The following is a 273,596-nucleotide window of genomic DNA, read 5'->3' on the forward strand; positions in this document are numbered from 1 at the left end:
GCTGGAAAAGGTCTGCGCGCTCTATTGGTTTATTTTATTACTCTCCAGATTCCCTTTAAAGTCAGAATACATACAATTTTCTGATCAATCCTGCAAGCCAAATAAGACCATAATTTTCCATAATAAAAAGGAACTTTCTCAAACAAACTTAAATCTAAATCAGAAATACAAGAACTTCACCTTGCTCTTACTGTCCCAAAATTCATCTATTTGCATTCAGACAGGAAGGCAAAGGGGATAATGTTCCCTTCTGCCACTGTTTTATTCTGTCTGAAGTTTGTCGCTGTCTGGAAATATCTGTGCACTACAAATCACACATTTCTTTGATAAACTGACACAACACTATCCTGGAATGCTGGATATTAGTGAGCTTCAAATTGCTGAAGGTTTTTTGTCCCCAGTGCTCAAAGAAAGTGAAGGGATTTTGAATAACAGTTTGCGAGGCATGTGCTTGTTGAGCAATTACTCCCTATCACGTATAATGCTGAAGAAAATCTCATTTCTTTGGCAGAGCAACCTCTGTATATCAGCCATCTGCCACTGACTTTAGCCATCAGCCCCTCCAGGAGCAGGGTTTCATCTTTCACTGAAGGATTAGCCCATGCCATTCTCATCCGCTATAGTCTTGCCTATCTATACACTTCATGCCTTATTTTTAAATGTCTCCTTCCTGATTATAACACACAGATTGTAACTCTCAGGGGAGATGAGGAGATGAGGAGATGATCTGTACATCACGGGGGGCATTCCACCAAATTTTCAATAAGCTCTGAAAGGGACATAACCTCTCTTTGTTGTGGGTGCAGTTGAATCTTTTCTGTTCTCTTCTTTTGCCAGGAAGATATGAGTGGCTGGAGTGTTTGTTTCTATATATAACTGGTTGATGTCAGCTGGATGCCAACCCCTTTGGAGAGGATCAGCCCCCCAGTTTGTCTCAGTACTAGGTACCATGCAGATCCCAGCACAAGGGTACAAACCATCCAGGACCAGGCAGGTCATCCCCATGCATAACTAACTTCTGAAGCCTCAGCTAAAGGGTTGACATCGCTTTTTATCAGCACAACAAAACAGTAGGGTAAGTGTATTGTTTCCTGAAATGTTTTGACATTGTCTGTCCTACCAACTGTCATATACAAGACATTTATGTAACCTCTTGACTCTGCAACTTTACAGATGTTTATATTTTTACTTAGTCAGAAATGCACCATCTTTAAAGATGCCAGAGGAAGTAGTTTCATTCCTCAGATTCTTTATTAGATTAAGAAATTTCAAAATGTAACATTTCTGAAAACATGAACCAAGATGTAAATTAAAATTAGTTAGGAATTTACATCTTGCAGTATTTGTGAGTAGATGTGAGAAGGCCTATACCACTGACACTGATTTTTGCTGAAGAATTTATGTAACCAACTCAAAGTCCATTCCTTTGAATCTTCTATCCATCAAAACATGTCCTAACAGCTGTCTGCAAGCAAGAACTGCCAGTGCATTTTGCAGTGCAGTATTTCTCAGTCAGAAACCCCTGACTCCACTGTTCAGCCATTCTAAACAGGCTGTTGGAAATGAAAGTTGGCCAAACTGTGTGTGCTGGCTCAACAATATAAAAATGTGTTGTTTTTTTGCAGCGAGGAAAAGTCGTATCAGAAAATCACAATGTTATCAGATTCTGCCCTGGCCAAAGAGAGGAAAGAGCAAGCATCAGCCATTATGGATGAAATACACAGAAATGGTATAGCACTGAACCCAGCTTACTGCATATGCAATGTCCTCTAGCCCTCCCTAATACATTTTTTTTTTTTTAATCACAGAGTTTAACTCTCTTACAGCTTTGTCTCTGGGTGTTTTGCCATAAATAATCTTGTGGGAGTATCATGCTGCCTATGGTAACTAATCCTTTTGTAGTTGCCTCTTTTCATTTGAAAGCTATTTTCAGATGAACAACTGCTGTGGAGGAATGAAGTAATCTAACAGCTGATGTACATTCTGCTAGGATAGCCTTTCAGAACATTATTTGGGGTTAATAACATGACTTCATTCCACATTAAAAGGCTATCATCTAAGAATCATAATGATCTGTACCCTCTTGTTTTGCCTTTTTTTTTTTTTTTGGTCTGTTTCACTCTGGTTTTTTATATAAATGATAAAAAAATTTGAAACAAATGTTCACATCTCCATTCCTCTCAAATCTTTGTAACTAACACATTTTACTAGCATTTGGCATTCTCTGCAATGCACAGCCACCAAATAATCTCATTTGACAGAAATTTTACTTCTCTGTAATTGCACTGATGAAAATGTGGGCACTTTTTGGAAGGTTGTTGGATTTTCTAAAACAGGTTCTTGAAGTTATGCTTCTAGCATGACACCTTAAGAAGCAATTAACTCCACTGGGAATACAATTCTGCTTGGCTTTCCTTAGGCATGTGCTGGATGCTTTTGGAGAGCCTTCCAATCCTGTCCACGAAGCTTTTTTTACCATCTACATAAAAGATCCATTTTCTAGAAGTGATAAGCACCCCTCAAGTCTAACTGCAACTACAGGGAGCTGCATTAATATTTAGAATTTATGAAAGTTATACCATTTCCATGGGATGAAATATTGAACATGGAATTCCAGTTTTAAAAATCTTTCCAGTGCTTTTGGTTCAAAAAACTTATGGATGGTTGCTGCACTCACTTGATGACCATAGTGATTTCTTGAAGAGTAGGGTGAGGGACTTAAGAATTTTTAGAAAAAGAAGCTACAAGTTTGCCTGGTCCTACTCCTTCTGATATTTCCAGAGGTTTTTCCTGAAGTTTCTATTCCTAAACAAATACCTCTTTCCTGTTTCAATTCTCCATTGAACATGCACTCAAATCTGAAAGCCAGTCTGTCCTTCCAGATTTCATTACAACCACTTTTTTTTTTTTTTTTTTTTTTTTGGTATTGTAAACCCAAGCACTACATGTGCCTGAAATAGCCTGTAAGCTCTTCAGGGCAAAAGGGAAAAAAAAGCCTTTCATATGTTTGTTTGGAACTAGGCATTTCACATGGTAAATGTTGCTACTATTCATAGCAATACTAATAAATGTAGCATACAGCCCTTGAAATCATTGGCGTATTTGGATAATCTGTGCTGATGCTTAACATTTGCCTCACATAATCTTCCCTTTTATTATTTACGTATTATCAGATTTGCTGTCAAGATTCATACTCATAGTTATGGCAGCTTATCCTGCAAGATATGCCGTGATATGTGGCCACTGAAGGCAATTCTAACTCTTTGTAAAATTCTATTTTTACCTCTTCTTCGGGTGCTTGAGATATTTATATGTTAACAAAATATGAAAGTCCATGAAATGGGTGTGATAAGAGACTGAAATTTATAACTGTACAAGCTCAGTGAAGCCAGATAGAAAAGAGAAGGATAACCAAAGCTGTGCTGACACAAAATAGAAGCCAGTTCTTTGGGACCAAATCTGAACAAGCCTTGGAAAAACCAAGGAGAAATATAGCATTTAATTGCTATAGATTCAGCTTTATTTTTGACGCTTTGTTTTGATCTGAATTGTTAATTCAATGAGCTTAATTTGAGATCTAGAAGGCGAACTGCTGTCTCTCTGGGCTTGGAATCACTATTCGTAATGACAGTCCTGCAGCTGGTAATTACATCAAAACTCAATGTACAGTTCCAGCCAGTCCCACAGCCCTGTGAAACTCTCCACTGCTAGCACAGGTACACAATAACAGAAGGCTCTGTAACATAAACTCTAGACCTTGGAATGGTGTAAGCATTCCTACTCTACTTTTATTTCAGACCCTTTTTATTACAACACTTTCAGGTAAACAGTGACTCTCCACTTCCTTGTTAAAAGACATTCATAGCAGAAACAGTTGTTGGTAGACTCCAAAACCAGCCAAGTTTTTTGCTGGTGTCTGAGATCACCAATCTCTGGGCAAGACTGGTGAAGACTGAAAGCCCACCTCTGCTGTTGGCTTGTGGGACATGACCTTGTCCCATTTTTTAGAGAAAATGGACACACCATAAAATGCTGTAGGAATAGACATCAGCTGTAAACCTTCTTACAGTCTCAAAGAGAAACTGCACGAGTAAATCAGTGGGTGCATACACTAACCTCCTTGAGCCCTTGGTTTGTCACTGGCAGACTTGGACCAATCAGAACATTTCTAAGACTACTTAGTAAACTTGGGTGTATATAAATACATATGTTTAAAAAGCCCTTGGAGTTCATCACTTAAATCCCACATCCAGTTCTATATTACTTCTTAAATGCTTTCTTCAGTGTCTACATGAACTGTCTTTCCTGACAGAGTTAAAAGATCTTATTTCTGATACTACAACAAACCCACTTTCTAATATTTATCATTAAAGTTTATAGTCCAGATTAAGGTATTTAGAAGATTGTAAACTGAAGGATTAAAGGAATATTAGGTAGTGAATGCAGGAGGGACTATATAAATCATATTTAAATAAAATCTGCTGTGATTTTAAGCACAGGACAAGAAGGACTTGGCAGGAGCAAATTAAAGAAATGAAGCTAAAAGGTTAAGATTAGGATTAAACTATGAATTAAACTTTCAATATTGTTTTTCAATGTCCATCTATGACATTAATGTTCTCTTTCTATCATCCCCTAAATGTCCTCCTTCTCTCATTCTCCATCACCTTATCTGCACTGACACTGAAACTATCCCTAGACACATCATAAAGCTAGACAGATGATTAGATTTTAGTTGGCAAGGAATTCAAATGAACCTTACACTTATGATTTTGGGATGCTGCCTGGATACACAAGAGTACACAACTGTGGGTTACAAAGTAGCTTGGAGCCTTCAGTTAACATTAACAAGAACAGTGTGTATGTAAGGGAACAGCAAGGCCCAAAATAGATAACACCCAGAGTGTCCCAGAAGAATCCAAGTGCTTTGGACAGAGCTCTGCAGTTGCCTTGGCTCCCTGGTCTCTGAGGATGTTCAAGCTCCCCATTCTGTGCACAAACAACAAAAGCTTTTCTAGGTGAAAACGTTGCTGAAGTGTGGGATCAATTTCTTTCTTCTCACTAATACAAAACCATCCAGCAGTTTCTACCCCTGCAGTCATTTTGAGAAATGATAAAATCAAAATATGACTTGAGGTCTAAATTTCAGGCCACAGGCCAATAACCAGTATGGTTATCTCCATGCCAGAGCCAAAATCCCACCACTATCAGCCACTGATAGGGATGCACTGGGCAAGCTGAGTCATTTTCTGCCATGTTAAGAACGCGCTGTTTTGTAACTAGCTCTTAAATAACAGGAGGTTGTTAGGATTCCTTGCACACACTATTTTTAAAGCAGAAGTGCACAATCCAGCTCATGATCCAGTTAACTTGCTCTTGCTCAGCTAAAATCCACTGCAAGTGTCCAGTTGAAATTGGTAAGGACAGAAATGGATCAACAGGGGTGCACTCCAGGGCCCATCTACTTGTTTGATTTACTACGTGGAAAACTCTTGTCCATCCAGCTTCAGCTAAATATTTAATATATCTGTCTCCATTATGTTTTCCTAAATGTCAGCACATCACGTTGTTTTTCCAACATAAAGTTACTAGGAGACACATGCCAGGCTGAACATGCCATTTACTAAAAACAAAACCCTTCATATTCAATATTGACTTTGGCATTAGGTTCCTTCTGCAGCTAATTAATTTGTAATGTTAATTCCAAAGTGGCCCTCCTGTCTGCTTACTCTGCTAGCAGGATCATATTATGTATAATTTGTCCTCATTTCATTTTAATGTATTAAAATACATGTCAAAGTTCAGAATTTTAAATCCTGAAGACCATAATAATATGTGAAACACATAATGTCTTATTATTGTTATATTTCTTAAAATCTGCAATGTTCTAAGCAAAAATGAATAAATAGAAAATAGTTTCTTCAGTATTTAGGTTTCTGTGTTCTAAGGTTTAAGTTTTGTCTCTAGGTTGAGGACATTCAGTGAGAGTTCAGTCACAAAGCAATAGCTTGTTTGCTGCAACCAGCATCCCAGCTTCCAGAACACCATCATGAAGGTGACCATAGGAATTCTGACATTCAGAATTCTCTGTTTACAATCCTGATTGATCTCCCCTTCCCTTGCTTATGCATTTTCCTTTTCAAACTCCACAGGATGTGAATAAAGACATAGAAGAAATTTTCCCCAAGTAGTGAATAAAGGAATTTACATCCAGTACTTCAGTTTCCCCTTAAAGAGAATAAAACCCAAAAGGTCCTAAATGAATCAATTCCTAGAAGCATGTTGTGATTCTTTGTTAGGACTCATTTTCCACACCTTGAGCTTTATTTTGAGAGTCAGTCTAAAAATAGCATTTAATAGAAACTGGTAGGTGTGTTTAAAGGGGATTATCTCTTATCTATCCAATGCAGGACACAGAAAGTTAAATGAAGGTTTGATGTGGGACCCTGGGATCAAAAGGAATTTTGTTCCCAGTTTTAGCAGAAGCCAGTTTTTACTAGCCTGCTATTAATACAGTGTGTAGGACACTATGGCCCTGATCTAATTTGCAGCTTGAGGTGCTTATCATCTTTGAGAATACCGGTTTGTGGCATTCAATAATCTCCTCCAAAATTCGGGAAGAAGGCTTAATTTCACTAACACCATGTGACACTGTGCTATGTGTTAGCTAAACATGCATGAAGAAGTTGCTGGATTTCAGGGGCAGAGCATGGAATATCAGACATTTCAGACAAACAGAGGTTTGTACTTACCCATTGCATTGCAGTCTCACCCACCCTGAACCTTGGAAAAAAGGTCAGCACGCCCAGAGATATCATGGTGGAGGAGCTGTCGACGCTCAGCAACAGAGGGGCCAGGCTCTTCAAGCGACGCCAGCGGAGATCTGACAAATACACATATGAAAATTATCATTACGTGGCAAACAAGCCAAGAAATGTGAGTATTTCCTAATCGCTTCTTGGTGATTCTACATCAGGTTCCTTTGGTGCTCATGATACACATTGTGTATGATTTACTTGTAGTTTCAGGAAAAATAAATGCAAAATCCTGGAATGAGGCTAAGAAGAAATGAGCCAATTGTATTTTATTAAATTACATCCTGTAGACAAGAAAATAAATTTACATTTATTTTCATATGGTATAGATATTCCCAATGTCTTTGATCACTTGCTCAACAGAAGCTAAATTACACTGGGATAAAATGAGATCCAGTTTCAGCTTTGATAAATCTGCCTTTTTAAAATAAACCTGCACAAAAGAAATCCCATACAAAAAAATCTCAATATCTTCACTGAGCACCCAAGCTGTTATTTAACACTATTATTTAAAAGCCCATCTATGAATAATGTCCCCCCATTTCTCCCCCTATTGAGTATTGGAAGCTACACAGATAAATTCTGAGCACACCATCAATCTTGTCAGAATTCTGTACGCAATTACATGATTTTGCTACAGTCTGACAGCTCCATTTCCCTTTAGTCCACTTTTTCCCCCCAAAACCACAGAGTACATTTGCTTTAAAGTCAGTATGACATTCCAGCACATGAAAAAATGATGCCTCTGGCTCCTGTTCCCTCCCCTAAGTGTCTACTTAGCACCACTGGTGGTGTCTGCATCATCTTTAGGGCTCTGCCTGCCAAAGTTAATCTTTCTAACATACTTCAGGAAGACTAGAAAACATTCTGCCCTGATCTTTTTTTGTTGTTACTTCAAGTTTAAACAAGTATTATTTGTTTGCTTTCCTATTCAAGAAATTCTTACTCTAAACCAGTCTATATTTAAATTGCTTTTAGCCTATGTGTCATGGCTAAAATAAGATGCTTACTTCTTATGAGACTCTAATTCTATATTTATGCAACAATGATTAAGCCTTCAGATGTTTCCTTAGAAGTGATATCCCAATAGGAGGGTGGAAAATAACAGCATATCATGAATCTCCAGAAAGTGACCTGCACTGAAGTTGTTATTTCTACTACAAATAAAGGAAAAGACAATCCCAAACAAAAGCAGTTCAGCAAATGCAGCAAATTTTCAACTGATATGGGAAGAGACGCTTTGAAGAATCAATGCTTTGAAACTCAAAGGTCTCAAACTTGCCAAACTTCTTGACCCTTTGGGTAGCATGGGTGCTCTGTCTGGCACAGAACAGCTTCTAGTGTCTAGTGACTGAAAAAATGCTCATTTTGGGTTACTTAGACAACGTAAGTGTGAAGGGAATACTCTCCCAAACAGCAGCACAGTGTGCTTTAGTATTGTGCATGCTGGAAATCAGATCTGGGCTGTAAATCAGAGCACTGGTGCAGCCTCCCCAGAGAATGCCATGCCTGAAGTGCTATTTCTTTCTGTCTGCACACAGCGTGGAGAGCCCATCCAGAGCGTCAGAATGGATGGCCTCAGTGTGGAAGGAATCCCCCAGCACGCCCCAATGACACCTCCCAACACACCTGACCCCCGGAGCCCTCCACACCCTGACAACATCGCCCCAGGTAACACGGGAGTCTGCAGACACTGAATGCACTCAGCCTCACTGCACAACAAAGAAATGACCATTTTTAAGGCAGTATCTTCAATAAGAAGATAATGGACTAATATTAGAAATAGACACATTCAAGTCAGGTAACTAATCAGAACTTCTCCCAGAATTGTAAAGGGATGCTCTTAGATGCTTGTGTTCATTTTAAAAAGATCTGATATACCTTTTGCACTACTTCTCTCTAAACTAATAATATAATATCAAGAGAACCTACTCCTATAAATATAGGTGTTAAAAACAGAGAAAGACATCCTCTGACTTAAAACCACTTTAATATATTGATTTTTCTTTGTCAAACCATTGTTTCCAACAGGCAACACCCTGCTCAACAGTCAGCAAGCTATCCATTGTAGTTTAATTATCTATAAATGTAAATCTGAAGCCACTAAATTTTGCTGGAACCCTTTAGAAAGGAGTAACTTTGAAAGGAATTTGCCTCTGGCTGCATAAACTGTTCTTTTTTAAATCCTTAACTGTGAGGGTACTGTTGGCTTTATTTAAAGGAGTGAGTTACAAGAAGGCCTTATTTTGTATTCTTTAAAGACTAGAGAAGGCTAATTTGTTTTAATTAATTTATTCAGTGATATAGCCCTTCTTCCTGTTTATGAATTATCCATGAGCAGACCGTGGTCTTTACAAATTCATTCTTTGTTCAGAATTACTCAATGCATGTTTTGTGTAGACCTTTTCCAGTCCATGTAAACTAGGTCAGTCCTGCTCTGCTGGTGTCTGCTGAGGCTCTGTGCATCCTTTGGCCAAACACAATGCAAACAGAGGTAATTTCCATTGCTAAGACATGATAGAAATCTTCAAGCCTTTCTTTAGGCAAAAAAGGTCTGGTCAGAGTAGGTATTAAGCCACAGGGAGATTTAAGCTTATAGAATGAAATAGCATTCATTTAGAGACCTAGATGTAGATGTACTTGTGGAAAATTTCACTCAAAGAGGTAGAATTGTCTTACTTTTAATCAACAGTCTGTTTTAAAAATATTTTTATTAATTTAGCCTAAGGACTCTCTGGTTTCAAACAAATGCTTACAAAAGAAACAAATTTATAAAAAAGACCAAAATAAACTCAGCCTCAAAAGAAGGTGGAATACTTTGGAGCAGTCATCTGTCTAAAAAGCTACAAATTTGCCCTGCCAGGTCTTTGTGTAGCTCTAGCCTGGTGACTTGGTCCAACTGCTCATTTTAACTCACTGAGAAGTTCTGCTGTGTTAGTTCCTGCTTGCACAGGATGGTGGCAGGGAAGCAGAAAACACAAAGAATCACTATAATCATTTTACCTTGACTACATTGCAGGATATTCTGGACCACTGAAAGAAATTCCTCCTGAAAAGTTCAACACTACTGCTGTGCCAAAGTATTACCAGTCTCCCTGGATAGAAGCCATTAGGGATGATCCGGAACTTCTGGAAGCTTTATATCCTAAACTTTTTGCACCTGAAGCAAAGCCGGAACTGCCTGACTACAGGAGCTTTAACAGGTAATCCTGAGCAAACACTGAATTTTACTGACCAGAGGAAAATTACTGTGAAATAAAATGTTTCCACCAGCTTTAAAAACCCTACCACCTGTGTTTGCAAGTGTATGCATAAACATGAACACACACACAGAGATTACAAGTGGTAAACAAGAGCATTAGGGAGCAAATTGGTCTATCTCTAAAGTATGGGCCCAAATTCAAACTGTAGAACTAGGAACAGAAGATAAATTGCTAAAAATATTGAAAGAAAGAAAGTATCAGAATCCAGTGCCCAGAGAAGCTGTGGATGCCCATTGTTGGAGGTGTTCAAGGCCAGGCTGCATGGAGCTCTGAGCTCTGAACCTGGCCTAGTGAAAGGTCTTCCTGCTCATGAGAGTGGGTTGGAACTAAATCATCTTTAAGGGCCCTTCCAACCCAAACCACTCTATGATTCTATGATTCTGTGATTCAGTGTACTCAATAAATGGGAAATAGGAGCTTCAAATTCCTTCCAGGATGCCTGTTGTTGACTTCAGTAAGTATGGTCTTGTCAGATCTCTCAGTCAGAACTTTGTTTCTAAGTTGTATAATGCAAAGTACTCTACTTCTATTTCTTTGTTTAATACAACTCACATGGCTTTGCTTTAGGCAATGATGGTGCAATGAACTTTATCCCACAACCAATCCCTCACACTAAATAGCCAGAAGATTTCTCTTTTATTGCAGTGTAACATTTTTTTATATATTTGACAACCTTCAGCAACAAATTAACAGCTTAAACATTGTTTTGCTTACATAGTAACTAGTGTATCATGGCTTTCAGAAGAACTTCTATCTATATGGACAACACTGGGTTTTTAAAGATTGAAAGCAAATTCTTACTCATGTATTTTGCTTTCTTTCATTCCATTTACACTATTTTTATTTACTGAAGTAATGGGCAACCCTGCTGAGTTCCAGACAGCTGAGCCAAACCAAAACCTCTCCTCAAAAGGCCAGACAACAATCTATTGAAAAACAAAATTTTTCATGGCAGTGCAAACTTAGAGAAATATACCACAAACATCACTTGTGTTCCTGATGTTGATGTGGGCCCCAACTATGAGTGCAAGGACTAAAACATTACACAATTCAGCATCAAAACTGGCACTGCAGACACTGCATTAGTTCTGATTTCCTTGCAGCAATATACATTGCCATGTTAATAACTGAGTCTGTGTGGCACACTCTTCTCAGCAGACAAAACAGCAAATGCAAGTCAGAGAAGTGCCACAGCTGCCAACATCAGAACAGTAACAGCACAGTTTATGTACTGTGCTTATTGTAACCTAAAAAAATTTTTAAAAAAGAAAAATTTGAAAAAAAAAAGAGCCCAAGAAAAAATGTTAAAGATACAAATGCATGGAGACAGAATCAGTTCTCCCTTGCACAAGAGGTGCTAGTCATTATTGTGAAGAACAGCATCAGACAGGGCACAGAGACTCCATTAACAGGGATATCTGTCTTGAGATGGGGTCTGATGGCTTCTTTGTGGATTTTAAGGCTGCCTCTGTGGCCCTGTGTTCTGTTAGCTGCCCTCTTCCCAACACTAACTATTTGGATTTCTTTCTATGTGGAGTTTCTCTGTGTATGACATGGCAGAACTGTGGCTCACTACAGTCTGAATTTCTTGAACATATGTGCATTCTTATAAGCGAAAAGTCAATGCTCTCCCTTGTAACTGCCACAAAACCCTAAAATTTGGCGCATAAATCCAGATCCAGGCTGTGAAACTGGTAAAATTCAACCAAAAAAATATATAAACATAGTCCACCACAACTCTTCTTTTCATGGAAAAACTGATATCCAGTAGAAATGGATGCCTAGTAGCTCTAGAAAAGTTGTTACATGCTACAGTCAGACTTCCGTTTTCTAGAAGATTCAAAAAAAAAATTGAGAATTTGAAAAATTTAAATTCAATATACTCATCTCTTGGAGAGGATTTCACAGCCATGACTTGGATGTCTACACTCCTAAAAATGCACAGGAGAGCATTTGATGATGGGATTTAAAACAGCACATTGCCATGCTAAGCTATCCAGCAGAAGACTAACTGGACTTCTGTGTCTAGATTCTACTAAGCCATTCTGGGAATCTAGGTCACAGCATCCTTGGCTTGCTTAATTGCAGTCTTGGAGAGAAAGCAAATTATACTGTATTAAACAATTAAAATATGATATAATAGCACAATTTTGTTATCAGTGAGGGTATCTATCTAGGTTTTCCATCCTGCTTCATCAACCAGCAAAGTGCCCTTGTGCTTGTTCTCCTGCAAAGCACTGCTACAGTCACCATTAGTCAGGAGAGGTGTGGTTAGCAACAAGTGTGAGCCATAGGATTCCCAAGGGAAATGGGCCTGGGATCCCTCCCGGTTCATTCACTGGCGTCTGTTGAAGTGGCACTCAGACTTTACAAATCATTTCAGGCTCCTTTCGGCTTTCCTTGTTACACAACAAACTGGAAAAGCAGCACAACCTGAGCAGGTAGGGAAGTCTCGTGTTGGAACTGAGGCACACATTCACAGGTAAATGCACTTCAGCACAGCATCCAGATTTTTTTCCCCCACTGTCCAGCAGTGAAGAGGTGACTGTGGAGTCTGCAGCAGTGCAATTTTTATAACACCAAGGAATTTTAAAAAAACAAATAAGGAATTCATAGAGGTATTTTTTGGAGTGTAGGATTAATTTTAAGCTGTGGGAACCTTGCAGTGCTGGCAGATCACTGGAGGAAGAGCTGTGGCAGCACATGTCAGGAGGGTTTGTGCTGCGAGGCAGGGCTGTCGGTGAGACTGGCAGTGGTGCTCTGACAGCACAGCATTGGGCAGAGGGGAGCGGGGCTCAGAGGGGCTCAGAACACACTGTGCACACCAGGCTACTCTTTGTCCCCCTCAGAGATAAAACCAATCTGTGCTAGCAGAGAAAAGCAGCAGAACAGACCATGCTATCTGGCTTCTCTTGGAGATTCATTCCTATTAGGATTGAAGAAGCATTTGCTAGTGAAAAAATGTCTTGTCTCTTTTACCAGTATGGACGCACCAAGTAATGAATCTCTGGGAAAGCAGCAGGAATCTGCATTTGCTAAGGAGTTTATAATATTACTTATATTAGTACCTTTATTCCATCTGCTTTCTTAGAGCTGGATAAAATGTCAAAGGTAGGATTATGAGTAACATACAAAGCACCACATCTTACTCACATAGGACAAGCAAGTCAGACTAGTTCTGCCTCTCCTACCAGACAAATTCTACTCAGCTTTCTCAATTCCCAAAGACTACTCTTTCAAAAGCACTACAAGAATTCAGTCCATCCAGACTGGGCTCTGTTTTCATTGATTCATGGATCTTGAAGTCTATTATAAAATGTTAAGATCCAGAGTCTCCCAGGAATTTTGGGTGCTAACTTCAAGTGATGTGACACTGGTGGGAGCTGGTATTTAGCCAGTTCCTTAGCGCCCAAATATCTCTGTGAAATTAGCATTAGTTCTTGCACTAAGCTCTCGTGAAGCTCTAAGCATTTTGCAGGGTCAGATTCTTTCCTCCTACGTCTCATTTTTTTCCAGAATTAACGATAAACAAAATGTTCTATGAATGATGATCTCATTTTAAAATGTGAAACTCACTTTTTTTTTGTGATTATGTAACCAAAGGTGCTAATCTAATGCAGTTAAAACATTCCTTCAGACTTTCCCAAATCGTTCGCTACAAGCAGTCTCCTATGTTGAGACAACATAATATTCAATAGGAAAGGGTAAAAAATTTAAAAGAAATCCTGTTAAAATGACAAGTAAAAATAAATGTGATTGTACTTGCTATTGTTAAATCAAGCACCTACTTTTTAGGAATATGCAAAGTGAATATTAAACAATCTGTTACACTTCCTGGCACTATTTCCTATGGCTCTGAACCAGCATTTCCGCCCTTATGAGCAATTGCTACTGGAATTTTTTAGGCATGAGATTTAGGCTTCTATACAATGAATCAGACCTCAAGGAGCACAGCTGATGTGCACACAACAGAGGTCATTACGACACCATGTTGTCAGACAAGTTATTGAGCACAAGAACATATTTATTGCTGTAAAGGAAAACCAACGTCTCTCAGCCAATTACTGTACTCTCCTTTCTGTCAATCGTCATGTGCCCCTGCCTATAAGGCAGAAATGCAGAATTCTCTGAGGCCAGACTTTGTATAGCAACTACAGGGGGGTATTTTGCCACAAATGATACTTGAATTTTTAAAGAAAGCCCTCCTGTTTCTGTTACATACAGGAATATGCTCTATTTAAAACCCTTAAATACTATAAAGAGGATGTTTTAGACAACAGAATTGGTTTTCTAATTATCCAACTATTGCAATTCTGTTTATTTTGATTATCCTTTTAATATACACATCAGGGATAATTCAATATCACAACAATGTGAGAATGTGTATTGTAATTAGGGCAGCAATTAAAACAATATTTACTATCCGGTGAGATGTAGATCACTACATTCACTCTGTGCCAATTACCAAGCAATTATTTGCAATCGGTATCATACGGTATCCATGTTGACACTGTGACCTAGAAGACAGCTCCACAAGAAAAGCTTGATACCACAGGCTCGATACCAACCTTGGATAAACAATTTCCTTTGACCTAAAAAGAGTTTAGTGCCTGGATTGGCTGCTGCTGCAACATCTTGTCTTATCATCATTTGAGACACATTTTTAGAGCTTAATCTAAAGCAGTGTTCTTCTCTCAGTGAGGATGCATGCCCAGAGCTTGCATGATTTTTTATACCTCCCAAGATTGATGCTTTGGAGTTAACACCACCCCCTTCAACAAATCCTGCTCATACCAAAATGCAATGAATCATCCATGTAATGAGAGAGCAGCACCATTTCTTTCATGTCACAGATTCATTTCTCTGAACTAATCTCTTCTTTTTGTGTGTGTGTACTTCATTCTTAGTACAAAACTTAGGGGTTTCATCCTGCTGAAAATCCTGGACAGATAGTCAAACGATCTCTTTTAATTTCTGTTGGTATTAGTTTCTCTGGGCTTCTACTATAATACCTGGAGCCACTGGAAATATATTCCATCAGATCTGCTATTCTGTACCACACACTAAATATACCAAGGCTGGTGAAATTCCATTTTAAAAAAAAATTAATTTTCCCATGCCATTACATGTCTGGTTTTTGCAGAAACCAGGTGCTCTTGTGCAGTTTAAAAATCTGACACTCTTCACTGGCTAGAATATATCCCAGCAAAGTTATGCAGCTGATCAAAATGCAGAGCACATACCATAGTCTGTTTGTTTGTCCAAAGGAGGCTGGAAGAAGTGACAGGAAAACTCAAGGGTTTTTTTTTTCAGTCTGAAACCCGTATACACAGAACATCAGGGGAGGTATTTGGAAATACTGTTGTTTTAAAGTATTTGCAAATGCATGCAACCGTCAACTCCAGCTTAGTATTCCTTATCTTCCAGTTTCTCAGGCTTACTGCCTGGGGGGAAATCTACATTTAAATAACATGAAAAATACTGGCTGAGCAGTGTTTCAAGGTTTAGTTACATAAACATTTTCTTCAGAAACAAAGCTGGTGTATCAAGTCCTCACCCATTCCCTCCTTTCCAGAGCCTGTTGTCTTTGGCTGTTCCTTTCTGCTTCACTCATTAAGCTCCACTCCTCTTCACTTGGATTGCTACAATTGTTTGAGCATACTGATATAAACTAGATTGCTGAAATAATTTGGATTTTGAAGTGCTCCTCTGTTTTGAAGGGTCTTTGTTTAACCCAGATCACAGAAGTGACCCAGGTTTATAGTACAACCCACATACATTCTAACTGGTACAACAATATGGTGCTGAAACACAGTGCAGTGGGAGGAACAAGCAGCTGAGGAGAGGAGAAAATGGGGTGAGAAGTTTCTGAACTAATTACTCGCTAGAGGGAATGTGTTAAGCTACAGTTTCAGACTTATCAACTTATCACCAACAAAATAAGTTTAGTAACTGTGACTCACCAATTACATGGTTTTCTTGTACTGTCTTTTTCTCTTGGCTTTTCCATCCATTTGAATTTTTGAAAGGGCTGCAAGCTTTATCTAAGGGGAAATTAATCAGATCTTAAAGAGAATTTCCCAGAAAACACAAACAGAATGGTTTTTTTTCCAAAGCTTGAAAATGTAAACAAGAAACTGGAACAAAAATCTCTTCTTTTCGGCTTCTGGGAGGGAAAGAAAAGAAGTATTTTTAAAATCACATTTAACTTTTATTCCTCTGATATCTACAGAGTTGCCACTCCCTTTGGTGGTTTTGAGAGAGCATCAAAGCTGGTTAAATTCAAGGTGCCAGATTACAATATGCTGATGCTAAATGATCCCAGATTCATGATCCTTGCAAACCCTCTTGCTGCCAGAAGATCCTTCAACAGGACTCCCAAAGGATGGACATCTGAGAATATCCCGGTAGTGTTCATTCAGCCTGCGGAATCCAACACCGTTCCAGAAACAGAGGACCTGTGAGAGAGGCTGCATTCTACATGGTACAAAATGCTCAAAGCTGCACATCCATGTATTTTTGGTCCAAATATTACTAAAGGCTACTGACAAAATTTTTCCTCGGAAGCTGGAGTACAATTAATAATGTGGGATGCAGTGTCTCTTTTCTGGCACCCGGTTTCATCTGTAAACATGAGCTAAATAAAGTAACTTGGAAAATATGACAGAGATGTTTTCTGTTTGTGTTTACATGTTCTTCTTTTACTTTCTGAAACATTTGCATGTCATTTAAGAGCAGGTGTACCAAGAAAAAAGAGGTGACACTACTCTCAAGGGACTTGAAAGGTACTGTAATTTAGGGAAAACAACCAAGCAAACTCTGCATTCAATGCACCCCAAATCCTGCCTGCTCAAGATAAGCTCTGACAAATCAACCTTCTTCCCAAACCCTGCCTTTGGCCCAAGGTAAGAATTGTGTCATTACTTCAGTGACACCAAATTCAGGCCATTTTCCTCCTTTCTGACTCTTCCTCAGCTGTTATGATGCACATCAGCGCCTGTGTCACCTGGATTTGTTTACAGAAAACCCAGTAAATTTGGCAATGACAAGGATTACGTACTGGGATGAAAAAGTACAGAGGTATTTCCTGGATGTCTAGAATGTTTGTATTATTCACAACTAAAAAGCCCAGCGATGACTGGTTATGTCAAACAAACAAAAATAGTATCACCAAGCTCTGTTACCACAAATGGTTTTCTCAGTAGAAGGAAATTTCATAGACCTTTCCCTCTACATCTATACTGGGACTTAAAAGCATGAGAGAGTCTTTGCTTTTGATAGACTGACAGGCTCTGATATTTTATAAATATCAGCATGCATGTTTTTCAAATGTCATTTCAAGGCAAGTAGTTGACAAAGGAAATTTTGCCATTCATTTCCTTTCATTTACTCTGTCACACAATTTTCACAAATAAATGTACAGGTGCTGAACAAATTTAGGAAATAAAGAAATAAATGAAAAAAAAAAATCCACCGCATTGACTGAGAGCACTTTCCTATACAGGGATTAGTTTGGGGATCTTAACTGTGCACATTGTACAACCATTAAATGGACAATGATAAAAATACTGATTCTTCAAAGTTAAAGATGCAAGACTAAATAAAAAACTATGGCGAGATGTAATGCAAACAGGTTCTGGAGGAATTAGCATTTTATGGGCATTCATAAGGTTGTTTGAAGAGAAATATGAGAAAACTGGTGCATAGCACATACACATGAGAAACGTGAAGAGGGGATACATAATTTTTACTGTATTCTCTGTAAAAACAACCTATACATGCAGAGCATGCAACGTTGCTTCTTACACAGCACACATAATGGCAACTTTAATTCCCTATTTATCTGTGGATCCACTGGAGCAGAACGGGCTCAGGAGGCTTCAGATGTTTGAGAGGAGCTGAGCCTGCTGTGGACACGTTCAGCTGATGGTCTGAACAACAGAAACCACCCACAGTCCTTCCGTTCTGTCTGACACTTCTCAGAGGAGCTGTGTCCCCGTAAAACCGGGAGCTCTGATTCCCCTCCCAGCTCAGTCAGTAGCTGCAGAGTAGGAGCCCTGTGCCTCCCGTGCCCCAGCTCTGCCACCAGAGAGCCACAAGCACAGCAGCCCATCGCACGGGCGGAGCGCTCCGTGGAAGCCCCGCTGGCTGGGAGCAGTCTGCAGCCACACCGTTCCACCTTCCCGTACCGAGGGTCTTCGGCCAAAGCACCTGCTGGGAATCGGCCACAACTCCTGAGCCGTGCCTGGGAAGGGTTTGGGAGAGTGTTAACTGGCAGAGGGAGGGCTGTGCAATGTGCTAAGCATTCAACAGCATGCAGGAGCCAGTGCCAGTGTCCAGGAATGTTCCCGGGCTGCATCAGCCTGGATGGAGCCTCATTGTGCAAGTCCCCCTGCAATAAACAAATCCCTCTGCCAAAATCCAACTGGCTTGCCACAAAGGAACATCTCTGGGTAAGACTGGGAATTCAGAAGTCCACTGTTAACTTCACTGGGTTTTTGGACCTGCCTTTATTTTTTTTAGACTGTTATATTGCACTTGAAGTGTATCCTATAACTAAAGGAAAGCTGCAGGGGGGCTCCTAAAGGCTTCTTTTAGCTGTAACAAATACAGCTGCAAGGACAGATTGGTGGGAAAACACACAAGTAACAGATTAACACAAACAGAAACATGCACAAGTTTATAAATATTTCAGGAAATGTGCACTGAACATCATGTACATTTTATCACAAGACACTTGTATTTGCTTCAAAAAGAGAAAGGCACTGAAGGGTATGGTGAGAATAAATATACAACAAAAATTCCTAAAAGTCTTAGTTCCCAAAGGCTTTTTCACCTCATTTTTATTTTCATTAAGGTACCCATTGCAGCAGTATAAAGGGAACTCGAAAATTACTTTAAATGTTTTCACCAAAAGTGTGTTGAATTGAGAAAACAGATTTGCTATTTCCCAGTCTATACAACATCTCCTATGATCACAGTATGTAAAAAATAAATAAAGAGGTGTACACTTCTAAATAGTTCCATGACTATAAGGGATTTTTAAAACTTACAAACTTTAAACCTTTTTTGACATGAAAAATCAGGGTCCATGGCCTGTACTGTCTGCTCTGGAGAAAAAAAATTAACAGCATGCTCCCTTCTTAGAAGTCAGAAATATGTCAGCATGTCTTGGCTGCTTTCCCTCCTGTATGATCCATACAACTGACAATTGTGGAAATAAATTATTATTCTATTGTCTCAAAGTATCCCCATGTTTAAATGAATTTAATACACATTGTCTTAATCAGAAGCAGGAAAAACACACTGGAGACAGAAATCTATTCCCAATGAAATCAAACAAAATTTTAGCACTGTCCTCTGTGCAGACAGAACTTGTACATGGTATTTATTTAATCTCAAACATGTATTTGCAATCAGAATTTATATTGTGTTCAGCATCAGAATGTTTTGATCACAGAGCTGGGCCTAACTACGTAGGTACTTTGTTTTGCATTTTTACATATGGTGAAGTGCTGACAACCCCAATCATGTCTTAGAAATACACTGGGAAACTGCATGGAAATGCAGGGGAAAATGAGCCCATATCTAATTAGATCTCTTTAAAATTATTTTCAGACCAGATATGAATAAGCTGCACTCTACCTCAGCTCTTAGATGGCCTTGCTAACGAGCACAAAATATTCTGGGCAGCAGCTAAACCAAGAAGATAAAACAGCCTTCCTGAAATACATTAGGACTGTGGAGCACAAACCCCCATATATGTTAGATTAGTATTTTTCATTGTGAGGCCCATAAATTATAAGCAGACTAGACAGAAACACCAGAAGATCCCTATAAGGCTGACAAGTCACGTAGCACTGGCTCCTTCATTATTCCCAGAGGCTACATACTGTTCAAAACCAAATAAAAAGTGATCTAAATGATTTATAAATAGAGTGTTTGCCACAGAGCTGTTATGTAACTGGGTGTTAGAATATAGATTATAAAAAAGTTACCAAATGCTGTCAGAATACTGATACAGTTTAAGAAACAAAAAAATTGCATATAAATTATTCTTACTAAAAGGAAATAAAGAAGCCACTGAAAGGGTGAAATCCTTTCAAGGAAATAATGCATTATTTTAAACAGTCTGCAGACTAAGTGTTCAAAGCAAGGAAAAACTACTACAGAGCTCTAACCCTTCTCCCCCTCCCCCCCAAAATATAAAAGCTATCATGGTTTAAGAGTACAATAGTGGAGACTCAGAAGACAAAAAGACAAATAAAACTTTACTGCAAGGACAGAGTAATTAAACTATCTCAACACAAATAAAGGAAGTTATGACAGAGGTCTCCACAAATGGTATGGAAAAGATGATGAGGGAACAATAAGACAGGAACAAACTGACTCTTAATAAAATGGTAAGGAACCAGCTTTAAAATTAACGGAATAAATATTTTTTCAAGAAATGCCTGGTTGTGGAACATGGTGCTATAAGATTCTATGGGTCAAAAACTATTAATAACTTCAAAATAGGATAAACAACTTCATAGTGGTAACTATGCCTATTATGGATAATAGCTACTATGGGATCTGCACCTGGAACATAGGAAGTGTGTTACAAAGATCACCCCATATTTACACCATTTCTTTCTATAAATATCATCTACTGGGCACTGTTAAAGATGTGAGAAAGAGGGATTTGTCAGTCCTGTGAAATACTTTCTGTGTCCCCAAAGCCATGTATTAAAGAACCATGTCAGTTCTACACGTGCCATTAGTACTGGTGTTCATTAATTTACATCAAAATATCCATTAGGAGAGCAGTGAGAGCAAAGTCAACTCCCACATGGAAATGGGACATTTAAATGTAAACTGGGAGCAGAGAGAGCCAGGCCTAACTCAAACCTCCCACACAGCATATGGGCACTGCAGGGAACGCAAAAGCCTGACCTCAGCTACACCTTTGGCAAGAGTCCTGATCCTATACAGAGAGCTCAGGTTAGGACACAACGTACAAAACTTATTCCTCAGTTTTCCCTTCAATAAAACAGAAATATTAAAGCAGGCTGTATAAGTTTTATTGCTGTACGTTTGGGGATTGGGGTTTGGTTTTTTGTTTACTTTTTTCTGGTTTATGTTTGTTTTGTTTTGTGTTTGTTTTGGTTTGCTTTGCCTTTTTTTTTTTTTCATTTTGTTTTTTTTCTCATGTTGAAGAATTAATTTCACGGTAAAAATAAAGAAAGTGAAAAATAGCTTTACATGACTACATACATAATATTCCTAGCTATGGTGTAAAATGAATGCAAGAAACATTACAAGTAGAATAACATTTGACTTTCATTTTACTTGAAATACTGGATTTCATTCTACAATGGGCAGGCTCTAATAAAAGTATCAACAAATCAGTATTTGATGTTTTTAAAAGAAAGATGTAAGTTTAGCTATTAAAAAGTCCAAATAACTTTTCTTACTGTTATTTTTGGACAGAACTTTAAACTAAATTCAGGATGAATTCACAACCCTTTTGTTTTCAAATGGAAATTGGATTTCCTGAGAACAGACTATTCATCCAAAATACCTGGCCCAGAATTTGCAATACTTCCCTACTGCACAAAGACACTGTGAGACAAAGTTAAATAACATTTGCAAGAGGCAGAGGATTTATAAATCACTGCAAGAGTGAAAATAAGCCCTGGTATTGTGAGCCAACTATTCTTTCAGAAGCAAATGGAGATTAAAATATTCGATGGTGTTTGTACAAAGAACAGCTTGAACTTTGCCAGCTCAGAGCTGGCTGTACTCATTAGCACAGGAAAGCCCTCAGGCTGCTTTGCATGGAAGGTGTAACTTAGAACTGGATTTCTCTAGAGGTCTGAAGGACATATGGACAGTCATCTTCCAAACCAAAAAAGTTAAAAATGCCACATCTTAAGGAGACCCTGGATGCCAGGAGGCTGACCATACCCAGTCCCCACAGGGGGAAGGCTGGCAGCCGTGCAGAAGCCCAGAGTGTATCATTGCACTTCCTTTTCCTTTGAGAAGATTCTCTGCAGAGACAAGTTAATCTAGCCAAATAGTAACTTGAAACAGTACTGACTGTGGTCATTACCCTCCAGATTACTGAAAGATGACTAGGCAAGATAACTACAAATGATTATAAACAAACATTTGAGGCATGACAGGCTCTTCCTAGGCTGGCCTACTGTACGTCAAGGAGCCAAGTAAGGCTCAATTCCGGCAGCGAATTCCAGCACTATGTCATTCCTCAAGTTCTTAATGAGAACATTTTGACTATTTGCTGGCAAAGGTAGAAACAAGAACATGCTGTACAAAAAGGAAGGAAAAGAGCAAGCTGAACTAAAATGGAAGTGTCTATTTCCTATCCGGGTTTTGCAGTGATGCAAATCCATTTCATTAATGTCTTGCTGCTGAAAAGGAAGCGATACTACACCCAGCTCAAAATGAAAAGTCTCCTTGTATTTAGTGATGTCACTTTTCCATTTGTTCAGATGTGGCTTATAAAACAGGCAGAAAGAAAGGAAAATGTGGAAATGGAAAGCATCAGTGGGAAGGAAGCAGTAAAGCAATCTGCAGCTCTAGGGTTCTCTGAGATGAAGACAGTGCAATTCTAGAATATGTTCCTTGCACAAGACATTTTCTTTTAGCAATGTTCAGACACCTTGACAGTTAAAAATCTTCCTCTAATTTTCAATGTAAATTTTGTCATACCCATCTTAATTTCTTATTACAGCATATTTTTTTTAATTAATACATGCTTCCTTTCTTGTCACATTTACTTCAACTGGTATATTCAAAGACTGTAAGGTCTTTTATGTTTCAGTTGTCCAGACTAAAAAATTCAGGTCCTTTTAGTCTCTTGTCCACTCCTTTGATTTAGTAGGAATTTAAAACATATTTTTACAACTCTTTTAAGTTCAATTTCTTGCATGTGGATTTCCAGATCTGTTCTGTTCTAAGGTCTCACCGACCACATGTACAGCACACAGCATTAGCACTGTTTTATCTGTACAAGAAGTACAGGGATGAGAGTATTTGTGACTGGATTCACATTTTCCACAGTAGCATCAAATCAGTGACTCACAGCCACTCTGTCTTTGGCTTGCACACCCACTTCTTTAAAATTGTCTCATCTTCCATCCGACAAGCTCTGAGCTTTTATCAGGGAGCCTTTCCCATTAGGCTCTAACACACGACCTTGTACTTCATATTGTATCCCATTTTATTTCTCTACTGCTCAAGCTCATCCAATTAGTTCAGTATGACACCACACTACAGGGACTGTTTCCCAACTCTGTGATGTCAACAGAGCTCATTAGCAAGTTCTAGTTTTTGTGCCAGGATCACTAATGAAAAAACTAAACAATATGAGTTTCAATATCAATTTTCAGACAGAGCTCCAACAACTTCCCCCGGCCACTAAGTGTAACATATTGCCACCTTTTCCTCTGGGCCAATTCTTTGCCCATCTGACACTTACCTTAAAAATTCCCCTTTTCTTCAGTGTAACAAATTTGTTTATCTAGAAAAGCAGTTACTGTATCACAGAAAGAAAGCAGGCAAGTCTGGCATGATCTGCCTATGGCAAAAAGAAAGTTTTATCTTATTTACTTCCACATTTTTTCTCTAAGAAGTCACCATAATCTTTAAATACTATGTTTTAACCCTGTTACATTTTACTTGGGTATAGACTGAGGTGCATGAGGAAGGGATGCAATTCATGTATTTCAAATCAAATCATGCTCAGTTTCTCACCAGGACAAAATACAAAAATTTTTTTGCATTCTATTATCTGCAGTATTCAATGTATTTTTTTTAATGAGACAGAAAATATATTATGTAATGTCAGCCACTTGTTGCTTCTGATTTTATACTCACTAAATTCTTCTCTTCTGTTTTCATTTACTTCATGATGGGTTTCGCCCTGAAATTCAGCCACAGGAGTGGTCTGTATGAATCAGACCTCTCTTTCTTTTCTTTTTCTGTCACAGACATCCATTCTTATTGGTTTACATGCTAGGAGGAAGCAATAAACAAGACCTGGAAACTTACAAGGATTGCTGAAGACTGATGCAACACAAACAAAGATCATCATAAAAACTTTATTTTTTCAAGAGCATCCAGATGAGGACACAATTTTAAACAATTGTCAGATACATAGAGCACACACAGGATTTTCTTATACTTTGACTGTTTCAGCAACTAACTTTAAAAACTGAAATCCTTTCCCATTTTAGACTATTCTATTAGGTTGTTGTTCCACAGAAGTAGATTATTGGACTGGAAACTGGATTATCCAAGAGGAAAAATATTCAGTTGCAAGACTTATGCAACCCCCACCCTTTTCCTTGTTCCTAAAGAATGAAAAAAAATCAAGAACACAGAGACCTTGTTCCAGGCCCATTATCATCAAAAAGTCTGGAGAAGAATGCAAACCAATGTTTCTTTTTCTAAGGGTGAAATCCTAGATGACTTCAATGAAATTGCTTTTGCCACCCCACTGAACATTGTAGCCCTTAAAAGCTACCAGGAAAAATCGTATGGTCAGGCTAGTGCACAGTGAATAAGAGGAAAATATCTTGTGTTTATTCCCGCACCTACAGGAAGATAAGTTTAAAAAAGATGGCTGTGCTCTATGAAAGTGTCCACAGCTAACTGAGAGAAGGAGGAGGAAAAAGACCAAACTAGACCAGAAATGTTAGGCAGGTTTTTTTAACCTAGCTAAAATAAACTACGACTTAGCACTCTCATTGCTTCTGAAGCCTCACTTGGAGCTTTAAAGATTAAAAAAGCCAGTGATGTTTTTTTCTTTTTTTTTCAGACAGGATCCATTTTCTCCTCCTTTCATTCATGCCTTCTAATGTATTCAATTTACATGTATAAATTTTAGGCTCTATGCAGGATGTGGGAATGAGATCAATTGGATGAGTAAGCTTCATGTGACTGCTTGCTACAGGCTATATGAGGAAAACACTGCCGGAGTGTGTTTAAAAGAAAGGTTGTGGGAATAAAGTGCTCATGGTGGGGAAGATTTGAGCACTGGAATGGAGTTAGGTAAAGCTCCCCATGAGAAAACACATCCTCATATAGCTTACTGCAAGCTGAAGATATATTTCTCATTTGTTCTGCTCTTGTTTTGGATCATTTTGTGGCAATACAGCTGAGCATACAGGCTAGAAAAACTCCCCTTCAGAAGCCACAGCAAATGCAAATGACTGCTATTTGATGTCACAAATAATAAAAACACTATTTACCTTTTCTCTGGTTCTTCTCCACCTTTATGGCACTCCATCCTACCAGGGTGTTTTCCTTAACTCTTGCAGAATTACGCAGAGCCCTGAGCCAATCACTCAATGAAAAAGCACTACTCCTGAAGCAACTGCAAGAATATCTTGGAATTGGACAGATTTTTTTCTCCTCTTCAGGCAGAACTGTTTAAACACAGGATCTGACAATACCCCAAAGGCTTAGAGAATGTGCACATGTTCTGAAGTAACCCTTACCTTACTTAATGAAACTTTATCCTGCTACAGCCTATGCAGAATAGGGCCCAGCACCCCTGGTACCTTTCAAACTACATTTTCTTCTAGAAGAATGATTCTCTCTATCCATTTTTCTCCTGAGAAGGGTAGCACAGCTTCAAACACTCTCTTCAGAGCTCAGTAATTACTTCACAACAACACGACAGCAGTTCCCATCCACTGGAATTAAACATGTTTTCAATTAAAATGGCATTATCTCATAAGTGTCTTAATGCTAAATGGTACTTAATCACATAAAAATTGTTCCTGATAGGCCAGTAAAACACACTGGACCATAACAGGCAGGATAGTGTAGTGCTGAATTCCTTGCAGTGAAAACACTTAAAAGAAAGATGTAACTAATAAAGCACACCTTAAATTCTGCACTGGCTTGTGGAATTTTCTGCCTCAGACCTTACACATAATTTGCTAATTTACTTTTTGCAAAATACTCCAGTAAGTGCAGACACAGTTCCTGTTAAGTACACGAAGTTGATTTCACATGATGAACAGCTCATGAAGAAGGAGAAAGGTCCATGCAGAAGACAAGTGCAACAATGACAAAATCAATGACTCAATAAAACATTGCTAAACTATTTTTCAAAAAACCCCACAAAACTCAGTATTCTACCCTTCCAAGAAGAATTAGAGCAGGCATAATTTTTTATGAAACATTTGCACATGAAGAGGATAGCAGTTGATTGAAAAGGTTGCTTTAATGTTCCAAGCATTAGGAAGAAATATGAAAGAAATTAGAGATTAGGTGTTTCAGTACAGCTACAGGTATGAAAATGTTCACAAAAAATGCATATTAAAAAAAAAAAGACAAAATATAATTTTTTCAGAGGAAGAAATCAGAATTTATTTACAGAAAAGCCACTGGCAACAAGATTAGAGATGACCCTGGAATTGAAAAATGGTAATACCAAAATAAACCTTGTGTGCATCTGTAAAACACAGATCTGTAGCTCAGTCAGTGATGAAAATGATGTGTGACTCCTGCAACATTGAGGAAAAACACTTAATGCAATTACCTTTGAACATTTTGATGTCTCCTAACTATGTTAAGAGTTTTCTTTTGGCATGTAGCTATCCACAAATGTGTTTTACCCTGGAATGGACATGTGTAAACCCCCAGTGCCCTGGATGTGCTCAAGGATGTGGATAAGTTCCACCTCCTTTCCCTCCCAGCTTAGTGTTTTGTGTCACATCCTGAATGCTCCTCCTTCAACCCCTCTCCTGCAAATTTAGCACCTCTTCAGCTCTCCCCTCTCCTGCAAATTTAGCACCTCTTCAGCTCTTCATCAACTCTCTGGTTAACAATCCATTTACTAATAACACCAAAGTGCACTCACAAGCCCACAGAAACATTCTTCTGCATCATGCCTAGCACATATCCTGCACTGCCACAAAAGGCAGCAGGAAATCATTTGCCCTGGTAGCATTGTTTTGTACCATTTATTCTAATTTTAAAATTCTTCTGCTACCTCATTTAGGGCTTCCTGTGCTGCACCTGTGTCACCCTCTGCCTGAACTGCGTGTGGAAGGCTCTCTTAAGATTCAGTGCTAGAGAATCTTAAAATATACTATAATTAAAGCTCACAGACCATACTTACTCTGAGAGAAAAAAAAAAGGAACAGAAGAAACCAATACAAATCCTAAGGGACTTGTAAAGATTAGTGGTGAAAAACAAATCCGTGCTGAAGAAAGGGCAGAGGCAAACATGAAAAGCAGAGTTCAGGGAAAGCAAAAATATCAAAATGAGGTCATAATCCCACTTTGGGACACACAGATGCCTTTGCTTGACTGGCTTTGCAAAGAAGCAATGCAGGGATCAAGGACTGAACTGACACTACCCAAAACAATAAGCAGCATGCTTTTTATGAGTGTACCATAACAAGATACACAAACACAAAATTAGATTTTTAATTGCTATGTTAACACACTGACTTACAACATGTTTTTACCCTTAAATTTCTAGGGAGTATCTCTCAACAACAGTTGAAAAATAACTATGCAAAAAAGTAGAGCTGGGATACTACATGAATCTTAGAAGAATGGATCAGATATTCAATTCCCTTAAAAAAAAAAAAAAATCACAATTTCTAAGAAATTTTAAGAAAAAAAGAGACAAAAAAATACAGTAAATACAGTATCTGTTCAAAACTAAAACAAATCCAGTGAACACATCTTAATGCCTCAAGAAAAAACATTTTATACAAACCCTGTAATAAGTAATTCCAATTTGTGAACATGACTCTACAAATCACTGAAAAAAATGTGGCTACTTGTTGATCTATCTAGATATTTCTATACATGTAAGACAAAAATCTGGAAAATTTAATGAAAATCTTGCCAAAGTATCACCAGATCAAAAAGCTGTTGGAAAACATTGGAGAGTGAACCTGCTAAAATCACTTCACTGGTGGGGTTTTTATACTGGCAGTATAATGGAAGAAACAGTAGCAAAAAGTAATCTGAGGAAAATGTATCCATTAAAAAAAAAGGGATACAAGAACAATAAAATGTCATATTTAAGGCAGTGAGCTAATTGGATGCAGTGCCTTGTATGCCACAGTCACTTTGCAATCTGGATGACCTGAAGCAGACGGAGAAAGGGAACTCTACACGGAAATTACTTTATTTACTATTGCAGAAGATGCTGTTGGAAAACTGAACATGCTCTTAGGCACAGAAGCACTTTTCCATTCCTAGAAGATTATCAGAAAAGCAATTGGAAGAGAAAAAATACAGGTTGCACCCATCAGCATGTGCCAAGGACCGATGTTGGGAGTGGTAGCACCTAAAATATCACCGCTAACCTAGAAATGAACTGTGTTAGCGAAATTTACATGTTTATCCAGGAAAAAAAATCATAATAGGGGAATATAAAAGGTACTTGAGCAACTAGAGATACGAGCATTTGTGGACACGGAATTCCTATCTCAAATAACGAAAGGAAACACCACTCCCTGGCCAACATAATAGATTAGATAAAAATCAGAGGGAACACAACTTTGGGGCTATGACTCTGGGGCAGGTGATAGAAAAATTAATAATCACATAAGACCTTTGTAGGCCGCATGGAAGCCAAACGCAACTCTGAGGTAGACAGACACTTGTGTGGGGTTTGGCTCGCAAGCCACTCTATGCCAGGGCTATTCCATGGGCATCTCAAGGAAAGCCAACGTGCACGGCCAGATATCCTGGAATGAGAACTGGAAAACAATTGCTGGAAAAAACAAGCGCCGCCGCGCTCATTTTGAGGGGTTGTTAACTCCAAACCCGAGTACCTGAGGGGCACCCGCTGCGCCCTTTAAACCGAGGCCGCCCGTGCCCTCGAACCGAGACCAGGCTGGGAGGGAGCAGCGGGGTTGTGACAGCCCCTTACCTGGCCGCGTTTCCCCCCGCACCTTCGGCAGCACGCGGGGATCCGAGCCCCGCTCCCATTCCCGCCCCATCGCCTCAGGCGCCATCGCGGCCCCTCAGGCGTCCCCCGGCCTCAGGCGCCCCCCGGCCTCGCGCACCTTCCCGCGCGCGCACCGCGCACGCGCGCCGGCGGAGGGCGCGGCCAAGGCCTCCAATGGCCTCTCCCCGCTCCTTCTCTCCCTCGCTCCCTCCCTGCCCTGGCTCGGGAATATCCGGGACACCGCTCGGGGAGAGCGTCCCCGCTGCCGCCGCGCTGCGCAGGCGCGGCGGCGCCGGGCTGGGGAGGGGAGCGCGAAGGAGGAGCGGGAAGCGGGGGAAGTAAAAGTTGCCGCGAGGGCGGGGCCGCGCCCGGAGTCGCCGCCGGGAGGGGGCGGGAGAGGAGCTGCGTGCGGAGCCGCCGGTGAGCCGGGGGTCCGCGGGCACTGAGGTGGGCGTGGGACAGGGGCTGACCCGAGGGTCGGGCAGGGGATAAACTGCAGTGGGCAGGGGTCCGCTTGGGTCGGGGAGCGGGCACGGTTGTGGCCGCGGTCCCGGCGGGGGAGGTGGCTGCGGTGGCGAGGTGGGGACGGAGTGTCGGGGGACGGGACCGTCGGCTCCTCCTGGCCGGGGTTAAATCCCTGGCGGGGCTGCGTGGGTGGGGGTCAGCGGCAGCTCCGGGGCCGCGGCCGGCGCTGTCCTCGCCGTTGTGTAAGCGGAGGGGCCGCGGGGCTGGAGCGGGGACTCTGCGAGCGGCGGTGCGGGCTCGGAGCGAGCCGCGGTGCGCGGTTAATGTTCAACGCGGCCGTCACATGCCCGGCTGCGAGTTCTTCAGGAGTGGTTCCAGAGGCTGTCTGCCTGGAACAGGAAATGCCAGTACAGGTAGGTGTTGGAGCTGTTTGGGATTTAATCGGTTTGCAGCGTTTTGGAGGCAGAGTTGTTTGCTGTGTGTTCTCGTACAGATGGAGTTTCAGAGGCATGTGGGTAGATGTATGCGAATATATGCAAATCACCTGCTTAGCATCAGGTCTAAGTTTACCTATATCCCTTACTTTGATTTTCAATGCAAATATTTTAAAATCAGCTTTTCAGAGGAACCATGACTTTTTCTTTCAACCTACATTTTTCCTTTCCCAGAATAAGTGTTTTACATTACGGTACTTAGCGCTTTATTTTGCTCATGCAACCCCCTACCAAAACCAGCCAGCACTGAAACACTGAAGCTTTCTTAACTTTGAAGCTACTAGGATTATTTTAAGAACAACAACTTAATCGTGCAAACAGCATGGTGCCTGATTCATGATGCCCTTCCACCCCAAGGCAATGGAGAATCCCTTGACTCATTTTATGATTACCTGCCTATAATTTTATGATTATAGAATGAAAGGGTGTTTTTTGGTGTCAAAGCAGTGAGACCTCATGTTATAATCTCACTGTAAATTTGCTTTGTGAAAGGGTACATGATCCTTTCTTCCCCTAAAAATATGTTGCAAAGTAAGAAGTACTTACTGGTTATTTTTCTGAAGTATCAAATTACTTGTATAAAAAGTTATTATTCTTGACCAGTGGGATGTTGACAGTAAAAACAGAAAAAATATGCACTTGACTTTCATATCAAGCCTTGATAGTGCAGAATCTTTTTTGGCCATACAGTATGCACGATGTGCCACTGACAAAATTATTTGTGTGTGTGACTCAGAGGAGAGTGTCAGGATATTGGCACTGTCCTTGCTTGTTCCTTGGTTTATGCCTCTTGATAGAGTAAAGCAGTTTGGTTACTGAGGGTTGTAGTGATGGGTGCAAAACCCATTTGCAGAGTTCTTCACAAGCTTCATGGTTGGAGCAGAAACAAGTAGGAGTTTGTTGGGGCCAGATTAAATGATGATGGGTTGAGGCTGGATCAGGATTTTAGATGTGTAGACTGAGTAAAGTGTTGGTAGGAAGGTTTGTACAGGATATGTTAATAAAGAAGTATATAAGGTGTAGTGATTCAGACATTCAAACTCTTTCTTTGACAAACCCATAAAATATGTGTGGGTTTAAAGATGATGCTGACATTACCATTCCTTGTAACTCAGTTTTATCATTTTTTCCCTGGTGACTTAAGAAATTGGAAAGCTTTTTTGAGGAAGGGCAGGACTTGGTTTTTTGCACTTGTGTTAATGATCGAACATCTGCACAGATCAAACAACTGAAAAGCAAGGCAATTAATCGGAGACAAAAAGGCAAGTGTGAGTATCACTGTAAAGATACATTCTATCTTGCTGAGGCTCAGGAAAAGGGTACATTGTAGCCTTTGAATAATCGCATGTGTAGCAGTAGGAAGACGGAGAAACAAAAATCCTCTCCTCTCCGCGGTGTCTGTGTGATGATTCACTGTAAATGCTGGCCCGTGTCATGGGCTGGGAATCTGTTCTCCAAGATCTTTACTCAGAGTTCCCATTGCAGCTATTTCTAAAGTCGGTTTCTCCTTGTGACAGATGAGGGAGGCTGAGCTGTGAACCTGTTGTTTTGGTTTTGATGCAAACAGGAAAGTTTTTATTGGAACAGCTTAAAGCACAAACTTGTGCACTTATACAAAAGCTGTCTGGGATAGCATCTATGCTCCTGGTTCTCCGTCCTGGCAGGGAACAGAGACGTGTGATGTGCAGGAGAAGTGGTTTGGCTTAGGAGGGACAGCTAAATAGGCAAGGGCTGCAGAAGAGACAATAGAGAGCCCTAAAAAAAGGAACAGTCTGGGTTGAAAATCTTAAGGGATTGTTTGGGAGAATTTCTAGAGGAGATGGCATCAAATGCTCCTTTGGTGTCTTGGGGGTTTGTTGAGCCAGTGACCGAAGGAGAAAGAATGTGTCAGACCAATACCAGCCAGTGGTAATACACTGGCATTGGCCTTTTCTTGTGGTGGTGTTCTTGTTTCTTCATGCGTGCGTTGCAAGTAAGTGCTGTTAATGAAGTTTTTCTCCCTCTCTGATGTTTAAAATAGTGAGAATCTGCTTTCCTGTAAATGTATTTCTGTGACAACTTCCAAGGACAAAGACTGGTGGCTATAAAAGCATTTACATGTTTCTTATGGTGCATGAGATTTGTTGACAAATATATTTAACATGGGGGCTAAAGGTGGAAGGGGACAGGATCTGTGCAGGGGCCAAAACTTATGATTCAGCCTCATTGAGGTGGGTATAAGAGATTATTCGTTCCAAATTTTGGTCTTTTTCTGTGTTTTTAAAGCAGCTTCCCTGTTTATTTCTCTCTTCAAATGTAGGGAAGAATCATTACAACCTCCAGCACTCTGATGCAAGTCAGATTTTGATTCAGTTAACAATATTTGTCAATTTTAAACGACAACCTTTTGAACTGAGGAAAACACTCAAATTCTTGCAGTTGCAAGTGGCTGAAATTTTGATGAATTTCATTCTGTTAAGGAGGAGACAGTAACCCCAGTCCTAATAATATTGGCTCATTGCAGAGAATTATAGTGGTTTCCTATCCCAGCTTTATTCCCTCATAATATATTTCATCACTCTTCCTTCACAATTTTTGTTGACTTTTGTTGTGTCTAAATTCCTAAGTTACATCAGTTTAGGAACTGATTTCCCTGAGTTGTCAGTGTGTTGGGTGGGGTTGCTAGGCTCAGCACAGAGGCATGAACTGCCAGCAGAAGCAAAATGCTGTGTGGCTTAAAAGTGACCCCAGCACTGGGCATGAGAGAGGTTTGCCATTAGTAATTAGTGCAACACACTGAGAATAGTTGCAAAGTGAAGCTGAGAAGATGTAAATAACTGTTCTTCTGCCAAATTTCAGGGGTAGAAGCAGTCAACAACTTTTGAACTTGTTGGCAGGTTTCCACTCAATTTGACAGAAGGGATAGAAGCCTCAAAGATGATTATGTACTTAGAAAGTGCATGAAAAGAGGCAGCTGGCTGAAAGAGAGAGACTTTGTAAGATGATGTGAGGAGCAGAGTTGGCTTGTGCCCCAGCTAGGGAGAAAACTGCAAGAACTCAGCCATGAGGCAGAAAATTATCAAGAGCCCAGGCACTGGTAGTTCCAGTGTTCCAGAGCCAACTGTTTATCCCATCAGTTTTATCTTGATGGATATCAGAGATGCTTAAACCCAAATGTGCCTGTAGAAAGTGATTGTTTAGGCAAAATATCAGCTGCACTGATTAGTAAGCTTCTTTAGTGACACTGCTTCTTAAACTAAAGAGTCTGTGCCAGCCACAGCTACGTGCTGGGGTGTACCAACCAAGCAGGTGATAACGTGCAGTTCTGCTGACAAGTGGATTTGTTGTTCTGCAAGCTGTAAAGGCAAGTGCCAGAAATTTTTGACAGGCATGTGTTTTGTCCTGTAAGGCTGCACAGCTAAAGGTAGCAAGGTGCTTGATGAAATCACCTGTGACAGAAGAACAGTGACTGAAATTGGGCAAGGTGGAAGGAGTTAGGCTGGTAAATGGACATGGGTTTGAGAGCTTATAGCCCTTGTTTAGTGTCTTTGGTTGAGAACAGTAGTCTGAAGGGTAAGAGTATTCCTTTAATTCTTAGCTGCTAAAATTTTCTGCAGCATGTCAGTAACACTGTGTGAAATAACTCTTTCCCTGAAATACTGCCCTTACTGAAGACTCAGTATGGTTCAATGACAAAATGTTTGAGTTGGAAGGGACCTTAAAGATCATTATGTTCCAAACCCCCTGCCATGGGCAGGGGCACTTTCCACTAGAAAATGCCAATTTAAGTTCCACTTGCCTTTGAACACTGCCAGGGATGGGGCATGCACAGCTGACCAATGGTCTATATCCTGTCACTCACACCTTTGGCAAGCCAAGAGCTTAAAAAAATCTGGTAAACCCCAGTGGTTAACAAGTGCTACAGTGCCCTTAGCAACACTGGCTTACCACAGACAAGGAAGAAGTCTTCAGGTCCTAATTATAGTGCTAATGACTAATGAATTTAGGTTATGGGAGTCTGGTCCAAGTCTCAGTCACCTGAAAGTTCACCCAAACTCATGGGAGGTGAAGCAACCAAAATGGATCAGCAGCATCACTTCTCTGGTTTACAGAGCCATCTGTGATGGGGATAGGCTTGTCAGCAGAGCAACCATGTTCTTGGTTTTGTTTTTGTTTGTTTTTGTTGTTGCTGTTGTTGTTTGTTTGTTTTAAAATCAAAACTGAGATAGTTGCTCAATGTAAATTTCAAACCAAGATGCTGCTATAGGCTTTCTCACCTGATGGAGAGGCTGTGATGACAAATTAATCCCATTGCTCCTGGCACTCTTGGAAGGCTCATCTACAGTGCCTCTCTTACTAATGAATGAGAAGCCATGAACCTTAGTATTTGATTCAGTGGAACTCGTACACATGAAAACTGCAATTAATGCCTTCTGCAATTTATTACAATAAGATAGTGTGGCAGATGGAATTATTTGTATTCACAGCTTTGTGGATGTGAAATTCAGCAGGAAGCATTTTAATGCAATGGGACAGTAACACAGAGCTAATCCAGAAGCTCTCTTTCATTAAGTTCTTGCACTGAATCTTTATAGCTTTTCCTGACAGCCAGCTCAACAGCTAAATGCTTGGTGCATGGAGTGTTACTTGTAGGGCATCCTTGAAATGCAGGTGAAAATTACTTCCTGTAAGTTCTTAGTAAATGAATGCTCTTTGTCATTATCCTAAATTGTTCTGGATGAGCTCTTGTTTCCAAAACTGTTTGTGTATTTCTAATAAGATCTGAAGCTGATACACATTTTCAGCTACATTTTCTTTTCCTATTCTCTTTCTGGGTTAACTGAAGTGGACATAAAGAAAACAAAATTGTTACATGATGTTCTGTCAAGGTCAGTTTTCAGCTAGATTTCAGACTCCTTGCTCAGCACTGCCACAAATCACACTTCCTATCTCCAGTATTATTAAATCAAATTACTTACGGGTGAGATAGAGTAACGTCAGTAAACAAACAGAACTCATCTGATTATTCATGGGGCAAAAGACACTTTGGGTTAGGTTCCAGTTATTGATTTTATTTTTAAATATAAGCAAGTACCAATGTTTCTCTTAAATAAAGGGGAATAGTTTTAGGGGTGCAAGACTTCCCGTGGGTATTTTTGAAAGCCACATATCCCAGCTGTACAGTATTAGAGAGCTGTGGAGTGGTTTTGTGTGAATGTGGTGTTGCTTGTTCTGAGCTGAGCTAAGTTCTCTTCCAGTTTATACAGTATTCCAACTACACAATTCATTTTTGTTTTTTAATACTCCTCATTAAGCTACACTGTGTACTAAGCTACACAGTGGCAAAAACTGTAGTGGAAGCTGCAGGTTTTAAAGCATACTGGTATGTCTTTAGTATCTCACATGCTTGTGAAATCTAAGGTGAATATCTCAGTTGAAATGTGAGGTCCAAATTTTACCCCTTTATTTTTTCTTCTTCTTTCTTTCCCACATGTGCAACCCCACTTGTGGTTTGTTTAAATTTATTCTGTTCTGCTCCTCCAAATGTTTGTGTGGGAGATGTAGTCATGCCAAACAGACAGAATAATCCATTGTTGTGAGAGGATCACGGCTTGGGCTTTACATGTGCTTGTGGGGATGTTCTGGAAATGGACTCATTTAACCTTCAACATGCTCCTTCAAGAACTGGAGAAACAGCCCTTATTGTTGGAATGTGAAAATCTTGGAATTGGGGCAGCGACCAGAATGTTCTTGCCTTGCTGTTTGCACTGTTTTTTCTGGTTGCTTTGAGAATGCAGCCAGGTTAATGACACATTTATGTAGTGTTTAGTAGGCAGAACAAACTTCTCAAAGCTGAGTACCAGCTGACAATCCATCCATAAAATTGAAATAAAAACCAGCTTAGCTTTTTGAGTGTGGAATAAAAAGACTTACTTCTTGGTAATGTTTTTATTAGACTTGGAGATTCAAAGATTGAATAACTCATGTATTATAACAGTCTTTTTATAAGCTGTTGCTGGTTATAAGGAGAATCTTTACAGCAATTTTATTTTGGTCTTTAGAGATGTGTAAGAAATTAGAAGATAATAAATTATGATAGATAAAATAACTTATATGGCTTAAAAACAATTATTAGGTGGGGATTTTTTCTTCTCCTCTTTCCTGGCTATTTCATCTTGCCTTTATATTTAGAGGTTGTTTTAGCCGTGATCCTTTGTTTAATTTAGAAGTTCTTTACCATTTTGGTTTTTCTTTTTTTTCAATAATTTCTGTTTTTTTCTTATTTCAGGTTCACTGGAAAGAAAATGAAATAAACATGACATCTTCTAAACTGGAATATATTTCATTGGTTACAGTTAGAAGTAAAAAGAAGATGGAACAAAATGAGAGAACAGGAGTATAACACCTGACAAGAACTTTCCAGTTCTGTGAGATATATATATATGTATACACACTCACACACACAGATATAAACTTTCGATGTAATACAACTGATGATTTATAGTAATACTTCATTGATATCCCTGGAAGAAGTCAGTTACTGTGCAAGTTGATTAATAAGAACTTGTATTCTAATGACTTTTACCATGTTTTAACCTTAACTGGACACCTTTATTTATTTATTTTTTTAAGACTGAGGGTTAAAAACATTGTCCAGCTGTTTTTTACTGGGAGACTGCTCCTGAGGGATGGCTCACAGCTGCTCATGGAAAATGGACTTAAGCCCATGAATGGTTACTACTGCACAGAGTTGAATGGAATGCCACGACTTCAGAAATATTATTGTAGAACCACCTTCTTTGCCTTGCACCCATCATATCCTTAAATATTTAAGTGTGGACATTGTGATTATAAACTCTGACAAATAATGGCATGGGTGAAATTCCTAAGAAAACCTGGGGGTAACCTTGGAAAAGTTTATCAGCCTGGAAGTATCCTGTCCCTGGCCCCTACAAAAGGCTTATTAAATGAACCTGGACAAAACAGCTGCTTTCTTAATAGTGCTGTTCAGGTAAGAAGAAACTTCATCTATTAATCATTTTTTGAGTAGACTTTCCTGAGTGTGTGTGGGAAATAAACATGGCCATTGTAGGAATAAAACACTGTTATGAAGGTAATTTTATTCAGCAGTTAACTGCAAAGAATTGACAGTATTAATACTTTATTTTGCAAAAAATTTTATTTGCATACATCAAGAATATCTGAAAAACTTTCCTTTTGTATTTGAAAATATAAGAGTTAGAACTTTTAAACTTTCTGCTTGGATTTTAAAAGTAATGTTTCTGTCAAGCATAGCAAAATAATTCCAAAATTGACACGACACTTTTTTATGTGGGGCAACAATGACTACTTGTATTGACTAGAACAAAATACAAGGATTTAAATTTTTATTAAAATCTCATTTTCTCAGAATTAGCACATGAGCAAGCCCGTGATACTGGGATATATCAGAATATGCACATATAGTGAGGGCTTTGATTCTAATCTTAGGAAAGATTTGTGGAATGAGAGTAGGAGATAAACTTGGTACCAAAGAATATTACTTGGAATTCTTTTAGAACAAGGTACTTCTTGTAATGCTTAGATTTTGGATGAGAATATTTTGAAATTGTACGGAATGATTTCTCAAACTGGCAGAGGACTTGATAGACATGGGCTTCCTAAAGTCTTCCTAAAAATTGGAAGACTTAAAAATGGCATGGATTTAAAACTAGGAGATATGAGAGGTGTAGCTATGTGGTGTGTATAGTATCTATATGTATTTAAAATCAAATTGTACTGTAGTTTTAGTAGTTTGTTTGCTGTTTTGCATCCAATGGGAGCAGCATGACCTATATTCTCTTGCTGTTCTGCTATTTTCACTTTGATGCCCTAAAATTTTAGTTCTAGTTTCAGACAATCCTACAACTTCACAACCCAGTGCTGTTTATCAAGCAGTGGCAGATGGTTGGTGACTTCTCTTTTACAAGGAAGAATGTGTTCCTTTCTTTTATTTTCTTTTAGCCTCTGCTCCACCTTCAAAACTGAGCTTTGGACTTTTGGTTTCCAAAGCATCTTATTTCATTTTAGCTTTTATATTTATAGATAGGATATCTTTTTCCCCCTGAATTTGCAGCTGTTGTCTTACTGTGCCTCTTGACAACGCATTTTTAGGGGTTTTATTTTTATTTCTTTAATGGACAGCTTTCTGCACTGCTTCACTTCATGTGTACCCAAGACTTTAGATATTGGAAGCAGTGGGTGTAGCCAAGCTGTTAGTACGTTTTTAGTGGGGTAATTACCCAAATAAGAGGTAGAAACATACCTGTGTAAACACCAGAATTATTTTCATCTGTGGAAAAACAAATGTATTTCAGCAATCATTTTGATAAGAGACCATAAGAATATCATATAGGACTTAACTCTTAAGAAAACTGCTGCAGTCCCTGTACTGGGTTTAGATTGCTGCTTGTTTCCTTGAGAGCACTTCAGCTCTTTCTAAAAAATACATTGTGATAAAAAGTTCAAAAGACAGATCTAAATTTTAAGTGCTGAATGTAAAACTTTCATTTCTACCTCCATAATCTACCAAACTAATGGAAAAAACCCCACATTTCTTGCAGCAATATTGATGCTTAAATTGTATGTTATGTGAAATAAAAAAACAAATAAAATCTACTGTATGTTGTGTTAAGCAAAGAACCTTTAGAACTGATTACTGATTTTCTCTTTATTTTTATAGGTATTATGGCAACTTGACATATTTCGACGAAGTTTAAGAGGTTTAACTGGACACGTGTGTCAAGGAGATGCCTGCATATTTTGTGCTTTAAAGGTAGATAAATTCTGGAAAAATCATATTTCACTGTGAGGGAAAAACAATTTAAATTATTTTTTTGGAAGTGTGTGTCTGTATCATACCTATCCCTGGGTGACCAAGTCATCCTTATTGTAAAGAAGCAATTTAGTTTTAAGGGCATTTTTAACAAATGTTTGTTAGAGAAATATTTTCTTGTATTTAAAGAAGAAATTTTGCAGGGTTCTGGAGTTATTTTTTTACAATGGATTTGTGATATTTTACTCTGTGCCCTATGTACTCACCTCAAAAAAGAGTAGTTAATTCATGTGGAAGGATCTGTCCCCAGCTGTTCTGTACACTCCTGGTTTTGCTTTCTTGGCTCTTTAAGACACTGGTTGAGTAATTCTGTTTGTTCTGTGTTCAAAATCTTGGACATGTTCATTTCCATGGAATATGTACACTGGATGAGGATAAAGAGTGACTTGTTGTGACTTGAGTGGATTTTTTGGTTGGGTTGAGGCTCTTTTTATGCTCTTGGCTATTGTAACCCTTCTTACCTGTTTAACAATGAAGGATAGTTTATCTCTGTCAGCCTCTCCTATGAACTAAAAGCATAGCAAATAAATTCTGGGACTTGGACTGTGCAGGGCATTAAACTGAGCACACCTGTCTGCACACCTCCTTATCTGTACTGCTTGTAATTTTTTTTCAGCTGGCCATAAAAAGCTATGTTGCATAACAAAAAATGACCTAGCAGCCAAAATGAGGAGTGGTAAATGCTTTTAAAGCAGATGTGTTAAAAACTTCATTTTGAGTTTTTGCATGGAGATAGTAATGGCTGTAATTTTTGTCAGTCTCTCCTTTTTGTTTTAAGAGGGAAGACTAAATACGTGAGAGACACCCTGGAATGCATCATTGTTAAAACAATACTTCTTGTTAGCAGTGAAACTTTGCTTCTCTGTTTTATCTTTGCCTTCTGTCCAACAGACTTTAACCATAGGAAGCCTATGTGAAGAATGCATTATCCTTATTTATGTTTTACATGGCTTCTCCTGACTTGCTTTGCCTTTAGTCTCTTTGGTTCTCTGTAAAGCTTGACTTAGAATTCTTGACTGGGGAATACACCTTTAAATATCTGTGAATCTGTAATTCATTTAATAGCTTTTAACTTTCAGTTCTTTCAGAATCAACCTCCTTTACTTGCTAAATGATGAGCTCACTTGGATGGATATCCCTGCCAAAAAGAAAAGTAGCAGCCAACTCTCTCTTCTGGGAAATGAATTAAAACCAAGTGCAATTTATTATCATGTCCCAGAACTGCAGATATTGACCTTTCCTCTTGAATTGTGTGCACTGGTTCAGCACTGAGCTAATTTCATAGCAAGGATTATTGGCATTCTATCTAATTTATGGGAGGTTTATAATTTTAATAAAGATCTACTCCCCTCCTAAGCAGTAAATATCACATTAGTCAGTGAATCATGAGTGGTATTATATTATGCCCTAAGAAATACACACCATCTGTAGACATGAGATAAATACAGATGAACTGCTATTCCAGGGGCCAAACTAAAAAAGCTCTATAATTACAGAACAGGGCTTGTGCTGCCTCTGGGAGCTCAAGTCAATCACTTTTAGTTTTGTATTTGTATGTTGTTGTTCTACAGGTTCAGTGTTTAGTTTGGTACCATAAGTTCTTGTTAAGGAATCAGCAGAATACAAAGTTACTAACTTGAAGAGAAAACAATAATTTTGAAAGTTACATGGGTCTATAAACATTATAAATATAAATATTCCTCATGTTCATGCAAGAACTGATGTATTTGTGTAGAAGCACAGTGTCTAGCCAAGTGGTTAATGAAGCTGAGTAAGCACTGCATTTCCTCCTAGGCCATCTTTTCCCAGTTCCAGCACAGCCGAGAGAAAGCCCTCCCGTCGGATAACATGAGACACGCCCTCGCGGAGAGCTTCAAGGATGAGCAGCGTTTCCAGCTGGGATTCATGGATGATGCAGCAGAATGCTTTGTAAGTGTCTTCATGAGAGCTGGGTACAATTCTGTTAGTCCAGGCTCATGGGTAGGATTTAAATAACGTAATCCTGATCTTCTGTATGCCTGTTTAGGGCAACAGACACACGGAGTAAGTGTCAGACAAGGGGGATGGAGTACTCTTGAGTTTGTTCCATACTTTGCTCCCTTAACTGTAGCTCAGGCAGAGCAGGAAGTTGGCAAGGATGATGAACTCTGAGTCACTCTTAAAAATATTTTGATGGAGAGAAAGGTTGTCTTCTCGGGAGAAGCACCTATGGATTTGAATATATTGTCTGTTCCTTGAAGTATTGGGTGACCAGCTATTGAAATACAGCGTATTACAACTGGCCAGCTCATTGCTGAATGCTGCTGCAGAAGAGATTCCCATTGTCTTACCCAAGAGTGAACAAATACTGGAAGTTTTTGCTGTAGTTACTTTCTGCTTCAGTGAAGTGTCTTACTGAAAAACATGAGCCACTGCTGCAGCCTTTAGGGGTGACTCCAGATGTCACAGAACTCTGGTAAAGAGACCTTCCTAAATGTTCACCATGAAACACCTGCAGTATTAACATTCAGACATGGATTTGAGGGGCAGGAAATATGGTTGCTGCTTCAGTTACTTTCAGCTTTGGACATCCTTTGGAAGTATCCACAAATTAATTCCCACCTGCTAGATGTTTCTTTGCATATGTAGGAAAATCCAGGGTAGAACTCCTGAAAGAGGCTGTTTGAGATTTTGCAGTCATGAAAGAGAGCCTCTTATTACTGTTCCATCCACTCAAAATGCATTTGGACTCCTGAACTAATCATCTGTCTGATCTACCTGAATAGATTCACCTCTTTCCATTATCTCTGGTATTTTTGGCAAAAGGTAAAAAACAGCCTTGCTAATTCAGGGGACAAACTCATTGCAGCCACAGTATTGTGGAACCAAGGGGCATAGTTGGAGTACTACATTGTAATGTTCATCATGTGTTCTGACTTCATCAGTTGAGTTTAAATTTAAACTTATTATTTCTTTTTAGGAAAATATCCTTGAGAGGATTCATTTCCACTTAGTGCCAAACAGTGAAACAGATATGTGCACTTCGAAATCCTGTATTTCTCACCAGAAGTTTGCTATGACTCTGTATGAGCAGGTCAGACCTTCATTTCATTGGTTTAACAAATACCTTGTTTTCTCTTTCCTTGGTAAATAAAAACAAAAGGGGTTTTTTTGTTTGTTTGTTTGTTTTTTTGTAGTGTGTGTGTCGCAGTTGTGGAGCATCATCAGATCCATTGCCTTTTACGGAATTTGTGCGTTACATTTCCACCACAGCCCTGTGGTAAGAGCTTTTATTCTTGCTACTCACTTTTCTATATGCACCCTTCTAATAATATGCACAAGCATGCCAGTCTTTAAAGTGTTAAAAATTAATATGTATTTTTTTGGTTGCAACATGCTTTTGAGATACTGTTCAAAAGGGTTTCAAAAGCAAGATGTAGAGAGGGCTTGACAAAATAGTTTGTATTGCTACTGTCTTACCACTGTGTGTCATTTTAGTTATACAATACAGTTAATTAAAATCTGTTACTCTTTAGAAGGGAGATCCATAGGTATGGAATTTATTTTTTGCAGTAATGAAGTAGAAAAAATGATGGAGAGGCACGAACGTCTCAAGCCAGAAATGTTTGCTGAATTGCTGCAGGCAGCAAATACTGCTGATGACTACAGAAAGTGTCCTGTAAGTAAGGAAAAATGTTACATGACTTTGGGATACAAGGGAGAACTTTTTGGGATGTTAAATCAGGCTAGAAGTATTCCTCTAAAAACAGGGTTATGTGTTGTGTTGCTGCTTCAGAACACTCAACTAAGGGCAAACAAAGCTCTTACACTTATGTTTTATTGTTCCCATTATAGAGATTTCCGTTTTAAGGTGGTGATTGGATATAGAAGTTAAGCAGTAGTCTTCATCAAAGTGTTTTTATAATGAAGAATGGTATCCTTAAATTGTTAGGAATAAATACCTTAACTAAATTTTGGAATTAAAGACATTGCAGAGTTGCTTTTTTGAACTAATTCCTGTGTAGTGACTCAGCTTTGGACTTCCAATTTTTAAACAGTTTTGTTTTCCTTCCCCTCATGGTTTTTGTTTCCTTTTTCCTAGAGTAATTGTGGCCAAAAAATAAAAATTCGTCGTGTTCTTATGAATTGTCCTGAGATTGTCACCATTGGTTTAGTCTGGGATTCAGAACACTCTGACCTGACAGAAGAGGTTATGCGGAATCTGGCAACACAACTTTATCTTCCAGGGGTATCTGACCTAAAACTTACTCTTTGCTTTTTCTAGAATTTAATTTTACTTATTATTTTATGTATATGTGAATATATAATAAATAGAGCTATTCATATGTATTTTTATAGGTATGATTTAACTTGACATAAAGTTTATATAAGTATATGAAGTTTATGTCTGTTTTCACAGTTCTTGGTAGTGTGCAGCTTGATGTAGTTTCTGTGAGAGGAAAAGGTCCTGTTGGAAGTGTTTTGTCCCTAAGTACAATAATTAATCTAGGAGACTTCCTAGCTGAAAATCTAGGAATATCAGTTTCAGTTTGAAATTTGTGGAATTATTCCAGAGCATTAATACTTAACTCCTTCAAACACAAAAAACCCCCAAAAAGTTAAAATAGACATAGTAAGTGCAATAATCATTATTTATGCTCAGAAAAAATTGTATAATAAAACAGGACATTAACTAACAGTTGCCTTGGTGAAATGCTAGCAGTAGGTCAGGAAATTGAGGCTGTGTTTTACACGTGTTTTAAAATATGTAATCATTTCTACAGCTGTTTTATAGGGTTACAGATGAAAATGCCAAAAACAGTGAGCTTTTCCTGGTGGGAATGATTTGCTACACGAGCCGACATTACTGTGCCTTTGCCTTTCACACCAAGAGCTGCAAATGGGTGCTGTTTGATGATGCTAATGTCAAAGAGGTAAGATGATGTTCTGATTTTTAGCCCTTCCAGTACTAGTTCTATCTTTTTGTTGCCATTTACGTAACCCATTGTGCTAAAATGTTGTATGTTCGTGTACATTTGGAATTAGGCATTTGGTGTCTCTTGCTTAGTGAATTCCTCTTTCCATATTTGGGTTCAGCAATGTTGATAAAGTGTTGGGGTTCTGTTTTTTTGGTTTTTTCTTAGATTGGAACAAAATGGAAGGATGTGGTCTCCAGGTGCATTCGGTGTCACTTCCAGCCATTGCTGCTATTTTATGCTAACCCAGATGGCACAGCTGTGTCTCCAGAAGATGCACCAAAGCAGATTATTCACTGGTCTCAATGCAAAGCAGCAGGAGGAAATGGGGAAGACCTGGGTAATTAGATATATGGGTTTTTTTATAACAGTATCAGCTGTATTTCTGAAATGAGCATTATAAAGGAGGAAAAAATTGATTGGCTGCTTTATTCTGAAATACTTTGATCAATCATTATCCAAAGAGTCTCAAAAGAAAAGAGATTAGTGTGTATACTCAGTATTAGACCTGTAATAAGGGGATACAAATTGAGACTAATGGGTCATGGGAAAAAGAATCCAGTCTTTTGATTCTGTAATTTGTACTGCTGTCTCAGGTTGGCTTCTTTAATTTCATGCTAAGCATAACTTACAAGGAATTTAAATAAAAGGCAAGTTGCATTTGACATGTTATTCTTCACAACATGTGAAGAACAGAACATAGAACATAGATTACTTCAGGCAGCAAAGAATGGAGGACCCTGTTTCACTGCAGGCTACCACTATAAATATGGCAGTATAGAAAATATTACTGAACCTTATTGCCTAGTCTATTGAAATGCAGTGTGGTTTTTGGTGCTGTTTCTCTTCTGGCTTTTTAATCCAGAATGAAAAAGCTTTCTCTCTTTTTGGAATTTTATATAGTGGAAATTTAAATTAGGAAGCTTTTTATTTCTAAAGATAAATATGTTGTTTGATAGGATTTGAAAAGCATTCTGCTGCTAAATCAGACCACGTGAAAGAGAATGGAATTGGAGATTCCACTAATCAAAGGAGTAATAAAAAACTTCAGCCAGATAATCCAGCGTTCAGTAGAAGCCATATTCAAGCAAGTGGTGGTAGAGGCCCAGGTGTGTATTCCCTACTACCACCTCCAAAAAAACCCCAGATATGTCTTATTATGAAACATTTCAGTTGATAGCATTTCAGGTGGGTTCTAACCTCGGGACTAGAACTATTTCTAAGGGAAAAAATTCCATAATTGACTCAGTTTTTATTCAAAGATTTTCTCAATGTTTAAGTAGCATCTGATTATCTGCCATGGAATGTTAACTTTTCCAGAGAGAGTTGTAAATGCAGAATATTTATTACCCTTGTTAGGCTTTAACTGAAGTGGCTCTTGAGGCCTTGTTCCATTTCTTGAGTGCTCTCAAGCTTTCCAGTGCTGTTGCTGATTAAAAGGCACATCAGTGACCTGAGGCTGAGGTGTGGCTCTGTTGGTCACTGGCTATTGAGTACACTTTTCCCCAGCAATACTGTGATATCAGCATGATTTGTAGTCCTGGATGTTAATGGACTTGATCTTATGGTTGGAAAGAAATCTCATGCTCTTAATCTGTGCCAAATAATTCATTAGTCAGTTTAAGTAGTCCTAACACTAAAACCTAAATCTTACTGTCCATAAATATGTTTGTGTGTTTTGGTGATGAATGACTTGTGAGCAAGGATGTTTGACAAGAAGTATTTTTTGCAGCCAAGTTAGGATACAGTGAGCAAAAGGACAGGCTGAAGGATTTATCCAGAGAGTGTGCCCAGAAAGCTGCTGACATGAAAAACTTCACATCTTTACGGAAAGATGCAGACAGAGGACCAAGGAAAGAGTCTGGGAGACAAAGAGGTACAATTTAAAAATATAACCGGAGAATCAATGGATTAAATAACTTTTAGCATCAATGCTGCTTGTGCAGATTTTTTTTATTCTTTTAAGAGACCATACTGTAAGATCACACTTTGCCTGTTTTCAGTACTCTAAAATACATGCTGGATTTGTAGAGATACTGTAAGAAACATTAAAGAATATCAGTTAAATGACTGCTTCCTCCTGGAAGTGTTCAAGGCCAGGCTAGATGGGGCTCTGAGCAACCTGGTCTGGTGGAAGATGTCAGGTCTGTGGCAGGGCAGCTGGAACTTTGATTGTTGAAGTCCATTACAACACAACTCATTCTATGAAACATGAATGAGAACTGTAATGGAAGTTTTTTCCTTTTTGTTCTTGTCAGACTTGATTGGGGAAGAGCGTTCCAGTGCTAAGTCAGGGTCTCCTCCGGTGGGAAATGGACTGAGGCACTGCGCGGATCAGCGGATCTACGGCAGCCAGGGAAGGGGCCCCTACAGGCACGACAGCCAAGCACCTCACCAGGCAAAGCTTTCTGCACATGTGCTTGGATCAAACAAAACAGAACCTTCTCCTGCAGGGGACAAAGCGGTGACAAGGACTCGGACCGATGGCGTCACTGGCTACGACACGGACGCCAGCCAAGACTCCAGGGACAAAGGAAGTCTGAGGAGCAGGAGTAAAGGTTGGAAACCAATGCGAGAGACACTGAATGTTGACAGCATTTTCAGTGAGACTGAGAAGAAGCAGCACAGCCCAAAGCACAAAGCAAACCTGAGCAGTAAAGCTAAGCATGAAAAGGAGCGGGGCTTTAACCACTGGCCCAAGGAGAACCAAATGCAGAAGGGTTTAATGACTATATATGAAGATGAGACAAAACAGGATACAGGAAGTCGAAGTTCACTGGATTCTGAGGGCAAAGGGAATGCTGAAAAAAGCAAGGGATTTACAGAGAGAAAAATCCATGGTGATAACTGGCAAATTCAGAGGACAGAATCTGGGTATGAAAGCAGTGACCACATCAGCAACGGCTCTGCAAATCCAGACTCCCCTGTTATTGAAGGAATCAATACAGCAGATGGCAAGAATGTGAAGGAAGGTGCTTCCTGCAGGTAATGCTAGTTCTCTTAGAACCTGCATAGGTTGTATTTATGGAAAAATAACCTCTTCTAACGTTTGTGTGTTCTTCAAAACCAAAACCATCCAGGAAAACATGCTTTGAAACTTGCTTGAAGTCAGGTATGTGGAAAGCTCAAGTGTGTCTAGAAATAAGGGTGTGGGCAATTAAGTGTTCAATGTACCTTCACTCTGGTTCTCTTTGGGAGGCACTGAGCCAGAACTGCTAAGCCTGCTGAGGGGCAGGGTGTGTTCATTTGCAGTAACTGCTACACTTCTTTACTTACAAGATTTTTAGACTGTGTGTAACTTTCCATCTGCTGTGGAATAATACAGTGTCCATTTTAATCACACCTGTAACATTGGTTCAGGCCCTGACAAGGAGATGGCAATGACAGTAGGTGAATCTTGGATGCTGTTACCAGTCATAATGCAAAAATTCAGTTTTCTAGATCACCTCAGATATGTATTGAACACTTGGTAATTGATTGACCTGTCTGAAATAAATCTTTGCTGAAAAGTGTAAAATTACTAAAACTGGTTGGACTTGATAATCTGAAGAGGTCCATTCCAACTTAAATTTATGTGATGCTTGAAATAGAAAGTTATAGTCCTTCCACATGCAGTTTTCAGTATTGTGTATCTCAAACTGTGTAGAATACAGATCCTTCTATAACCCATTCTTCTTTCAAATCTTATTTACATCCCTAACATGTAAGAGCACAGTTGGGAGCCCAAGCCTAGTCTCTTTGATAGATCTAATTTGCTAGATCTAAGCAAATTTTCAGACCTATATTTTCATGGAAACTTATTTCACAGGAGAAGAGAATGGCAAATAGCAGGATATGAAAGGGCCTTGACCTTTCTCCCCTTTTTCCCACTGTTTCCCTCCCACCAAATTGTACAAAATCCCACTATGCTGATGGGCTTTTATTAATGACATCATTATGCATAAAGCTACTCCAACTCATGGTTGTATTTTCAGTATTTGGTGGTTGCCTCAAACAGTGATTTTGCACAGTTGAAACTGCCTCGTTTTAAGCGTGCCCATGAGACAACGGGGAGCCCAAATGAGTCATTTTGTGAGACAGAATATGATAAATTTCAAATAGTGCAGTTCATTAAGAAGCTGCTTACCTTGTTGTTTAAGCATTTGTTAAAGAAAGAAAGAAACATACTTTGTCAAAATACAACTGACTTCCTGGGACTTCCAGACATGCTTTATATGACTGGTAATTTCAACTGGCTGGCAATACCTACTAGTTTCCTGCTTATCTTTCAGACTGTCTCACAAACCCCCAAACATACAAATTAATTACTTGAAAGTTCTTTTAGAAAGTGGAAATATTTCTGTTTTCCATTCTTCATATTTCTTTCAGTATTTTTGTTTTCCTGTCCTTTCAATAAGAGGGTTTTTTATAAATTGAACTTTTGCCCCCATGTATCTTCTCCCCGCCTTACTCTTGTAGAAGGTAGAAATTGGCAGAGTGTTTGTCAGCTCCCTATCTGGATTAGTAATGCATGTTTTCTGCTTATCTAAACCAGCAAGATCTACTAAATCCTATGATAATTTTTTTCCTTCTCCTTTTGGGTTTGTAGCTGTCATCTTCCAGTTCTATTCCAGTTTGAGGGGGGAAAAAAATAAAATGAAAATCCCTATGAATGAGATACCAAGTGTCAATCAAAACTTAGAATAATATTTGTTATCAAAACAAAGAATTAATGAATAGCAAATGATCAAATTAGGAAAATGGACAAGATGGAATGTTGGTTAACAGGCTACACTTAAGATATTTATTCCTACAAAGAAATTGGATTAGATGACCAATGGTGTCTGTGTAACAGTTTCAATGCTGTAATCACATCTATGCTTCTGTTACAGTGAACAGAACTTGCCAGCCAAAAAAGCTGACAGTGTGGTACATTCAGTACCCCAGCAGAACAGAAGCTTCCATGGTAAGAACCCATATAAAAATTAAGTTTTCAAAAACTACTGTAGATATACCAGAATTTCTCTTCCTCCCAGCCCCAAACCCCAAAAATCCCTAACAGGGATGACATGGTAGTTTGGTTCACTCCCTGTGGTTTTCCCAGGAGCTTCTCTAGGAGATTTCTTGGTGGATACTAAGCAAGACTTTTTTTAAAAAATGTCTGGGTGGACTGTGGCACCATTTGTTTTCCTCCTAGATATGAAGCAGTATCAGGAAGAAACACTTGTAATAAGGAAGTCTACTTCCTTTTACATACTAATATGTCTGCTAGGGTTTTATAAAGTTGATAAATGCCTTGGCATATAAATATTATAGGTCAGCCTGAGGACAGCCAAAATCATTATCTGCTGTTGTTGAAACAATGGGAGGGTGCTTGTACAAAGAGGGGCAATAAATATTAGGCCACTTCCTCAGGAAACATTTGATTTTTATAGATATCATACTTCTTTTCAAATAATGTATAGTATAGTTTCTCCTAGGACTTAAAGTGGGGGTGGGGGTGTTGCCATACCACTTCTACCTTTTCTGTCCTTATTCTAATTTATTTTTTAGTGCAGAAAGAGAACTAATTTTGTATTTCCTTATTTTGACAACCCGAAACAAACAAACAAAAAAGCCCAACCAAAAATGAGCAGCATGGAATGCAAAGATCTGACTTGCATGAGATTTATTCTGCTTTAGTTCTGCACTATATTATTATTATCAAACACAGTTGGATGGGAAAAAGTGAAAAAACCCAGTGAAAAATACTTAAAATACTCTTCAGGAATTAAAAATGAATGGGTTAAAGCAATGAATTGTTCTCTGGGGAGAGTACTTAAGAATACTTAAAGCTTTCAACATGCATCCTACATCTTCTTTAAAAAAGTATAGTGATTCCATGTGATCCTCCAGGATACCACAAAGAAATTGATGGTAGGATCCCACCTATTCAATTATTCTAATTCAGTAACTAATTGTTAAATAGGTTCTTATAAAAAAAATGCATGTGTTGAGCTGCATTTTGGAAAATGATACTTCTAATGGAGGTGATCAATGGACCAAAAAGAGATCTGAAGAATTTGATAGTTTTATGTGAGGTTAAGAATTTATTTGGACTCAGTTTTTGGGTTGTGAAAAAGTGTGTCAGAACACCCTTAGCAAGGACAAGAGCAGTCATTTACAGGTATCAGTTGTATTTCCTTGGGTTCCACCTCCAAATATGATGAACGAGATGTGGATTGGTAGGTAAATGCCAGACAGACTCCCAGAAAACAGGACTTGAAAAAACAAATGCTCAGTCCTTTCTGAGAGAGAAAAGGAATGTAAGAAATCTTTGTTAGGCTCTCATGGCAACTCCAAAAAAAAATATGTTGGAGTGGTTTTCTTGTGTGGAAAACTTCTTATGGAAATAATGTTGGATTTCTAATTATGCCCATGGTTTGTATAACTTTATGTTTGGGCTTTACCAACTCCTTGTATTTTTACTGGAGCTGAATGAGGCTGCTGCTAGGCACTTGGAATTCTGTCCCTGACTTAACAAAAATAAACTTATTGTCAGAACATTATAAAGATGGAAACACTGGATCGCACGGTGATGGGGAGAGCAATCGGCTGCTCCTTGCACGGGCAGTAAGCAGTGGATAACTGTAGTACTGAAACAAAGGTCCCACAAAGCCAATCCCTAAATTGTGTGGTCAGATTTTGGCAGGAAAATGTAAATATTGAGTAAGCAGATCTAGTATCCATGATTTATATTAATCACTTGGTATTTTGAACTCGGTGAACTGAGGAGGCAAAAATTTTTTTTTTGAGTATGAAAAACTTGTGACATGAGCAGTGTGAGGGCAAAATTTCCAAACTCATGTTCTGCAAGCTGAAGAAAGATTACTAATTTTGATGGTTTTCCTATGGTTCAGTTCAATAGCATGTGACAACTCTGAAATCTAGAATCACTCTAAAGATCTGGTTAGTGTGCAAGAAGAATCCAAATTGCCTTTGCTCATGTGTCACTTCAGAAAACCCCACAAACCAACCACAACTCTGAAAAAGACAGCTCATGTGCTTAGGAAAATTGTACATTTCTAGTAATAATTTAAAACATGCAACTGCTCTTAAGGAAATCCAGTTCTTACCCTTATGGTGCAGTCCATGTACATTAATGTCAAGTTTAAAGAAATGAGTAGAGAATTAAAGCTTTGTAGCTACTTACTTTACTTACCATGAAAGAAAAACAAATGAATGCTTGACTGGAGTGTCTTCAAATGATAAAATAAATATATCTCTAAAAGATTTTGCAACTGAATGTTGCTCCAAAAATTTCTAGAATAAAGGATTTTTTTTCTTTTTTAAAAAGAAGACTGCTCACTGTATTTCAGAAATAATACTCCATTTTGGACAAGGAATAACATACCTACTTCATTGCCTGAGAGGCTGTTATTTCACATTTCCAAGACTTCCAATAAGTTTGCCTGTTATTTCAACTGAATACAGAAAATGTCTGGGCTAAGAGAAGAGGAATTTGCCCACAAATATTTGTTACAATTAGTATTCTGCTTTGTTGCTGAGTTTTTTATTGACAGCTTAGGAAATCTTAAAAAAAGTTCCAGGAAGCATGCAGTTGAAACCTATAAAGAGGAAGTTGCATTTAATGTGGAGTTGAGTTTTTGTTGGAGGTTTTCGTAGGGGTTTTATATTTATTTTCATCTGGGATTTTTTTCTGGACTTGCTAGATTTTTGCTCATGTTCTGTCTGTGTAAATGGAGATGTATTAGACAAGACCTTGCCAGTCCTACCTGTTGGCTTAGTCCTACCTGTAGAATGGATGTTCATCTCTTGAAATGTGGATTGACTACCCAGCTGTGAAAATAGGTGTCTGTAAATCTTAAAAGCAGACTGGTTTATATGTCAGAGCACAATTCCCTTTCGTTTATTGCTCAGCTCTTCATGACCCATTGATAAGGATGCCGGGCTCCAGCTGAGCGGGGCTTGTGTCCCATATTTAGGTTTGCAGAGAACGTAGAGCCAAGATTCCCAATCGAGCCGGCGTCTGGTTTTAACCGTGCATGGCTGTCCTGTCAGCCGAAGGGAAAATAACACATCTATTTTTAAATTCGCTGGAATAATTCGCGGGCACAAAGCACCTGGCGCGGCTGGATGTGCCCGAGGGAGCCGCTCGCTGGCTTCTGCTGCCACCTCCCGGCCGCCTGGGGATCCTCCGGGAGTCGGGCTTGGAGGAAAATCATCCCAGCCGGCAGCAGAATGAAATGTTTCTGTGTGAAACATTACCTCTGTGTTGGCTATCTCACTTTAGCCTCTGCTACCTGTGTTCTTGGGCAAAGATTTCATGTCTTTAGTCTCACGTCACCCAAACATAGGGCAGATATTGACCCTCCAAACAAGTATCACCAAACAGCAACACCCAAAGTTTTCACTTTAGTTCTGCTCTGTTGTTGGGGTTTTGGCTCACGTGTTCATGAGTCTAAAGTTCCAAGACTTTAAATATTTAAACTTAAGGAAATAACAAGTAAAATAGGTGTAGCAGTTATGAGTATAGTCTGTACACAGACAAAATAAGCCATTGTATTAATATTAATAATAATGATAAAGATAAGAAGCCATTCATGTGAGTGGCTTCAGAGCAGGTGACTGATATTAATGGGCTAATCATGGCTTTAGGGAGACTTGGAGTGTCTGTCTCTAAACAAATAGACTGCTGCTTATCACTTGCCAAGTGAGTGGTTTATGCTGTGTGGTGTTGACACGAATACTTCAATGCTTCCTTTCTTTCCTGCTCACTAGGAGCTGCCTTGTTCAGACCTTGTGTATTTTCAGGGAGTGATTCTTTGCCTGGCAATAAAAGGAGCTTCTGGAGTGGGAGTGCAGTAGTGCTGGCCCAGGCACTCAGTGCTGTGTGTTAGGGGCACGTGGGTGACAGTGCTCTTTGTCTGTCCAGTGTCTCTGTCAGCCTTACAGCCTGCTCTAGGGTTTCAGTTGTTAATACCCACAAGCAACAGGACAACCTAATCCATCCCCAATCTCTGCAGTATTATTCTGTTTAAATATTGTAACACATAATGAATTTTTGGAAGTCAGAGTTCTTACTTTGGCATTGAAATTACTTTAGATGTTTGAATGAATACCCTTTTAAGAAAAGCTTCCTTTGAAAATGTGCTTTTGGCCAGATGAAATATTAAGGTGATCTCGAAAATATGTCTACAGAACTTCAAAATTGTGATAATTACCTATTTTCTGGTAACAAGAAAATGCAGAAAAATTCCTCCAGATTCTAAGATCTGACCTTCCATGCAGATTATCTTCAAAATGGTTATTTTGATTAATCTCAAATCTTGAAAGAGATTGTCCTGTTGTATTTTGTTTTTTTCTGTAATCTCTGAGGAATTACAAAGAAGGAATTGGATCATACAACTGTTAATTTGGAAATATTTTCTTTTCTAGCCCCAGATTTGAGGAAAGACCAGATCAGTTCTGAAATTAACTACAGACCTCATCCTCATGTTGGTTTCTCAACAGAGTTACATTTGCAGGTGCCCAGTCCTCCAGTAAAGAGGTAACCAGTACTGGCATATTCCTATCTAATAGTTTAAGAAATACGGATTTCTGTTATGTTACAATGATCAATATTAAGCATTGAAAAGTTTAAGCACTCAATATTTTTGACAGGCAATTCCTTTTAAATTTTGCATAATTGATGGGTCTAAATTGTGTCTTTAATTTTTATGCTGACAATGTCACCAATTGGCTTAGATGGTTTCAAACCATCTTAGCAGAAACAGAGGGATTTAACATTTTTCTGTTTGGAATGATATGCAATATGCAGTGATTAACCAATTTGTGGTTAGTGCTGTCACCCCATAAAGCTTTGAAAGGTTTGTCCAGAAGTGGGGGGAAAGAGTTAATTGGTGTTTAGAAGCTACTGCACTATCTTCTTGTTTCTAATATGAACTCTAAGTGTTCAGTATCTCTGAAAAATGAAGAATGTAAATACAAATGTATCAACTTAAAGTAGCATCCAGTATTTGAAAAATCGATGTATCAGAGTCACAAGGATACAAGCAGGGGTCATATATGACTTAGTCCTGAGTGTTGAAGGAATTTATCTTACCTTTTTGGGGCACATTTACATTTCAAATGAAAGAAACTCTGGAGTAATTTAATACAACTCCAAGGGCTGTATGCTATTGAACAGATCTTAACTCTCTTGTCAGTTTGACTATTTCAGCAGTTTTGCCAAGGCTGTATTTGAAAAAAATCCCTGTTATCTGAGCCTTTTCATATGTTTTTACGGATACTCACATCCTGTGTGGTTTTGTATTTTAGAGTTGAAATGCCTGAGACCAACAGGAAATTTTTCCCATCATCAGCTCTCCAGCCAGCTGTCAAAGAGATTGTGAAGTCAGACAGCAGGAACAAGGCAAACGAGCCGAACCCTTGCGAGTGGCTGCACGCGGAGAGGTTTGAGAAGCTGAATGTGCCGGCGTACTGTGCGGACAGCGTGCCCCACCCCTTCCCAGACAATGCCTGTGGCAGGAAGTCCATCCACAGCGACTTTCCCCCCCCTGCCCAGCCGCAGTCCCATCACCCAAGAAGTCTGTCCCATCACACTCTGGGTCCCAAGGTGGGGCTGGTGCCCTGTGCGCCTCAGAGCCTGCCGGAAAGGCCGGCGGTGCCACCCGCCCCTGCTGGTGAGCACACGGGGCACCTGCTCCGGAGGGCAGATCCCCTCTGGGTGCCTGAAGCCATGTACCAGAACGTTCCTCCCCCCTTACCCCCAAAGAAATACGCTCTGAGCACTTTGGCAGGATCAGAGAATAACTCGGTCGCAGATGTGAAATCAATGGAAGCATTGCGAAATAGTCCATTAAGGCAAACAGGTGCACCTTCAAAAGCTGCAGCAGAAGCAAGTGCAGTCCCAGCTGAACAAAGGTTTAAAGAGCCCTTTCCAGGGAACGAAGTGTTTGTTCATAAACCGGATTCTCCACCTCGCTTATCAGTTAATGAGTTCTGGACCGTGTCTGAGAACATGCTGAAGAAAGGATCTCGTCACACGGGACCCAGCCCTGCCTATGCCGATGGGAACGACAGCGTGTCCCTAACAACTTACTTCTCAGTAGACAGCTGCATGACTGACACCTACAGGCTGAAGTACCACCAGAGACCCAAGCTTTATTTCACAGACAGTGGAAGCTTCCAGAAGGAGAAGCATTCTCCAGCAGCTGCAGTAGATCTGAATGCCACATACCCCAACACTCTGGAGCCCAGGCATCCCACCCCCGAACAGAGGTACAAGGCAAATGCAGAAGGAATACACTGCAGTCGATAGGTTCTTCAAGAAGGCCACACCTGGATCTGACTTCAGCATTTCATGATGTCTGTAAAGGGGCACAACCTCAAATCTCTGTGTGTGTGAGATAACCAGGTACCCAGCTGACTGTACTTGCTTAGGGGTTGTGACTGTCCAAACAAATATGCAAATAGAGGCAAAGAGAAGAGGTGCTAAACTTGTGGTTCTTGGATTTGTTACTCTAGTTGCCTTAATGCTTACCTCTGTTACTCAGCTTGTCTTCTTCAGTTTGTATTCCATGTGGTCCCTTGGGCGTGCACGCCTTGCAGCAGCGGGATCGGCTGGATGTTACTAATTCTGTAAGAAGATGTGGTTAGCTGCAGTGTAAGAAGTGTTCCTTCAGACTGTGGTCACTGTTCTTAGACTCACAAAAGGGATAAGCATGCTACCACAACTAATGCAGTACATGAAGTCATAACAGTGCAGTATTTATCCTCAGAGGTAGCAGGAGGTGACATGGTTTTTTCAAGCGATGTCTCTCAGAGTCTGTGCTTTCACAAACCTTCAAGTGTCTTTAATGCAAGTTTACCCAGAGGATTTATTTTTTATTTGAAAGGCCTTAATAATAATACTTCTTTAAAAACCATTTTGGTTTGCAAGTGTTAAATTAGACTTTCAAAGGGAATTGAAGAAAACTGCAGAAATGCTTTCCTATTAATACCTCTGCTCTGTTAGTGTACATTTTAAAACATGTTTATCAGATTTTTTCCTTTTAGCTGTATAATTTAACTTAATAAATTTAACTTCCTAAATTACAAACCAGTATAACAGAATAGGATGCTAATTTTAAATACAGAGTTATGCAACTATGAAAGATTAATTTTGTAACATTTTAGAAGTAATTCCTACTTAGGTTCAGTTCTGACTTACTCTACAATTGCATGCAAAGTCAATGCTGCTATTTATTAAACTCCCCTTTTTTTTCCAGGTTCATGGGGATCACACATTTGACTTTTTTTTCAGGTTTTTTTTTTTTTTTTTTTACTAACATGTTTTCCCATTTGGATCAGTCCTACACATGGATATGGTCTGCATTAGCAGGTCAGGCTGAATGTGCAGCCAGACTGGTGGCTGAGGGGGCAAGGAAAGAAGAGGTTCCTCTTTCTCTGCTCTGTCACTCTGTCTCCAGTTTTGGCAGCTCTGGAATTTACTTTGTATTTTGTTAACCTGATTTATCTCAGTAGCAAGGATGAAGATTTATTAGGCTTTTATCTGGTTAGTTAAATCAGTGCACAGAACCATCTACTGAGTGCTGAGGCAGCACAGCAAAGCCTGGCACAACCTAAAAAGGTAAAATTTTTCTGTTATCCACATTGGAGTGTTAACTTGGGGTGCTGCTGATTACACCTAAACATCAATGCCTTTTATTATGAAAATAATAAGAAATCAGAAAAGCTTTTTTTCATGTTCATAACCTTATGTACATGTGTGTTAGTGCTTCAACCAAATGATGGCAATTGTTTAGCACAATTATCCAAGGTAAACATTTAAACAGTATTTTTGCTTATTCTGTGGCAAGGTCAGTTTTCTTTTTTTTCTTTTAAATAACATGTACCTTACAGTAGAACTGGAACATTATATATATATATGCAACAAACCAGGTATCTCAGATTAACCTTTCTACCTTCTTGATCAAAATTTGTTGTAGCACTTGGGGAAAAAATGAATTCTAGAATTTATAGTGAAAATACTATGCATGTTTCTGTATGGCTGCTAGTAAACAGCAACTTAAACAATGATCCTTTTGTAGGAAAACAAATTGAATACAGAAGAACACTAAAAATGTAGGAACTTGGGTGATTCTTATTGTAATATTTTAAAGAGAGATTTCAGAACCTGTAAATTAAACTTTTCTAGTTCATCTAGCCATGTTACATAATATACATAGCCAGTTAAGTACAACTGTCCTCTAATACCTGTGTAAAAACCAAGATTATTGGAATTTGTAAATAATGTACAATTTGTAAAATTATGTTTTGCAAAAAGCAAAAAAATCTTGTATTTGAAATGACAGTATTTTTATGTATGGATAGCACAGCAACAACTGTGAATGATGTTAGAACACTTATTTTTAAACATGCATAGCAATGTTGATACTTCTGTACCACGAGCAATATGAATGCCTCTTACTGATACCAATGAACTCTGCTCCCAGTAAGCACAACTGGTAAACTCCTCTCTAAAGTAGCTGCAGTAACTTAGGTGGACTTGAGTTTCCTTGCTTAGCTTGGAGCAATCTTACCAGCCAGCTTCCTCTGTGACCCATGTTTACCAGGTATTTCATGATTAAACAGACAGCTAATCAAGGCACCTTCATTTTTATATTTGCCTCTGCACTCCATGTATGTATGTATGTAATATTTGCTAACTAATATGTGATAACTCGTTTTAACTTACCTAGGGTGCCTATTTATTTTTTTATAAATGTTCCCCTCCAGCTATAGATTTGTATAAGAGCCTAGACAATTTTTGTAACAGTAAAGATATTAATGAGTCTTGTAATTAATATATTTTTCAGTCTTTAGAATTATTTACTTGTAAAGTTCTACTTGTTCAAAATATCAAGATAAAAATTTAAAATCTTTGTGGTCTGTTCTTTTTGTGTTTCTTTTTTAAAAAAAACAAAAAAAGTTGACTTTCCAGAACTACATTTTTAACATGACAGATAATTCTGCTAACTGATGGTTGAAAGTTTTTGTGGAGAAGGTGGTCTGGTCACCTTTTCTGAACAATAAAATTCATCTTCTGAAGTATTTGTACATAAAGCTGTTAAACAGATTAAACTTTTTAAACAGCTATGAAGCGCATAAAGCCATTTTTATACCATAATTTCCAGACTTGGTGACAAGTGATTGACAGATACATGGGCTACCTTACTATCTTTACAAGGGATAAGTAAAATTTACCTGTATCTCTGTACTTAGGAGCTCCATGTGCCTATGGAACAGCTGGAGCCCCAGGCAGCACCAGCCTGCACTTTGTAAGTCTTATGTTTGCTGAGAAAAGCAAAACCTTTAGTGTCGGATCTGGCTGAAGGAGAAAACTAAATTAGTGGAAAATAGCTTGAAATTCAACTTCCTAAACTTTAATAGCCTTTAAATCTCCCGTCTTCCTTATCAAAAAAGAAAACGGACTAACATTACAGTCATTTCCCAATAGATTGTTCCCTGGGGATTTCACTTGTGATATCATGCCAGAAGGGGGGTAAAAAAAGGTAGTGAATGTAGTGAGCTTGTCTTTTTAATGGCCTGACTGGAAAAACTGGAACCCCTATTCTGGTGTTTGTGAGAATGCAGTCACAGTTCAGGGCTCCTGTGCAGCTTGAGTCAAGATCTCTGAAACCATCCTGATCTCACAGGTACCAGCAGCCACATTGATAAATGCCAGCAGGGCACAGCATCTCTCTTCTTACAGCACAGGGCTGACACTTGAAACAAACCACTGCCAGCAGCAAAGTTGTCTTCACAACTGAATAAAAATAAAAGGAAAGAGCATCTGTCTCTTTTTGCATCCCCAATCCTATTTAAACTCATGCTGGTCCATTTTCATTTATTGTGTGGGAAGACACTGAACCACTACACTTCCAAACCTCTGCAATCTACTTATTTTATGTACTCCCGGGGAAAAAAATAACCACCAAGCCTGGATTGTACTTCTCAGAATTAGAAATTAGTATTCCCAAGGGCAAAATGCTAAAGAAAACTGAATCTCCTTCAGCCATAGCTTGAAAATTGTCTTCCCCTAAATATGGCCTGGCAAAAAGTTCACTTCATGTGCTCAGCTTCTGTTTCTTTCTTCAAAGACTGCAAGAGACTCCTTCCTTTAATACAAGTTTGAAAGGCTCCCTCTAGGGAGAGAGAGGAAATTGATGTTGAAACCTTTTAATTACCTGTCACTGTTTACTTAAAGATCCCTCCTCCTCACTGCCCAGGGATGGTATATGTGTCATCTGCCAGTGACTCAAGGCTGCTTTTGTAAGCTCCTCCTTCACAGTTGCTAGCAAGGAAAGCAGAACCTGATTTATCTTAATCAGTAAGTGAGGACAGGACACTGCTGCTGGGTTAAACACTGACATGTTTATAAATGTATATATTTTTATCTATAAAGACTGAGCCTGAGAGGGCTCAATAACTGCTGAATAGAAAGAAAGAAAAAACAGAGAAAGGTATTCTAGAAAACCAGTCAGCATCAACCCATAAGGATTAACTTTTCAGAAGCAGAACAGCTGGCCAAGCTTCATCTGTTGAGGGAACAGGTCTGAGCTACAACTTCAGTGTACAGAAGAGCTGGGTTTTATTCTCAGCCACTCTGCAGGGTGTCCTTTCAGTGCATTTTATTCACACAGTGCATACTTCCATGTCTGCCTAACAAACCTTTAGGCACTAACCACAAAGCACAGTCAGTCTGTCGTTCGTGACCTCTAAGGCACAGTTCAGGACACACGAGCAGGACACAGGCAAAACCCAACAGTAACACTTGTGACACACAGAGATCCATCACGGTAAGGTACAAAAACGTGTCTCCTCCCCCCACACTCAAGTGGAGCCGTGTTCCCGGTTGCTTATCCCGTACAAATGGTCCTCCTCTTCCACCGCCCGTGTTCATAAGGTGCGAAATAGGTGAGAATTCCCCCGGTGGCGATGGCCCTATTGGGAACAGGAAAGGTTTGGTTATGTTCGTAGCGCTGCACAGCCTTTCAGAACATACTGACATGTAAGGAGCATCAATCACACCTCCTGAACAAAGAGCGGATAATGAATCTCGCAAACAAATAAATAAAGCTGGGGGTGGTTTGGAATCAGTTTCCAGTTTCCTGAGAGGTATTTGTGCTCCCGAGGCCTTCTGAGGCGGGGCTGTGGGAATGCCAAGGCTGCTCCCAGGGGCCCGCTCCTGAAGCGGACCATTTCCTCCAGGGGCCACAGCCCGTCGGGGCGTGCCGACCGACGGACCGACCGACAGAGAGACCGACCGACAGACAGACCGACCGCCCCCTGCCCGCCGCTCCTCACCTGGGCCGCGCCCTCAGGGAAGCAGGTAGATAAGCAGGAAAAGCGCCAGGTCGAAGAGGATGAAGAGCCACAGGTCCAGCCAGTAGGACTGTCCCGATAGGGATCGTGACATCACCCGCCCACCATCGTCCTGCTCCCGCTCCTGCCGTTCCGGCTCCCGCGGCCGCCGCCGCGCCGCCGCCTCCATCTCCTCGGCACAAGGGGGATGCAGGGTGGCGGCACCAACGCGCAGGCGCCAGCGGCTCTTCCGGGTGCAGAGCCAATGAGAACATAGCGCACGTACCACGGCCACGCCCCCGGGATCACGCGCGGGGACCCCTCCCCTCCCGCCTCAGGAAAGCCCCGCCCCTCCCGCCTCAGGCACCGCCCCGGCATTCCCTCCTCAGGCAAGCCCCGCCCCTCCCGCCTCAGGCGAGGTTCAACCATTCCTGCCTCAGGAAAGCCCCGCCATCCCCGCCTCAGGCACAACTATGTCATTCCCGCTTCAGGCACGGCCCGGCCCTCCCGCCTCAGGCAAGGCTTCACCATTCCCGCCTCAGGAAAGCCCGCAATCCCCGCCTCAGGAAAGCCCCGCTCCTCTCACCTCAGCCAAAGCCCCGGTCCTCCCGCCTCAGGCACCGCCCCGCCATTCCCGCCTCAGGAAAGCCCCGCAATCCCGCCTCAGGCGCAGCTACGCCGTTCCCGCCTCAGGCACCGGCCCACAATCCCCGCCTCAGGAAAACCCCGCAATCCCCGCCTCAGGCATCGCCCCGTTCCTCCCGCCGCAGCCAAAGCCCCCCATTCCCGCCTCAGGAAAGCCCCGCAATCCCCGCCTCAGGCGCCGCCCCGCCCCTCCCGCCTCAGGCACCGCCTTGTCGGGTGGACTCTTGAAGTAAAGAAGCTGGACACGGAGAGTATTTCTGCTTGTCCCTCTGTTTTTGAGGATAAGTGATGCTTGTGGATTCCCCAGTGCTGGTGGCTGACATTCCTTCCTGGCCGCTGCTGGCCGCTGCTCCCTGCCAGGTGAGATGCGGACATTGGGGAAGGGCAGGCGGTCAGTCCTGTCACGCCGTGTTGGTCTTGTCCTGCCGCCTGTGCCGGGGCTTGTGTGGAAATAAACATTGACCAACTCGTCCCGATGCGGTTTCTTGGAGAGCAGATGATGCTCTGAGAAAAACTAGAAGACCTTTTGGGAATCCTGTTGTGAAGTAGTTCACAAAATTAAAATTGTTTTAAGATACACTCTTCTCCTTAAGGTTAGTTGGAGCTTGTGCACGGAATAAACGTGGGAAAGTTCATGTGGATAGTGTATTCTGTTGTGCTTTACGTGCACAACACCCAGCTGCAGGAGTAAACAAAAATAAACGAAGTGGCACAACCTGATGCCACACTCACACCTGGGATGTGCCACCCTCAGTCTTTCCAGTGCACCCCGATTGAAATCGGGGCTATCATTTTTTGTGTTCAGAAGAATGACCAGACACCCAGGAGCGTGTGAAACAGAACCTTTCTCTTTGTAGCTATTCCCCCTTTTTAGCCTCAATATTAGGAGATAGTAACAGATTTTATTAAGCTGTAAGGCAGGTTGCAAGCAGGTGCTTCTGAACAGAGCTTACTTTCCTTAAACAAGCACTTAAGGGTAGCAGTTTTCCTTTATAAGTTCTGTCAATCGAAATAAGGATGGGTTTGTCTTTATACAGCACATATTGGTTAAGCATGTGTCGTAGATGAAGTATTTTAGAGATTTAGGACAAAACAATGACAGTACTTCCCTTTTAAGCCTCGTCCCCGTCTGTCCTATCACGTTTATTTTTGGTTTTCCCATAATTTTGCACAATATTAAACACAGATAAACTGTTTCTCAGTATAAATGCCTTTGTAAGGAAACTAAGTTTCCATCTGAGAGCTTGTGCAAAAAGTATTGAAGTCCTGCTTATGCAAAATAGTTTCTGCAGCCTTTGTGACCCTTCAGTAGGACTTGGTACCAAAGACATTTTAGCGTTTGGTGATGGGAGTTGTTTAATTCCAGGCAAAACAGTAACATAGAGAACTAGCCCATGTTTTCAGCAGGGCTAGGTAACTGCCGCTAGGGAGGTGGTGTGAGGGGATGGAAAGGGAAAGGAAACCACGCAGAGGATGTGTAGAAAATGGTCTTTTATTGTTCCTTCATTGTGGCACAGTTCTGTGTGAAGTGCTTAGCCCCTTTTGAAGATTCTCTTGGACTCAACTCCTTCGTATAGGTAGGTCTGTTAAAAAATTAGGAAGGAAAAATCAGTGGCTGGAATTGCAAAATTTCATTTCCCAGATATGGTTCAGAGAGTTTTAAATTCTTTATAGGCAACTGAGAATTTTAACTATAGATAAATGAAGTTATTTGGCTTGAAGAAACTATTTTCTACTTTTAGAAAAGCTTTTAAAACTTTTTCTGTTGATTTTATGGCAAACTTGTGTGCAAATGACTTTTTAACTCACCTGAACGAGTTCATCACCCACAATTTCTCTGGTTGCTTTAAGTACTTTTCCATTGTCTTTTCTGGTAAATGTGGCCACAAGTTTATTTCCTTCCAGGTTCCAAGCACCCTAGGATGGGAAAAAAACCCAAACGTTTTGCAACAGTTATGACACTGATTTGGTTTAAAGGCTGTAGAATGCTTAAAATTGAAAAAAGATTACCACAGTGTAATAATGCTTTTTAGAAAGGCTGTAAGAATGAAATTTTAATAAAACCATTGGCTTATTTAAATGCATAATAGCCAGCCTAGGTGGTTTTTACTGGTCAATACACCTTATTTTAAGTAATTATATCAACAGAGATTTGTAATTTCTTACAAATACCCACTCTGCACTCTAGGTGGTGAACTTGAGTATTAGAAGAAGTAAAATTGCAAATCATCTGGATTTTATCTAGTGAAAATTGCTACTTGCTCTGTTTTTTGGGCTCTCTGAAACCCTGATATCCATGGTACAGTCTTGAACCTTTAACAGCCAAGACTCCCTTATGCTTTGGTGTATAAGCTGCAAGCATTCCTGAACAGTCAGGTTCAGGAAAATTTCATGTAATTCAGAAGGAGAATTTAAGTTAAAAACTAGGAAGACAAATGATTCATCTTGAAAATTCACGTTATAAAGTCATTATCATGTAGTAAATATTGAACTGTAGGAAGACTTACAGTAAGTTCAGTCCCATCAGCCAGGCTGTACTCAAAGTTGACTCCCAGAGTAAATTCAATATCTAAGGTTCGGAAGTTGCTGGCTTCTTTGACAGTAAATTTGTCACCATTTTGTTGGATGGTGATCTTCAGATTGTCATGGGCTCCCAGCTTTCTTTTCATCATGCCAATACCTAAAAAATCAGTTAACATAAATCAGAAAAAAAACCTCCCAAACTTCTGGAGCATCATATTTGTCTTTTTTTATCAATTCTATGTGGCCAACTTAGTTTATTCCAGCATTCTGACCCAAATTTTTTCCTTCAGTTTTCATCAAGGCCGTGTTCACAAGTACACATCTAATACAAATCACTGTCTTAACTGGAGTAGGTAATGTCCATATAATGCACATTTTGTACAAACTTCAAGTAAATATCAGGATGTTAGAATTACTTGAATCAAGTGTTTCTCTGAAATTGAAGAATTATGATTTCCTCCCTGAAGAATTTTTAAACTGATTAGATGTTTTCAAAATAATAATCCAGCTATAGAATTAGGTTTAAAGTTTATCCATTCAAGTTGTCTGAGCCTTTTCCTCAAATCTAGACTTAGAGATTCTTCTTTCTGCTGAAATAAATTTGGAATTACTTAAGATGCTTAAGATTAACGCAGTGTAATCAAAATCAGAACATTTCTCAGCATCTTCCCCTCCACCTCAGAATAGTTTGAAAATAAATGCAGGGGCCGAGCAGCCAAGAGTGAAAGGACAGGATGGCCTGAAGGTACTTGTCAGACAGTTTGGGTTTGTATTCAGCTGGAGTGATGTTTTTCCTGCAGATTGGGTTGGAAAGGGATTGGAAAGCTGAGCCTTACCCATTGCCTCCATGAACTTCTCATAGTTCTCGTTTCTGTCAACTTTCCAAGTGCCGTCGAATGCCATGGCTGTGCCTGCAGGAGGGCTGCTCTGCAGGGACGAGTCTTTGCACAGGGAATTTATCTACTGCCTTATCTTGAGAGCAATTTACTGGATGACGAGGCTGAGTAAAGCTCAACTCATACACTGACCTCTCCAAGGAGAAGTTTCCTGTTATTTAATCAAATTCCTAGTCCTGACCACGCTGCTTGCAGAATTTCTCTTATTGCCCCCAGATTATGGCAGAATCTTTATTGCTCATCTCAGATAAGAATTGCTAATCCATTCGTTCTATCCACAGTGTGGGATAAAATTCAGGTGCTAGTGAAAGTAATTAACTAACATCATTGCTTGACATTTTTTACCTCAGTTGTATCTTCAAGCTTGTGGGAGAGTCTTCAGGCAACTGGAGGTGATATTATTTACCCAACAAAACAAACACAAGTCTCTACTTTGTCCATTATAATTTGTCTGGGGCCTGTTCTGCTCAGCACAACAAGCATGGGGCAGAGGATTTACTGAATGTCTGCAGGTTGTTTCAGAAAACCCTCCTCTTGCTGCCTGTCTAGCACTGAGCTGTGAAAATTGGCATGGTACTCTCTATTCATGTCATCACTTTTTTATATATATTGTTTAAATTCTTAGCAGCATCTGGAAATTTTCTTCATTTTAACCCATTCAGTGACGAAACCAGCCAGATGGAAGGTGTTTAGGCTGTTTACTCCTAAGGGTCAGGAGGGAAGTACCTCACAATGTGCATGTCACAACATCATTTAGGTCTCTGTGTGTACTTTTCACATGGAGGTTTTTCACACAATTTCATGCAGTTTTTGATCACCTGAATAATTAAAAAAAATGTTTTAGCTGATGCCCTGTGCTGTGCCAATAATGCATGTCCATCTGCCAACTTAGAAAGTGGCCAGACTTTATTCTGAGAGTCAGTTTATCTGTTTTTATTGCACTGGTGTGTATCTTGACCTTTGTAGTTATCACTGCCAGTCTTACCTGAGTTGTGTAGTGTATATACATGAACACCTAGGGCTGAGTTATAGTTCATCCAAGCTGTTATATAACAAAACTGAGAACTCTCTTCACAGTCTTTGGAGAAAGGTTCCTTCTGGCAGTGGTTGGAGTGCAGCTTCTGCTGTATTTAGGAGAAAATCGAGGTCTAAAATAATGTGAGTTGCTCAATATGACTTTGGTTTTTCACATGTATTAGAATCATACAACTACACGTCATTTAGTGTTCTTTTGTCCTCCTATAGTAGCTGGTTTTCCTTCCAAAATCACAATTAAAATTGGTTTTGTAGATTTTCTTAGTTGGAACATTCCACAACCTTTTCTTTCTTCTGTCTCCCTCTTCCTTGTGTGGTTTTCAGAACTACAGCTTTTTTTTTTTTTTTTTTTTTTTTTTTTTTTTTGATGGTCTGTTGAAATCTTGTTTTCTAGTATTGCTGTTTTCATGACAGTTTTGAAAGCTAAGGGTGTGTTCTTGGCTTCGTGGCTTTCTCCAACGTGCCAGCTTCAGAAGACTGAAAATGGACAAACTTACTAACTTTGAAATTTGGTCTTTAGATGAGGTGGATGGCAATAAATTATTAACTTATATGGTTATGCCAACCTCATCCTGCCAATCTGTGATCATTGTAGCAAGGTGTATTGTGATGGCAATTGACAGTGAAGTTCCAAAGATCAGGGTGACAAAAAGGCTTTTGCAGTGGGTTGTATTCATCTCCCCTGTTTAATGTTTTGTGGCTCGTATTCAAGTTGTTCTGGCTACAATTAGCCAGACCAGTAGAACTGTTTGGTTGGTTAAGGCTTGGTGCCAGCATAAACATGTTATACTCATGAAAATATTGATTGCTATAATAGGAGACTGATCCCTGATAAAACCATGCAGATTGTCAATCATTTATGAGTGTTTTCTGCTGAAGGATTCTTTCTTATGTCTTGGGATGGGTTGCAAAGATGTATCCCTTACTGGGACATTTCCCTAAGCATTTGAACCACAATATTCAGTTCTATATGAATGTGGTAAATAGACAATTCTATGACAGTAAAGCAAATTTAAGCCTAACAGTGTGTGGCCTAGAAACCAGGAGCTTGATGGAGCCTTACTAATGCCATGTCTTGGATAAATAATTTCAAAGTACATATTGCAGTTGGGTGTTGCATTGCAGCAGGACTAGATCCTGCTTGAGCTAGATGTTGTCCTGCTCCAGGTGCCTGTTTGCTGAATTTCTGCTTTTATTTTGGTTTGAGGAGAATCTCCTGGATGCTGCTAATGTGGAATCTGTTCAGCAAAAAAATTCGGCGTTTGAGGATTGCCTAGAAATTTCCAGTGAGTATAGATCATTTGTGTGATTAGTTAGTAGTGGGCTGTGGGTTTTAAAGCTTGCTCATAACTGTCTGTTTACACTGCTCTCTAATTCCTGTGTAATGGCTCTGATCCATAAAGTGCTACATTTTTGAGAGTTTTTTATTAGAGAGAACTGAAGTGCAGGAGTTAATAGGATCCAGGCTGAAAAAATCTGGAAGCAAAATTTAGGATTAAAACAGTAACAACCCTGGTATTTACTTTGTCAGTTTCTGTATGCTAAAATGAATCCTAGGATTACACAGAATAATGGAATCTGGCCTTGTTTCAGTGAAAAAAGGGTGACAGTGAACAACTGCCAATAAGTGTGCTTTTCCAGAAAAGGTGAAATAAATCTCTGAGTATTAGTGCCCTTTGACACTTGCCACACAGAGACTGATTTGCCAGTTGCCCTTTGGGGCATTTTGTCCGGCTTTTCTAAGGGTATTTAAATTTAAATCTGAATATTCCTGTATTCCCCAATTTCTTTTTTTATAGAATATGAAATGTGATCATAGAGTGGGGTCAAGTTATAGTCCAGTGAGCTAAGAATGTACAGTATTGAAAGTCTGCATCAGTCATTTCAGTTTCTCCAAAATCTGAACTGCACTTTTAGCTCATTTCAACATCACTTTTTTGCTTATTGTGAACTTTTTCTCTTGGTTATAATATAGCTCCCAACCCCAAAAGTTTTTTGTGATTTATCTGGATTAGTGGCTTGAATCTAATTAATCTGTAAAATAGTGAGCTTCAGAGTTCTTCTGAAGTGAAGCATTATAGCAAGAAAGAACCCTGTATGGCTAAGACATTTGAATATTTGTATTTGCAAAAGGAAAAAATGGTTTCAGATTAAAATTCCTTTCTTAACTTGGGCATCACGTGTCTCATGTAAAAACAGAACAGACACCCAGATTCTGGTGCTCTTTCCAGCTCAGAAATGGACTTTCCATGTGACCTTGACCAAATTAACCCCTCTACTTATCTGTAAAATGAACTTTCCTTTCATTAAGAAGCTTTATATATCATAAAATAAATTGCCAGTGACTTCATTAACTACTACAATAAAAGCATCCTGAATGCTTAGATGCAAATGTATCACATGTAAACTATTGGTATTATTGAACCATGGATTTTACTCCTAGAATTGGATGGTGGTAAACAAGAGAAATGTGTGTAAGCTGTAGATTTTTCAGCCATTATGAACTGGGGTATTATGCCAGTGAACTTGGGGTATTTTTTAGCTGAAGTGGTTCAAAGTTCTGTGTGTGCTAAGAAATGCTACTGTTCTAAAACTCAGTGACTGTCAGATTCCATAAGTCTGTCCCTAAAGCTTACTATAGGAACAAACTCACTCATGTGAGATTTTTCCTAAAAATCTTAAAGGGTGAGGTTTCATGGGAATGTGAAATGCAGTAGCTGTCACTGCTGCTGCTAAAAATGTGGCTGGAGGAAAGAGCTTTTGTCTTTTCCATTTGTTAATGAAGCATCAGACCTGTACAAGAAGAGAAAGACTTCATGTGATGCTTGTTCACCTCTTCAATAAAATGCCCTTGCTCAAGGTCGTGTTCTTTCCACGGCTGGGTAAGAAATGGATCCCAGTGCTCCTGCTGCAAACATTGCCACTTCTCAGAAGGGAATTCAAGCCTCCAGCAGGCCAGAAAGGCTGAGCAGCAGCATGACTGGGCTGGTGAGGGGGTGGAAAGATTGTAGTCCCAGCAGCAAATAGTGACCTGATGGTTGCAGATATGCACGGGCACTTGTGCAGTTGCGCTCCTAAATTGCAGCTGGTTCAAGCAAACAGTGCTTGTGTTTTGTGCTGAGCTAAATCTGGCCCTTCATAACTTCTTGAATGGGCCTGCTGTTTGTCAGGGGTGTACATACTTCTTGGTTTTGCCTAGAGCTAAAAAAAGTCAAGCCAGAAGTGTTTCTGTGAAGGACCTAATAGGCAAAAAAGAGAAATTGCCAAGAAGCCCACTGGTCCAGAATTACTTCTAGGATCAGCAGTTTGTGCAAGATGAGGCTTTGGTTGTAGAAAAAAAAAATTCCACAGTTTTGGTGGAAGTCACTGGGCTTACTATTTCTATCTATCTTGCAATTGATATCCCCCAGGAACTGATCTATGGGGGCAAAGGATGAGGGAAACCTCTGTGTAACTCCTGTATTTGCTGGTTCTGCTTTCTGTCAGAAATGAACTGGTTCCTGACAGCTCTCAGGAGGCGCAGCTCCAGTGCTCTCTAGTGGTCAGTGGCACTGAATTATTTTTTGTGGTTTAGAAACAAGAACTACTTTACTTCTGGCTGATCTCAGTAGTACTCAGGAGTATCTTGATATTACCACGTATTTTTCTCTTCAGGATTTCTAGGACCTAGAAAAGTTGCTATGAAATACAAATTTACAGAATTAATGAGTTGAATCAGGCATTAAAAATTACAACTCAATAATATTAATTATAACAAACAGTAAAATTTGACATCATCCTTTTTTATTTTAAAAAGCATGAAAACAGTACAAAGAGAAGAATGAAGAAATAATTTATAAGCAGCAGTCTGACCACAGAAAATAAGCTGACTCTTATGTTCTCTAGCAGCTGTAAGGTAAGTAGGGCTAATGATTCTCTTAAGTAATGTAACTAGCTTTATTCTAAGAAGTCATAGGACAGAAGCAAGAGAGAACACATGACATTCAGAAGACTTTAATAGTGTTTTAAGGCAAAACATAATATACAGAGAAACCCCTTAACCTAGTACAAAAATACTGTGCCCAGAAACTATATATTTGTTCAGGTATTTTTAAAAGATAGAAGAATACAAATGGACAAACTCTGTGACTAGTGACTGTGATTAAGGTTTTTATTAAACTATAACAGGAATGTATGTTAAAACTATTTACAGTGCATTTCAAACTACATTCTTTAAGAGACACAAGCAGGTGTCTGCCATGTGAATACAAAGAGCGCTCAAATTCTAACTTCAGTCACATCTGTAAGGTACCTTGGGCATTGGTGGGAATAGCTGAACCAGCAAAGAGCAGGTGAGGCAGCTGTCACCAAGGATAAGGGTTTGGTCCCTCTTTACAGGTAAGAAAAGATGGATTTGACCCATTCTTTCACTTTCCATACAGCACAACCCAGCTCCCCTGAGGTAAGTGGGAATCACAATACTGACTTCTGGTGGGCATCTGGGCATGCATGAGGCCCTGGCATGCAAAGCTCGTGCTGCGGGAATTAGTAGGAACCAACAATTACAGAGCATTGTCACATAAATACACATTTACAAACACTGGTACTCAGATATGAGTTTCTCTATGGAAACAGCCTTCCTTATGTGGAGAAGAAACTTTGCATTCACCTCGCACTGACCAAGATGAAATATCCTGCTTTCACAATTTGCTGCATTTAGCAAGTGTCACTAATTACCAGGACAGAGTCTGTGCTGTTTCTTCTCCCTGTCAAAGTCCAAACCAAAAAAAACTCAGCCCTCTTTATTTACCATACTCTGGCCAAACTCATTCTGCTGTTCAAGCTTATGTGTTAAATTAGTGCAAGCCCCAGAAAAAGTACAGCAGGGAACTGGGAAATAAAGCTGAAACCCTGTGGAACGTAAACTGCATGTAATTTAACATGAAGAAAAAACCTACAGCATTACAGAGAGAAGACTGAATGAATACTACTATTTAAATTTGCTTGAAATATGAGGTCTTCATAAAAACCTTTAAAAACATGTGAATTTATTATAAGCAAGGCAATTATTTTCCATAAAAAGTCTTTGCCTGACTGGAAGGGACAGCAGCTGGATCACTCCTCTAATTTTAAGAGCCGAGACCTGATCCTTCATTATCTTTCCGTATAATGGGTTGGAAAATCAGTTACCTGCTAATTTTAACTAATTCACACTTAAGTTTTGTCAAGTGCCCTGAATTTGTCAGTTCATACTGCTACCAGGTAAAATGTATTGGGTTGGAAATCAAAAAGATGCATGCAATTGTCAGAGGGTGATTCATATAAAGAGGCTTTGGTTCTCTCTTCTGAGGAGAAATCAGCTGATCATCAGTGAAATTGTTTCCTTTTATCAGTAGCTCACTTGTATATGTGCACAGTGGAGATATAAGTAATCAGCTCTACTATAAACTCAATTAAAAATTCACACCATCTCCAAAGCCAGCATTACATTATTCCCCCCCACCCCCCCACTTTCTTTAACTGTATGATATAATAGAAAACCTAGGCCTTCTACAGCCAGTATTGCATGTGTGGCTAATTTCTTGGAGAAGAAACACTACCTACAGCTCAAGAGGCTCACTGTTACTTGGAATTAGAAGAGGTAGGGTTAATCAGTAATTTTGTGTTAACACAAGTAATTTTTTTCAGAACAAATCCAGAAATAAAAGTGTACTTCAGGCATTAAACTGTGCTGTGGAGTGACTTTGAAAGAAATCATGTTTGCATCTAAGGTCAAGTAGGATACTAACTTAGTTGTCGTCATTCAGAGAAGTACTAAGAATTAGTGGGACAAATTCTTGTACCCAGAAATTGTAATCTCAAATGTGACAATGGTTTCAATGGACTTAAGACTGAACTGACAGAACTCCATTTCAGCTGGTTTCTTGGTTTAGCCACACTGATTGTTACAGCTAGACAATATAATGTCTTTGAGAGCAGACTGAGATGCACAGCTCTTGATGAAATTAATGACAGCTGGATAGCTATAATCCACCAGCTGGCTTTCAAAAGGTTCAGTTCTCAAGACAGTGAACTTGAAGCAGGAAACCTGATATAGCCAGGTTAGGTTTGGATTTTTTCCCCTATTCCATATTGTCCCCTATCTACATTATGAAAGGAAGGAGCAGTTTCTGCAATTGAGTCACACAAAGCTATGGCACACTTTGATTTGGCCTTCAGGCAGAGTAAAACACTATGTAAAGGCTTTGAATCTCATGAAATACAGCGCTCTATGCTTTTAAGGTTCTTAAACCAGTAGTTTAAAGGCTTTGGTTTTATATAAATATATACAGATACAGGTGTGTTATGATATTTAAATGTTTATTTACTAGGAACTGTATTTATATGTATGTTCCGACATTTATGGTGAAAAAGATTCTGTGGGATAAATGTGTACAGATATATAATTAAATATATGCACATACTGTATAACTGTTCATTCTAAGTGAACCTTTAAAAAAATGTAACATCATGCCCTTCTTTTCAAGTCAAAGGTATGAATCCAGCACTCCTTGGTAGAATTATAAAATTAGTTATAATAAAGCTTTGCTGAACACACAATATAGCAAAGAAATACTGGAATATTAATGTCAAAGTTACATCACTACACTGTGATATCATCATACTTACCTGCTGTGTTGTCACCATGAGTTACTAGTCTCAACCATAATAGCAAGAATACACCTTTATATACATATATTTTATTCCTATTTATATTAAATATGTATCTCATCAGCATAATAATTATATTTCAGTATCTCAAGCACTCAAAGAAAAGACTATACAAGGGCTATGCAAATCCTGAAGCAAAGTTTTCTATTTATCCAAAAGTACCTAAAACCTTTTTTTGGGGGGTATGTTGGCAGGGTCAGGCTGCTGTCACCTGCACACTGTGTATGCACAGAAATACATATACAGATATACAGAGTACTTCAAAACAGCAGTCCTGGAATTCTTAGGGAATTTTTTTTTAAATTTGTTGGGACAGAATAAGGAGAAATACTTCTGTAGAACACTTTTCAAATTCACAGCTGCAATCATTTATTATTGGTGCTCACTAGAGAAGTCTGAGATAGGACTTAATCAGTGACAAATAATTTAGGGCGGCTGAACTACTGCTGACTGTCAGAATACCTTGTTCTACATGAAAAAAAAAACATCAACTCTATAACTCAGTATCATCAAACATTTTGAAATGTTTGCTTCATCTTTTCTTAGCTTCTGGCATTGTTTGTCTAAATGAAGAAATTGATAAAAAGGGGGAGTTTTCCCTTTTTGACCAGCTCTTACTACTTGGGTTGACAATCTCCTGGGAAGAAGAATTTATTGCAGTTTTTAAACTAGAGTTTCCTGGAATATTGTGATAGAACTAAATTCCCATACTTAAAAGTCCAGTGCCAAATGTGCTACTTTTGCCAGATGATGATTTTAACTAAAAAATAATGATTACAGACGAAAAACCGTAACATTTAATGTGTCTCTGTGCAGCCAAAGTTATGTGTGCTGCCAATGCATTTTAGACTGCTGGCATTCATCTCCTTATCCTGTCCATCTAAAGAATAGTACTCTCCTCGTATTCCTCTTCTGTGATTTGTCCAATGCGTATATTTTCTTTAATTGTTTCCAATTCAAAACCATTTTTAATTATTATCTTCACTTAAATAATGCACAATTTTTTTTTTTACTAGTGCAAGTTAATTGATTTCTTACTTTGCAGAACACTAATGCCTCACATACAAATAGCAAATCCCTGTAGCATTTTTGCTTTTGGTATTTTCTTTTTTCCTATTTCTTCAAGACACTATGATTATTCATTTTACACTCATGTTAAAAAGATTTTTAAGAGATGTTAACATAAAACTTCCTTCAAAGTGGTCATAGCCATTTCATAGTAACACTGGCCTGAAGAATCAGTCATTGATGGTCACCAGGAGTGTGCCCTTCCTGCATCATTCTGATTCAGCTTTTCACCTCTTGCAGTCCTTCTCTTCTGCCTGTGACCCAGTCTGTTGGTTAGATGATGTTAAAATCAACTTCCAAATGAAGGTAAAACCAGCGTACAAAACCAGTCCTGCTTTGTTTCCATTTCTCTGCATGCTTCTTGCGGCTTTCCGTGGCAGCCTGTCAGTTATGTTGGGACATTTCATCTGTCTTCAGGCAGTTTCCATTGGGCATGGAGAGCTCAGACACCTCTAGCACAGAACTCCTGAGACTCCCATTTCCTAGTAATTCACAGGAGTCCTAGACATTTCTTCAGCTGGAATAGCACATTTGCTAAGACATCCACCTAGTATGGATATAACCCAAACTCCACTGGGTGCACAGATTTTGGGGTTTTTCACCTCAGAGCCCAGTTCTGCTGTCTGAGAGAGGTTAGCAATAATTTATTTGGAATAGGCTCCCCAGAGTGAGTCCCAGTCTTTTCCCTGAACCTTTGGAAAGAGAACAGGCAAGACTGCTCAATATTTTTATACCATAACACAGCAAGATGAGAGGAGGGAGAGAAAAGGTGCAAAATGCAGTAGTCTTTCAGATACTGGCCACAACATGATCACTAAACAACTATGTACATCTGTAAAGCAACAGGCTCTCGGGCACAGTCAGTGCCCGCACCAGTACCTTCTTGTGGGCTGGGGTAGCAAAAACCACCCCTGCAGGTCTTCTTCCATCTCAGTCAGATGTAATAAGAAACATATTGTCTTCAGATAATCTTGGCATCTACACAGTCATGCTATATCTTGAACTGTGGAAAAAATAATACAGCAGTGGCAAAACATAAGCCAAATTCATACAGTGTTTAGCAAAATGCAGTACTCCCCTATTACTGTGTCTCCTATGTGAACTTGAGCTTATGGTGGTGAAATCAGCACGTCAGTTCCGTTTGCCTTGGTTGCTTTCTCCATTAATCAGGTTCTCTTGCTGCTCAGCCAAGGCTTGCCATTTCTGCCTGTTTTTTCTGCAGCCATCCAGCAAAGGGGAGCAGGCCTCTGACACGTGTGTTAGGGCCTGAAATGAGTTGAGAACATGGAAAAAAAATTGCATTCAATTTTTAATTTAAAAATGGAGATTGAAACACATCTGGTATTTTTTTCAGATTTCTGAACTTAGAGGAAGACTTATAGATCATTAAATGCACTGGTTAGCTAACACAAGAGCTGGCTACAGTTTGGACTAGGATCACATTGTAACTGTAGATACAAGCAGCAGTGCATATTTCAGGGTAAATAATTCCAGCTTTTCTGGTCTTTTCATAAATAGAAAGGTAAAGCTCCCTCCTAATTGGAAGAAATACCGATGTTCAGGCTCTAGAACTGTGGGCATTCAAGGCATTCTATTAAATGCTCAGGCATTCTACTAAAGTTTTCTGCTTGTCCGGTCTGTATCTTTGCAGAGATACTCAGTCTTATTTCAATGGCCTACCTCCTACTGGAGACAGTTTTCTGAGGCTTCAAAGCTAAGGCTGCCTTATTTTCCTGACAGTTTCTAGAGTACAGAAGCACTAGATTTTCAGGGACAGCAGCTAGTAGCTCCCTTTCTCTGTCCCCTGTTTCCTTTGAACTGGTGAATGTGCATTCTTTTCAGAAAAGCTAATTGTGTCAGAGGGAAAAATTCAAGTAATCATCCTGTTCCTTGCACTGGAAGGTTTTCAAGAATTTGGTTTTCTGTTCATCTCCTTTCTTTTTCTCACCTTGGTTTCTGTAAAATACTCGGTACAGCTGAAATAAACAGACCTTTGCTCTAGTGTTGTGCTGGCTTAAAAAAGCCCCAGAAATCATTATTTCACACTGTATTTGACAGTTTGTGATCAGGACAAAAAAACATTCCAGTCAATTATCTCATGCAATGCTTTGGTGTGTGATGAAAGAGAAGGAAAAGAATGGGATGGGAAGGTTAAAAATGAGTCAATTTCCTATACATAGCATATCACCTTTTGTATAATGAATTCTGAATTCTTTAAAACTTGTAAACACTTTCTATCAATGCACTACCTGGATACCATTCTTTCCCTAAAGGTCAGAGCATTAGTTTTGTGACTTTCCCTGATAATCCAGCATATAACCCAAGGACAAAACACCAATTGCAGAGAGCATAGCATTTTAACTAGGTTAAAAAAAATTGTGACAAAACACATTAATCAGACAAATATACAACTAATTATAAATACTAAAATAATAATTTCTTCAACAGAATAATGAACCCTATGTAATATAAAATAAAAAAATATTTTCTAACTAAGGGGCTAGTTTTTAATTTGATTTTTATTTTAATTGTAAATCTGTGTCTACCAGTGAGCAGCTCTGGTTTCAAATAATTGCTGTTCTTCCTTAGGCACCATACCTCATACAGCTGCAAACAAACAGCATCTATGAATCCAACCTGCATGCTGGGAATTTTGTTTTTCTTCTCTCTGTTCATTAGATCCTGCAGATAATAAGTGAACAAGCTCTGTGTTAAAATGCATTCAATATAAAACCCAACCAAAACTAAAGAGAGTCTGGAATTAAAAAGCAGCCTCTTAAACAGCACAGCAAGCTCAGCACAGTGGGGTATCATTACAGGTGTTAGAAGGAAGAGAATTGGACTGCATGACTTCCCTCAGGAGACTGGCTTTGGGTTGACAGAGCCCAAATATCCAGGCAAACTTACTGGGTTTGGATAGCTGCATATAGGCACCAATTTAGGAATGTATTTCCTAGCCCAGTTAGTAATACTGACTTAAAGGAAATAATCCTGTCTGTTCTTCTGGTTCAGAAATAAAGACACACTCTTGGTGTTTTGGAACCACAGAACAAAACTGGCTTCTAGGAAGCCAGGGAAGGAGCTGGTCCTATAGTGTGGTCAGTGGGAGAAATTTTAAGTGCTCTTTCCAAAAGACATTTTGCATGAGGTGTCGCTTACCGTGGGTTCTATGTTGAGTTCCTTCCGCTCTTTATCTCCTTGATCAAAGAACTCAGTAGCCACAAGCTCAGCAATCTGTAAGAAATTTCACTCATTGAGAGCTCTAAAAGCTTGCTTGCTACCTACAAAGAGTGCTTGCTACCTACAAACAAGAGCGGTTCCTATCTCTCCTTAGGATATATCCCATTAACCCCCACCACACATGTGAGTCTCCAGTGCAGCATTCCACCACTGCCTTTGCAGTAAGGACTGGGTGGAGGTAAACTTGAATGCAGTTTGCATTTCGGAAACCTTAAATATTAAACACCTACCCGTTGCTGAACTGGCCATGGTTTGGTTATGGCTGACAAGTCACAAGCAGTCATCAGCATTGCTCTGCAGAACAAACAGAAAGAAAGGGATAAATTACGTGAAATGTATGTAGCCACCAAGTTGAGTGACTAGTAAAATAGAATATAGAATTTCAAGGATCATCAAGTCAGAAAAACAAGTGAAATTAAAGCAACATTATAAATGTAACTCCACATGCTATTTAACAAAGTTTCTTATACAGGTTGCACGCTTAGTAGTTCAGACCCAGGGAGGTCAGTGATCTGTGTGACATTGCCAGCTTGTACAGGCCCAGAGCCCAGAGACCTGCTGGGTTTAATGAAGTTCACAGCAACATGGCATGGGAAATTGGCTGCCCAGTAATATTAACTGATTTCATGATTTTTCTGCTTTACTTACAGAAATAGCTCCTTTTGTGAGGGATCTTCCCAATTAAACTGCTTCTTCCTTAGAAGTTCAAAAAATTCTCCTCTCCTCCTTAAAAAGAAGTTAAAACAAGAGATTTTGCAGGATGCTGACATGATGCTAATATCCAGCAGTGATTATTCAGCCAAAGTTTCTTCTGACTTACTTGATGTATAGTGCCAGGTCTGTGGCAAGAATGGCTTGTTTTATCATTTTCAGTGTAGCCTTGTATTCTTCAATGGAAAGACTGCTGAGAATCTGATTTCCCTTTTCAAAAAAAGCCAAAACCAGTGCTATCAGTAAAAAGGGCAACAGCACACCAGTCTGCTTAAGTGTCTCTAAGTCACCAAATTGTTACGAGTTGCTTCTGATATCTGAGGTCATTCTTTTACCCCCCTTCCTCTTGCAGATTGCCTAGATTAAAAATAAAACATCCAGTCTTCCCAAGTAATGGCAGAAAGCCGCACAGCAGCAACATCACCACTGACTATTACAAAATGGAGTTGCAAGCAGAACAACATCAAAGACTTCAAGTACATTTCATTCATTAAAATTAAATTTGTCACTGGCTGTATCACAGGTTCTCTTTCCTCATCCTTCCCCTCCCTGAAGCAGAGGAATTATAACAGATTCCCATACCTGTCCATACACCTCTAGTAAATGAAAATATTTTCCTTTTATGAAGTGGCATAAATAAGAAGTTATTAAAGTATGAACTCAGCAGCCCCCTACTAAACCAAAGCACTACAGAGCAGGTGAAATGGAACTTGCCTCAGTTGTTTTTCCATATTTGCCCACCTGAATAGGAAAGGATCACTGCAATACAAAGGATGGCAGAAGTACCACAACTTGTGGCACAAAAGGAGCAGTCCTTTGGAAGGATTGTGAACGCTAAATAACTGGTGTTGAGAATTAGTTAATAGCATCAAACAAGAAGAATGTAGTTTTATTTGCATATTTACTAAACTTAGGTTTGGCTTCACTTTGGAATGTCAACACAAGCAGTGTTTGGTTTGGTCTCATCAGGGCTGCTTTGTGTATGTGTAGGCTGGAATGTTTTTGAAATGAGCGGAAGGGTTGGGGTTTGTTTGGTGGTTCGTAAGAGGTCGTGAACATGGCACAAAGCCTTTTGTTTCCTTTGGTCCAAGGAAGCAGGTAGTCAGAAGGATGTTAGCAAGGCTTCCCTTATCAGGCAGCACTTGGAAGGCTTCGGTAGCACTCAGCCACAGGACTGTGATTTCCGTGTTGCTGCATTTGCTTTCTTTACCCAAAAAGGAATAAAGAGCACTTTAGAACATATAAGGGTGGGATTCTATCCAGAAGCTAAAAATAGAAAGTAAAATAGTTTCCTTCAGCATACACAGGAATGTGGCACTCACTGGACTATTCAGGATCATAAGGCATTGATCAAAATGATGATGCTCCATGATTGAGTGGCAATACAGCTGAGCCAGTGGATGTTCGCTTCTGAGGAGGAAAAAGATGGAGAATTCAAATTAGACAAACATATTAGCGATCCAGAAATAACTTCCCTTTTAACATCCTCTTTGTAGGAATATGGATAAAAAGATAATCCTGTTCCTTTGTCAGAGCACTTAGAGCTCTGGTGTTCTGCCTTCTCTACCTGCATGCAAGGAGTGACAACATAATACAAGGTTACATAAGGAGTGAGAGTTCCCCTATAGGAAGCAAAGGTAACATAGAGTTCATTCACAAGCACAGTTTAGGAGATAGTTTAGGTTTCTGCAACATGTTCTTAAATATTCTTAAACCGCATGTTCTTAACCCACCTGTCATATTTAGTCAGCTCAGCTGAGATTGTAAGTAATAATGCAAACCTAATAGGAAACCCACTGATATCAATGGAAAAATTCCTGCTGACCTCAGAGCAATATGGTGCTGGGCCCAAAATGTTTATCAGTGTTTATCTCTAATTTCCTTGTGTTAGCAACTGTACTGGTGTTTCATCACCACTATTGTCATGACCCAACTACTACAACATCGTTACCTACCCTTTGCCCAGGGTAAAATCCAAAAGGGAAACTGCTTAGAGGCCAACAGTGATGTTGACTGTTCTACAGGCAGTGAAAAAAAAGCAGGAAACCAAGTTATGTAGGTACAGAACTTAAAAATACCTTAGTGCAAAATTTAAAAGTATCTTAGTTTAGAAAATAGAATTTGGTATTTGAGTAGCATTTGAGTAGAATTTGAGTAGCTTTAGTCAAAGTAGAGAAACTCCTTCTCTCTTGAGGATTTCCAATTTCTCCCTTTTCCTTGTTGAATAATACAGTTCTTGGTTTCTGGTGCTCTGTCTTAATTTTCAACCCCTGGTCCCACATTGCTCATGTAATCTCTGCAACTAAATCTGGATTTTTTTGGAAGACTATTTTGCTGATGATCCTGGATCTGTTACTCTTATTATAATCTGACCTACAAATGTTTAATCATGTCAGTAGCTCTTTTAGCATATAATTCCATGAGACTTTCTACATGGTTAAAGACCATTCAGAAGACTTAGTGGCTGCAGGATTGGGTCCCTGAGTGAGTGACTGCACAGAGGCTCAAATGAAACTCATAAGAGGAGACTCTGGGGATTTAAGAAGCACAAAAATGTGGAGAGAAAGATGGAAAGACAAACAAAAACCCAGAAGGGAAGATTAAAGGATGCAAGCCCCTGAGGAATATGGGCTGGCTGCCCAGCACCTCCTCTGAGACCACCACGAAAGGGGCGTAGAGCAAATGTACTCTTGTGTTTCTGTAAGGAAACAAACCACAGGATGGTGCCAACACATGCTGGGTGAAATTCCCATTGAATGATGTGGGATGCATATTGTGTGTCCCAGAGTTCATCCTGACTGGAGAGAGAAATATGTGAGAAATCTCTTCGGTTATCTTCCCAAGTCTTGCTCCAAACTAGAGCTTGCTTAGTACTCGCAGACCCTGACTGGGGCTGGAAATAAATTCAGGTCCAACTTCTGTAGCGGCACTTCTGTCAAACCCCCACTCCAGGCCAAAGGGCACAGTAGCTTTCTGAGCACAGGGGTTGGGTTATGCAGCTTTCTGTGCTTCCTACTTTGCATGTGGGATTGGAGCAAAAACAAAATACATCCCCCCCACCCCCCCAAATAACTACCAAAAGGCTTTCAAGCAGTTCCCTTTCTGTAACTTCTACTGCCAGGACCATTTCAATTTTTGAAACCCTGCTGCTTAAGAAAAGAATCATACACTGAATATCTACCCTCCCTGCTTCAAAGGAAAAAACAAAAGGGATCTGTTCCTAGAAATAACTTTTGTATTTAGGTTTAAAAAAGTAATTAATGGAACTTTATATTGAGAAAGGAATTACTAAGCTATAGCCATCTCAGCTTTACAGCATGTGTAAATGTTAGATTTTGCTGTCTATGACACTTTCCCAGGACATTTTTGAGAGGAGATGACGCATCTCCAGATGTCTTCCAGGAAATTTATTTTTAAATAAATAAAGCAAAAAATAGCTAACTAGTTCCAATTGCTGCAAGGCTACAGTTACTGCTGGAATCCTCTATTACCAAACTAGAAAAAGATCATTCTTCTAAAGTTGTGGAGTTTGTTTTTTTTTTCTTTACACATCAGTCACTGTTACTCCAAACACATACATCTGAAATGCACGAGTTCTACTTCAGCTTACTTTTTTTCTGCCTTTCAATATTCTGTACCTTAAGTTTTTCCTCCCCTATGATCTTACTTTACACATAGTGAGAACAGCAGACCACTTCTTCACAGGTCACTTCAAAACCATTCTCCAGCTCTGCCAGAAGAAGATGCGCACTTCTGGTTATCTTTTGCCCATCTCTGGTCAGACCAGGACACACTGCTATATCACAGGAATCACATTAAGCCATACTTGAGATCAGCTGAAGACTAACATGTTATTTGAAGTGATACCAAATTCACTGGATTGGAAGATTTCCAGCTACTAATAAATTCTAAAAAACCCCGTATCTTCTGTTAAAAATTAAAATACGGGCAGAATTTTAGACTTGCTCTGATATTTCATTTTGATAACTCCAAACCAAAATATTTTGTTTAGCAAAAATATTTTTCAGAATTTTAAATATTTTTTGCCTTCTTGTATTGTAAAGGTCTTTCTGCAATTCCAGACGGGATCAAAGTTAGAGTACAGACAACCCACAATCAGTGCAAAACAACCATACATTTTTAATGTGATTTTAACTAGGTAACTTATTCTAAACAACTTAGAATTCTGGAAAAATGTGGCTAAACCAAGAGTAAAACAATCTGGATTTAAAACAATGGGGAGACCCCTCTGTACCAGAGGGGTGCAGACCTCAGTGCTGCGTTGGCCCGGACAAGAAGTGAGCGGCTGGGTAGGGCAGGGAGTGATCTGAAAAGCTGCACATTCCCTACACACTGTCCCTTGGAAGCTGCAGCCTTTTGCTGTCACTTGATGGGATATCAGGGAGGGGACTTTGGGAGCAGAAAAACATTGTCCCTGAACAGCAAAAGGTTCACTTAATCTGCCATCATAGTTAGTCAGCAACTGAGGCTGTGCATCTGCATCTTTGAACTCATGAACGGTTCTGCCTGTTCTTACACTTTCTGCTTTGTGAAAACCTGTGTTTGTTCACGCACTTGTTTTTATTTAACTTTACTCAGACCCACTTACCTTTGTATGTAAGAGTTGTTCACTCCCCTGTGATCCAGATCATGGCTCAGAGTTGCTATGAGCAAAGCCAGTGTTTCTAAGTCAGTCAGTTTGCTCTGTAGGCAAAGAGTAATGCCAGAAGTGAGTTGTGGATTTATTTACTACAATGTGTTTTACATCTGCTTTCTGAATAATGAGACCTGCTTTTAGTACAGTCAAAAGACAACTCAGTTTGGAAATGATTGATTTTATGTTTCTGCTAGGAAGATGCATCTCCCAGTGCTTGCCTTTCCCCTCAAACTAGAAAAAAATTGAATTATGTTCAGTGCTGTTCAGACTCCAGAATCTAGGACATGAGAATCAGCAGGGAGTGAATCCAGTGTAGTTAAGAATAAACAATTTATGGAAATTGCAGTGGAGACTGTCAGGATTCCAAAAATAGCAGGCAAACTATCAGGATCATCAGTGTTTGCTCGACCGCACACAGAGCAAAAGTACCATGTCCATTCCAACAGGGAAGGAAGATGGATGTCCTTGCCTTGGTCTCTTTACAAAACCTTTTGTCATTTTCATTAGTGAGATAAAGTTTATAGAGGAAAGAAATGCCTCTTCCTCATTGGTATTGGGTTTTGGCCTACAAATTTTTAAAAGACACATTTATTCAGAATGAGCAGAAAAATTCTGTTTCCTACAAGAATATAAAAGCAAAACCTAAAAACCTGTTTTGAAAGAATTTAGAATCGGTGTTTTATGCTCACCTAGCTCTAATCAGAATGATTAGGTTGTTTCTTAAATTATTAGGTGTCTTTTTAAGTGAAAGGTTGAAAATTTGTTCAAAAGCTTTGGAAGAAACATTTAAAAATTTATTTCTATGCTTTTATCTACTGTTGTGTATCTAAAGCTGTACTCAGCTTTGCATTTGAACTTTAAAAATTCCTGTTGAAAATTTTAAGGAAACATCCTGAAAATGGGTCAGCCTTTTTTTCTCCACTTTTTTGACTTGCTTGTAGCATAAGCATTAACTTTAAAAAAAGGACGTAAGCACGTATATGCCTTATTTGAGATATTCCCATTGGGAACATCCTGATAACCACTTCCAGAGGATTTAACTGAAACACAGAACAAAAAACCATGGCAGCAGTTTCACAACACAAGCCCTCATAGCCAGAAGTCTTCAGCAGAAGATTCCACTGGCAATACCATGGAATAATGGACATCTTACTGACATAACAATTGGAGCTGTGCATCATTGGAGAATTTGTCTTAATGGAGGAACCGGAAATGTACCTGAATTTTCCCAGATTTCAGAGCAGCAAACATGCACTGTGCTGTGTTGAAGGCATGTCTCCAGTTGTGATAAGCAACATTTTTCCGATAGTTTTTCTTCACACTTAAAATCCATCTGCAGAGAACCTTTAAGAAACAGCATCACATAGATATATTTTCATAAGAACAGATTTCTAATACATTCAAACTTTCTTAATCCCACTTGGTAACTCTCTTACTAAAAAAAAAAAATCCATTTAACTCAATTTCAAGTTCAACAGTAACACGCTTGTAACTGTGAACATAGATAAGAACAGGCTTACACCCACTAGTACGGCTCCTATTTGAGTGTGTCATGCTTGAGGGTTTGGGGTTTTATTGCTAAGGGCTAAATGTTAATGTCAGAAGCACTGCTGTTAATTCAGAAACTCTATCTTGAGATACCTGGGAGAAAAAAATCCTTGTTTATGATGACATATTTGATACAGAAAATTTATTTAGTTATTGAATCCTCTTAAGACCTGTTTTGAAAATGAAAAGTCAGCTTTTCCCTCCTATCAGCTTGTCAAAACCAAAGCAGAATTGGACTTTGGAAAGCAAATAAGTATGATAGAAAGATTACTGCATTGCAGGGTAGTTTCTTTTTTATGCAGGAGGAAACCATGTCCTGGATGTTTTACTCAACAGTATTAGAAATTGTGAGTTATAAAATTTTGTATATATATACACACACACACATATATATATACACATCTATACACACATATATATACACATACACACACACATACATGCTTGTTTCCTACCTTTTTTTTTTTTTGTAAGGAAGTGACAGTTTTGAAGGTCAGGTAGTAATTTGATATTGGGGCATAATCCTTAAGGTTGTTCACCTTACTACAGAGGTAAAGCTAAGTACTAAGTGCTAGTTCAAGAGATCAGATTAGGTAATACAGCACTTTTGGCCCTTGGACACTACTAATCTAAATTGGTCTATGAAGTGCTGGTCTAGATAATAAATACAAGCTTTCTTTAACTAATGTGTTTGCCTACAAAGCCCTACAAGTTCATCTTGGATTTTGATATGAATTTTGATGAGTTTGTTGAAAATGTTATAAAGCAAAAATAAGGTATTTAGAAATGAAAGTTTCTACAAATAGATGTTGTGTGCACTGAGTGGAAGAGGCTGAAGAGATTTTCTGTTGACCCGTCTTGATCATCTCTGACAGATGTATTGGTAAAAACCTTCAGGGAAATTCCCACAGCCCATCTAAGTTATCATCTGCTTCAGTCTTCACCGTCTCCATAACCATGAAGTTCCTCCTAATCTCTAATCTATTATTTTGTAGGGAAAGACTAAGATAATTACTACCTCATATGGACATAGCGAACAATGTTATCGTCCTCTTTGGAAGAGTTTTTCACTTCCTGAGAAGTTGCTATCCTCTCTCTCCTCAGTATTCTGTTTTCTAGTCCATTAATCATGGACTGTAAAATGATTAATACTTCAGTAGAACCAAACTCAGGACAGACCCCAGTTCTTCATATGGCTTCCTAGTTTGCTAATTACTCTTTAGTACAGATGTCAAATTCTATTTACACTGAGATCATTCCACTGCCCTGAATTCCTAATAATTAAGCTGTCTCTTTCTGTGGGGCAGTATTTGGCAGCAACCATACCTCGTGCTTCATTTGGAAATTTTGCACCAGGTTGAGGTCTGTGAACATTCGAATTGTGCACAGTGTTGTTTCAAAGTCTGACAGCTCAAAGTCACTGAAGTAGAAGTCAGTCAGTTTGAGAGTTTGTGCAGATGGCACTACAGCAGCCTGGAGAAGAATGAGAGAACACAGCTTAGCACTATGGCAGAGAAAGCAGAACAAATACCTGCTTTTTCAACAGGCTAATTACAAAGAGACACTCAATTTTACCTTCATGTGATACTGAAAACTCATGATTGCCTCTCATTTACTTCCTCATGCCTCTCTTGTTTAACAGTACCTTATTACCTTGGATTTAACAAGCACTTTTCCATAGATCAAGAGAACAAGGGTAGAATTACCTGGTCAGCCTGGTTACCTAAATCACCAGAGGCAAATTGTAACCAAAAGTATTGATGAAACTGGGGGAAGGAGAAAATAAGGCAGTGGAGTTACATGTTTGGTTTTATGGAAATGCAGACAGCAAAATCCATAACTGTTGGCATTTTTCTAAAAATGATGAGGAAAGAGATGTCAGTAAAACAGATTTGCTAACAGAATCCACATTCAGCATGATGGGAGTCAGAACATGTCCACAGGCAGAGCTTTCTCAGGGCTAGAAACCTGAAAAATTAGAGTTCATCAGTAATCAGTAATCTTTAAAACCCAAGGTCAGTGGTTTTGGTGCAGTTGGCATACAACCATAAACCTTCAACATGAAATTTGAAACTACAAGGTACACAATACACCCGCTATCCTGTATATTTTTAAATCTGAGTTTTTCATTGTCAGTCGTATCTCCATATATTGAATCCATTTTCTAGTTATAAAATACTGAGTATTTATATCCCTTGCCCTTCAAAACACCAGTGCTGAGTTTGTGCTAAGTCTTATATTAACTCTGATACTAACAAAAATGAATGCTAAATCTTATACCATAGAACAAAATAAAGTATCATTTTCTGCAGTAGAATAAAAGGTGGGGTTCTCAGTGCTACTGCTTTAGAGCTGTTTACATCAGTATGAAAACAGTGGAGTGTGGTCCAAAGCCACACCTGGTGAGATCAGGTAAATCTGAAATGGTGAAGGAAATAAACCTTTGTGTTTATCTTCCTCTTTGTAATTCTGGGGGAAACATTTCTCCAGTGTGGGCAGCTGTGTCCCTGAAGGCTGAGGAACTGAAAAGGAAGCATTTGGCATCATCTACAACACTAGTACACGTAGCATGCAAATCCATAGAATTATGGCTGCCAGCCTCTGTTCCACATCACTTCGCTGTCCTCTCCGTTGTGTGTCAGAATCAGGAAGTCACAGAAGATTATGAAAAAGAGTATTGACACAGGGAAAAAAATGCATCCTTCTTACACATTTCTTCTGCTACTAATTTCATGTCCCTGTTTGGATTCATGTGGGATTTCATCTGTGAGCACATGAAAGGCTTGCATGTCCAGTGGTAAATAATGCAACTGTTCAGCAAAGCTACTGACATAATTTTGAAAAACTGCAACTGCAGGCTGAGATTTCACAAGGAGAGGGGCTGCAAGGACACAGAAGGAGCTCAAAAAAGCACCTCGTGCCTCCCTTCATTCATAATTTATCTTTCCCTTCCTTGATCTCCTGCCTTTTACAGTCACAACAGTAAGTTTCATTTCAGCTGAAATATAAAACCCTTGCACTCTATAACAGTTTATAGTGTTGTTTAACCAGATTAGCTATTTCCTTTTTCATTTAGTGAAGCCACTAGAGCCTTCTGCCTCCTGTTTTACAGCACAAAAGTTCGTCAGCTATTTTAATTTCAATTTATTGAGCTATGGGTTCTGTAAACACATTGGCAGCAAAAAGAAGTCTATGGAAAATGTGGAACCACTATGTGGCAACTACAAAGAGTTTTGCTTGGTTTTATCTGCTTTGGATGATAAAACACAGGTTGTAGACAGTACCCAGGCTCAAAGGATGTGACTGATGCAATAGGAAATTATAATTAAAGTAAAAATTTTGACTGCAGCCTACTCCATAGGGCAGATAATTAATAGAATAGTGCCAGTTGGGAGAGCCCTACAACCATCTTCTAGTCCAACTGCCTGCTAAGTATATCTTTTCAGATTATTTAGAAGCAAAAGGTATATCCAGAAAAAAATGCACATTATTTTGGCCATCTTTATATGACAACATGAGTGCAAAAAATAAAAACTGAAATAAACATTTTATGAGTTTGAATAAAAGGCCTGTGCTTGTGCTCTGGTATCACCTTAGAAGCCAAGGCTGACACAGGCCAGGACTGTGCTAGGAAGCTGTGGGGAGTTAAGCCATGCCAGTGGACACCGGCCCAGTTCTAGGTTTGCTGTGGTTCTGTTTCATTGAACAGCAACAGTGGAACCAACAAAGATTTCATCACAAGCCCTGAGGAGAAACCTTAGGACAGGAGTTGCACTCCGGTCTTGTCATGGCTCTTTATTGATGAGCAGCAGTGTGGTAGAACTGAGGTTCAAAAATCCATGTGACACAGTTCTAGAAATACCTTTAATCTCACATCATGTTGTGTCCCTTGGCCAGACCAGTCCCATCCTACCCAGCTCACGGTCCCCTACGCTTGCCTTCCTCTCCATCCCTTCTGTTTCTTTTTGTGCAGCAGGGGTGATGTTATTTCCCTGGAATAGCTGCTGAAGGCTTGGAGAACCTAAGCAAATTCTGTGCTTTGAAATGCACTTGAAATCCTAGCTGTAGTTATTCCTTAGGCAGTGGCTTCTAAACACAGAATTAAACATGAGCAGAACAGGACACTGCACAGAAAAGCAACTCTAAAAAAAATTTAAAATCATTGCATTAAAGATTCAACTCAGAATTTATATGTAAGGCCATAAAGCTGCAGCCATATCTGGTATATTTGAAAGATACCAAAGCTGTAAGATATACAGCATTCAGACTTAGCTGCAAAATGAAGAGTTCTCAACATTTTGCTTCTGGAATACTTAATCATTATGAGTTTGATACTGACATTGCACCAGTGAGTGTCTCAAAATCCTGAGAAAAATCAGTCAGCACAGGTCTGGGTCTCACAGTGCTCGGGCCAGCTTTTAGACATTGTAATATTTCCCTTTTATGTGATTCAGCTCAGGAACCCATCAGTATGAGCTTTACTGTCATTTTTATTTCTGGAACGTATGCTTCTGCCCCTTTAGGGATGACATCTGTGTACAAGACTGCTCTCGGTTGTTCTACTAGAGCAATATTTCTAAGTAATAGTAAAAAATTCAATTACCACTGTTACCTGCAGCTCCCTCGTTTCCTCCTCAGCAGCAGAAGCATGGTATGAGAGAACCTACAGGAAGAAAAAAGCAGCCCTTAGTCCAAACAAAGGAGCCATGTGATAACAAGGTACTTTTCCTGGAGCAGGTTTTTTCAGCATTCTACTGCATTTGCTGGTGAAATCTTCTGTTCATGCAGGGCCTGAGCCCGTTTCAGGGGAGCTCTCTGAATGCATATGGGGAGAGAGCTGCATCTTTTACAAATCTCCCACAGCACAGAATCTTCTTGAGATAATTAGGCCAAGAAAACATAAATAGCTTCCATGAAAGAGCAAAGAACTCTCATTTTCTCTTTGAAAAGTTTTCATGGCCCACTTTCAAAAGCAAATAATACACGAAACAGCTCTTATTATGAGCCTGACATTACAGCCATAGTAATTCTTTCAAGAGTTTATTCAGACATGAAACAAAGTTTTAACCTAAGTGAAACTTGGCACAAAAGTCTGAAAGTCAATACATTCATTTTAAATTAAAAAAGAAGCTCAGATTTTTAACTATTGAGAACATATGACATGAAAATGTTACAGAGTTTTATTGTTTTGTAAAGAATCTATTAATACACTAACCTATAATCTGGCTGAAACTTCCTATAGTATCTATAAAGTGCTGTAGTTTTGGAGACAGAATTGCTAATTTGCCATATAAGCAAATGGTTTGGACAATAGTTTTACCAGCTTTTTATTTAACATGACCTAATACAGGTTTATTTGAGAACTGTAATGTTTCTTTTAGAGGCCATGGGGCACATAATCCCATTTTAGGAGCTCTGCAGGCACTGTTTACATAATGGATGTTAGGAGATCCAAAATCTACACATTTTTCACTTTCTGCTTCAAGTTATCACCCCTGAGTAATTCAGTTTCTCAGACTAAAGCCCTCTTCAGCTGTGAAGCTTAACGGGAACCAATTTAAAGGCTGTGACCAGATGATGTTCATCTTGATATGGTTTAATGGAGTCTGAGGAAATTGCTGAGAACCTACAATAATGCTGCTGTTAACTCCTCACACTGGTTTGTCTGAAGGACTTAGCCAAAATCATCACAAAACCCCTCAGACAAGAAGAGGAAGCCCCTTAATGTGCCAAGCCATTTCCCCCTTCCTATGCAGCAGAACACACCCACTGTGCTGCCAGCATGCAGTCTCATCGAGAAGAAGAGATGCCTCCAGCTCCCCACTAAATCTCAGGAGTAAAGTTAGGACACAATACCAAATAAAGAGTCTGCTGGCAGAGTCAGAAACAAGCAGAAAATTCCTGAGCAACTCAACAGTCCAAATGCTGCTCTCCTGAGGGATAACAATCTCTATTGAGTGTCCCTAGGAGTAGCTTCACTTATATGCAGAACAGAGAGGGTCTGGGGAACATTAGGATGTGTTTGGGGCTAATTAAGGACCACCTAGATTTGGGCTCACCTCTAGTGTCACCATCTGTTTGGCCATGGCTCTTTCTACAGCCTCGTACATCTGTGTGTTCTGGATCCCCAGGCCACAAAAGATGACAAATGCTTCCAGGAACTCCTCATCATTTTTGTTGAAAGCCTTGATTTTCCCTGAGTTTTCTTCCATCTTGTTCACAAGCTGGCAAACCCCTATGTCAGGACACAGAAACAAAAGGAAGTAATACAGAGAGCATATCACTATCAAGAATTAAGTTTAGGACAGATAAGCCTACCGTATAACCACCAACATACATAAATGACACATAAGAATGTTGTAGGATTTTCCTTTTTTTTCCCCCCAAGGGCAGTTTCAATGTTTATCAAATAAGTGTTAAAATGTTATACATACGTCATAAATTCAAAAGTACTTATTAGGATTTGTAAACCAAAAAAGTAGGGCTTTAGAGACTTGATTGTCCTGTGAAATTCTAGGGTGGTTTTCATCCTAACTTTTATTATTAATACTATTCTAGTTTGATTTAATCCCTAAAGACAATTTGTCCTTTGGAGGCTAATTAAATTTTTGCAACCATGCCAAAAGAACATTTATCAAAGTCAGAACAGTGGTACACAGAGTTTTCACTTCCTCATTTGAGCCAGGACTAGGATTTTTTTCAAGTAAATGAGCTAAACAGGGAATACCCAATATGAGGTGCAAAGCTGAAGTATGCTCGGCCTTTTTTTGAGGATGTGGTTCAATTACAGCCTCTTGCAAACACTACTGAACTCCTTGAGAAACATCTGACTGAATTCAGCTTAGGTTCAAATGTGCTGATATTTACATTTGTGAATTCTCTGTTAAGAATTTCTGGGCCTTTCTTCACACGTGTCATTGAAAAAGTCTGACAGGTAACTTCTATCACACCTTGCTGCAGTTTAAATCCCTGCCATCACCGTGAGCAGAGGGAAATTCAGAAATACACCTGCCCTTAGTTTTACCTGCTAAGATCAGAATCTTAATTAAAGCAGCTGAATTACAGGAATATGTTGTTTTTGGCAATGAATACTGTCCTAACAGACTCCAAATGTTTTCTCACTGCCATGAGCAAAAATCTGCATTTTCCTGGCCAAGTACCAAGATAGCCCAGCTGCAAATTAAAAATTCTGAAAAAAGTTACCATGTGTGCATCTTTGCTATTATAGCAGATAATAAAACAAAGGAAAAAAATGCAGCACACACAAACCATGGTTTTAGAAGAATGTTGGCCTCACAAGTTTTGAGGCTGGGTGACAATGCAACATTGTCCTGTTTCCAAATTGTATTCTGTTTGGGGAACTTAGTATCAGTCTCCTCTATAGAGACCAAGACCACTATAGCTGTAGTTGAGTGTAATGGCAGGGATGGGGGTATCTGAATTCGGCAGACAGAATTCAGAACCTTTATGGAATGAGATGGGAAGGAATGGAACATTCAATCACATAATCCCATTAGAAAAGAATTCATTCAAATAAGGAACAAGATTAACTTCTCTGGGAAAAAAGAAGCCGATTTACAAAATTCTTCAGGAAAATCCCATGAAACTGACCTTCAGATTTCTGTTTAGTACAGCTTATGACATTATAATTATTTCCATAGCAACTGTGATGTAATGAACACAAGAGCAAGACCCAACAGTGAATATGCCACAAAAGTAAATGAGTTCTTAAAAGACACAGTATTTGTGCACAAATGTCTCTTAAAAAAAATAGAGAACTGCAGTAAATATACTGTGTATTACTTAAAACTCTTTAACCTCTTTCAAAAGCTTCCCCAAAGACTGAAAGGTCCATTGATCACAAATTAAGGAACTCCCAAGTCTTTCATTGGGACAGTTATAAAATCACAGCAAGATTCTGTAAAGCTTTTACCACATAGCTGAGAAATGCACAAGTCAGGAGAATAAAGTTTTTTTCATCTTTCTCACTAGTAAGATTGGCTCGGGTTTCATGTGGACAGTGTTCCTTACCCCATCCTACTTCCCAAATTCTGGTTTGGGGTATCCTAATCTTAAAAATAATTTTAAAAATAAACCAGACTTATAATAATAGTCATACATGCTATGTAATATTGTAAAGGAACTTCTGGGTATTGTCCCAAAGACAACTTCTTGACCTCGCCCTATTAAATAATTTAACATGAGGCAGCTGTGAAACAGTAAAAGACTTCAGAGAACATTTCCCATTAAGAATGACTCACATTTGAAAAGCCCACCTAAATGGGTGGCCTGACTGAAAGTTTCAGTTTGAACGTCAATAGAAAATCTCAATAGAAAAAAAAAAAGTTAGGTGCAAATGTTTTATCAATAGCTCGCAGCATGGTGAAATACCCCTAATTAAAGCTCCACAGTTCAGTCTTCGTTTTGGTCTTCTAGGGTTTGTTGGAATATTTAAAGTAATAAAAGAACTCATGAAAGAAGCTAATAGCAAAAGAAATTGCAGAGAACAACATTAGATAAAGATGAGGTTTCTCTTTCTGCCTCAGATGTTAAAAAACTAAATCTGTCTTCACAAAAAAGGGGCATCATATTTACACTATAAATTGGGCCATGCAATTTTGCCATCATTCTCAAACAAATTTATTTTAAGATCATTAAAAGGTCATTCTTGGAACTCTTACTATTTACTTGCCAAATTTTTTAAAGCTGATGAAATTGGATCCATTCTCCTATCTAAGAATCAGTGTATTTTATTTTCTGTTTGCTTGTGGGGCTTACTGATTCCAGGAACAAAGGCTGACACTCATTCTCTACTCTTTGGCAGCTTATTAGGTGAGCAATTTATATTCAAGGTTGCAGTAGACTTATTAGTTGAGAACATGATAATTAAGGACCTTCTTTCTTGGCTTGAGATTGCACGTTGCTGTGATTTTATCGTGGAGCACATACATTTATCCATGAAAAGCACAGAATTATTTTTGTTATGATACCTACCTATCACTTTATTCTTTTTCCCATTTTTTATTGGTGTACACAGCAAACTCTTTATGTTCCGACTTAGGTTTTCTGCGTTGTCATTCTGTTAAACAAAAAGAAAAATACAGTTAAAATTTTAAAAGCTGCTTTTTAGGTGGCTGAAGTGAAAGAGCTGTAGAGCTGGGCTCCACAACTACTCTTGGCTTACATCTTCCTTCAAAAAGCAATCAGGTGATCAATGCATTTGCCCACAAGCAGCAGGCAGGAAAGCTACTACATCTGGATTAGCATTCTGCACTCTTCCCAAGATTTTGCAGCATGTCCCATGCTCCAACAGAAGGAGATGAACTTATTTGGGGAGTGGGAGGATAGAACAAAGAGATAACGCCTCCTTTTCTAACACCTGGGGAGAAAAGAGCTCCGCTCTGACTGCCCCAGGAATAGCATGGCAGTTGTTGAGAAGTACAATTGGTCTGACCTTGAACTGTGTGTGGCACCAAAAGAAATAGGCACACACTAATACTTCTGACCAAAAGGTTACCTTTTTTTTATATTGTTGCTTTGTGCTCTGCTGCTGTGCAAGGACCATAGAGAGCATCTTGGCAGGATTTTCATGAGGTAAGTGTGCTGTTAAATGTCCTCCAAAGAAAGAGGCGAGCCAGGGTTTCTAGGGCACTGGCAACACCTGGGATTTCCCCTCATGTCAGGGTGCATCAGCTTCCAAAACATTTATCCTACTGCCCTGCTCCTGCAGGAGTGCAAGTGCAGTCTCTGTGTTGCTGAAAAATATTTCCAGATTCCTTCTAAAAGCACTATTGCTTTCTATGTGTTTGTTTTACATACATAAGTTGAATTCCAGGAAAAAGAAAAGAATTGAAATAACTCTAACCATACTGGACAGCTTGTTTCCAACAAACACTTGTTTGGATGATTCTCAAGGTATTCATTTTATTTTTAAATGTCTTCAAAATCATCACCTCTATCTTTATTAGTCTATAAAGTATATCCATTGGATTCTTTCTGTACTTCCAGTCCTGCAGTTAAGACAGGGTTAGTCTGAGAACTCAAGTCCTGTGTTGCTCAATTTGTCACAGAAACCCACTTCAGAACATCCAAGAAATCTTGCACAGGAAAAGAAAGGGAAACAACCCAGCTCCCCACCATGAGCCTGCCCCTTCTTTCCACTTACTGGAACAATCACACTGAGCACTGTCTTTTCTGATCATTTTGTCTATCTCAGAACAAATTTTGGTAAAAAGCCATCTGCTGGACCACAGTAGCTCCTCTCCCCTCTTCCCAACCGGCTTAAACATAACAGTAAGAGCAGACATCTTTCTAATTTCTGCATTGAAAATATGGGAAAATACATAATTAAAAGTTGGCATTATGCTGATGATGACCATGAAGGAAACCTGACTGGAACCTGAGCCTTGCCAAGTGACCTTCCCTCCTCACTCTCCAGTATTCCTGTGCTCAGTCATCCACTGCATCACCAGCTCACACTTGAAGAAGTGTTAAGTAAAAGATCCCAAAGAAAAGTGAAGTTGATCCTTCTCCACTTCCACAAAGAACTTGCATCCATAACATGAATTTTTGCCAGAATGAGAAGGGAAAGGCAAGGATAAAAAGGAAGGAACTTCTGAGAGCCTCCCAACACTCACTGTGTGTTTACACCATTTTAACTGGAGCCACCTTGACAGAAATAATACTAGGAAAGCAAAAAAAAGTTTAGAAGTTAAACAGAAAAACATGTTCCATTTCTGAATTGCAAACTTAAGCTTGTTTTACTTACTGTCCATGGAAATCTTCTGTCTTTGCAGACATCTGGGATGTTGAGTGGCTCCATCGTATTCTTCACATACTGAGCATACATGTAATTGATTTTGTTTGTGTCATAGTCCCTGAAGGATACAACATTATTATTATGTGCTTTGCATAGAAGTGAGTAATTTCATCATGCTAAGCAGGTAATAGGAATATCTTTCCCATGTGAGAGAAGGAAATATAGATACAACCAATAGATTTATAATGGAGTTGAGTTCAAATCCTGTATCCTAATCCAGCTGCCATCACAAGACTGCAGCATGGATTGGTGCATGCTTTCCACTATTTCTTTAACATTCAACAACATTAACACTGAACACCAAACTGAAGAAATAAACAATTCCCTACAGTTTGCACAGATGAAGGATAAAGAATGAACAGCTGGGTTTATACAGAAATAAACAGAACTATTTGAAAACAAGCTGCATTCACAGATCTGGTACTCCTGAAAAACCAACACTGGGTGAAATTCACATATTAGCTCAAGAGAGTGCAGCAGATGTCAGTTGTGAATTTTCTGCTGCTAAGTTAATTTCAAATTTGTTCTAAAAGTAAAGACAGTCACATGGAGGTTCTCTTACTGAAACAGAACTGTCTATTATAAATTAGAACATAAAGTATCTTTACAGAACCAATCATCTCCATTTTTTTAGCCACAATTTATTTAAGGTATTTTAATTCTCTTAGACCCTTTGCCTGTCTTGGAGGAGGACATATATCTTACTTATAAACTTATTGCTATCAAGCTCCTATAGCTTCCCTCCAACATTTAGCTTGACTTTTGTTATCCTCTTGGTGTAAGGATGTTTCAGGGCTGGAGGAGAGCAATTATTCTTTTATTATTTCACACATACAAGGCAATGCCCCACAATTCTGAAAAACAGTCTGATTTGGGGCTTGATTCAGTGTCCTTGATTGCATAACAAGCCTGAAATGCTATGTTATGTAAAGTAATACTTCCCATCTAATCCATGTCATTATATTTCTGCTCTTGCCTGAGATTGTGCCCTTCAAGCATAGTAGAAGTTGTAAGTGCAATGGTTGACTCACAGTGCAGTCCTAGGCATTTAATTGTTCTGTCTCATGAACAAGAGTCTGATAGGCAACTGAGCCTCCAAGATTCTTCTTCCCTATCAGGTATGAGAAAAGTTCCTGGAAGCCCATGCAAGCAGTAAATAATATTTTAAGTCCATTAACTAGTCACCATAAAAGGGATAATGAGGTGGAAGGCTCCAGTCTTATAGAGTAGAAGAGGACTAAAGAGGAATTTTCTTTTTCACCTGTGATCTTACCAGGCTGTTGCAGCTCTGCACTTTCTGGTTGAACACTGTCTAAAACTATAACACAGCTCAACAGCTTTTAGTTGCTCAAGTCACACACTTTGGACATCATTCTCTAACATAGGGAATTAAACTTACTATGATAAATATTTACTGCAAAACAACATCAAAGGGGCTCAAAATCTGTTTCCTCCCTGCACAAAATATCTGTAGTGAGTATTTTATATACAACTGTGTCTCTTTCTGACAGTGTTTGAAACAACTGTTTTAGTTGACAGAGACAGTCATTTCAAACTTCAATCGAGAGGTTCAGGCTAACTTCAAGAACTATTTTATCTGGGTATTTTAATTCAGCTCTTTATCTCTGTTTTTTGCTCCCAGTTGAACTCCTTACTGGTTTCCCAAAGATGAGTGAGTGTTAGAACTTTGGAACTCCAGTCTTGATTTAGTCAGACCTGTTCTTTGAGTAATCTTCCTTATCAATGACTTGAGGATAACGATTAAAATAATTGATTAAAAACCTTATTTTGCTTATTATCTACTAATTTGTATATGTCTCCTTTATAACAGTCATCCATACAGATTTCTTTGAAATCAGTTTTAGGGCAGCTCCTCTGTGCTTTTCCATAGCTTAGCCTTGAAATACAAGTATGTTCTTAGACTGGCAAAGTGAATTGATCAAGCCCTACTCCTGCTCTGCTCAGTGGGACCTTTTTAAGGCAAGAGAGTGGTCTATGCCCACTTCAGGGGAAAAGCTGCTCTATAAAAAAACGGTAATACATGGGATACAGCAGAAATAAGTCTGTTATTATGAAAAGAATATTAAAAGCATAAGTTTCTTCAGAATTCTCGTAGGATGAACAAAAGTCGCAATTAATTGGTTTACCTCTTCAGATTTTCAGCTGAATCCTCTAATTCCTCAGATTCCATGTGAAAGACACTAGAAAATGTATCCTGGAATATCAAGAGGATGCTTGAATACACAGGTGTATAAGGGTATCATTATTTAGAACAGTATTACTCATTAAAACCTTGTTGCGATCATCAGAGCCTATTCTGTACTACAGACAAGTGTAAAATTTAACTTCATTCCACATCTGTCATCAAGCATACTGGATCCTACCATAAAGCTATCTTTTGATACAACTTCAAGTATCATGGAACTGTCTTGAATCTCTACTCATGACCCCGAGAAGATATGCCAGTATTTACAAGCCGTGCCAAATTGATATGGCAGAAGAGAAATTCTATAATTACACAAAGGCCAGAACCTCTCATGTCAACACCCAACCTGAGCAGATGCCACAAAATAAAAGAGAGAAAATGAAATGACAAAAGAACATATGAGAATGGAAGGAAGCCAACTCCACTCCCAAGGAATAATCACTTCTGCCTTCAGACAGAATGAACATACTCACTGGACAATCTTCATCCACTATGAAGATGGTACACCTCTGCACTTGCATGAAGGATATTATAGTGGCTGCTATTTTCTTCAGGATCACCTCCAAGGACTGCTGCTCTTCAAAAATCAGGCTGGCAAGGTCAAGAAGCACCTGAAGAAGAGGTCATTTGTGAGGGTTTGACCAACTGTGATTTATGCAATAATTATTGTTACTGATGTCTTGGAGTCTTCTCCTCTCCCCTGAATCAGGGAAGCCAATGTTTATGTCTGTGACCAGAAGTAAGTTTTCAAGGTAACAGTTGGTATTAGCCAGTTTGACACTTTTTATGGAGGAATTAAATGGCACAAAAAATAAGCTGTCTGACGTTTTCAGTCAGAGAAGCAGAATAGATTTAGGCATTAATAAGTCAAATGAAACCTGTGAAATCCAGACAACAGAGTTACTTGCCCTTAGGAAACTTTTTCTCCTATGGCTCATGTGTGCATTCTCAAACCACTGATTTTTTAAAGACTTCTGAACATAGTTGTTCTTGGTTGTAATTCTAACAGGTCCTAATTAACTTATTTGGTGAAAACATCATTTAGATACAGTCTGCCGTTTTTCAAAGCTGCTGTTGTACGACTTAGCTGCTCATATATGCTCATATTTTTTCTTCCTCACAAGAAACATGAAAGCATTTAATAAACTGTCCAAATTTGTACCAATTTACAAACACTGATAGTTGGAAACTCAGACCTACAGGAAAACTTGGAAAGAATTGCTGTCTAGACTTTTCTCTGAAACACTATCGCATTATACGGGGCAAGCATATTCACCCATAAAGGCCATGGCATTAATAACCCATCAAAACCAAGCTGGCAGCAAAGTAGAGCTATAGCAATCAGAAGGAAATTCAGTTTTCCATTTGATCATTACTGAAAATATTGTTAGTGACTGTTATAGTGGTAATAGCCTAAAGGAACAGTCAGTATGCCCTCTGCTATTCCACAGGGATATTCCTGTAATTTCTGGAGTCTGACACCTCTGGTTGTTTAATACATATGGTGAACCACAGGATAACTGCAGGCAATATCAAGTATATTAACATGGAATGAATTTTCTGACATATGGCTCTACCTGCTTCCCCTAGACAGACCATTTCTCACAGCCCAGGCTGGAATGCACCCAGCCTCTTCCCAGTGCAGCCCGTGAGAGCTTTATCAGAGACACACAGCATTCAGTCCCAGAGATTAAAAGCAGCCAAGGAATAGCTACCACATCAGAAACAGGAAGAGGAGGTGCTGGTTACTTGCAAACCCTCCTGATTTCTGTGTGCCTGGGACAAACCTGCTGGCCGTACCTGATTGCGCCTGTTCTCAAGCAGAGACGTCTCGTACAACTGAGCGTTGTGAAGAACAATTCCACAAAATGCCAAATACGCCGCAAAATCCTGGAGACAAATGAACATCGACATCTCACAGAGATAATGTCCCACAGCATTTGAACTCCATTCAAAGATAAGCTACTGCAACATTTTGTTTGCACTCTGAAGTATTAATTGATATTTTTGTTGGTTTTGGCAACCGCATGTTCAGGATCTGGGTTTTTTCCAGCTACTCATAATTTCTTATTTCCTCAATAATCCCTTCTGCTTTTATTTAGCTAAAATATGAAGATCATTATCTTGGTACAAGTAGGGTTCATCTGAAAAGCAGCTTCAAGAAAAAAATAATTGTGCAGCAATGCATATTTTAGCTAGAAAAACTGACCACAGACAACCAGCCCCTCTGAGGGAATTCAGTCTCTTGGGAAGTGCAAATGAAGATTTGCTAACATAGCAAACCCACAGGTTTTTCCTCATTCAGGATGGGGTTCATTCTGACATCCTACAAATACTCAGTGTACATTTTATTTTCAAGGGGAAGTTTTCAAAGAGAAAGGATGAATTCTGATTCTTTTATTGCTGATTGTTAAGTCAACTTCTTCAGCCTGAGCACAGCCTGGGTTTTGCCCCACCAATCTGAGAGTGAAGTCTTGAAATTTTTGGAAAGCAACCGCACTGGGAGAATTAGGAATCCATTCTATTGTCTGCTCTCCTGATTCTCTCACATTTCCATAATTATCTGAAGCTTTTTATTTTCCTGAAAAGGCTCTACTGAGAAGTGACATGGTATTTAAAAGAGAATCACTCCACAAATGTCATTGTTCAAATTGTGTTTCTTGGGCTTGCCAGGAGAGTTAGAACCAAGTAATTAACAATTATGTCCATTAAAATTTACAAGAGTGTTTTACAGTGCATTCCAGTAGAGTAAGCCTGTGTTTCAGAGGTATATGACATGGTGATTCAGAAATTAAATTATTTCACATCCACATTTCTCATGCCCCCATAAAGAAAAATATTTGCAGCATTTCCAGGAATGTTCACTTTCTCACAGATGTTTAATTTTTAATAACTTAAAAATTTCTGACCAGCAGGAAAATTTAAAACATATCCATCCCCCTTCCCCTGTGAAAACAGAAGAGACATAAACATCCAGCTTTTATACCTTTTCATCTTGTTCAGTGAAAGTGCCACCAACTCCAGATTTCTTGTTGATTGCTTGAGCCACACCAACAACCTAGTGTATTAAAAACAGAGAAATTAGCTAATTTTAGGGGTCTGTCACTGGATTCCATTTCCAGGCATACTTATGTAAGATAATAAATGATCATTACAGCTATTTGCTTAGTTCGCTATTAAATCAAATTGTTAGATAATAAATGTTTCTCTCATGCAGAAACATTTCCTAGATTACAGGATTTGAAGACCTTAGCCTTTTCCTAATACAATTCCGTGTTTCCATTCCTTTTGATACAAATTATTATTCATCTGACAAAAATAATGCAAAGCTTTTAGATATTTTCAGATTTTTAGCATGATTACAACAAGTGATAGAAAAAGCTGCAAAGAACTTCCTTTGTTTGAAGTGTAATTAGTGTAAAACCAATGCAAAATGCTAACAACTGGGTTTTTTTCATCTTGCCTTTTTAGGATAAACACTACCAGAGGAAAATGGTGTGGTGAGCATGTTTAAAAAATTGTGTTTAACCATTCATGGTAAAGTTGTAACTGCTAAAGTGATGGAAGACATGTGGTTTTATTTTTGTAATGGAAAAGAAGAAAATTTACTATCTCTCAGCCCAGCATTCCCAAAATACTGATGCTGTAAGTAAGGCCATTGTTCTTTAACATGAACCACTGCCAACTGTGGGCTCAAAAATGTCTGTCTGAAATAAAGCTCAGCTGTCAGCTCCATTCTGTACAACCCCATTTTTCCCACAGTCAACCTCTTTCTTACTTCAGTGAGGAATATTTCTCATCCAGTGGACTTCCTTTCTGTAATAACAGTGTACCACCAGCCTATGTGCTCCTCTGGCAGACTTGGAATGAAAGTTATTATGCTTTTATGTTCACCTGCAAGTGCAGAGGTTAATGCTTAGACCTCTTTTCATGCCACTGTCTCTCCTGGGTGCTGATTTAATTTTTTTTTCCAGCTTTGATCCAGCATGAGCTAAGATGGCTTGAACAAGGCCAGAGGCTTTTCACCCAAGAGGTGAGTACTTTAATGTTGGTTGTTTAAATGCATCTCCCTCCATGAAAGGAAAGTCTGCAGTGCTGGAAAAAAAGCTCTAAGAAAACAGTAAAAGGACCATATTAATACAGAAAAAAAATACTGTCTAGGCTCCTTTCATCAGCATTCCAGGTTTCAGATACATTAACAAAGGCAGGTGTTCCAAGAGCAATGGTCAGTTTTAGATCTTTGATAAGGTCTTTCAGTAAAGGTTTTTAACTGAAGGGGAAAGATGTAATGAGGAGAATAAACCTGCTAAACATTCATGTAGAATTGATTAAGATGACAATTTTGTGCATATGCAAACCTCTCTCTTTTTAGTTGCTGTTTCAGTGGCATTCTAAGCTTCCAGACAACTGTGTTGTGACCATTTCTTTTTCATACAAAATGAACAGTTTTAAAAATTAAACTGGCCCAAATTCTGACTTCATTTATGTCAGTTAAAATTTCAGTGCACTTTTCAGAATTCCATAGAATATGCAGAGACAGTAATGAAAAAAACTTCAGGGAGGCATTTTTTAGCCATTGGAGTCTTGCCTGCAACCAGGTAATTAGGAGAAGAGGTAGGAAACTCGAGAGGATCTGCTCCTGTTACTAAAGTAATTATGTAATTAGGACAAAAGTCAATCATGTGATAGCATTTGGGGCCATGGAGAACATATGCCTGCATTTTAGAGAGTACTAAGCACAGTATGAAACCCAAATCCTCATTTTTAAAACTTATTCTAAACAAATCACAAATAATAGGCCAAATCTGATCTCCAGCTGGGAGTTATGATTGCACCAGCGGAAAAACTGAATCAAAGGTGATCAAGTGCTCTAGGCTCAGCTAGACAAGGAACTAAAAAAGCTTAAGATATTACTCTGGCCTGAAGAAAACCAAGGCTAAGGGAAAGACTGCAGGCATTAGGATCTGCTTATGCTTTGGCACCTGTGAGTTTATGGCCTAATCATTGAAGTAAGCAGTGTACTGTGGAGTGCTACAGGCTCCTTTTCCTGAGCTTTCCCTCCAATTTGGACTAGGCAGGTGGGGTTATAGAACACAGTCTATCTAGAGGAGTCCTGCAGTTCCCAGCAAGAGCCTTTTTCCAGGTTTACTCTATTGAAAGAGCATAAGGGGTGAGCAGAAGGAAATTCCCCTTGGATCAGAAACCAAGTACTTTGCTCTTTTCCATTCAGATCACTTAATACAGACATAGACCACAAAGACAAAAAGCAATTTTGATGATGGAATTGTCTCTTACTTTCTGTTCCAAATAAGAACAAACCTTCCATCAATTGCTGATTCAATACCCACATGTGTCTTACCACATCTGAACACAGCTTTCCTGATTGTGTTCTTGCTGGTAACACAGGTGATCTTCCAGTGCTCTACTTGTTCTCTAACCTTTCTTTTCTAGCTGTGCTACTTTTCCAATTTAATAAATCCTGATCCACATTACAAGGAGAGATTTCTTCTAATTATCAGACAACTTCATTTTTACTGTTTTCTTGCAATAGCTGAGTCCTGCCTCTAAAAGTGGCAGGCTACCTTGAGTGCCCAGTAGGTGACAACTAATGGCTTTAATGCTGATGGCTGTGCTCTGGATTTTATATGGATGGTTTCATGCTGCAATTTTTTGCACATTAAAATTACAGTCCTAACTCTGTGAAAGCTGTTCCAGCTCTAAAGGCAGCTGGTGCCTTTTCCAGTAGTTTCTTTCTTAAGCTGACTTCTGATGTAATTAGTATTGCTTCTTAAGGAGATATATTTTTTATTTACTGGCACATGAAGGAAAGTTACATTAAAGCCAAAGAATGGTAACAGAAATGGGAAACCTGACATTTTTGATAAGAGAAGACACCCACTACAGAAGGCAAAGCAGTGTTGACTTTACTTTGCTCTCCTGGTCTTGTAGATGTTGGATTCAAGCTTATAAAACTATCCTGCAGTGACAAAACTGTATTTACAGACTCATTTTTTATCAACAAAAATTTCACATCCCTTTCTATCATTCATGCCAGCAGCAGCTCCCCATGCTTTGCAGCAGTCTAGCTACTATAATGTGTGTCTCAGCATAAGCTGAAAATCCATCCAAGAAGCAAATTACTGATCTCCATAATCCTGCAACAAGACTGCTGCTGGAACTGAGTTTGTTTAAAGTCAGCTTGGCTAGACCTGCTCTGTGCTGCAATGAATGGGATGTGTGCTATCTGAAGGGTTTGCTGGGGGAGAAAATAACTTAGCTGGCTAAAGGTGACATACCCAGTCCCATTTTACACCATAAAATCCAACAGGGGATTTTCAAAGGCTGTTCTAAGTAGTAGAACAATTGACTTTTTGGGAAAAGCTTCCCAGTGACAGGAGATAGGTCCCAGTAAACAACAAACTGAACAACTGAGTAAACATTGCCAGAAAAAACCCCCAACATTTCCCTAGCCAGTTACTAGGAAATTCAATCTTCCATGCTCACAGCCTCCATGCTCACAGCCTGAGAGACATGTCTCAGTTAATTCAGCTAAAAGCTCCACATGAGAAAATCCTACCAATTTCAGTAGAATATAAACTGAGATGGCCTTTTATGAGAACTACTATGGCCAGCTCAAAGAAAAAAAAAAAAAAAAAAAGCAGCAATAACAGAAAATTGTGTCACTCCTGTAGATGTTGTATGGTAGCTGTGGTGGCTCTGTGCTTCAGAAACCATCCATTCTCCAGGTATCCCAAACCTGCTGGAGAGCTCCACAGGTTGGTTTAAGCTGAGGAATAGAGTAAGGATGTCTATTCCCTATCCAATCCTGTCAAAATGACTGTTCACAAGTGTCTACAAAACTGTATCAAAGTCTTCTTACTGCACTGCAATGTGTCTCATTGTTACTAATTCTTGGGTTCCTTTCCATGAGCTCTTCTGTGAATCAAATTGTTTTCATTTATGGAATTTCTTACTAGCTGTTATTTTTAAATGAAACTTTGGTTTCTCCCATGCCTCGTGGAAATATAGGCAAACGTGAAAAACATCTACTGGAAAAATCTCCGTACTTCAGCAGGCCCAGAGGATTTAGTAATCAGCATGAGATTTTCCTCCTCTCAATTACTGACTCTTTTGTTTTAAAAAAATAGCAGTAATACTAAACAAACAAACAGAAAGCCCCAGTTGCTCCTCTTTCTCAGTATTTATTTTTGGATGTCTTCCAGAATCATCTTTTAACTGTGATTGCTGACATCCTGAGCTAAGGCAGCATTCACAAGCCTCAATATTTCTAGAGGGGCTTTGGGAATTTTTAAATTTTATCTATTTATTTTTTTAACAGGGAGGAACTAATGTTCTGGTTTTGTTGTTTGGGGGGTTTTTAAACAGAAAAAGCAGCAGGATGCAAATGGAAAATTAAGGACTGATTCACTGACTCTAATGTCTCTCCAAAAACATGTCAGTCATTTGTTACAATGAGAATGAGAAAAACCTTCTGGTAGAGACTGTAAAACTCAGAAAAAAAAAGTAAATGCCATCCTTTCCTGTAAGAAACCTTACAGTTTAGCACCTTCAAATTATTGCTTGTGAGTATAAGACTCCTCAAACTTCAGGTTGGCTGAACTTGTCAAAATAAACAAACTCCTGCTTCATTTCCGCTTGCTGATGCACTCAGGAGGAGGAAGCTGGCCCAAGACACGGCCCATTGCAGGTTTATTCAGCCCTTAAGTCATGGTGGACTTAAGGGCATGGACTAACAGACTGCAGCTCTCATTCCTTCTCCACCCACCACCAGCACTTCCACACTCCCCAGCCAGCAAGGCTTTGTAGTACATTTCTGCACCCAGTTCTGTGGGACATACCATCTTTTCCTATTTGACAAAAAGAAAATGGCATGGCTTTGGTGAAATTGGAAGCCTTGCATCAGCCTGACATGGACCACTGATCCCTGACAGTTCTTCACATGGCATCTGCTTTGTACATCTCCTGGCCCAGGGCCAGCAGTCACTGCTGCCAGGTAGAAAGGGGAAGACTTTTAAGCAGGAATGGGAGTAGGAAAGGATCAAGTGCTGTCCTTGGAAGAATGGAACCAAATAATTTAAGCTGAAATTTGCAGTATGTGAAGAAAGGAAATACAGGCTGATCATCTGGGTTGGCTTGAATAAGATTCAATAAACAAGTTAATGCAGGAGTTTAATAAATTAAATTTTAAAAAAAGGTTTAGTGCAGTAGCAGTCAAGGTGACACTCTAGAAAAGGAGCGAAAGATGGAAGAGCATAAAAAAGGTATGATGTCTTCAAATCAATCTTGGCAACATTTCTTTTTGAGAGCTTCAGCTTTCTGAAAGCAAACTAGAAAAAGGTTCTGAAAAATAAATTCCAGGAGAGAAAAATCTCCATTTCAAAGCTCTGAGATACTGTGTGGAGAGTCTTATATTTTATGAGTATTCTAGAACTGGCTAAAGGCCACTACAGTCAGGATCAAAGAAAATCGAACCAGACTTTCCTTACTCCCAAAGAGTGCATCTCCTCTTTTCCCCATTCACTGGCTTTCATGGACTTTACTGCACTCACTCTTCAAACGCTCAGGGCAAGAAGGTTTTGTTAGCCCATAAGAATTCTCCCTACTGCAATAGCATGAGACAGGATGAGAGAGCTCCCATGAGAAGCAGCATGGACAGGAAATATGGGCAAGAGTTCAGTGAGCAGATTCACATTGTTTCAAATTAGGAGCGATTTAAGTCATGACTTGAGGACAACTTTTCTGAATCACATGGACACCGAGTGTTTTTCAATGCCTGATGTCAGGCTCTTAGCTCATAAGTAATAAATTAGGAGTCATGTTGAGTTAAGAGAGTGTAAAAATAATCAGGTTTTTAGAAAATGATAAAACCCTGTTTGTGCCCTCTGAATTAAGCAATACAGATACAAGCTAAGCTGTCTAATAACTTAATCACAATTTGAGACAGACCAGTAAGCGTGCAGAGAACTTTAATACTGACAGATACTGAGTACAGGAAGTAGGTACAGCACTTCTGGAGTTAAATATATATATTCTACTGCTCCATTTGGGATTAAACTCTTCCTGACAGTTGCCTTTGGCTTACATTACTGAACTAGATAAGATAAAATTACAGTCTAAACAAACATAAGCAGTCTTGCTAAAAAAAAAAAAAGTTGGAAGATGATGACTGCCGGCTAATGAAAGTTTAAAGCATCACCATGACCGGAAACAGTATTACATCAAGTGATCCCAAAATTGCAACTTACCTCTTCCCTGTGATTCTTTATTGGCATACAGAGAATGCTCTGAGTCTTATACCCTGTGATCTGGTCAACTTCTGCATTGAATCTTGGATCCTGATACAAGAAAAAATGCAATTATTAGACTACTAGCTTAAAGACCTGTTCTTTTTCTTCTGTGGTTTTTAGATTAAGAAAAGTTTAATATTTTATTTTGCTGTTATCTAGGATAACAAAGGTTTCATTACCAGCCAATAATTATATAAAGTTGTTCCTATCAGCGTGATAACAACAGAAAAGCATTTGTGTGGAGCATGAATGCCAATAGATTAAGACTGCTGCTATAAAGAACAAAAACTCAAGCCCTAGGAAAAGCCTTGTTTTGAGCGTAGACCATCATTATAATAAATATGCTCATGAATTAACCATCCCTAGTTTACCTTTTATCCTCAAGAAGAAATTACAGAAATAAACTAATAGATCTGTGCCCACAGAGGAACACGGTTTCATAAACGTGGTTTGTGGTTTTGCTTTAATCAGAGATTGCTTGTTTCATTTATTCCCCTCAGTACGGAACACTGAATAATCTGATTTCTTTAGTCCTAGCTTCACATCTCTGTGTGCACATGTATCTACTATACATGTATCATAACCAAAACCAGTGTCAAGTTTCCATCTTGGCCACTTTAAGTCAATACAGCACCAAATACAGGCACTAAAATGGCAATATTCCAGCAGCTGATGATGTGGCAGCTTCTACTTTTTCAAGAGTTGCTGAAGATCAATTTCCTTGGCTTACCTCATAGGCATTCTTGATGTTGAGAGGCTGCCCTATGGCTGCCACGTGACCCACAATGCCCTTGTTCCACTCCAGGCGAATGCAGTTGTTGGAAGCTTCTTCCAGGGTGGATCCTTCTGCCACATCAAACAGCCTGCTCACGAGGAACTTCTCGTTGGAGCTGTCCTCACACACCAGGAACAGGGAATAGCGATCGGCTGCGATCAGCTCGTGGATGTGTAGGAAGATCTTATGGCAAAGCGCTGTGACATCTAAGTGACTAGAAATATCTTTCACAAGTTCTAATAGTCTGGAGCACTGATCCCCTGCACTGGTCTCAATCCTTGGAGATTGCAGAGGCATCTGTTCCTTCTTGTCAGAGCCAGAGAGGAAGCTCACTGCTCCTACTGAGTCCTTGACAAAAATAGGCCTTAAGGGTCTGTCAAATTCAGAAGCGGAGATTTTCCTCGCTGGTGTCCCGGAGTTGGTGGTCTCGGCACAGGCAGGCTGGTGACAGGCACAGGCTTCGCTCTGGGACTTGGTTCCCTCCTTGCAGACTGGGATGGTGTGAACTCTCTCAGCAAACCATGCATTAACCATTTCTCTGTCAAACAAAACCAAAAATACAGCAAATGACGTGAATTGAAAATCCTCCAGCACATATTGGAAGCTGACGCTGTGAGAGGATAACTAAGCCTGCTCACACAGAGGATAGTGAGGCACCTTTAGACTCCTCTGCATCAATATTCCCTTATTTTATGCAGCACTTCACCCAAATTAGGAAGTAAAATTTTCTGCCCTGTAAAGAATAAGCTATTTTTGCCTAGAGGAAATACATGAATGGGGCAGAGGAGTACCACTTTGCTGTGGCTTTCAGAGTACTGATCAGAAGTTTGCACCATCATTTTGTGACTGACAAGTTCCAGTCCTTTCCATTTCTAAGATTTGGATTTCTGTCTAAGACATATATATTCATTTGAAGACAAAACTTTTTGGTTTTAACCTCTAAAAAGATAATTCCAAACTTTAATTCTCTCAGTCAATCACCTGCAGTCCTTCCTATTTTTCTGTTGCCAATATACTGTTTTTAAGTTAACTTCCCTGCCCTCCAAGTTAATAAAAAATGCTGGTTGGACTCAAAGCATAGAAGCTTTGCTTAAAAACCATCAAAGAAACATGAATATTAACAACTCAACCCCCTTCAAAATAAGAACAGACTGTTTTCATGCACCCCTCCTATTTCCTTTCCTTCCAGATGACACTCATTGTCTAACTCAACCCCAAATACCAAATAACCCTAAAACTGTTTTTTTAAGTGTTCGCCACCAATCAAAAAATGCCATCCATCTCTAGTATTTAACTGTGCTTCTCAAATTAACTTAGCACTAGAAAGCCAGCCCTAAAAATGTCCTCACTATGCAGCATATCATCAGAACACGAGTATACTATTTCTATCACAATATCATTTTCTCATCCAAAATCTGAGGGGTTTTTCTTTCAGTTTTTGGTTTTTTTTTGGTCTTTTGTTTGGTTGGGTTTTTTTTTATTTTTAATACAGGGCATTTTGTTTTGTTTGCTCAGTGTCAAGGATTCCTCATAGCACATGCCCTACTCTCAGAAGAAATGGGTTTTTGCTGTATTACATATGAGCCTAGGAACAGCAAAAATCCTATTAACAAGTCTGATCTTTTGGAAAGCTTTCATGGTGGTCATGTTTTAAATTTGGGATATTTTTTATTTGCTTGGCAGACCGCAGGAATTCTGAGAGTGAAGCTGAATGAAGCCATGGAACTGAGTCAGGTTAGTCAGCCACTGATCAGTTACGTGCATCAGTGTATATTACATATGAAAAGCACTGTACAATAGTCTTATTTTCCTGAGAGCACACCTTTATCTTTGCTGTAAGATGCAATACTTCAAGCACAATTAGCCCGTAACTCAAAGAAAAGTGATCAGTTAAAATCTCAAGTCCAACAATATTCTTTTTAATAGCATGGTATCCACAAAAGGAAACCTCATTTGACTTCTATTAGAAAGGCTTGAAAGAGTTTCTTCAATCACCATTTGGAGGCCTTAACTGTAGGAAAACAAAATGCTATAAAAAATTGAATTATTAAAAACCAATGATCCTCCTTTATTAAAGCAGTGATACCTATTTTTTGTGCAGTAACCTCATGCAAGTGTTTCTTGCAGTGAAGCAAAGGACAATTAATATATTATAAGAAATTTGACTTCAACAACATTACTTTCCATTACTTAAACAGGATTAACATTAAATGTGGGAACTGTGACCATTCATTACTGCAATGCATAATATGATTTACATAGGACAGTGTCACATGTGCAAAAGTTGTTTCACTGAGAGTCAAAATAAGAAGTTATCATTTGGTTACACTTGGACTTGTCATTTATTAGACTGAATGAGAAACAATAAACATTTTCAATTAAAATGACCAAAAAAACCCTTAAGAAAATTAAAAAGCTAAAGACAGCAAAATCTGTATGTAAGTACAGTACAACCTCTAAAATCAGTGCTGCTAACTCTTGTTAGCTGATGCATTATATGTGGGTCCTGTTTTACTCTGATCTCCTCAAAACAAAAAATAACCTGGAAATTTTAGCTTCTCCAAAACAAAACTATTGTCCAGCACTAAGGCTGCAGAAAAGAACCTCCAGCAAGCGCCAGCTGGAGGCATTTAAACCTCAGACACAAGAAGGTAGGTATAGCAAAACTGATAGTCTTAAAGAAGATTGCTGACTTGACCCAGATTCACTTGTGTGCTGACTTCTTTCTGAGCACTGAGGACTGGCATTGATGGAAGGTAAGACTGAAAAGTAGCAGTAATGACATAGTACCAGATGGAGGGGGTTCTTCAATGACTGATGAGGCTCAGAAGCTCTGTAATTGAAAACGCACATGTTTGAAGGCATGTTTGGAAATGAACCTGTGCTGTTGTTGGGCAATTGCAATTTGCAGAGCAATCTGATTCCCTGCCTACTTATTCCTGAGGAAAGGAGCATATAAAAAGCTATCTTTTTCCCTTCTCCTGATTTACACTGAATTTACATACACCGATGTGGTGATACAAGATGCAAGGCAGAGAAAGAATCCATTACCCTTCATGCATAAAGAAAAAACTACAGCAGAAATTTGATTTGTCAGTAGAAACCTGTCATTTTGTTTATTCTGCAGTGTTGTGTTATGATTTTCCCAGGCCTTAATGGTGTAGCAATAGCAATCAGTAAGAATAATGTACTCTGAATGCTAATACCTGTTCTCAAACTGTGTCCATGACATCATTAATTTTTTACCCTCTTGCCTTTTTACTGTGTAAAATAATCTCCATTGCTTATGGAGGTTATTGAGGGATGTGGAACACAGCTGTAAAACCTTTCACATGAATGGAATTATGTTTAACAAGAACTGAAGTACTTGTTGGGTGTCAGCACTGTTTATGAAGCACTTAAACATTGAACAGAACTATATGTGGAGCTGCATAATTATGAGTAAGATATTCCTGTCCTTTGATTTCTCTTGGATGATGGTTCAATAATTTGCCAACAGTGCATGATTCTCAGAAAGCTCTTTAGATTAACAGCATCAACAAATCCTTAACTAAACTGGTTAAAGCGTGTCTTTCAACTTCAAGCCTTTTAAGCATTTTACTTTGGGCAACAGGAAAGCCATTCAAATTCAACTGGAAAAAGAACAGTGTTCAGTGACCTTTACCAAATGCCTCTAACAAGGAAACTATTTAGCTCCTTTTACTCACCCAGTTACACACACGGGTGGAAGAACCAGCATTTCGCATGAGCTGACGTACTCTAACTCTATTTAAAATCTCTCGGTGTCTTGACACGCGTCCGCTTGTTGACACTCAGTCCTATTTAACAATGCATGACAAGAAGGGTATTATGACTAACACAAGAACTCTCACAGCACAGAATTAGCTCAGCAGATATCCGACACCAGACACGTCCTGAGCTGCGAGTGAGGCTCCTGGAAATTAGCAATGAGTGCCATGTACAATTAAGATGTCACTTGAAAGGACTGCAGGAAGAAACCAACACTTGGGACTATTCCTAGGAACAGTCTTCAGTAAGCACTGGCATTGTCAAGAGCAGATTGTAAGGACAAGACCTTGGCTATAGTTTAGAAGTTGCAGGAGCAGATAATGATCTACAGTGATTCATGCAGACACTTAAACTCAGTGCAGTGTCTCTATCCCACCATGGCAATCACTGTGAGTTGAAGAGCTATAGAACTCATATGCCTCACGACCAGGGTGCATCCTTTACTGCACTATGATCCTTTAATATGAACCTTCACTCAAAAAAGATGTAATTTATCCCAGAGCTCATAAACGGGAATAGTAGAATATGAAGTTACCATTTTTTAGTCATTCCTATCAGCCAAATCCAATCTTTCCTCTATGGAACATGACAGTAGTGACTGCTGAATTTGGCTGGTGACTTCATCAGCAGATGACAAAACTGGAGAGGAAGTTTGAAGCGATAGTGCTAAGAAGGGGATAAAAATGCAATGGCAGGCAAAACATGGAAGAAAAAAAGACAAAGTTGTGTGATCCTCCCCTCTCTATCACTGCTTATATACAAGCACAAGTAATCTGCAGTACATGAGACCTTGCAAGCTTCAGAGGAATTAAGACTTGGGCCCCAATTTGTTAAATGCTGTACAGATAGACTTGTCCCTAGAGCAAGAAGTTTTCAGTATTAATAGGCAATAAGGCAAAAAAAATCAATGGTTGAGAAAACACAGACACAAGGCAGCAAGATGTCTTGAGCCAGGCCATGCAGGAGGGCACATGTCGACCTGAAGAGAACTTGGCTCTATTTCCTGTGCCTTATGCATCAAGCCATACTGACACAACACTAATCACTATGCTACTCATATATTGGGAATATAAATAATTTATTGTACCCATCTTTGCCTCATTGTGATTTTCTTCGAAGTAGACAGCAGACTTCTCAAAAAAAAAAGCCAACAACCCAACCCCGTGAACCTGTTTAACAGCCAGGTTGCAATTGTCTTGCTTTTATATAGCCTACGTAAGAACACACCAATGTAACCATTCAGCACAACTGCTTGGCACCTTCGGAGGAAACGTGCAAAGTACAGAATGCAAAGATAAATAACACTGAGATGCAACAACAACAGTAAAAACTGCATGTTACTTACCTTGCACAAAGCACGTGTAACACTCGCAGTTCCGTAACAGAGCACAGCGATAAGTAGTTTTCAGTGAAATGGAAAAGAATTTCCAGTTTTCTCTGTCACTCACAAACCCCTCATATATACAATGCATGATGTTTCAGTAGCTGTGTGGACTGTTCTGCTCATTTTTCATTCAAAGCAGCAGTTATTGATAACACTTCAGGAGAGGGATTACAAACTTGCCAACTAGAAAATGCCATCTTTCAAGTGTCTGAATTCCTGTCGGCTGATCCTGACAATGCTGAAATCAATAATATTTCAAGCTAAACTTCATAACTGTTTTATCAATTGCCTTCCATAAAAACAACCACTAGATGTCTTCAAATTTCTCTCCAGCATCTTGACACAATTTAGATACAGAAATAATTTAAAGCATTAGCAAAAAGCCCAAAACTATTCAGTTTTAGCAAAGGAGTTTGAAATGCAAAGCTACTTGGATATTACACTTGCCTTCCCATTTTCTTTCTAGTATTTCGTATTTCACAATCACGTTCTAAGTGGTTTTGTGTCTTTTCTAGCAATGGAAAGATTTAAAGAAGTTGTATAAGGCCTCACTAGATGGAAACAAACTGACTGTAAAAGAAGTGCTTTCAAACTGACTAAAGGAGTAGATTAACAAAACACTAGATGTTTTTCCTTAAACCCTTCCTAATTACAGTTAGTGGAGATACCATTTCTCACAGTGGTAGACAAGCAGTTCTGGAATACGAAGTGCAACAGTGCCAGGTTTCAGCAAAACTGTCAAATATATTAGGATACATTTAGCTTTAAACATTTCAATTGGCACAAATGACTTCTGTTTGAATACAGTTCTTAATTTAGAACATTAATTCTAGATTCAAACCATGCTGACGAGAGACGGAAATAACTTTTTAGAATGATGAAATTTTCATCTTGTCTGAAAGCTCATTTTTTAAAAAATAGAAGGCAGAGATTGCTTTATTACTTGTAGCAAAAGTATTCAAATTGGAAAACTAACACTGACAGACTATTCTTAGCTATTTTCAAGTTTTCTTTAATAACCTCACTTCAAGCTTCACTTTTTACAAGAAAGCTTTCTTCCACAGAAGAGAATTTCTTGTTGCACTATAAATAAAGAAAGAATAAATCCTCAGGGATTAAAGTTAGAGTTCTAAAACCTGACCTTTATTTCTCCTCCCTGTGTTAACTTCTTGCTCCAAGCCCATAAAAAAGAAAAAAATAACAATAACTAGGTACCAAACGGTTTTGTTGGGAAAGCATTAGGACAATACCAGTAATTTCAGTGAAAAAAGGATTAAGAGTTAAATTCACACATCCTTGGAGGTCTCACATAAGTCTTCGGCACTACTTAATTTCCACCTGAATTCCTAACCCAAGGGTTAAGTATGACTGAAGTGCAGATGCTGGGGTGGGTGCACATAATGCACAACTAAGTGGAAAAATATATACCTTTCACTAAGCAAATACTTTTTGTGGCGACATTTTCAGTGCCAAACCCAATGTGAAATGACAACCATTGTTATCCATGAGGGATGTTTGAGTAGGGCTCCCTTCCTAACACTGTGCAAAGAGCTCCTTTTGTATTGAATGCCCTTTTTAAAATATAGTTTTCTTCAAGTCAATCATATAAATGAGAAAGCATTCCATATAAGTTTATGTATTTCTTTTCCAGTACGGAAAATAAATACTTCTATACTGTGCTTTTATAACTATCTTTTTCCATGACAAAACCAAAACAATTTCATGGTGAAAGTGAAAGTGGGTGGTAGCATATTAGCTCACATCAAGAATGTATTGCCTATATTCTCCTCACATGAGGATTCTTCAGCAGATACCCAATACAGATCTTCCATGATCCTCTATAACTTAGAAATCAAAGAAAGCTGTCAAACTTTCTTGAGTCTCCTGCAGAGGACATCGAAAGATCAAAAGTACTGTAATATGGTAATAGCTAGCCTGAAACAGAAGGAGGCAAAAAGGGGATGTTAACTGTCAGGGTGGTTTGCCCCGTCTTATTTTCTACCCATCCTCTAACGCTTACCAGTGTATTTTAATTAATGTATTCTGTATTGAATAGGGCAAGTGGAACTGAGTGAAAGCACATTCTCCTTGTAGCTACTCACAGTTTCTGCTGACTAGTTCATCACCATACCAAAGACTCTGTGTAGGAGTTCAATTTAGAGCTTTGGGGGATTTTAAGACGTAAATTGCTGGTAAGCGGTTTCTTATCATTTCTCAGATGACAATTTCTTCAGTCTACAGTAATTGCTGTTTTAGAGATTGTTTCCAAAATACTCCAGCACTCACCTCACTTTATTTCCAACAACAAATGCCAGAAGTAGCCAATCACATTTGCAACTTGATGAATACTGGTAACATTCCTCAGCTTCCTGAATGCTTTGTGAATCAGTAGTTAAAAATATTTTGGGAGCATCTTAAAGCTTTGCTGTTATCATGAAAGGCATAAGGAAGGATATTGATACATTATTTATAAGTGGGATAACTATGAACATCATTATACCAACCAGAAAACTTTCCAAGATTCACACAGAAATTGATTTTTTTTTTTCTGTACTTAGATCTCAGAAAAGCTTGGTAAACATCCAATAAAACCAACTAAGTGGGAGAAAAATATTCTGATCCCCTGCATTAACACCACTGCTTCCTGTGGGTTTCAAGCTACAGTCCCAAGAATCAGTGGGTCTGCAGTCCTCTCGTTAATGCTTTACACTGGGTGACTTAGAAAAGCCAGTCCCCTTGCAGCATATCCCAACTATCTGCACAGGATTCCGTGCCTCCACAGCAAAGCTACTGGGGTCCTTCAATCATGGAAGTTCAAAGCCTGCTGTCTACTCACCAACCTCATGTTAGAAGTGCATATGGTTCATACCTGGGCATTTTTAGGATTTTTTTTTTCTTTTTTTTTTGGTATGCAACAACTTTTAAAGAAAAACACAGGTCACAGCACATTTCAGTGCAGAAAGCATCCAAAACCTTTATCTTGGAAAATCAGCATTTTCATTCAATTAGAAAAAATAAGCACACACACATTACTAATGCACAGAATGCATGACACATAATATTTAGGAGCTTCAACTTCAGATAGCTGTCTCAGACTGAAAGACATTTTTAAAAGCCCTCTAGACAGAGATTAGAAGGCCAATGTCCTGGCTAATGTAGTACCGCAGGCAGCACATGAGAAATTGATTGTCCACCAGCCATCAAGAAAAAAAACGCCCCAAACTGTGCTTGAGTTTTCTCCAAGTAATAAATGTAATTGATATATTCAAGTAATTCAATATCTGAATTTTAGCATAGTTTCCCAGTAAATACCAGTTCTGGAATCTTCAGTGAAGCACTGTGAAGTACCATACTGTTAAGAACATTTATTTTTCCAAATACAACCCCACCTTAATTCATTTGTAAATATTTCTCAAACCTGCTAATAAGCCAAGAGGTATATATAACAAAATAATCTTATTTCTACTGAAGGGCATATAGGATTGGGGTCAATAATTTGTCTTCAGCACACCATACATTTAGAGAATCAGATAAAATTGTGCCTGTAAGAACACAGTTAACTCCAATTGAGAGAAAAAAATTTACTTTGGCTGTTTTGGCAGTCTGCTGCTTCTGAGAGCAAAGAGCACTAAGAATCACTCCCATATTTTTAAAGCAGGGACAAACAGGAAGTCAGAAGTACAAAAATATTCCATAGTGGGTTGAAATAAGTGTGATGTTAGAGCATGGCAATGCATGTGTTGTTTTTTTAAAGGAATGTAAAAAGATAAAACTTCAGGAAGACAAAAAAGCTAATGAATTTAGCCATAAATGTGACCCAAAACCCAGCAGATGATGCCTTTATCACATCTAGTTAGAACAACCATAGTTGCAGCAACAAAGCAGAATTGCCTTACTTGAAAATGTGTCTGCTTCTGGGAAGCCAGAATATGATAGGCAATTCTAAAACTTTGGGAAGGGAAAAATAACAAGAAGACTGGGGAAAAAAAGATAAAAAGCCTAGACTTCATAGGAGCAAGCCATTTAGAAATTCTTGACCCCTAGGTGTGCAGTACCAAACTCTCCAGCCAGAAGTTTTGTCAGCCAGCACAGCCTCTCTGAGTGAACCAAATTCATCTTGTCCCCAAGTGTGCTGGTGACACACTTCCCCTTTGTTGTGCTGCACTTTGATCATCTTGGAACACCACCTCACAGATAAGAGCTATTTATGTTGCCACTCACCTCCCTGGTACAAAACAATGTAAGAAATATCTGATTCCATACCTTCCTACTCATGGGATCCCAGTTCAATCACCTACTCAGAGGAGGAAGAACTCCAAGCTATTCACCTGGACTACACGCTTGTAGGATTGCAGTCTCACACTGCTCACGTTCAAGTCAATCACTGCAGTTTTATCAGACAATATCCATAAAGCCAGCCCAGCCTGGAAGGAGGCCGGGATGTGGCCTTCCTGCAGAAACTGCCAACCTTGAGGCATTGCAGATCAAAATACAAGGTGTGAGCCCCTTGGAATGTGCTCATCTTCTGCAACACTTCGGAGGGGAGAGAGGAACACAGGTGCACGCTTGTTAAGGCGACGACCTGCAGCCCTTCTCTCCAAGAAACCAGCACATGGACTGGGGAGCACAGTGACTCCAACAGCTGTCACTTTATGAACAAATTGTGAATAGAAAGAAACATCTTTTAAAGTGCCACCTCGCCAGAAAATACAATTTTTATTCAAACCACAAAAATGGATACTAATATCAAATTGCCCTATGCAAACTGGATCAGGAGGCAACTGCTCAATTATATGAGATGATAACCCTAACCCCATACTTAAAAAAAAAAATCACAAAGCATACATCTTCTAAGTATTGTTTAAACACCTAATTAATACTTTTAGTGTTTGGAAATTACCAACAGAACTACCATATAAAACACTGTGGGAATTAATTAATTGCAGAAAAAAATGTATTAACTATTCAACACTCATTATAAAATTGCTAAATTGGGTACTAATTCAAAGCTCTTTAATGTGAGTGGAAACAGCTTGTATTATGTAGTCATAAGTGATAGAGCAGGTGATCTTTTCCTATTACTATGTAGAAATATTTGAGAAATAGATACAAAAACTATCTTTATCCATTAGCAATTGTGCCTCTCAACATGCAGCTGAATATGCCTCCGTGCTCTGCAAAATACCAGATTAACTAACTTCTTGGTCTATTGCTTCCAGGACCTGTGAGAACGTTGGCATATTATGAAACAAAGCAAAGAAAAATAAAGAGAAGCAATAAATTATGACTAGAAAAGTGTTGAAACTAGTTCAGGGAACCCTGCTTTACTTGAGAGAGTAAATATAATGCTAAGTAGCAAAACATTAACAGCATAGTCTTTGTTCAATGTTTGCTGCGCTGCAAAGATTCAGCTGAAACAAAGCACAGTATTAGATACTAGGATTTTCTTTTTTCAAGTCCTAAATAACACTACCAAGTGGGGAACACTAAACCTCTTTAAAAAGGACAGCTGTTCTTTCAAACCACTCAGCTCTACTTGTTATCATCTTTGTATCAACATACAGTGAAGTAATTTGTCATTTGTCTTTTTACATACAAACTTACATATAACAGAGGTATTCCTTATTATAGATAGTTTCCTATTTGTACAATAAAGACAAAGAACATTCCATGCAAGACAGCAGAGAAGAGTTCTGAGAAAATCGCACTGTTTCTGTCATTTCAGAAACATCACAGAATTGTTTCCAAGCGAGGGCTCAAAAGTCCACAGTGTTTCTGCAAATCCCTCTCTAACTGCAGAGGCATTACCATCTCGGGGACTCGACTGAATTCTATTGTCTGAAGTACTGCCTCTTTCAGAACGCCACAAACGCAAAACTGTGCCTCGGAGTGGGGAAAAAAAAAAAAAAAAAAAAAAAAAAAAAAAGAACTAACCCATCCTGCCCATGGGGAAAACAAATCTGACACAGTGGTTACTATTAATTAGCATTCCTATTTGTTCAATACTACATCCAGTTTCCAAAGGAAGCGTGATAGGCTGAACTAGGAAAATGCTCCTTCCCAAAGCTGCTAGCACCCTGTTTCCTGGGCAAACAAACTGCCCTTCAGTGCCACACCACGCACTGGTGTTCTGGAGAGCAAACATCAAGGTTAACGACTTCCATCTATGCATGCCGCACCTATCTACAGCCTTAAAAAAAAAAAAAAAAAAAACCCAACATTTAAAAGATATTTTCGAGGCTTTTTTTCCCGGTTTAATGGGCCTAAGAAAGCAGCAGCAGAAGAAAGGGGACTGCCTGACAGATGGTCACAAGCAAGCAGGTGACCCCTGAAGCTTTCTAGCTCTCTGCGAGTCAATTATTAATGGGGGTTTCTCTTCTTACCGCCCCATCCCATGCAGAGAGGAGCAGCAGCAGCAAAACCTCATTCAGAATGCATCCATCCCCGCCAAGTGACTCGGGGAAGAAGCAAATCAGCAGCGACGAGCAGATGGTGCGAGGGGCTCGGCAGCGGGAGCGCAGCCGAGAGGAGCGCAGCCAGCCCGCGGAGACGCCGTGTCCGAGGAGCCAACCGCAGGACTTACTAACCCGAGCTCCCGCTAAGATATACCGTGGGAGCTGCAGATCACCCGGGCTCTGCATCCCCACGGCTTTGTTTATCGGAAAATATTCAAAATGGAAACCTGACTCCACGTCTAAAAATAGCCGAATTTACTCCAAATCAACTTGAAGTCCCGCTGTTGAAGTGTGTGACAACAGTGAGCAAATACCTCGTCTTATCTCCAAAAGGCAGCATGTCAAGTCAAGGGGGGGGGAATGCCCAGACGAGCTCTTCAAGTCCTCAATATTGGGTTCTTCGCAAGAACCGGCACCGAGAAGGGGCAAGCGTGGAGCGGCCGCCCCCGAGCAGCGGCGGCGCCCACCGGCCCCGCGCCGCCCCCTGCCGGCAGCGCGCCCGCTCCCCGGGCAGCGATCTCTCCGTGCCCGCCGCCCTGCTCGGGCTGCACCCCGCTCATCCGTGCAGCGATCCCCTCCCTGCTCGCCGCCCTGCCCGGGCTGCACCCCCGCCTCCCTCCCGGGGGAAGGCGCAGCGTCCCAGAGGCGCTCTCCCCACTGGACGGGCTCCTGAGCCCCCTCCTCGGGCGGAGCTCCGGTCTCGAATACAGCATCAGCGCTTAGCCCGTGGCCCTCGCTCCGGGGGCCGCCCTTTTGTCAAAAAAGGTGATGAACTCACAGGGTGACGGAGCCCTCGAAGAGCAGCCCTTTGTTTTGAGATGACTGAGCACTGACATAACCCGCCCTCCCCAAAAACATCAGATGCTCTTTGAGGCTTCTACCTACTTCACAGGGCGGGGAAATGCATAGTTGCTCACTACTCACAAGAAGTTGACCATGTCTGTTTTGAACGGAGGAGAACACAAAATAAATAACTAAAAGCCCAGAACGGGGAGCTCCGGGGCTGGGACGGCTTCCCTGAGCTGCTCGCGGTGCCGGGCGGGCGCTTCCCGCCGCAGAGCGGCCGCGAACCGGAGTCTAAAGGCGAGAGCCGGCGGGGAAGCGCCGCATGTGCCTTTCGGTGGCAGCCGGACGGAGCTGCTGCGTGGTGGTTTCAGTTCTTGCTCTTTCGAGAGCGGGGGCGGCGGGGGTGGGGTGGGAGTCGCTTCTTTTTATTTTCTTTGGAGGCAGCAAAGTGAAATGGAAAAGAGCGAGGTTTTCCTGTAAAAAAGGAACTGCCTCCATCCGCCGCCGCTCCGGTCTTACCTCGTAGCTTTTCTAACAAAATAAGAGTGGGTGAAGTCGCCGTGATCGTCCAGCCACGCTTCCACCGCTTCCTGCTCCGGCGCGGGGGGAGCGCAGCGCTCCATGCTCCCACCGCCGCTCTGCCGCCTCCGGCCGCGGCTGCCGGGGCTGCCTTCCCGGCCCGGCCCGCTTTACAGCTGCGGTAGCCTGAGCTCCCGGCCCCCGCCCACGCCCCGCTCCCAGGTGTGCGGGCAGCAGGAAGCCCGGCCCGCGGCACCCCAGCGCATCTCCGGCCGCGCTGCCGGTCCCGCAGCGGGCAGAGCCGGCTCCACCTCCACCGCGGCCCCGCCTGCTTCGAAAAAGTGTCTTTTTGACAAATCGAGTGTCGCTTTAGAGGGTTCCGATGTCGGATGTCAATGTGTGATCTCTGACAGACTTCAGCCTGGATACGAGTACTAAACCCCTGGTTTTACAGTCGTTCGTGCTTACGGTGCGGCTGTTAGATCCCTTTTAGACTCTGAATGAGCACAACCTAGCTTTGAGGATGCTCAACACACAGCTCCTACTTTCTCAAAGTTAGGCAGCTGGGACTGCAATTTTGGTTAACTCTGAGCACCACTTTAATGTATGATAGTTCCATTCTATGATGTGCACGTGCACATGTTTGTAACAATTTATCCTCTGCATTCACAATGCACATTTCACAAAGTCTAATGCGTATCTATGGCTTCCTGTGTTGCCACCCGTGCAGTGTCTTTGAAGGTAAGATAACAAATAGCAGAATGTTTCAGGGGAAGGGAATCTACAAATTATTCTCCTCTGTAGTCCATTGAGAGCTATTGTATGAAATATTTTCTGTTGCTCTCAACCCTCTTTCAGGTGTGTATAGACTTCTGATACCAGAGAGATATCTCCTGTATGTAGAGAGGTGGGGTTCTACAGCTTGAGAAGGGGCTGCAGCAGGAACTTCACAGCAAAGGGATTCAGAGCCTGTCCATGAGCTCGAGGGAAAAGTTTTATCTTCTGTGCCTTTGTGTCACATCTGTGTGTAGCACTGACTTGGACAATGTATCTTTTGGCTGTGAGAGTTTGTGTGTAACATGAGGCACACAAAAAGGGAGGTTTTACATGAACATTACCCTGTTGTAAAGGGAATCTCAGGGGAAATGTTGTGCATGGTGACCGGAGAGCAAATGTGAAGATAAAGCATAAGCCAGTTACATGCAGCGCGAGTCAAGCTGCTGTTCAAGGCAAAGACAAATCTTTCAGCAGGGAAATACAGAATTACCAAGCAAACTGCATGAACAGCCAGCATGGCAATAAATGAAGCAGATGTTTGGTGCCAAAACCTGGAAAGAGTGGTATGTTAGGAGAAAAAATAAAATAAACCTGTTGTGTAAATCACAGATTTCTGCATTAACCATTTCAGAAAAAGAGTCCTGAGACTACAGTAGACATGGCAGTTAAAGCTCCTAAGCTAGGCAGAGGTTTTGGAAAATGACACTGTGTTAAAATGCTTAAGTATAATAGCAATGTAAAACATGTAAATATAGAATGCAGATTTTATAAGTAACTGAAATGCCATTCCCTGAATGGTCTCATGTGGAATATTTATCATGGTACTGTTCATCCAGTCTCAAAAAGCAATTGCAGAATCATCAGAGGTGATCTAGACAGGAAACACAAGAAGGACCAAACACATGGAAATATCTTTTTTGTAAAGAGGCAGAAAGAGTTTGTTTACAAAAGGAGAAATACAAATATATAATTTAATTACTGGTATTTAAAAAGTAGGATAGTATTTTCTCTCTGTCTCATAGGAGAATAACAAGGTAATGGTCAATGCAATTATGTCAGCTGCAATAGATAGCATCTTATTTCATGTAATTAGGAGTAGCACTAATAGAAATAAACATTTATCCTGTGGTAACATTCAGTAGCCCCAGTCAGGAACAGAGATTGCACCAAGGAGAACTGTAAACATGTAACATTAAATATCAGGCCAGCTGAGGTGCATCCAGCATCCCTGTACTCCGTGCCACAAGGAACTGGGACCTGTGGCTGCAGCTGCTGCTGCTGGGGCCCTTATTTAGCCTGCAGATGAGATTCAGTGAAGCCAATGCAAATGATCATCTTCCTGATGATCAGTGGTGAATTCAGTGGCAAAGCAACAGTTCAAAGGATTGCTACCCAAGCAAAGAATAGCAGAGTCTTTCCCAAAAGAAATAGAAACTGAACAGTTGGGGAGGGAGGTGAAGGGATGCCTTCCTCGTATCCGATGAATTTCCATGAATAATAATGAACATGTTGTTTTCATTTTTAAGGTGACAGGAGGGGATGAAGGCCAAGCACAACAAAGAATGAATGGTCAAAGTGGAAAAAGTCTTCCATAATTTTGGCTTCCAAAGTGCTCTAAAAAAGCTCCGTGTATCTTAGCTCTCGCCCAGCTTTCCAGTTTGTTTCCAGAGCTCAGAGGATAGAATTGATGTGGAGTAGCTCTAAACCTGAGAAGGGCTCATAGTAATGTCACACAAATAAAAATGTCCAGTTCAAGTTTAGAAGCTGCTTGAGAGCAGCTCAGTGTTGAAGCCAGGAAGCTTTTCCATCAGTAGGCCATGCTATTGCAGGACTAGTGGATGGAAAAATTATTTGGCTGAAATCTTTCATCTGATGTTTTGCAAATATTGTCATGTAAGGAGATAAAAAAGTGGGGTTGTTTTCTGTATGCTCAAGGCACATAAATTAGAAATTCTGCTAACTCAGGATAATTAGTAAGAATAAATAAGGAAGTATGTAACCAGAGGAAAATTATTTATGTGATAATTTATGCTCAAAGAACTCTATATTTATTTAAATCTATTTGAAAGTGATATAATTCTATTTAATTTCCCTTTAAAAGAGAAAAAAAATAACGTTTCGGATGTCAACATTGTTAACTTGTCTGACTTATTCATTAGGTGAATTGGAGCAGCGTTTAGCTTTGCTATGAAGTGGGAATTGGCTGTCTTTCTACCATCTCTTAAATCTGGAAAACAGTTGGTCCATTTTGGCTCCTAAATCAAGTTTAGGACTGCACTATATGGCCAGTGAGAATATGATAAGGCAGAGGAAGCTATTCCACTTCTGTATTAGCCGACACTTTCACACACATGCAGTGGAAGAATCCTAATACGAGTGAGGCAAGTTTCCATTCTCCTTCCATTCTGTTGCATAAGAAGAGTGAAATAATAACCAAAATTCAATTCATTTAACATCTAATAGTTATTTAGTGATGAAAACACTAAATGATGAGAATGTCTTATAAATTTATTCTCTCAGTCCTTTCCAAATAATTGCTGGAAATGTTTCCCCAGAGCTGCTCAGCATTGCATAACCTGCCCTCTCCTCTGGGATAACAGTGCATATGTCCTACAGGAAGCCATGGAAAATAGTAGCTTCCTCCTATTTTGATTTAAATGTGACTGAGCATTTGCGTCAATCAAAGTACCAGGCAAAATGATTGTTCACGTCAGGAAAGCAGCAGCTTCTCAAAGCTGTTTGTAATGCATGGGTATTTGTCTGCAAAACACTGTCAGACTTTATCTCCTGAAAAATGTAAGTTAGGATTTGAATTTGACATATTAGCATTTGATATGTAAGTCTATCAGTATGCTGAAATTTTAACTTTTTCTGATTTCTGTTGGAAGTCTCAGGATAAGTTGGAAAGCTCTTAGCAAGTCTCTCTGTTTTTCTCAGCCTTCTCTCCTTTAAGCTAAGGAGTGCCACATCTTTCAGTTCTTCCTTGATCATCATGCTTTCCAGCCCTCTGATCATTCATTTTCTCTTTGGTCATTGTCTAGATTGTCTCTCCCATTCCTGCAGTGTCTCACCAAGTTAGGAATAAGTAATCCATCTGAACACAGATCAAATCCCAATGAAGTGGAAGGAATATTTTGGGTTCTTTGCAAGCTCTGTGTCTGAAAATACTATCACCCTTGCTCATGCCTTGTTGGCAACAGCCTGATATTGTTAACTTCTGTACTCTCTGTTCCCTTTTTCTATATGCTTGCCATGTGCTCAGGTGCTGCCTGTATGTTTACCTCTGCCTAACTGTATTTTCTTGCTCTTGAACATTTTTAATTTCATCCTGTGCTTGCAATCCATCTCCAATTTATCAAGCTGAATTCTGTGCCTGTCCTGCAGTGTGTACTTGGCCAAGCTGCGTGCAGGGTTGCTGAAGGGCACTGGTCTGTGATAGGGTTTGATCTCTGGGCAGTAATTGGGTTTGATGCAGGTAGGTGAAAACATAGGTGGATAATGGAGGGTTTGGTGGGTTTTGCTTGGGAGATGGAGGGTAAGTAGGAAATGTGTAGGGCTGATTCATTCCAGGCCCTTGTCAATGGCATATCTAACCCTTCCTTCATTTACAATGATACTTAGCTTATTTTTAAAGAGATTCTTAGCTATTAGTTAGTAATTTTCAATTAGCCCTTGCTCCTACTAGTACTTTTACTAGTAATTGTGATTTCAAATTGAAGTATTTGGTTTAGAACTAGTCTTACAGATAATATTGAATCAAATTATAAGGGGCTTGTTTTCTAGTTGTGGTTATTTGGAGATGGAGACTCAGTGGCAAATGATATAAATGAAAAATTAGCCAGATTTTTTTCAAGTACATACTACTGCAATTTGGGCATTCACTTTCCTGTTTCTGTACTCATATACCATAATTATCAATTGAGCTTCTCACACATTAACCTAACAACTGGAGTTTCTGAAGGCCCCCTGTCATCACAAATAAGTATCATTTCTCTCAGTGAAACCCTTGGGTTTCTGAAGCTGTTTCTTCAGGACCTTCTCCCAGTAATGCTCTTTTTGAAACCACAGAGAGGTCTAGTAGCACCAACTCCTGTGTCATGGTTTAATCCACCTGGGCAATAAGAATAATTTTGCCTACGCTTTGCCCTGGGAATGTGTCTTCTTGGGCCTCTTAGTACTATTTCTTTCTTTTCACAGTGACTCCTTTTAAAAAATAATTTCCTATCTTTTAAATGAGATTTTATTTGTCCCTTTAATGAAAAACATAGATTTCTCTATGTTAAAATCTAGGCCAGACCTCACTAAGTATTCTTAGTTGGTCTATATTAAGGGTCTACCCTTTGTGTTATTTATATCTCTATAACTTTTTGTAATTTGCAGCTTTTTCCATCAATAATTTTTTATTTTTTTGTTCAGATCTTTCAGTATGATTTGGGTCCATTTCGTATGCACCATACTGATAGTATACATTGCTGGGGCTTTTATCAAAACCCTGTAGACTTGTGAGCCAAAGCCCTAATGAAATCTTACAGGAGTTTACTTTATCAAACTAATTCATGGTCTCATGGGCAAACAGGCAGGTTTTTTTATTCCTGACAAAACTAATTTTCTGTGTAGACTGGCGTTAATTGTACTATCATCCTTTCATTGTACACTGATTTCTTCCTGTACCAGCCTCTCCATCAGTTTCCCTGACGTTGATGTCAGGCAAAATGATCTGCAATTTCCTTATTAAATAATGGAACAATGCTTGCTTCTCCTCTGTCTTGGGGATCTTATGTGGAATTTCAAGACATGTTTTGCTTAGTTTGGTTTGCTTTTTAATTTTAGCTTGTAGTGTTTAAGTTTAGGGTTCATACCTGTTAAACTGCTATTATTTTAGTTTTGATGTTTTGGAATCTTCGTAGTGAACAAACAAATTTCTTCTTTAATAGGTCACACGAGAAGTATTTTAGGGGCACAGAGCTATGACGTGCTATGCAATGGACATGGAAGTTGGTTTTCGGACTTTAGGAATGCACAGACATATTCTGGTATTGAAGGAAAATGTTAGTCTCTGTGAAAGAGCAACAAAAAAATTGAACTGTAAATACAGTGAATAGAGTTTATTTATGTATAACATTGGTATTATAACCTAAAGGTATACCCACTAAATTTTCACTGTTCTGAAAAATGTGAAAGGAAAATGTGTAAGAGTTTAGTTTGTAACTAAGGCTCACTGCAGCTCTGCTAAATGAATATACAGGGTTTGCATAGAATTTTAATTGTACTCAAGAAGAAAATGTATGAGAACAGCCAGATTGAGAAGAAGTTGTTAAACAGGAATGTGTCCATTTCTGACTATCCCATTTGATTTTTTTGGAGGGGTATGGCATAGTAGGATCTTTCCACGTTCTCCTTCACTTTTCGTACCTATCCCCAAAGGTTCTGTGGTGTTGATGTTTGTTTGGCCAAGGGACTCTGAATGAGAGTATTCACAATGTACCATTGCTGATCCTAAATCATCAGCATGCTCATGGAGAGGTTTTCTCCACTGTGCCTGTTCACCTGTTCATTCCTTCTCATCTCTTTTTTTTTAAAGCTTTGGCTAATGTGAGCACCTGGAGCTTTCAAAACCCTTTGATATGTGATAACTAGTTTCTCTCTGGTAAATAAAAGAGGAAAACTATTAGAGCAAAACAGTGAAATGGATTTCTAGATTCTCCCATCAAATAGCATGGGGTCAGCATCACCCTGCCTTCCTGAAGAAGTGAAGCTGTATTTCTCAGGAAATTAGTGAACATTACAAGAGCTGCTGGGTCCAAATTGTGAGAAGTACCTAGCTTTTCACATTTAGTTCCATGTGAGACTGGGTGACAGAGGTGCAAAATGGACTGAAAAGCAGGATTTTGTCTTTGGGGGACATAATATCTCTCTGCCGTTTTGCTTTCCTTTGTTAGTTTTGTAGAAGAGTTTCTGTGTTTTATGAGAATGTTTTGGTTTCACATTTGGAACCAAATGTGGTACTTATCACAGTAACTGTGGTATTTATCACAATTTCTGAGATTGCTACTTACATTTCATCACTGGCAGGTTGCACACTGTTAGGTTTCTGAGGCAGGGGCTTTCCATGGCCATGTGTTTCTGCAGCCTTTAGCATAGTTGGTACTTCATGTGGGGCTGTAAAACCAATGCAAGGGATGAATTAAATCCATTTTTGTTTGACTCCAAATATAGTTAGTATCACTTAAGAGCTTTTTTATTAAACATTTTCCCTCCATTAGATCAGTGAGTACAGCAATAGCTGTCACTGGTACTGTACTGTAGGTAGCTATAGCAAAATAGAAAGTTTATGGGATTTCACTTGGGTTATAGAAAAAGTTTCTGTCACAGCTGAAATGACATCAAATGAGTCCCTTGGTTTTAGTATTACACTTAGTCTTCTGAATGACCAGGGAGCTGATTTTTAATCTGTCTTTCTGCAGCCATGAGGACTAAAAACTCACTTCTGGCAGTTTATACCAGGTCCTAGGAGAGGCAGGAGGAGTTGTGTTGACAATGTGGCAGACTTGACTTGGCACCTCTGCTCCCAAATGGATAATGTGAGCATCTGAAAACAGCATGTTTTCAGATGCTCTGGTGGCAGCCTAATCTGCTGCCCTGGGTTCAGAGTGAAGGAGAAGCTCAGCCATTCAGCCCCAATAACAAGTAGCTGGTTCAGCCCTGCCTGTGCACTGCTGTGGCACCCCATTTTTAGGCATTCACTGCAGATTTTAGGGCAGGGCAGAATCCAACTGTGTGAGAAGAAAGCTGCCAGAAAGAGTAAGGAATATGGGGGCAGCAGGATGGAAATAAGCACATATTTTTGCTAAAGTGTTCCAATATGGAACAATATTAAGTAGGCTCTTGAAGAGCCTAAAACTTCTTCCAGCTGCTTGTGAGCTACCAGTTCTGCCTGACATTCCTGATTTCTGGCTTCTAAGCCTGGTCTCTTTTTAGAACCTTAAAAAATCCCGGTTTTTATTTGAGCTTATTGAATTTATTTTAATTGTATTTCTTTCCAGAGTAAAATGTTAATGTGGAAACAAGTTAGTGTGGTGTTCTCATAGCTCAAATAGTAATATGAGCACCCCTGAGGAAATGAAAAGTGACACAGCATGGGCCAGCCTTTGAGGACAGCTGAGTGCTCAAAGGCTGCAGCCTGGCTCCTCAGTTCATCCTGCACTGAGCACACACATATTGCCTGCTGTTTTCCTCCTTTCCATGTGAGACTGGGTGATAGAGGAGCAAAATGGACTGAAAAGCAGGATTTTGTGTGTGGGGGACATGGTATCTCTGCCATTTTGCTTTCCTTTGTTACAAGATGTAGAAGAGTTTCTGGTTTTATGAGAACTTTCTGCTGCCTACACACTTCCAGTATAGTGAGGTTACCAGGTAAAAGCATAAGCAGAGCAGTATTGCAGTACTGGACTTCAGTACATTTATACAGACTTCAGATTCATTTACACTGTGTTATCAGAAGTTGCACTGTGTGCCTTTTGATTAGAATTGCCAACATCTATTTTTTTATATGACAGCTGAATTACTGAGGAAAACTTCACAGCTGATTAAACTTGTATTGACAGGATTGCATTCTGTATTAACAGGAAAACAGCTACTTCAAGCCCCCTAAATCCCATCTTTGCCACTGCTTTTACTTTAAGGCCCTGAAAACCCAGAGTAAATCAGGAAGCATTTGCCACCACAGATTCTTTCAGTGTAAAGGAAACCAAATATGTAATTGCCAATTGACCAGAGTAGCTCTTTTGATTCATTTATGTCTTCTTTTAATCTGCTCTTTGTCTTTCAGATGTGGATTGCTTTTTCCTTCCAGCATTTCTGTCTTAGCCAAATATTTTTGTTAGTTTGCAGGAGATAAATTACAGCTCTTCCCTCTAAATACTTAGTGCCTGACTCTTAATTTCTTGATCTCTGTGTGTGAATAAAAGTCTGACCTTGTTTTGCTACTTAAAAGTACTTGGGGGAGGTAAGGGAATACAGAACTGTACATAATGAAAACCATCAAAAGGAAAAAAACAACTCAAAACCAAATCAATTTTCTTGGTAGTTTTAAATTTTTTGTGAGGTTGAGAGATGTTGATTTTTTATGGGCTAATATTAATTTTAACTGATATGTGGAGTTTAATATTGCAACCAGGCAAAATAAATTTTAGCATTCCTGTAATCTTGTAATTTTATTGCTTGCTAGAGGTTGAATTATTTAGAATGGAAAGTGTACAACAAAAAAAGGATATAAACATATCTATAGAAACAAAAGGAGCAGGAACTGGAATTCTATAATGTTTATAGTTACTAATAAGGAAAGGAAATAAATACAAGTTGTTCTTAAACAAGCTGGTAAAACTGAAAGTGAACGCTGCAAGTTCTCCCAAGTGCTTTGCAGGCATAAAGGCTTGCAGAAAATAGATTTTACCACAGATACAGGCCAGCTGAGCATGGAGCTGAAACATGCCCAGTGCTATTGTTTCCATTTGCTAACAGGCCTTACTTGCTTCAGGGGTCCCTGCATGTTCTGGCTGCTTTGCATTCCAAGTAGCTCAAAGCTTTAGGACAGTTTGGTCCCTTCACATCTCAGTAGGAAAGCTTTGGAATGAAACAGGCTCCCTCATTCAAAAACAGAGCTTCTTTCTTCTTCTTTTTTTTTTTTTTTTATAATTCCCCCAGGATTGTTGCTGTTTCAGAAGAGTTGTGCTCATGAATAGCAATATAAAATAAAATAATTTCTGAAGCTCTTACTGCAACGTAATTAAAAAAAGATGGGGGTGAAATATCTGAAATATCTTTCACTTTGTGTTTTATCTGTGTCTTTGACTGTCTATCAGTTCCTGTAACTCCAGGACCCTTCAAATTCACTACCCAGCATCAAGCACTTCTAGTGGAAAGATAAATATGGCAAAGTACTGTGAATGCCTCAAAAAAAAATAGGTGTCCTGTTGAGAAGAGACACCATTATCATGCCTTCATCAAGAGTCAGGTTGTCAGTGAACATCTCAGGAGGGGACAGCATCCAGGCAGCAGTGAACCAGCAGCCTGCTGGTGCTGGAGCTTCAACTGGAGCACTGCATAGTCCCACGAAGGTGTCAATAGGATTCACTTAAAAACCTGGCAGTCACAAAATACAAATAGAAAAAAAATGCAATTGGGTTTATTCTGATGCTCCCAGAGCAAGCAGCTCTCTTGCTTCAGGCTGGACTCTGTCTGCTCTCTTGCTCCTTTTCCCCTGCTAACATTGAGCTTCCACATCTTACCCACTACTTGCAAGAAGAGTGTGTAGACATCATAACTTTGTTACCTTGCCTAATTTTGCCCTCTTAGTTTTAGTTTCTTTTGGAAGGAATTGGAGAAATGTCCCTCTGCACATCGACCTTCCAGCTTCCAGCTCTAGAGCCAAGTTCTTTTCTGGTGTCCTCACCACATTTCACCATATTCCCTTTTGTTCTTGCACTTATCATCACCAGTGCTTGAAAATACCTTACACTTTACTGCAAAAGCAAAATTCCCTCTCCTCTTCACATCTCCCTCAGGAAACTCTTCTTTGGCAGCACTCAGACACAAGTCAATAGCAACAGCCATCATTATCTGACCATGCTGCTGCTTCTGGTTTGTTGCTCCCCTTTTGATCTCTCTGTGTTCTGCTCACAGACCTGTGCTGCTTAGCAAAGATCCTTGGGACAGGGACCGGGCCTTTGTGTTTTGTACAGGGGGTTTCTGTTCTCTGGCTGAATGTCTTGACCTTTAAAAGGCAACTCTGAGGCTGTCAAAATGTGGTTTATTTAATCAAGAATCTAATTTGGAGATAGCAACTCTCTGTTACAGGCCTGAAGTTCTCTCTGTGTACTGTTCATGCCAACACAGCTTTGCCCCCACAAATGTTCATGGAGCCCAAATAGAAAGAGCTGTAAATAGAGAAGAAAAGGCCTTCAAAATGATGAGGTAAGCTTTCTTAATATTTACGTTCTTCCTTGTTGGCAAAATGGTTAATTTGAATTCAACCTCATCTGTTTTTATTTCAAAAATGAGAAAAACACAACTGATACTTTTTTCCTCAGTGGAGCAGATTAGTGAGCTCCAGTGAGCTAAGCCCAACACAATGAAATGAAGCAATTTAAAGAAAACCATTAAAGGTAAAAACATTTGAGTGATCAACAACAATGTTCCCTTCAGAACAGGTCATTACAACAAAGCTGGTTGTGCTGCCAGTCCTGTTGATTTTCACTGACTACAAAAGCAGAATAGAAACTTTCTCCATAAATCCCTGGGTGCTAATGCAGAAAGATTGCTGTGTAATTTGAGCTGTCTGACCCTGGCAAAGGAACAGACTGTAAGCTCACTGCCTAAAGAAATGATTAAAAAATTCAGTTCTGGGAGAAGAACTTGCTTCTTTATTAATGTTTATCAGAATAAAGAAGTTAAATAACTGAAGCAATATGAGCAATGCATAAAAGCAGGGAAGTGAAAGGAAAAAAACTGGTTTGGGAGAGAGCCATGGCCTCTGTCACAGAGCATCTCATTGATCTGCCTTCCAATTCATCCTGTCAAACAGCTGGCATGGCCTGGGGTCCACAGGCAGAGGAGCAGCACCATTCATACACCCTGCTGTCCTGAGCACAGATGCTTTCCCTAGTGCCTGGTAGTTCCTAGCCAGCTTCCAGAGCTTTGGCAGAATCGTTCACAGATGTCTGACACACCAGGATGACACAGAAATTCATACAAAAGGGATATGAGGGTAATGCACAGTTAATACTGTTGTCTTTATTTCTGTAAAGTGTATCTCCATGAATCTGGTAGGAAATAATATGTGCACATTGCATTAAAATTCCTTCTTGGAAAGTATATATCCCAGAAGTTAAGGAAAGATGTTTTTTATTTGCACGTGAGAGTTTTAATGTGCTTTGAAAGGAATTGATCTGTCAGTGCTGGGGCCGAGATCGTTACCCAAAGAGCACAGGGCACAGCTCGCTCTTCAAAGAGCCCTTTAATGTGCCATTGCAGGCAGCTGCACAGCCCAGCAGAAAGGGGAGGCTGGACTGGCATCCTTCTCTTCTCAACACCACACTTCTGCTGTGGTTGACTAAACCTCCCCAATAAAAGCTGTGACCCTCAGGCCAGTCCCACAGCACACTGCCATGTCCCTGTTCCTCCTCAGCATTACTGTCAGGGTAGTAGGAAAGCTCAGGATTAATGCCAGCTCATGAGAGCACAGAATTTAGACCAAAGATGTTTCTCAAAGTCTCTACAAGAGTCAGTACAAACTGAAGTGGCCATAAGTATCCATTTATAGGAAAAGTAAAAAGCAAAGTAGTGACAGACAGTGAGTGTTTTAACAGGGGAATCTAATTTTTCTCCTTTTACCACATGTTATGCAAAGGACGACGGTGAGCTCTGTATTTGCTGGCAGTGGAGGGAAGTCTAGGGAATCTATTCCTTTTCCTCCTCATTTAAACAAACACTCTCAGAACCATGACCAAGAAAGGAAGTAAAAGTACTTAGCAAACTTAAATTAAGTGTTCTAACTCAATGTTTGTATTTTGCTCCTGAAAAATATACTGACTGTATTGATAGCACAGTAGTGTCCAGCTCCTGCAATCTGATGTGGGAGAGGGCTCAGGGAAGAGTTTTAACCTTGTATGGAAACCTAGTTTTATTTTCAAAATACCTGCAGCTCAGAAGCAAAAATTGTGTCCTTCAAAGAAAGTTCATGCAACTCCCACAGGGTAATCCTGTCTGGAAGAAAAAACTACTTGTGCCCAGAGATAGGAATCCCTCTGAGGAAACCTGTCTCTTCCCTTAACTTTCTGGTGCTTTGGGAATGTGACTGTAAAACAGAGGTCTTGTGAACACCAAGAAAATTCCTGTAGAAAGATGATTTTTTTCCACCAGATAGCTGTCTCAGATAATATCAACCTGCTACATAATGCCACTGCTAGCCAAGACTTTATAGATTTTCATTTGTTGGATAAACCTGTGACTTTGCTTACTAATCTGGAAGATTTTGCATATAAGCAACAATATTTATGAAATTGTACTCCATTCCCATAAGTCTGTATTTTTGGCTATTGAGCCAGAAGTTCTCACTTGGGGGATTGTAAAGCAGGTTTTAAATGTGATTGAAAAGATAATTTGGTCTTAAGAAGCCAAAATATTTAAATTTTTTAAACTTTTTATTCTCATCTCATCAGTTTGAATGTTTCATGCTGCAATCAACTTGTGTCTAAGTAAAATTTTATTAGTTAAGGATGAGCTGCAACTCCCAAATGCAATCTCCAAAGAAAAAGTAAAATCAATGAAGAACTGATGGGGTTTTTTTAAGGATACATCTGAAAGGTTTGGATGAAAGATTTAAATTTCTTTCCATAATTTATCACCTCCACTATGAAAATAATGTCCCTCCTGCCACAGAAGGGATAAGTCATAAATGGCATTGGATGGTAGGTGTTGTGTTTTTAATCAACAGTGTTGCCCCTGTGTGGTTTGGTTTTCCTTAGGAAAATCCCACATCTTTTGCAGAGTTGAAGCAAAATGTTTTGTACTTATTTGCTGCCTTGAAAGAAATTAATCATAGTGACGGAAAAGAGATGGAGTTGCGAAAGGCAGGTATTTTATGGCAGGGAGTGGCCCATTATTTCATCTTTCTGAGATCAGGACAGGATATGATGGGCAGATTCGTGCTTCTCAGTGACCTCACTAAATGCAGAATGCAGTAGAAACATCACAGGCTTGGGAGCAGAAATAACTGCAGAGGTACCTGGATACTTTGCTGTCCCTTTCACCATCATATTCTCTTCATGCCTGCAAAAGTAATTAAATCTGAGAAACAGATTTGTGGGTCAAATTCTCCTCTCTACCCTGTACTGTATGTTTAGAGTGACTAATTTCCCCAGGGTTCATCTGTATTTATGGAAATTGTACTATGAAGGAGAAGCTTGTTGATGATGACATTTTGACCTCGTTGGGAGATTTGCACCTGAAGTGGTATTTCTATCAAAACTGTGAGGAAGCACCAAATCTGAATGATGATAATGTGTTATTTCACTTTGGCAATTTTGCTTTAAAAGCTGTTATTGTTTTTCTTGAACCTCTAGATTCAGCTTTTTGTAAAATAACATTTTTACTGCTTCTGTCCCACAATAGTTTACAGAAATGGTCTTGTCTCTGTCTCCAGTGCTGCCTTGGGAATACTTAGAGGTGTCCATCAGTCTGAATATCTGAGTGACTAATACAGTGTATGAGCCCTGAGAACTATGCTACCACACAGGAAGTGCAGTGATGTCAGTGAGAGCTCAGTATAGATAGGCGTTATCGATGTGATCTAATGAAGTAGACAGATGCCCTCTGGAATCAAGACTATTTGTTGTGATACTTCAAGAACCTTCTTCTCCATAACTCTGTGAGCTTCAATCAGATTTGTCTTGGTGAGGTTGCTCAGAAATAATAGGTACAAAAAGGGAAAAACAACAAAGGGTCTTGACAAGTATTTCTTGGCAATTCCCACTTCCCGTGAGAAGCAAACACACAAATGCTTTCTTCGAAGTGACGCAGATGTCACCGCGCGTCCATCCTTGGGAAGGCGCAGATGGACTCGAGTTTGGAGAAAAAAACAACAGCCAGGGAGTTTGGAGGGGAAAAACTGCTTTTGATATTTTGTGGCTGTCACCTTCTGAGAGAGGCCTGCTTAGGCAGAGGGGCAGCAGGGCCACCCCAAGCAAGTGCTTCTCCCTCCATGCCCACAGCTTCCAGGGCTGCTCTCAGTCAGAGGGTGCTCTGCCAGGCACTTTTGCGAGGAGGGGAGAGTGCAAGGGGCATGGGCAGGCTGTGGTGGGGCCTGGCCATCAGCTCTGTCCTGACACTCGTGCTGCCAGACAGCAGGAGGAGTGCAGGGTGAGTGGCTTAGAACTCCAGTCTCACCCAGCCTGCTCTTGTTCAAAGACTTGCTCTCTGAGTTGGCTTCTTCATGGAAAAGGACAGTTCCATCTCACCAATTGGTTAACACAGCTGCTGTGCACAGACCAGAAATAATACAGTTGTGGAAGGAGGGGGGAAAAGCTGGAGCTGTGAACTGGAGAAAGATGCCGAGTTCTCTAGTGGCTCAAGCTCTCAGTTACATGAGCAGGGCTTCCAGCAATACAGTTCCTTCCTGGATACAAGTAGGGATTTAGTTCCTTCTGATTTCCTGCCATTTTTGTCTAATTGGCTAATTTTACTGACTTGATAGACAAAGAGTCAGAATTCATCACCTCCATTTCTACCTCGTCACAAATTAGGATTTTTTTTTAATAACTATTTATTTATTTATTACTGAAAAAGATGTTGTTAATTCATAATAAAAATTCAGAACCCCATATGGATGAAACAAATGAATCACACGTGTACTGAATGTGGATTTGAAACACCAGCCTGTCAGTGTCATCCAGTGGAATTTGGCCAGAAGTTGCACTATAAATATGTGGGATCTACTTTGTCATAGGTTATATTTTGCTTGCCTTCCATGCTAGAACACTGATGTCTGATTTTGAATCATTATTTTTTCATTTATTCTCCTTTGATATATGCAAATATGCCAGTGACTGGGAGTGGAGAAAGTTGGCAATTTATCTTTTCTAAGAGATCATCTAGGAATCAGCAAACCATCAAACAAGGGTTTATTCCTATTGCTGGAGTAAGAAGAATTGCACTGCCTGCTTTAACATTAACAGCAAGGACAGTTAAAAGTCTGTCATCCACCTATGGCTTGTACTGGAAAGAATTTTACTTGCTTTTTTAATATAGGTGTAAAAAAATATAAGGAACATTAGAGAAAGAGGGAAAGGAGTTTAATCTGTATCAGTTGCAAAGAGCAGGAGAAGAGAGGCTGATATTTCATTACCAGTGAGTAGATATCTACGGCATGTGATCTCTGAAAGATTCCTTAAGTTGTTTCAAAAGTCTGGAAAAGTTCTTATCTTTATCTTCTGTATCTATATCTTTATCTCTAAAGTTTTTGAACACTGCCCTAAAGAACTCAGTTATTAGGGCAAGTTCAAATTCCTTTTACCCACTGGAAGAACGAAATTGTCACTTTGGAACTTGTCTTCTATGAAGAGGAAAAAAACAAAACACCCTATAATTCTTTCCGGGAACTTAAGCAAAAAAAGTTTTCAGAGAAGATTTTCTATTTAGGGGAAAGCACTGAAAAGCCCCACGTGGCACAGCCTGAGCACACATTACATCTCAAACATACCCAGGTGGCTGTGCAGCAGTGGAGAGTGCTCCTGGGCACTCACAGGCCCTGTAGGGCTCAATACTGATGAAATGGTTAATGATGGCAAATCATCCAGGGCAATTGCCTGTATTCCATGCAGCCTTGTAAAGGATGTTTTCCTGACTTGTTTCACATCCTATTGTGCAGGGCTTGTTTTTGTCAGCCAATCCTTAGTGAGGCTGCTGAGCTGAGCCCTGCTCAGGCTCCAGCCAACTACAGCAATGAGGTTAATGCCCCCCAGTGCATCGTTAAAGTTTCTCATCTGGACTTGCCTTTTCTTCAGCAGAGGTTACTGATCCCTATAATTTGATGACAAAGGTATTAATGACATTTGTGCTAAAGAGCATTCATTTAGAGAAAAAAAAACCCCAAACCAACAAATACTTTTAGTAATATTTAAAGTAACCTGGATTATTTTGAAGTACCAGTTCTAAAGGTTTAACTACATTTGATTCATGTCAAAAAATATTAGAGGATGGTTATCTAGAAGTGTGATCATGCAGAAACCTTTTTATCCAGTTGATTTTCAGTCAAAAGAAGGCCAGTGGCTTCTCCCCATGTCTTTTTTTTCAAGGCCGTATGGTACTGTTTGTTTGGGAAGTACGGCCTTGAAACCAAAGATAGACAGGAAAGAAGAACAATTTAATTTAGATTATAATTTGCAATTTAATTTGAGGCTGAGAAGACATTCTGAGAAGCATGGTAGTAATCTAACGGAGGGAGAGTGAGATGAATAAGCTTGCACTAATGTCAGCACTAATAAGGATCCTGTTTTCAGCAGCTGAGGCAGAGTGGTCAGGAACAGCTCAATTATGTCCATGCTGTACCACAGCTCGTGGTGCAGATAAAACCAGAGAAACCTCACAGTGTCTGGCTCTGAAAGTTGGCAGCAAAATACTGGAGGCTATTCCAGCTGTGCTCATTGGGAGTTTGAACAAATTATTACTTTCTTTCAACTTGCAAGGAGATGCAAAGCTTTCTTTCAGTCTCCAGACTTAGAAGATTGTTTAAACAATGACGCACAAGTACATGAGTCTCACTTCAGAGGCTCCTCCAGTTTCCATGATCATTTAGGAGCTAACATGTTCTGTTGTGCATTTGCTGGATTGGAATTCAATAGAGCTGTAACATTTCATCTCTCAGAGCTTATTTCTCCTCCTACCCCCAGTCTGTTAGGAGCTAATAACCTAAGCCTCCAAGATATCCTCGTGTTACAGATATTGCACAGTTCCTGAATACAGTGGGAACACTTATTCAGGTTCTCAAGTGCTGTTGTGAGACACAGCTAATATTAAACATTACCTTGAGACACCGCTTTTCATTTTTGTGGTGAGAACAGAGATGTGAATGTGGAACTCTGCTGAAGACTTTGGGGCTTTAGACATGATATTCGCTTTAAAGCTTCATCTGTGAGCTTAAAGGCATTTCAAATAAAATGCTTTATTCTTTCAGGAGGTTTTTGCATGGATATAATTGGTTAAATATGTGCAAAACCTGTCTACAGGCCTTGCCTCTGTACATATTTAGGGAAACAGAAACTGTTTCTATAAATTATAATAAAATGTATGAATTGTATAGCGAATGACAAACATTGTAAAATGTTGTCTGAAAAGTTCAGCCAAGCACTAGATACAAATTGAATTTGATTTCCAAGATTCCAGACAAATATATTTTTGTTTCTCTAGATTTATGAGCTGTTCTAGTTCTCCACTAATTTCCTCTTAGTTCTTGGAGCTGTGTTTATATTTGGTTCATTTGGCCTACTCGAGCATCCTTTTCTATGCCAGTCCTTAAGTTTGATTTTCCACTCAAGTACTCTTCTGGGGACACTCAGCACATCAATCCCTTGAGGGCTAAATTTGGAAAGCACAGCATCAATTGTTATCATTAACTGCCTTTAGAGTACATTGGAGTAGTGAGAGAAGTGATAGATTTCCCAAAGCTTCCTAAAGAACCATTTCCTACTTCAGACTAGGACACATGCTCTGCTATCTGTTTAATCAAGTAACAGAAGGAACAGTCATAGTCAAAAGCCAGAAGAGGAACAATTATCTAGTCAGATAATTTGAACATCTTTAGAATTTGACTCCACAATGCAGGAGAGTATAATTTCATTTTCCTCCAGACATTGAAATTATTATTATTAATAATAAGTCACTATAAATTATGAACAGTACAAAGTGTTCAAACCAACTCAGTTGTAAATTTCTTTTGGCAAAATTCCAGAGGTCTTTTTGGGAAGATTTGTTGCCTGATACTGCGCCGCCTTTGCATTTCTTTTCTTTTAGTGCCAGCAAAGAGAAGCAGAAGGTTGGACCAGCCATTCTTCTGGGCGCGAGATGAAGACATCAAGAAAGACTCCTGATATTATCTTGAAAAAGGATGTAGGCTTCTAGCTAAGGTTGGGAGTAATGGGAGGTGAGTTATTTCATAACTAGTTTGGATAGTTTCCATGAGCTGGTCAGAGAAAAACAATATAATTCTGAAACTATAGCAGAGAAAGAACAAAGAGCAAATTACTCTAATGAAAGCTTTTGTGAGCAAAGCCTTTCATTATAGCTATTCCAAATGTGCAAAAGGGCAAAGTAACAAGTCTAAATACATTTTGCTTTTCCTTAAGCAGTGCCCAGTGTGCCTTGAGCTCCATTTGTTCTAGTAAGTAGGAATATGGTGACACAAAAGCAGATGGTGTTTGCTGCTATTGGATGACAGATGTTCCCTTATCCCTGAGATTATGCAGTTAAGTGTAATGCATTTATAGCTGGGTTATGCAAAATACTGAGCACCCTCAGCTCACATTAATGGCCGGGGCAGCTGGAGGGGCCCGGTGCCTCCCAGGAGGTGCACAGCTCTTGAGAGTCAGAGACCTTCTTAGCTGAACTCTTCACCTCAGCTCTTGATTTGGAGATGTCCTGATCATCAGTGCTCAGCACCTTTGGGAGCAGCTTGCAGTCACCCTCATTAGGTTTGCAGTCCAAGACCTTCTCTCTTTGCAGGAAATGGATCAAATGCCGAGGAATTCAGTTGGTGCAATTGTGTGAATGTAGCAATGCCACTAACAATAACCGTGTTGAAACACACGTCTCTATGCTGCACTGAGGTAGAAAGGAGATAAGATAATCTCTGTGCTCAGTAGAAAATGCTCACTAAAAGCTAAACAGTTCCAGATGCAGGGCAGCCTACCCTTTAGCATTACACTGCTGCAGTGTAGCAGCATCGGGTGAGCCCTCCAGTCAGCCGTGATCCTCACTGCCCCTTGAACATGGCCCTCCTAGGATTGTCAAATAGGGCTCCTTCTCCTTCACTGAGGTTTCTTTGGAATGGCCAAAAGCATTTTTGCATTTATCAGTATGGACCCTGAGATGAGCCTGGCAAATGTATGAAAGTCAGTCATATTGACTTTCATATATTAAAGAGCCTCCAGAGGAGTGCAAAAGGGGATATCCCACTAATGAGGATTCTATTAAAATTCATTAGGAGGAAATTCTCCACAGTCATTATTTACCAGTTAAAAGTCAATGAGAAACCAAGCTCTTATTTATTTCAGGGCTGATTGTGTAGATGCAAAGTACAATCATCTATCTGTAACTTCTGGATGTTACTGCACACTCCAGATGGATATAGTTACAAAGCAATAATTTAGGACAACATGCCAAATGAGTTAATTCATCCTTGCCTTAAAAGTTCCTGGATTCCTGCTGAACCTTAGCTTTGACCTTCTCTGAATAGAAACAGGAGATAGTGACTTCAAAGCTGATACATTTCCTGGGTTACAGAGTGCATGACCAAGTTTCTTTTAGCACATATTAAAATAAACTTTCAGCAGTTAATTCCAATAGTATTTCATTTTATATTTTAGTGTTACAAATAGCAGTGTTCCTTTGTATAAAATTGTAACTTTTATTTCACTTGATGGCTTTCTGTGTTTTGAACAGCAGATTTTTCTTTTTAGCCTATGAAATATTGTAATCTGAAAAAAAAATTAATCAAAGAATTGCTGCTTAAAAAAAATGGATCTCTTATACCAGCTCCCTCTAAATTCTTCTCTTCCTTAAACAATGCTGTATTTTTATGTAAGCAATACACATGCCAGACACTTGTGTGAAAAATATGATGTGTACAGTGCACTTCATTTATTTCTTGACATAACAACATAAGTTGAAAAAACACAGCAGTTTGTAGGAATTAAGTTAGGACATAAAACAGACTATGTATGTCAAGAGGAGGAGACAATTTGCATTAAAAACAGGGAGACGAGGACTCGCTACATAGCTCATGCAAATCTCATGTGAACTTTATAAAAACATGAGAGGGGCTCACCTCAGCCATGTGACAAAGCACAGAGCATTGTCACCCCAGGACACTCACACAAACAGGACAGAGTTTCACTGTGGAGAAACCCAGATTCTGAATCTGAATAAGGTAAGTGCACAAACCCCATTGCTTATGGAAGTTCTGGATGTGAAAGTGCCTCACCACCACCTGTGACCCAGGAAGGGTTATGGGCAGCACTCCCTGGCAGCACGGTTTCTTTCCCACTCTCTGCAAAGGGAGGAATTTGTCACTTTGGAACTTGTCTTCTTTGGAACCAGGGCTTCAGCAGGCACTGGTAGGAGTTATAGCACTGTACTGAACAAAACATATTGTCTGCCTGAAATCACAACAGAGTTTCAGGATGAGCAGGCTGGCATAAGTATTTGAAGTTCAGTCCACTTCAGGCGATTTGCCCAAAATAATAGGTGATGGTTAAAAATTATATTTGGTTTCCAAATACCCATCTAAATGCATTTTACTTGGCAGCTTGACAGAACAGTCATTTTTAGGATTTTATGCCATTAAAATCAGGGGTCAGTTAAAGTGTAACTATCCAAACATTAGACTAATTACTGCTACCCCGTGTCTGTCAAAGGCTTTGTTCTGTGTCAAGATGCCTGCACACTTTAGCATAAATACTGTAACTCTCCTTCCCTAGCATCCCTCTTTTCCTTCACCCCAACCCACACACAGAGTGGCATTTCAAAAAGATTCTTCACACTGTGTCATAAATATTAATGACATGAAACTCAGAGCTTGGCATTTTTCACTAATGGCCCTCTTCATCACAGTTTCACCCCTGGACTGCAGCCAGCCCCTGTGTAACTGGCTGACATTTTTTAAAAACATTTTACTATCAAAGTGAAACAAAATACTGGGACAATTTCTCACAAATTAAAATTGTTGGCAAATCCTCTCTCCACATTGTGTGCTTGGGATGTCATTTGGCATGACTTGCTGAACAATGCCCATGTTGGCTTGGCATGGTTTGTCTTGTAATTACAGCACATGCCTTTCACCTAATCCCTATAATAGCTCCAAATGAGCTGGGGATGAACATTTAATGTAAAACTCAGCCTAGTTAAAAAAAAAAAAGTATATATTTCCCTACAATCCAACTTTTCTATGAAGCTTCCAGAAAATCTCCACAGAAAGATTAATACCATTGTTGGCATTTCTTAGTTCTTGTGGTTATTTGCATCATTTCTGTCCTTTCAGTCTGAGCTGTACCAGTCATCTGAAATTGTAAATTAAACAACAAACAATGTTTTGGAGATATTTATGGCAGTGTTCAGGTTTTAATTTTCTGTTGTCTTTCTGCCTGAATGAAACACGTACAGCTCAGTCTCTCCATACAAGATAATGAGCCTTCAGAACAAGCTGCCAGACACTGACACACTTCCTGAAACAGCAAGTATGTGTTTGCTTTTTAACCTTCATTTTCTATCTGAGTTAGGACCACAATCCCACAGGACATCCCCCAGACTTGAGCCTTTCAGTTTCTAGATCATCACTGAGAAACTGACATTTCATTTAAAAATTAGGGTGAATGAGAACAATAATAATTTGTCTTTTGCCTTCAGCAGAAAGTAAAAGTAGAAGGTGGATGAGCAGAAACATATTATGGGCTCATTGACATAAAATGTATTTCACAGTGTGGTGTGTGTCAGAGCTTTTAGTGCTTTGAATTAAACAGGAAAAAGAGCAAACACAGCCACAGGATTGTAGGGCTGGAAAGAATAAGAAATCACCCGATACAAAGCAAAAGCAGCAACCTTTGGGTGCTTCCTGGCAGATATTTGTCAGCCTGCCTTGAAATCTTCAGTAGAGATGCACAAAACCTCGGTCAAATTTTCCTGCTGTTCATGGCCCTTGTGTTACAAAATGTTTATGATGGTGTGACCTGAGTATTTCTTGAATTTTGTCTTGTTACTTCGGCAGACACATAAAATAGCCTTCTACATGTCTGAGAGACTGTTATCAAGGCTTTCCTCAGTCTGTTTGGCTAAATATCCCACTTTTCCAATATTTTACCCTAATTCATAATTTATAGATCACTTCATCATTTTTATTGCTATGTTTGGGACTGTGTCTGACCAGTCCATGGACTTCCAGAAGTGTGGTCCCTGACATAGCCACAGCAATCCAGTTAAAGCCTTATCAGTGCTGCTCTAGCAAAAGGGTTCCTCTGCAAACTTGTCTGCTGTCCACATTCCAGAATGACACTTTGTGTTGGCAGCAGCACCACGTTGTTAACTCCCATCCTGTCTGCTCTCAGCTGTCATTTCTGTGCTCTTTTCTGTCTGAATTTCTCCCTCCTCAGCTATTCTACGTTTTCTCTCTGTGCAGGTTATTTTCCTGAGCGTGGTGATAACACTTGTAGAAGACAAAAAAGGTACAAAGTTTTCCATTTGTATCTCCAGTTTGTCACAACTATGTGGAATCCTATTCTTGACCTCCAAAGTGCTGGCAATGGACCAGACTTCATTTGTCTCTAGGTCAAACAAGCCTCTTCTGTGATGTGACCTTTGGGTAAGGAGTGAAAGCACTGACCAGCACTGGGACAGACCCCAGTGGAACATCCATTTGGTACATCCTCCCATTTGATAAGGAACATAACTGTTCAGCTCTGCACTCCCGTTGGACATCCTTTTTCCCTAATTTGCTGTGATCTGAGACAGTATTACAGACATAACACTAATGAATGCTAAATATCTAAGAATCATAGTTTTACTTTCTGCTTTATTTCTCAATAATACAATTTTGAAAAAAAATTGCTTAATACGCAGTCAACAGGGGAACCTTTGAAAGGATACATTTCAAATAAGATGTTTTATATTGGTTTGTTTCTTCTTCCACATATACAATTAAAATACCAAAAAATGTTCTTTTGGTCTGAATGGTCTGGAGGTACTTAGTATAAGCTTGTGCCTTTTAAAAGTCTGCATAATTTATTGGTTGGGTACCAAATGCAACTTAAATTGTCTCTACTGTATGAAGACAATTCATGATATATTTCAAATTCAGGTAAGTATTTGAATTTTAGAAACTTGGAGCATTTGCTGACTGGATTTCATGCACTCTGAAATCTCCAGCCATCCAGTAAATTCAAGGTCAGTATGAGAATGCTTGGATCCAGAATGTAAATTCTTTTAAGATCTCAAAGTTCTGAAAATTTATGAGTGTTTGCATTTGGTGTTTTGATTTGCCCCCTTCTACTTACATCTTTGTTTTAACATGTAAAGTGCTGTTTTTTTAAAAAGAAAAGTGCAGTTATGTAGGGGTGTGTTTATCAGATATATGCCCAACTGTATATAACATGGTAATGGACCAGTCCAAAGCTGTGGAATGGGCTGTGGTGTCCTCCTGTTGTTTAAGGGCTTGAAGTATTTTATAAATTCCTACTTTTAATTTATGCATGTACTCAGAGATATGGAATGCTTTGATTCTTAATTTAGAACATTCATACCATGCTTTGACTCTGGAAAACAAAGGCAGCTCACCTAGGAGTTCACAACTCGGAAGGGCTGTTTCCTTTCTTTGCTGTCCCCTTTAGAACTTCCTATACAACAGGAGCCCAAGTGTGAAGTGCAAAGCTCCAAGTGATCTGTAGGGTGGAAGCAGAGCCATTACTGTCCTCAATTCTTTCCAAAGCAGAAGGAGGGGAAGATTGTCTGGCCGAAGTAGGAAATGCAAGGAAAAACCTATGGTGTCTGTTTTTAAGGATATCGTGGAATAACACTGGAACAAAGTTTGACTTGTAAGGAAATTGCCACTTTTGGATGATAAAATATTCCATTAGAAACGGATCACAGCACCCTGCCTTTCCATGGTTCTTTGTTTCCTGAAACTCTAAACCCTTTCTAAGTGTTAGCTAACTCACTTTGTAATTCTCCCTTTAGGGAAAAATAGTACTTCCAGACTTTTTTTGACAGATGTTGAAACTTTGTCTCTGGAGGAGAAAGTTGTATACCCCACGTCAAATCAGAGAGATCTCAGCTCCAGCTTGTCTCTTATATGAATATCAGGTTTAGTCCCACAAGTTGGCAAGCCCTTAGAGCAGCCAAGAGGTGAAGGAGTCCCAGACTTTGTGCAAATACTCATGGCCCTTTTACAAGTAATACTTGTCTTTCTGTCCTGCAGAGAGATTTTGGAGTGATATTGAGTGACCTGAACTAAATTTGTGTAGAACTTGATCTCTTGTCTTCACAGCAGATGTTTTGCTGGTGCTCACCCAGGAAAGTCCTCATGCAAATGGATAAAATAGCAGCACTGTTCCCATTACACAAATGTCACAAGCTGAGCTGGTGAGCTCTGCACTTCCAGCACAAGTGAACTGGGTCTGTTACCATGCTTCTTGTGACACCCTGGCAAGGAAGAGCTCTTTTAATCTGGATTCTTTTTGCCAAGTTATTTGTTCAAACTGCTTGAAAAGTGTTCCAGTGTGGAACGCTAGGCTGTCAGCATGGATCCCTGAAACCTGATGTCTTCCCTATGAGTGTCTTGAGGGCCAAGCTATTCCAGTGAAATGCAAATCTGAAGCCAGCCTGATTTATTTTGTCAACCTGTTGCTCCCTGCAGTTTGTTTGAGCTGAAATCTGAGGGCTTCCAGCAAGTCTGGAGCAAACAGAATTCTAGGTGGAGTTTTGGTGTTTGGGGTTGGTTCTCGTGCTTGCTGTTATGGCCCTACAGGATTCCTGTAAGCCCCAACCCAGAGCTGGTTTCAGAGAGCAGTGTGTGTGCAAGGAGCTATGGCTTGGCATCGTGCCCAATTTACTTCCACAAATAGGAACTAAAGACGAGATCTTCTTGTGTGGCTGGATAAAACACATATCCTGCCTTACAGCTGAGGACACATGCACAGTCTTAATCACAAATCTTCACCAAGAAACTGTTTCTAAATAAGTGGATAAGTGTTGGCCAATTGTTTATCACTTTTTTACTGCTGGTATATTTTACGGGAGACTGGATGATTGGAGCAATGCAACAGCATTACAGGAAAATATTCATCCTTTTCCCAGCAAATGCTTGCACTCATTTTTATTTGCTTCTTGTGACAATATGTTTGCAGAAAGTGACTGTAGGACTTGAAATTGAGATTAGTTTCATGATGAGATGGAGTGTATTTGAAACAAATTTAGTCCGGAAGGCTATCCGGTCAGGAACAGGAAACAATATCAAGGAACTAAGTTGAGCAAACAACTCAGATACTGAACTGTGAATATTGAGCACTCAGAAAAATTTCATATGGGCTGACATTGGTTATCTTTTTGCAACAAAGAGAAGATTTCTATAGTATAAAGGCTGGGTGGTATATTGACCAACAATTCTTCTGAATGAAATTCAGCTGACTCTACCGCCCCTCTCTTCTCAGTCATGCACACTTCATAGAGTATTCCAGTTAAAATAATTGTTTCTATTAAATAAATTACTACATTGCTAAGTAAAGAATAAAGAGCATATTTTTGACAACACTACTTTCATTACAACTCTAACCATAGAAGTATCCAATTTTCTCATTTTTATATAAATGAAACTCAAATAAGTAATCTTCCTGTTGCATCTTCTCTTGGTCTATCTTGCAAAAACCACTAGGGCCCAAATTTTCCACAAGAAAAGAGTGCAAAGTGCTGTCTGCTTGTAAGTTTGTGATTCATGCCTCCTGTCAAGACTACCAAACCAGTAAAAACACTGGAATGTAAAAAAATAAGCATGATTATGTATTTCAGGAAAACAATTTTCTCAAGAATGTTTCTGGAACAAATTTTCAATGTTTAGCTATTTCTAGTTGATATTTCAGTGATGGAATGCCTACTGGCACCAATTTTTACCATGGAATTGTCCCACAGGACAATACTTTGCTGTAGTGTGTTTAAGGTGTCTTTTTTTTCAGATTCTTGTAGCAGCAAATCCTTTAGCAGCTCATTACTTAATGGAAACTAAACAAAGCTTCTTCCAGGAAAAAAAATGTTGATCTCTATCACCCCACAGTGAACTTCTCTTCTTAAATACATAACACATGCTTTTGGAAAATATCCTCAGTTTAATCTGAGCAGTGTAAACTCCAAAGACAAGACCACATCCTCATTCATCCATCTTGCACAGCTCAAAACTCCAAACTTTCTGGGAAAAAGAAAAGGAAGCCCAGAAGATACTTTTGTGTACACAAATCTCTTTGTGTGATATGAGTAGACCTTTGTCTGTCATTCCTATTAAAAACAGCCACCTTCACAGATGAGAACTCATGGGTAGGCTCTTATAAATAGGGATCCTGGAGGTCCTGGCTGACCTTCTTTGCTCTCTGCTAACAGATATTTCTTTGGGAGTTTTTCCATGTCCTATGGAAACTCTTTCTGTTTTTTATTGTGCAGCAAGCCTAGTGCTGGCTGCTCCCTGCATCCATTGTCACCTTATTGCTGTGTCTGTTTCTGCCAGAGCTGCTGTTCCACAGCTTTTCCTTTCCTCTGGCACTACCATCGCCACTGGTATTAATTGGACCAAAAGAAGTATAGAGTGAAATTTGGGCACAGAAGCCATCAATTTAGCAGCTGATAAGTTATTCATAGGTTTTGAAAAATATACAATAACAATTCCAAGCTTTGATGATGAATATCCTATACCTCATGTACAATCTCAACTCATGTGGAGCAACACTGGATCAGGAGGAAGGATGTTTATGATATTTCACTGCTGCTGTCACTTGCAAAGATGCAGTGCACTGTTTTAGTGGATCCATGCTGGAGATCCTTTCCACACTGGCTTTGGCTTATGCTTTTTGCCAAAAAAAAAGCCAGTTTTTCAGCAGGAAAATGTTTATGCCTGGAGTTGAGCAACCATAAAACACAGTGCCATGAGTCTCAAGGAACAATGAATAAAAGAAAAGGACAAGTTATTTTTCAGATGTATTTTGGAAATATGTTTTCAGAATGATTGTCCTTTCAAAGCATTAAATTACAAATTTTTATATCTAGTCATTACTGTTCTGACTTTACACTGTAGGAAGGCATCTTGCTCCTGTTGTCATTAGTGTATCAGTGAGCTGTTCCCTCAGGAGAAGTCTCAGCATGTGAAAAAGAAACTATTCATGAAATCAGTGAACTCTATTTTAAACTGGCAAAGTAAATTGCTCCTGCTTCTCCTCCAACTTAACCCATAATTCCTGGAAGTATACAGTTCCCAGATATAAATGTAGAAAACCTAAAATTAAAACCAGATCACTTGCCTGTTCTTTTGAGGGTTGTGGAATTGCGTACTTAGTGTTTATAGTATAGCTGCTGTGTAAATATAGAATATAGAGCAAAATCCTGCTTAGGCCTGATGTCTCATTTGTGTTTGTGCCTTTTTTCTTTAAAGCAATCTCTTGTGATTTATGGCAATATTATAATAAACTAGGACAAGATATTGTCTTTTCTAAGAAATGTATGCTTTGAAATAGATGAATGAACCAAGCTGTTAGACAATACACAAGGTTCACTATCCAAACTTTGGAACTGGTTCTTGGAATTATGTTCAGATAACTGGAGAGCCATTTTCTCAGTACCTCTAGCAAATGCTTGTTTTTTCAGAGGAGACAGTTTTCCTTCTTAACCATTTAGGGGAAAATCTTCCACAGGGCATATTGCTACTAAATAGCAAAGACATCTCTTTCAGAGGATCTGGAAATACCAAATAAAAAGAATATTATGTGGCTTGTCTGGCAATGCTTTAGCCATCTGCTGAGAGTGAGAGTACTGAGTGTCCAGTTTGCATATTTAATCTGCCAGAATGTAACTTAATTGTAACTTACTGCTTTTTTCATAGCTTTCAATAATAGAAGGTGCTGAAAACTCTACTAAATTGGGTGCATTTCACATAGATTTCCTGTCTGGTCCTGTCCACTGACATGACCTAGATTCATTATTTCATACTCTTTCTTATGGCCTTGGGCACAGATTTCCCCAAGCCATAGTCATGGGGACTAATGAAGCATAAAAATATGGGAAAATACCATGAAAAATTAACCAAATGGTCTACAAGGTCAAATCTGCTTTATAATTTTTGTAGATGTTTTTTATTTTATTCTATTTGTTTGGCAGAAATCTTCCATAATCAGGATCATTCCATAATTTTTTGATAAAGGATTATCAGGTTTGAGTTACAGAATTTCTAGTATTATGGTGAAATATTTTGGATTTGTTTAAAAAGGAGCTTTGAATGCTGCTCATGCTCAATAGCTATTCCTAACGGAATAATAACTGCTCAAAACATCCAAAAGGAAAGACATTTCCCCATGAATATTTCAATGGTTTTTTGCAGACCTCCATGAAAATAATACATCTTAATGAAATAAGGGCATAGACTGCTTTTTAATTTCCCAAATAGGTTTCTGTAATTGTGAAGTCAGGTTGTGCTGAATGTTCCCTGATAGTTGGTCATGAGGGACAAACTGATAGGGATATGTGCTAGAAGATCCCTTATCAAATCTAGGGCTAATTACTTAGTTGCTGGCCTAAAATCTAAGGAAAAGTTATTAAACCAAAAAGAATAGTAACAGCTGATATTTCAAATGTGGTTACAAAGGGGTATTTATACAGAATGAAGTCCTTGTCTGTGCTTTGATGTCTTTTACTCAAATCCATTCTTAAGAAAGGACATCACACCACTCATATTCCAGCATTTCACCATCCCCCTGTAAAAAATTCCGGCTGCTGTTGTTGTTGAAAGTGCATAAACAATTTGTTGTGTGGCATGTGCAGGTCCTGCAGCACTCAGAGTCGTGCTGCTCACACTTCCAGTGCACCATTGCCTCATCCCTAAGCTCTGGGAAATCTGTTCTTAATTCTGCATGGGCTCACTCATTGGGCAGGCAATAACACAGCACATAGAGACTGAGATGGATTAACAAATAAATATCTTCAGAATTATTCCTTTCCTGCTGATGGTGAATGCCATTTGTTTCTCCCACCACCATCCTTCCACAATGTATTTTTTTCAGAGTGCACTGAAGGTGGAGATGGAAGCAGTGCCATTCAGAGACTATTACAGAGAAAAGCAGGAGCTCTAAGGCTGATTAGAGCTGTTGTCTAAATGCCCCCATTACCCAACAGGCATCACATTGGAAAAAAGGTCAGACTAATCCAAGGATAATAATGTGAGGAGAATACTGTAGGTGTTCAGTGCTGTGGGGGTGAAGATGCACTAGACTGTTCCTTGTATCCTCTGGCTCTCTACAGGACTTTCCAGCACATTCTCACACTGCTGTGCCTCAGGTCAGGCAAGGACTGAAAAAACTCCGGTGATCCCTCTCGGTTCCATCACGCTTCCCAGCAGTGGCCAAAACTGGAGAAATTGAATTAAATATCTGGAATGTCAGGTGGAAGCTAAGGAAAACCACATGGCTGCTTAATATTCTATTACTCTGTTTATCTTTTTCAGGTCTTACGTTAAAACTTGTGACCCCTCAGCCCCATCAGCAGCAATGCCAGGCAAACCCCATTAAGGGTGGGGAGGATAAAATCTGCTTAGCAAAGGCAGGACAATAGGGAGTCAACCATGCTGCTCTTCTACATCATCTTCAGTCACTGAGGGGGCACCAGTCACCTGCCCTCAGGACTAGTCCCACTTTTTGAAAACAAAGAAGAAAAGTCAGTATTTGAACTGACTTTTACATTCCCTCTTACATTCTGATAAGAAGAAGGAAGGAAGCAGAAGAAGGAAGAAAAATCAGCAGAAATGGGGGAGTTAGAGAGGAAAAGGGACTGATGCAAAAGCTATTTTTCTTTGAAAACTTGCTAAGCTCAAGCCTTGGTCCCAAAAGTATCTTCATCAACCCTTGATTCATAAAAAGCCTGATGTGGTAAATATTTCTATTCTCATCTTCCCTGATTTTTGGTGTTTATGACTTCTTAAGGGCATTGTGCTGTATTGAAGTTCATCTCTCTGTAAAGAGTTAGTGTATGTGGCTTTGTGCAGCTTTTGTAAAAAAGAAGGGAGGAAACCTGGGGTGCTGGGTCACTGTCACCATGTTTAGCCAAGTCACTCACCCACTTTAGAGCTGAATACTTGCAGGGTGTAATGACATTGACACTGCATTAGCAGCAAAAATATTGATTCCAGTTATTTGCCATTTCTGTCTGCTGTAAAAATGTGCCTCTGTTAGTAGATAATGAAAGTAGTAACTAATCCTTTACCCAAATTTAATTTTAGTGCAGAAGTCTGTAGGTTTGTACGAGTTTAAATATTAAATTTCCACCTCAACAGCTTCTTTACACAGGCCAGGCCAGATGTGCATCTGGTGTAAATTAGCATTGCTCTGTGGATGCTGTGAGAGACAGGAAGATTTCTATCAAGCAGTGCTCAGTTCCTGTATGATTAAACATATATTATGTCAATCATTTGGGTATAAAATACATCTGAATCAGGATTGCTTTCCTGCCAATCTGTTTGGTAACATTTTCAAATATATGCAGCAAAATATATGCAAGGCAGTGAAAAGATGAAGTTACCTCAGACTGTTTATTCAAATAATTTTGACCCTATTCAAATAATTTTGACCCAAGCAAGTAGATTGCTCTGAGACTGGTCAAAATGTTTTGTTTCAAAATTTAGATAGTGTAATTTTGAATACCAAATTATGTTTGAGATTAAGTTTAGCTATATTCATTTAATACTTCAGTGACACTAAGTGAAACAGTGTGATCAGTTGGCCAAAAATTCAATTATTCACACAGTCCTACTCAAGCTGTACAAAAACTTGTTTACTTGACATTAATTTCTCCATCTTTCATGGATTATCTTCTCCGTGGGTATAAATGGGCACTGCTCAGCTGAGCCCCTGACCCATAACTATTGGTTCTGGTCTAGAGCAGTGGTTTCAATCATAGCAAATGGACAAAGTCTTTGTTTGGGCTTAAGTTCAAAGTTATTTTTGTACTGCCCTGGGAGGTTACTGTACAAAATGGCACAACCATGCATAGAAGATTGACAGATTTCTTGAGATCGGATTTATAACAAATTCTGAAGTTAAAAAAATTCAGATTTCTGAATTTCTGAGAAAAATGTTTTCTCAGAAAACATTTTGTAGATTTCTGGATTTCTGAGAAAATGTTGTGGAACATCCCAGTCCACACCTTTCCATGGACTGGACATCAGACATCTGAGACTCTTCAGAGCACCATTAATCCTTTAATTTAAGCAATCTCTGGCAATAATTCAGGTCTTAACTTTTCCCTTGAAATAGCTAAATATAACTTTTCTAAATAAATATTTTAAACAGACATTATACCACTCTTCTAAAAGACTCTTTAAAATGCTGAGGCTCTCCCTCTTTTGGAGTTCTAGACCTTGATTTAATCTTCTCGTGTTTTTCATTACCGAATACTTACTTCTGCTTCATTTCTTGTTTTTCCAAATGTTCCTGGTGCCATAGCACGTTAAGGGTTCCCCTAGCAACATAAAAACACACTTTTCCTCAGAGCTGCATCTCCATGGTCTACAGCACTTAAATTATGGCCTTTTAGCTGCAGCTTGTTCTGAGCTTAATTAAGAGAATTTTAAAATAATAATGACAAAGTTTAGGGCATTCTTTGATCTGCAGAAAACTGAGCAAGAGGGTCGAATCTTGAGCGTTTTGTGCCCAGATTAGCAATGAAATATTTGCATACAGAGTTTATTTATAGATTAAAATGTAATTGGATCCTAGGTTTGGACTTTGCATTCACTTTTGTTAAATGCTGTCTTTATTGGGGCTGGCACTATGTGGATACACGAAAGCTTTAGCTGAGGACTACCAAGTGCAATGAAATCTGTTTATACAATTCTGTGTTTGTTCTCTGTCACAATATTTCAGCTCTCCTGGAGTTTTACATTCCATAAGCAGAAGGGTGTGTGTATGCACACACTTCAATTTGCTCAGGTTTACCCAAGCCTGACTACAATGAAACATAAAGAGAATGAGTTGACATTTGAGATCTGTTTCACTTGCTACTAACCCTTTCCAGCAGCACAGCTTGAATGCAGGCACTAAATCCTTCTCAGAACAGTCTCTCTTTCCCCCTAAATGGAAAAAAAAATCCTCAGAAAAATATCTATTTGGAATAATTTACCTTAATTTATTAAAAGCACAATGAGAAAGTGCAAGCAGGGAAATGTAGTTTTTCTTCATTATGATAAATTCCTGAAAAGTTAACTTCTCAAAACATTTTCAGTTACAAAAGAAAAGCTCACAGCTTTGCTCCTTGCAGCTTTGCTCGAGCTTGTAGTGGGAGCACTTCACTGTGCTAGTGCCAATCTGAGATGGAACTCACTAAATCCTGGTAGAACGCTTGTCTTTCATTACTTCTCTTCCACATTTTTCCTGGCACATCATATTATTTATTTACCATAATCTATGCATAGCCTGCCCTTTCATTACTCTTGCATCATTAAAGCTTAAGTACTGGATTTGGGAAGTGTCTTCAAGCCAAATTTCAAATCACTGATTTCAGAATGAGATCTCAAACCAATGAAGCAATGAGCAACAGTTGTTTGTGAAACTTTCCAGGATGGGGAAAAGGCACCAACTATCAGAAAGCTATGAACTATTTTCTCCTTCTTTTATCTCCTTTGTCTTGTCCTGTGTTACTAGGCAGTAAAAATTCAAAGCTCTGGATATAAATAGTGTCTGATTTACTCCCAGAGCAAGGCAGATACATTTGTGGTGATCTCATTGTTTGAGGTGGGTAAATGTAGCTGAAAGATAAGTTTTCTTACACAAAAAATATAAAACCTCCCAATATGGTTAACTTCTGTCTTTGGTCCCTGTTTATGGGCAAGCCCAGTTCATTCAAGGCCACCAGACAAAAAAGGTTCCTAATTTTACACTTTTGGGAGCTCTTTCAAATTTGGAAGAGTTATGTACATGTGAATGCCTATCCACACAGGTCTGGTTCTAGAAAAACACTCATTTTTGTGACCTTCTGAATATCAAGCTTTTTATTTCCAAGCCTATGTGCTAAAAGCAAAAGAACTCTGGATTTAGTCTGGGCAGATGTGCAGAGGAAATCTGCAAAAGCAAACTCTCACCTTCTCTTGAAATGCTGTTTTAGTTAAACTGTAGAGTAATTGAGCAGACATGGAGCTGCTGCTGCAGGATTTGTGAGCTATGGAAACCTTTGGAAATTCTTTCTGTAAGAAAGCTCATTTCCCTCAGCCAGGAGAAAGCTGAGAGCTATAAGTAAGAAACATAAAATTACAAAAAAAAATACAAAATTTCAAATTTAATTTCTGTGAGATAATGCTAGTTGACTGACTGTAATTAACAAAATAAAAGCCATATACCGACCACTGAAAGCTACCACTGCTACTTAAATTTTATCTTTCTAGTAGCATTTACCTTGTAAATACTCCTCCTGTTTCTGCTGTATTTGACTTAATTGTAGAATAACCAATTACCATCAGAGAAACCATTTTCTTTAAAACATTAGATAAAATTTAATTTTGTTTTACCTTTCTGTAACAGTTTTTTCTATATGAAGTTTTTTAATGTGACTGAGTGAATTTTGAGAAAATTCATTCCTTTTGGTAAAAATATCTTTGAGAACTCTGTCTGGAACATAAGTTTAGGATTAGAGGAGTCAGTAGAAATAACTGAATGTACCTACTCATCTATGACAAATATGACAAATATTACCATTAATTCCTAAGCCTCTCTCTGTTTACCATTCTTCAGCTCCCCAGTAAATGTTTTTGTGATGTTCTGTTGCAATTTTGTTGAAAGAGGATGACTGACTCCATTAGAATAACTTCAGAGAAGAATAAACTGAACTTTTTATTGTACTTAAAAATACACAGCAAGTTACCATGGCATGGAGACAGATAAAATAAATTAAGGTTTCTAACATTAATTCCCCAAGTCTGTTCTGGAGGCAAACAGCATTTCCAGTTTGAATCAATTTGTTGTGTACATTTCCCCAAGCTCTCTTTCATAACGATGCAGGGTGCTTCAAACATTAGAAGAGCAGTGAGGAATGCTCATCATTCTCACCCCTGTTGGTGTTGGCTTTGTAGATGGAGAACTGATTATACAATCAGGATTCTTTCCTACAGCCTGTGCTTGTCTATACAGCAGTGGATTGTCAGCTCTGAAAATCAGTTCTGCTTTTGAACATTTAAGTTTTTAATGACACCCAAATCTGAGGATGCTTTGAGCTGCTACACAAATGCCAAAGCAGGCCATTCCATCTCTGAGAGGATAAACTGAGATAGAACAAAAGTCAAGAAGGTTTCCAGGAGAGGAAGCAAAAGGCTGGCTGTTTATTCCCAGCCAGATGTACTTGTCTCTTTCTCTGTATGTTTGACTTAGTCCTGGCTCAGCTCTCTCCTTGTTTGGGGTTTGCAAGAATGAATGGCTATTATGACATGCTGTCTCCTGATGGTTCCATGTAAATAATTATGAGGAAAGGAGAGGTGGATGGAGTTTCTCAGCCATTTTGGGTTTTAGCAGATTTCCTGAAATTTTATACCCAGACAAAACATGACACAGGGCTTAATATTGTCACAGCCTTCATTCATCCTTCCTTTCCTGTGTGTCCAAGGGGATTGCAACAATCAATTACCAGCAGGAGAGGAGAGACTATATCCAGGTTGCCATTATGAATACAGGTTTAGTAAAAACAAAAGATGCAATTCCCATTGCTCACTGCAAAAAGAAGGAATAAAAGGCTCTAAAATAAACAGTTCAATGAATTAGTACAGAACTTCATGCTTTCAGTTAGGAGCTCTGCAAGGTACTTGAGAGATAATTGGAGAAGCAGCACTGAACTTTAATGAGCAACAGGCTCCTTCTTTACCTTCCTATAATATTCTGAAATAGAAGCAGCTTCAATGAAAAGTAGTCCTGGCATACAATTATGGACACATCACATGGCAGGAACTTCTAGTGGGGGAAAAAGGCACGAGAACCCCTGCACACACTGGGTGAATTTGCACAGCCCCTACATACCCCTTTCTTCAAAAGCCCTCCCTACCTGGGAAGTATTTTAATTCATGCTTCTCATGCCTCTGTGATGTAAAGAAAGCCATTTTGCAGATGGGAAATCTGAGTACTGCATATTCACAGCCTGGTCTCCAGAGTTAGTGCAAGAGTTCAGCCTAATCTGAAGAGAATAAAGCTCATGAATATGCAGGAACTTTGCAAAGCCATTGCAGGGAGCAATCCTCATGGGCTGACCTGGGAACAGGATGTTGCTCTGGTGATATGCAGTGCTTTAACCACAGTGCAATTCCACTAACCCCAAATGAACCTCAGGCCCTGATCAGGAAAAAAAAGAAGGCTCCTTTATTCAACAGATTACAAAATTTATTATGTTTATCTTTGACTGAATCATTTATCCATCTCTGGAAACTCATGGATGACTGAAAAATAACTCAGTGAACTTTGCATTAAACTCAGGAACATTTGGGTAGTGTTCTCACAATTCAGTTTTCCCCAAAACTGATTCTTGTCCCTGAAACTGATATTGTTGAATGACAGAGAGATGAGCTAAAACCTCTTAGCAGATCTCAAAATTTTTCTTGACAGTGTTGGCAGCAACAGGATCAGCTGTAAATGAAGGATGAATTGAAGTCAGGGGGACAAAAAACTTTTTGCCCTTCTCTCTGGGTGGCCCTGCCTCCCCTGGGTGCCATCCCTTCAGCCAATGTAAATGAGGCAAGTAATGAAATGAGAAGAGCCTTTGCTGATTTCAGAAGGGAAGAATATTGTCCACAATGGCTTCAAGTCTTATTGTTTGACACAAAAAGCATGTTCTCTATACAGGAGTACTTCACACCTGATGAGCTATAGAATGGCTTTCTTGAAGAGGATCAGAGCTCATTTTTACACATTTGAAATTGTAATAATTGAAAATATCACACACTGATTTCATTGCAGCAGCATGGAAAACATGTTCTGTTGCAGGGAGCAGCTGTACGTGTTGCTGTATTTTGCACTTTCAGTACAGGTTAGCTGGGTAATGTTAAATTGAAGATATTTTGATGCAAACCTCTGCTGATTTTACCTTGTAACTGATTCATTAGCTAAAAGAATTTTTAAAATGTGGTAAATTTTAAAGTTCACATATACAGCTTGAGTATATTTGAATAACTCTGAAATAAAACATCTCTGTACACAGAAGGGAACAAAAATATGCCTAGAGCATACCCAGATTTCATTTACTATGCCTGCAACCCAAACTTTTCCTCTGAGCAGAACTATGTATCTCCACAGAGTCATGTTAATAGTGCCATTAATCTTCCCTGCAGTAATCTCTACCTCTCAGCTTTTACACATTCAGCACCTGGGGCAGATTTGACCTGACAAGTTTGTCCTTGAATCCTATCATTTAAAAAGCCCACATTAAAAAAACCCTCATGTATTATCAGCACTGCTGTGTTTTATCAAATAACTGCCACCAGCTCCTGCCTGAAATAGTTCATTTGCAGAGCTGTTGCCACCAAACTGTGGAAACCAACCATCAGTCAAGAGCTTGTTTTGGTCCCTTTTTCAGCGAGAGCAAATGAACTGCAGATGGAGCACTGTTTATACTTTCCCATCATCTCAGAGTGCCGGGAGCTGTTGCTGTGATGTCATTGCACTTGGGGAGGACACAGAGAAGGCAGCAAGACTGGAAATATTTATTTATTAAGGCTAGTTTGGACTTAGACTATAGAAGGAGCACCAAGAGGCTGGAAGTGCAAGGTACATCACCTCACTTTTGGTGTAGACCTATGGGGAGACATCACATGGGGGAGAAAGTTTGGTGCATCTGCTGATCAAATTGAAAATGGAAAGAACTTGTTCTTAGATTTTATGTAGCTCAGTGTCAGCAGAAACTTTTGGTTGTTAGGGGTGGGGTGTATATCTGAAACTTCTGTCACAGAAATACTGGCCTTTCTGGCTGAGGCAGATGAGTTTTGCCTGATTAAGATAAATAGTATAGTCCATTCCCACCCTCAGGTGTCCACCCATTTTGGGAAGCAGATTTTACTGACTAGCTTGTGTTGTGGATGAAGCAAAGCAACATTAATTGAGAAAACTGATGATAGACTTTTCCGCTTCCTATAGCAGGCTTCATCCATGAATCTGTGCTTGAAGCAGGAATGCTCTAAGTCACACCAATCATTGGAAAAGTCTGATAACACAGAGCTGCAGAGCTCAAAACAGTACTAAAGCAAACAAATCAAGGTTATGGTGTCACAAAAGGAACTTTGTCTACCTGGCCAGAAAACAATATTCTTTACAGTATTACTTCCTCATTTTCTAAGCAGTGTTTTGTGTTGCTAGTTGTAAAAGCTGCAAACAAAGCATGTGAGCTTACTACACCATTCTCTATTAGGCAAAGATCTGTCCTGCAGCTTCTGAGAAGCTTTATATGTAACTCTGGTCTCCCAAACACAGAGGTAATTTCAGCTAAACCAGTGTCTAGTAGAAATGTGGGAATGAGTTCTTCATGTGGCACCCCATGCAGAGAGAACAAATGTCCTTTGTTTTTATTTTAATAATGAACTTTCAAGGCATCTATGCTAAATGATTTTCTTCTGCCTGTAGTGTTTAGTGCTCAATTTCATTGCTGTCTATAGGAAAGTGCATTATTATGTGTTTAATGGTCACTTAAGGCTCACTTAAAGTTTTTATTACAGTATGCTTATTAATAGTGCACAGCTTATTTCTGGAGAGGTTCCGTTCCGCTATTTGTGTCTAACTAATGTTTAAAAAAAAAAGTGAAATTTTAAGATGTTGGTAATATCTCTGAATATTTATGTTGGAAGGGATTTCAGGAAGTGATTTAGTCCCATTCCTCTGCTCCAGGCAGGGCTAATGTCGACATTAGGACAGGATGCTCGTGGCCTTTCACAGTCATATTCTTGGTGTCTGACTCGAGGTTTCCCAGCCTGCTCAGTGCCTCTCTGTTGAGCCCCAGGGAAATGTGCTCAGTGCAGCCACTCAGTGCAGCTCCCAAGCAGCCTTCAAAAGGCTTTAGGACCAGAGCTGGGTCCCAGGTGCTGTGACCAACAATTGTACATCTGCCAGTGTGTGCCTGAAAGCCTTTTTCAGCACACTCGGCTTTTCTGCACTGAGCTGGTGCTTCAAGGCAAAGGAAAGTAAATTCTCTGAGTGGTTCCACAGGGAGAAAGAAAACACTGTGGGATGTAATTCACTAAATTATCAGCAGGGGCAGGTAGAGGAAGATACTTTGGCAGCCAAAACCAATAATGAACTTGCTTTCTATTCACTTAATCTAGGGGGTTTTTCTACCCCTACTTCATCACCCCTTCTGTCACTAATATATTCCTTCCCTGAATGGTTAGGCTTGCATTAATCCCTCTGGCTGGCAGGAGAATCCCAATTTTCAAGATCACCAAAGTAAATACAACCTGTATCTTCATCTCTCATGGTTTTTTACTTCAGATCTACTCACTGACTTTCCAGACTTGGAGAAAATGTGGGTTATCCCACCCAGTGGGTTTCCCTGGTTCTGCTGAGCTGAAGATGTAAACACTTGGAACAGAATGCAGGAAAAGGGGGTGCATATGAGAAGTCTGTAAGAAAAGCTCCCTTCACTGTCCCATGATAATTGTGACCCTGAGCATCTGTCCTCCATTGTGGTCAGGAGGAAACAATGAAATACTCCAAAAATACACAGAAAAAGGAGAACAGCCACTGTGGTGCAACTACAAACCTGCACAGGAGAGGACTAGCCTGGGTGACTTAAAAGATGTTTTTACCCCCAGGCTAGATTCTAACTTTGGCTTGTCTGGGGTAAATCAGGCATAACTTTTCTGACATCAAAGACTCTGCTCCACATCATCTAGCTTCATCTTTTGAAACTCAGGTCAAACCCATTAACTTTTCTAGGCAAGTTCTGCCCAAAATGAATGGGTGGAGCAAGCTCAAGCCTATAATTTTATTATTTTCACTTGGGCACTTGGACAATTCGGTATTCACATCTGGCTTTGTCTTTTAAAGGGCATTTTTTTGGCATCTGAACTGGCAATTGTCTGGCCACAACTATTCAGCTGCCCAGTTTTGGATGGGGTGGGTTAGGGGTAGGCCAGCTTGAGAAATACAGATGCAAAGGGGTGTGTAGTAATTTTTAGGATGCTGTAAGAAAGCGGTGTTGGATTCTAAGGGTCAAGATTCAGGCGATGATAAAAATGGAGCTCATTTTTTGCCTGTACAATTTTTTTCTTTCACTTTAATTTAAAGTTAGTGAGCCATATGCAGAGCAGAGATGAAAGTCTCTTAGTAAATGACTGTGACCTTATTTTGAATAATCTAGAATATTTTTCGTTGTGATGAAACATAAGCATCAGGCGACTGCTGAGGTGCAGGTTCCAGTTCAGGTGGTTGTGCTTAGCTGCATGTCATTCTTAGCTGGAAACTTACGCTGTGATTTCACATTGCTTTGGAATCAGGGAATCGCTTTAGCAACATGCTACCTTAGACATTTCTAGGAAACAGAAATTCAGCTGCGGTTGCAGTTGCTGCTCTGGGTGTTTAATGCATTCCCATGCAATACCACGGGAAGGGGCTGATCTGTAAGAGGGAGTAAACCTAGGAATACCCTCCTGAAACGATGCAAAGCCCCGGAGTCAAGCTGGGCTGTATTAAACGTTCTCAGCCACCAGGTGGCAATGAGCCGTGGCGCTGAGCCTGGGGACACGGCAGGACCATCCCTCCACTGCAGAGTCCGGGCATTGCATGGGAGAAGCCATATTCCTATGGAGCACACGCCTTAGGGTCTCTGATGGATCTCAGCATGCTGGCAGTGACTGCAGTTTTTTCATTCCAGTGGTGTGAATCAGTTTTCATTCCCTTGGTTGTCTTTTGTCATTTGCCACTTAGCAATGTCATATTTTAACACTCTCTGTGTCCTTTGGGAAGCAACTGCATTCTGTTATTTCAGCTGTGAGCCCGATAATCTACTGAAGTGCTGATGGATGTTTTAAAGAAAATGGCAATTATCATGTGCAGTTATGCTGAGCTGGAAATGTCCTGGAGCCGGTGTATCCTGTTACCAACTATAAGAAATAAGAGCATGTGGAGCACTGTGCTCACCTAGAAGAGAGGTAGTGATAATTTAGGAATGAGTTCTGAGAGACATATTTGCTTCTGGCCTATGCTGAGGCTGTAACTTTTTCAGAGAAAGGGGGTAAAGTTATTCACTAGGATTTTTTTTTCTATTGTGGCAAGAAAATAACATTCAAGGACACCAGCAGAGCTCAGCAGCACTTCTCCCAAGTTGCAGTAAGGTCAGCATTAGGAATTTCTCATTTTATGGGATGCTCTGGGAACCCTTTATCCATTTGCAGGAAGGCTTTCCTCTGTAGGTGTCACAGTTTAACTGAGCACTTTCATTAGTAGTGGAATACTTCTTAAACAGCACTCAGGGTTTCACAGGCATGTCCTTAACATCTGAGAAGAAACTGCTTCTGAAGGAGCCCCATGTCATGTTCTTCACTTTGAGATCCTAGCAGGGCAATCTGAGCCAGCAGAACTGACAAATGTTCTGCAGGAATCTAGTGTTTGGTAGTGTGTACTGCAAATGCCTCCTGCAAAAATGATGCTGGAAAGGAAGTTGCTGCAGCAAAGCCGGACACCACAGACACAAAGCAGTGGTGTTGCAGACACTCATGCAAGTTTAATTTCTTCTGTGTCTGTGATGGTATCAGTCTTTGGTTACATAGCAGTCCTACGGTTTTCCCATTTTCTGCTGTTTTATTTGTGCAGCCAAAGTATATCCAGCTAAAACTCTGATTAAAATATCTTGAGATAATGAGGCTTGAGCATAATTTCTTGTATGCCCAGGTTCAGCTCCAATCATGTTTTGTAAGTGCATACAATAACAGCACACTGCCTTTGGTAAAATGGTGTGATCTAAACAGGTAAAGATGAGAAAACCCCATAGAAAGTTCAGAAAGGGCAGGGAATTAAAAAGGCAGGAAAAGACATGGTAACAGTGGAAAGATTGAATTTCATGTAACATGCAGCAGTCTCAGTGTGCACATTGCCTGGCCAAGGTAAACCACTCAATAAGTTACTGTACAAACAGAGAATCATGAAGTGTGTGATCCTTTAATCTTGAGGTGGCATCCCTGTAGTTCTGTTCTAATTACCTTGTTATGGATAGCAGGAGCTGATGTGGTTCCAGTTCCTGAAGAGGCATGGTAGCTTCTGATTGTTGGAAAACAGATAAAGACTGTTCCATGGTTTCACAGGCATGCCTAAAATCCAGCTGTTAGGCGAATTTCTATTTAGCTATGGTTTGGAAGGTGTTTAAGGGGAACAGCAGTTTAATGGAGCATCTGGATCTCATTGCAGGCCTGCTTTTTGTTTTTGTGTTTCTTAATTTATTATTACACATTCCAGCTGGGCTCATAGAGGCAAAAAGGAGACAAGACATGGCCCCAAGTCACAAAGCAAATTTGTATTCCAACTTAAACTTTAAAGTTTCCTTTTGCCTTTTACTTAAAATATTAAATGTTAGAGCTTCCAACACTCCTTGATGGTATTTTTACTTGAAGTTTAACTTATGATTAATGTATTAACATTCCTTGTTTCAAAAACAATATTAAAACATATTATAGAAGGTTTTTTTTTTTTTTTCAGTTTTGTTTTGGTCCACTGCTGCTGTTTTGTAGGAATAGTTGCTTATCTGTCTTTTTATTCAGGAGAATGTCAGGGGTGTTTTTGTGATTTGAGGGCTCCTGGAGCTACTCTGTAAAATGTGCTGTATGGTACGGGTAATCTATACTTGACTCTTACTATGGATAAAAAATAGCAGAACATGCCGGCTGTTGACTGCATTATGTTGTTTATCCTGCTTATGAGTCTTCCTGCAGGCTGTTCATCCTCTCACTATCCATTTCCCAGTTATTTCTGACAAAATTTTGCTTTGCAAAAAAAAAAAAAAAAAAAAAAGGCAAAGGACTGCAGTCACATCCATGTTCTGATCGTTGCCTGCTGTATTCCTCCCTCACAGACCCAAGTTTGTTGTCCTCCCACTCTGTTAAACTGTGCCAAAATACAGAATGTAATTGAGAAATAATGTATTAGTGCTCTTGTGAGGAAATAAGGAAATCCAAAAGGAAATTCCACTTTTAAGTGTCTTCAATTCTGTTAAGGCAAGCTGTATATTTGGTTGTCTGCTTGAAGGGGAAAACTGAAGCCCAGCCACTAGAGTTAAAGGTGTGTGTGACCTTGGCTGTGCTGGTTGTTTGCTACTTAGGTAAATTCTTGCCTTTTCTGATATCTGTGGATCGTATCCTTGGAACTGCTGTGTAATGCAGCTAAATCATTTCCATGGGCGTGAAGGGGAAAGACAAGGAATTTGTCCCAGAGTTTAATCTGAGAGATACACAGTTTTACAAGAGATTAAAGAAGGCTCTTGAGACAGTAAATAGAAATATGCCCAGAAGCAGCCTTTTGGGTGTCAGGTCTTTAGATTGATATTCATGCTCACAGATCTAATTACTGCTGGTGAACTGGAAATATCTGTACCAGCTCCACTCTTCTCTAACATGCTGCTGATCACAGCTGTATAAAGCCAGTGAGTGAAAAACCAGCAAGTGCTTGTCAAACCTTAAACAGTGGCCCAATTTCTTTGTGCTCATGATCCAAGCAGAAGAAGGCAGGGGTGATTCCAATTACTTTTTATCACATCAATGAAATGGGATAATTTCTCTGAGTTTTGTGGAACAAGATACTATCTAATGCAAATTACAGCAGCTACATGGATGTTTCTCAGAGGAGCTGTTCTTCCAGCTGGAACCATTGGAATACTTTCTGCACCCTTTCCTCCTGCCTCACCCTTGAACTGCCCCTGGGGTCAAGTAATGTGTAAGTAAAGCAAAAAATCTACAGGAGCACAAAGGAGAATCATGAGAGCTGTAGGTTTTGTCCACTGAATTGGTGACAAACCCTGAAAGATGGATGGGACCTAATTGTAACAGTGATCCTGATGGTTGCTTCTCAGATTTCTGCATTTATTCCTGCAGCTCTGAGTATTGCAGTACAGTGCCTTGTCCTTGTGTATCTTTGCTCTGTTCACTAAAATTCTCTTGCCCTCACCAAAGATTCCCATTTCTCACTCATCTGACAATACCTAGGGCATTGTCAGGATCTGAAGCTCTCCACATCATTGGGCAACCATCAGTAAATGCACAAGCTCTCACTTTGGAGAACTCCTTGGATGCTGTTGGGATAGGTATGAGCAATTTTGTCTGTGTCAGCCAAAAAGGCAGCAGACAAATGCAGAGAGAAAAGCATGCTAACAAGTTTGGAAAGCTGCAGGCTGCCAAATGAGAGCATGCAGAGCATGGTGCTTTAAAAATTTGTTACTTTGCTCTAATTTCCTGTGTTTTGAAGGTTTTTTTGAAGGTGATGGCACTGGTGACAGTAGTGATGATGAGCTAGAGAGAAGCATGCAGTGCTCCATCTCAGAAAATTTTGAGACCTGAATCATTTTCTTCTGGGAAAACTTTTAGTGCCAATTATGTTCCAAAAGAATTTCCGAGGCAGCCTGCCCATCCAATTTCTCTCTTTTCCAGCTTATAAAATAGCAAGCTGATAGCATGCATCTCTCCTTTTGACCCTGTGGAGCATAAGGCAACTGAAAAGTCACTGGGCTGCCCCTGGAAGCTGGGTTATGGATTCTGGCCAAAAGCGTGGAAGCTGTAATTGGTGTGGAAGATTTTTCTTCTCTTAATCACGCCTTCATATTTGAACTCTTTCCAGTCTTCCCAAAGAACAAGTCATTAGCCACTCCTTTGGAAGCAGAAAGGCTTGAGGCAGCATAGTTTGAGATTTGTTTGACCTTTCAGCTCTGCTTTCCTCTGAGCACAGGATTACTTTTGCTCTATGCAATTTGGATTATGTAGGGATTCAAACATGTGAGAGAGCGAGGGAAATGATAATTTTTGGGTCAATGAATGAGACTTTTGGGGAACCTCTCTCTATTGGCTGGTATGTTTTTCAGGAAGTTTGGTGTTGTCAGAGTAGTTGCTGAAGCTACTTGCATGAAAATCTGAGGGGTTTGAATAGGATGTGAAAGTCTGAAAATTCCTTCTGCTAAGGACAGGTCTTATGCTGTGATGTGTGTTGAAGGCAGAAAATATTTCACAGCCTGTTCACAGCAGAAAACATATGAGAAAAATCAGTATGCAAAAGGAAGAAGTTAAATTATCAAACAACATGAAGAAATGGGTTATAGTTATCTGATTTGACTGTCCAAAAGAAAGGGAACACTGCTTTCCCCAGGCCCAAAAAGAGTTTGCAGGGCTGACCCCTGAGAGAAGCTGACCCAATATTTATGGAAACAAGAGATTCCTGAAGGAGCTGTCTCTGCCAGAAGAGCTGCTGCAGGGATGTTCCTCTTAAATGAAATAATACCATTCCTGTAGGAATTAAAATCTGACTAAAATCACTAACGTTATGGAAAATACTCCAAAACCTACACTGTGCTGTTCTGAAGGCAGTTGCTCCAGAATACCCTGAAGAACCAAATGCTGCAACTTAAAGCCAATAATACCAATTCAGTAGGCATATAACGTCTGCCAGTGCATGGAAACAGAGTCAGGACAGCTGATTTAATTCACAGAAAATACAGAATTTGGTTAGTATCCTTCGGTGATTGGTTGTCTTACTGATGGCAGGATTTGTTTGCTAATAGCCAACTGTAAATATCATTTGTACCATGTAACCCTGAGTTACTGTGATTCCCACCCTCCCCCTGGCTGGGGGAATTTGGGTTTGATCATGAGTAACTGAGACAGAAGTACCAAAGTACAGTAAATCCAACAAAATACTTTCTTACCCCAAAATACACATTCCAAAACACTGGAAGAACACAGCTTTTTTTTTTTTTTCTGTATTATTTACTCAAAAAACAGATGAAAAATAATACAGTTCAGGAAGCTTATATGTGATTAAAGGAATGTGCTGTGCATGCATCTTAATATGCAACATACATATAGTTCCAATTGTATTGGTGCATGGAGTCAGAGAAGAGATTTCTGAAGGCAAAGCAGGAGTTACTCCCAGAAACTGAGAGGGAGACAGTCTCAAAATTAGCTTTAGTGGGATTTTATTTCTACTTTGCATGAAGGCTGTAGCCTTCATGCAAAGTAGAAATAAAATATTGGAATCTCATATGCATGCATGCAGTATTTGTCTTTTAAGCATGATTAACATTCTGAGAGAAAGGTTTAATATGCAGCTGGAGCCTGAAGAGCCACTTGGAACTTAGGGATCCAAGTCTGTGGTATAGAGTCTGTCCTGGAGCCAGCATAACTTTTCTCCTATGTGTAGGTGAGGAGACCGAGGCTTGAGCAGAGCTGGCTGTTAGGGGGATGCTTTTGGTGACAAAGTGACACTGTCCCTCCTGGAGCTGCCAGGCTGTGCTGATGTAACCTGCTCTGAAGGTGCCTCTCTCCTCTACTTTCTAATCAGTTTGGAGGGGTCACTGGCCATGCCAGGCATCTGTGTAGCTGCTGGGGTGCACGACTTCTTTTGAATTGTCTGCCTCCTGCTTGCATTATCAGGTTACTTTTCTTTCAGGGGCCTGCATAAGAGAACAGGCCTCTGCCCAGTGCCAGTTCTAAGTGCAAAGAAAAGCCTTTTTGTTTGGCTTTGCCTTTGATGTGTGTCGAGAGGAAGCATGCAAACCGCACTGCTGGGTTAGCTGACCTCTCTGCGGTGAGTTCCAGTTGCATTTACTTCTCAAATAGCTATAAAAAGTGAAGGCTTTTCAAAGCTGTAGCTCCAAATTGTTCCCAGCACAAACCCCAAACAGCTGCACTTTGTGCTGGGAAATGCCTTGAAGGCTGAAGGAGGGAGCCTTCCCTCCAGGCCATGTGGATGCTTTACAGCTGTACGTGTGGCCTTGAGGTCAAAGTGACTTCCTTGGAGATCCCATCCATGGATGGGCTGGCCAGGCAGTTTTGTGCTTATGAAGGATGACCTTGGCCTGTTGTCCCGAATGCTGCTGTGGGGAGAGGAATGTGCTGATGGGAGATCTGCACATCCTCACCTTCCAGGGGTGCCTTTCAGCACCCTCACCTCTCTTGGCACACACTCCCTGCATTTGGGGCCCTCCTAATCCATAGGGACAGGTCTGAGGACAGGAAGCAGCACATCCCTGCCAGCCCGAGGTGCTGAGTGCTCCCATTAACTCTGTGGGAAAGCACAGGAGCTGGGCTGAGACTCTGCTGACATCAGGGCCTTGTTTCTGGTCACTCAAGCAGGGTTTGTTTTATATACCCTGAACTTTCTCAAGCAGCTCTGGAAGACCCAACTCCAACGTCTGCTTTACAATTATCTGACAACTAACTTAATAAAAGCTCCGCAATTAACAGGCTGAATTCACGTAGCTCATGTTCTTCAGAGCCTCATCTGGAGGCTTTGCAGTTCTTAATGTGCAGAACTTTGCAGATGCTGCACTGATCCACTGAGCTCTGCTCTAATATTATTTAAAAGTAATTGCCCTCACCATGTTGTTTCTGCTTTGCTATTTCTGAGTTATGCAAAATTCAGGAAGCTGCCTCTTGCACATGATTATAAATTGCTGGCTGGGGTGAGATACCTAACAGGCAGCTAAAATATAATAAAACATTAAATGCATTTTCATATTGTGCACATTCTCTTTGCGTATTATTCTCAAGGGATTTGCTTCACAATACTAACCATGAAAAGAAAAAATTCTTTTCTCAGTAATGAACAGATACAGCAGAAGGGTTTTGGCATGTGGTTCTTCCCTCAAAGAATTTTTCTTGAAAAGGGTATGAAGAAAATCTCAATAAAATATTAAGATTTGACCTATTGCTGATTATGTTGGAAAAGCACAGGAGAGAGTCGTGGCAGGAATATGATGGAAGGGAGAAGGAAAGTAGGGTGCCAAGTGTATCCCTTAAAATTAAAATTTCCTGCTTTGTTATTAAGAAGAACAGCAGGTTTTATTAGTGGCATATAAACAGCACTGAAACCTGGAAGTGACAACTACCAGCAGCCCACGGCTTGTTAAGTCCATGATAGAAGGTTATAATTCATATGCCATCTGGAAATTTTGTTGAGGGCTGCTCTCAACATGAGCTCATCATTTGGTACAAAATATTCTCCTGCAAGAACATGTCTCAAAGAACAGCAAGAGAACTGAGGGGCAACAATTTTCAGGATAAGAATCAATAAATTCTGTGAAGAAAAGAGATGACTTTATTTTCACCTTGGACTTATTGATATTACTCTGAATTCACTTAGATCCTGAAGTCTGAGTGCTCTCTTGTTTCTTCCTGACTGGGACTGGTGATCTATTTAGACCCTGCTATGAGCCACAGACAAAAAGTCCTGCCACAGACTTTGCCTACAAAACTCATTCTGGATACCCGGTAAGAAACTGAAAACGGTAGAAAAACATAAAAATGAAATATTAAAGATAGCTTGATGGAATCTACCAGCTCATCTGACACATAAAAAAAGATGGGAAAACTTGTTATATTTAGGCTCATAAATTAGAAGACAGGTGATGTGTCATACATATTGCATAACAGAAGGTAAATGCTAGTGAGAAGAGATTATTTAAGTGATATCATTGGCACATGAAAAACTTCCTGGTGACTAAAAGCCAGTTTAGATTCTAAGTAAGAGAGGCCATTAATTTTTAACACAGGGAAAGTCCAGAGCCTTGCAGAAATTTAGCCTCGGGAATTGTCTGAAACAAATCAGTTTAATTTAGCATTGAACAGAGAGAAAATGCATGTACAAGTGGCAGTGCAGCCAAACTTTCAAGAGGGCTTCCAAGCAAAACTGAAATCACAGATGATGAGCTAAGTTTGTCAAACACAGCACATTACTTACAGAAATGTTAAGGTAAATCATGGACCTGAAGTTATCCAATGTGGATATCAATTATTTGAGCAGTCTGTAATTAAACCCAGACTTTTCTGATAGCTGTGGCTGTCTCCACATTGTTTCAAAGTTTTTGACCTTGAATAATATTTGCTGAACTGGATGTCTACGGCCACAATATCACACAAGATATTTTGGAGTTGTGGAAAGATGAGCTCACCAAGGGCACACACAACCCACAGCCTGATCCACGGACAGTGACTGATGTCAGCCCAGAAAACAATCTGATTTTCATATATCCTGAAAATGCTCTCTGCTTGCATGGACATTCAGAGATGTTTTTGACAAAGTAAGTCATCAGTTTTCCTGCTCTCACCAGTCATCTTTAAAGTGGCACTTCCCAAAAATGTGTTCTCCTCTGAGATTCACACCATTAGTCATGTTGTTGATTCAGTCAGGCTTCCCAAACCTGGCCTGTGTCTCCTATTAGCTTCTTCTTTTTGCATCATTTTCTTTGAATTATTGCTGATCCAACTCTGAATTACAGTAATTCTGTATAGACAATTTTATATTAACAGAGAATTTTATATTAACAAAGGCATTTGCTTATTGTGCTAAAGACCCTCAGGAATAATCTTTAATTTTTAAAAATTGCTGCATTAAAATTGTTGTTCCCACTGAAAACACTGGGTCTCTCCCAACAAGCAATAAAATTACGAGATTTAGGCACTATAGGATCCTCCCCTTAGTATGGGAAAAATATAAAAGAAACCTTAACTAGTTTCAGCCCAGTTCAAAATGAGACTCACTCCAGCACCAGCTCCATAGTGCTGTTTTTAAGATAAAAATCTGTGAAAATTAGAGCTGGGGACCTCAAAGTCAGTGAAGCCATTCTTGAAGATTTAATCATTGCATATATTTGGAACACTGACATTTTTAGTCTTATGAGTATTGTGAGAATCACAACTTTAGTCATGCCTAAATGCAAACCTTATAGAAATATTCCTTACAAACTTGAAGTCATGAAGCAAATTGATTTAGGGTTGGGAAGAGATCATTCTCTTTGGGATTCTCTTTGGTTTTCTTTTTAAAAATATGGTCATCTCAGAAACAAGTTTCCCCCTTTGATTTGTCAATAAAATGGGAAAAATATTAAAAATACTATGCTGGTAAAAATACTGTTCTAATATTTTAATCCTCCTTATTTTCTGAGATATTCTGTTTTCTATGAAGCACAGTCTGCACAAAGAGATTCAGCTGCAGAAACCATAGTTTGAAGTGGGAAGCTGAGACTTTCTGACAAATTGCAAATAGCTAACTTGGAAAAGTGTTCCCTGTTATCTTCCTCTGAACGAAAAAGAACACGTCTCTTCTGACATGTGTTCTTGCTATCTGCTGATCTCAGCATTTAAGAATGTTTGGGGAATAGGACAGGACTGTGTTAAGGGAACTTGGATAAGTAAATCCTCTTGTGGCTCTTTAGGAAGTTATAATCTGCAAAAGGACTTCACTTGAAGGAATCTCTTCTACTTAGAAGGCAAAAAGGGAAAATTAAAACTCCCTATTGCACACAGCTTGCTATCTGATTTTTCCCCTCATGTGTAGCCAGATTTTTCTGAGGGAAAAACTTTAATGATAATTGCTTTTTTCCATAGCAGAGCAAGGATTTTTTGAACAGATGCTGACTGATTCCGTTCTGTGCAATTGGACTGGCGGCTCTCAGAGTACTTGTTCAGGGCTGCCAAGTTATGAAATGTTTGAGGTACAAGCAGAGTGTGAATAAAGCTTTTATTGCTTTGAACAGGACATCTCAGCTCAAAATTCCCTTGCTTACATTTGTGTGGATACTAATGGTGTGTTAGTTAAATGTGGATATAAAAATGTCAGATGGACTAAAACAGATCAAATCTTATTTCTTCTTAGTTTTACCCTTTAAATGTTTTATGGTTACTATCACTGGGCTTCCCTCCTCTTCTCATGTTTTGTGTTGACTGGCTGTTCCATGGTCACCTTTTAAAATACAAATACAGCCACAAATCAGCAGCTGCTTTTATTGTCATTTATATCAACACAGTTGTTCTCTCTGCTTTCATAGATGTGGGAATATTTTCTACATGGGGTGAGTGAAGAACTCCTTATATTCTTCTTTATATTTGAGATGATATGTCTGGAAAATAGCAGGTTTCCCAGGGTCTAAAATCTTTCACATATGCTAGGAGAAGCTTCAATCAGTCCTCTTAAAATCTGTCTCAAGTCTTTAAATACTATTGTTGTATTTTCAAATTCTAGATTATACTTTTATGTTTGCCAGTCTTTTTTTTTCTGAAGGAAATTTTATCATTTGATCTGATTATGATTTAAAGTTAGTGATATGAACAGTTTTTAAATTTTCCTCTATTCTTTTCCTCTTCTCTCAATATGGTTTTGTAAGGGAAGACAAGTAGGAAAGGCAAACATGGAAGAATTTTTTTGTTTCAGAAAGAAAATCGATGTGTTCAAATACATTGAAAGAAAAAATGCAGTTTCACTATTTTATATAAAATGAATGTATAATTTTCAACCAGACCTAGCTACTAACATTTATTCATTATATTACTTAAGTACTTACACAGCATTTCAGGAATGATAACTATTGCTAGAAATTGCACAGTGAATTCAAAGGTTGCTCCCTTTCTGGTGCTGCAGATCCCAGGCAGTAATGCTGAGCAAGTTCACTCTTACAGCAACATCGTGTTTTGCTCTACTTGTCACTACAGATTCCAAAGGCTGCAAAACTCTCCCATGTTTCTGATCCTTCTCATAGTTGATCCTTCTCATAATCAAAATGTTGGATGATACTCTAATGGTGCAAGAGTTGTGTCAGCACCCTGTGAGCCAACGTCTGGAAACCATTAATGCTTCATGAGGCAAAGGATGGCACAGACACCACTGATGCACCTGGAAAGAGCAAAACCTCTCTGTTGTGCCCTGGTAGGGTGGGTGGTTGCCAGGGGAAGGCTGGGAATCTCCCAGGGCCCTTCACACAGGCTCCTGGCACATACAAAATGGCTGGACCTACAGTATGACCAGGAACCCAAAATGCTCCATGTGAAAAGAATGAGGAATATTGCTCTCTTGGTTTTTGTTAGTTACAATCTGTTAGTGACAGTCCAGTCTGTAAAAAGTGACAGCTACATCTGTGTGGATAAATTTCCCATCTGAAACAGATCTGAAACCAATTATTTGGAACTTAATTGCATGTCTTGCATAGCATTTGATTTATTTATGTGCACAGTGGCTCTGTGGCATGTGGCAGCCATCACAGGTAGGTTGTCTTGTTACATGTGACATGAATGATATAAGAATATTTCTCCATGCTGACATGGTTCATCTGCTCAAACTTAAAGAGCTCATTTAGCAAGGCATCCTTATTTTTTAATCTTTCCTTTATTCTCTTGTAATAGCTTCAATAGTTATTCAGCTCCATTTCAAATATTTGAAATGCATGTCTTATGTAGGACATAATGTAGGACAATTTATGCAAAAGCAATTGTGTCTGATTATGACATATTCTCCAGAATCTAGAAAAGCTCACTAAAAGCCAAGAACTGTAGCTTTTCATTACTACTTTTTTTTGGACACTTTCTCTGTTTATTAATATCATGACTGGCAACCCTTATCAAGCTCCTTTGACTCTCCTGGTTCTGCCGGGAGCTGGGACTGTTCAGACTGGAGAAAAGTGCAGAAGACACAAGTAGAAGTGATGCTGTCTTTTTATTTTTATTTTTTTTTTCCAGAATGCCTGCAGCTATGATTTTCCACTCAGTGAAGATTTTCGCCCCAAAGGAATGAAGAGTAGGCAGATGCTCAGAGAACAAGTGATACGGAGCTAGGAAGATATTAAGACCTGCAGCTCATGACAAGCTAAAATCTTTTGCAAACAGAATTACAATTAGCTGTGTTCTGATGGGATTTCTGAGGACTTAGAGAATTCTTGATGGTTCAGAAAGAGAATTTAAACTTCTAATATGCCTCGTTTTCTGTCAGCTATGCAGAGGCAATAGAAAACATTTGTCAAAACAGATGGCAGGTTTAGCCCCCCGCCACTGAATACAAATGGGAAGTTCAAGGTCCAGTTAATGGCTGCTGAGCCAAGAAACATTTGGAAACTTAGTTTAGCATTGAATAGACCCCAAAGAATACAGTGTTACAATTCCAGGACGCCGTGGCTAGGCCAAACTCGGAGCGCTGTGAGCAGTCCTTTCGCAGCTTGTGCTTCCAGCCAGAACGAAGAACTGCTGAGGTGCACAAAAACTGAGATGTAGCAGCTAACATGGTTGTCAGGATTTTTGAGAAGACATGTTTGACAGCTGCTTCAGCCCAGCAGAACATTTCTTTGCCCAGTGCTTCCTGACATTTTACTGCCAATCAATTGCTTTTCCAACTCTAAAATAATTATCTGAAAAGCAATCATGTGCATAAAGTATACAAGGAGACGAAATGTGAAAATCTCTGTTTTTTCTATTAAATCATACTGGTATTTACTCTGAAGTAAGTTTCACAGAATCTCTAGGCAGATTGTGGAAACTATGATCTGTGGAGCCAAAAGCTTTTAATTGCCAGTGGCGTAACTACTGAAAGCAAAACAAAGTCACAGAGATGTTTTACATGCATCCAGTAAAACAAATGCTGGGGTAATCTGTGCTGATTAATAATGAAAAAGGTTCTTGCTGTGATTGAAACAATTCACTGTTAAATGAGCAGAGGTTACTTGCCTGAGTTTGGAATAAGAACAATGAAAAAGCTCCTACAAAGTGTTTGTAATAGTGCTCAGTGCTTTATACAGACCCTAATCAAGATCCTAGTAATGCAATCATACAATAGATTAGAAAGGTGGATTTTTCCTATGGAATGGGTACTCACTGCAGTGCAGTAAATGCAAGGTTAAACTGCACCATGTCTGTCTCTACCTTTGCATCCCTTGTCTGTACATCAGGAATTAAGCATTGAAGACCAGAAGTGTAGCACTGCTGAAAACATGACTGACCTGTCAGTCCTGCACACAAGTCCCTGTCACCAGGTTCAGAGTGTTTCTTCCCAGTTGGGTCTGGCTGGGTTCCCTTCTTCTTTCTTCACACTGAGGGGAATGTACAACAGCAACTTAAAATCAAGAGCAAGGGCTAAAAGATAACTTTTGTGGCTGGTAATTGTCAGACTACCCATATTTGTTTTCCATAGTTTCACAGGAATGGCTTCCTCAGGATTAGGTAAGGCTACCTGACTCGTTGACTTTCTTTTTCCTTCTAGAATTTCATGAACCTATGGGATGAATGCCATGAGTGAAAGCCAAGTTGCTGTTAGCTATATGTCAAGGTAAGCTGTTAAACACCCAGTGTTATTACCTGTTGTGTTTATTTGGAGTTGTGAAGAAGCACTGATGTGCATTATACCCTGAGCAACTTGCGAGTGAGTATGGAACAATGGCAGGTCCTTAATTTCTATACCAGTGGTTTCAGACTGGACCTCGAGACCAAATCAGATAATTAAAATCCAGGTAATCTTATAAAGATGTGCAATTCTTCCTCTTCAAAACCCTTGTGTTTTTCATGCAACAAATCTGGCCAATATGCCACCGTTGGTTCCTGCAAAGCAGAACTGAGATCTGTGAAGAAAGCTGTCAAGTGTTCCCTTAGGATTTAGGCCCTGATGATCAGCACAGCAGCAGCAGGCAGATGTTAACACACCTCAGCTGGCAGGAAAATTCAATTTTTTAAAGACTGTGTGTTCCAAATAGATGTGGCAGATGTACAGTGAAGCCCACAGAGCTGTGGGAGCTCATCACTAATACTGAGGGTCTTGGATCTTCCTGACAGATAACAGCTTGCTGGAGCAGCTGTCTCCAGAGGGTTGCTGTTATTTGGAAGCAACACATTTCAGTGCCTCTTTTCTTGACAATACCTGGGATTAATTTAGTCTACTGTTGTCTAAAGATCCCTGTGGACAAGGATCTGTCTTGAAGGAAATGGCTTCCGAGACCCAAATTGAGTGATGAAGAATTGTGGTTGCCAAATTTGTTTGCATAGATGGGCTTTTTAGCTGAGACTTTCACTGTGTGGTTTGACGCTAAAAAAGTCATTCCTGGATTGAAGCACTGGGAAACAGTAAAAGGGAATAAAAATGCATGTACAGAACTAGAAAACAACTCTTTAAACTTTATCCATAATTTAAAATGGAAGAAAAAAATAATTTAGTGAATTGCATTTTCACAAGTCTGACTAAGGAGCAAGGCATTTCTTGCTGGATTCGTGAATGTGTTCTGTACTGTGCAAACAAAGGAAATGCTGTTTTCCCTTAATAGTTCTATAAACATATGTTCTGCCACTTTAATCTCCCAGTGACAATAATGCAGCATTTTATTTCCTGATTTGTTTTGACTATTAAACCTATGAGCTTAGATAATTTTGTTAAAATACAATTAAAATGTAACAACTTGCCTAGTTATCCTCCTAGTCAAATTTGTCCTCATTTGAAAGGGCTCTTTTCTAATTTTGACTTATTAAATTCCATGAGAAAGATCAAAGGTGCCCTCCTGTTCCTTATTACAGAGGATCAATGGATCAGATACTTCAAGGTTTGATAAAATATCTCAGTGAATTCAGCTGCATGCAGTAATTTTTATGTTATTAGGCCATTTTACAGTAAGAGTTAAACTCCCAATCCTTTTGTGAACAGCATCCATACATGCTAAACAAGTACCTCTTTCCTGAGGAACACGGTTCTGTTCTTGTTTCAGATTTGAAAATGTACCATGTCCTTTTCAGTTGCTAAGCTGTGTGATTTACGAACTGCCCTCGATGGATTGTATTGGCATCCCATCAGGACTGCATTCTAGCCTTCCTCCCTAAAATACAGGCAGTTCTAAGAAAGCAGCACTATTCTTGTGAAAACAGCATTTATATATTTCTCTTGCATGTTTATCCTCAGCATCATCTTACTGGGAACGTGCTTAACCTGCCAAAAGCTCTTCTGAACTCTGACTGCAAACCATTCCAAAGTCCAAATTTCTCATGCAAATGCCGTATGACCTCAGGTAGGTAGAGAACTCCAGGTTCTCTGAGCACGTTATCTGCAACCAACTTTACAGTTTTCTGAGCCTTTTGGCTGCTGCATATTCAAAGCACTGTTTACTTATTCTCCTTGTCATCTAGTCAGACTGCATAGCTTTGATCCAGGCAGTTTGATTTCAGTCTTACCTCAGGATTCACAACCTCATGGTGCTGAGAAGTCTGACCCAGGTGCCTTATCCTGAAAACCTGAGGCTTTTTATTTGTTTCATTAACTCCCATGGCTTGCAAGCGATCCAGCTTTTGTTCAGCCGCCGTTCTGAAGGCTGGTGCATGGCTCTGCACGGCTTGGGCTTTCCTTAATCAACATATGGACTATAATATATTGGTTGTTTTGAGTCTGATGTCATGGGAAAAGTGTTGCTTCAGTCAGTATGGAAACTTGCCCAGATACCTTCGCGTTGTTTCTTCCTTGACTGTAGTATCTGCTTGAAACTTTTCACTTGCCTTCTAATGGTTATTCCTGCTCATCCACAGGCTGTTTCCAGTCCAAATATAGTGCTACTTGATTGAAAAAATCCAAGAAGCAGTTCTCTTTTTGGCACATGTTTAACAATCCCAGCTAAATCCCTTCTGAAATGCCAGGGTCCGGTTTGTCATAGAAGGTCACAGGCTTGCTTGGGCTGTCCCTCCGGACATTTCAGCGACTCCTGTGTCTGCACAGCTACAAAAACTCGGCTGAAATCTGGAATGTTTTTCAAACCCTTTCTTCCCCTCCCTCCGAAGTGGCTGTGAGGAAGCAGTGACCGAGGGTATCCTTGTGAAACTCCTATTGACCCTCAATATGGAATGTGCAGCCAGTTCAGGGCTGTGTCGGGGTCCCGTGTTTGGGGTTTGTTTTTTGTACTGAGGGAACCTTTCAGATGGTGTTTGGGAATGACTTTAAAAGAACAGCTAAAGTAATTTTATTTGCTTGTCTGCATAACTAAGGGATATTAGTCAGGGCAAACTAATGTAACTCCAGTGATATTAATAGAGCTGAGTTAGAACAACTGGAGAATAAGCCCTTAAATTCTAGGGAAATTATTATTGTTCAGGCTGAGTTTCAAAGGCTCTAATGCTGTCTAATAATGTTAGGAGTCTCTAATATCCAACTAATTCCTAATTAGCTTTTCCTTCCCTGTTATGCTTTTTTTGTTTATGTCAGAGTTTTGCTGTAAGAAAACAAAAACTCTGTTCGAGATAAACTTGCCCTGAGCTGTGCCTACAGACATGTAGAACCTGCCCAGGACAAGAGGCTCAGCAGGCTCAGGGCTTGCACACTCCTGTTGAAACACTCAGAAAATCAAAATGTGTTTCTCCTTTGTAAATACCAACCAGGATTTTTCTGTAACTTCTAACATGGTTGATTAGGAATGGATTTTCCTAGGGACAAAGGTACCATTCTCACTTGGGGTTTGTCTCACTGCCAGATTTCAAGCTCCTCTTATAAATCACTATGGCTCTTATAAATCACAATGGCATTATGGTGGTGAAACCACCCTGCACTAAGTTTGTTCCAAAAATGGCTGAACTATTTTCTACCAAACTTAATTTAAAAAAAATAAACAATTACCAAGTCAAAGAAGAAGAAATTTCAACCTGGATATTGAAGTTTGGCTTTTTAACTTTTCACACATTATGGAGCTAGAGCTTTCTCCATGCCATCTGATTAACCACTCCAATTTTTGTCTGCATTAGAAACTTTATATAATAATGTAAGGAACAACAAGTGTGGAGATCTTTGGTTGGTTTTATCTGCATTTGGAGGATCTTCTGAATACTATCAAAAGAGTGAAAAGGGTCCAAGATCCAAGCTTTTCTCAGGCAGTACTCATTAGAGAGGGCAAGTGTGTAACTCCACCAAAATAAAGAAATGCTTAAATTATTAAAATAATGCATATTCTATTATCTAAGGCATAGATAATAGAACTTTGGCACTTTGGATTTGTGCTGTGTGAGGAAGCAGGTTAGAAAACAAATAGAGAGACCTTGTAGAGGTCAGTCTGTCCTGGGCACCCTGAAGCTGCAATGCAGAAGATGGCAAAATGAGTCCGTCTGCAAACAAACTGGAAATAAACAACTGCTTGAATGCAATTTTCCTTTCACCCAAAAGCTAGGACAGTGCTTTTTGTTACCTTGTCTAACCTATTGCATTTCCAGGCTACCTATCAACACAGTTTCAGCTCTCCCCTTGCATAATATGAGGAGAGAAAACCCAGGAGCCAGGCAGAGAATGTACTGACCATTGTGACACCTTTGCAACATTAAATGGCTTTGGCCCTTGGAAAGACCTCTTGGCAGTGACAAATGTGCACGTATTCTGATACTTGATGTCCTGAGATTTCTTCTTAGTTACTGTTCTCTATGAAAACAATGTTTTTAAAATAGTGGAGATGATATCCAGGATATTTTTGCTATTTATAATTCCCATTGTTGCAGCTCTCTGGGGATGATTAGGTTGGATGACTTCAGTGGTGTGATAGCTATTGATATAAATAACTTTCCAGAAGATTTCCTTGTGGCTTCAGAACAAATTAACCAGCAAGAAAAACATTTCTGAAGGAGTTCAGTTACCTAGCCTTTTTCTGAAAACCACACTAGGCACTGCTCTGCATGCAGAAGAGATAAAAACCTTTGAAAGCTAATCTTTGAGTGCTTAGGATTTTCATTTTAAAAATCAATTACCAAACACCTAGGTCCCATTTTCAGGAGTTTTGGGCTCCTCGGTCTCTCAGGTATTTCTGACTGTTGTGTTTCCTGAGAAATTTAGAGAAAGGGAAGAATGCTCACCTAGATGAAAGCAAAATTAAGCTGTACTCCTCAGGATCAGACACAGAGTATAGTTCAGTGAGTTGCTAGGGAAATCTGGCCCAGGGACAGGTAATTATCCAAAACTCTCTGCTTGAAGCATACCTAAAGGTTTGCTGTTTGAAAAGGTCTTTCCTTTGAGATTTCCAGTGTTTCCTGGTTTCAGGCAGGAAAGGAATAGTGGAATAAGTGCTTCTCACTCTATTTTGGTACTTCTGATCCCTGAAGAAGAGAGGTAGACACATGGTGTGTGCTGAAAAGAAACTAACAAAGTTCTGGTTGCTCTTTCATATGAGTCTGTTTCATGCCGTGTTTTGCTTGCAATTTTAAATCTGTTTTTGTGGACTAATGATAACAAAGAACCAAAGATTTCAGATCTAAATAGTGAAAGGTGAACGTGCTTATCATTCTTTCCGTTTCTGAGTTCATGCACCCAAATGCTCCAGCTTTGTGTGCCAGTGCATATGTGTGTACAAATACAGTTGAATAACCTCCTTAGCTTACCTGTGAAAAATGGAGCTCTTGGACCTATCTGGTAATTGATTGAGAGACCTTGGATGAAGAATCTGCCCCTACAATTTGATTATTTAATCAGCAGAGACTTCCTTAAGTTAGCAACAGAGAATGCTGAAATCTTTGAGGGGCTCTCACTCTTTACAGTTTTCAGTTATTTAATTTACAACAGAAGCTGTTTCCTGTCCATAACAGGTCTACAGAGGGAATCCTATAAAGATCTGCTTGATTTATTGAAAAGACAGATATTATATGAAAGCAAAGCACTCAAAGTTTTCTTTGAGGTAACTGCAGCTCTTTCCTTTAGCAGGATGAAGCTATTTTATGCCAATGAAATATGCTATTTTCTGTCAATTTTATGCCAATGAAATGCTCACCATGCCATGGCACGTCATTTGTTCCATAGAATCACAAGTGTTCCTCAGCTCAGCAGTGCTCCATGCACCTAGAAACTTCCCTCTCTGAGTGACAGCCCTGTTTTTCTTGGAGAATATTTGAGAAGTGTTACAGAGCCATCTAAAATTGGAACCCTCCAGAGAAATAGCAAATCCCTTGGTCAAGGAAATATGAATATATTTGAAATTTAGTAAAGCCTCAGAGACTTGCTGAAGTCACCTAATCAGTCAGCAGGGCTTCAGAGCGGGAACAAGGCTGGCACTGGGCACTCCCTGGTGCCAAGTGCCTCCCTGGCATGGTAAAATTTATGTGTTGCTTAAGGTAGATGAACTGCAGTGAACCTTTCTGGGAAAAAGAAAAAAAAAATGTTCTTAATTCACTTGCATAACAAAAATGTAGAGGATTAACATGTTTTTACTGTGAAATTAGTGCATTGTGCTGAATTGCTGCACAGCCACATTGCTGTAGATGGTCGTGAGCAGTAACAAAGGCTCTGGAAAGTGTAGGAAATGCAGTTGTAGGATCACATGCAACAATCTACCCATAGGGCAATGTTTCCCTTAATTAGAGACTTTATAATTAGGAATTCTAGGCTTGCATTTTTTCAAGGCACTTTTCTTATTTCCAGTTTAATTTAGATGACATTGTTAGCCTTGATATAAACTCTGGGAGATGCAATCATGTCTGGGGGAAAGGGGGAAGCTTCACTTTGTGAGACATTTTACATGCTAAAAGATAAACCTTGGGCAAACTGATTATAATACAAGCAGCTCAGAAAAGTAAAAGATATCCTGTGTGATATTCCAAAAGGAGCAATTTGATCAAATCTACTCTGCATCTACTGCAAACTGAAAAGCTGCTTTAGTTCTGGCCTAGTTTTCTAACCAGGAGTTCCTCCCTGATGTTTCTTTGGACCAAGATAAAGAAGCACGTGCCTAAAAAAAGAGTTTATCAGTATTAATTTCAGTTCTACTCATTCCAGGAGTAAATGTGTAAGTGCAGTGTTGTTCTGTTCTTCAGTCTTAAGTCTGCGGACTTTGGGTGAGTTGGAGCATTCACTGTCCATAGAAAACCCAGAGCTGAGGCTATTGCAGAATTTGGAGAATCTGCATTTCCACCCCTCTATAACATGTATTGATATGGGTATCTTTACCAAGGGAGAAAGTTCTCATGGAAATATACAATAAACAAGCATGATTCTCCTTTCTCTTTTGTCACAAAATCCTGTACTTACTCTACCCAGAGCTATTTTGACTGTTTCTTAAAATATCTTCTCAGTGAATTTACTGATTAATGCAAATTATTATTATAAATTGGGTTTTTTTAATGAGTTTTTACTTAGATTTCCATGAGATGAGTAAGCTCTTAAGCAGATCCTCTGCCAGGACTTGTTACACAAAATCACTTTTGCCCATCAAAGTAGGTATTGGATGAGGGGATAGTACACTTATTATTCACCTGAGGCCATCAGGTGCTGCTGTGAGCTAAATCTCTCCAGCAGATCCATAAAACCACCAGGAGAGACTTGGCCAGTGGATTATGTTCCCAGTCAAGTGTCATACTTTGGCATATTTGACTAGGATTGGAAGTAAAGGTGGTATTATTCAAAAGAGATGCTGTCTGAAAATACCAGGGAGAAATTTTGTTGCTCTCTCTGGTATTTTTTGAGCAAGCTGATGAGCTGAGGCACTCCCAAGTCCGTTCTTTGCTGCAGAGAACTGGCCCTGAGGAAGCTGCCACCTGGCAGAGTGGGGTGTTCCTGCCTCCTTTCCCTGTGCTGCTGCTGCTCCCTGGTGTGTGGGAGAGGTCATGGGAAAAATCCTGCATTCATGAGCCAATTTAGATTCCATTTTGCTGATGTTTGCTCTAGGTGAACTGTGATAATGACAGGGAAAAGTAATATTCATTTGCTCTCATCTCTATCCTTGGAACTGAGAGAATTTTTGGTCCTCTATCTGAAATTTCAGACAGACTTCGAGACTTGTTCTGTGAAACCATCTCGGGTACTAAAAGAAAAATCCTACTTTTTGAAGACAAATCAGAAGTTAACCAGTCTCTGGTGCCCCACTTGAATTTACTGCTTCCAAAAGATAAACTCTTCTACTTACTCCTATTCTCTGCAGCAGAAGAGCAATGGGTTTGTTCAAATTAAGTTAATTTTCAACACTAAAAGCTAATCAAAGTAAATATAGTAGAAGAAAGAATTAAGAAAAAACACTTGCTGCTCTAGCTTCAACAAAATTTCTCTCACTTCCACATCCTGCCTTGTGACACAGGTTTTGATCAGAGACAACTGTCAAATAAAATAAAATAATAATTAAAAAGGAATCAGTAAATAATTCAACCTCTAGGAAAAACATAAAACTTTGAAAAAAAGATGTTTGAATTGCAAATAGCCACCTTTGCTGATGCATTGGGGTTGCAGATGGCCCCTGCTTTAGCCACCCCCAGCTTGGCACCTGGAGAGGAATCCCAGCAGGCTGCTGCTGGAATGGCCCTGTGCTGCTCTTGGAGGGGCTGGGAAGGCTGCTTCAAAACTTCCCCCTGTACCAGAGTGTTCTCTGGCTGTGAAAGAAAGATCTCTCTGAAGGGCAAACTGGCTTTTGCCCCATGTGCCCCTCTAGAAAGCCTTAGTCCCATCACTTAATGGTGAGCAGCAGAGTTCACCTCAGCACTCGTACCATACCTGTACTGATGTGTCCTCTCCTTGCTTCCAGTAAGCAATTTTATTGTAAATTAGTATGCAAATTAATTGATGACAAAGTCCCTTGTAGTGTATTTTCTATGAGTCCTTTGTGCTGTGGGGTGTGGGTTTGGCTTTCAGGCTTTTTGAGGAGACCTTTTTGAAGATATCACTAAGATATCACAAACAAGGGAACAGCTTCTAGGCTTTGATATTTATATTGGCTCCTGACACACCTCAGATAATGAGGTTTCTCTGCATCACTTTACATCATAAATTGTCAGGTGATTTAGCCCACAAAGAAAATGTGCAAAGGAGCAGCTGTAATCTCTGGGGCTTTTGTGACAGACTAAACCAGCAATACAGCCACAGCAGAGGCTTTGTGCCACTCTGTGGGGATGGATGAAGAGATGAGGGTAGGAGGGAGTCTGAAGTTTCCACAGAGCATATAAAAACCTCATTACCCTGTGGAGAAATGCAGGCTCTGGGCACTTCTGCTGGTAGCTCTCCACACTGCTGGGATCAAAAGGTGTGGGCAGGGGGGATTAGTGGCCGGCTGTCCAGATGCCTTTGAGACTGTATTTACCCTCAAGCACAGGTGAATCCCTGTGGACATGAGGACATTAATTATCCTCAGCTCTTCTATTTCCTTGGAATAGCTAGGAAATAGTTTCTCTAAAATAATGGTCATGATAGGCCTGAGTTTTCCTCTTTTCTTGTTTAACAGAGGATAGCTCTGGCCTGTTGCCTTGCATGAGAAACCAGCTGAATTCAGATGTGGGGCTTTTTTCATGGCTTCCTCTCCTGCTCATGCTGCAGACTTCTCTTGCTCAAAGGAGCTGGCACATTATTGCATTTTTGCAAAAGTAATGGGTTTCTTCTGGAGGCATAAATCAGAAAGCCATAATAAAACACAACAACCCCAGCAGCTGACATGTTTTAGAAGCAGCTGAAGATGAAAAGCCCTTCAAACTTGTTGTTCTCCTCAAACAGCTTGTGTTCAATCTGTTCCATACAAACACAGTAGGAATTGACCTTTCCATGTGTTACTATAGGGCAAACACCACTCTGTGGATGTGGATAGTTTACACTGTGGAATGCTCCACTCATACATATTTGAAATATTAATCTTCAGACCCCAGTGCAAACAGTAAATTACTTTTGCACTGCATTCCTTTCTACAGTTTAGCACCTTTTCAACCTCATTTGTGAATGATTTTTCTATTTTCTTAGACATTTTTTCCTCCTTTCCTTTTAAGAGTGTATTAGTTTCTAATACCTAAATAATGGATTTTATGGAAGCTCTTTAAATCATTAGAAAAGATTTGGAAAAGAAATGATCCATCATTCCAATGTGTGCAAGTGCTTTAGGCTCCAGTGAGGTAATGGATCATCTGCAGCTATTTATGAAAAGTTTTACTGGATCTTTTAATGCCAAGCTTACAAACAGTGGCCTTGAAACATTATGATACAACCTCAAGTTATCTGCTGCCCTACTTTGATTCCCATGGTGGTATCTTTCAAGAGTTCTCTTGGCTGGAAAAGGAAAAAAGGCTTTGATCTTTGATGACTAAATGCCTTAAGGCACAGAAGCAGGGAGCTTCTGTCCTTGCATAAATGAGGAATGACAGCAGCAGACAGGAGGAGAAAACTTCAGGATGAGTTGTGGGAAATCTCTAGATGCATCCCTTATTTTCATGATTGGTTTATGAAGCAGTGGGACTGGGATTCAAGGTGGATCTCTGTTCAAGCTAATTCTAGAAGTGAGTAACTGTGGTGTTGTCATGAGCCACATAAAATGCCTTTGTTTAAGTGCTTCAGTGAAAGTTCTTGGATATGAGGCTCTTCTCAAAATGTGGCCCTAAGTCACTGCAGTTCTGAGGAAAGACTGACTCAGACATCTCTCACTCTGGTCAGAACCTGCCTCTGCACATCTGGGAGCACTTGAACATGGGTCACTTCATTAAAATGCCTCTTACAGATGAAATGCAATAACAAGTTGGTAGGTTTTGGCACAAGGCAGAGACCTGTGATAACCTCTGTGACCTCTCTGAAAATTACAGAGCAGGTAGAGAGTGCTCCCTGTAAATGCTTTATCTTTAATACTCAAGAACAACCTCAGCATTCATTTCCTTTATCTTAACGTTCCAAATACTTAAATATGACAGAAAACAACTAGAGTTACACTCCTGATAAATTGCCACTGTGACCTTCACCATGCCCTGGAGTGTCAGCTTCATGTGATATCAGCTAAGGCTTTGTGTCATGATTTGTCATTGGTGCAGCTGCCAGATGCTCACAAGTCTGTTGACTCTGAAATTTGATGATAAAAGCACTGTGGGAATTTAATAACCAGTCTTGGTTTGTTTGTTGATCTTGATCTTGACATCCATAATCTGAACTACTTTTAATATGCTGCTATTTAGCAGATACTAAGCAAAAGGTGGGGACACCCCAAAGTAATTATTGCAGTGGCTAACCCATTCCTAAATGCCATGTAAAAACCTGAATGACCAAGTTAAATTTCCCCATATAAGCACAGTGTATAAGCAAGGATTCATTATTATTTTTGTTAGGAAACCATAGTAAACTGATATTCACTTTTGTAGATGCCCTTTTAATAGTTTCAGTGCACCAGTAACCTAATGCTTGGAAGAAAATACTACCTCAGCAGTACCTCTGTAATTAAGATTTCACCTCCCAGTGTCAGGCTGCCTTCATGGAGTGTTCTGTCATGGTGCTGGACACAGCCTTGTGATACCTGATCTTGTTGTTTCAATGCAATAGGCAACTTCACATTCAGCTGGAGCAGTGCAAATGATAATATTATGACCTGACAATGTTATTCTTTTAGTGGATGGTTTGTACCTCTAACAAGGAAAGTTTTATGAAATTTGTATTGGCTCGATTTACACAAAGCATACCCATTTAGTGGTTCACTTTGACATAACTTTTCTATTTTTTTATTACTGCTTGGTGCATAGGAACAGAATGGTTTCAAGTTTTTTTCTTTATTTTTCTTGCTTTTGTCTTTAAAGTGCTCCAAAGGATCTCTGTGTACAGTGTGGTTTCAAACAGAAAAATATATTAATTTTGAACAGGCATTTTGTTTTAGTAAGTATCCCTTTCAGGATTCTTGTGTCTTTATTGGTATGAATGGCACAGCTTCAAAGGATAAAGATAAATACTTCATTCTTAGCATGGAAAACAACCTACTGTCAGCAGAAAAGCTTTTTGAACTGGTTGGAGCCTTGATCTAAGAAGTTATTAATTTTTGACATCTCTAAGGCTCTTTCTTTTCATCTTCCTTTGCAGCCAAAATAAATGGCACTGTCCTGTCCTGAGCAGGGGGTTTGGGGCAGGGGTGCCCTGGCAGAGGGTGCAGCTCTGTGCCAGAGTCACCTGGGGCACCCAGAGCTGCCTCTCCCTGGGGTCAGTGCCTCCTGCCTGGGGTCACTTGCAAATTCCTGACATCTGCTACAGGGGCCTGACTTCTCATCTATGAGCTTAGGCACTCAGCTCTGGAAATTTTGACTTGAGCTTTTTCAGTAGCAGGAGTTCACACAAAGGCAAAACAGAAGCCTTTTGTTCTGAACAATCTTTTTCTGCAAGTGACATCTAGGTAGAAATTTGACCTGAAATTTGCCATCTGTTTAATTAAAATGCTTTCTATGTTGTTTTTTTTAAATCTTCCCTTTTTACTCAGCTTAGGCTAGGATGCCAAAATCAATCTCTGGTCTATCTGCCTATCACACTTTCCCCTGAGAAGGAAGATTTTGCCAGGAATATTGTGTGGGGCACACAAGAGATTTAAGCTCGTGGCAGTCATGCAGTCCCAGCAGGGACACTGTAGGAAGAAAGCAATGGATCTGGGTCAGTGACTGCTGTGCCCCTGTGGGGAAGGGACTCTTCCCAGTGCTCTTCCAATCCTAAGGCAAAGCCCAGACTTCTTCTCCACTTGGGTTATCTCACTGCAAGTCCAACAAGGCTGTTGTGAGTCCAGCATGACTGGCAGTGAAACTGCTCACTGCAAAGACTTCAGGAACAGGCTTGTGCTCCCGAGTTCTCCAGTTTTCCCAAAACACAGATCATATCTTAGGGATGCTGGTTTGTGCTGTTTGCTGCTGTGGCACTTCCCAGCAGAAGCACCAGGAATGCTCCGTGTGTGGAGGTAACATTAAGAGGGATTTGTTTGATGTCAGTTGGCCATGGAGAGGAAGGGAAGAAGCAAGCCTGGCACTTGATTTTCCTGCTGCTTTCCTCCCTCTCTTTTCCATGGGCTCCATGCCTCTGCATGAGGGCAAGGAGGAACTGCCCAGCACTGTGTGAGCTCAGCTTGGCTGTGAAGCATCAACAAAAGCTGTATGGATAGGTGTTTGGAAATAGGCTACAAAAAGAATGTTTTTGCATTTTAGGAAAGCTTTTAAACATTTTCTTGCTCTCCAGCTCAAATTCCAACTCCTTGAGCAGGTTCCACAAAAGACCATTCTTGAAATCAAGTTCTTACATGAGATTTGACATCAAGAAGACACAACGGCAGTTTGTCCAAATTAATGGACTTGAAATCTGTTTTCCTCTGGGAAATGTTTAATATTATTCCTTATGTTCCAATGACTTGACAGATCACAGAAGTGATCTAAAGTTATGTTCTCTTCTTCTGAGGAAATAGCAAAGACAAAATGTTCACTGTGTTTATCCTTAGAATCCCTACTGGACTCCAAAGACTTCCACAGATGAGGGGATAAGAAAAACAGGCATGGAAATTTAAAGTTCATGCTCCTCAATAAGAAAAAAGCTGGAGTTCAGTTCACTACTTTGCAGATTTTTAATCCTTAGCAATAATTTTTTAATATTTCAAAATAACTTTCATCATAATGTAGCAGCTTTTTGTTTGGAGAGCTTACAAATCTGAAATACAAGATTTTTTTTAATTTTACTTGAACTAAAACAGTGGTAAAAAATAAGTAGGTTAATATTGCTGGTTTTAACAGTGAATGCCTAAACAGACCCCTTGAAAAAAGGTTTTTACAAAGCTAAATTACTTCTAAAGGTGAAACGGAAGTGAAAAAAATAATTAGCATGAAACATATTTTTATACCCCACTGAATCTTTATTTTCCATATTTTTGGTGCTGGCTGGAACCATAATGCCAAGTATTCCTTTCCTATGTGGAACGTTTTCAGCAGCTCAGAAGACAACATGCTCAGGTCTCACCCCAAAAGCTGCATTTCCTGCAAGTTGGTTCTTTCTCTCCTAGCCCAGCTTTTCTTTGAATCTGAAATGATTTTTGGTTGCATTGCCAAGAATTAAATTAACCCTTGTGAAATAGAGCTTGAAACATGTTTCAAGTTTCCTTTCTTCCTTAAACAAAAAAATAGGAGGTTTTGAAGTATCCTTTAATCATGCATCAGCCAAATTATTTTTCAGTTAAAAATTTAATAAATGGCACCTTTCTTTGTGTTTTTCATTACTGAGGGAGTGTAAGGTAGTTTATTTGTAGGCAAATACATGGTAGAGACTAAGTGAATTTTCAATTACTTACTGGGTATTCTGTATGTATCATATCTGAGCAGAGACCTGAGGAAAAGTTCAGTTATAACAGCCATGGTCTTTCACAACAAAATATTTAATTGGAAGGGTCTAGGACAGAGTCCTTGGTCATATCCAAACTAAGAGAGTAATAAAAAATATCTTCAGCTAGAAAACAGATGTTTCAACACAATTCTGTGTCATAGAAATGTTTGAAAGAGTTTGTTTTAATTCCTTGTGGAAACAAAAGCAGATTTTGAAGCCTTGAATACAATCCCAAGATGGATTTGTCCTTGGGTGGCTCTGCACTCCAGCAGACACCAGGCATTGCTGTGCCCCAGCCCAGCTTTCCCTGCCTCTCCTCTTGGACTGGGCTTATTCTGGGAACCAGTGCTGCCCACAGCCTAGGGAGGAGAGAGAGACAAGCTTGTGCTTCCTGTAGATACTGGGGAGCTGCTCTCCCTTCATCTCTAGAGCTGAGTTTTCCAGGCTGTGCAAGAGGGATAGTAAGGAAAGGAAAGGTATCCACTGAAGAGATGGAGAGATGGGTCCTGTGAAAAACAGGGAACCAAAGGCAGAGTGGATTGGGAGTAGCAGTGCAGATTAGCAGTTGTGCTGGCTGTGGAAGGGTAGGACTGTGGTGCACAGTGGAAATAACCCCTAAAACACAGGAAAACACAGGTGCAGATGGCTGGGTGTCCCCTCCTGGCTGAGACCCTGCCCCAGCCCTGACACCTTCTCCCTCATGGAGCTCCTTGTACGGAGACCCTGACACGTGTGGGCAGCAAAACCGAATATCAGGTTTGGCTGGGTGAAAATCACCTCAGGCAGGCCCTTTGAGCTGACCAGATAAAGACTTGCTCCTTCCTGCAAGCAACCCTGCTGGGCCCCAAACATGGTCACTTCCAAAGTCTTTGATCCACTCCACTTCCAAAGTGTTTGATCTTTTTCTCCTTTCTTTTCCTTTTTCTTTTCTCCTATTTTTTCTCTTTAAATTTGTCCACCTACTCTAACCCCCTTTTCTTGTTTTTTCTTCCATGTTTCCACACTCTTTCTCCTCACATGTGTTCCATATGCTTTCTTTCCTGCTCCATTTTTCCCCCCACGTTCTTCCCTCAAGCCATGGCAGCTTTTAGTTACTCTGAGAAATGACATCTTGTGAAGGTGCTCTATTTTCCAACCTCTTCCCATACTCACTCTGAGCTGGGAGCAAAATGTTCCTGGTGTGCTGCCAGCTGAACCTCTCACAGTGCTACAAAGCTGGCTCCCTCCCATGCCTGTACTCCAGGGATGCACTCCCACAGCACGGGCGGCTGTCGGCCGCTTCCTACGTGGCTGGCCCTCTCTTCCTTTCCAGCACAGCACCCAGCAACTATAAATCAAATTATTTACACAGACTGTCCTTAAATCCCAGAGGTAGAAATTCCTTATCAAAACACGCCTCTTTCTGGAGAACATAGCAAAAACCTTTGGTGTATCAAAACATTTGTGTTCTTGTCTTCTATTTGTCATGGAAGTTGGATGTGTTAGAGACAGCAGCATCATTGCTGTGTTCACTCTTAGGGATGGGCTGGGATGAGGTTTCCCTGTATTTGCATTTTCTTTCAACTTGAGGATTATATGGGGATCTAATATCATCTCCTCATGTTAACCAGGCAAAGCCAGACTGTCTTCCTTACAACATATTAGGAAAATGCTTTTTGTTCCACTGCAACTTTTGGCCTCTTTTTGGTTAGCAGCTGTTCACATCTTTTAGGATTGTAGGCTTGCTATGTGACATTTATTTGCAAAGAAAAGCAGATGCCATCTATTACTTCAACCCTCATAAAAATGACTTAAGCCTTTTAGTGTAATTCTCCAATTAACACGTTTGAAAAATATATTTGTTCTCTCCTAAGTGCATTCTGAAATTGTAGAACTACTCCTGCTTCCAGCCTTAATCTGCAAACAGAAAAGAAGCATAATATTCTTTGGGGGGGAAGGTGGGGTAGAATGAGGAAACAGAACACGATGCAACCTCTTTGCTCATATGAATGCTAATTTATAGCTTTAAATCATAAACTGGCCCAGTTTCTGGTCTTAAAATTAGACTCCCTTTAATATAAAGAAGCAGAGAGATAAAACGATTCATGGTGTTTGTCAGCGCAGGGGAAGGCACAAAGCTCGAGGAGGAGTGTTATATAACATGTCCCATAAACACTTCTGCATTTACAGTGCTTTATTAGTAGGTCTTCCTTCTTTTGCTGAGATTGCAGGCCTGGAGATCTATTCCTCATACAGTGGGTAAGCAGAGCTTTGCCTCTGCTGCACAGTCAGGGCTTAGGCTCTCCCAGGGTCCAGTTCTTTTCTATAAGCTCAGAGAAGAGAATTCAGTATCCAGAGGAGTCAAGTCCCACATCTTCACTGAACTTGCTGTCACAAAACCAGCTTTGTCTTTGGTGTTCAGATATTTTGGGAAGAGTTTAACCATTTATCTCTGAGTAAAAGGACATACTAACAGTAAATACCTCACCTCTGACTTTTTAAAATTGAGTTTATGTCTTCAAGTGTGTTGTTTCTAGATAAATGGTAAGATAAAAAAAACATGCAAGCCAGTGTGAGGGAGCATTACTCTTCTTTTCCAGGCCAGGCTGTGAACAGCCCTGGTGTGTCTGGGCAGGACCTGGAAGAAGATTCCTTTCCCATGAGGAATCTGTCCTAACAAGACCATCTTTTCAGCTGACATGGAACACTAAAAGCTGAGCTGGCAGTGCAGGGGCTCCTGGCAGTGCTGCCCACAGATAAATACTCCATTACTACCTGTCACACCATCAGAGCAAGGTGCATGTCTTCATTGTCAATGTGCCTGTTAGAAGTCCTTGTTTTAGCACAAACCCCACAACAGTGGGATGTTCTAGCTTAAAAACTGCACTGCAGACAGTGGTGGCTGAGGCACAGGAACAATCCCTGATTCATCCTCAGCCACTCACAGCTGGATTTGCAGAAATATCTTGCACAGATGCAGCAAAATCCTCTAGGATTTATCTGTCCAGATCCTTCACTGAGCGATGCCCATGTCCTAGGAATAGCTACTCTTTCCTTAGGGATTTATTCTTTTGTTTCCTAGAGCTGTTGGCACCTGTGGCCCTTACTGGCCTGGCTACATGCTCCATGCTGCCTGTGGCCACATCTGAATTGTGAGCAGATGGTACTCCCTCTTGCTCCTTTCAATTATTCCTTCACAAGCTTCTGGCTTCACAGCCATGTGCTGGCTCTGACATGGCCACTTGCAGTTCCTAAGGAATTCTGTGCAGTTTTAATTGTCCATTTTCTCTCAGGAAATTCAGACCAGAGGACACAAATATACAAAGCAAGAGGATTTAAATTTGCTCACGTTTCTAATGTGCCTGTAATGAATTTTCTCTCAAACAGGTACAACAGTCCACAGGAGTGTGCTCAGACTTGAAATTTGGTTGCTGGGACAAGGTGGAGGAAGAAGCTGGATCTTATGGCCTTTAACTCCTGTGTGAAAAGCAGAGGAGGTGAAGCAGGTCTCCCTGCACCAGCCCCAAGGGATTTGGATTAAGTCATGGTGGGTGAATGAGCATGGGCATCTTGTCTGTCAGGCACAGTCTTCCCAACTTTTTGCCACAGGTGACATGAATGTCAGTACCATGCTGCCCTACCAAGAGGCACAGCTTCAAGCTGGAGCATGGATTTTGAGGCCCTGATCATAAAAGATAAAAAAAACTTGGATAACTGGAAGCAATTCCACTTCTGTTCTGTAAGCTCCTTGGTCCAAAGACCCTGCAGAAATGTCAGTTATTGTTTGGTGTTATTCTTGGGAGGACATGTGGGCAAAATCCTCTCAAACAGGAAGTTCTTTAATAACTATCTTCAGAGCAACTCTAATCACATTACATTTTCTGTCTCTTCAAAGATCCCAGATGCCTCTCAGTTCATGTTTAATGTCTGCATGTGTTGGTTATGTTGAAGGTAATTTACCTGCAGAGCATAATTGTGGGAAGTTCCTAGGGCTGGTGATAAAGTGCACAGAACTGGTGACCACAGGAAGTTTTTCCTCAGTAGCAAGTGAATCCTTGAGTCATTCAGAGAAGTGGAGACCTTTTCTGGGGAAACAGAGCTCTTTCGCTTATTTTGTTGCAAAGATTTCTTAAGTTGGTGCAGTAACATTTGGTAAGTGAAGATGCATTTCTAGAGCTGTTTCTTCCATGCTTCCTTGGTCCCTTTTTGAATTCTCAGTCCCACTGTGAAAGCCAAGGATCATTTGCATGCTTGCCAGGCTTCTGTGGTCATCTATTCCTTCTCTTGCTCTGCCTCCACAAGAATTGAGAGTCATTTTCATCTGTGTCAGTGTGAAAGTGTTTCAGAATCTCAAGTAACAGTCTTGCTGTGCTGCTGTGCAGGCAGAGTGCAGACAATAAAGCAATATTAAGCCATAATCCAGTTTTAATGAGATTGGGGAAAAAATAATAGAGGAGCAACTATGAGACTTGGTACAACAAATATTTAGCTACTGAGTGCAATAAATTTGTTCATTACAGGCTGGGATTTTACTGCCCACCTGTGGAGATGGGATCTTTGTGTCCAGCTGTCACGTTGCTCATGGCATCACCCGTGTTCCATGCTTTATTTAACACAAACCACAGCACCTATTGCCTTGTAAATTCTCTCCCAAGAAACTGCTTAACTCAGATTTCAGTGAAATCAAGACACTAAGTTTCTCAAAAGTAGCATGTTTAGAACAATCAAAATGAAAAAAGGAAAGCTCACAAAGAATTGTGAGTATTATGTGAAGTAATTATGACTATCCCAATAAGTAATAGCTTTTTAAGAGAATAATTTCCTAGGCGAGTAATATATGTGGGAATATTTTTCCTTAAAGATTTAATCTTAAGATTTTTTCCTTTTTTCCTTTTTAATTTTTTTTTGTTAGTCCTAATGAAAATGCTACTATCAAGTAAGTGTAACTTAAAAAGTTCATTTTTACAGAATTAGCATGGGCCTCCTGTTGTGTTGGAAAGAACCCGAGTTCAGCTGACATTAAGTTTTGGGCTAAAGGGCACTTTTCTATTTTAGCTGTGCTTTAATTGCTCCCTATTAAATTAGTGTTATATAAACCAAGATTTAGCATAGTTCTATTTTTTATCCCCTTTTACAGTCAGCATAATAAAGATCCAACACTTGACGACAGAAAGTAACGAGATATACACTCTGTCAGAACATGTGGCCAAAGCTGCTATTTCAGCTTAAAATGCACTTCTGGAAGGAAGGGGAGTTCTCTCCAGTCAATGCAGTGAGATCTCTATGAAGAGCTCTGATACCACAAATACAAAAATATAAGAAGCTACTGGTATTTTTTAGGTACAAAAGTGCAATAGACTTGCAATAGACTGATATTCTCATGCTTCATGAATAAACCTTCTGCTGCAGATGCCATGTTTAATTTCTGCTCAACACCAGCATTAGAACTGCAGGCATCAAATGAATTGCTAACAAAGCCAAACTGTTCTATTTACACCACTGGTAATTATTTTTCTCAATATATTCTGGGCATGTGTCTTCCAAAGGGTATGCTAAAGCAAGGAAAGAGATTTAGGAAATGGATGATAAATTTTAGAAACCAAATAAGCATCTAAAACTTATTAAAATGGGTTAAGCTCAGGGGAACAGTAACTTAAGCACTAGATTTTAATCGAATTTGGAAGGGATGAAAGAGAATATTTCACACCTTATGAGCAGCAGCCACAGAACCTGTCAAGCATACAAACATCAAAATAGATATTTCTATTCAAAATCGAGTTTTAAAAAGAACAGGAAGAATGTTCCCTGTTGTAAGTATTTATGTGAGACACTCAGTGATCACTTAGGGAACAATGTGAAGAAAGGTCTTAGTGGCAGATAATGCAGTTTCCCAAAGGACTGTGAGGTGTGATAGGGAATATTAGTGCCACTGCTCTCGTAAGGGTATGATATGTTTGAAGAAGTCTGTTCAAGATGCACAGTTCTTGGTCAGGCTTCTTTGTATCATAAGACTTGTGTCATTAAAAGAGGGGCTGCAAGAAAGCTCTGAGCAATTAGCTGATCTGAAGAGACTGTGCCTAAGGTGAAAATAGACAATGGACAAGTATCTGTAGTTAGAAGTGGAGTGAACCTGCCAGACAAGTTAGTAACAGCAACAAGTGGGGCTAAAGCAGGGCTGTGTCTGCTTGCTGTAACCCATCTGGGCTCTTCTCAGGAACAGTCCATGATCACACGGGCCATATGTGCAGCAGCATCTCAGCTCAGCAAGCTGCTGGTTTGAGCTACTCATTTCCTTACAGTCACTGGGGTTAGTTGGAGCCAAAGTGATATTGATTTTAATTAGGGTGAATGAAGAAAAAAAATATTTCCATTTGTTCCACTAAGTCCCCCAAATTTCCCTTTTAGTTCCATATGGGAAACCTTACATTAATTTGCCGGTGAATTTCTGTTTGTAGAAAGAGAAAGCAGTGGAAGTGGCCCATGTGTGCTGGCAGAAGTGTCCCCATCTCAAAGGTAAATGAGATTATTCAGAAAGCAGCTTGTAGATGTGGTGTCTGGTAAACTGGAGGAGAAAATCAGCAACAAAAAAACCACATGCCCAAGGGAGCACTTCCACAATGCAAATTCAGAAAAGCAAACCTTTAAAGTGATGTTAGGAATTCATGAGCTATCCATCCTCTGAAGTATTTTTATTGAAACCATCTGGTGGGTAATCCATAATAATAATAATTAAAAAAACACCACTAAATCCAGGTGTTTTCAGATCATTACAAACAGATACCAGGGTTGGATTCCAGCAGTGCCTTCCAGGTTTTGAAGTATCCATGAAGAAGTGATCTCTTTGAATTAAATCCTTATTTGGATCAAAATGCAATACTGGGGCCAGAGCACATCCCAGGCTATACAGGTCTGTGCTGCAGTGTAGTGTGCAGTTCTTAGGCCTCACTAGGATGTGGCAGGAATGTTTCCTGGCCTTTTCCTGCCCTGCACATCCACTTTTTCCACATAGAAATCAGGGTACAAAGGGAAGGAGAGGAAGGTGCCAGGGCTTGCCCTGCCAGGTAAATCCCTGGAGCTGGGCTCCAGTCCCAGCCTTGGAATGGGCACCTCTTCCTGCCCCCCATTCCTCCTGACACCAGAAGTAGAATCACATTGCAGCAGTGCAACCCATTACCCTGCACCTTGTTATCTCTACCCTGAATCCTGCAGATAACACGTTTTCATTCAAGCTTATCTCCCAGAAAGGGAGCCAGTCTGGAGCTGAAGAGAATGAGAGATGGAGGAGCCATCATTTCCCATTTCTTCATATTAAAGTGTTTCTGAATAGAGATTTCAAGATTGGGGAATGTAGTGTGTTTGAAGGTATTCATTTCCATCTCTTGTCTAAAAGGCTGTGAGGAATAATTTTTCTTTGACAGGGAGATACTGAAACCTGAGTTAAAGCAATTAAATTAAGCACTATGAAAATACCCAAAGCCTTTCTACATTGGCTATATGGGGAATTTAGGAAGACTGTGAAAACACCTGAAATAAAAGCACCAGGGTATACACAAAGTAGGTCAGGTTCTTCCCTCTGCTGCAGATTTCAGAGCATTCTCTTCTTTGATAAAACCTACCTGCATTATTAGCTCTGCCTCATCACATAGCACCCGCTCTTACATAAGGCAGTGCCTTGACAAAATTGGTTTAAAGAAAAAACCAGTGTGTTTTTCAGCATTTTTCAGCTACAACTTCAGTGTGTCAGATGCCAAGGGGAGAGATGCTGTTTTGAGAATGAACATTTGTAGGGGGATAGAATATAAGAAAACAAAGATAGTATAGAAAGTAATCTTACCCCTAAGGAGTGCAGCTGGGGCAATTATCAAAGATTAGGAACAGACCTGACTTTAACAAGCCACTGCTATAACCAGTGAGAAGAAAAGTGCTATAAAAGAGTGGGGTGGCTGATTGAGAAGGGAACTGGAGTCAGTTGGCTGTTTTGTGAAGAAGAAAGGGTCAGTGCTGTGAGGCGCTACCAGAAACACCAAGAAGGTATGAAGCCTTTGTCATAAGGAGACATCAGTATGGAACCCCTGCAATAAGATGACAGCAAGCATTTTGACAATTATTTGATGGTTTTGATAATTAACATTTGTTTGGAGCACCCAAGTGATTTCTTTTGCTATTGGGTTTGTGTACTGACAGGAAGAAGCTTAATCTTACTACTAAAATTAGGAAAAAAAGATGATGAGTCTTTTACTTTATCTATACAATATACCAAAAATAATTTACAATATAATTAATATGTGGATATAAAATTGGAACTAACAAGACAAGCTTGTTATTCTGCTGACTGGTTTAGAAACAGGACTGGTTTTTTCTTCAGGAGCTCTTCCTAAGGAAGTTTCTTGGGTCAGAAACCCTCTTAGATGTGACAACACAGCATCTGATACAGAAAGGCCTTGATCCCCCCCAGGGGTTATGGAAAACTCTCAGGGAAGAATCAAGTCTTGCTGAGCTTTGGATTTCTATGGTTTATTCCTGTTGAGTCATTCCCCTCATCTCATACCCCTCTTTTCCAGGTGATGGAGTGCCCCTGCAGTCTCAGCCTGCCAGCTGATGGATCACTGTTACACTGGACCATGATGCTCCAAGCTGCTGGAACCAAGCAGCTGGGCTCTGCTTGCTGCAGGTGCATCCCATAGCTGTGGTCTGGGCAGTGCAGCCCGCAGCTACACAGATATTGGTTCCCTTCTCACTTATTCTACCTCTCCTCAGGTTTTTAGCTCATTTGCCTCATCCTGCTAGCTTTTTAGACAGTGCTGATGATAGATCACTGCAGGAACAGGATTCATTTATCCAAAACTCTTTAAAGACTGGAAAGGATGGACTTCAAAGGCAGGAAAATGGGACACAGTGCAGCTGAACAGGGGAGAAGGGAGGGCATTCAGATCAAATGAGCCCTTCTGTATGCAGGCAAAGAAACTGATTTCTGTCTGCCTTTCCTAATGCTGGGCTATAATAGCAAGGACAAATATAAAATGGGATAGATTTCAGTTGAATGGGAAGTTTAGAGCTGAGCTAGCAGAAAGGCCAGATCCACTGGGGAGGGGGGCAGGTAAGTGGGGTTGCACGGCTGGAATATGTAACTCCTGGTGTGGCTAAGAGGTCTGGGTCTTCAATACAAGTTCATGTGCTGAAAAACCACATTATTAGCTGTGAACCTGCCTCCTGCTACCCTCATCTGAGGTTCTCTTCCTCTTGTGCTGAAAGAAAGAGGGAGCAATTATCCCAGCATTTATCATTTTACTGCTATTTTATCTTTCCTCAGGCACCTTTCTCCCTGCTGACAGGTCCAGTTGATGTAACTGCTCCACAGATGGAAACTATTCCCTGTGTTTATTCTTCTTTCTCTGAATCTTTTCCAAGTCTGTCTTGGGGGAAGGTGGGTGGAGGTATGTGATGGACAGATGGAAGAAAGATGACTGACCAAAGCTAGAGCATCCAAAATGTGGGTGTGAAAGGCTACACTGTGGAATCAATTTCTGCTTTGTTCTTTACCCCTTCTCTAATAATTTTCAATTACTGTTCTGTTGTCCTAAGCATTCAGCTGATAGTTTTATCTATCTCTAATAATTCCAAAATCCTACTCCCAAGCTTATTACTTTACTTTGAGCGAATAATTTCATGGAAAAATTTATGAAACATTGCTGCACTTTTATTTACTGATTTTTATCTGCTGTCTCACTGCTTTAGCACTCAGCCTTCTAACATTTGCTAAGCCATGAGGAGAATTCTGCAACTGCCTCCTCCCTTTGTTTCTGCTGTGTGTAGGGACACAGCCCCTTTCTTGGGATAAAGCTACAGGTGACCACTGACATCCCTCCTTCTCCATATCTCTGGGTTTCCCTGCCTGCTATTTCCTGGCCAAATACAGACCCTCTGTAGCTTTATCTTGACTGGGCAGTTGTCACTAATAATTGTTGGCAAAATCAAATATTCCAATCAGAGCTTTCTCTAATAAATTAACAGGGGAAAAAAGTGAGGCGACCTTTATGGTCCTATTGCACTGCCAGCACTCAGGGCCACACCTTCCTTCAGGGCTCAGCCTTGCTACAAACCACTGAAACTACTCTGCTGTGATTTCATGCAAATTACTGCGGGTCACTTCTCACTTAGGATGTTTTTATCCTTTTCTGGTTTCTGTTTCTGCTGAAACATCTCTGCCTGTTGTTTCCCTGGTCTCCAAGACTGAACTTGCAAAAGGATATTATGTAGTTGTGTCAGTAACCAGAGCCATAAAATAAAAATAATTAAATGCTTTAACTTTTACTCTTGTTTAAAAAACTCATCCACCACCCACCACCATTGTATCAGAAGCACTGAGGTTTAGGACAGAGAACATTATCTGTCTGTACAAAGCATCTCCTACTGAGTTGTCTCACTGACATGATAAACTTCCTAATTAGGTTATTACATTCTATCTCTTTTTATGGTTCCCCAGTCTGTAGTATTTTTATGAATAGTTTATGCTGTGGTGTACTTATTAATATGCTTCCACAACCTAAAAGGCATAATTATCTCAAAGGTTCAATTAAAAAGTAATCTAGTAGGAGGTAGGATTCCCAATTACTGAGTGTGGGAAAGACTCCTATTCTGTTCTCGCTGTCTTTCATGTCAGACATAATTGATTTGGTCTTTCTCCCAAATAAAATGCAGCTTTTCATCCCTGTGGAAGAAGGAGAGAGGTCATGGAGACCTGTGGAGACCACATATAATGATGTCTATTTTTACCTCAACTTTCTTTAAAGATACAATTTTATTTGTTGTACACTCAAATTGCAGACACTATGTGCACTCTCTTCTAGATGAGACAGAAAAATAAATCTTTTTCATTGCTGTTTATTGTAATTGAAAACCTGTTTTTCTATTTTGGGTTAATTAGGTAGGCCTTTACAAGTGCATTAGAAGTAAAACAAAATCAACTTACATTTTAAATCTTAGAAATGTTTCACTTTGGAAACTTGTAAATAGGTACTGGTGCTCTTTTAGGATATGTGAGAACATTCTGACAGACATAAATTACAGATATTCTGTAATTTAATATTTGTACCTTCAAACTCCAGATCTAATTTCCAGAGACAATACTTGGGAGTAGTGCCAGGGCTTTATTAGTAGTCTGCTTTTCTTCCAGGGAATTATACACAATGGTTATTGTAAAATTGAGCTTTTGAAACTGGAATATTTTCCATTAATGCTGATAAATTAGTGGCACTAAATAATGAATTGTTTTGCTCCACTCATTTTTTTTTTTTTACTAGGGAGACACAAAGACAAGTTTTATGTCTCAGCCTTTTCAATTTGACATATTAGGTGCCACAAACTGAGGGTACACATCTATGTTAGTCTCAACCTTCAATATACCCACATTGTTCCTTTTGCAGTGAATCTGCAGGATTTCTGACAAAAATGCCCATCTTAAGAAAGCTTCTTTTAAAAGCATAAGCCCATGCATCTATCAACAGTGATTTTTGAAAATATTTTTATGAAATATTAGTCTATCTCCATATGATTGCTGTTTTCATGAAAGAAAGTCTTGGATCCCCCAGCTTTTCTTTCCATTAATTATTGGTTAATTGTGTGTATGGAGTAGTTCCTGGGCATCTTTCAAAATTGTATAAACTTTATTCTTAAAAGATCTAAAAATAGGCATAATTTAAGATCACAAGGTAATTCCTTATCAAAATATTCCCAAGTTTAGATCATTGGTGAAATAAAATATAATTTCTTTGGTTCTTTTTGTGAAGAATTTATTCCAGACAGATTTCAGAGTGGGGCACAGTTCAATGATGGGAGTGATGGACTTCAAGCCCTTTTGCTGTTTTGAGACTGCACACAGCATCAATAAAGATTTTGTGGGATTTTAAATTAATTTAATGGGGTTTTATATTCACGGGATGAGAAAATCAAGACCTTTCAGGGACCTCTGACATCCCACCACAGTTCCTGACTTGGCTTTTGGAATCGGAGCCCTAAAATTTTGTGTGCAGAAGCTCAGTGCTGAAGGCCAGTGTCCAACAGGTTGCTGTCTGGGAAAGTGGGAACACTTTTCTTGGGTATCCCTGCAAACAGGGACATTTGAATATCCATGGTTTTAAGCAAAATAACCACTGGTTAAAGTTTAGCCACTCAGCTTCGGAATGCTGCTGTGCTGGAGATATTTAATAGCAACAGTGTTTCAAATATTTACTGATGTATTGTTTCCTGGCCATTAGTGATGGAATGCCCGAGAGCCTGTCTGCATTTCCCCTGAGTTAAACGAAGCACGTTCATCTGTACATTTAAATGGGCCGCTTTCTCTGTTGTGAGCTACCAGGGATTGCAGCTGTTTTTATAACTCAGTGTGAAATTTGTGTAGTTATGAAAAAAGTTTCAGATTAGTTATTTCATAAGCTTGTTTCTTTTAAGTCTTATATCCTGAAAATGGATATGAGAGCTCGGTTTGCTCACCGAGGGCTTGTTCTTCCTGGCATTTGGGATCGAGCTCCTAAATACGGATTTTCATGTTTTAGGTGTCAGAACAGAAGTGGGCTCATTGGGAGTGCTGGAAAGTTTTGCAGCACCGCCGAGGTGAGCAGCGAAACCCCGGCAGCACCCAGCAAGCCTGGAGCTCCCCGCCGGTGAGCGGACACTGCGGTCGGTGTAAACGCCAATGATTCCGGAGCGTGAGGTCCCGCATCCCTCCTCCATCCCGCAGGCACCACCCGGCTGAGCCTGGGGCTCTGGCACCCCCTGCGGGTGACGCGGCTGTCACACCGCGTGTCCCCGCGGCCGCTCCTGTCCCGGGCTCGCCGCGACTGGCTATCCCTGGACGAGCACAGTCCTGTCCTGTCCTGTCCTGTCCCGTCCTGTCCTGTCCCGTCCTGTCCCGTCCCGTCCCGTCCCGTCCCGTCCCGTCCCGTCCCGCCCCGCCCCTCCGGGCCGGGCGCATCCCGGACCTCCGCCATCCCTGCGCGGGCGAGCGGCGCCTGAGGGGGAGCGGCCAAGGCCCCGCCCCAGCCCCGCGCATGCGCGGCGCCGACCCGGCAAAATGGCGGAGCTGGAGGAGTAAGTGCGGCATAGAGGGAAGAATGGAGGGCATGCGGCATCCGCCGCCATCTGTGGGTTTGGGGCAGCCAAGGGGGCGGCCCGAGAGGGGTCGAGATGCGGGATGGGGCCGGGATGCGATCGGGATGTGACCGGGTTGTCCCGCCCGCAGGCCGAGGCGGCGGATCCCGCTGGTGCCGGAGAACTTGCTGAAGAAGAGGAAGGCGTACCTGGCCATCAAGGCCACCCAGGCCAAGCAGGCGCTGCTCAACAAACGCAAGGTATGGCGGGTCCCGGCCGAGCCTGGGCCTGCAGCCCCAGCTCGTTCTCCGGAGGAGGGAATCACACAGTTCCTTGAAATTCTTGGGAAAGGATCCGAGTGGTCGGGCCCCTCAGAGAGGGGGTGCCCGAGCACCGCGGGTGGGCAGGGATCGGCTTCGGGGGTTCCGAGGGGGACTTGAGTCCCTCAACATTTTCTCCGTGTGTCTCTGAGCCTTGTAAAGAGCACAGAATTGTACAGGTTATTACACTGAAACAAATACATGGAAGACTGTGAGTTGTTCCTGTTGGATCAGTGGTGGTCAGGTGTTTGCAGCCACATGTGGGAAACTGCAGCGCTGCCGAGCTGCCTCTGCTGCCCTGGGATTTCACTGTCTGAAACCACCTTTGTGTTGAAACACTGCAAAGAAGCCGTGCTTTTCTCAGGGTGCATTTAGAGTTGTTTCTCTGTTAGAGCAGCACAGTTCATGGTGAAGCCTTTTCTGTGTGTGGGGTGGCACATGTGCCCTGTGCACACTGTGCCATTTCCAGACTGGCAGAGCAAACCTTTCTAATTCCCAATCTGAGACCTGTTCTACTGTACCCCAGCTAATACAGTAGGTGTCTGTCTTAAAGCTTTCCCAGTGAATCTTGTGGGATTACGTGCAAAACTCCTGCCACTTTTGTTTGATACCTTGTTTACATTTTTAAAAGCGTCAGTGGTTTGCTGTATTTCCAAGGTGGGAGCATAAACAATAATATTAAATAGCCTCTCCTTAAGATTCTCATTGCAAAAAGGATCTTAGTGATAAAACTTTGATTAGGTCTGCCTGCTTTGACAATTCAAACGAATTTCATGGGTGATTTATGAGGTGAAATAGAACAGAAGACACACAACATTAGGTTCTTTAATTTAAAGTGGCCTGCTCGTTTAACCAGTAGAGTATCTTAAATACTCTGTAATCCTGTGCATTTTCAAGTCCTATTTGTTTGAGAAAACACTATGAGTGTTGGTGGATGTACTCATTCCTAAGCTAAAGAACGACATTTAAACATCTGTTAAATTCTGAAAAGGAGCTTTACACTTTCTAGTAATAATGAAAAGACTTTTTATCAGGTGAGCCAGATTTTCTGTTTAAATTAGCAATATTTAATAGTTACTTGAGTGTTTGAAATTTTTCTTGCATGTGTGCCAGTATAGAAACTGACTTTAAATGCAGTTACATTCTCTTGGAGGATAATTTTGAGTCACACTAAGGTAGTGCTGTAGCATCTGTTTTGCCCACATGTTGTTTCTGGCTTTCCCCAACCATTGCTGAGCTGTGTGTGTAGCTATGCCTAGAAGTATCCTGGGTCTTTTCCCTAATTTTTATTTTTCCTGGGGAAAAGCTCTTTGTTCACTGTTCATAAATAATAGTTGTGTGTAAATTCATGTGTTGTCCCTCAATTCTGCCTCCCTTGGGCTTTGATAATCAAGTTTATTTCTTACTGCTTCCAAAGCTGTAAGGACATCATTCACTACTTCTGCATTTCATTTGGCCTTTGAGATGTGAACCTCACTTTGTTTTCCTTTTGTCTGCAGCAGCAGAAGGGGAAGCAGATCCAGTTCAGGCGCCTGGAGACGTTTGTTCGGGACTCGTGGCGCAAACGCCGGGATGACACGCGCCTGAGGCGCATGGAGCAGAGGCCTGGGCCGGCAGCAGCACCACAGGAGAGCAAACTGGCCTTCGCCGTGAGGATTGTGGAGTGAGAGCCTTCCCCTACCCTGTCCTTGTGTCATTTCCATGCCAAGGCAGTGGGATCAACCCAGACATCACCTTGCAGGTGATCTGAGGCCTTTGGTTGCTGTGTTAGAGAAGTGTGGTTACAGATAACCTCTGTTTTCCTCAGTATTAAGGGAGTGACCAAGAGGGTGAGAAAAGTGATTGAGTTGCTGCGGCTGAAGAAGAATTACACCGGGGTGTTTGTGAAGCTGAGCCCGCTGTCGCTGAAGATGCTGCGGATCGTGGAGCCTTACGTGGCGTGGGGGTACGTACCCCTCCTGTGACCTGGGGGTCATTGGATTCTCCAGCTGCTATCACAGATCCATTACCTCTCCAGTAATGGTCAAAACTTTATCAGCTTTATGTCTAAAACTTGTTATTGCCTCTGTTTTCATTGTTCTTGACATAACTTGGTTACTTTCCCACCTCTGCACAAGGAAGTGGGATGGGCTTCCCTCTGTATCATGTCTCTCTGTTACAGAATCTGATTTTTGTTTCTGCACAGACAGCCTAACCTGAAATCTGTACGAGAGCTCATCCTGAAACGGGGCCAAGCCAAGATCAAGAAAAAGAGGGTGCCTCTGACAGACAACATGCTGATAGAGGAACATTTAGGTGAGGAAGAGGGTGAGAAAACTGAGGAAAGAGTTAAGTGTTGGGAGTTTGGAGTCTAACCTGAAAGGGTGGGGAGACACAAAATCTTGCCAAACTGGAGGACCGGCAGTTCTGGAGCAGTGTGGGGAAAGATGATACACTTGGACATCTCTTTTTTTTTTCTCATGCAGGGGGCTGTGGTATCATTTGCCTGGAAGACCTTATTCATGAAATCTACTCAACTGGGAAGTATTTCAAGAGAGTGACCAGCTTTCTGTGGCCGTTCCATCTGTCGGTGGCTCGGCACGCGTCGCGGAACAGAGTGGGTTTCCTCAAGGAGATGGGCAAGCCTGGGTTCAGAGGGGATGCCATCAACCAGCTCATCCGTCAGCTCAACTAGTCAGGTGAGCAGTGCCTGCTGGGCTGCTCCTGAGGCTTAGCCTTCATTCCCTGTCCTAAGGACAACCAGCTGCCATTGAAGATCGAGGGGGTGCCGCCTTGGTTTTGATTGTCACTCTGCAGAAGTGACCTCAGAGGAAACTAATCAAGAGTGTGGGTCCCATTAGGAATCAGCACATGCTGTTGGACACCTCCATGAAGGCTTGGTTCCTGGGAGATAACATTACTTTCTTGTTTATTTTCTTCCCTATTCTGCAGGGTTTTTGTGAAAACTTCAGGATCTGACCTGGTCCTTTTCACGTAAACCTTTCATGGACATTATCTACATGCAGTGATCTGTATGCAACTTCTCTTGACTGCTGGTGCCTCTATAAAAGAAGTACAGAGATGATGATGGAGATGGACTTTGAGCTGGCCCTTCTTAAAGAAGATGATGAATTCTGTTTGGTACAAGAATGAGCTTCTTGGAGCAATTTCACTTTTGCATCTCTGTAAAATAAGTGGTTTTTATGCTCACTACTGCGGACTTCACTCTTTGATGTGCACCTGCTTCTGGGGGTGAAGGGGTAGTGGAGTCACAATTGTGCTGACAGGCAAAAGAAAACACCAAGGTATTCTTCTGTCACAGCAGCACAAGCCCTAGCAGTGAATCATTTCCCTTTTTCAGTACCTAAATTGTATTTATTTTTAAAAAATTAAAGGGTTTTGTGTTCCTGATTTTAAGAGCCCTTTTTTTGGCAAGGGTTTTTTTTTTTTCAACTTCTCCTAGATTGGGACTGTTGGGGAGAATTATTTCCTGGAAATAGGAAAGCCCAAAAGGTTGTAATACAGTCATGGGGTGAGGTATTTGTAAAAGATGTTTTTAAAATAAACTTCTAATAATAAACTTTTAATAATAATTATATTATTATAACAGAAGGTCCTGCATCACTGTAAAAGAGTGGAAAAACCAGTTAAACATTCTGGCTGGAATGAAGTGAAGAAAACCATGGAAGAGTCTCAAAGTTCCAGAGATTTAAATCTCTAATTTCTTTCACTACAGAAATGGGTAAGGACACATGAAGAGTCCAGTGCTGTTCAACAAATATGGAAGGCACTGTTATTAGTTCACTCAGACTATTTAAACTGTTATTTGAGGACTTAGGTGGGGGCAAACTGTTAATCCATGAAGGGATTTCCTTCGGACTCCACACCAGTTGGAGACTCAGGAACGAAGCAGTTCAGTAACAAGACAAGGAAGATGCCTTTTGGATGTTACTTGTGTGATAGTTATAATCTGTTTTATGATGTAGCATTCATAAAATCATATGAAATATGAAGGACTGCAGATTCTGATTTAGAGAACACTATAAAACTAGAAGCTTTATTCTGTAAAACAAGAATAGAAACATAGAAAATACTGGACAGACACTACAGACGTACACAGAACAATTCTGTCCCCAGAACTAGAGCCCAGTGGTCATTAAAATAGAAGGATTCATGTATTTATAGTTTTCCTGATAAACGGCTGCTTCCATTGTAGAGCAGTACAAGAATTTTTTGGATGATTCGTTTTTGGCTTATTTCTGGTAATAAAACAGCCCAGACTTCTATCACGAAAACTGGCACACTAGGAGTGAGATTATTTTAGTTGCTACAGAGAATTCAAGACTGCTAACAGAATGTAGTTTAAAAATAATTTTAAAATATAAAGTTACAGGATCTGAACACAATCCTAGCAGCTAATCCCAGATTTAGGCAGTTTTTCTAGCAGAGGCAGTGGTTTAACACACCATTAGATTAGCTCATACTGTAAAGTAAGAATTGAACTATGACCATGAATACCTTTTTAAAATCTCTTTAAAAATGATGCCAGAGTAGCCTAGTGTCGCATTTTCACAGACACGCATGTTGTCTTTGTGTCATGCTTTATCAAGAGGACAGTAATGATGTGCTCATAGCTTGGCTGCATGATGAACAGAAACTATACAAGATGACAGGACAAAACTTGCCCCTGTATCTTAGGGAACAGAATCCTTCTTGTAAGCCACCGTGGTGTTGACTTTGTGGATTGTGGTAGTGAAGGAACGCAGCCGAACCTCCTCTGAGTTGGCTATGAACTGTGGTCCTGACTCTTCCCACTTTGCTGGCACTGCCAGATCTTTATCCGTGTAGATCAGCAAGTCAAAGGCACCTGGGAGCAAGGGAGAACAAATTCACCATAAGGAGATAGCAGGTGTGAAGTACATTTTCTAAAACTTGAGACAAGGACCAAGGTTTTCAGGAGTTACACTGATACTAGTTATGTAAAAAAAACCAATAGTTAAAATAAGTTATATTCAAGTGAGGCCATTTTAGTTTGCTGAAAAACTAAATTGTGTCATAAATTTTTTTAAGCATGTTACAGTGCTGTGGAGCTGAGCTCTGTATAGCACTTCATATGGGCATACATATTTAATTTCCTCAATTTAATTAAGCCACCCAAAGTTCTGTCCTGATCTCAGTCTAACAACATGCTTTGTCACAAACCTGCTGGTTCATGATATGTAATAATCAAAAAGCCTCAGAAAACCAGAAAATTTTTCTAGAGTTGGAAAGTTACCGAGATTTTTCAAAAGCATTTGATTTCTTTAGTGCAGTTTGGGATACTCACAGGCAGATTCCAAGAGGGGCAGGAAAGTTACTGTGGCAGTTATTTGTCTGATGACAGAGCGAATTTCATCCTGAATTGCCTTCTGAGATTTCTCCCGTGGTCCACTGGAAAAATAAGAAAACTCTGGTAAGAGAAGAAACTTCTACTGCACTGACAGTTTCCTCTAAATACAGTTATCTTTCTTAAGCTCTGGTAGTCTGTTTGCTACAGTATTTTTAGAGTAGTAGTGACACTTTTAAGTCCTTAGAAGAATTAAGTGATAGCTACTCTCCCTTTATTGTTGTTGGTATGTTTAGTCTGGCTTGCAGACAAACAGAGGGCAGGATACTGATAAAAGGTTTGAAGGAGTAATGGTATCGATTCTGTGCCTGTCCCAGTACTCGAGGTAGGGGAGCGGAGGGACAACGGTACTCACTTGTCATCCTTTGCAGTTTTGTCACACTCGATGTCAAACTGCCACCGCTCCAGGACCTCGCTGCTCTCGATGCTGGAGATGACCACCACCAGGCGCTGCACGATGCACTTGTACAGCCACTCTGCAAGAAGCCAGGGCAGTGTTTAGAGCTCGAGAGGCAGCAGCAGGGACGCCGCAGGGAGGCCCCGCCGCCGGCCCGCACCTTTCATCTGCTCGGTCACGTTGTTGAGGTAGTTGGCCAGCTCGGGGTCCGTGGTGACCAGCAGGGTGAGCCCGTACTTCTGCACGCGGGTGAAGGTCTCGGGGGGGTAGATGCCCCGCTGGTACAGGATGCTGTTGATTCCATAGGCTGCACGATTTAGACGGAAAGGGAAAGGGAAAGGGATGTGTACCACACCCCCCCCCACGCCCCAGCCGGCGGCCATGTCGCTCCACAAGACGCGGCCTCCCACTCCCTCACCTCCCCTCCCACCCTCCTTCTCTCCCTCCCTCTGTCGCAGCCCGGTCCCCGAGGTCCCCTGCAGCCCCCTCACAGAAGAACTCGGCGACGAGCTCCGCGCTGCCGCGCAGGGTGATGCCCTGGTGCTCCCGACCGAGCTGCTGCTGCGCCGCCATGGCCGCCGCTTCCCCGCCGCCCGGTTCGAATCCGGCCCCGCCCCCGCCCGGCCCCGCCCCTTGGCGCGCGCGGCCGTGCTGAGGGGGGCGCGCGCCGCCTCCGGCCACTCCGCCTGCCTTCCCTCCGTTCCCGCCGGGAATCACCGTTCCCTGCGCCCCTTACCCGCGGGAAACGGGCGGCAGCATGCGGGTGCCGTGGCTGCCTGGCGGGAAGGGAAGGGTTTTTTCCTCCATGTTAAACTGCCCGGCCGCTTCGGGCGCCGTTGCGCCTGTGGGCGGGGCTGAGGGGAGCGCGGAGCGGGGGTGGAGCGAGTGAGGAGCTCTGCCATGGGGATGCTGTGGGAAGTTGCCTTTCAGCGTTTGCCAAGGTGTATTCGACCTTACGAACCTAAAAATGGTACTCTCCAGGTATGAATTGAACAAATAGTTCGGTTATGATTTATTGGTGGCTTTCATGGCGTAAGTCATGCAGTAGCTGTTTCAAAATAAAATACTCTTCTGCAAGCACTCTGGAGAAGGAGGTGGGGTGAACGTGGGAAAGCGGGATAAACAATTTTTTTCCAATCCATAATAACTCCAGAAATAATTTAAAAAAAAGGTTTAATAAGCATTTGGGTTTTTGGGCTGCCTTAGTGAAGGGTGTTTGCTACTTGGTCGAGCAACTTCAGTCCTATTATTACAGGGAGACCAAGGAAGATGTTGCAGCCAGGAGTGGCCATCAGATCCTGGAGGAAGCTGTGGCAGAGGTTAACAGGTAAGAGAGACTGACCAAAACAAGAAAATGTTGAAGTATGTTAATAATATGAAGAGGGGAAGTTATGGTCTGCTGAGATAGTAAGAAGGTGGCCAGCTAATTAGGTTATAAAACCAATTATAGAAAATTAAAATTAATGGGTTTGCTGGGCACAGCATAGCTGCAAATGAAATTATTCCCTGGATGTGATTTTTCCAAAGCATCATCTGATATCATCCTCTAAGGTATGCTTGTGTTAGATACCCATATTGCCCTTGAAGGAAGCAAATTGCTCAGTCTTAAAATGAGTTGTATTCAAAACAGAAATATTTATAGTGAGGATAAAAACCACGTGGTCATTACACAGTACAGTGGGCCAGATGCTAAGAGAGTAAATTGATGGTGTGATTGATTATTTTATTGTAATAAAACACTTTTCCACAAAAGCTTAGGCTTTCTCTTGGTTCCAGTTTTGATCCAAGAGGAAGCATGGTTTTCCTCAGGGTTTAGGCTGCTGTGATTAAAACAAATGGTATATCCCTGAAGTCATGTGCTGAAGTTCTCAAATGGTCTGAATAATTTAATTTACCACAGGAAATTTATTCTGGATCTTGTTCACTAGTGATTGTGTTATACATAAGTCTTCTGAATAAAATATTTTCTGAGTAAGAGTGGTATATTTCCAAGGTTGTAATAATGGAAGCATTTTTCATCCAAAGCCTAACTTTTAGAAGTTGGAATTGGAATATTGCTGTGAATATCAGCTGTTTTTCTTAAAGCCTTATGTACTATGGTGCTTTTATTAATCTATTCTAAAATGGTCTCAGCTCTCTGGGGTTATTTCTACACTTGGCTTCTTGTCCATTTTGCTTTTGGGGAGCTGTTCATTTTTGTGATAAATAGAACAACACAAAAGCATGAGACCACGCAAGAATAGTAGAGGTTTCAATTAATATATTTCTCCTCCAGCTGCCTTACTATTGAAATCAGACAGATGAAAGGAATCCAGGTGTTTCTTGTTTAGCAAGTTGATGTCCCTGTGTTCCAGTTTGGATGCTCTGCACACACACACACAGGTGCATATGCTTATCAGTGGCAGACTTAACTGCTTCTTCATTACTGCTGACAAGATTCACCTGGCAGGCACTGAGAGTGGTTGGTGACCTCTGTCAGAACTCTGAGCTTCCTGCACCTGGCGTTTCAGAGTTTTGGGTCACTTTTCTCTCTCTGGTTCTGTGCCATGATTAGCACCAGGTTCTGCCCTGGTGTGCTCCCTTCTCCCCCTGAACAAATCCCCAAGGCCTTTGCATTTTGTCTGTGCTGTAAGGGAGCTGCAGCTGCCACCTGATCATGGCCCAGCCAGGTGTGATGGGGACACAAGCCCTTCTTTGTGTTCCTGACCGTGCTCCATAGACAGTGCCTGCAGTTTGTGCTTAGGGAATGTCCAGCAGGAGGAGGGATCTGCAGCTCTGCCAGGGATGCTGCTGAGGGTGACTGGCTGATTTGTGACAGGCTGTTTCCTGACCTGCTCCAAGGGACTCTCACAAACCAGGAGGACAGGCTAAGTTGTACTCCTGGCACACCAGGAGCTGGCTATCCTTGCTTTAATTATCTCATGATAAAACCTTCATTTTCCTAAGGAATGTGAAGTCCCAGTTGGATTTAATTTAGGTCTCTCACAACTCCTCAGTCGCTGTTCAGTTTCTCAATTACAGCTTGATGTTGCAACACAGTTTTTTTTGATTCTTGTTCTGTGAAAGGAAATGTTCTGTATTTAGCTTGGCTTTTCTGCAACATTCAATGATTGTTTCCCCATGGAAATTGTCAGTGAACCTTGGGGAATCCCAATCATTTGTAGGCCTTCACTTTTTTTTTAAGGCAAGCCAGGTCACATTCCCATAGTCATTCAGCACACTAGGAGACATAATCCACTTGGAGAGTTCATTCCCATTATTTGTTTATCTTGTAACCTTCAGGAGGATGTGGACAGGTCTCTTCTCTCCAGAATAGCAAAACAGCTTATGAAATGAAAGTTTCAAAAGTCTTTGCAGCACTAAAGTTTGCAGGGTAAGTACAGGTGCCTCTTGTCAGCTCTGAAAATAAAATCTCAAGTTGGCCAATCCTATTTTTAAAATATAAAACATGGAATCTTATTACAAATATCAATGCTGTGCCCTTCACCAAAGGCAATGAGAGTAGTGCAGCAGTGAAAGATTGTCTTGAACTTTAAGTATTCATGAAAAAAAATGGATATTAAAATGAGTCAGTATGGGCCAATAATCTGTGCTTTTAATGTGATGAATAGACTTTCCAAAGGGACTTCCTTTGGTTCTGAATGCCATGTGGAAGGTTTTACAGTTAATTTTCTGAATGTATTTTGAAATTAGAATAAGTCAGGTAAGTACTTATTTCTTTTATAAAATGAGAGAGCTTTGATGTTCCTTTACTTAAGCCAATTTTAGAGCTCCATTTAGCTTGAAAGTAGCTACGTCCAGGTAGGTGGCTGCCTTGTACAGTGAAATAAGTTCTTGTTGATTTTGGGACTTTTGAAAGCTCTTTCTGTAGAACATAAAGGGATATCTTTTTCCGGTTTGGGGGAAGGTCTTCTTACGAAGACCTGACATTTTTCTGAAGGAAAAAGTTGATATTTGTGACGGTTTTACCTCCGAAGGACCAGGAGATGGCAGCAGGCACATGCGTTATCTGCACCCCTGCAGCTAGTTGGTTTCACTGTTAGGTACTTCACAGGTTTTACACCTTTTTCTAGTTTTAAAATCATCGTTCCAGAATCAAGGGGATACTTAATGCCCAGTTTTAGTGGGCAGTTTCATTAAAGACAATTTAACAGGGGAATGATTATCTTTAAACATTTCATATGAGGATAGGAATCCTGTTTCAGAATTGGGAAGAACAGAACTTTATTGAGCTTTTTTGTGCCTTGAGAATTTCTTAGTGCTGGATGATGTCCTGTTACACTGGTAACAGGTATGCGAAATACATGGACTCCTGCTCTTTACAACTTAATCCCCTTCATTACTTAATCCCCAGCCTGAACGTTGATAGTTTGAAAGGTGAATGTTAATCCAGTTCAGTTTAGCTCCTGTCACATCTGAAGTTTTCATATTAATAAATCAATGGAAAATTAGGGAGTTCTCAGGTGGCTTAAATTTACTAAGCCAATATTACTGGAAATTTAGCTTGAAATTCAAAATGAGTTTTCTTAAGTACCCTGGAACATTGATTTATCATTTATAGGTTTATCAGCAGAGACTTTTGGTGGGTCATCAGAAACTGAGGAGAAAAGGATCCTGAAGATTGGTAGCACAGTAAATAAATATGTCTTGGTAGTACCATAGGGAATTTTGATAGGATTCTGTTGTGTGGTTGCAACATGTTAGATGGGAGTTGTTGCTTTGTGATTGCTTTCTAATTGTGTCACTTCTCATGTATAACCACGTGGGCTTGTTCAGTTCATTGTGCAGCAAGGAAGACAGTGCAGCTTACATAATGCCTGAGAATTTTGATGACTGAAGAGGGAAATACATTGTGAAAAGCATGTCATTGGCATTAGAAATAAGCTAGGAAATCAGCACTCTCCTTTTCCATCCTTGCTTACCTGGAACTTTGTATGAACTTGGCCTAATCAGTTTGGATGTAGATTTCAAATTTCCACAAAAGGATTTAATGGTCCTGCCAAGCTCATGTACATTGAGTTTCTGCAGCTTCCTCCATGGAGATGCCTTGTGCATTGACATCCTTTTATTTTCAGGAACAGAGTCTCTACTGGTTTGGGGTTTTTTTGTTGAGGTTTGATAGTGATGACAGAGCCCACACTCATTAAACACTATGGTATAAGAACAGTCATCTAACACTGAGAAAACTGAGGTTCAGTGACATTTACATCCAGAGGAAATCCAAACCCTTATCTCCCATGCCCAGGCAAGTCTTGTCATCACCGGGCTTTAAGCTGGTTTGGTTGGGCAACATTCCTTATGTCCTGTGTTGAAACTGTGCCATGGAACAGAAGGGAGTTGAAAATCCATTTGGAGGCAGTAGGGAAGAGGAAGACATTGAGCTTTAATGGTCAAACCTGGCAAAGAGAACACAGAACCACAGTCCAGCTGTCAAATTACTTGGTGTTTCTTTTACTTTATTTGCCATATATTTTCACTTTGTATGAGATTTTCAGTACCCATAAAACTTAAACAGTGGGGTCTCTTTCTCTGAGTGAAACTTGTGACAGAGAACTTTTTCTAATATTTCTTTTTATTGACAGTCACATTTCTTTTATAACATTTTCATTGTAAACTATGTTAAAAACCCACAAAACAATATTAGTGGGAAATGGTAACAAAGATGTGATGCCCTGGATGGTTATAAGAAATGAGGGGTATTTGTCCTTGTTATTATTACCTCAATAATCTCCTAAAATGCTGCAGGATGACATACCCTGTCTGCTTGTTGCCTGTGCTGGTTGGTTGGGTAGAATGCCCCACATCCTCTTGTGCAGCTCTTTGCCTCAGCAGCATGGCCCCATTGCTGATCTCCCCCTGCCAAAAGCTCTGTCTGGCTGTGCCTGGCTGTCTCCAGTTACTGCCACACACGAGGTTTGCATTACTCTGATGATGTTTAAGATTTCCTCTCCATGGCAGCCTTAACCTTGCTCTGTCCTTGGGCACGTTTTGGCCAACCAGGCTGCACACAAATTTAGAAGCTGTAAAAAATCTGTGCTGACCTGCAGGTTTTTGCTCGTTACCCTTGGTGATTTTGCATTATATTTACCAAATAAATTGCACTGTTAGTCATAAAGAGGGAAAAAGAATCCCGCTAAATTCCCTGCAGATGGCAGAGGACATCCACGTGATCACTCCCATCTCCTGTTTCAGCTGCAGCTTCATAAAAAGTATGAATAAATATTTTAAAAAATGCTGATAGTAGCAAAACTCAACCTAGACTGAAACAAAAACCTGTAGCAAAGGAGCAATAGTGGATATGTTACTCCAGCATTAAACAGGATGCTGTAAAGCCACAGGTGGGTAAGTGTTGTAAACAAAAGTTTTGTATAACACATCAAAACATGCAGTAACAAATTCAATTCTTCAGCTTCATGTACTTCAAGGTGGGGTTGCAATAGTCATGGTACCACAAATGACATAGGTGTGTAAAAGATTGTAGTGTTTGGGCAATAGCTATCAGCCACCCCTGCTTGAGAGAGTTGTTCAGGGATGTGTAGTCAGTATAAACTCAATTTTACAGCTGCTGAGCACAACTAGAACAGGAGAATTAGTGACTTCAGAGGAATCACAAATGGGAAACTACTGGCTGTGTGGATTTTGATGCCCTCAGAAGATTTTGGCAAAGAATTAAGTTACCTGAAAAAAGGCCCCATCTCTTAAGATGATGAATTGTGAATGAAGATGAATTGTGAGTAAGGATGATTTAGCCAACTTTTAACATGTTAAAGGCTCAAATAAACCAGCTGTACCTTCTTTGCTAGATACAGAGCAGTTGGTGTCTGAGCTGTTGTGACAAGGCAGTAACTTATGTTTGTGTGCACACTTTTCACCTTCACAATCCATCAGAAGAGTTTTGGAAAATTTGACTTAGTTCTAATTTGCGGAGGGCTCCTGAACCATTTTTCAGCCACTATGCACTGTTAAGTAATAGTGACTGCAAGTTACTATGGCCTGATTTGGATAAAAGCCAGTCTGAAACAAAATACTGACCTATGTAGTGCTACATTAGTTTTTCCTTATACAGAGTATTTCTGCTGTGTTAAATCACTCTTGGTGTTTCTAGAGTAGGCATTTTCATTCCCCACTCAGCCCTGTCGTGACTCTTTTCCCTCTTTCTTTTCTCACTCTTTGAGTGGAGGAGAAGGACATGGTCTGGGAGTGTGACATTAGAGCTGCATGTCTCCCTTATTTCCCCTTGAGATTTGTAGCATGAAGTTATCAGTACCTTTAGCAGCACTAAGGTGAAATTTTGTGGGGTCAGTCTTTTTTTTCCATTTGGTAAAAGTGCTGTTACTCACTTATATGCTGAAAATGAATTTTCTTATATTTGACTTACTGTATTATTAACTGGAACACTAAAAATCATGCTTATGTTGGAATAGGAATGCCCTTTATAGGAGGACTTGTTTTTGTGAAGTAAAATAATTATTCCCAGAAAAACACATTCCTTCTCCATCAAACCTCCATTCTGTTTGACACACTAGCTGTTCATTCCCTGAGAATCTAAAAATCATGTTTAGTGATTTATGGACTGCTGTTGCTAATATTTCCACAATCCTGTTAAAAGTGAGTGCTTTTTCCTCAGTGGCCAGTTTTTGTGTTTTAAATAAGCAAAATGTCAATTAAACTAAAAGCAGGTCTAAATCATGTATATACTAAAATTGGCATTGGCTTGCTGGCAGATTTTGTAAATGATCAAAATCTGTCCATATCTGAGGAAAATGAGAACCAAGGTTCTGGATAATGTTAGGAAGTAGGAAAGGTGTAAATTTACATGCTGTATAAAGTGGAATAGGAAGCAAGCAAGTCAAGTTTTAAATGTTCCTCATTTGCATTTACTGTGTTACGTGCTCTTCCAGTATTTTATTTCACATAAGGTTTTATGTTTATATAATATATATATATATATATATATATGTCTATCTACACACACTCACACACACTTGCTCTGGTGGTTTCCTTTTTCTGTGATGCCTTTTCCAGGTAATAGAAAGGAGGTTACACATGTATTCAACATGGGCTTATTCATAACACACGTTATTTCCAGCACTTTGAAGCAGATACAGAAACAAAGAATGGTTGAGGTTTGAAGGCACCTCAGGAGGTTTTCTTGTCCAACCCCTCCTGCTCAAGCAGGATCATCTAAAGATTTCCCAGGATTGGGTCCACATGGCTTTTGGATATCTTTAGGGATGGGGATCTTCTTTAGGTTAAACGGTCCCAGCTCTCTCGGCCTTCCTTGGTAGGAGAATGAGTGTTGCCTCATGTCCAGCCTGGTGTCCAGGTCCTTTTTTGGAAAGCTGCTTTCTGGCTAGTTGGCCTCCAGCATGTCCTGCTGCAGGGAGGCTTTTTTATTCTTGCACAAATGCAGGATTTTGAACATTCCCTTGTGGAGGCTGATGAAGTTCCTGTCAGCTTATTTCTCCAGGTGGCTGAGCTCCCTCTGGATGGCAGCATGGCTCTCTGCTGCATCAGCTGCTCCTCCCTGCTTTCTGTTATCAGACTTGCTGAGGGTAACCCTATCCCATCATCCAGACCATTAGTAAAAATGTGACAGGAAAGCTTTGGATAAAGAACTTTACTGGATAGTTTTTTTTCTCTGATGAGGAATCCTCAAAATCCTAGCAAATCAGTTTGGTACTTTGAATTTAGTGTTTTCACTTTACTACAAGCATTGCAGTTTTTTTCTTTGGGCTTTCTACACCATGGGCATCTTACAGGCTTTGGCTTTGGGCATGAAGGTTCTGGCATTAAGCAATCTTGTAGTCTTGGCAGCATTAAAGCATTCATAGCCCCAGCTGTCTCCTACACACTACAGAAAGCCTCCAAGTCCCTTCATTTTCTCATGAAATTTGGCAGAATGGGAAACCTCAGGGATCTGTAAAAGACTAAAGCCTGCCAGATGCATCTGCTTTAATTTTTGCCTTTAGAGATAGGCTCAGAGATAGACCTTTTCTCTGTCAGTGGCAGCACAGTGGTTCTGCTGCTTTCAGTACCTGGTGATGACAAGGTTGGCAGCAAAGTTTGGCATCTTGGTGAAGTGAACACACCTTTGGTTGCTTCTGTCTAAGAAAGCAAAGCCCTGAACAGAACTCACCTTTCTGGTGTCTCAGCAGTGGCAAAAATCCTAACTGGTTTTATAATGGTGTGTGAAACTGGGTGTCAGTGGGGTTTGGGGCTTGACCATCGTCTAAGTCTCTCTTCTGTACAGTTGGGTGAGTTAACACAGCCAACACAATACTGCATGTGCATATGAAGCAGGGAAAGCCTTCAGCCCTACTTCATCAACAAGACCCACATCAGAATACCTCTAGGAATGGTGCCTTCCCTATGGGAATGTTCAGCAGGGCAAGCTCACTCAGTTAAACAGTGAAACTGGGATACATTCATAAAAATGGGCGCATGCTTTGGCACAATATCTGTGGAGCCAGATGTCTGTCAGGAACTCACCAGAAACAACAAGAATAGAGGAGGTTTATAACTTGAGATTTCTCTTTTTAGTAACTTATCCAAAATGAATACTTGAATGAATGTATGTGTTGTACACTAAATTACTCAGGTGCTCTTATACATCCAATTGCAACAGCCCCACTCTAGCTGTCCACAAAATGCAGTCTCTTTGCCTTGCATGCCAATAGCTGGCTTACTAACAAAAGCAGGGACATGTCCCAAAACAGCCTTGGGGATCTGTACAGGATCCTTGCAGCTGGGGTCCAGAGCCAACAGCACTGCATGACCCCTTGATGCATGGCAGTGTGTTAGATGGTTCAGGGATCTCTGCACTGCTCTCTGCTGTGCACAGATGTGAAAATCTCCTTAGAGCATGGATTGGTGGCTGCTAGATTTCTAGGTTTCTGCTCCCTCCAGTTCAGTAAATCTCCTGTGTATATTTGCCTTCAAAGGCGAGCTGTGCTGTTCCCTGGCTGTTGATGTGCCTTGGGAGGCCACTGGAACAAGGGTGTTTCCCACATGTGCTCCACAAAGGAGGTCTCCTTTTCCTGTGTTAATGATTTTTTTTTAGTAAATACTAGCAAATTCTGTAGCTCTGTTGTGTCCATATGTTCGATAGATCTTTTTTATGCTGTTTAATTAATCCCCAGTGCCTTCGCAACTCTTACACAAGGGCTGAGTTTGCTGGAAGAAAATTGAATTCCAGCAAGTTGGGATTCTTTCACTGTTTACTCCCTATTAATGTCCATTTTGCTGTTTTGCAATGAAAAACTGAATTATAGTAGTAACCTTATTAGGCAAGTCTCAATGACAATCACTCTCATTCCCATTAACTCAAATTGGCTTTTTAAAAACTCAGTATAAAAACCAGTTTGTCTCTAACTTCTAACATACTAATTTTTACATGAAGGCTATCCCAGGGGACACTTGAGATTTTTTTGCAGATTTCTGTGTGTAGAAATGTCATGGGTGATTAGTGTGAAGCCACAGCATTCACTGCTGTTACACTTCCCTTAAATGCATGTACGTTGCTGAGCCTTTTGATTATTTAAAGTCACTGTGAGAGATGATACTGTAGTAGTAAGAACTGCATTCTTGGAAGTGTTGCCAGGTAATCTGGACAGAGAAAAGGAATGAGAAATGAGACAGTTGGAAATTGATTCTAAAAAATGCACAGGACAATTAAAATGGCTTAGAAATTGATTAAGTGACGTCTGCTAAGCTGCAAACCTCCTTCATCCTTTTCCTCTGTTTAGGACATTCACAATAACCCTTGTGTAAATTATCTGATGTCTACTGAGGGTTGGAAGACACCATTTCTTTTTCCACATGGACATTAGTAAGTTTTCTCCCTGTTCAGGAAAACTGTAGAAATCTAATATCTTTTTGACCTCTGCTGTTTTGATAAAAATGTTTGAAGGAGTCTGGCAGAGCTTTAAAGTTCTTGTGAGGATGGCTCAGTAATGGATATATACATGACACACAAGTGTTTAACTCCTGTTTCTTAAGAGGGCAGCTTTCGTGAATCCTGATTTAGCTCTTCAGACTATTTATTTTGTGATCGCAGCTCTGAACTCTGCTAAGAGCTGATTGATAGAATCAAGAAGGATAATAATCTGAAATAAAAGAATAAGAAAGTGCAGCTGTTGGACTTAAGGAATGTTGATGGCTTCCAAGTCTTGCTGTCCATGGGTGGAATATTCTGTCTGAGAAAAGCAGAATTGCCAAATCCTGGTATTCTCTATTTATCTCTTCCAGGTCTTTTTTTCCACTTCTCTGCAGTGGTTTCTTTCTTTAGAGGAAAGAATTAGAAGAGCCAAGCTATTTTCAAATGGGGGGAAAACAGAAATAACCTTATTTTCTTCAGCATATCCAGATGAGAATAAGTAAAAATATGAGTTGGAATAGCAAGATTTGTGTCAATAAAATTCTGTCATGTGCTTTTAATTTTGCACCCAAACACACTTGTCAGGAGATAAGGTCTCCTTTTAGCCACATGTCCTTTTCTGTGGTTGCATTTCAGTGCTGCTCTGGCCTAGCACTGGCTCAGGGCAACCCTGAGGTTGGCATAAAAACGTTATTTTTACTTTTTGTGCTTTATTCAGTGATGCCCAGCCACTACACCCAGGAAGACCTGGGGTTTTTTCTCATCAAGTGATGAGAAATAATTCTGTTAGATGGATCTGAACCTTGAGGGCTGAGCAGCCTGTCCATCTTAGCAGCTAACTCAGGAAGGAGATACAGACTTGTGTGTGACCTGGACATAAGTTGCTAAGGGTTATTAGCACCAGTCACATCAGTGTTTCTGTACAGCTCACAAGACACAGAAAACAGTTAAGAACATCTTTCCAACACGGAGTATCCAAGGTATTATTTTTCCATTAATTACCATTTCCCAACATGCAACTATTACCAGTGAAGTCTTCTGCATGTTGTTTGTGTTCTTTCATTTAGTGTGCAGGACAAAGTAGAAATGTGCAGGTGATACTGCTCAGTACTTCTTTACAAACAGTTTGCATCATTTTTTCAGTTTAAGTAAGATACATCACTTTCACTAAGTTGCATCTTACTACCTCTCTTGAATCTGTATATGTTCATTTCTGGAGAGTTAAATGTCTTGTTTCCCACAGAGAAAATTATAAATAAACACATGGATTTGTTTACATGAGGCATACACTCTATGATTCTAACGCTCTTTGTATCTTTCCTAAGGAGAAAAAAAATAGTCTGATTTTGTGTATTTTCTTATGCATATTTTTCTTCTGATGTCATCATTTTGCCTTGTGGGAAGCTGTGCTTCAGGAGAAAGCCATGTTAAAAATACAGTTGGAAGAAAACTGATCTTAAAGTAATCCTTTGAGTCAATTAAATAATACTGATCTCAGTAGAACATCTATTAGTGTACATATGATGTTACTGCTAATACAGCATGAATTTATTATGGCCTGGGGTAGCCCAATGAATTCCAGATGAATTCACAATAGCTGGATTCTTAAAATGCTACCAGGCCTACTTCAGGTTTTCTGTTTCCATGTGTAATTAATACCAGAACCCAGCACTGCTACCTGCTCCTATTAAGAAAAGAAAAAAAGAAAAAGGAAAACCCCCACATACTTGAAATCAAATTGAAAGCTTGAAAAGCTGTGCCTGAGTCTTGGCATTAATAATTTAAAGTACTAGTTTAGAACCCATCTGAATACACTGGTTTTACATAATTCAGAATTGTTAGTGGTTTATCTCCTTCAGCCAAAATACTCCAAACTGCTTTAATATACCCAGCTAGATGATTAGCTTTAAAAACAGCTCATATCATATTTAGAGATACTCAAGTGTAAAATTGGCTACAAAGCTGTACTTCAGGGATAGCTATGGAAGTGAAATGTGTCTTCAGAGATTTGTTAATCAGACATCTTCATCCCAGGGAACAACCTAGCAGCTTCATCTCATGAGAGTGGGAAAATCTGTTTAAATTTTTTAATTTAAAAAAAATTATTTTTTTTAAATTAAAAAAATAATTTTAAATTTTTTTAAAACAGACATGGAAACCTAAGCAGTTTCACCATATCATTGGTTGTATTGGTAAATTATTTTCTTAGTAATGTTACAAGATTGTTAAAAGCTTCACCTACTGAAGTTCAGCATTTCTTGTGGCACGTTAAATTTCACACTGCCGTGTCTGGACTTATGTAACATCACATATTTTAACTACATTACCCCACCTTAGTGCTGGCTATGACCAGAATCAGAAGATTTCCCTGGTCTCCTTTTTCCATCAGCCCTTACTACATGGCTCACACAGCGTCTCCATGGATTGTTAGACCAGATGTGTGTGCTGTGCACACTTCATCAGAAAGCAGTGCACCAAGGACACAGCAAAACTCATCTCCAATAACTCTTGAATGTATTGGTTCTGTGACAATGTAAATCAAATCATGGTCCCATCAGGGCTGCTCCTTTAATGTAGAGGACAGGTTTAATGTAGAGGACAGGCACTGGGCAGTGAGGGGGAAAGCTGGGACACCTTTATTTTGAGTTCAGTGTATGGTAGGAGGAGGATACTTGTATCATAACTGTTAAACTGAAATTAGCCATTTTTACTTGCAACTCTCATGCCAGCCGAGCACTGTAGCACTAAAGTCAGGTGTGCATTTACACCAGCACTGTTTCCTCAAAATTTGGATTTTTGTATTTTTTTCCTAATACTGACAGGGAGGAAAATTTATCAAGGTCTCCCCTAGCAATTCATTCTTCAATGACAGCTTAGGGAAGAGAATGAGGGTTAATATAAAATGTAGGTAAGATGCCAACAGACTGAGAATGGTTTCTATTACTGAGTAAGGGCACATTTGACGCAAAGATTTAAAAGTTAGTTTGCAACTCACAAGCAGAGCATGTACAGGACACCTTTTGCTTACACAAGCATAGCATGAGATGAAAGGCCACATTAAAGTGTGTGGCATAGTGCTGGGTGACAGAGATTTGAGCATTCTTATCCCTGGGACTTCCAAATATGCATAAAGAGAGTGCCCAGCTTTTCCTTCCCTCTTGGAAAGAATGGGTGAGAAGCAGAACATGAGCCAGCAGTGAATGCAGTGTGCATTCACAGCCCAGAATGTCAGCTCTGTCCTGGGCTGCACGAAGAGAGGAGTGGGCAGGTCCAGGGTCCATCAGTCCATGCACATCCTAGATCCTCCTTTGAGCACTGTGGTTTTCCACTCTCACACCCAGACAGAACAGTAAGGCAGGAAAAAAAAAATCATGTACCATCTTTTCTAGATGAAGTCTGGCTTCTTTTTTTCAAATAGAGTGTTCACCATGAGATTAAAGTCCTAGCTTCCTATTTTTAACATGTTTAAAAATAATTTGTGAAGCCTTGTGCAAAAGGAACCATGGAGAAGTAATGGAGATCGAAACACTGACAATAGCCAAGACTGTAGAAGGAGGCTATAAAGGAAGCAAAGACAGAAGGGAATAGAGATGGAAAATAAAACTAAAATAAGAGAATCCACACAATTCCCTCAAAAAAAAAAAAAAATTGAAAGTAAGTTTCAGACATTCAAGGTTTTCCATGGGGTGGATGAAACTTACACCTGATATTGCTGGGTGTAAGTGCAGTTGCACTAATGAGTTTGCACCTGATTACGACGGGGAAAATATAAAAATGTTTCACTTTCTTTGACAGTGTTCTGTGAATTATGAGCTAGTCTGTTTTCAGAAAGCATCTGTATCAGAGTTTCACTGAGACTTCACTGAGACTCCAACGTGCCTGTAGCATTTCGAGACTTAGGCTAAATTCGAGAGGTGTTTGCCAATGAGGAGCTTTAGTTTTGTGAAACGTTTGAACAAGAAAGCTTTTGAGAACAATATCCATTGAGTTTTCCAGGGACAATGAAGTAACCAGGAAAGGATAATAATGGTTGTCTTGAACAAGAGGGACTCTTCAGGAAGAGAGAAATAAATATTTGTAGTTACAGGCTACCTAACATATTCCTTCACTCTACTGCTGAAAATGTTTTCATGTGAGAGCCTTTCCGAATGAACTACTGAAAATTTCACTTGAAAGAGCTGTGAGCTAATGATATTCTGGTTTGGGATTTTGCAGTCACAACCACACACTCATTAACTTTTCACGCAGACCTTGGGCGGCAGAGAGGATTGAACACTGGCCAGAATTGCTGTGGCAGCCGTGGGGACAGGAGGAGGCCAGGGCCGTGTGCGGTGTGCCCTGTCCCTGTCCCTGTCCCGCCGCACAGGGAGCTGCACAAGGGCTGGGCTGGAGCTGCCCTGGGCTCGGGGCTGTGGGGCCGCCCCCGGGGCATTGCGGAGTGCCGGCCTCTGCTGCCTTCAGAAACGGCCTCGCTGCTTTAATTTTATACCCGCTGTAAAATCAATTCCGACTAATATCTAACCTATTATTGACACTTGAGCCCGTGGGGAATGGCCGAGTCTGGCTGTTACAGGCAAGCACTGATTTTACCCAGGCCCTCAGGGCCTCCTGTTGTGGCTGAGGCAAATGTTGCTAATAAACGCCTCCTTCAAAGTGACTTTTCCAGCTGAATGGGAGGGATTCCAGTCACACATTTGATGGAACTTTAACCAAAAACGTGTTGGACAAATTAAATGTGGGTTAGCCTCTTGCTCTGGACTATATCAGGAGCCTATAAATGCAAAATGTTTGAGGCACAGAAGACCATGCTCTGTAATTAACCATTGTAGCTCTCCTCACAAATCAAAAGCAGCCTAACCTGGGGAGTTCAGTGTGTCAAGACATGGGCACTCAGAGGGTTTGGAGAAGGCAGAAGAAGAAAGAAGAATAGCAGGGAAAAGTAAACAACATTTTGCACACACATGTATTACTGTTAGCTAATAGCAAAAGCCTCGAGCGACTCATCTTGTAATGGAAAAGTCACGAGCTCAAGTATTTTAATGTATGCACTCAGATTTGGTTCTGTATGTCATTTATCCTCTTGGGGAAAAAAGATCTTTACACTCATCCACATAGAAAGTAGTGATGAGCTGGAAAGGTTTTACAAACTAGATATAATGGTTTGCTCTACATTTGGGCTGCTCCTGGAATATTTAAAATTTAGTTTGAAACAGCTAGTCAGTGGCCTGTTTGACAAGCTGAAAATTGCACACCAAATTTGCTGATTGCAGCAAATATGACAGAGCAAAATAGTTGGTGGTTAACTCTGTTTTCAGGTCTCAGTATGGAAGGAAGGATTTCTTTGAGCAGACATCAGATAGCTTTTTTTCATGTTCCTAGTCAGGAGTTTGGTATTTCAAAACAGGGGCTCTCAAGGAATTTAAAGAGAAAAAGAATTTGATGAACAGGTACTGAGCCTTATATGTTAATATGGACCAAAATACAATGAAATATTTGTAAATTTTTATTGAAGAACTTTTGTCTTAAATTCTGTCTCAACATTAATAGTAAATGTACTATAATTATTCATCCCTCTCTTAGCCAGCCACCTTGTGGCCAGAATTTGATATTGTTGAACTTAAGTTAATCATAAGTCATTACTTATGACCACATTTTTTGAAAAACCTGTGGAAGTGCAGTTTCTAGTTATGCTCATGCATATGGATTAAATACATAAATCTGAAAGAACTGAGACCTAAATTCAAGCTGTTGTGCTGTGATGCTGTTTGTGCATGAAAAGCTGTTTATCAAAGCTGATACCTCTTTGCTTATCTGTCTTAATTTTTAAGTAGCTTACAATAAGGAGAGAATGACGGAATAATTTGCTTTTTACATAGCAATAGTGATATTCATTTCATCTTGTCCTTCCCACTTAGAGTGTATGGAGAGATGGCAAGTGGAAGACTCAGTGGAGAGGTAAAGCTGAATTGGTTTCCCCCCTTCTCAGTCTAAAACTGCTTCTTTGTATTTGTGATGCTTGTAAGACCGGGATTTTGGTAAATGACTTCCATATCTTGGCCAGAAAGTCACGGGCAGTAAACACTTGGGTGTGTTTGTGACATGGACAAGTGGATCTGGTGTGTGAGCACAGGAGCCAGGAGGGATAGCAAATGCTATTGTTCCAGTAGAGAAAAAAAGAAGTTTCTAATACTGCAGTGTTGTGCAGTTTTTTCATTTGGGATTATGTCTAGAAGTAAAACCATGACAGTTTTGTCTAGGTTGTGTGGAAAGGAAGGCAGGGCTTCTGGTGAAAACCCTCTGTTGCTGCTCCCTTCCATTGTGGCTTTTAGACATTGTTTGTTACTACTGAGAACGTTTGAACAGAGCTGAGGGAAAAAGCAGCTGAGGAAAGACAATTACTGTGGAGAATTCCTGAGCCTGAATCTTTCTCAATCTTCCTGGATAGAGACTGGGACCTTGACATGGATCCGGTGTTGGACTGGTCGGGCTTGCAGGGCTGAGAGCAGTGGGGTGCTGTGTTCTTCATCTGCCCTCTTCACATCATAGGCTCACAGCTAATTAATCACTGCTAATTGCCAGATGGCCTTCCAGATCAGCCTAAGGCAGGACAAACTTGAGCAAGGAAGCATGACAGGGCTCTGTTATCAGAGTTTCTGGTAAAAGAAACACAATCTAGTGTTTCCTACTGTACTTAAAAGGCTGGAAAACCAGGAGCTATAGCGTTGTTCAAACATGAATACAAATGTTCCAGCAGTGATACTTGGCATGAAACTGTTTTCTGTAATGTGCATACTGTCATAAATTGGCTCTTCTAAAGCACTTTGTCCTTCAATTTCATCATAATTCTAGAGAACTTTCAATCCTAGAACTTGTTCACAGAAATGAAATATTTCTGAATGTTTCTGAGTGTTGTGTTGCATTTCCCCTAACTGTTCCATTTGATACTACACACAGAAGGCATTATTGCAGACAGTGGGGATTTTCCCTTGCAAAAGAACAGGTTTATATGCTGGAATCACTAAAATTCTCTTTAAGTTGCCTTGTGTTAGAAAATATCTCATTTTCTATAGTCATGCAAAGAATCATACGACACCCAATCCTATGCTTCTCTTAGTGCAGATGGAAAAGAAGGATTCTTTACAAGAAACTGTTTAACAATTCTTGTCCAAATAATGGTGCTAAATCCAGCTTTTATTAAACTCAGCACCATGGAAAATTTAGGTGAGATGTAGCTGGGGATGTTTATTATGAGAATAAGGCTTTGTGAGAGTTTGTTTTTGAAAATTGGATGTGGGGGATGCAAACTCCCACAGATATGAAATTGAGCAGAATGTTTGCACAAGCTCTTGCAAAAGAAAACACCAACTCTGAACAGCTATGTTGCATAGTCTGAATATTTATGTGATTTTCTTGTGTTTATTTTTTTTTTTTTTCATGCCATGGCTGATAGGGGCCTTCATGTGCTGCATAACACAGTTATAAGAAGACAGGAAGCTGGAGGGGTTCTGGAAAGTAATGAGTGATAATAAGCATTTTAACTTGAATTTTATCTGGTTGGAATCCCATGAGTCTTTTAAAATGTCTTTATTTTCTGCTGTATTTTTGGAATATGTTTTCTAAAATATCTGTCCATTTTGGACTGAAATAACATGTTTCGTTGGAGGAATAAAAGTTGGTTCCTTATGGTCTTGCAGCTGTCCGAGGAACCATTACAGATTATGAACTGTTTATGCATTTTGTGACAGCTGGCAGGACTGCTCCTCAAAACCAACAATAGTAACCAAATGCTGGTTTGTATAAATTGATGTGTTCACATATTTTACTGCTGTGCTGGCCTGACTCTGTTATTACTTGCTGTCCACCACAGTTGTTAGTAAGAACATAAGAATGAGTTCATGGAAATCTAATATTTCTTTTGCACACTAAAGAATATTAAAAAAGTGCACTTTCTTGGCAGATAGCACTTATCTGACATGAGTTCCTTTCTTAAACATGTAATATTAATTCAGGCTACACCTGAAATGATAAAGACCTAAATGTTGAAATGAATTAGCCAGAAATTAATCCTGTGATCAAAATATTTTTCACTCTTCTGTAATTCTTGATAGACCCCTAGTAATCTTTACTTCCTTTCTTAAAAGAACTTCTGCGCTTATTTATGTTATAAAAAATGAAGTGTGAGAATGTGGATAAGTAAATGAAAACATATTTCTGTTAATTTTGGGATTATTCATGATTTTATCTGGAGAGGGCCTCCCACATCAGATCTGACTGTGGGCAAGTTGATTATTTGTTCTGGGCAGCCATTTAGGTGTGAAATTCCAATTTCCCTTGGTTCAGAACCGAGTCTCAGTTTTGCTAAGTGTCAGGTGCAAAGTTGAGTCTGTTACATAGCTTGTGACTCTTCAAATCTCTTCTGGATCTTCAAAACTAATAAAGAGTTACCAAGTGATGTGTTAGCTGATGTCATTTTGTAATTATCAGTACAGGGGTGGGGTTTTTTTTGTTACACTGCTGGTGTAAACATTATTCTGTCCAAAACCCTCAGTGGTGTTTGAAAAAAAATCACCCTCATAAAAAAGGGTGTGTTTTTCATAAGTGTGCAGGAGTGAGCTGCCACTGCTTCTGGAGTGACAGAACTACCCTTGGACCGAGCGTGGGTGAATGTGGAGGCAGAGTTATCAATTGTTTCCTCTATGAGTAGAAAAAAACAAAAAGAATTTGAATTTCTTTATTTCCCTACTCCCTGTAACTCTTGAGTCAACTGAGGTAGGAAGATTGTAGCTGTAGAAGAGTGGTACATCCCAGAGAGTAATATTTAATCTTGCTTGTCATGAAGAATCAAAACAAGAAAATGATGTGATGAATACATAATCATTCGGGATGATGAGTATGCATAATGAGAGAGCATTAGTACTACTAGTTTGGTTTTTTTTTTTTTTTAATCCAGTGTCCTACTGTCCACATATAATTTCAGTTGCTGTGTTCTCTCACAGATGGGCCATAAACCTGTTCAGTACTCCGTCCTTATACCTAGGAATAACAAGAAAGAGATGATTTTGCTGTACTGTGCCATTCTCTTCTACTGGCTTCCAATTCTTCTATATGGTGCTTATTTGAGCCAGGTATTTGTTGGTGGCTGTTGCAGCTGCCTCATAACTCAACATGACCGAAGCTCCATCCAGCCTTCCTGGCCTCTCTGGTCAGTGTCCCAGCTCATTCCCTTTGACCCATCCAGCTGCACTTGTCTGCATGAGACCGTGTCTGGTCTGGCTGCCCTGCCTCTGTCTTATCCCAATTTGTCTTCTGCTTTCCTGTTTGTTCTTTCAGCACATCATAAGCAGGTCCTCTCCAGTTCCCTTCTCCTTTTCTGCAGGATTTTGTGCCAGTTTTCCTTCTCTTTTACTTCTATGACTTAGCCTTGGATAATCTCTCAACAAGGGCATTCAGTGTCTCCTTTAGTCCAGACTGAAGTCTTTGTTGTTCTCCATCACCTTCTGTTCTTCAGTGAACCCTCAGCTCGGCTCAGCAGCTCAGCTCCCCTCCTCTGCTGCAGTTGCTGCTTTGTTGCTTCCACTGAACTGATTCACCCAGAGATTTCCAAAGAAACATCTTGTACTTTTTGTTCTGAGATGTCGTTCATGCTGAGAAGGTGCTTAGAGTTAGCAAAGGCACTTGAGAGGCTTCACCCTCTGATGTTTCTGCTTTGTCCTGAGGTCTACAGAAATATTGAAAGCAAGTATGTAGGTGGTGTGCTGAAATAATTGTATTGTTGACTAATTTTTTTTTTTTTTTTTTTTGTACTATTATGTATTTCTCCATATTTAGAGGCAGCAACTGTGTTTCTCATATTTGTGAACTGGAGTCTCCTCAGGAATACAAATAATTATTAATAAGAGAAAAGTTTTAAAATAATGTTGTTGATTAAATGCAGTGTAGAGTAGAGTATCACATATGTTATAGAAATTGCATATGTTGTAGAAATTACAATGATAGAATTATGGAAAATAGAGAAATTTATTTCCATCCATGCAAAAATCTAGTGTAATCGGAATGCTTTCTGTATTCCACATGACTTTATGCTTTCATTTGTTAGCTCTCATTGGATACTCTCTGGTTTTCCTCCACCCTTGTGCTGATATTCTCTGGGGGTCACAGTGAATTGCTTTCAGGTTCTTTCCTAATGGCTTTCACTTGCCTTTCATAGTGTTTTAATACATTGGCTTGAATCTACCTCTGTTTTTCCTTAAACTTCTTAAAGAAATGGCTGCCCTAGTAATCTTGTTAAATTTCTAAGCCAGTTGGACAATGAACTTTGCCAGATCTTCCTAGCTGATTTATTGAACTGAAATCTTCCCATCCTCCAGGGCGTGCACTCTGATTTTTATGTATAATAGCCTTATTTACATTGTTCTTTCTTATTTCTGGCCAAGCAATCCTCTTATTCTCCCAAATGGAGTACTCTGAGTGCTGGAGCAGAGTGTATGGTTTTTAGTTGGCTGGCCTTTTGGAGATCTAGGAGTTCCTAATCACAAGGGTTTCCTGGAGGACTAACAAACAACACATCTGTCCTTTGGACTCTTTCGACTCTGACCAAGGCCTGCACATTTGGGTTTCCTCCATCTGCACAAGACTATTCCCGTTGAAGTTTCTGTATTTGTCTCATCTACTTCATTTCAACAAAAATGGAATGTGAAAGGAAGTGAAATTTGGACTACATTTAAATTAGCCTAACAGTGCAATTGTTACAAGTGACATTACAAAGAACAGTGTTCTTCAAGGAAGAGCAGTAAATTTTGATCCAGAAACGTGGGCTGTTCAAGCGAAGCCCTGCACTGCTGTTTAAAGGAGAGAGTGAAACTCAAAGAGAGCATTGTAGGAGTAAATCCAGCGTGGTGGGCTACTATGTAACCCTTAGCACGTGGGGTTGTAGCTCAGCTTCTTAGGCTATGCTTCAGCTGTCTTTAAATCCCCATCCTTTTTCTGTGTGTCCCAGAGAAATGAATTCTGCTTTGATTATACTTGTTCCAGTAAGAGAAGAGAGGCACCTGAGTAGATGCTAGCAGGGAGTGACTGAGTGACTGAGAGGGCATCTCAAGGGAAGGGTAAATCCCTAAATACCTTGTTTTCCTAAGCATCTGCTACTCAGCTAGCTGTGGACTTTTGGTCTGACCAGAGATGATTTTCTCATGTGTTGAACACCAGTAGATAGAGGAAAGCAGCGGGGATAAAACAATTAATCAGGCTTCCTGTCCTAAATTTTTGGCATTCCTTTTAATGGATAATGAGAGACATAAATGATGGATACATCATGCACATGAGCGTTCATAGGACAGATTGTTAGCAATTGAAACATTGTTAATACAATCCTGTAATGCTACGTGTCAGAAGTGTTATAAAAGTTGGGGCCTCACACAGCTGCCATGGAATGCTGTTCATTCCTGCATGGCTTGCTCAGCTTTCTGATCCTTTGGTCCTCTAACATGGCTTTGAAAAATCTTAGAGAGGTCTTCTAATTCTTTTCAGTCTGCTTATTTGCAACTTTTATGTGCTTCCAAAGCTGTTCCCCCCATAGATACAATCTTGAAGTCTCTCACAGGGAATAAGAAGTCATCTTTCTTTCTTACTAGATTGTCAGCTAAAGCCATCTAGGAGAACCAGGCATATGGTGTCCTCAGAAACTTACTAGAGGCAAGATGTGCTTAATATGTATATTATGCATGATCTCGGAATATTTGGTGGCAAAAATTCCCTAAGAGATCCTTAGCCTCAGAACTGAAAAAGACAGAGAACTGTCCTGGAAAATATTTTAAAAAAATGAAAGTTTGGACCACAAAAACATTCCCCAACCTAGAAAAAAGGTTTCACTGTTGGCAGGGACCACTCACCTTTTTACTGGTTGCAAGTTTATTGTTGTTTTATCATGAAGATTAGCATGATCATGCAGTGAGCCCTAAACTTTATGAATAATAGCAGAAAGCTTATTGGCAACTGAGAACAGGCATTTTCAGCTAAGACTGAGGCTTTTTGGACTTGCTCAACAAACAGCAAGGGAAATCTTGCATTTCAGCAGTTACAGTGCTGGATGCTTTTGGCTGTAGAATATGAAGAGTGCTCAGTGATTAATCATATTTATACATAATATATAGCAATGTCTGTGTGAAAATAAAATGTGATACAGCAATGTCTGCCTCAAAATCAGCTTTTAGGGTGAAGCCAAGGACTGTGTGGTGTACAGCACTGAGGTCACAGGTACAGTAATTGCAGTATCACACTGTGCAGAAGTTCAGAAAATAGCTTATTGCTAAAGTGTGCATCAAAGTCCATCCAGGTGGCATTGTGTCAGATCAAATAAAAGGGCATCATGAGTGTATGTTTCATAGTTTAGGGGTTTCCTCTTATTAAATGAACTTCTCATAACCTTTCAGGAACACTATCAGTCCAGGTTTCGAGAGACTTGCTCTGTTTCTCCCCTTGCAAAGAAGAAGAGTAAAAAATGTAGTCTTTGGTCTTCATATTGCAATTCTCATATTAACATCATCAATAACTTTATGGCAAGAGTTTTAAGGAGCCACTTGAGATACCATACACTGTTTGCTCTTTAGACAAATACTCTGCCTTTACCAGTAAAAGGATACTCTGATGTTGTTTTATTGATCTTCTTCCTTGCATTTGGTTTGGTGGTGAACCTATGTACTTTGTGTTTGAACATCTGGGGCAGCGTTTACGATGAGAAAGTTATAAATTTTACTTTTTATTAGCTGCCCCTGGTTGCAAACAGATTCTCATCTGAAGATCTAACCTGCCTAGGTCAGAGACATAAATATTTTGGCAAGATTTGCTATCTCGCGTTACTCCCTTCAATCCCCTTCCTCACCCCTCAAAATATTTGAGCCATTCCAAACTTCCATCCACTGGGCCCCACTGTAATTTGCTTAGAGGTCATGGACTTCCCCTTTCCAGGTTTCCCTGTTAGTATCTGCTGTGCTGTCTGGAACAGACCTTCCTACACTGAGCTGTGTTAACACGGTTCCTAAATGTGACACCAAAGGATGTGTTTTGGTTAATGAACAATGCAAATTTGGCATCCTAAATACTTCACGTCCAATCAGGCCCATCTCACTGGCAGCCTTGAAGAATATGGCATGACACTTTATCCAAGCAATTCTCCTACTCAGTTAGGAAATACTACAGACTTTTTATGGAAACACAGATCAATGTTTATCATGTTTCCAACCAACATGGCCGAGAACTGTGAATTCCTAAACCATAGCAAAGGAAATCACTTGTGTAATGCCTTATACTCAGGATTGCTTCACTGGCAGCCCATGCTGCTTGCTTGCTTGCTTTCAAGATTGAGTAACTTTTCTTCAGCCAACAATTCCCTTGTTTCTCATAGCCATTCTGATATGCTATTAATCTACTCTAATAAGAGCAGCTCCAAATCCCTTTAGTCCCTAAGAGCTGTTGGGCCAATATGTCATCCCATCTGGCCTTTTTCTTAGCACAGAATTCCCGAGGCAGTACCATGCTAAAACTGATTGAAGGATCAAAGCATAATTCTTTCTGAGTACACATCAGTACCAAAATGTGTCTTCCCTCTTTCATTGTCTTACTTTATGTGTTGTGATAACTTTGCTTTCACATTCAAAATGTCTATATCATCTTTTTTAAATGTGCTTTTTGTCTAGTCTTAAGTAGTAGAGAATGTCCTGAAAATTTATTGGAGGCCCATAATTTACTTCATACCTGGCTGAGATTGCCAGATGGTGCAAAGTGAAGCTTAAAACTATGAATAGAGAATTCCAGTGTTTCCATTGGTGTTCCTAGTGAAGGCATGTTACATGAAGTGCACCATCAAAAAAGATGCCTGATGTCAAAAGTACTGCATTAGTAGCCCCATGTGCATTAATTCAGAGAAGAAGAATGTCTGAAATGCGTTGTTATCCCTGCAATCCAGCCTGAGAATCATTTCATTAGTGCAAAAGAAATCACAGTTTTGTCAGCTGTAACCCACTGAGGGTAATAGGGGAAGTGTAAGGTGCACGCCGTAGCAAGGAGGCCATTGTGCTGTCACGGCCAGGTGGAACCCAGAGGTTGGAAAGTGATATGAAAACCTGGAGTCCAGGTTCTGATCTCTTGTGGCTCTGCACAGAGCCACCAACGTGGCTCCAGAACTTACTGGTTTGCATTCACTGAGGAGCTGAGTTGGAATGGTTGTGGTCATGATTGTGTTGGAGTGGATAATTCTGCGCCTCTGAACTCTAGGATTACCTACTCCCTGCAGAGAAAATGCAGGTTCAGAGGTCAGAATTTCAGTTGAAACTGACGCTTGAAATATTCCAGTACCTTTGTTGTAGTGTTCAATATTAAGAATGTTGTAGCAGGTACCCTCAGGTGTGGCAGTCTAAGTGTTTGATATCTTCTTGTCCAACCCCAGTGTCTGTTCAGTGCTTTCTCAAGAGGAGACTGTCTGGGGTGTGGTAAAGAGTTGGTGCTCTAAAGGTGGTACTTTCTAAGTACATAATCTTGAGGATTTGGGTGGGTTTGGTGTTAGTAGATTTGAGGCTATTTCAGCTCACTTTGTGTGGTTTTGAAAGACACTGTGAGTTCAAATTCCTTTATTGTTATAATCATCTGAGGCAGAATTTCTGATCACCACATTCTTTTCAAATGCTGCTTTTAATTTTTTTTTTTTTTTTTAATCAGTTTCTTTTTTGCTTAAATTAAGTATCATATCTTTGGTGTGCTGGTCTAACCTACAGCTCTGTAAATTTATAAATCCATCCCTATAGAATGAAGTATTTCTTGGATCCCCTTCAACCTGGTTTAAGTAGGACAAACTAGAAAAGGACACCTTGCTTTTCCTCTGGTCTGACAGAATCTTCACTCTGGAGATCTGCACTGGGGAGCACAAAGATTTCATCCTCCATCTGTGCGGTGACTCCTAACGATACAGTGCTGCTTCCTTGGCTCATTGTCTGAGCCTTACAGGCATATTATAGGATGTCATCTATAAACCCCAAACACCCCACCAGTCAGTATGAATTTGCTTTCCTTTTCCCCATTTTCCCATTGATTTCAAGCATCTAAGCTTGAACTTGTACTCTCTAACAACTAGATTTGAGTCAGGATCATCTGAGTTTCAGTTTTATTTTAGTACATATAAAGTGAGAATTATATTCAGTGATCCAGTGAAATTACTGTGATATTCCTGGGAGATCAGGAATCAATGTTTATTCAGCCAGTCATACAGGGTGTATGTAGGTACTATTTTAAAATAATTTATTTATTTTTTCCAGTAAAACACTGTAAAATAACAAACTTCTATGAAGTCACATTTGTGCATGATGATTTATGTCCAGTGATTTCCACAGGTAGATGTGGAGCTGTTTCTTTTCTGCTCTTTGGAGATTTGAAGTGTATTAACTTTATGAACTTCATGGGAAAATTATTGCTTTTTAGAGGGATTACTCAATTACCCACTTAAGACAAAATGTAATAAATTTTGTGTTACACTAAATCCAAGCATTAATCAGTGGGCCCTGCAAGCATGACAGCTCTCCTCTTCTGAATGTCCAGCAAGCTTAAGACAGCATTCATTGTCTTCATTTCATTCCCCAGAGCTACAGGTGATCAATTCTTAATATTCTGCAGCAGTTTTTACTTACCAGCCTCTGTCTTAATCTTCGGAATTTGCTCTAACCCCTGCTTGTCCTTGTGCATTTTGATTGAAGTTTAAATTCTGTTTCCCTGCTAGGTGAGGTCAGTTTATTCATACAGACAAAGGCAAAATATTTTCCTCATAACTCCAGAAATTATACAACATTTAGGAGTAATTTTCAATATTTTAAACAGTACATTTAGTACAAATATTCTCTGTTTGAATAGTTGATTTTCAATAGTGGCAAAAACTCACAAAACTCAACTTTGGTACTTTTCAGTAACCTTAAAATCCAGACAAGAAGCTGCCATTTGTTCTTTACAAAGAAATATTTTCAGCCTAAATTTTAATCAGAAAGTACATTCCCGTATCATTTATGGTTTCCTTTTTAACGCATGGAGAATATCTTCTGTCTAGAAAGTGAAACTGAAGTACTTAGAAAGGCAAGAATAAGAAAACTGTTTTCTAAACTATACCTTTGTGTGAGGTTTTATTTTTGCATTCATATTTTAATGTATTTTGCACAGCTGAGGACATTCCTGGCAGTTACATTAAACAGCTCGTTCCTCCTCGGTGTCTGTGTGGTGAAGAATTGCTTGCAAAGTCAGTGCAAGCAGCTTTTTGTTTATTTGTACTGGTTATCTTACAGACTGGAAAGATCCTATTACATTATATCATTGCACTCTGATGAATGTCAACAGTAATGAGAAGCTAAGAAAATATTTTTCGAGGATGTAAGTTAAAGCTGTCTTGATGATGAAAAAATAGAAATATTCACACTGCAAGAAGAAATCGGGGTGTATGTCCTTGATTAATGTGGCTTTTCTTGCTGCCGTCGTCCAGGCGCTTTTATTCCCAGGTCAGTAGGTGGTGCCAGAGTCAAAGTAACCTCTCCTGGCTCTGACAGGCACTTCGCCATCGGTGTTGAAATGGCATTTCGAAATGCTGTAAAGATGCTGTTATTGTGTGCAGATATGCAAGAAAGAGGTTTTGTGTTAGAAAGCTCTGTTTGTGAATTTCAGGATACTTGGTTTCATCTTTAAATGGCTGATAGAAGCTAGGCTTAGAAAGCCAAGAGCTGGGATGTCACAATCTTGGAATAAGCTGGTCCTGAATCTGACTTGTGTGATATCTGCACATTTTACATGGGAGAGCAGTTGCTGCAGGAAACAGAGGGAAATACAAATTTTAGAAAAATCAGACTGGTGAAACAAACCCTCGCACATTCCAGCTCATTCTTTCTTCTGTGTGTGAAGATCCCAACTGGAGAGCAGGTTTGGATGCAGTAGTACAGAGCAAGTTTCATATTGGTTCTGTTTGATAGCTACATTAAGGCAAAAGGCTTTTTTCCCTAAACTATAAAACTATTTGAGGGTGAGACCAAAAAACTACCTAGGATTTTTCTACATGGGAAGAAGATTGTGACTAATTTTGTGGAGGACTGTAAGTGTTTTTCGTGCTCCTTTGCTTGCAGGTATTTCTCAGAGGCAGACAATCAGTGTGCTGGTTGGTCAACTGTGTACTGTGCTTGTGATTACTGATTGTTTATTTGTGTAACCTTGGGTTGTGTGTAAGGCTGCAAACTTCTGCTTTCCAATATTTGGGGTGGGTTAATGTGATGCAGGACAAGCAGACAAACACCTTCAAGCTTGCACCACCTTCAGTCCTGCTCACACATCCTGGCACAGTATTCTTTCAGTGTCGTAGCCATGTGCCAGTAGTGTTTGCCCAAGAGGATCTCATCTGTCATCTCTGTGCTAAAGATCATTTCAGAGACTCCAAAATGTTACTGCATACTGCCTTCAGGATAGGACAAAGGGATTTATGGATTGCTGGCTACAATCCAGGTTTTATCTGGGACAGATGACATTCTTTAGTTACCCACTTTGAAATGCAATTAAGTGACTGGCCTAGTTTATCATGCCCTGTGATTGACACTGCAGCCTGGGAACGGACTAACAAAATGCGTGACTGTGGTACCATTCTGTCAGCAGGCAGCTGGGGCCACCATCTCCAGCATAACTTGGGCTGTCTGGAAGATCTTATCCCTGCCAACCTGAGCGAGGTACAGCTTCAGCCACAGTTGTATGTGCTGTGTCTGACTCCCACTGGAAGGATTATTCAAATAACCAGTCACGTACTTCCTCCTGACTTCACAGCTGTTTGATCCAGGGAATTGAAGCTGTGAGCATTACTCCTTATAGTCCCTGGTTGTTCAAGTGAGGATTTTAGAGAGTTGTATGCAACTGCAAAGTGTTTTGGTATCTTTCTAGCCAGACTCGGTGACAATTTTTGCATGCATCCCTCCAGGCTTGTATGTAGCTGCCTGGAAAAAAAATACTGCTGTTGGGCCATAGTTTCATAGTATAGTTTGGTTGCTGACAGGTAGAACCATCCGAGTGCAAACAAATTGTGGTTTTGACTGATTACAGTTTGTAAATCTTCCTGCAGTTTAGTGGAGTTTGAAAAGAAAGGTATCCATTAATAATATCTTTTTTTGTACAGCTTCCTGTGCTTAAATAACTTTGTACTTTGCAATTGAAAATAGTAACCAAGGAAGGAAAGTGATTAGTCCGAGACTGTGTATGGGCTAAACAGCAGATCCTGGACTAGAACTGTCTCTCCCAAATCCCCATGAGTTATTCACAAAGCAGTTCAGAGTCACTGCATTAGCCATAGCCAGGTAGATTTACAAGAATTTATAAATGGAATAACCATATGCTAATGGATGTGAACCCATCAGACCATTTCCATGTTTAAAGGGATTTGGATGCAGCACTCTGTGTAATTTCTACACATCTCTGCGTTCAGGCTGCTCTTCCATTCTCTGCAGACCATCCAGAGGGAAGGAAATGAAGTGCTTCCTGCATACAGGTAAAGGATTGCACAAAGTAGTACAAAGATAATTTTAAAAGCCAGACAAATATTTATTTACTGGCAGGATCCAGTCTCAATGCCAGTCCAGGTCATCCAGAAAGGAAACCCCTCCACACTGCAGTGATAGTGAAGTAGTATGACTGCTCAGGCCACTGAGTTGAGTGATGGATTACCTCTATCACTTCCTGAGAGCCCAGAAAGCCCCAGACTGCAGAGGACCACCCAGCTCACTGGCTGCAGTCTCTCCAGTCACAGGGAATATTTCTGACTTCCTCAAACAAAATCTAAGCTATAGTGAAAGGTCAATATGTGATATCTTAGAGGTCTAGCAGGGAGCAGAGCAGCCCAGATGACTGTGTGCATTTCATCTTGTGCTGTGCCTTGTGGCTGGGTATTTTCTTCAAGGTTTTGTGGATAAAATGTGTTGGGCCAGATAAAAGTGACTGGAGAGTTATAACCACCTAAAACCCCTTTGGTCTCCAAGGCTTGGAACCTCGTGGCTGCAGTACTCTAATGGAAAATATTTGTGGGCTGGTTAAATCTGTGGCTATTGTAAGTGAAGATAAAAGAAATATTTAACAATATGTTCCTGCTGTTGTCCAGCTCATTGCTGGCTGCGTGAAAGCATGTGGAGTCCTCTCTGTAGCCAGTGGAGGTAACTCAGTGCAGTGGGGTGGGAAAGAGGGTGTCCCTTATAATTCAATTGTCACAGAGTGCCTGGGGTCATTCCAGCAGACAGTGTGTACAGTTTCGAGATCTGAAAGGGCTTTTGGTGATGTGAAACATGCATTGCTAAATGCTGGATTTGATTTGTTTGTTGGAAGCTCAGAATAAAGAGGATAACTTTAAAAGGGGTGTTAATTCCTTGGCCAGGGACAGTTGCCATCTCACCAGAGGCACATGTGTGTAGGATTAGCTCCTCTCCTAAGCCCTTGAAGCTGATCTGTAATATGAAAGAAAAATTTTGAAATGAGCATAATCTGTGCTGACCTTCCCATATGAGGGGTAAGACTGGGCAGTGACCATGTGGGTGGCAGAGTGGAAGTTTCCATGAAGTGTGGGTGGGAGCTTCTCTAATAATTTGCATTTGTAGTGGTTCCAGTTGCAGAAGGTTGGATCACTGGCAAGGGCAGTGTCTCATCCGTGATCCCTGTCTTGCTCCATCTTGTTTATGAGTCCTTGTTTTGGGTACTTAAAAATAACAGCCCTGCATAATTCAGTGTGACTTCAAGAGTGCAAGATGGCAATCTCGTGATCAGTGTCACGGCCGTGCCTATTGCCTTGGACACGGAACCGGGATTTATGGCAGGGTCACCATCAGGACATCTACGCAGCCCACTGGAATGGTGCTCCATGTAGAAAGCAGTGGGAACAGCTTGATGCTGACAAACAGAGGAAAGGAGGCTGTGGTCTCATGAGTGCACATCCCTGCTTCAGCACCCAACACTCTTTAGCTGTCCTCATGAAATCCTCCTGGTGCGGCACTGCCTTGAAAGATGCAGTCTGCGGATGCTCAATGTGGGCTCAATTTCCCCCACATCATGATAAAGTTAGAGATTAAGTATTTCCATTTGTTTTTATGCATGGTGAAAATGAAAAAAAAAAATCATTAAAGCATAAATAGCCTCATGTAAGATTTTTGGTTTTTTAAAAGAGGTTGTTTTCCTTCATCTGATCCAGGCTTTCATCTCCTTAAGTGTACATATGGACATGGTCAAACTTCCTCTGACTAACTTGGAAGCTATTTGAATATTGCAAGTGTGAAATCGTGACCGCACGTGTTCTATTAACACTTTGCATAGGAGAATTGTGTATGTGAGAGGAAAATCAGATGCATATATGAGGTGAAAATGGAAGAAGTTGGAAAAGGTTGGGAAGAAATAAGGGAGACAAAAAAATAGAAAATAATATTTTGTGTGTATGTAGCAAAACACATAATATAAATTTAGTTATCTAGGCTGTCTTCTAGCCCATTTCTCAATACAACAGAAAATTGCTCATAATCTGCTTGAAAAAATAACTGTTTCATGCTTGGTAGAAATACTGCAATGAATGATTTTAAGTAGAAGGTAACAAAATGATGGTGAGAAACTGAAAAACATAAATATCAGTTCTTGAAATTATCAAAACTGTGCCAAGGTCAAAAGATTTTTCCATTTTTGTTGTAATAGAAATGAAACTTTCTAATGTAAACCAAGAAAAAGTTTACAGACTTCCCCTAAATTTTCAAGTATAGATGCTGTTTTTATCTCCTTTTGTCCACCTACTTAAACATACACACACTTCCTGCAGCAGTGATAGATGTAGGAAGAAGTATTTCAAATATCAGGTGACTTCTTTATGTTGTGGGATGCTTTCATACTTTTAAATTTTGAAGGTCATGTCTGTCTGGTGGTTTTTTAAAATTATTCAACTCAACACCTCTGAGGCTCTTTCATACTCTTACAAACCCACATTTCCCGCAGTTTTTGCAGCTTGGCTTTTGGATGGATTTTGCTGGTTCTGGTACTGCAGTCACTTTGACATGCGAGTCCAAGGTATCCCTCTGCAGACCTAACTGCAATCAAAAACCAAAAAAATTGGGTTTTTAGCATAGCTGCCACATTTTCCTGACAAGTAAGATTTTTTTTTCCTTTCTCTTTTCATTTTAAGCTTTCCAAGTAAAGAATTTTATGGAAAAGGGAGAACATGCAGAGAAAAGGGCTTCCAGGCATAAAATGAGGCTATGAGTAAAAATGTCTTTCATTTTTTTCTTTCTTTCTGAAATGTAGCATGAAGTGAGGGCAGTGACTGTGATAATAGAGGGAAATGATAAATGAGAGAAAGGACACTTCAACATAATCTAGATAACAGGAAAATTTTAAATGGACAATTTAACATGAGAGTCTGCATGGAATTATTTTTCATTAAACAATCAAAGCTTGTGATAATGCAAATGAAATCCATTTTTAGCTGCAGGAAATTTTGAGAATTTCAGAGGAATAGAAAATATGAGAATAATAATATCATGATGGTAATTCACAGTAATTATAGAAAAGCATAATTGCACAACACAAGCACTAATCAGAGCTCGGGAGAGTACTTTAGCATCCATTAGGATTTCAGAGCTATTAGCATTTACCTTTGTCATTGGGCACCACACAACAAGCATTATTAATTTCATGTCAATCCAGAGCATAATTTCCCTGATCAGATATCAGTTCATAATAACAAACCACCAAGACTGACTTCTCTGGCATGGATTTCTGTCAAGTATTTTAAAAAGAGAGCTTAACTGGGGACTGCTTTGGAGGTAGAAATGTTGCCCTTGAACTTAGGTGATCTCTGGAGGTTTTTGAGCTATCCTCTATATATACAAATTTCATCAATTTTTTTGTATCTGCTGGCCTAAAAAAGCTTCAGAACATTGCCCATTGTCCTTCTTCCTATCCTACAGGAAATTTTGTGATCTTCATCCATCTGTGTGTGTTAATAGTGAAATTATTATTGAACTCTGCAGGTACCTTGTGCTGTTCTGGTACACGTGCAACTCATCAGTTGTGCTCCCTGTAACTTCTAGCCTGATGTACAGCTCATCCTGCATTACTCTCTGTTGAGAATTTGTGTCATTTAGGTTTTTATTTCTGCCCATGCTGACTAGCTGCACTTTCCTTTTGCAGCTGCCCTGAATGCTTAATGTGAGGAAAAGAACATTTTGCATCTCATACCAAATGGTGATGGAGGTGTAGGGAACTTTTGAGCAAATCAGAGTTAAAGGAAGGAGAACATGGAATGTTCTCTTAGGTTCAGTAGAAGAAAAGCTGTGTTTTGTGCAATAGAAGAAACAAACAAACTAGGTCTGTGACCATGAAGTGAGATCCTCTGGCTTATAACCCTTTTTATGCATTATTAAAAATAGAATCTGTTCTTTTACTGTTATTTCCAGACTTTAAAAAGTTCTATGCCATGTGTATAGCTCTTGAAGGGAAGGGCTGTCTATAGGAGAAGACAGTGGCTGGTGAATAAAAGAATACTTCAATTTATTGTCCCATTAATCAAGATACAACTTATCAGCTTGTAGGTGGCTCATGTCCCATTGTTGGAAATAGTAAGTTTTCACTTAGCTTTTGCTTTCCTCAGCTCACTCACTGTCACTGTGCTTTTCTCTGGCTTGAAGCAGGATTTTTCTCTGTTAGCAACTTATTTTTTAGCACACCATTCTGACACCTTGACAGTTCATGTGCTAAATCAGACTTTACAGTTACTGGCAGGCAGTTATTAGATGTATTGCACTTAATTAACTTTGCACCTAATTACAAGCAGTGCTGGCCCATTACAAAGGGCATAAATATATTAGTACCCTGGCTGTCACATCATGAAAATGGCTGTTTGAACAAGTCAAGCAAAAGCAATTACCACATTGTGTGCACAGCAAAGTGTGAAGCAGAGTGCAGGAAGAGGGATGAACTGGAGTTCATTTTGTAGGAATTTCATTTTGCATAGCACATTTCAGGTGACCCAGATGAGCAAAAAGTATGAGGGAAGATTTCCTTTCATTTGTGTAAACACTTCACGTGTGTGAAGGAAGAACAAAAGTTGCATAGTGAGAACTAACCTAAGTTTTGTTGGAAACCCACCCTGTGTATCTGTAAATAAAGTATGAAGATTCCAGTGTTAAGGAAGAAAAGCTGTCTAACATGAGATAGATGCTAAAAATTCTGAGCAAAACTTGTGATTTAGAATGACACAGTGCAACTATTGCTTATACAGTCGTTGCCAAAATGAGAAGAAAAGCAGAATTTGGTCTCATCTGTAGAGGGATATGTTGTAAAGAGCAAATGTTAGCGCTCAGCTGGCATTCCATGGAAATCTGTCTTGTGTTAGCACAGGAAAAAAAACATTTCTGCTGGAAAAGTAAGCAAGGCATTTGGAGCAATATTTAAAATTTTGTCAGTGGCTTTGTAAACAAGAGTCTGTATGAGGGATGTTTCCTCCTGTATCAAGTTTCTGTTCCAAGCACCACATGCTCTCTTTTGCAGAGGAAAATGGACCATGTTATACAGGTGGCTTAACTTACTGTTGTTATGCATACAGCTGTGGAGGAATGTTGCCTTCATTCCACAAGAATCCTGGCCAAGGAGAAGAGCTGAGAACTGTTAAATATGGTAATTTTTTTTCATTCCTTTTTCTTCTTTGCAACAGAATAGTCTCTGAATTAGTAGTGTTTTGCAACAAAACAAAACGTTTGTTTTCCCTTTCAACAAAACTTAATTAGTCATCAGTGTGTAGACAAACCACCATAAGCTCAGTCACAGGAGTTTGATGGTCAACAGACTGTACTATCCACTTTGTACAAGGTGTGTAATGCTTTGTACTGAGGTCACACATGCCAGTTTTATATAAAGTGGCCAAAAAAGATCACTAGAACTTGACTTTGCTTGAGGCAAGTACAAAGAGACAGAGGGAGTCACAACATGGTGCTGAAAGAGTGGCTGTAGGGCTTGTGCACTGTTTACAAGCTCTGAATAAAGAGAGCTGTGAGGATGTGTGTAAACCTTTCCCAGCCCTGAACAGCCATTCACTGTTATTCACTTCTCAATAGGCTGGCTGTGCTGTTTCTGATAACTCATGGAAAAGCAGTGGTAGGTGGCCTTAAACAGAAGTTTTGGATGCCTTTGCATGCAAAAGTCAGCAGACTCCTTTGTGTGCCACAGCATAAAGTAGAAAGTGGGGAGATAATGTGTTTGCAAAAACAGCATTACATCACAGCTGAAAACATTGCTCAGTTAATTAAGCTCTTGGGTGGCCAGCAATTTTTACCCTGTATAAAATTAGGGACATTGCTGTAGGGAAATTGTGCAGGAAAATGTCCTGATGGAGATGCCTGGGGGAGGCAAGCACTGTGGTTCAAGAGCCTTACTAATAGTGAGGAACTTGGCCCAGAATAGAAGTTAAATCAGTCAGGGGGTCATGTAGAGCTCTATGATTTCAGTTTTCAAGGGCAAAATATATGTTTTTTCACTGATGGGTACAAGGAATTAATGTAAAATACTGGGGACTTGAGTCTTCCTACACACCAATGAGTTATGTCCAGCATAAAGCCTGTTAAAATGTTACTTTCTTTCTAATTGAATGCACTGGAACTACCAAATAATGTGTGAATAATGACTAAAAAATAAAAGCACATCTGAAACTCCATGCATTTGAGGAAAATGAAATAAAACAGCAGTGAGAACTCATTCCTGCAGAATAGATCAGTCTTGTGTGCTTGAATTTTTTTCTGATTTGGATGATCATATAATCATTTAGTTGGAAAAGACCCCTAACATCACTGAGTCCACTTGTAAACATAACACTGCCACCTGTAGATTATTTCACTAGCCCCCATGGAGTTCTTGGCTTTTTCCAAATTATAATTTTTGTACTGAGACAGAAAACAGAGCTGATTATCTGCTCCTTTTATTCCGTAGAGGAGATGTTTCTCAGTTGACTTCTGAGGACTTACAGCCTTCCCGGGCTCCCAAGATCCAAGGATGCCCTCTTACCTTGTCTTTTATCCTTTCATGGAAGCATCTAAAGAAAAACTGGAAACTGCAGTGATACATGAACAATTCACAGGTATGTAAAAGCCCTCTGTTAGACTTTCTTTCTGAGCCTGCTTTGTTCCTGAAGCTGCACACTTTATAATTTGACTTTTACGCTCTGTTGTAATGACTCTTTCCATCTGAGTGCATCGTACTGCAGGAAGCTAATTGACTTTGACTCCTCTGCTTCTGCTCTCAGTGGGGGATGCCAGTTGTAATTCTCTTATTGATTGTTTAGAGCAATTAGCGGAAAACAAATTTTTCCAAAGAACAGATAATTTGGTTTTGTTGCTCTCCGTCATTAAAGCTGCAATTTTTTATCTAAGAAACAATTTGTTATCTGGGAAAAAAATTAATAGGAAACATATTCCATGTGTATATTAGCTGAAGAGAGACAGGTTACCTCATCATTAATGTCATCGGTGATTAGCGCTCTCGAGCTGCCACCATCTGCACCAGAGGCTGGCAATCTGTCAGCAGCTTCAGATGCCAGGGCTGAGTGTGCTTGTCTGTGCCAGGCAGTGGGCAGGCACAGTGTGATGCCCACATTGGTAAACAGTGGTTGGCTAATGTAATTTAACTGGACAGGTTTGTTATATCTGTGACTGCCACCCTGGGAAGGACGCGAGACTTTAAACCCCCAGGGCAATTCCCAGTCATTAGGTCACCAGCAGCAGGCTCAGAATGCCACTCTCAATTAATCAGGTTTCTGATGCCACAACTGGTTTTTGTTTCCATTTGGGACGAGGTTTGGAAAGGCAGTGTGGTCAAAGTGGCTCACATTCCATCAGAATCACAGCCCTCCATGATAACTGGCAGATAAACCCTGACATCGGAGAGGCTTCTTAGTTCTTGTTGTTGAGTAGCTAATGTCTTGTTCTGCTCCAGACTGGAAAGAATAAATTCTACTTTACACCCACTGAAATCTCTTCAATTAATAAAAAAAATAATAAAAAAAAAAAAAGCCAAAAGCAGCCAGGGAAAAATGGAATAATTCAGTAATATTTAGACTCTAGTCTGAGTGTTTTACTGACTTTTGCTTCTGTTATTCAGTTTGATTTTGTAGTTTTATTTTGAGGAGAAGTTCTGAAAATTCTCACTGCTTGATAAAATTATCTGTGAGGGTCAGAGAATCCTCAGATCCCACATGCAGGGATTTGAAGGCTTATGTAAGATTGTCTATGCTTAAGTTTGTATAAAGTTATTATAAAGTAAATGATTATACATGTAGGTGGTTAGAGAGTTATTTGTCTAGTGGTCTTTCATTGGGGCTCTTCTGTTCCATGCATTCAGTCATGTGGATGATACATACACAAGTGTGGGTGGAAGTCAAATGCTTTCTATGGTACATGCTTTTAAGCATACACTAAGGTGTATTACTTCAGGTATTATGGAAATTATAATTAGGGAATATACAGTAATTGTGCTTATTGCACAAAACCTGGACATTTTCTTCTTGAGGGCCAGTGGAGCACAGAATTGTTAAAAATGTGAGTTCCTGCTGACATTGTAGAAAAATCCATTTCACATTTGTAAGGTGAAGTACAATTTCCAAGGCACTGCCAGATGTTTGCTTTTGATGCACAAAGTGTAAGTACATCCAAGGAGCAGTCTGTTTTCCTGATGTGAGAATGTCAACTTGCCTTTGGAAACCCTGGATCTCAGTCAAAGCTGAGAGAAATCAGGAATTTCTGAGTCACTATAATGCATTTGTAAAGATCTGGTGGTCTTTACCACCAGCTAACACAGGAGGTGCAGTTGGATTAGTTGGACTCTTAAAAATGGACTGAAATGGGTCATTGGAGGCAACAGCAAAACAGGGAAGAGTATGAAGGACAGTAAGAATGTGGTGTCCCAACATGAAGTCCCTCTTGCAGAAAAGGTTCTGGATATATATTTATATATGTCTATATAGGTACATAATTTGGCAGGTGAATAATGTAAGGAAGGAAATGAGTCACAGGATATTCCAATTTTCTTTTTCATTACTTTATTTTTCTAAAATGTTTATTTACAAAAGGTGGTTTGCACTCATGTACTGTTCCAAAGCATCTTGAATCTAAATATTCCTTTGTTTTTCAATTTATTTTAGGCCCAGGCATCTTTTCCAGGGCTTTTTGCCTAAATTTATGGCATGAAAATTTTTACAGAACTTGCTGCCATAAGAAGTCATCTGTCCTAAGGAGCATACACTAAAGGAGGAATAAACATGCCATGAAAAAGTTAGGTGTTTGATCTCCAATAGGAATGGCAATCTGCTTTGTAAGAATCTTTTGTTCTTTTGTTTACTTTTGTGTCATTTCAGTAGGTTTTTTTAATGTGGTGTCCCAATTTGCATATTACAGCATATAATTTCAAATATACATGTTTATCCTGAGGTATTGGTGGATCAGTACAGAAGACAAAGTCATTTTAGCTTTGGGGTTAGAGGAGGAAAAAGAAGTTTTAGTTGCAGTATAGGCATGTCCTAGAGTACAATTGTAACCTCTCAGTCATTTTTCATACCTAATGTGGAAAAACGTCACAAATACTAAAATGTGATGCCAATACTGTAAATCCAGTGTAAGGATTTACTGCATCACTGAGCTCTTTAAAATGTTCCTTGGCTTCACTTGGAAGCATTAACTAATTCCAGGTGAGTCACCTCAGACAACAAAACCCACTGTTGGTAGACTTCTATCAGGCAGGGCATGAGGTAACAATTCTCAGGGGGCACGTGTGGATGTGAGAATATTTTGTTACTGTGTGGTTACCAGCATTCCTTTACTTCTCATTAGTTTATACTGCACTCTGTTACATGAAAATTAATTTCTGTTAACGTCTACAGTCAGGTAACATACACATATCACTTAGTGAACATAATATACCTTCACATATTAAATTACAGCCTTGCTGCCTCCCAGGCAGACTGTCAGACCTGGTGGTATAAATTAATATGTAATGCTGCACAGCTAACAAATTCCTTTTAGCCAAGAGAACTGAAAGCAGCTCCCAGAGGCAGGGCTGGAGTCCTCTACTGGAGGCTACTGACATCAATAGAAAGACTTATAATGACTTCATTAATTGCTAAAATGAAGCTGGGGATGGAAGACAAAGGTCTGTGGAGAAAACAAATTAGGTAGGCAGATTATACTTCTCTGCTAGAAGTGGAAGCTCTTTTTGGAGATAAGTAAGTGTTCCATCCTAGGTTGCCTTAATAACTGTTCTCATGTATTTGTAAGTAGCACTTTGTATATATTTAGCTGTTTCCAGGCATAAAGCACATCCATTGTTTCTACTTGTGCTAAAGAGGAAAGCTTAGTGTTGTCGTTCTCATCACAAGGGATGGGGGCCATGGCCTGAAGTACAAGGGGCTAAAGCCATCTCAGGTCTCCCACATAGCCTATGGATTGTGCTTCCCAGCAGGAGTGAAGGTGATAAGAAGTGAGCAGTCCCTTTGGACTAAACAACAAAGAAACTCAGCCACCCATGATATCACTTTCATTTAGAAAAATTGGATATAATCATAGATGATTATTATAAATTGTTTCTTGATAGTAAATAATATACAGACAATGGATAATTGATTGCAAAGTTCAGTTAAGAAAGGTCAGCCTCAATGTGCTTTATTTTATTTGTGTCTGTGGTTATCACTGGTCAGATGTAATTACATACTTGTCAAATTGCAGCTCTGGAAAATTGGTTAAATGTCGCTGTAAATTGCGGGTTTTAAAAAAGTAATTATTATATATTTCTTGACTATTTTTAGGTTAAGGGGGTGCTTTTGTCTGGTGATACAAACCAAAGCTTAAAATAATCAGAGGTGACTCAAATAATCACAGGTGACTCAAAACATGCTCAAAATATCCATTTAATTTTAATAAGACTTGGACCTGACTGTAGGAGCAGAATTGTTTTAGCACATAGACAAAACCTGGTAGTTGGCAGAGTCTTACATAGATGCCATGGCAAATTGAAATTTAATAACAAAAATACTGCTGCTTCTGATAAATTAATAAAGTGACATCAAATAGCATCACTGAATACTCCAAGAAACTACTTGAGCTCCATTATCGGCAGATAAAATCTGGGATCTGACTGTTAGTATCTATATTAACAAAGGCTAAAGAGGCTCAGAATTGTTCCTTTCCTGAGTAAGCAACCATCAAAGCAGAATCTGGGCCTTGTTTTAATCATCTCTTTGTGACAATCTAGTTGGATTGTTGACTGATGGGTGTTTTACCAGCTGCACTTTTTTCTGATTACACGCTGGTACGGGGCCCCAAAGCTATGGCCTGCTACTGGCTGTGACTTACAAAGTCCAGTAGGTATTTGTATGGCCAGCCTCATCAACACCCCCCAGATACTAAAAGGAATCTGGGCAGATATCTGTAGGTGGCAGGGTTACTTGCCAGGTTGGAGATATCAGGGCATTTGGGAATTGTTTTGGCTGACAGACTCTCTGGAGCATCCTGCATGACCTATGAATGCAGAGGTCTTGGCAAAACAGTTAGGCAATATTTCTAGTACTGAGCACCAACTCCGAACTTTTTAGCCTGTCTGTTTTTTTTCTCCCAGCTTCCTTCCTGCCCTTCACAGGTTTTTTTTTTTGGTTTTTTTTTTTTTTTTTTTTTCCTTTGCTGTTGTTGGATATATCTCCAGATTTATTGTATTAACAGTCAACTTCTGCGATTCTTTTGAGCCATGCTGGCACTGGCATTTTCAATCTGCAAAGCTGTCCAGAACACTTCAGCATAACCCTCTTCTGGCAGTGCTGGGGATCAGATCTGAGCAAAGGCAGCTCAGGTTTCACGGTGCCTGCTGATACTTACGGGGATCCAAACAAGAAACCAAATTTGCCCAGAATATTGTGGCATATCCCAAATGCAGGAAAGGGGATTGTGTGTCTGAATCCTTCATCCATCACAGCTGCTGGAGGTAGAGTGTAGCTGGGACAAAGCCAGCCCCATGCAGCAGAGCTAAGCTGTGAGCTGAGGAAAAGAGAGGTGTAATAAGAATGGCCATTGATAGAAATCCACTGAAGTGAACACAAGTGTACTTGCAGCAGGATTGTACCCATAGGAAAACTTTCTTTTCACCTCCTTTGACCATAGGCTGTGAAGCTTCACCCTCTTTCTCCCCTCATATCATGAGTCATCTAATGAAAAGTTACACCCCACTAAAGCAGAAAAATGTCTAGAAAAAATATGCTAGATCTTCTTTCAACCTCTTTTCTACTGAGAAGGCTTGGCTGACAGGGATGTAGAGACACCACTAGTATTCACTTGTGAGTTGAGAAAATTAACAGGGTTTTTTTTCTTTCTTTCTTTTTTTTTTTTTTTTTAATGGTTGGATCATAGCAAGCAATTTGATTTTGAGTACAGACCCCTCTTTTGTAAATGTAGCCCCACCTAAAATGTGCTTTTTTGATTTGAGCCAGAGCTATGCCCTTGAGCCAGAAAAAACTTGCCTTGGGTCCTAGTGGACCTTAATTAGCCATCAGACCCTCACTTTATTGACATCTTGGTAAGATAGAGAACTGCTTTCTCTTTTTGCCAACCTTATTAGCTCAAACAGTTGAAGTTTAGAATTTGAGAATCACTCCTCAGTGATAGGACACTTTGTTTTGGTTCTTTGAGATGGGTGGGTTTTGAACATCAGCTTGAGGTGGACTGTTTCACAAAGTGTGGTTCTTGGAAAAATTCATCAAATTCTTTATACAAACAGGCATGCTTGTTTTTGAATGTTAGACTTATAATTCAGTATGATTTTCAATTCTTTGAGGATTTTTTTTTAATGGGGTTGATCTGATATAAGAAAAGAGGAAAGCATTTCCAGTCTAGATTGCATATGCAAACCGGAACAGAAATTGCCTACAGAGGGTTCATGCTTCAAGTGCATTGTGTGATTCTTTTGATATCCAGCCACGAACACATTCTGTGTAATATTCCACTCCTTTTGTTTCACGGTATCAAATGAAGACTGAGACATTAAAAGCAGGGCTAAAGAGAAATGAAAAATGTCAGTAAAAGCAGCTGATGAAAACCTTATTAAACAGCTATGCATGTCAGGCCATGTTCCTTCTGTAATGTATATGTTTGTAATAACAGCTCAGAATTCTGCAGGGACCTGTAAGTAATGAACAAAATTGGTCAAGCAAAAAAGAGAAGTTATTGGAAACTTGAGTGCTGTTGAGTCCCATAACATGCAAACTGTACATCTGCATAAAATAAACCTGTGCCCTGCTGGTAGCTTTTATACTGTTCCCCTTGTGTGCATCGATTTGTTTGCAGGGTTGAGTTTACTCCAGTAAATTTTGTGGTGAGAATTATGTCCCCAGTTTCCACAAGTAGCCAAAATTCATTGTCAATGTCAATAACAGGGCAAAATGTAAAACTGAACATGACAGGCAGTGTCTGTCTCCAAGGAGAAAGTTGCCCCTTTACCTGGCATGGAAGGTTTCTGGTGTTAATATATGTTTCCCAGTGGAGGAACAAAATGTCGAGGGCAGAGAATGATCAAAGCATTGCAAATGCTATGTGAAGGAAGCTTCAGTGTGGAGTCAAGTCAAGGGACACCACTTGAAGAGTTAGGCTGTACAAAAGACACAGAAGCGCAGAAGAAGGAAAACAAAAACATTGACAAACTCTGGGGGTGAGGATCTATTAATTTGCCTCAAAGATAAAAACCAAAGAGGTGTAAAGAGAGTCTAAAATTGGTAAAGAAACAAAACCCATTGACTTGGAGCAAAAGTTGCACAAAAGGTGTCATGTACTAGAGTATTGAAAATTACTTTCTTGAAACTCTTAGACTAATGTGAACAATAAATAAAAGCAGAAACCTGTGCTCAGCAAGGTTTTGAGATAGGGCAAGCATGTGTTACTAGAACCTCGGGCTCTTTCTTATGGTGGTTGATCTGAGGGAGCTGCCTTGAGTAAACCTGATGATAGGAAACTGGAGGAAATCATGGACCTAGAGAAGTTACAGTGAAAAGTGGAGTATTTCCTTGCCTCTGGCATTGTGAAATAGGAGAAGGGTGGACAGATGGAGGGATGTGGGGAAGGAGATTGTAAAGATCTCGCTCTTTTGGAGCAAGTGCTCACTCCTCTGGATGGATTGCTTGGCATGGGGAATAGAGTGCCTGTCAGGTGCCTGTGCATGTGGTCTTGAGCTGCACCCCTGGACTTCAGCCCCAGGCTTTTGGTAAATACCTTTTGAAAACATGGTGTTATAGGATCTGCCTTCACAGAGCTCCCTTTGCAATAAATAGACTTTATGGGCCATACTCTGGGGGCAGATGATGATTTATGTGCTCAATAATATTTTTTCTGCCCTGTGGAGAAATCTTTTGACTGGCCAGCAAGCCTAGAATCAGGGAAGGTGCTATTCTGCTGCTGAAGTGAGGATTTTATACTGAAGTACTTGAGTTTCTTTTTGGTCCTGCCATCATCAATATCAGTTTGTTGTTGTTGTTGTTTCTTGACCCATGCAAGATTCTTGGCCATTATTTCACATCTTCCTGTGGACACTGGAGAGAGCCTGGACAGCTCCATTCCAGTTATCTTGAGTGTCAGAGTGTCTCTTTGCTCCTTACACTATGAACTGGAGCTCAAGTCTTTTTTATAGCCCAAGTGGTTTGTGAAAGACACTTTAACTGTCAATTCCCTGAGAAAACAGAACTGACAGTGTGAGAGCTTTTCCTCACCTTTTTCAAGTATTAAGGAAAAAACGACAATCTGTTTGGCTTCAAGGTAAAGAACAATATTTATACAACTAAACCTGAGGACATGACACTAAATACTATTTATTTTGTGGTATGCAGAAACAAAAATATCAAATGAACTTGTCTACTCTGTATTGTAACAGGCTAATTCTCAGGGTAATAACATTTAAAATTCAAGTGTCCTCTGGTTTTAAATATCAGTTTGACAGACAGCAAATTAGTCTTAAATTTGGTAAATACTAAAGGAGTGAAAATTTATTTTTTCTACTTGTCTCATGGTTAATCATCTGTAGCACCTGACAAACTCCTTTCATTCTTGCACAAATGCTTATATCACAGAATTAGCATCACAGGTGGCTTGTCAGTGAGACAGGAAGCTCAGCTTAAAGAATGACAGAGGTTTTTTTGTAATCCCTTACCAACTGTATGGTCTCCAGAAAGATTCAAATAGTTGAATTCAAATGGTGCCTAACATTCTTCTTGAACACTGATATAGTAAGGAAATAATGTCATAAAAATGTACAATAAAAAGGTACATTACATTCTCTGGGTACTAAAGCTTTAATTTGTTAGCCACACAGGCACTGGGATGGGAGATTGGAGAGCAGTGTGTAAATGGATACCAGTCCAGGCACAGCCCAAGGAAAAATACACATTAAAATAATGATTTTCAATTTTGGGGGGCCAAACAGAGTATGCTTAACCTGAACCACATTCTTACAACCCAGGGTGTACAACCCATGTCATACCAGAGATCTGCCAAGGCAATCTGGGAAAATTAGTGACATCCAGGTGAAATGTGCAGCAGCACAAATGCAACTGCTTTGATGCTCTTTTCACCTCATCTCCCATGTGCTGCTCTGACTTTAAAAATTTTTGGAAGTTCTCTCTTCACTGTTCAGTTCCAAAAATCTTAACAACTGGCAACAGATATCCAAAAGTGGTCTCAAAAGAGTAAACGTGCTTTGACGTATTGCTTTGTTCTTTTAAAGTAAATGAAACAATTAGTACAAATGAGGCACTTCATCACTGAAACCCAGAGGAGTTTGTTGGCTGGTGCCAAATCATGAATAATAATAATAGTGCAGAAAAGGAGGAGTAGTCAGGAGAGTAGATAATCTATGGGTGATGAATAAAAGCCGATTTCAAGGATTCTTGAGCTGGGTTAACTTCTGACGAAATGCTCAGTCTCTGTTTCAAAGTGTTCAGTAAGCCAAGAGTGTTACAGTAGATTGCATGGGCTCCTGCAAAGCACTTCATGTACTCATTTCTATCATAAAAAACTAATTATTCTCCAATTTCATATAAAATGTGGTCAGTGGAGATCTTTATTAGTTGAAAGCATGTTCACTGGCAAATGTAGCTTGGATTGTGTAAGGACAAGCTAAGCATTCTGCTTTTCTGCTTCCTGTAAAAGCCTGTTTATTTTATTTTGCAATCGTCTTGCCCATCTGCACCACATCTTTCTGTTTACTTGGCTTGCTGTCCTGGCTGACTGCACTTGCCCAGGGCACAGGTTGTGTCCTGGTGGCTCTTGGTCACACTCACTTTATCTGCAGCCTTCCACCAGCCAGGGCTTGGTTCCTTCATTGCTGGTCAGCTTCAGAGGTGAACAACATTTAAAGAAAGTCAAATCTTTACCTTGTAAGAGAGCATGCTGAAACACAACGAAGTGGCTTTGCATCCAGAACATTGCAGGAAGGATGAAACAGAAACAATAATGTGCTCCTTCAACTCTTCCTGATCCCTGTTTCAGAAATCTGTACATTTTAAGGAAATAGTTAAATCAGGTGGGGTTTGATCAGATGCAGTTATCACAGATGAAATAAAACTGTTATCTGCCTACAAACAAGCAGCTCTCCCATTTGCTACTATGCATCTCATCTAAAGGACACAGAACATAATTCTTCACTCTTACACTGTGTCCTTCATCCTTAGGTCTTCAATGGATGCTCAAGAATAGGAAATGTGGGAAAAGTGGAAGGAGAGGGTACTACACCTGCACTTTTGTCCATCTGTTTGAGCTGGTTTCAGTTTGTCTCAGGACAGTGTCTACACTTGTCCCTGTTTGTGTTTTAGGGGCAGTTGTGTGGGTGGGCTCAGTTCCTCTGCCGCTGTGTGTGCCCAAATGGCAGCAGTCAGACTATGCCAGCAAACCCCAGTGTTTCAAAGGTGTCATTTTACTGCTAAAAGCTCTTACTAAATTATATCCTGCTGCCTGAAATGTCCCCAGGATGTGCCCAGGAAGTGCTCCCCAGTTCCCCAGCAGATGCTGCAGGGGAAACCCACTGCTTTTGTAATCTGCAAGAGGGAAGAGTTTGGTCTGTAGAACTACCTGTAGTAGAGGGCTCTTTGCAACTTCCCAGATGCATAATCCTCACAGCCTTTCTTTCATGGAGTAAAGGAGATTAATTTTAGAAACCATGGATTTTACAGATCCCAGGATATTTACTCTGATGATTATTTTGCTTTGAGTAAGGGGGCTCCCTGGCTGACTTTAGGGGAATTAGATCACAGATTTATTAACAGCTACACCCCAGCTAAAGTTTGCACCACTAGGGATTGTCTTCAAGCCCAATAAGCTTGCTATTATTTCCTATCTTAAAATCTATGCTAAGTAATAAAAAATTCAGAAAGGAAGGGGAAAAAAAAGGTTGAACTGTTGCTGCAGTCTCATTGAGAATTCATATGGAAAACACAAGCTAATCTATACAAAAATAATACCTAAGAATCATACATGAATAATCTTGGACATGAAAGAATATTTAAAAAGCCCCACAGTCTCTGCAGGTTGGTTTCTTAGAGTTGGAGCAAAATTTTGTAAATTAACAATAGAATTTCTCTTGGAAGTAGGATCCCTATCAGAGAAATTGATTTTCAGATGAAGATAGTTCTGCAATTCTTAAAGTTAAAAAAATTACTTTTTATATTATTATATGTATTTTTCCATGTGTTTTCAAGTTTCTCCTCTATAACCATATAGTCAATTATGAAAATTCACTTTCCCCAAGGTGAAGGGGGAGGGAAACAATTGCTGGATTGCAAAAAAAGGGGGAAAGAAAGGGAAATCTGTAAATTAAAGATTTCTTTAAGTGCTAAAACAGAAAGGTGAAAGACTTGGGAGTGGGGAAAGAAAACTTGAAATCAAGTGAAATGCACGTGGGAGAAACAGTGTGGAAATTATTAAGTTGCTTTCGAGCTGTTCTACCATTTTCTCTCAGCAAACCACAATGCCAAATTGTCAGCATAGTTCTAATGTCTCTTTTGCATCTCTGGGCTATGGAAGAGAGATTCCAATTTGTATTTGCTTCTTAAGGCTTATAGATGTGCCTTTCCCTGGTAAATAGAGATTCAGTGGTGCACTTTATTGTCTTTTTCAGCTTTCCCAGCAGGAAGATTGGCCTCTTTACGTTGGAAGGCCTCTGACTGCGGTGTTTGCATTTCAGAGCCTTTCCACCTGTTTTTGATAAGCTGGGTGAAACTGATCAGTGAAGTAACATGACTTTGATAAAAGTAAGATTGCATGCAGTCAGGAGTTATTGAGTAAGTGAATTTTCAGTTCAGTTTGAACAAATCTATGGCTAATAGTACCCAAGAATTACCAGACTATTAGATCAACACTCATCAGCATTTATATGGTAGAAGATGAAAATGAAGAAGATGAACATGTGAACTCTAGGTGCTGTTCTGTTCAGAAATTGATGTTTTGTATTTTTGCAGTAGAATAAAGAGCAGCTTCTTGTTGAGCCAGGGCACTGACTGGGAAAACTGTGCTATGTTATAACATGATCTTTCCCAAAAGTTGCTGTTCCCACTGGGAACACATTTTTGTGTACAAGGCCATCCTACCACCTTCTCAGTTATCAGCAAAGGAAATAGGGTCAAATTTTTCCATCCTCTGTTCAAAATACCTTTCAGAGATACCTTTTGATTCTGATCCTGCAGAGGCTGAACAACTTGGTTAATTCTGACCATTACATGTGAGCACAGAAGTCAGTTTGAAGCCTGCCTATTTGGCATGAAAGACGTGTAACAATACATGAAAATGTTTAATTTCCATGTGGACTAATCCAGTTAGGTCATATTGGCATCTTCTCATTCATCAAAAAGGAGCCTGGCTCAGTTACCTGAGTGCTCAATCAGAATATTTGTCCTGAAATGAGGATCAGAGGCTTTTGTTTTTCATTATATCATTTCATTTTGTTTTTCATTCTCTAAGTCATACACGCTGTAGCAGCTGTAAGAAATTGGGTTTGGAGTATTTTTTCTCCATTTCTGCTGTTCATGCAGCACTAAATCTTTTGGCCAATGTTCCTCAGAAGATGAGAGGAGAGAGGAGCGGGGCAGAAGTTCACATTCAAGAAGGTGAAGTACTTAAATGTCCTGCATAGCATGTTCTTCTTCTGTCTTTACTTACCTGGTTATAATAATGACAAAATTGTTGGGCTCTTCAGATAAACATCTGTTCCAAGCTCTTGGAAAGTGCCTGTTTTTATCACTATTAACTGGTTCCAGTGGGACTAGGCTTTAGTAAAGGTAGGTCTTCACATCATCAGGGAATAATTAGGACAAAGTGCAAAGGAAAGAGAAATAGAATGAAAATTGTTCTTATTATTCTTAATCCTGTATTATCTAAGGAGGAATTTTTTTTTTGTTAGCTATCATGTTTCCAAATGTAGGTGGACTATTCTGTGTCCAAGCTCTGAGTGAGAAGAAATAGGAAAACACTGCTGTCAAGAACCAGAAAAACAGCATAGTTTTTGTGAGAAATCTCAGCCATTTCACTTTTACTGGAATCATGAAATCTCTCTGTAATTAAGTGACAAGCTTGTAGTGTTCCCATACCCATCTCTGTAGGAATTCCTTGCATTAGTGTGCAGAGGCACAGCTTAAGCAGGCCAATAGTTAGAGACCATCCTTGGTTTATTTTTCCTTGGGGACTTCTACACTACACAAGCTTTCTATTTGACCTCTGCATTTTCTTCTGAGGACAAGGGGTTGAAGTCTGCAGGGTAACCAGAAGTACCAACATGGCTCTGGAGAAAGCCTACACTGCTTTTGAGCACCAGGAGTAGTAAACATCTGGGGATCATTTGAAACTGTAGCTGCTCACTAGCTATGGAAGACATGAAAGAAGCAGTTAATGTTTCTTTTCTGGGTCAGGAATTGATCTTTATCACCACTTTCCATAACCTGTATTAATAACAATCACCAGGGACAGGAGAAGCATGCAGACTTTAAAAGGCAGCAGTAGTTGCCCTAGGTCATGGAAGTAAAGGAGGAATTTGGATCTGAGTTTTTCTTGTTTTCTATCCAGAAGTATGAACCTCTTTTGTTGGAAGTAATTTTTGTGTGAAATTTGACTGCAGCTTCTGAGGATACATAAAAATAAATCAAGTTAACAAGAAGAAGAAGAAAATAAAAATCCCTCCTGTAAGGCCTCAGAAAGTGATTGCTACCCTATACTTAAAAGAACTGTAAATTTTTTCTGCTTTTTTTTTTGCCAGACCTTTCAAATTTTGATTTAAGGTAGAAATATATGAGAAGGTAGTTCTTGCTTCCTAGAACATTTGTTCTAATATTTTCTATAACCTTTGTTGAATTACTGCCTTTATCATGGACCAAGTTGTTTCAGGAGCTGTTCCATCTGCCACTCAGAATATTCCACTCCCAGCAGTAGAATGAAGCCTTTCTAGCCTTTTCTTTTAATGCAGAGCCACGAGATTGAAGGGAATGGGAATTTTTTTTTTTTAGGGGCGTAAATGAAAATTGAGGTTCATGTTGTGAAATTGTTACTGAGAAAAGCGTGAGGTGCTGCTTTTGCTGATGTAGTGGAATAATGCAAGTACCAGTTTAAAATGTTACAATTTCCTCTAGCTGGAACAGGAACTAAAACATTGCCATCTCAACAACCTAGCACTCCCCACACGTCTCTATGCACCTTGGAGATGTTGGCTTAAAAGAAGATAATAATCCACAGATATAAAAAGTAATGCAAGATATTCATGATGGGGAAGATTTTCGAAACTTTTCTTGACTATTTTAGTATGAACTTTTTCTGCACAATTATGGCAAGGCAGATTTCCAAAGCAGCATACTTGAGTCTTGCTGCTGTTAGATATCAATGGTTGAATCCCCTGTGATGTTTTGAAAGGGTACATTTGTATGGATAATAAAATAGTTACTTTCCTTGTTCACAGGTTGGGTTTTTTTTGAGGAACAGAACTATAAAAGCATTGCTTCCCCTAAGACAGAAACAAGGAACACATCCCTCCTTTCCTTCCATCAGGCTATTCCTTTGTTGCACCTGGAAAGAATGCCAGAATCCCAGTTGATAAAAACTGAAGTTTCAGTGCAGTCAGAGGGGAAAATGAAATCATCAAAGGAACAGACCACATAGAAAAACCCTACAACACAAATTAAGGAAAGGTTCTTATCTGTCACAACCTAATTGGCTGGGGCCTACTGTTTTACATGTCAGATGTCTCCCTGCTGCTCCTTCCTGCTGCTCAGAGAATCTTGAGTGAAGTAAATCTGTGCCAGAAATAATTTATCCTTGTGTAGATCACGGGGTGGCCTGCTTCCTATCCACTGCAAGCATCACCCTGATTTAAAGAGGGCACTTGTGCATCTCTGCTGAAGGACAAAGTGCTTGCAGAGTTAGATCCTTCCTCCTCTTTACTGGGTCACACGTGGGTGAGGGTTCTCTTAAGTGCTCCATTATTGTGGAAGGCAGTTTAATGACTGCACACTGTAAAAGTTCAAGCAATTATATGTAATGCATGATGAACAATATGATTTCCAAATGTTCACATGTAATGCATGTCAGATTTCAGCTGGAAAACAAAACAAGCCCCTCAAGGTTGCAGTCTGCTCTGTAGAAGAGCCACATGTTGTAACCTCAGAACCTCAAAATATCAGCTGTTTTCTGTGCATGATGAGAGCAAGGGAATCTGTGCCATGTTCTGTCCTTGGTTTCCTGGAATCTGGCTGCAGGAATGATCAGATGTGTGCTTCTGCCAAGTGCAGTTGGTGTTTGGTCCACGTTCAGACCAGTGAATTGATCTGTGCTTTTTTTTTCCTCATGGCTTATCTCATTATGACATAATTTTTGTACAGAGTGTCACAAAGATAAATATGTATACAAGGAATGATATTTTCTAAAATTCATCTGTGGTTGCTCTTTTATTACTTTTAGGCAACGTGAAACTACCTATAAACACCAAATGAAGTCAAAGACCATTTTACTGTCATACTGGTGTCATTTTGTGAAGCATTTGAAATTAAAATACTCTGGACACATAAAGGAAGCAGATTTGCATCTTTCTAGCAAGAAGAGCAGAAGTGGCCAGTCACTGTTGCCAGGACTATTCTGCCTTTTTCAGAAGAACTTCTCAAGGAGCCCAGGTACTCTCATTTGAGTCCTTCAGCATAGATTCCATGTCCCACACAAATTTCCTAACCTATTTTATGTATGTCTGTTTCTGCCATTCTTATCCACTGCTGGTGCTTTCTTTATTATGCAGTGAGCTAGTTTTTTTTAATAATCAGACTGTGGATGTAAGTTACCATAGTAAACTGACCCTGAGCCATTCAGGAAGGGCTTCCCTGTCTCTTCTGGCTCATCTCTTCCTTCCATCCAGGCAATGGCACACAGGAAGCAGGTAGGGTTAAAGGCAAGGATAGCAGCTGCCTCAGCTGTCTAGCACTGGTCTCTTTGTATTCATGAGTTACACACCAGCTCAGTCAAGGAAAAGTTCCAAGTAAGTATCATTAAATATTAAAAGGACAATGGGAAAGCCTGGTTGAACCACTGAGATGTCTCCAGCTGCATGTCTCTTACTCCTTTGCAGGTGAACCTATTTGTATGAGAAATACATCCTCAGGCCCTCAGTTTTGAATTTTCTCAAAACAGTGTTAACTGTTGATTATTGCAATATTTCTTGAAAAGTTTATATGAAAGGTTTGGATTTGTTTTTTTTTCTGCACCTACAGAAATGTCATAATCTGTCCTGAAGCAAATCAGCTTCCTGGGAGCTTTACAACTATTTAAGTTAGTTTTGTGTTAGTTCTGTGGAATATTGCCATCAGATAAATAGACCAACAATACTGAAACAAGGCATTTGAATATTGGATGTAAAACCAAAACATTTTCTATCTTGAAATAAAATTCTATGCATGTAATTTTATTTAATTGAACATTATTGTGATTTTAGGTAAAGGTGTCCAATAGGGTGAAGCAAAGGCTTGAAAGTGGTTTTATTTAACTGTTTGCTTATGGTGTGGTTGGTATAAATTGCTTTTGTTGGTTTATGAACAAGGGTGGGAAGAGGCAAAGTACTGGGAGATTAATTGAAATCCAGCTCAGGAGAATTAGACACAGGAGAGCAACTTCAAGGTGTCTGGCACATATTAGCATTTTATTTGATTGTAACAAAAATTTTTCACATGTATTCATAAAACACATTTGTTGGGTTTCCTTTTAAGTTTCACAGTTTGTTCTTCTTGTTAAAATCTGTGGTAGGTCAGAATTAGTGCAGGCAATTTCCTTTGCTATTTCCTAGGACCTCAAATATACTCTTTTTAAAGCCAAGTAGAGGCCTTTTTACAAAGGGGCTTGAGGCTCTTCTAAACAGCATTAAGATGACACACAGATGACCAGAGAAATGACACTTCAAATTCAGTATCTACATTTGTGTGAAGAACTGCAATGAGCCTCAAAAGAATTATTTTTAAACTACTGCAAAATGTATTTAGTGTTCATAGCCAAAACATGACATATTTATATGGAGGTGGTCCTTGTACATCCATCTCAGTGTTATAGATGAGATTTAAAAAAAAAAAAAGTGATTACAGGAATGTAACAGAACCTGAAGATGTTTTAAAAACTATTTAGCATCACTCTGGGTTTTTTGGTCATACTTTCTCCATTTTGACAGAGGAAGGAACATGATGATCCCTTTTTTAAGTAGGATTTTAGAGTTTATAAGCTGGTTGCTTGCTTTCTGTTTTTAATGGTGTGCAACAGGATAGTAGAAGTATTTGTCAGTGATCTTGGCAGGAGCCTCAGGGATTTGTGCATCAGGGACATCTCTGTGTAAAGCATTTGTGTTCTCAGACAGCTTGAAGGCATTTCCATGCTACAGAGTTATGTTACTGGAGATATTCTAGCCACTTAGGTCAGTTCATCATAATCTGTAGAGAAGTCTCAAGCTTTGATCTCTGAAGTATTTTCTTAAAATCTTGGAAAAAAGAAAAAATCTTGGACGGTAGCAGTATAGGAACAAGCTCTGAGGATTTCTCCCTGGTGATGGACACAGGGCTGTATTTTCCATCCCATGCTCCTGAGCTCCAGTGAATGTTCATTCGTGTCCCACAAAGGCCCCCAGACTCAGAGCAAAGCAGGGACTAAAGGCATCAAAGGCCTTTTTGTCAGAATAAGGACAATGCTATAAACCAACCTTGTGTTAACCTACTGAAGAACAGAGGACAAGAATTCTGAATGCCAAAATATAGAGAGATGTGTGAAAGAGAAAACTTATACAAAAGTAGTCAGGCTGAATAAAACTATTTATCTTTAAGCCACACAAGTCATGGTAATTAAATTAGGTCAGGCTGGCTGTAAAGCTGCAAAAAGCAGGCTGTAACTAATTTAGAAAGAGACAGAGAAGACCTGAAAAGAAAACAGATTGACAGCCCCCTATTATTTTTTATCTAATCAAGACAACAAAATGTAAGAAAGAGAAGAAAGGAAAAAAAGGAAAATAGGAATTTCATGTTGATTTATGAAGATTTTTTCTCAAACCATTAGGATAGACAAAAGCACGTAGTCACATCTTTGATGTGTGAAGGTTTGCACATTGTTCTTAGTGCTAACTGAGGGTTACGTGCATATTTTACCCTTGAGAAAAACAAAATAATTGAAGACCTTAAAGTTCAGAAAGTGGTGGAAACTCCAGCAAAGAATAACACATTCAGATCTTTATCAGTACAGTATCATTGCACTAATTCTTTCTGGGCATCCATATCAACGGCTGCTATGTGAAGAGAAATCCTAAATATCTGTGAAAAGAGACAAATATACTTTTATTTAAAACCACGTCTACATAAATCCCTCCTGCCAGTTTGTATAAACATCCTTTTTTGAAAATGGTTACAATTATTTGCTTTGAATTTGAAAGTGGCAGGTTGTATAGGGTGTGGGAAATAACATTTTTGAACATTAAGAAGGCAAGGATCAGGACTTTATTTTGTAGTGTGGATCCAGTCTCATTAAACAAGGTTTAAAATAATATTTTGGTTGATTTCTAAAATAGTTTTCATTCTCCAAGTGATTCGAAAAATTAGCATTCTAAGGCTGTCTGGAGGGTGCAGAGGAGTGTGTGAACAAAAAGGGGGAAGGGCAAAGACAAAGAGCCCAGCTTGGTTTGTGTTGGTGTTTAATAGCAAACAACCCTTTCCCACCCTGCTTCTCTTTTATGCTTGTTTTAGTTCTAAGTAACTTCCAAAGAATTTCCAGCAGCAGATGATGCTCTGCCACTACATTCATCTGAAATAAGAGACGAACTTTGCCCTGTGAAGAAAATATTTGAGGTTCCAGCACAATTAAGGGTTGCAAATTCTCTGTGAAAATGGAAATTCCTTCCCATTTCTCCAACAGGTCCCCAAGGGGGAAATTTTGACCCTGGTGAAGTCAAGGGAACCTTCAGTCTCTTTCATTAAGACAAGAGCCATCCCTCATCCCATGAAACTGTGAAATGTGGAAAGGAAAGGAGAAACTGTTTCCTTGCGTATTGCCATGAGGTAACACCTTTTCCAGACAATGAGAGAGCCTTTGAGAGATGATCAGAAAAGAGACACAGAAATGCAGGAAGTCAGAAATGGGGAGCAGGCAGGGAAGGAGCAACACTGAGCATTTTCAGAGCTGATCTGGCACCACTCAGCAGGTTTGTTTTTGTTTGAGAGAAGATGGAGCTCTTGCTCTTTGACTTAAAGAACACTCAAAGCTCCTCATCAATTGAAAGTCAGAATTGAACAAAAAGTTGCAAAACTAATTAACAGAACTTCAGAGCATGGGCGCAGAATGTGGCCCAAACACAAGATCCCTTACTTGAGATATTGTAAGTAACCTTTTTGTGTGCTTAATGTTTAAGGGAACGCGATCCAGCTTGGAATATATCTGAGAAGGGCTGAAGAACAGCTGCCAGGTGCACTGTCTGCTAAAAATCAATAGCCAGAGCATAATATTGAATCAGACTTTTAAAGATAAACCACACAACCAGGTCTGAACTCCCAAGATTTCAGTATAGCAGTTTATTGCTCTGTGCACTGTTCACATGCAGGCAGTAAGAACCAAGGGACTGCAGTAAACCTGCTGAGTTTTGACAAATTTGCTTTTACTTCATTTTTATAGTATATAGGTAAAAGGAGAGGTGCCAGCTTATTAAAGATACAGGATCTACAGGATTTGAACCATAATATCTCATGTTTTACTGTGTTTCTTTAAAAACATCCCTCCTATTTAACAAGAAGTTGTTGTTTCAATTTCTTTTTTTTTTTTTTTCTATTTTAGGCTAAAGATAAATTGAAGGTGGCATAGAGCAGTGAAAGAGCAACAGCCTTTAGAAGCCCTCTCCAAAAGCAGAGTTAGTGAAATACTTTCCAAACATCTGCAGGAACAGTGCTACATCAGCCTTCCAGCGGCCTGGTTGAAAAGACTGTCCTTTAATCTAAACCATACTCCCTGGGATTTCTTAATGTAGTTAATTCTTCTTTTTTTATATTTTTTTAATATTGTGCCAGTGAGAAACTGCCTAGTGGTCTTCACCTCTGAGTCCTTTCCACTAATTCTTAGTCCTGGCACATTGCTGTACATTTTCATTGCACGGGGATCTCCTCAAACAAAGGAAAATTATGAAACTGTCAGATCAGATTTCATATATTGCTCTTGGCATTGCACTCACTAGACCTGGTACACAGTGAGTTTTGAAAGCCTCTGATCTTTTATAACCATTTCCAGTCTTAAACATACATTTCAAAGTTCCTCATCTGCAGTCACTGGGAATATGAGTATGAAAGCTGGGGTAATTTGGGTATTTTCTTTCTGTAAAGACATAGAGAGTGATCCATTGTAGCCATAAATAGTTTCCAATGTTTCATTATTCTTTCTGTTACACTTCTGATTGTTTTATTAAGACTCTGAATTTATTTCTTTCATTTTTGGGGTTTTTTTTCCTCTTTCCTGCTGGGGATATATGTTGCTTTAGAACTTAAAATCAAGGTGCTTAGATGTGCCTGTGGGAATGAACACTGACAGCATGTTCAGAGTGGTGAGCTCTGCTGGGTCTGATGGTGCCATAAAACAGACACATCAAGGACACAAAGTCCTTTCTGTCCTGCCAAGCTGCTGTGTCAGTCTGGAAGTCTAATGACCATGCATTAGCACCTCAGATATTAACCAGCCTGGGGGCTGGGAGAAGTGGGATTTTTCTTCACTGTTGTGTTCCTTCTCACTTCAGAAAAATCAACCAAACTGAAGATGTGCTGACCTTTTGAGACTGAACTAGAAGATCCCTTGACACAAAATCCTGTAAGTGTATTTATACAGGGAGTCCCTTGGCCAGTTCAAAGGGCCAAACAGGATTCCTAGAGCTGAAAGCACGAGCCATGTCAGCTACAATCTGAATTAAGTGAAGATGCTGACTGTGCCACAGAGCAGGCAGCAATTCCATATTACTTGTGGCACTGTAACTCAGCAGTTGCTTCAGAGACCAATCTCAGACAGCTTCCTTGGGAAAGAGGAGTAAGTTTGCTGGAACAGCTGGTGGAGATGACAGGTTATCCAGATGTCTATTTTGAATGCCAACAAAACAATGGCATGCTATCTTTAATGCTTGTGTTAGAAACAACTTGCATCCACTTCCAAATACCCTCCACCTTTCGTCACCCATATGAACACTTTAAACAGAGAATTACTTTGTAAATCTCTCAAAAACTTCTGATTGCACTTTTCTTATCTGTTCAATTCATAGCCAAGTCACATTAGAATATCTGTGGACCTTTGTTACAAATATACCAGACTTTGATTTATGCTGCCACTGTTTCCAAACCCATTCCTTAGTAGCCTTTCCATCCTGACTAGGAGATGAGTAACCTTCTTAGAAGAATTATTTTTATCCTTTCTGTTTTTCAGTTCCTTTCCATTTTCCTTGGCCATCTATTTGACTGCACAGCCTACTGCTCAGTTCCCTCTGCTTTCCAGAGCTCAGATGCAAGTCCTTTCTAGTCTGCATAACAAGAGCTGGTCTCCTACCTCAGTGTTTCTTTCAACTGATCCTGTTATCAGCTCATAGCCCGGTATTTTTCAATTTCAGGTAGAATATTCAGGTGACATACTGGATTTCAGTGCAGCTACTTTCATTAGTGTTTAGAACTTTGTACACAATCCTGAAATGGTGAGTAGAGTTTCCTTCACTTACTGTCTTCATCATGATGAGCTTTCCTACCTCTGTTCACTGTTTGGTTTATTTTAAATCAGATGTCTGTTTCTTCTCTCCACACTGAAATACCATTGGTGTATTGGTGTTAAGTCTTCTGAGTTCAAGATCTTCTCCAGTTAAATGGTATACCAAGTGTATGGCTGTGTTCAGTTGGGACATTATATATTGGGAATAAATCCTCATGGGTTCTCTTGAGAAGAGACTCTGATAGTCTCTTTCTTACTTAAAAAAATTCCAAATTTAGCTAAACTGTTTTTCCTCCACTGGAAAGATATTTGTAATGCCTCTGGGGAAAGGACATTAAAACATTTTTCCATAATAAGGTTTGTGGATAATACTGCATATGCTGGTTTTAACAACAAGCATAAAGAGGCTCTAGGCCATTGCCTAGAGAAACTCTGCAACTCATTAGCTAGTTTTATCTTTCCTTCAAAGAAGGAAAAGCAAAAATCTGACTGATATACCCATCCAGTGCTCTCTGAAGAAAACCAGCTCTGCAGCCAGACCATTCCTTCCCTCACAACAAAGCCAAACAAAGAGAAGTCATGCATTAAATTTTTTCAAAGAAGAAAGCCTGTAATTTAAGTAAGAAATGTTTTAGATCTAGAAAATGGAATACTTTTTGCTTTTGGAAGGAACAATTTAGAGCACCAAGGAAAGGACAGTGCACAGAAATATGGCAAGTTTATCAGTGAGCGTAGTGTGGATGAAAGTAGTCATTAATTAATGAAAATAAAGGGTTTTAGGGGAGGATTCAGGTGTTTAACAGAACCCCAAGCTTTGCTGTAAGTGGTGTAGGCAAAAAGCCTGTGGGGTTGGCTCAGAGTAGTTCACCTGGTGACAGAGCACATCAAGCTGCTGCACAGCACCAAGGTCAGGATGGAGATTATTGCACCCCTTCACCTTATCCCCAGGTCAGGCCCTCCTCGATCCATTAGCTGTCATTTGATTTCCTCCTGCTTTCAGAAGCCCTTGAGATGATCTGAAAAGGGCCTGTTGTGCTTCAAATCCTTCAGCAGGGCTGGAGCTTTGATCTCCTGACATTGAGCAAAGCAGGGCAGCCCTAGAGCACTGAGGCATGGCTGTGGGATGGCATGGGCAGCCCTGGGATCTGAGACTCCACCTCTTACTGTCAGGACTTCTGTCATGGTATTGGCTGGTAAAGGCAGAACTTCAACTCCCAGGGAAATAAGAGTCTCACAAAATAATCAGTGAACTGAATTCTGTTTCCTTTTTTAACATCTTTTGGAAGTGCTCCACCACAGTTTAGGGAAAAGAAGGGGAAGTTACCCGGAAGAAAAGCTGAGGAACAAGGCACAGGGGGACGTGGCCAGCACACCTTGCACTTGAGCTGTTTTCAGCTGGAGCACAAGCCTCAGGGGTGTGGCATAGATTCCAGTGTCCTGCCAGTGTCTTGCTTGACTTTGGGATTCTCATAGAATTCTCTTAAGTGGACAGGGAGAGGAAAAAAAGCTTTTGTTTAAGTAAAATACTGCTTTGCTTTGCTTTTGTGTTTTAAGACATTTTATCACTGGAGGTGGTCTTTAATATGCCTTTAAACTGTAACTCTTGGGAGCTCCTCATTCCTTGTACCTCTTCCTCTGAGCAGGAATGTTGGAGCAGAGCACAGCTCAGCACTACACGCTCCATTAAAGGAGCTTATATAGCATCCTATCGGTCTAGAGGTCCAGTGGGAACTTTTGGCAGACACAAAAAATACTTTGGAAAACCGTGGGAATGCTGATGACCTGACAGTGATTTATCTTATTGCATTAGAAAAACAAATAGTATGGTAGGACCTGTCAGGATGGATGAAGCAAGGATTTGCCAGTAACTGCGCTGTGCAGCTTTCCAAACCACTAACCTGCTGGTTAGCCCGGGCCTCTATTTCATCCAAACCCTCATAAAAATTTATTGCAGATGGGTACTAAGAACCTTCAGGAAAATCCTTTGCTGTTTCAACAGCATCTCTGCCTTACGATGGTCTCACAGTTACTTTTATCCCCCTCCTGTCCAACATGGTTCAATCATCTCTTACAAATGACAGAGAAAAGAATTCATCAGCCTATCTGAGGTAGCCAAGGGAGGAAGTACCAGAAGGCTGTGCATGAACAAGAGAGACTTAAATCATACTTGGAATTGCAGGCACAGCTTCAGGTGCTGTGTGAAGAGCCCAGTTCTCAGCCCAGGTATTATTTTGCTCTGAGGGCTGGTGGTAGCTAACTGCCCCATAGATCAGAACAGGACAGTTTGGTGTGATTTGGCTTCTCCTCCACTGTGTGTTCACCCATAGATCAGAAAGCACACCTGGGCAGCAGCGTGATTTGGAGCTGAAGGCTGGAGCAGCGGGGCAGTGCAGTGGCACGCTGGGGACCAGCACTGGCCATGTGCCATGTCCTCTTGTTCCCTTCACAGAGCAGAAAGGCTCAGCTCCCAGCTCCAGCTGCACTTGCCATGCTGATAAATCTCCTGCAGAGGCAAGCCCAGCACAGGTCTGTCTTCCCATTCATGTGTTCACAGGCAGCCAGGGAGCTCAGCCAACACCACCCAGGGCAGCCTGCCCACCCCACTCCTGGGGCAGGAGCTGAGCAGAGGGAGCTGTGCCAGTGCCCCAGGGCTGCAGGAAGGAACCAGGAGAGCCGGTGAGTGCCTGCACTGGGCTGGGCCTGCCTTGACACGAGGCCAGCCCAGGCTCAGGGAGGTCAGCCATGCCCTGTGCTGTGATTTGCCCGGGATAGCTTAGAGAGACGTGGCCCCAAAGCCCTGGATCCCTTTGAGCCTGACACAAGCACCTGCCTATGGTAACACTTAAAGATGACCAGTCCAAACCTCACTGGCCTTAAAAGGCCTGCACAGACTCAGGGTGTGCACCTGAGCAGTTCATGTGCAGCACCATGCTCGTGCCCAGCCAGATGTTTATCATCATCTGTCATCACAGAGCTAGGAGGTAGAGATTGACAGGGTAATTTAGTATGGGATAACATGGAAAATAAACATGGAAAAAACACGACAAGCATGCACAAGTGTTCTGAAAATTGATTGGCATCCCTTAATGGATAGCATGAGAATAATTTTTTTTACAAAAAAATACTGAAAAGTATAAAATCTTCTAGTTTAAAAGCAAGCAACAGGACAAGTGCAAGAGTTAACCAATTACCTTACTCAGTTATACGTGTCCTGAATCAAGATTCAGTGTGCAAAGACACATTAGTATGACTTAATTTTCATTCATGAAGAGATTTTAGATACAAAGAGATGATCTCTTATAAGAGAATGCTTTTTGTTGTGTTATTAAGGTATAAACGAAATGAGTTTTACATGGCCTGTGAAGGGTGTTTTGTGCCTTGCTGGTGACAGTAGGTTAAAGCCAAGATAACCACTTCAGACTGGCTGCATACTTCAGTATTTTCCCCCTTCACAGTTGTTAAAACTTTATAGAGCCTCAAAACATATCCAGATGGACAGTAACTGTGACTGCCACTTACGAAACCAGTATAATCTAGCACAATACACAAAGTAGGGTAAGTGGGAAGGAAAACAAGTTCTGAATAGAGGACCTCCTTGGAACATTGGATCAGCCATCAGACACACCAATTCTGTTTAGACAGGCCTGTTATACACACCCAAATGTTCTGCAAAACAAAGCACACCCCCATCCTTTCACCACTGCAGCTCCAAAACACTTCTGCCCAAGGGTGGTCTTCACCCTGCTTGAGGCAGTGTTTGTGCCTACATCTTTATTCACAAACTGAAGCATTGGTTTCCAGAGTTTTTTGGCAAAGCTGAGACACATAAACCATCTTCTTCCTCTCAAGGATTATCATATCTTGATGGTTTTGTCTGGGTTTCACTTTTTCAAATATAGAAAAATATGAACAAATGGCACACAGTGGTGGCACACTTATCACTGTGCTGCCACCAGTAGATTGCCCTGCACAATGCTGCTTGTGTGACACCAGGATAAATAACATCACTGTAGCAGAGAACCTGGTCAAGAGAAAACTATAATTATTTGAAGTTGTTCACTTGTGGGATAATGTCTGCTAAACACAATGTAAAGCAATATATAGTGGCTTTCTGGATTTTTGTGCTGCACATATTTTTTTGCATACAGTATGCATGTATCCCAACAGAGTGATTAGATAATGAAGCCATGATGTAAGAAAAAAAAACCAAAATCCTGGCAGATTTATAGCAACTAAATCCATATCTTCATTCCTCACTCCCGCTGGCATGGGTGCCTGATTTAACTGAAGCCAATCCCAGCACTGATTCCTGCCCATGCACGTGTTGGCAGAGACAGATCTCAGTGCAGTGGGCATTCTCAGTCACTTCTTTGTCACATTTCACAAATTACCAAACAATAAAAAAAGTTACTTGGGAAATGGCGATTTGAATTTGTGGTATTTCATCCCCTCTCCTGCCTTCCTCCCTTTCCTTGCAGTTCCTGGCAGTCCAATTCCCTGTTCCACTGGTGCAGCTGCTCAGTTACACGCCTGCTGCTCATGGTGAGAGGGTGCTTTGAAAATACATTGGGCCTCCTACCACGTGGGAGAAGTGATGTGTTTTAGTTTGCTGTTTTGCAGAAAACATTGTTTGCCATACGTCTCAACAGAGCCTGCTTCTCTTTTTCAAGAAATTGGCCAAGAAATTTAATTTGTCTTTGGTCTTTTTGCATCATGACTAGAGATTGGCATGTGAATTATTTAATTAAGCTGTGAATATTGCTGGGTATTGCTAAGTTACACAAATACTGTGTCATTTAGCTATTTATGACTAACAAAACTAACAGTACAAAAAACCAGTTAAAAGCTAAATAATATTGGAGTCTTTTGACCAGCTGTAATATATCCATACAACACCATTCTGTTGAATAAGGAAGCTATTGTTGAGGTTTTTGTCACAGGAAAAAAAAAAAGAAGAAGGAAAAAAAAAAGTTGTGATATTTTTCTTTGGTTTTCTTCATGTCCAAAAGAAAGCTGCAGCCTCTGGCATTTCAGCTGGGCTCTGTTCTGTGCCCAGGGTGATGGAGCCACGCACAGTTGCTCACATGGAAATGTGCTGAACAAGAACCACACCATAAACAAAAGCATGCCAGGGCTTCAGTGGGCAAAGCACAAGAGCAGAATATTAACCACAGATCCTGCCTAGGTAGAAATTGCTTTTGCTTGGTCAGAGCACATAACAAGGTTTCATGCCTCTCTTTTTGGCATGTGTGGTGCCACAGACTCCCCAGGAACCTTACTTCATTCTGGAGGAGCAGCTATTTACTGATTCATTGCTGGCTTACACCTGCAGCACATGATTTTCTCTCACAATGGTCCAGGAAACTCAGTGCATCTCAAACCACAAGCATTGGCAAGAATGCTCGTGCAGCCATTGTGGGATTTCTTCATTGTGCTGCAGATATTATTTAAAAATGGAATAATCCCTTCAAATGGCTTCAGCAGTAATGAGGGACTCGGGTACCTTAGAAAAAATAGAGTGTAATTAAACAATACTGTTTAAAACATCAGTACATCCAGAAAGTGATAGAAGTGATTTAAATGTCTGTCTCTTGTTTATGCCTAGGACTGTATGTACTTCACACCTCTTTGTTTTTCAGGCTTACATCTTTGAATAGGAGGAGACCACCTGTTAGGTATAGGCTAAATGGTAAAATGCATTTCCTTCTCCATCCTTCTGTCCAAACTCTTGGAGTCGAGGAAATGTTCCAACACTCCCTTAGTGAATTATGGCTGTATGAGAAAGAGACTTTATGACTTGGCTCCTCCCTGTAGTTTGTGTCCTAATTTTTCAAGTCTTGATTTAAGTTAGACTGGCTTTTTTTATCCAGAAATGTCCCATTTAAGGTCAGCTACCTCCTAAATTTACCATGGCGCCAAAATAACCCAAAGATGGCTTTTTTAGATAGACATCAGCAATTGAGTGATCAATTTTAAAATACTTGGTTTTCCTTGTTATTCTTTTCAGTACATTTTCTTCTTGAATCAAAAAGTAGCAAGAGATGAAGAACAATTGGAAGTATTGAGCTAACCAAGCATGCTGAACTAATGAGGAGCCCCTGCTATTTGTAACACCATTAAAAGGTAACATAAGAAAAGCTTTGCTTGACACAGAGTATAGGCACAGACCAGTGAAAATAACAAATTTGTATATGCAAGTGCTGTTCTCTAACAGTACATCGGAGTACCTAAAGAATGAAGCTAAAGTCGTAATTGGTGTCAGTTTTCCAGATGAAGGAGAAGGATTCAGGATTAATGAAAAGATTGGTTAGTTTTGTCTCCATCATCAAGCTACAAAGATAAAAAATTAGGACAGAGAGGAGAGGTTTTCAGGAACCACAGCTACTCAGAAAGATTCCTGTCCTCTCTTTCGCAGACTCTTCCTTTCAGGCCCATTTGGACAAACATCAGCCATCTCCTTTAGTCTGTTTTGGTGATGTTCTGTGGGCTTCCAGCTTATTTCTGCATAACCTGAAATGTCTGTATTGGCATCCCAAGCTGCCCAAAATGCAGGAGCTTTCCCAGGATCTTTCCTTTATTCTTTGAGGGGGCAGCACTGCATTGCTACACCCAAGGTCTTGTCAGCATTCCCTAGAGATGTCTAATCTCACAGGATACTGTAACCCATACAGTTTAATTGCAGAGAGCTACAATTTATTTCAGAAGACTTTAGAACAGATGCCAGTTATTTAAGGTGCTTACACTGAAATAACTTGTTGCTTTTTCTTTCTTTTATTTTTCCCTTTGTAATGTCTTTTTGTCTCTCACTTTTTATCCTCCTGTGTCTTTGAGAAAAGTATTTTCATATTTGTGAGTCCTCTGGAAATTTTCAGAGCATTCAGATCATGTTCTGATAAAACTCTGACTTCATGAGTACATATGTATGAAAACCTTATTGAGATTTATTATCTCATTTTAAAATTGTCAGTAATATCTTCTGCATTTGTTCAGTCCAAAGGGATTTTAGAAAATCACATCAGAGCAGCTGTGGGTGAGAAAAGTTCATTCCTTATCAGTCATCCAAACTTGCCAAGTCGGTTTTATGAAAGCAGTGAAATGAATGCAGAAACTAAACCCAGCTTGATAACACTAAGCCAAAAAAAGAGGAAAAAGAGCAGTGTTGCTACTTTAGTTTTCCTCCTCTGTAACTGGAATGGGAGGGAATGGTCTGCATCCAAGGCGTGTCAGCAGGGCAGCACTGAAAAGGAAAGGTCAGACCCAAAACTCTTTCTTCCAAACTGGAATGCAGGGAATTGTCAGCCAGTCCCCCATCCATGTAGAATGAGTATAAATGTGATGGTGAGGGGCCTGATGCTAATCCTGGCATGAATGCTGTTCCCCATCAGCCTGGTGTCACCTCAGAGCCTTCTGGCCATGCTGGGGCTGCCCTGTGTCACTGTCCCGTGGAGCTGGAGCAGCTTCAGCCCTGTCAGAGCACACTGATCCCTGCGGAGAATGTGTGCATCTGGACTGCTGTTCAAGCAGCTCTGCAGCTCCTCGCTGGCAGCCTCAGGGATATTTCAGTAGGATCAACTCCTTTACCTACAGGGCCATAAAAAGAGAAGAGTTACCAAGGGGCTGTGAAGTGTTAGGGCAGAGGTGATGAGCTGCCTGGATGGGACCTCTGCAGACTGCCTGACACCAGAGGTCTCGAGGCACTCTTCAGTGCTCTGTGCCCAGCCAAGGTTCCCAATCCCCAGCTGGAGGCACATGGAAATCCACTGCTGCCACACCTGAGGCTGTCAGGGGTTTTGGCTGTTACCCTCAGTCATATTTACCCTATTTATGGTAGCCCAGTCTTAGGAAGGACAAGTTCTGTCACCAGTCTTGGTTCCAGGCTGTGATGTAACAATCCACAGGGCCCAAGCAATGTCTCACCAGTGGGAGGGCACGGACAAATTCTTTACAGCCACCTTTTGTAACAGGTGGTTGTACTGGCCTCCCTTCTTGCCAAAGGGTTCTTAGGAACTTGGCTTCCAGGCTGCTGGGATTTCTCTTGCCCAAACCATGCAGCACCGGTGCCAATTGGCTGTTTCACCATCGCCCCAGCCCTGCTCCAGGCTCTGCTCACAGCTCCCCTTTGGCACCTCCTCGGGAGAAAGATCCAGCAGCACCAGCACTGCTCCCCACAAGGAAATGGCAGGAGGAGATGGGCAAACACCATTCTGTCTCTGCTTCACTTTGACTTACTCAGAAAATGTTTCTACATTAAAGCATATTTCAGTATTTCTGGAGGTCAAATGGAAAATACTGAGTTTGCTCTGTTCAAATCAGTTATGTGTAAAAAGAAATATATTTAGAAGAATTGTTAAATACTTCAGAAGACAATTGGACATATAAGAAGCAATTTCTCTGTAGATTTTGAAGTAAAAAAATCTGTTAAAGGAAAACCTGTTAGATCTTCCCTCTTGCTTTAGCAGTTAGAAGAATATTTATATAAAAATAATGAATTGTAAATCAGGCCCTGGGTTCGAGGGGCTAAGAAGAGGACTTAGGGTTTGGGGGGCCTCAGAATTGAGACCTAATCAGGCAGTTTTGGGCTTTCACAGACCCAAATCACCGCTATGTTTCAGGGGCTCAGAACCAGACCCACTTGATCAATTTCTGGGCTCTCAAAGGGAGACCAAAGGCTGCATTTAGGGGTCTCAAAATTCAGGTTCAGCACTTAAAACCAGAGACTAAATCCTGCATTTTGGACACTGAAACCAGGGTCATATGGCTGGATTTGGAGCTCAGGAACAGTGACTAAGCCCTGTGCTTTTTCAGGGCTTAAGTCAGAGGCCAAATGTATATCTGAGGGCCTCAAAAACAGAGACCAAGTGCTGTGTTTTGGGACCTTGAAACCACTCAACCGGGCTTGAGGGTCACTCAGCCAGGAGACCAAGTCCTTTATTTTAGGGAAGTGCCTTGGGCAGGGCCCAGCGCCGCGCTCACCCGGCCCCGTGGAGAGCTCGGAACCGGCGACCCAGACGTACCTCTGGGGCTGGCGGCGGAGCCCCGGTGCCGCGTTTTGGGGCTCGGCCCGGGCCGGTTTCAGGACTCAGGGCCGAGCTCGAACCCCGCGTTTGGGGCGACGGGCAGAGCCCGGGACCGCACGGGCTGCCCCGCCACCGGCAGCGCCCCGGCTCCCCGCGGCCGGAGCGGGACAGCGCCCGGGGCCCCGAGCCCCGCGCCGCCCACAGCCAGTGCAGGGTACCGGGAGGATTGGGGCGCCAATGTCCGGCTCCCGGCCCGGCCCTGGCGAGAGCGCCCTCCTCGGGCCGGAGCCCACAGAGCGCAGAGCGAAGGTCCCAGCGGGGCAGGGGCGGGACAAGGGCGGGGTGGGAATTGGGCAGGGCCGGGCGGGGCCGACGCAGGTCCTCGGGATGGGCCGGGGCGGGGCCGGCTCAGGTGCGCGGGGCGGGGCCGGGCAGGTGCGCGGGGCCCCAGGGCGGCTGCGCGGGGCGGGCCCGAGGTGATTTAAACCCCGGAAATAGCTGCAGCCGCCATTTGCTCCCCAGCTAGCGGTGGCGTCGGCAGCGGCCGGTCGGGGCTCCCCGGTGAGGTCTCCCCCTCTTATCTTTCTTTTCTCCCCCTCCCTCTCCGCTCCTGAACACCTCTGCCGTCCTGTCCTGGCCCCCCTACACACCCTGACCACCCCCTCCCCCTCCTACGCCCTACCCGGCTCCCTCTCCCCTCCTGAATCTCTCCTTCCCTCCTTTCACTGCTCCCTTTCCTCCTCTCCCTGCACACTCCGACCCTCCACCCCTACCCCTCCTTCCTCCTCCTCCTCCTCACCCCGCTCCCTCTCCCCTCCTGAACCCCCCCTTCCCTCCTCTCCCTGCCCCGTTCCACGTACCCCGACCTGCCCCCCCATTGCTCTCTGCCTTCCTACCTGCATCTCCCTCCCCCGCTCCCCTACAATCCCTGACCCCGCTTCTGTTCCTCTTTCTCATTCTCCTTCCATCTTCTCTGCCCCTCCTGACCTCTCTTCTTTCTGCCCTCTGCCCCTCTCTGGCCTCTCTGTTTCCCCATTCCCCCAGTGTTCTCCCCTGACCTCCGCTCTTGCTGTCCTTTGGCCTCTCTCTTGTCCCTCTGTCCCCTTTCCCCCTCTCTGTTGTCCCGCAGCCGCGGGGTTCGGGGCGCCGCACAATAAAGCCCCGAGGGCCGGAGCCGGCGCCCCTTGGTTCCAAAAGGGTCGGGGCCCGCTCTGCGGGTCCCCCCTTGCAGATGCCAACACAGCCCCACACCGCCCGCCTTGGGCCGTCCCTGCATCACACCGGGGTCAGGGCGGGCCCTCCTCAGGAGAGGTCCTGGGCTGGGTGGGTTAGCGAGGGTGGGGGGTCTCGCACGGGCCCCCTCGTTAGGAGGGGATCCTGGGCTTGGGGGATTCAGGATGGGCCCCCTCGTTGGGAGGGGGCCCTGGGGGGTTGGGGGCGGGAGGGAGGGCGGGAGGGGGGGTGGGAGGGCCCCCTCCGGAGGAGGGGGTCCTGGGGAGGGGGTTGGGGCGGGCCCCCTCCGGAGGAGGGGGTCCGGGGTGGGAGGGGCTGGGGGGGTTCACCCCCTTAGCTCCGCCCACCCTGGACCCTCTCCTCCGGAGGGGGTCGGCCCCGGCCCCCTCCCCGGGACCCCCTCCTCCGGACAGGGGCCCTGGGGGGTGGGAGGGGTGGGGTGGGAGGGGGGGATCGGAAGGAGGGCGACTGCTGTTGTCTGACACAAATGTGCAATTACGGTTCAGAGTGACGTGACCCCCTCTGCCACCCCTCCCACCCACCCCTCCCTCCCCCCCGGGCCCCTGTCCGGAGGAGGGGGTCCCGGGGAGGGGGCCGGGGCCGACCCCCTCCGGAGGAGAG

The 273,596-nt window shown here is 40.2% G+C and overlaps 6 protein-coding genes and 1 long non-coding RNA gene across 16 annotated transcripts; 4 read left to right on the forward strand and 3 right to left on the reverse strand.

Moving 5' to 3' along the window:
* Window positions 1-932: 932 nt before the first annotated feature.
* MYOZ2 (myozenin 2) lies at window positions 933-16,724 on the forward strand. The gene is made up of 6 exons (XM_009096283.2): window positions 933-1,075; window positions 1,626-1,729; window positions 6,767-6,936; window positions 8,357-8,486; window positions 9,835-10,018; window positions 16,311-16,724. The coding sequence occupies exons 2-6, from the start codon at window positions 1,654-1,656 to the stop codon at window positions 16,540-16,542; spliced, it is 792 nt and encodes a 263-aa protein (XP_009094531.1). The 5' UTR covers window positions 933-1,075; window positions 1,626-1,653; the 3' UTR covers window positions 16,543-16,724.
* A 12,582-nt stretch (window positions 16,725-29,306) lies between these two features.
* USP53 (ubiquitin specific peptidase 53) lies at window positions 29,307-57,687 on the forward strand. Of its 3 annotated transcripts, none has more exons than XM_018921124.3 (16): window positions 29,307-29,432; window positions 36,240-36,962; window positions 38,673-38,765; window positions 40,620-40,754; window positions 41,785-41,898; window positions 42,002-42,084; window positions 42,378-42,483; window positions 42,907-43,053; window positions 43,589-43,738; window positions 43,949-44,120; window positions 44,740-44,889; window positions 45,513-45,656; window positions 46,039-46,765; window positions 48,652-48,725; window positions 53,198-53,309; window positions 54,080-57,687. In XM_018921124.3, the coding sequence occupies exons 2-16, from the start codon at window positions 36,819-36,821 to the stop codon at window positions 55,080-55,082; spliced, it is 3,354 nt and encodes a 1,117-aa protein (XP_018776669.2). In that variant the 5' UTR covers window positions 29,307-29,432; window positions 36,240-36,818; the 3' UTR covers window positions 55,083-57,687. The 3 variants fall into 3 exon arrangements, with proteins under 3 accessions (XP_018776669.2, XP_050829269.1, XP_018776671.2); XM_050973312.1 differs by having other exon boundaries at window positions 29,360-29,459; XM_018921126.3 differs by lacking the exon at window positions 29,307-29,432 and adding an exon at window positions 29,723-29,890.
* A 4,599-nt stretch (window positions 57,688-62,286) lies between these two features.
* FABP2 (fatty acid binding protein 2) lies at window positions 62,287-64,180 on the reverse strand. The gene is made up of 4 exons (XM_009096285.3): window positions 64,114-64,180; window positions 63,262-63,434; window positions 62,564-62,671; window positions 62,287-62,337 (listed from the first exon to the last, which is right to left on the reverse strand). The coding sequence occupies exons 1-4, from the start codon at window positions 64,178-64,180 to the stop codon at window positions 62,287-62,289; spliced, it is 399 nt and encodes a 132-aa protein (XP_009094533.1).
* A 5,160-nt stretch (window positions 64,181-69,340) lies between these two features.
* On the reverse strand, window positions 69,341-175,288 carry PDE5A (phosphodiesterase 5A). 8 transcript variants are annotated; one of them, XM_030239202.2, is made up of 24 exons: window positions 174,602-175,288; window positions 172,396-172,485; window positions 143,035-143,138; window positions 125,997-126,099; window positions 106,186-106,768; window positions 105,414-105,503; window positions 99,134-99,205; window positions 97,948-98,037; window positions 96,621-96,758; window positions 96,089-96,156; window positions 93,891-93,999; window positions 92,117-92,201; window positions 89,182-89,357; window positions 87,726-87,785; window positions 84,449-84,595; window positions 82,793-82,918; window positions 81,527-81,621; window positions 78,240-78,327; window positions 77,027-77,127; window positions 76,855-76,932; window positions 76,437-76,500; window positions 76,126-76,200; window positions 75,565-75,648; window positions 69,341-74,232 (listed from the first exon to the last, which is right to left on the reverse strand). In XM_030239202.2, the coding sequence occupies exons 4-24, from the start codon at window positions 126,077-126,079 to the stop codon at window positions 74,098-74,100; spliced, it is 2,547 nt and encodes an 848-aa protein (XP_030095062.1). In that variant the 5' UTR covers window positions 126,080-126,099; window positions 143,035-143,138; window positions 172,396-172,485; window positions 174,602-175,288; the 3' UTR covers window positions 69,341-74,097. The 8 variants fall into 8 exon arrangements, with proteins under 8 accessions (XP_030095062.1, XP_018776673.1, XP_009094534.1 ...); XM_018921128.3 differs by lacking the exon at window positions 143,035-143,138; XM_009096286.4 differs by lacking the exons at window positions 143,035-143,138; window positions 172,396-172,485; window positions 174,602-175,288 and adding an exon at window positions 109,938-110,048.
* Window positions 175,289-199,098: 23,810 nt separating this feature from the next.
* RPL7L1 (ribosomal protein L7 like 1) lies at window positions 199,099-203,203 on the forward strand. The gene is made up of 9 exons (XM_030239516.2): window positions 199,099-199,111; window positions 199,144-199,266; window positions 199,409-199,493; window positions 199,645-199,753; window positions 201,313-201,476; window positions 201,621-201,758; window positions 201,999-202,108; window positions 202,279-202,491; window positions 202,745-203,203. Exons 1-8 carry the CDS (start codon window positions 199,099-199,101, stop codon window positions 202,485-202,487), a joined length of 951 nt encoding a protein of 316 aa, XP_030095376.2. The 3' UTR covers window positions 202,488-202,491; window positions 202,745-203,203.
* A 618-nt stretch (window positions 203,204-203,821) lies between these two features.
* Window positions 203,822-206,182, reverse strand: MAD2L1 (mitotic arrest deficient 2 like 1). Its single transcript, XM_009096289.4, has 5 exons — window positions 206,067-206,182; window positions 205,736-205,882; window positions 205,534-205,654; window positions 205,119-205,222; window positions 203,822-204,659 (listed from the first exon to the last, which is right to left on the reverse strand). The coding sequence occupies exons 1-5, from the start codon at window positions 206,146-206,148 to the stop codon at window positions 204,487-204,489; spliced, it is 627 nt and encodes a 208-aa protein (XP_009094537.1). The 5' UTR covers window positions 206,149-206,182; the 3' UTR covers window positions 203,822-204,486.
* A 268-nt stretch (window positions 206,183-206,450) lies between these two features.
* On the forward strand, window positions 206,451-261,018 carry LOC108962960 (uncharacterized). Its single transcript, XR_001991699.2, has 7 exons — window positions 206,451-206,556; window positions 206,831-206,902; window positions 240,014-240,139; window positions 241,445-241,592; window positions 256,459-256,667; window positions 259,921-260,063; window positions 260,833-261,018. It is a non-coding gene; the product is annotated as an uncharacterized LOC108962960 (long non-coding RNA).
* The last annotated feature ends 12,578 nt before the right edge of the window (window positions 261,019-273,596 follow it).

This window comes from Serinus canaria, chromosome 4 (genome assembly GCF_022539315.1).
Source record: "Serinus canaria isolate serCan28SL12 chromosome 4, serCan2020, whole genome shotgun sequence".
NCBI lineage: Eukaryota > Metazoa > Chordata > Aves > Passeriformes > Fringillidae > Serinus > Serinus canaria.

Bases quoted from the DNA above. Each gene is read 5' to 3' on its own strand.
- MYOZ2 (XM_009096283.2), top strand. From the start codon at position 1,654: ATGTTATCAGATTCTGCCCTGGCCAAAGAGAGGAAAGAGCAAGCATCA. The intron at 6,937-8,356 runs GTGAGTATTTCC...GTCTGCACACAG, and splicing joins TGGCAAACAAGCCAAGAAAT to CGTGGAGAGCCCATCCAGAG. The intron at 8,487-9,834 runs GTAACACGGGAG...ACTACATTGCAG, and splicing joins CCCTGACAACATCGCCCCAG to GATATTCTGGACCACTGAAA.
- USP53 (XM_018921124.3), top strand. From the start codon at position 36,819: ATGGCATGGGTGAAATTCCTAAGAAAACCTGGGGGTAACCTTGGAAAA. The intron at 42,085-42,377 runs GTAAGAGCTTTT...TATTTTTTGCAG, and splicing joins ATTTCCACCACAGCCCTGTG to TAATGAAGTAGAAAAAATGA. The intron at 48,726-53,197 runs GTAAGAACCCAT...TTTCTTTTCTAG, and splicing joins GCAGAACAGAAGCTTCCATG to CCCCAGATTTGAGGAAAGAC.
- FABP2 (XM_009096285.3), bottom strand. From the start codon at position 64,180: ATGGCATTCGACGGCACTTGGAAAGTTGACAGAAACGAGAACTATGAG. The intron at 63,435-64,113 runs GTAAGGCTCAGC...CTGATTTTTTAG, and splicing joins GAAGTTCATGGAGGCAATGG to GTATTGGCATGATGAAAAGA. The intron at 62,672-63,261 runs GTAAGTCTTCCT...TTCCCATCCTAG, and splicing joins CTGATGGGACTGAACTTACT to GGTGCTTGGAACCTGGAAGG.
- PDE5A (XM_009096288.4), bottom strand. From the start codon at position 119,267: ATGGAGCGCTGCGCTCCCCCCGCGCCGGAGCAGGAAGCGGTGGAAGCG. The intron at 96,157-96,620 runs GTGAGTATGTTC...TTGATATTCCAG, and splicing joins TAGTGGATGAAGATTGTCCA to GATACATTTTCTAGTGTCTT. The intron at 76,201-76,436 runs GTAGGTGTTTAA...AATTTCTTACAG, and splicing joins CATGGCCAGTTCAGCAACGG to ATTGCTGAGCTTGTGGCTAC.
- RPL7L1 (XM_030239516.2), top strand. The intron at 199,494-199,644 runs GTAAGTGCGGCA...TCCCGCCCGCAG, and splicing joins AAAATGGCGGAGCTGGAGGA to GCCGAGGCGGCGGATCCCGC. The intron at 201,759-201,998 runs GTACGTACCCCT...GTTTCTGCACAG, and splicing joins GAGCCTTACGTGGCGTGGGG to ACAGCCTAACCTGAAATCTG.
- MAD2L1 (XM_009096289.4), bottom strand. From the start codon at position 206,148: ATGGCGGCGCAGCAGCAGCTCGGTCGGGAGCACCAGGGCATCACCCTG. The intron at 205,883-206,066 runs GTGAGGGGGCTG...TAAATCGTGCAG, and splicing joins GCTCGTCGCCGAGTTCTTCT to CCTATGGAATCAACAGCATC. The intron at 205,655-205,735 runs GTGCGGGCCGGC...GGCTTCTTGCAG, and splicing joins CGTGACCGAGCAGATGAAAG to AGTGGCTGTACAAGTGCATC.